Here is a 285876-nt window from a genome sequence, read left to right on the forward strand (position 1 = left end):
CGTGCCACTAACGCCACTCACTAGGCAGGCGCACCTTCGTGATGGGGGAAGTTGAGCACATGATAAAGTGGGTGCCTTTTAAAATCATACTGAGAGGAACGGGACCCATTTTGAATGACCCATCTTTGGTGCACAGTAAATAATCAATAGGCATGGGCTGGGTTTGTAAATAAAAGCTGTCCTCAGGGACTGCTGCGACGGTTATAGAGACGGAGCTGGTGTTGCCAGTGAGGTTTGGTCGTGGGGGCCCAGGGACTCTGTGGCTCGTCTGCTGACACCAGTGGAGTGCAAGCCCTGGACACAGCCTCAGTACCAGACTGCAGATCACAGAGGTTTAGACTGCTGCTGCTTAGTGGCTTCAGTCCGTCCGACTCTGGGCGACCCTATGGACTGCAGCCTGCCAGGCTCCTCTGTCCGTGAAACAAAGTCGGCCCAAAGTGACTAACATTCTTAAAATCTCGGCCGGCCAAGAGATGGCGGAGAGGACGCAACCACTGTTGCCTTTCTCAGCTCTGCACTCTCCACCCTGCCCCGCCCTCCAAATTTGCCCAGGCTCAGGACCCAGTCAGCTCCCTCTGCTCTGGGTGCGGCTGCAGGACCTTGGACCAGAGTCTCTCGTGCCCAGCACAGCCCTGCTCTCTAGGCGCTGCCTCTCAACCAGGAGAGCCTCATTGTCCCCTCAGGATTAAGGCAAGAGCATGCAACCTGCACATTAGGAAGAGAATTGATAAACACGTAGGTCAGGATTCACCAAATGGCTCCTTCCGAAATATGAGCCAACTTTCAACAACTGAAAGAAAAACCTGTGCTGTGGGTGCCACTGCTCCCTCAGCATCCCACTTGTTGGAATTACATCATATTTAATGTTTTTGGATGTTTTCACTCTGCAAGTTTTACATGAAACCAAAGGCCTCCTCTCTCTATCGCCTCATTTTTCCTCTCCCATCTTAGTATCTGGGCCCTTCTGATGCATGAATAGGTAGTCTTAAGGAGCCACATTAATAAAGCTCACTTTGGAGGTGGGGGGATAGAGTGTACCAGGGATCAAATCTGCATAAAGATAAACAAAATGCAAAACTGGCTAACTGAAGTGCTGGCGGCTACTACTTCCATATTCCCTGTATTGCTTTCATAGAGTAACTCTTGCTGTATGTGAAAACAAGGGGAGGTGTGCATTAAATATTTCTTTGGGAAGTTCGTGCCATAGAATTTGGAAATAGATGGGAACATTCTCTCTTTTCCCTTATTTGTTTCCTGTGGGTCCTGTTCCCCTTCAGAACTCCATTAAGAGACCACTATGTAAACCCCGGAGAAGCATGTCACCAGGTTTTCTCTCCCAGTGAGCTTGCTTTGCCTTCATGAGAGAGCAGAGGACGGGGCCTCCCAAGCCCTGGCCAGACCTGACTGTGAGCCCAGCCCCTGGCCTTAGGCTCCCAGCCTTGCTTTGCAGACTCCCACCCCCACCCCCACCCACATCCCCACCCCCACCCCCACCCCGACCAGGTCTGCAGCCCGCATCCTTCACTGCCCTCACACAGGGGCTCGGCAGCAAAGCGAATAATAAAACCTTCCTGATTTTTCTTCCTTCCTTTCTTAATTTTCTACTTTGAAAAAATATTCCCTTGATACAACTTACTCTGTTCAAAGAACAAATATTCAGTTTCTGTGCCTGGAGGTACCAAGTAAATGGGCAAGTACTTCAAATTAACACAAGTAAACTACTGGCTGAGAGCCATGGACCATGGGCCATCAGGGAGAAATTCTTCAAAACCAATCCCTGAAAACAGTATGAAAAGGGCAGAAAAAAATCCTTACACATTAGAAATTGCTCAAAATAATATTCACTCATACATCTGGTAGTTTCATAATGTTACATATATGCAGTATCTCCAATAAATATAGTAATAATGCCCAATTTTCAAAGACTCAACTTAAAATATATATATATATATATATATATATATATACATATTTCAACAAATTCCTAAGGGTTGCAAACCTTTCCTTCATCTCCAACATAATGCACAACCTTCTATGTTAGCAATGTTTTCAGGCTGCACTTCAAACAATTTGAGAAAATTAAAATTTACAGCTGAAACTCTACACTGTTGTGAGTGTGAGTATGTGTGTGCTCAGTTGTGTCTGACTCTTTGCAACCCCACAGAGCCTGCCAGGCTCCTCTGTCCACGGTATTTTCCAGGCAAGAATACTGAAGCAGGTTGCCATTTCCTACTCCAGGAGGTCTTCCTAAAATAGGGATGGACCCCACGTCTCTTGTGTCTCCTGCGTTGCTCTACCAAACACACAAAAACAACAGCAGGAGGATCCGGCACTTGGAATTTTAAATCATGCCCCTCCCCATCAGTCTCAGCTAAACTAAACGTACGTTTGTTGCTCATATGTTGCGTCCTGAGGTGAATTATTCCCTTATCGAAATGCCTAAATATTTGAAAATTCACTCCTTGCAGAAAGAGCTGATGCCTGGCTTAAATATTTTAAAAAATTTACTATACATGGACCCCCTTGCATGCTTACTCGCTCAGTCGTGTCTGACCCTTTGTGACCCCATGGACTGTAGCCCACCAGGGCCCTCTGTCCATGGGGACTCTCCAGGCAAGAATATTGGAGTGAGTTGCCACTCAAGGGGTGGACCCCCTTAAAACCCAGCTATTTGGTGCATTAATTTGAATAATTCCCAAGTCAGACTCAGTCCCAACATGAGTCCACAGAGAATTGCCCCCTAAAGGATATCAGTGTTAGAAAGAGTTTACTTTACTGAAGAGGTATCTATTCTGGCCCCAAAGTCCAGAAGTTCCAATCTTACTTTCCAAACATAGTGAAGGCTACAAAAACAAACCAATCTGAGAATGTCCAGGACAAGGTATCCAGTTCCCAAAGTGGGTTTTAGAATGGCTGTTACGCCAAACTGCTTTTTTCCAGTTTACTCACCTGCATTCTATCTTCAGTCACTCCCATGCGTCTTGCAAGCTCCTGTCTGAGGGGGAAGAATTACAAATATTCAGCACTTGACATTATGCATGAAATGAAATGTATGTTGTACATTTCTCACTATTTAAGATATTTACTCAGAGAGTAGCCAAGATAACAGCATAAGAAAACTCTGAGCTTACTTCCTCCCTTGGGCACACCAAAATTACAACTATATACAGAGAAGTTATTGATGAGAATGACCTGAAAGATGAGCAGACAAGATCTTCCACAACTACAGATATGAAGAAGGAGACACGGTAAGATGGACAGGAAGGGTGGAGAAGGGGTATAGTCAAGACTCACACCCACAGGTCGGCAACCCATACGTGCTGGGCTTAGTCGCTCAGCTGTGTCCCACTCTTTGGGACGCCATGGACTGGAGCCCACCCGGCTTCTCTGTCCATGGGGATTCTCCAGGCAAGAAAACTGGATTGGATTGCCAAGCCGTCCTCCAGGGGATCTTCCCAACCCAGGAGTCGAACCCAGGTCTCCTGTATTGCAGGTGGATTCTTAACCATCTGAGCCACCAGGCAACCAGTATACAGGAGGATAGAAGGAAATGGTAACCCACTCCAGTATTCTTGCCTGGAGAATCCCATGGACGGAGAAGCCTGGTAGGCTACAGTCCACTGGGTCGCAAAGAGTCGGACATGACTGAGCGATGTCACTTACTTACTTACTTAATTATAATTGAAGAGATTCACCACAAAAGCACGGAGTCTGAGCACACTAGATTTCCTAGCCTGGGGTCCTGAGCTGGGAAGATAAGCCCTCGGAACATTTGGCTTTGAAGGCCAGCAGGGCTTCCTTTCAGGAGATCCAGGAGCTGTGAGAAACTGAGACTCCAGTCTGAAAGGGTGAACCCCAAATGTCACATGCTCCGGGACCCAGGGCAGAAGCAGTGATTTGAAAGGAGCCTCGATCAGACCTACCTGTTGATCTGGAGAATCTCCTGAAGAGGCAAGAAACAACTACAGCTTACCCTGGGGACACAGATGCTGGCAGCAGCCATTTTAAGGTGTTTGTTGGACCGTGAGCACTCTGCTGCTGGCAAGGGCCAGTTTGAAATCCTCCCTCTAGATTATTAGTATTGTGACCCAGCCCTCCCCCCAGTCTATTGGCACTAATCCTGGCACACCCCAAACCAAGCCGCTAGCCAGGCAGGGTCACAGCCTCACTCAGCAACAAGTCATTTGCCATAGGAGCTTCTGAGTCCCCAGTCACCCAAGAACCACGCTTGCCCACCAGAGGTCCCAGGACCCAGCCCCAAACACCGGTGGGCCAGCAGCCTATGCACTAGGCAATGCCTGGTAACCACCAGACCAGGGGTCCACCCATGGTACTCAGCCCACCACAATGGAAGGGCTCATGCAGCCCATATAGAAAGCACTCCTGGAGCATATAGCTCTGATGACCAGAGGAAGTGACAGAGTGTATTTAATGTGACCAAAGGGGGAAAATCTACAGCAAAGAATACTCTACCTGGAAAAGCTATCATTCAGAGTTGAAGAAGAGATAAAGACTTTTAGAGACAAGTAAAAGTTAAGTGTTCAACAGCACAACACATGCTTTACAAGAAATGTTAAAAGAACTTGTCTAAACAAAAAATAAAAGGCTATTAACACAAATAAAAAAGAATAAAAAGTAAAGTTATACGCTTTTACACAGCAAAGGAAGCCATAAAGAAAACGAAAGTCCACAGGTTTACAAAATAGAACAAAGTATTCATGAATGATGCAATCGGCATGAGCTAAATTTTCAAAATATGCAAACAGCTCATACAACTCAACAACAACAACAAAAACAACCCAATCAAAAAAATGAGAAGACCTAAATAGACATTTCTCCAAAGAAGACATGTGTGCGTGTGTGGGCACATATGTGCTCTATCGTGTCCAACTCATTGTGAATGTATGGGACTGTAGCCCCAGGACAAGAATCCATGTGGTCACAAAGAGTTGGACACAAATGTGCGCACACACAGACGTGTCTTCTTTGGAGAAATCTCTGTTTTGGTCTTCTGCCCCTTTTTTGATTGGGTTGGGTTTTTGTTGCTGTTGTTATTAAGTTGTATGAGCTATTTCTGTAGTTTGGAAATTATGCCCAGACATTTTTTCATAGAAGTCATATAGATGGCCATCAAGCACATGAAAAGATTCTCAACACTGCTCTTCCCACATCTGGGCATATATCTAGAAAAGAGCAAAATTCTAATTAAAAAAGATACACATACACCGATGTTCATAGTGGCACTGTTTACAACAGCTAAAACATGGAAGCACTCTAAGTGTTCATCAACAGATGAATGGATAAAGATGTGGTATGTATATACAATGGAATATTACTCAGCCATAAAAAGAAGGAAATTCTGCCATTTGTGACCATGTGGGTGCACCTGGATAGTGTTAGACAAAGTGAATTAATTCCAACAACGACAAACATTATAAGATACCTCTTACGTTCAGAATCAAAAAACAGTAAAATGAACTCTTTTACAAAACAGAAACAGACTCACAGAGGTAGAAAACAAATTTATGGTTACTGAGGAGAGAGAATAAATTGGGAGTATGGGATTAACAGATGCACACAACCATACATAAAATAGATAAACAAGAAGGATTTACCGCATAGCACAGGGAAGGTTATTCAGTATCTTATAATAAACTGTAATGGAAAAGAATGTGGAAGAGAATACATATACAAACATATGTATATGTAAGCATAACCGAATACACTAGCTATATAAACCTCATGGTAACCACAAACCAAAAATCTATAATGGACACACATACAACAAAAGAGAAAGGAATCCAAACATTACACTAAAGAAAGCCATCAAATCACAAAGGAAGAGAGCAAAGAAGAAGAAAAGAACAAAAAGAAAAGAATTAACAAAATGGCAGAAAATATATACCTATCAATAATTACTTTAAATATACATGGAATAAATGCTTCAATTAAAACACACAGACTGGCTGACTGGACACAGAAACAAATCCCACATACACACTGCCTACAGGAGTCTCCCTTCACATCTAAATACTCAGACAAAAAGTGAGAGGATGGAAAAAGGTATCCCATGCAAATGTAAATCAAAAGAAAGCTGGGGTAGCAACACTTGTATCAGATAAACTAGTCTTTCAAACAGAGACCATAACAAGAGAGAGACATTACATAACGAACATAGAATCAACTCAAGAAGATGTAACAACTGTAAATATATAGGCACCCAACATAAGAGCACCTATGTTGAGTACAGTAGGTACTAACAAACATAAAGGAGAAACTGACAGTAAACATGGTATTCAGGACTGTGACACCCCACTTACATCACCGGACAGATCATCCAGACAGAAAATCAATAAGAAAACACTGACCTCAAATGACATATTACACTTAATGGACTGATAGAGCATCCCATCCAAAAGCAGCAGAATACATGTTGACGTTTTAGGAATGTCGACATTTTAGGAATCAGTGAACTAAGGTGGACTGGAATGGGTGAATTTAGCTTGGATGACCATTATATCTACTACTGTGGGCAGGAACCCCTTAAAAGAAAAGGAGTAGCCATCACAGTCAACAAAGGAGTCCGAAAGGAAGTACGTGGATTAAATCTCAAAAACAACAGAATGATCTCTGTTCATTCCCAAGGCAAACCATTCAATATCACAGTAATCCAAGTCCATGCCCTGACCAGTAATGCTGAAGAAGCTGAAGTTGAATGGTTCTATGAAGACCTACAAGACCTTCTAGAACTAACAGCCCAAAAAAGATGTCCTTTTCATTATAGGGGACTGGAATGCAAAAGTAGAAAGTCAAGAGATACCTGGAGTAACAGTCAAATTTGGCCTTGGAGTACAGAATGAAACGGGGCAAAGGCTAACAGAGTTCTGCCAAGAGAATGCACTGGTCATAGCAAACACCCTCTTCCAACAACACAAAAGAAGACTCTACACATGGACATCACCAGATGGGCAATACCAAAATCAGACTGATTATATTCTTTGCAGCCAAAGACAGAGGAGTTCTATACAGTCAGCAAAACCAACACTGGGAGCTGACTGTGGCACAGATCATAAACTCCTTATTGGCAAATACAGACTTAAATTGAAGAAAGTAGGGAAAAGCACTACCCCATTCAGATATGACCTAAATTAAATCCCTTACAATTATACAGTGGAAGTGACAAATAGATTCAAGGGATTAGATCTGATAGACAGAGTGCCTGAAGATCTATATGGACAGAGGTTCATGATATTGTACAGGAGGCAGGGATCAAGATCATCCCTAAGGCAAAAAAATGAAAAAGGCAAGATGGTTGTCTGAGGAGGCCTTAGAAACAGGCTATGAAAAGAAGAGAAGGGAAAGGCAAAGGAGAAAATGAAAGATATACCCATTTGGATGCAGAGTTCCAAAGAATAGCAAGGTGAGATAAGAAAGACTTCCTCAGCAATCAATGCAAAGAAATAGAGGAAAACAATAGAACTGGAAAGACTAGAGCTCTCTTCAAGAAAATTAGAGGGGGCGGTCCTAAGATGGCGGAGGAATAGGACGGGGAGACCACTTTCTCCCCCACAAATTCATCGAAAGAACATTTGAGAGCCGAGCAAATTCCACAGAATAACTTCTGAATGCTAGCAGAGGACATCAGGCACCCATAAAAGCAGCCCATTGTCTTCAAAGGGAGGTAGGACAAAATATAAAAGATAAAAAGAGAGACAAAAGAGGTAGGGATGGAGATCCGGCCAGGCAAGGGAGTCTTAAAAAAGAGAGAAGCTTCAAAACACCAGGAAATACTCTCTCCGGCGGGTCTGTGGCGAGCCTTGGAATCTCAGAGGGCAAAATAACCGGGAGGAAAAATAAATGAATAATCAAAACCCACAGATTATGTGCCCAACAGCAACTCCCAGCGGTGCAACAGCCCAGATGCTCACATCCCCCACTAGCAAGCAGGGGAGGGACAGGGAGGAGTGGGCACCAGATAACCACGATGGTGTGATCCCTCACCTGGAGCCGGACATCCTGGAATGTGAAGTCAAGTGGGACTTAGGAAGCATCGCTTCCTACAAAGCTAGTGTAAGTGATGGAATTCCAGTTGAGCTATTTCAAATCCTGAAAGATGATGCTGTGAAAGTGCTGCACTCAATATGCCAGCAAATTCGGAAAACTCAGCAGTGGCCACAGGACTGGAAAAGGTCCAATCCCAAAGAAAGGCAATGCCAAAGAATGCTCAAACTACCGCACAATTGCAGTCATCTCACACGCTAGTAAAGTAATGCTCAAAATTCTCCAGGCTAGGCTTCAACAGTGCATGAATGATGAACTTCCAACAAGAGATCAAAGAGCCAACATCCGTTGGATCATCAAAAAAGCAAGAGAGTTCCAGATAAACATCGATTTCTGCTTTAATGATTATGCTAAAGCCTCTGACTGTGTGGATCACAATAAACTGTGGAAAATTCTTCAAGAGATGGAAATGCCAGACCACCTGACCTGCTTCCTGAGAAATCCGTATGCAGGTCAGGAAGCAACAGTTAGAACTGGACACGGAGCAACAGACTGGTTTCAAATTGGGAAAGGAGTTTGTCAACGCTGTATATTGTCACCCTGCTTATTTAACTTATATGCAGAGTACATCATGAGAAACACCGGGCTGGATGAAGCACAAGCTGGAATCAAGATTGCGAGGAGAAATATCAATAACCTCAGATATGCAAATGATACCACCTTTATGGCAGAAAGTGAAGAAGAAATAAAGAGCCTCTTGAAGAAAGTGAAAGAGGAGAATGAAAAAGTTGGCTTAAAACTCAACATTCAGAAAATTAAGAACCTGGCATCTGGTCCCATCACTTCATGTCAAATAGATGAGGAAACAGTGCAAATGGTGGCAGACTTTATTTTTTGGGTCTCCAAAATCACTGCAGATGGTGATTGCAGCCATGAAATTAAAAGACGCTTGTTCCTTGGAAGAAAAGTTATGACCAACCTAGACAGCGTATTACAAAGCAGAGACATTACTTGGCCAACAAAGGTTCATCTAGTCAAAGCTCTGGTTTTTCCAGTAGGCATGTATGAATGTGAGAGTTGGATGATAAAAGCTGAGCGCAGAAGAATCAATGCTTTTGAACTGTGATGTTGGAGAAGACTCTTGAGAGTCCCTTGGCCTGCAAGGAGATCCAAGCAGCCCATCCTAAAGGAAATCAGTCCTGAATATTCATTGAAAGGACTGATGCTGAAGCTGAAACTCCAATACTTTGGCCACCTGATGGGAAGAACTGACTCATTGGAAAAGACCCTGATGCTCGGAAAGATTGAAGGCAGGAGGCGACGGGGATGAAAGAGGATGAAATGGTTGGATGGCGTCACCGACTCAATGGACGTAAGTTTGAGTAAATTCCGGGAGTTGGCGATGGACAGGGAGGCCTGGCGTACTGCAGTCCATGGGATTGCGAAGAGTCAAACACGACTGAGCAACTGAACTGAACTGAACAGAACACATTCTCATGTGCACACGGAACATTCTCCACAAAACAAGTCTCAGTACATTTAAGAAAACTGAAATGGTATCAAGCATCTTTTCCAACTACAATGCTGTGGGACTAGAAATCAACTACAAGGAAAAAAGCTTAAAAAAACACAAACACATGGAGGCTAAACAAAATGCTACCGAACAATGAATGAGTCATTGAAGGAAAAAAAAAAAAAAAAAAAAGCGGCAACAAACGAAAATGAAAACACAATAATCCAAAATCTATGAGATGCACTAAAAGCAGTTTTCAGAGGGAGGTTTGTAGTAATTCAAGCTTTCCTCAGGAAATAAGAAAAATCTCACATAAGCAACCTAACTGCACACCTAAAGGAACTAGAAAAAGGAGAACTAACAAAGCCCAAAGTTAGTACAAGGGGGAAATCACAAAAATCAGAGAAGAAATAAATGAAATATATTTTATAATATATAAAATAGCAATGCAAATCAGAGTTGATTCTTTGAAAAGGTAAATAAAATTAATAAATCTGTAGCCAAACTCATCAAGAAAAAGAGGGTCCAAATCGATAAAATCAGAAATGAAAAAGAAAGTTACAATCAACAGCACAGAAATACAAAGGATCATAAGAGACTACTATGAACAATTAATTAGACATCAGTAAAATGGATAACCTAGAAGAAATTAACAAATTCCTAGAAATGTCTAGTCTACCTAGACTGGAGCAAGAAGAAATAGAAAATTTGAACAGATCAATTACTAGTAATGAAACTGAATGGGAAAATTAAAAAGGATGTATTTATTTTACAGCAGCAGGAATACAGCCAATATCTTATAATAACTTTAAATGAAGAATAATCTATAAAAATTTTCAGTCCGTATGTTGCACATCTGAAACTAATAGAATATTTGAAATCAACTACACCTCAATAAAACAGACATCACTAATCACAAGAGAAATGCAAACCAAAACTACAATGAGATATCACCTCACACATGTCAGAATGGCTATCATCAAAAAGACTACAAATAACAAATGTTGGTAAGCTTGTGGAGAAAAGAGAACACTTGCACACTGTTGGTGGGAATGCAAATTGGTGCAGCCACTGTAGAAAACAGTATGGAGGTTTCTCAAAAAGTTAAAAACAGAACTACCGTATGACCCCGAAATTTCAATCCCGGGTATATATCTAAAAAAAAAGAAAAACTAACCCCAAAAGATACATGCACCCCAATGTTCATACCAGCATTATTCACGACAGCCAAGATATGGAAGGAACGTAAGTGTCCATCAACATAGGCATGGATAAAGAAGATATGGTATATACATACAACAGAATACTACTCAACATTAAAAAGAATGAAATTTTGCCATCTGCAACAACATGGATGGACTTGGAGGGTATTATGCTCAGTGAAATAAATAAGTAGGACAGAGAAAGGCAGATGGTGTATGATGCCACTTATATGTGGAATCTAAAACTGAAAACAAACTATTGAATATAACCAAAAAAGAAGCCTCACAGATATAGAGAATAACCTAGTGGTTACCAGTGAGGAGAGACAGGAGAGAGGGACAAGATAGGGGTAGTGGATTGATACGTACAAACTACTATGTATAAAATAAATAAGCTACAAGGATACCTTGTACAGCACAGGGAATACAGCCAGTATTTCATAAGAACTATAGTGGAGTACAACCTTTAAAAATTGCGAATCACTATGTTGTACACCTAAAACATATAATATCGTATATCAACTATTCCTCAATTTTTTAAAAAAGATAACTTTAAAGTCTCCACCAAAAATCTATTAGAACTAATAAATGAATTCAGTACAGTTTCAGGATTCAAGATTAATATACAGAACTGTGTTGCTTTTTTTCTATACACTTAATAATAAGCTATCAGAGAAAGCAAGAAAACAATCCCATTTAAAATAGCATTGAAAAGAGTAAAATTTGAAATAGCATTAAAAAGAATACCTAAGAATAATCTTAACCAAGGAGGTTTGGTTTCACCAAAGGAAGTGAAATAAACTTTCACCAAGTGAAAGACCTATACTCTGAAAACTATAAAACACTGCTGAAGGAATTTAAAAATTATACAAAGAAATGGAAAGATAATCTATGTTCTTGGATTGGAAGAATTGATATCACTAAAATATCCATACAACCCAAAGCAATCTACAGATTTAATGCAAGCCCTATCAAAATACATGACAGGGAAGGAAATTTAAAAAAAGAGGGGCTATGTGTATATGTATAGCTCATTCATTTTGCTTTACTGGAGAAACTAATACAACATTGTAAAGCAACTATACTCCAATAAGAAATAATTAAAAAAACAAAAAGAACCTACAAAAAAGTGAAATACATGACATTGTTTACCCAACAATAAATTCACCCAAAGAATAAATAATCCTGAGATTTATGTGAAACCACAAAGGACCCCCAAATGGCCAAAGTCATCTTGAGAAAAAAGAACAAAGCTAGAGGTTTCACACTCCCTGGCTTCAGACTATACCACAAAGCTATAGTCATCAATGCACTTCCCTGGCAGTCCAGTGGTTAAGACACCTGACACTGCCCTTTCACTACAGGGGGCTTGGGTTCGATCCCTGGTCAGAGATGATTCTGAATGCCATGGGGTGTAGCAAAAAAAAAAAAAAAAAAACTCAATATGGTACTGGCATTAAAAACAGGCACACAGATCACGAGAACAGACTAGAAAGCTCAGAAATAAACCCAAGTACTTATCGTCAATTAATCTATGACAAAGCAGGTAAGAATATACAACAGGGAAAACAGTCTCTTCAGTAAGTGGTGCTAGGAATACTGCACAGCTGCATGTAAAAGAAATTAGAACATTTTCTCACAGAACATTAAAAAATAAGCTCAAAATGGATTAATGACCTAAATGTAAGCCTACCAGGCTCCTCCCTCCATGGGATTCTCCAGGCAAGAGTACTGGAGTGGGTTGCCATTTCCTTCTCCAGGGGATCTTCCCGACCCAGGGATCGAACCCAGGTCTCCCGCATTTCAGGCAGACGCTTTAACCTCTGAGCCACCAGGGAAGCCCAAATGTAAGACTAGATACTATGAAACTCCTAGAGGAAAACAGGCAGAACACTCTTTGACATGAATCACAGCAATACTTTTTGGGATCTGTCTCCTAAGGCCAAAAAAAAAAAAAAAAAAGCAAAAACAAACAAATGAGATCTAATTAAACTTAAAAGCTTTTTGCACAGCAAGGGAAACCATACACAAAACAAAAGGACAACCTACTGGATGGGAGAAAATTTTTGTAAAGGATATTACTGACAAGGACTTAATATCCAATTTTTACAAAAACAGGTCGGGCTTCCCTCATAGCTCAGTTGGTAAAGAATCCACCTGCAATGCAGGCGACCCTGGTTCTATTCCTGGGTTGGGAAGATCTGCTGGAGAAGGGATAGGCTACCCACCCCAGTATTCTTGGGCTTCCCTTGTATGGCCCAGCTGGTAAAGAATCCACCTGCAATGCAGAAGACCTGGGTTCGAGCCCTGGATTGGGAAGATCCCCTGTAGAAGGCAAAGGCTACCCGCTCTAGTATTCTGGCCTGGAGAATTCCATGGACTGTATAGTCCATGGGGTCACAGAGTCGGACACGACTGAGTGACTTTCACTCCACTTCATACAACTCAGTATCAAAAAACAAAGAACCTGATGCAAAAATGGGCAGAAGACCTGAATAGACATTTTGCCAAAGAAGATACACAGATGGCCAACAGACATATGAAAAAAAAAAACAAAAAGCTCAACACTGTTAATCGTCAGAGAAACGCAAATCAAAACCATAATGAGATCACCTCATACCTGTCAAATGGCTATCATCAAAAGGATAACAAATGTTGGCAAGGATGTGGAGAAAAGGGAATCCTACACTGTGGGAATGTAAACTGGTGCAGCCACTATGGAAAACAGTATGGAGGTTTCTCCAAAAGACTAAAAGTAGAACTATCGTTCGATCCAGCAATTCCACTCTTGGGTAAATATCAAAGAAAACGAAAACAGTAATTCAAAATGATATTTGCACCTCAATGTTCACAGCAGCATTATTTACAACAGCCAAAATATGAAAGCAACCTAAGTGCCCAGTAACAGATACATGGATAAGAAGATGTGGTATGTATATATATATATATATATATATATATATATATATATATACAATGGAATACTTCTCAGTCATACAAATGAATGAAATTACGCTATTTGTAACAATGTGGATGGACCTAGAGAGTATTATGTTTAGTGAAATAAGTCAGACACAGAAAGACAAACACTGTATGATTTCACTTACATGTGGAATCTAATACATGAAACAAATGAACAAATGTAACTAAACAGAGACAAAATTATATATACAGAGAAAAAAAAAACAAAAAACAGGTGGTTGTCTGAAAGGAGGGGTGGGGGGAGGAGAGAAATAGGTGAAGGAGATTAAGAGGTAAAAACTTCCAGTTGAAAAATACATGAATAACTGGTATGAAATGTACAGTGTGGGGAATATAGTCAATAATTACAGAATATCTTTTATGGTGACAGACTCATGGTGATCATTTTTACATGTATAGAGATAATGAATCACTATGTTGTAGAACAGGAACTAACATACTGTTGTAGGTCAATTATACTTCAAAAGGAAACAAACTAAAAAAAGAGAGATTAGATTGGTGCTTACCAGAGGGAGTCAGGTGGGGGACCTGGGTGAAGGCAGTCAAAAGGTATAAATGAGATATAGGCAGTTCTAGACACCCAAATCAAGGGGCATCTTGAGTTTGACACTTGAGAAAGGGAGAAATTGGGCTGATTCTTAGAATTATCACACAGCAAAAGCCAACCGAACTTGGAGTAATCTGAACAAACTGAACAGAAAATACTGAGCCAAAGTTGATGCTATTCACCATCCCTTCTCAATAAATCATCTACCACCATGGAGGTTTCCATGATATGGTTTGCCTACAGCCTCTCCAATCAGTCCTTCTCTGTCTCTTGCAAATTTCTGTCACTCTTTCAATATGCCCTAGCTCAGTGAGTATACCACCTGCCATTCAGTTGGGCAAATCAGAAATTCAGATCTTTTTCTTAATCATTTCCTTTTACTCCTATGTCCAAACTACCATGAACTGCTATCAATTTACCTTCTAAATACCTCTTTAACCTGTTCACTTCTATCCATTACCACTACCTGGACCAACACACCATCACCTCTGGCCTTGCCTACTGAACAGCCTCCTAAGATCAAATCTCAGCCACATCCCAGCTGTGTGGATCTTGGGCAAGTCTCTTCACGTCTCTGGGCTTCAGTTTTTTAACAGGTGAAGCGGGGATAAAAAACAGTAGCTACCACATTCACATAGGGTTGTGAAGAGTCAATGACAATCTGTAGAAAACCCTTTAGGACCAGTGCTTAACACAGTAAGCGCAACGTAAATGATAGCTTTTAAAATTTTATCTGCATTCACAGACACTCAGCAATCCATTCATTCTCCACCCTGTAGCTTGCTTTAGGGACAATTCTACCTCAGGCACAAACTTTAAGGGTAACTAAAAATTCAGTAATTAAGATAAAGGATCTTTTAACGTAGTATTCCCTGGTGGCTCAGAGGGTAAAGCGTCTGCCTGCAATGCAGGAGACCTGGGGTCGATCCCTGGGTCAGGAAGATCCCCTGGAGAAGGAAATGGCAACCCACTCCAGTACTCTTGCCTGGAAAATCCCATGAACAGAGAAGCCTGGTAGACTACAGTCCATGGGATCGCAAAGAGTCGGACACGACTGAGCGACTTCACTTTCACTTTTCTTTCAATGTAGTATTTGGGCTTCCCTGGTGGCTCAGCTGGTGAAGCATCCTCTTGCAATGCGGGAGACCTGGGTTCAAAAGATCCCCTGGAGACGGGAACTGCTACCCACTCCAGTATTCTGGCCTAGAGAATTCCATGGACTATACAGTCCATGGGGTCCCAAAGAGTCTGACACGACTGAGCGACTTTCACTTTCACTTTCACGTTCAATGTAGTCTTTACGTTAATGCAAATATAATCCATGAATAACTGATGACGAATATTTCAAATCAAAGTAGAATCCAACCGCGCACGTACTCCACCATGCCTCAGGCGACTCATTTGTTAACTGTGGGCCGACAGTTTCCCCACGTGACTTATTCAAACTCCCCACCGTAATACTGCCTCGATCCCCACCGGGCAGAGGAGCCCCCGCCCCCGCCCCAGGCCCCGGGGTTTTCAACTCCGGAGCTGAGGACAGGGACCCGCTCGCCTCAGCCGGCGCCCCCAGAGCTGCCCGCTTACTGCATGGCCGCATCGAGATACGGAGTGCGGTGGAAAACTCCCTCCAGCTCCCGCAGCTGCTCCAGCGTGAAGGTGTGCCGGGAGAGTCGGTGGCGCCTGTCTGCCGCCTTCCGAACCTCGACGGCGGCTCCCGGGCGCTGCTCCTCCCCGCCCTTCTCTCCGTCTTCGCCGCCGCCCGCGCCCGCCTCAGCCTCTACCTCAGCCTTGGCCTCGCGGCTTTCCCCATCCGGGGGGCCCGCATCTCCCGCGCCCACATCGCCGCCTTCCTTTTCTTCTCCTTCTTCATATCCCGCCTCTTTCCCCTCCGCGGCTGCTCCCTGCTCAGGTTCGGACTGAGCCTTCGGCTCCTCTCCCCTCTCTCCAGGAAGCGAGACCTTCGCGGGCTCGGCCTCTGCAAGACAAGAAACCCAAAGCCAAAGATCAGGCCGTCGAGCGAGCCCGCTGAGGAAGAGGCAGGAACCCGCCGCGTCTGAGGAGGAATCCTCCCGCTCGCCCCTCCCTAGGGAAATTCGTTTCCAGGAACCCTGTGAACCGAGCGCCCAGCCTGCCACTGACCGTGAGCTTCTTCCCGATTCTCCTTGACCCCCAGCCTGAGGAAGCCCGCGACGGCCGCGTCGGTGTTGGCATCGGCATTGTGGCCACGCTGCGGCTGAGGCTTCATGTTCCGACCGCTGTCCAGGAGGCTGTGCCTTCAGCGGAGGCTGTCCTGGATCTCCCGAGACCCCGGCTCTGGACTCAGGGCTAGAAGCGGCGGCCCGCGATGTGGCACCGTTAGGCCTACTCTGGCGTCGGGTCAGGACTAGAGTCCGGATACACGCTCCCTGGGGGTTTATCATCGGTTGCTGGGGGTTGGGTCAGCTGAAGTGCGCATGCGGCAGGAGCTAGGCTGTCCTGGGGGCCGGGGCGGGGTGGGCAGGAGGTGCGGGGGCGGGGGAGACTCCAGGTGCGCACCACGGGGGGCGCTGGTAGGGAGCGTGAGTGAGAGCAGAACTCAGGCCCCCAAGTTGCAACTTAGCTGACCAAGGACTGCGCACTTGGTCTGGCGTCTTCCCAGACCAAGGGCCTGTGCCTGATTTGTGGACGGGAAGAGCAGGCCCTCACCCTAGCTCCGTAGACCTTGGAGAAACGTTTGGGGCCTATCTCCTGGCTCAGCCTGCCATATCCAGCAGCCAGAACTAAGGAGAAGCAATCAAACTAATACGTTCACCCCTTGGTGTCGCCAGGGACTGGTTCCGGGACACGCCGGTGATACCAAAATCTGCGCATGCTCAAGTCCCATAGCGGGCCCTCCGCATCTGCGGATGTGAAACCCACAGATGCGGAGGGCCGTCTGTTTGTTTACAGAAAAACAACAACAACAACAAAAAAAACAAAAAACAAAAAAACCCCCATGTATAAGTGGACCAGCTAGGCCTTTGCTTGCTCTGAGTTTTTGCAGTGAGGCTGAAGTCCGAGTCTGCCATACTCCAGTGGTCTCCAGGAGCAGGAGTACAGGGTTGGGTTTTCTGAGCAGGTGGGATGCTCAGATGCACTACGAAAACAAAACAAAACCCAGCCCACCCCCTTAAGAAAGGCCGTTAGCCTATTTTAGTAGCAAATCCACATCAAATTGCAAGTGTAGAAACCTGCACAGTGTTTAGAACACTCAAGAATGCTTATGGGGTACAGAGAGAGCCCCTTCCTTTTGTTTTTGCCTTTGTTGCAACTATGTATTGAGCTACATCTTTATAAACAGTTCCTATTCCTTCTGGCTGTAAATGCTCTATAGAGGTATACATGTCTCCTGTGGTGGACCCCTGTGGACATGGCTAAATTACCTGGTTTCTTGCAGCTGCCTCCCCCACCCCCTTATCTCGCCTCATTATGTTTTCTAGAAACCTTCCTGAGCCCTTGCTGAGGAATAAATAAATTTTACTTATTGTCAAATAAGAGAGAGCCAGGCCAGATTGCAGGCTCTATGATTTTTCCTTGAAGAAGTGTTTTACAGAGGCCCCAAGGCAACCCACTCCAGTACTCTTGCCTGGAAATTCCCATGGACGGATGAGCCTGGTAGGCTGCGGTCCATGGGGTCACTAAGAGTCAGGTACGAGTGAGCGACTTCACTATCACTTTTCACTTTCATGCATCGGAGAAGGAAATGGAAACCCACTCCAGTGTTCTTGCCTGGAGAATCCCAGGGAGGGAGGAGCCTAGTGGGCTGCCGTCTATGGGGTCGCACAGAGTCCGACACGACTGAAGCGACTTAACAGCATCAGCAAGACTTGTTAATATCCTAAATACTGAAAATAACTTCTAACAATGGGCCCTATACTTGAAAATGTACCTATCTTGTGTTATCTTACACAACCGTTTTTGCCCACCCCATTTGAGATCAGAATCCATATCATTTTTGTAGGCTCCTAAATGTATCATGGGACCGGGTCATCTCACCTACAGTGCCTAAGGCATAATGCCTTCTGCTTCATGTTTCTGGAGAGTGGGTAAGAAATTAACTAAAAAAGGGTTTGGTGACCAATTCTTTTTCAAAAAGATGGTAAGAGATGGCAATCTGATACCTCTTCCTGATTTTAACCAAGACGTTTCCTCCTCATGTTGGCCCGGATTGAGTTCATCAGGCCTCTGCCTCGCTTGGCTTGATAGCCTATGCACAATTTTGGCTTAATATTAGTTATCTCATGAGAGACCTATTAGAGTTTTCATCATGATTTGCATTAGACTGCCTGAGAATTCTATGACAGCTCAGGAAGTGTGTCCCTTCATAGCTCAGATTTCCACAGTGAATGTGTGTTTTCCCAACTGTAGTAACCCATGTGACCCTTGACAAACGTTGCCTTACTTTGGCATCAGGCATGGTAGTGTTTTTCTTTAAATTTTACTTAACTGCACACTTTTAAAACCTTAAATCCTGAATGGAGCCTCAAGTCATAACCACAAAACATGGTTTGATGTATTAGATTTATGGGAGTGAGGGGCCCTGGAGCCAGATTGTTGGCATCTAAATCCTGGCTGTGCTAACCATTTGCTAGCTGGCTAAACTGTTAGGTTTACTTATTCTCACTTAATCTTGGTCTCTACATCTGTAAAACGAGGATAGCAATAGGAACTACATCACCAGGGTATTGTGAGAATTAACTGAGATGATAAAGACAAAACGCTAGCAATGGCCATACTATGCTGTCCTACGTTTCTGACTTTAGTCAATTGTGTGGTTTATTTATTTATTCACAAAGGTCCATGAAAGAAGAGAGATGATGGTTATTCTCTGGAAGTTGGCAATGAGGACAGAGAGTTTTCTTGTCAACATGTCGCTGCCATGTTTTCGTCCCTATGTATGCTTCAGTCACTGAGGAAGGCTATCTTATATCTTATATCTGGGTATATCTTTCCTTTTCTCCTTTGCTTTTCGCTTCTCTTCTTTTCACAGCTATTTGTAAGGCCTCCTCAGACCTCAGCGATCAATGCAAAGAAAGAGAGGAAAACCATAGAATGGGAAAGACTAGAGATCTCTTCAAGAAAATTAGGATACCAAGGGAACATTTCATGCAAAGATGGGCTCAATAAAGGACAGAAATGGTATGGACCCAACAGAAGCAGAAGATTAGGAAGAGGTGGCAAGAATACACAGAAGAAATATACAAAAAAGATCTTCACGACACAGAAAATCACGATGGGGTGATCACTCACACTCAGCTAGAGCCAGACATCCTGGAATGTGAAGTCGAGTGGGCCTTAGGAAGCATCACTATGAACAGAGCTAGTGGAGGTGATGGAATTCCAGTTGAGCTATTTCAAATCCTGAGAGATGATGCTGTGAAAGTGCTGCACTCAATATGCCAGCAAATTCGGAAAACTCAGCAGTGGCCACAGGACTGGAAAAGGTCAGTTTTCATTCCAATCCCAAAGAAAGGCAATACCAAAGAATGCTCAAAGTACCACACAATTGCACTCATCTCACATGCTAGTAAAGTAATGCTCGAAATTCTCCAAGCCAGGCTTCAGCAATACGTGAACTTCCAGATGTTCAAGCTGGTTTTAGAAAAGGCGGAGGAACCAGGGATCAAATTGCCAACATCTGCTGGATCATCGAAAAAGCAAGAGACTTCCAGAAAAACATCTATTTCTGCTTTCTTGACTATGCCAAAGCCTTTGACTGTGTGGATCACAGTAAACTGTGGAAAATTCTGAAAGAGGTGGGAATACCAGACCACCTGACCTGCCTCTGGAGGAACCTGTATGCAGGTCAGGATGCAACAGTTAGAACTGGACATGGAACAACAGACAGGTTCCAAATAGGTAAAGGAGTACGTTAAGGCTGTATATTGTCACCCTGCTTATTTAACTTATATGCAGAGTACATCATGGGAAACACTGGGCTGGAAGAAGCACAAGCTGGAATCAAGATTGCCGAGAGAGATATCAACAACCTCAGATACGCAGATGACACCACCCTTATGGCAGAAAGTGAAGAAGAACTAAAGAGCCTCTTGATGAAAGTGAAAGAGGAGAGTGAAAAAGTTGGCTTAAAGCTCAACATTCAGAAAACTAAGATCATGGCATCCGGTCCCATCACTTCATGGCAAATAGATGGGGAAACAGTGGCTGACTTTATTTTTAGGGGCTCCAAAATCACTGCGGATGGTGATTGCAGCCATGAAATTAAAAGACGCTTGCTCCTTGGAAGGAAAGTTATCACCAACCTAGAAAGCATATTAAAAAGCAGAGACATTACTTTCCCAACAAAGGTCCGTCTAGTCAAGGCTATGGTTTTTCCAGTGGTCACGTATGGATGTGAGAGTTTGACTATAAAGAACGCTGAGGGCCGAAGAATTGATGCTTTTGAACTGTGGTGTTGGAGAAGACTCTTGCGAGTCCCTTGGACTGCAAGGAGATCCAAACAGTCCATCCTAAAGGAGATCAGTCCTAGGTGCTCATTGCAAGGACTGATGTTGAAGCTGAAACTCCAATACTTTGGCCACCTGATGCAAAGATCTGACTCACTGGAAAAAACCCTGATGCTGGGAAATATTGAGGGCAGGAGGAGAAGGGAGTGACAGAGGATGAGATAATTGGATGGCATCACCGACTCAATGGAAGTGAGTTTGAGCAAACTCCAGGAGATAGTGAAGGACTGGGAAGCCTGGCATGCTGCAGTCCAAGAGTCACAAATGGCTGGACACGACTTAGCAAGTGAACAGCAACAATAACCCTTAATAGAGAAGCTTTCACCCTTTCTGTGTTTGAAGTGGAAAATGGAGTATAAAGATTTCAGCCATTTAGGTCTAGTCACTTTCTCCTTCCCTGTTCCCCTTTCTGGTTTGTTTTCCCTTTGAGAACAAATAAGAAATTTAATGCAGTTGACCAAAGCAAGTTGGCCTGAGAAATGAGAGGAAGAATGGAATTTTGGAGAGGTTGGGGGAAAATGGCATCATAGTCAGAAAAAAATAGTATAGATAAGGAAAATCTCTTCTCAGTCATGAAGGAGGAGGGCTCAATGTAGCAACTCAGAGGCCCTAGTCTTTACCTTGACATGAGCATCAGGAAGTGTGCTATAGGACAGGGGTCCTGTAATTTTATATATAAATTCATAATACTTTTGTGCTCAAGGTTCTGGTCCATATTTAAATCCCTAACATGAATCAACGATGTAGCATCCCAAGCTAGCTGGAAATTTTCCAGAAAAACAGAAGCTTAAGCCTTTTAAAGATTTGGTAGTAATATGCCCTATATGTAGTTATCACCTCTATAATTTTTTCATTTCAAAAGGAAGTTGAGGAAATAGATTTTCTCTTCTTTTGAGTGATAGCTGTATTTGTAAAATTACAGTATACCAAGAGCAAGGAACCTGCTTGGGTTTTGGAGCTTTAATTCCAGCTCCATTTATTAACTGAATTTCTGCACCTACATTTTCTCATTTGTCAAAGGAGAATCTATTTTAAAGTAATCAGTGGGCATGATACTTCTGTTTGAACTAAAAAGAAATAATCAGAAGAGAAGAAGGATGGTATATAAGAGAGACAGACACCTTTCTGAGATCCTCAAATATTCCATATATATGGTCATTCACTCTGCTTGCTCTGGCGGCACTCATATGGAAAAAAAATATGGACTACTAGAGGTGAGGTTGAATGAATTGGAAATCCAGGAAGAGAACCCAGATGTTATTATACCATAGGCAGAGAGGTTCTTAAACATTCTTTGACCATAACCCACAGCAGCACTGCCTGAGGACTTGGTGTGGGAAGTGTACTGTACATAGTGCTCTGCAGAGTGGCACTCGGATTAGTTCTTTTAGGGGTTGTGGTCCTAACAAACTTTTTAAATGGTAGTGGAAGCAAACAGTAATCCAAATAATAAAAAAACTAAATACAAATAATAGATAACAGTAAATAGATGAAAGAATATGTAGTTAATTATTCTGGGAAGGAATAATAGCTCAAATTTATTGAGCACATACTATAGGCTAGGCACTGAGCTATACTGTTATCTTCCCAATCTCTTATATAGTTCGAAACAAGCCTTTTCAAGGATTCAAACTGACAGCAGTGGCTCTAAGCCAGCTCTTCTTTTTGTGTAGGTCCTTTAAAAGAAGCCCTTTGCTTTGTTATCTTATACGAGTCTAGGTACCAAGTACATGAGCAATAAATAAAGATTGGATTGGATCATCAGGGACCTTACCAAATACGAATCTCAACCAGAGATCCGTCAGATCATAGTAAAAGCAAAAGAGTTACAGAAAAACATCGACTTCTGTTTTATTGACTATGCTAAAGCCTTTGATTGTGTGGATCATAACAAACTGTGGAACATTCTTAAAGAGATGGGAATACCAGACCACCTTACCTGCCTTCTGAGAAATCTGTATGCAGGTCAAGAGGCAACAGTTAGAACCAGACATGGGACAATGAACTTGTTCCAAATTGGGAAAGAAGTACATCAATGGACATGAGTTTGAGTAAGCTCTGGGAGTTGGTGATGGACAGGGAGGCCTGGCATGCTGTGGTTCATGGGGTTGGAAAAAGTCGGACACAACTGAGTGACTGAACTGAACTGTACCTGCAAAGCATTAGTACTTTTCAAGAATTTTGTACTTCTGTCATCTTTCATAAATGACTGTGTGGCAGTAAAAAGAAAATAAAGATGAGTGAAATATTTGATGTCTTAATTACTGTCGAGAAATTTTTCTATACACCCCATTCCAATACTTAGCATTCTTAATTATATTTATCAGTCCTTCCCACTAGACCAGTACTGTCCCATAGAAATATAATGTAAGCCCCATATGCAATGTAGAATTCTCTAGTAGAGACACTTAAAATATAAAAAGAAACAGGTGAAGTTATGTTAGTATATTTTATTAAATTGTGTCCAAATTATTATTTTGACATGTCATCAGTATACAAAGTTAGTAATGAAGTATATGACATTTCTAACTAAATCTTCAAAATCTGTTATGTACTTTTATACTCATAGCACATCTCAATTCAGACTAGCCACATTTCAGTTGGTTAGTAGTGACACGTATATAGTGGCTACCATACTCACCAATGGACTTCTTAAATATCCTTGAAATTTACTGTGTAGGAACTTAGAAAACCCTTGTATCCCCAACCCCAGCTCAGAGCCTAGCACATAATTAAATGAATAAAATACATTCTTATGTTATTACTAATTGCCTTATCAAGTATAATAAGATCCATTTTAGGTATTATGGAAAGGAACAAAAATGAAGAGGAAAGGACAGGAATAAATATTTTATATATGTGTATGTGTCTCCTCTATATAAAATATTTATTCCTGTCCTTTCCTCTTCATTTTTGTTCCTTTCCATAATACCTAAAATGGATCTTATTATACTTGATAAGGCAATTAGTAATAACATAAGAATGTATTTTATTCATTTATTTAATTATGTGCTAGGCTCTGAGCTGGGATTGGGGATACAAGGGTTTTCTAAGCTCGGAGAAGGCAATGGCACTCCACTCCAGTACTCTTGCTTGGAAAATCACATGGACCGAGGAGCCTGTTAGGCTGAAGTCCATGGGGTCACTAAGAGTCAGACACGACTGAGCAACTTCACTTTCACTTTTCACTTTTATGCATTGGAGAAGGAAATGGCAACCCACTCCAGTGTTCTTGCCTGGAGAATCCCAGGGACAGGGGAGCCCGGTGGGCTGCTGTCTATGGGGTCGCACAGAGTCGGACATGACCGAAGTGACTTAGCATAGCATATGTGTCTCCTCTAAGGTCTTGGGAGGGCAGTGAGATGGCCACCGTTACCCTGTTTCTACCATTTTGGAATCTAAAATGGCAGATAGAAGAAATTCTTCTGAAATTTTCTCCTTTGGTTATGTACAATATGTTCTTGTAGTTTTTTTTTAACCTCTACTACATAATAGGAGAAGGAAATGGCAACCCACTCCAGTATTCTTGCCTGGAGAATCCCAGGGACAGAGGAGCCTGGTGGGCTGCCGTCTATAGGGTAGCACAGAGTCGGACATGACTGAAGCGACTTAGCATGCATGCATGCATGCATTGGAGAAGGAAATGACAACCCACTCCAGTATTCTTGCCTGGAGAATCCCAGGGACAGAGGAGCCTGGTGCTCTGTGGGGTCGAACAGAGTCAGACACAACTGACGTGACTTAGCAGCAGCAGCAGCAGCTACATAATAGGGGCATTTGAAGACAGCATCCCTTTCTGGTTCATCTTCTTATCCCCTACTATGTGAACAACAGAATACTCACTCCATGAAGATTTGTGCCATTCTTTAGAGTAGGTTTCCTCAGGTCTGCCTTTTCCCTTAGAGTTTATTGACTATAACTATGTGGAATCTGCCTGCTGCTGGCATAGTTCTCAAAGGTGGTTAGCTTCCTTAAGATAACATAGTGCCAAAAATGCAATTTTCATGAAAAGCATATGTAAATAAAAAGTGCCAGAGGAGGTTTTTGGGAAACTGTATGGAACAGAAAGGCAAAGTCACTAAAGCCACGTATTCATTTTTGTTGGGTCTGTACTATTCTTGGAAATAAGATGATTAGAAAATATTTTGTGTTCTCCTTTACGTTAATGTCTCTGAACTAAATGTATTTTTACATGAAGAGTGAGGACAAGTATAAATAGAATCCTTAAATACAGTGATTTACTCTCTTGTCTCCAAGTTAGTAAAAATTCCTTTCTTGGTTTGTGTGTTTACTTGCTTATTGCCTTTCACTCCCACCAAACTGTAGTGCCCATAAAAATGAGTGATCATATCTTTCTTATTAATCAGTGTGTACCCAAATGGCAATCCACTCCAGTACTCTTGCCTGGAAAATCCCATGACAGAGGAGCCTGGCGGGCTATAGGCTATAGGGTCACAAAGAGTCGGACACGACTGAGCAATTAAACAACAATAACCCAATGTAGTACTATGTTGGGCATGTAGAAGGTGCTCAATAAGTAATACTGAATTAATGAGAAAGAAAGAAAGTGCTGTCATGTCCGACCCTTGTGACCCTATGGACTGTAGTCTGCCAGGATCCTCTGTCCTTGGGATTGTCCAAGCAAGAATACTGGAGTGGGTTGCCATTTCCTTCTCCAGGGGACCTTCCTTGGGCTTCCCTGGTGACTCAGCTGGTAAAGAATCCACCTTCAGTGCGGGAGACCTGGGTTCGATCCCTGGGTTGGGAAGATCCCCTGGAGAAGGGAAAGGCTACCCACTCCTGTACTCTGGCCTGGAGAATTTCATGGACTGTATAGTCCATAGGGTTGCAAAGAAAAGTCAAGCAATACTGGATTAATGAAAGAATGGGATATTTATTACACTGCAATAATATTCATGATTTTTACAAATGGATGATCAAAATGTAAGTGAGAAGTAGGGAAAAACACACAGTGTCATGATTTTTGAAGGTGTTTTTTGTGTAAATAAACATGATTTACTGAATACTGTTCCTCAAATAACTCTGAAGAATCTGCTGAATTTCTGATTAACTTCTATTTGCTTTATATCCATCATCTATGGAACTAAATAAACCCTATCCAATTATTTTTCATTCACTACATATAATAACACATTGCTCAAAAAAAAGAGATGAAGATGGGACTTCATATTGTACTTTGGAAGCATAAGGCTTGGTTTTGTTTTGTTTGTTTGTTTGTTTGTTTTGCATGTAAGGTAGAACTTCACTGACCTAGTTAGATGAAGTTTAGCTAAAATTTAACCATGAGAAAAAAAGAAAGGAACTGTATTAAGCAAAGTTCTCTAGAGCAGTCAGCGATTGGAGACACAGGAGAGCTGAAGCTATAGTTCCACTATGAGTCCAAAGTTGTGAGAACTAGGACAGTTGATAGTTTAGTTCCAGTTTGATTCCAAAAGCCCAAGATCCAGCAGAGCTGATGCTGTGAGTTCCAGTCTGAAAGCTGACAGGCTCAAGACCCACGAAGAGCTGATGTTTCAGTTCTAGTCCTAAGGCATGAAAAGATCCATGTTCCAGATCAAGTGGTCAGGGAGGAAGAGTTCCCTCTTTTCAAGACAGAAGCGTGTTCATCCTTTTTGCATTAGGGAAAGCAATCAGCGTTGCTCAATCTACCCATTCAAACCTTCATCTCATTCAAAAAACACACTCATGAACACACCCAGTATGATGTTTCACCAATATCTGAACACCCTATGGCTAGGTCAAGTTGTTTAATAAAATAAGTCATCACAGCTACTCCCAGAAAGGAACTCTTGAGATATTATAGATGGAGATTTTTATTGTTGCTGCAGTGTTCTGTTTAGCTCAGTTATATCTTGGATCTTTGTTAAAACTACCTTGTAAATCTGGTAAAGTGATCTAGTGGTTCTATAGAGTCTAGCTAAGGTTATCCACAAAGAATAGTGCGATTATGTACTATGATAATTTGGGGAGGGTTTAGAAAGAGCTGTTGCATAATTGGTTAGAAAAGAGCCACTGCATGATTACATAATTTCTTAACATCTAGTAAATTATGGAACTTCCTTACCTGAACCTTCTCTTCAGTTCACTTCAGTCACTCAGTCGTGTCCAGCTCTTTGCGACCCCATGAACTACAGCACGCCAGGCCTCCCTGTCCATCACCAACTCCCGGAGTCCACCCAAATCCATGTCCATTGAGTCGGTGATGCCATCCAATTATCTCATCTTCTGTCGTCCCCTTCTTCTCCTGCCCTCAATATTTCCCAGCATCAGGGTTTTTTCCAGTGAGTCAGATCTTTGCATCAGGTGGCCAAAGTATTGGAGTTTCAGCTTCAACATCAGTCCTTGCAATGAGCACCTAGGACTGATCTCCTTTAGGATGGACTGTTTGGATCTCCTTGCAGTCCAAGGGACTCGCAAGAGTCTTCTCCAACACCACAGTTCAAAAGCATCAATTCTTCGGCCCTCAGCGTTCTTTATAGTCAAACTCTCACATCCATACGTGACCACTGGAAAAACCATAGCCTTGACTAGACGGACCTTTGTTGGGAAAGTAATGTCTCTGCTTTTTAATATGCTTTCTAGGTTGGTGATAACTTTCCTTCCAAGGAGCAAGCGTCTTTTAATTTCATGGCTGCAATCACCATCCGCAGTGATTTTGGAGCCCCTAAAAATAAAGTCAGCCACTGTTTCCCCATCTATTTGCCATGAAGTGATGGGACCGGATGCCATGATCTTAGTTTTCTGAATGTTGAGCTTTAAGCCAACTTTTTCACTCTCCTCTTTCACTTTCATCAAGAGGCTCTTTAGTTCTTCTTCACTTTCTGCCATAAGGGTGGTGTCATCTGCGTATCTGAGGTTGTTGATATCTCTCTCGGCAATCTTGATTCCAGCTTGTGCTTCTTCCAGCCCAGTGTTTCCCATGATGTACTCTGCATATAAGTTAAATAAGCAGGGTGACAATATACAGCCTTAACGTACTCCTTTACCTATTTGGAACCTGTCTGTTGTTCCATGTCCAGTTCTAACTGTTGCATCCTGACCTGCATACAGGTTCCTCCAGAGGCAGGTCAGGTGGTCTGGTATTCCCACCTCTTTCAGAATTTTCCACAGTTTACTGTGATCCACACAGTCAAAGGCTTTGGCATAGTCAAGAAAGCAGAAATAGATGTTTTTCTGGAAGTCTCTTGCTTTTTCGATGATCCAGCAGATGTTGGCAATTTGATCCCTGGTTCCTCCGCCTTTTCTAAAACCAGCTTGAACATCTGGAAGTTCACGTATTGCTGAAGCCTGGCTTGGAGAATTTCGAGCATTACTTTACTAGCATGTGAGATGAGTGCAATTGTGTGGTACTTTGAGCATTCTTTGGTATTGCCTTTCTTTGGGATTGGAATGAAAACTGACCTTTTCCAGTCCTGTGGCCACTGCTGAGTTTTCCGAATTTGCTGGCATATTGAGTGCAGCACTTTCACAGCATCATCTCTCAGGATTTGAAATAGCTCAACTGGAATTCCATCACCTCCACTAGCTCTGTTCATAGTGATGCTTCCTAAGGCCCACTCGACTTCACATTCCAGGATGTCTGGCTCTAGCTGAGTGTGAGTGATCACCCCATCGTGATTTTCTGTGTCGTGAAGATCTTTTTTGTATATTTCTTCTGTGTATTCTTGCCACCTCTTCCTAATCTTCTGCTTCTGTTGGGTCCATACCATTTCTGTCCTTTATTGAGCCCATCTTTGCATGAAATGTTCCCTTGGTATCCTAATTTTCTTGAAGAGATCTCTAGTCTTTCCCATTCTATGGTTTTCCTCTCTTTCTTTGCATTGATCGCTGAGGTCTGAGGAGGCCTTACAAATAGCTGTGAAAAGAAGAGAAGCGAAAAGCAAAGGAGAAAAGGAAAGATATACCCAGATATAAGATATAAGATAGCCTTCCTCAGTGACTGAAGCATACATAGGGACGAAAACATGGCAGCGACATGTTGACAAGAAAACTCTCTGTCCTCATTGCCAACTTCCAGAGAATAACCATCATCTCTCTTCTTTCATGGACCTTTGTGAATAAATAAATAAACCACACAATTGACTAAAGTCAGAAACGTAGGACAGCATAGTATGGCCATTGCTAGCGTTTTGTCTTTATCATCTCAGTTAATTCTCACAATACCCTGGTGATGTAGTTCCTATTGCTATCCTCGTTTTACAGATGTAGAGACCAAGATTAAGTGAGAATAAGTAAACCTAACAGTTTAGCCAGCTAGCAAATGGTTAGCACAGCCAGGATTTAGATGCCAACAATCTGGCTCCAGGGCCCCTCACTCCCATAAATCTAATACATCAAACCATGTTTTGTGGTTATGACTTGAGGCTCCATTCAGGATTTAAGGTTTTAAAAGTGTGCAGTTAAGTAAAATTTAAAGAAAAACACTACCATGCCTGATGCCAAAGTAAGGCAACGTTTGTCAAGGGTCACATGGGTTACTACAGTTGGGAAAACACACATTCACTGTGGAAATCTGAGCTATGAAGGGACACACTTCCTGAGCTGTCATAGAATTCTCAGGCAGTCTAATGCAAATCATGATGAAAACTCTAATAGGTCTCTCATGAGATAACTAATATTAAGCCAAAATTGTGCATAGGCTATCAAGCCAAGCGAGGCAGAGGCCTGATGAACTCAATCCGGGCCAACATGAGGAGGAAACGTCTTGGTTAAAATCAGGAAGAGGTATCAGATTGCCATCTCTTACCATCTTTTTGAAAAAGAATTGGTCACCAAACCCTTTTTTAGTTAATTTCTTACCCACTCTCCAGAAACATGAAGCAGAAGGCATTATGCCTTAGGCACTGTAGGTGAGATGACCCGGTCCCATGATACATTTAGGAGCCTACAAAAATGATATGGATTCTGATCTCAAATGGGGTGGGCAAAAACGGTTGTGTAAGATAACACAAGATAGGTACATTTTCAAGTATAGGGCCCATTGTTAGAAGTTATTTTCAGTATTTAGGATATTAACAAGTCTTGCTGATGCTGTTAAGTCGCTTCAGTCGTGTCGGACTCTGTGCGACCCCATAGACGGCAGCCCACTAGGCTCCTCCCTCCCTGGGATTCTCCAGGCAAGAACACTGGAGTGGGTTTCCATTTCCTTCTCCGATGCATGAAAGTGAAAAGTGATAGTGAAGTCGCTCACTCGTACCTGACTCTTAGTGACCCCATGGACCGCAGCCTACCAGGCTCATCCGTCCATGGGAATTTCCAGGCAAGAGTACTGGAGTGGGTTGCCTTGGGGCCTCTGTAAAACACTTCTTCAAGGAAAAATCATAGAGCCTGCAATCTGGCCTGGCTCTCTCTTATTTGACAATAAGTAAAATTTATTTATTCCTCAGCAAGGGCTCAGGAAGGTTTCTAGAAAACATAATGAGGCGAGATAAGGGGGTGGGGGAGGCAGCTGCAAGAAACCAGGTAATTTAGCCATGTCCACAGGGGTCCACCACAGGAGACATGTATACCTCTATAGAGCATTTACAGCCAGAAGGAATAGGAACTGTTTATAAAGATGTAGCTCAATACATAGTTGCAACAAAGGCAAAAACAAAAGGAAGGGGCTCTCTCTGTACCCCATAAGCATTCTTGAGTGTTCTAAACACTGTGCAGGTTTCTACACTTGCAATTTGATGTGGATTTGCTACTAAAATAGGCTAACGGCCTTTCTTAAGGGGGTGGGCTGGGTTTTGTTTTGTTTTCGTAGTGCATCTGAGCATCCCACCTGCTCAGAAAACCCAACCCTGTACTCCTGCTCCTGGAGACCACTGGAGTATGGCAGACTCGGACTTCAGCCTCACTGCAAAAACTCAGAGCAAGCAAAGGCCTAGCTGGTCCACTTATACATGGGGGTTTTTTTGTTTTTTGTTTTTTTTGTTGTTGTTGTTGTTTTTCTGTAAACAAACAGACGGCCCTCCGCATCTGTGGGTTTCACATCCGCAGATGCGGAGGGCCCGCTATGGGACTTGAGCATGCGCAGATTTTGGTATCACCGGCGTGTCCCGGAACCAGTCCCTGGCGACACCAAGGGGTGAACGTATTAGTTTGATTGCTTCTCCTTAGTTCTGGCTGCTGGATATGGCAGGCTGAGCCAGGAGATAGGCCCCAAACGTTTCTCCAAGGTCTACGGAGCTAGGGTGAGGGCCTGCTCTTCCCGTCCACAAATCAGGCACAGGCCCTTGGTCTGGGAAGACGCCAGACCAAGTGCGCAGTCCTTGGTCAGCTAAGTTGCAACTTGGGGGCCTGAGTTCTGCTCTCACTCACGCTCCCTACCAGCGCCCCCCGTGGTGCGCACCTGGAGTCTCCCCCGCCCCCGCACCTCCTGCCCACCCCGCCCCGGCCCCCAGGACAGCCTAGCTCCTGCCGCATGCGCACTTCAGCTGACCCAACCCCCAGCAACCGATGATAAACCCCCAGGGAGCGTGTATCCGGACTCTAGTCCTGACCCGACGCCAGAGTAGGCCTAACGGTGCCACATCGCGGGCCGCCGCTTCTAGCCCTGAGTCCAGAGCCGGGGTCTCGGGAGATCCAGGACAGCCTCCGCTGAAGGCACAGCCTCCTGGACAGCGGTCGGAACATGAAGCCTCAGCCGCAGCGTGGCCACAATGCCGATGCCAACACCGACGCGGCCGTCGCGGGCTTCCTCAGGCTGGGGGTCAAGGAGAATCGGGAAGAAGCTCACGGTCAGTGGCAGGCTGGGCGCTCGGTTCACAGGGTTCCTGGAAACGAATTTCCCTAGGGAGGGGCGAGCGGGAGGATTCCTCCTCAGACGCGGCGGGTTCCTGCCTCTTCCTCAGCGGGCTCGCTCGACGGCCTGATCTTTGGCTTTGGGTTTCTTGTCTTGCAGAGGCCGAGCCCGCGAAGGTCTCGCTTCCTGGAGAGAGGGGAGAGGAGCCGAAGGCTCAGTCCGAACCTGAGCAGGGAGCAGCCGCGGAGGGGAAAGAGGCGGGATATGAAGAAGGAGAAGAAAAGGAAGGCGGCGATGTGGGCGCGGGAGATGCGGGCCCCCCGGATGGGGAAAGCCGCGAGGCCAAGGCTGAGGTAGAGGCTGAGGCGGGCGCGGGCGGCGGCGAAGACGGAGAGAAGGGCGGGGAGGAGCAGCGCCCGGGAGCCGCCGTCGAGGTTCGGAAGGCGGCAGACAGGCGCCACCGACTCTCCCGGCACACCTTCACGCTGGAGCAGCTGCGGGAGCTGGAGGGAGTTTTCCACCGCACTCCGTATCTCGATGCGGCCATGCAGTAAGCGGGCAGCTCTGGGGGCGCCGGCTGAGGCGAGCGGGTCCCTGTCCTCAGCTCCGGAGTTGAAAACCCCGGGGCCTGGGGCGGGGGCGGGGGCTCCTCTGCCCGGTGGGGATCGAGGCAGTATTACGGTGGGGAGTTTGAATAAGTCACGTGGGGAAACTGTCGGCCCACAGTTAACAAATGAGTCGCCTGAGGCATGGTGGAGTACGTGCGCGGTTGGATTCTACTTTGATTTGAAATATTCGTCATCAGTTATTCATGGATTATATTTGCATTAACGTAAAGACTACATTGAACGTGAAAGTGAAAGTGAAAGTCGCTCAGTCGTGTCAGACTCTTTGGGACCCCATGGACTGTATAGTCCATGGAATTCTCTAGGCCAGAATACTGGAGTGGGTAGCAGTTCCCGTCTCCAGGGGATCTTTTGAACCCAGGTCTCCCGCATTGCAAGAGGATGCTTCACCAGCTGAGCCACCAGGGAAGCCCAAATACTACATTGAAAGAAAAGTGAAAGTGAAGTCGCTCAGTCGTGTCCGACTCTTTGCGATCCCATGGACTGTAGTCTACCAGGCTTCTCTGTTCATGGGATTTTCCAGGCAAGAGTACTGGAGTGGGTTGCCATTTCCTTCTCCAGGGGATCTTCCTGACCCAGGGATCGACCCCAGGTCTCCTGCATTGCAGGCAGACGCTTTACCCTCTGAGCCACCAGGGAATACTACGTTAAAAGATCCTTTATCTTAATTACTGAATTTTTAGTTACCCTTAAAGTTTGTGCCTGAGGTAGAATTGTCCCTAAAGCAAGCTACAGGGTGGAGAATGAATGGATTGCTGAGTGTCTGTGAATGCAGATAAAATTTTAAAAGCTATCATTTACGTTGCGCTTACTGTGTTAAGCACTGGTCCTAAAGGGTTTTCTACAGATTGTCATTGACTCTTCACAACCCTATGTGAATGTGGTAGCTACTGTTTTTTATCCCCGCTTCACCTGTTAAAAAACTGAAGCCCAGAGACGTGAAGAGACTTGCCCAAGATCCACACAGCTGGGATGTGGCTGAGATTTGATCTTAGGAGGCTGTTCAGTAGGCAAGGCCAGAGGTGATGGTGTGTTGGTCCAGGTAGTGGTAATGGATAGAAGTGAACAGGTTAAAGAGGTATTTAGAAGGTAAATTGATAGCAGTTCATGGTAGTTTGGACATAGGAGTAAAAGGAAATGATTAAGAAAAAGATCTGAATTTCTGATTTGCCCAACTGAATGGCAGGTGGTATACTCACTGAGCTAGGGCATATTGAAAGAGTGACAGAAATTTGCAAGAGACAGAGAAGGACTGATTGGAGAGGCTGTAGGCAAACCATATCATGGAAACCTCCATGGTGGTAGATGATTTATTGAGAAGGGATGGTGAATAGCATCAACTTTGGCTCAGTATTTTCTGTTCAGTTTGTTCAGATTACTCCAAGTTCGGTTGGCTTTTGCTGTGTGATAATTCTAAGAATCAGCCCAATTTCTCCCTTTCTCAAGTGTCAAACTCAAGATGCCCCTTGATTTGGGTGTCTAGAACTGCCTATATCTCATTTATACCTTTTGACTGCCTTCACCCAGGTCCCCCACCTGACTCCCTCTGGTAAGCACCAATCTAATCTCTCTTTTTTTAGTTTGTTTCCTTTTGAAGTATAATTGACCTACAACAGTATGTTAGTTCCTGTTCTACAACATAGTGATTCATTATCTCTATACATGTAAAAATGATCACCATGAGTCTGTCACCATAAAAGATATTCTGTAATTATTGACTATATTCCCCACACTGTACATTTCATACCAGTTATTCATTTATTTTTCAACTGGAAGTTTTTACCTCTTAATCTCCTTCACCTATTTCTCTCCTCCCCCCACCCCTCCTTTCAGACAACCACCTGTTTTTTGTTTTTTTTTCTCTGTATATATAATTTTGTCTCTGTTTAGTTACATTTGTTCATTTGTTTCATGTATTAGATTCCACATGTAAGTGAAATCATACAGTGTTTGTCTTTCTGTGTCTGACTTATTTCACTAAACATAATACTCTCTAGGTCCATCCACATTGTTACAAATAGCATAATTTCATTCATTTGTATGACTGAGAAGTATTCCATTGTATCATCTTCTTTATCCATGTATCTGTTACTGGGCACTTAGGTTGCTTTCATATTTTGGCTGTTGTAAATAATGCTGCTGTGAACATTGAGGTGCAAATATCATTTTGAATTACTGTTTTCGTTTTCTTTGATATTTACCCAAGAGTGGAATTGCTGGATCGAACGATAGTTCTACTTTTAGTCTTTTGGAGAAACCTCCATACTGTTTTCCATAGTGGCTGCACCAGTTTACATTCCCACAGTGTAGGATTCCCTTTTCTCCACATCCTTGCCAACATTTGTTATCCTTTTGATGATAGCCATTTGACAGGTATGAGGTGATCTCATTATGGTTTTGATTTGCGTTTCTCTGACGATTAACAGTGTTGAGCTTTTTGTTTTTTTTTTTTCATATGTCTGTTGGCCATCTGTGTATCTTCTTTGGCAAAATGTCTATTCAGGTCTTCTGCCCATTTTTGCATCAGGTTCTTTGTTTTTTGATACTGAGTTGTATGAAGTGGAGTGAAAGTCACTCAGTCGTGTCCGACTCTGTGACCCCATGGACTATACAGTCCATGGAATTCTCCAGGCCAGAATACTAGAGCGGGTAGCCTTTGCCTTCTACAGGGGATCTTCCCAATCCAGGGCTCGAACCCAGGTCTTCTGCATTGCAGGTGGATTCTTTACCAGCTGGGCCATACAAGGGAAGCCCAAGAATACTGGGGTGGGTAGCCTATCCCTTCTCCAGCAGATCTTCCCAACCCAGGAATAGAACCAGGGTCGCCTGCATTGCAGGTGGATTCTTTACCAACTGAGCTATGAGGGAAGCCCGACCTGTTTTTGTAAAAATTGGATATTAAGTCCTTGTCAGTAATATCCTTTACAAAAATTTTCTCCCATCCAGTAGGTTGTCCTTTTGTTTTGTGTATGGTTTCCCTTGCTGTGCAAAAAGCTTTTAAGTTTAATTAGATCTCATTTGTTTGTTTTTGCTTTTTTTTTTTTTTTTTGGCCTTAGGAGACAGATCCCAAAAAGTATTGCTGTGATTCATGTCAAAGAGTGTTCTGCCTGTTTTCCTCTAGGAGTTTCATAGTATCTAGTCTTACATTTGGGCTTCCCTGGTGGCTCAGAGGTTAAAGCGTCTGCCTGAAATGCGGGAGACCTGGGTTCGATCCCTGGGTCGGGAAGATCCCCTGGAGAAGGAAATGGCAACCCACTCCAGTACTCTTGCCTGGAGAATCCCATGGAGGGAGGAGCCTGGTAGGCTTACATTTAGGTCATTAATCCATTTTGAGCTTATTTTTTAATGTTCTGTGAGAAAATGTTCTAATTTCTTTTACATGCAGCTGTGCAGTATTCCTAGCACCACTTACTGAAGAGACTGTTTTCCCTGTTGTATATTCTTACCTGCTTTGTCATAGATTAATTGACGATAAGTACTTGGGTTTATTTCTGAGCTTTCTAGTCTGTTCTCGTGATCTGTGTGCCTGTTTTTAATGCCAGTACCATATTGAGTTTTTTTTTTTTTTTTTTTTTGCTACACCCCATGGCATTCAGAATCATCTCTGACCAGGGATCGAACCCAAGCCCCCTGTAGTGAAAGGGCAGTGTCAGGTGTCTTAACCACTGGACTGCCAGGGAAGTGCATTGATGACTATAGCTTTGTGGTATAGTCTGAAGCCAGGGAGTGTGAAACCTCTAGCTTTGTTCTTTTTTCTCAAGATGACTTTGGCCATTTGGGGGTCCTTTGTGGTTTCACATAAATCTCAGGATTATTTATTCTTTGGGTGAATTTATTGTTGGGTAAACAATGTCATGTATTTCACTTTTTTGTAGGTTCTTTTTGTTTTTTTAATTATTTCTTATTGGAGTATAGTTGCTTTACAATGTTGTATTAGTTTCTCCAGTAAAGCAAAATGAATGAGCTATACATATACACATAGCCCCTCTTTTTTTAAATTTCCTTCCCTGTCATGTATTTTGATAGGGCTTGCATTAAATCTGTAGATTGCTTTGGGTTGTATGGATATTTTAGTGATATCAATTCTTCCAATCCAAGAACATAGATTATCTTTCCATTTCTTTGTATAATTTTTAAATTCCTTCAGCAGTGTTTTATAGTTTTCAGAGTATAGGTCTTTCACTTGGTGAAAGTTTATTTCACTTCCTTTGGTGAAACCAAACCTCCTTGGTTAAGATTATTCTTAGGTATTCTTTTTAATGCTATTTCAAATTTTACTCTTTTCAATGCTATTTTAAATGGGATTGTTTTCTTGCTTTCTCTGATAGCTTATTATTAAGTGTATAGAAAAAAAGCAACACAGTTCTGTATATTAATCTTGAATCCTGAAACTGTACTGAATTCATTTATTAGTTCTAATAGATTTTTGGTGGAGACTTTAAAGTTATCTTTTTTAAAAAATTGAGGAATAGTTGATATACGATATTATATGTTTTAGGTGTACAACATAGTGATTCGCAATTTTTAAAGGTTGTACTCCACTATAGTTCTTATGAAATACTGGCTGTATTCCCTGTGCTGTACAAGGTATCCTTGTAGCTTATTTATTTTATACATAGTAGTTTGTACGTATCAATCCACTACCCCTATCTTGTCCCTCTCTCCTGTCTCTCCTCACTGGTAACCACTAGGTTATTCTCTATATCTGTGAGGCTTCTTTTTTGGTTATATTCAATAGTTTGTTTTCAGTTTTAGATTCCACATATAAGTGGCATCATACACCATCTGCCTTTCTCTGTCCTACTTATTTATTTCACTGAGCATAATACCCTCCAAGTCCATCCATGTTGTTGCAGATGGCAAAATTTCATTCTTTTTAATGTTGAGTAGTATTCTGTTGTATGTATATACCATATCTTCTTTATCCATGCCTATGTTGATGGACACTTACGTTCCTTCCATATCTTGGCTGTCGTGAATAATGCTGGTATGAACATTGGGGTGCATGTATCTTTTGGGGTTAGTTTTTCTTTTTTTTTAGATATATACCCGGGATTGAAATTTCGGGGTCATACGGTAGTTCTGTTTTTAACTTTTTGAGAAACCTCCATACTGTTTTCTACAGTGGCTGCACCAATTTGCATTCCCACCAACAGTGTGCAAGTGTTCTCTTTTCTCCACAAGCTTACCAACATTTGTTATTTGTAGTCTTTTTGATGATAGCCATTCTGACATGTGTGAGGTGATATCTCATTGTAGTTTTGGTTTGCATTTCTCTTGTGATTAGTGATGTCTGTTTTATTGAGGTGTAGTTGATTTCAAATATTCTATTAGTTTCAGATGTGCAACATACGGACTGAAAATTTTTATAGATTATTCTTCATTTAAAGTTATTATAAGATATTGGCTGTATTCCTGCTGCTGTAAAATAAATACATCCTTTTTAATTTTCCCATTCAGTTTCATTACTAGTAATTGATCTGTTCAAATTTTCTATTTCTTCTTGCTCCAGTCTAGGTAGACTAGACATTTCTAGGAATTTGTTAATTTCTTCTAGGTTATCCATTTTACTGATGTCTAATTAATTGTTCATAGTAGTCTCTTATGATCCTTTGTATTTCTGTGGTGTTGATTGTAACTTTCTTTTTCATTTCTGATTTTATCGATTTGGACCCTCTTTTTCTTGATGAGTTTGGCTACAGATTTATTAATTTTATTTACCTTTTCAAAGAATCAACTCTGATTTGCATTGCTATTTTATATATTATAAAATATATTTCATTTATTTCTTCTCTGATTTTTGTGATTTCCCCCTTGTACTAACTTTGGGCTTTGTTAGTTCTCCTTTTTCTAGTTCCTTTAGGTGTGCAGTTAGGTTGCTTATGTGAGATTTTTCTTATTTCCTGAGGAAAGCTTGAATTACTACAAACCTCCCTCTGAAAACTGCTTTTAGTGCATCTCATAGATTTTGGATTATTGTGTTTTCATTTTCGTTTGTTGCCGTTTTTTTTTTTTTTTTCCTTCAATGACTCATTCATTGTTCGGTAGCATTTTGTTTAGCCTCCATGTGTTTGTGTTTTTTTAAGCTTTTTTCCTTGTAGTTGATTTCTAGTCCCACAGCATTGTAGTTGGAAAAGATGCTTGATACCATTTCAGTTTTCTTAAATGTACTGAGACTTGTTTTGTGGAGAATGTTCCGTGTGCACATGAGAATGTGTTCTGTTCAGTTCAGTTCAGTTGCTCAGTCGTGTTTGACTCTTCGCAATCCCATGGACTGCAGTACGCCAGGCCTCCCTGTCCATCGCCAACTCCCGGAATTTACTCAAACTTACGTCCATTGAGTCGGTGACGCCATCCAACCATTTCATCCTCTTTCATCCCCGTCGCCTCCTGCCTTCAATCTTTCCGAGCATCAGGGTCTTTTCCAATGAGTCAGTTCTTCCCATCAGGTGGCCAAAGTATTGGAGTTTCAGCTTCAGCATCAGTCCTTTCAATGAATATTCAGGACTGATTTCCTTTAGGATGGGCTGCTTGGATCTCCTTGCAGGCCAAGGGACTCTCAAGAGTCTTCTCCAACATCACAGTTCAAAAGCATTGATTCTTCTGCGCTCAGCTTTTATCATCCAACTCTCACATTCATACATGCCTACTGGAAAAACCAGAGCTTTGACTAGATGAACCTTTGTTGGCCAAGTAATGTCTCTGCTTTGTAATACGCTGTCTAGGTTGGTCATAACTTTTCTTCCAAGGAACAAGCGTCTTTTAATTTCATGGCTGCAATCACCATCTGCAGTGATTTTGGAGACCCAAAAAATAAAGTCTGCCACCATTTGCACTGTTTCCTCATCTATTTGACATGAAGTGATGGGACCAGATGCCAGGTTCTTAATTTTCTGAATGTTGAGTTTTAAGCCAACTTTTTCATTCTCCTCTTTCACTTTCTTCAAGAGGCTCTTTATTTCTTCTTCACTTTCTGCCATAAAGGTGGTATCATTTGCATATCTGAGGTTATTGATATTTCTCCTCGCAATCTTGATTCCAGCTTGTGCTTCATCCAGCCCGGTGTTTCTCATGATGTACTCTGCATATAAGTTAAATAAGCAGGGTGACAATATACAGCGTTGACAAACTCCTTTCCCAATTTGAAACCAGTCTGTTGCTCCGTGTCCAGTTCTAACTGTTGCTTCCTGACCTGCATACGGATTTCTCAGGAAGCAGGTCAGGTGGTCTGGCATTTCCATCTCTTGAAGAATTTTCCACAGTTTATTGTGATCCACACAGTCAGAGGCTTTAGCATAATCATTAAAGCAGAAATCGATGTTTATCTGGAACTCTCTTGCTTTTTTGATGATCCAACGGATGTTGGCTCTTTGATCTCTTGTTGGAAGTTCATCATTCATGCACTGTTGAAGCCTAGCCTGGAGAATTTTGAGCATTACTTTACTAGCGTGTGAGATGACTGCAATTGTGCGGTAGTTTGAGCATTCTTTGGCATTGCCTTTCTTTGGGATTGGACCTTTTCCAGTCCTGTGGCCACTGCTGAGTTTTCCGAATTTGCTGGCATATTGAGTGCAGCACTTTCACAGCATCATCTTTCAGGATTTGAAATAGCTCAACTGGAATTCCATCACTTACACTAGCTTTGTAGGAAGCGATGCTTCCTAAGTCCCACTTGACTTCACATTCCAGGATGTCCGGCTCCAGGTGAGTGATCACACCATCGTGGTTATCTGGTGCCCACTCCTCCCTGTCCCTCCCCTGCTTGCTAGTGGGGGATGTGAGCATCTGGGCTGTTGCACCGCTGGGAGTTGCTGTTGGGCACATAATCTGTGGGTTTTGATTATTCATTTATTTTTCCTCCCGGTTATTTTGCCCTCTGAGATTCCAAGGCTCGCCACAGACCCGCCGGAGAGAGTATTTCCTGGTGTTTTGAAGCTTCTCTCTTTTTTAAGACTCCCTTGCCTGGCCGGATCTCCATCCCTACCTCTTTTGTCTCTCTTTTTATCTTTTATATTTTGTCCTACCTCCCTTTGAAGACAATGGGCTGCTTTTATGGGTGCCTGATGTCCTCTGCTAGCATTCAGAAGTTATTCTGTGGAATTTGCTCGGCTCTCAAATGTTCTTTCGATGAATTTGTGGGGGAGAAAGTGGTCTCCCCGTCCTATTCCTCCGCCATCTTAGGACCGCCCCCTCTAATTTTCTTGAAGAGAGCTCTAGTCTTTCCAGTTCTATTGTTTTCCTCTATTTCTTTGCATTGATTGCTGAGGAAGTCTTTCTTATCTCACCTTGCTATTCTTTGGAACTCTGCATCCAAATGGGTATATCTTTCATTTTCTCCTTTGCCTTTCCCTTCTCTTCTTTTCATAGCCTGTTTCTAAGGCCTCCTCAGACAACCATCTTGCCTTTTTCATTTTTTTGCCTTAGGGATGATCTTGATCCCTGCCTCCTGTACAATATCATGAACCTCTGTCCATATAGATCTTCAGGCACTCTGTCTATCAGATCTAATCCCTTGAATCTATTTGTCACTTCCACTGTATAATTGTAAGGGATTTAATTTAGGTCATATCTGAATGGGGTAGTGCTTTTCCCTACTTTCTTCAATTTAAGTCTGTATTTGCCAATAAGGAGTTTATGATCTGTGCCACAGTCAGCTCCCAGTGTTGGTTTTGCTGACTGTATAGAACTCCTCTGTCTTTGGCTGCAAAGAATATAATCAGTCTGATTTTGGTATTGCCCATCTGGTGATGTCCATGTGTAGAGTCTTCTTTTGTGTTGTTGGAAGAGGGTGTTTGCTATGACCAGTGCATTCTCTTGGCAGAACTCTGTTAGCCTTTGCCCCGTTTCATTCTGTACTCCAAGGCCAAATTTGACTGTTACTCCAGGTATCTCTTGACTTTCTACTTTTGCATTCCAGTCCCCTATAATGAAAAGGACATCTTTTTTGGGCTGTTAGTTCTAGAAGGTCTTGTAGGTCTTCATAGAACCATTCAACTTCAGCTTCTTCAGCATTACTGGTCAGGGCATGGACTTGGATTACTGTGATATTGAATGGTTTGCCTTGGGAATGAACAGAGATCATTCTGTTGTTTTTGAGATTTAATCCACGTACTTCCTTTCGGACTCCTTTGTTGACTGTGATGGCTACTCCTTTTCTTTTAAGGGGTTCCTGCCCACAGTAGTAGATATAATGGTCATCCAAGCTAAATTCACCCATTCCAGTCCACCTTAGTTCACTGATTCCTAAAATGTCGACATTCCTAAAACGTCAACATGTATTCTGCTGCTTTTGGATGGGATGCTCTATCAGTCCATTAAGTGTAATATGTCATTTGAGGTCAGTGTTTTCTTATTGATTTTCTGTCTGGATGATCTGTCCGGTGATGTAAGTGGGGTGTCACAGTCCTGAATACCATGTTTACTGTCAGTTTCTCCTTTATGTTTGTTAGTACCTACTGTACTCAACATAGGTGCTCTTATGTTGGGTGCCTATATATTTACAGTTGTTACATCTTCTTGAGTTGATTCTATGTTCGTTATGTAATGTCTCTCTCTTGTTATGGTCTCTGTTTGAAAGACTAGTTTATCTGATACAAGTGTTGCTACCCCAGCTTTCTTTTGATTTACATTTGCATGGGATACCTTTTTCCATCCTCTCACTTTTTGTCTGAGTATTTAGATGTGAAGGGAGACTCCTGTAGGCAGTGTGTATGTGGGATTTGTTTCTGTGTCCAGTCAGCCAGTCTGTGTGTTTTAATTGAAGCATTTATTCCATGTATATTTAAAGTAATTATTGATAGGTATATATTTTCTGCCATTTTGTTAATTCTTTTCTTTTTGTTCTTTTCTTCTTCTTTGCTCTCTTCCTTTGTGATTTGATGGCTTTCTTTAGTGTAATGTTTGGATTCCTTTCTCTTTTGTTGTATGTGTGTCCATTATAGATTTTTGGTTTGTGGTTACCATGAGGTTTATATAGCTAGTGTATTCGGTTATGCTTACATATACATATGTTTGTATATGTATTCTCTTCCACATTCTTTTCCATTACAGTTTATTATAAGATACTGAATAACCTTCCCTGTGCTATGCGGTAAATCCTTCTTGTTTATCTATTTTATGTATGGTTGTGTGCATCTGTTAATCCCATACTCCCAATTTATTCTCTCTCCTCAGTAACCATAAATTTGTTTTCTACCTCTGTGAGTCTGTTTCTGTTTTGTAAAAGAGTTCATTTTACTGTTTTTTGATTCTGAACGTAAGAGGTATCTTATAATGTTTGTCGTTGTTGGAATTAATTCACTTTGTCTAACACTATCCAGGTGCACCCACATGGTCACAAATGGCAGAATTTCCTTCTTTTTATGGCTGAGTAATATTCCATTGTATATACATACCACATCTTTATCCATTCATCTGTTGATGAACACTTAGAGTGCTTCCATGTTTTAGCTGTTGTAAACAGTGCCACTATGAACATCGGTGTATGTGTATCTTTTTTAATTAGAATTTTGCTCTTTTCTAGATATATGCCCAGATGTGGGAAGAGCAGTGTTGAGAATCTTTTCATGTGCTTGATGGCCATCTATATGACTTCTATGAAAAAATGTCTGGGCATAATTTCCAAACTACAGAAATAGCTCATACAACTTAATAACAACAGCAACAAAAACCCAACCCAATCAAAAAAGGGGCAGAAGACCAAAACAGAGATTTCTCCAAAGAAGACACGTCTGTGTGTGCGCACATTTGTGTCCAACTCTTTGTGACCACATGGATTCTTGTCCTGGGGCTACAGTCCCATACATTCACAATGAGTTGGACACGATAGAGCACATATGTGCCCACACACGCACACATGTCTTCTTTGGAGAAATGTCTATTTAGGTCTTCTCATTTTTTTGATTGGGTTGTTTTTGTTGTTGTTATTGAGTTGTATGAGCTGTTTGCATATTTTGAAAATTTAGCTCATGCCGATTGCATCATTCATGAATACTTTGTTCTATTTTGTAAACCTGTGGACTTTCGTTTTCTTTATGGCTTCCTTTGCTGTGTAAAAGCGTATAACTTTACTTTTTATTCTTTTTTATTTGTGTTAATAGCCTTTTATTTTTTGTTTAGACAAGTTCTTTTAACATTTCTTGTAAAGCATGTGTTGTGCTGTTGAACACTTAACTTTTACTTGTCTCTAAAAGTCTTTATCTCTTCTTCAACTCTGAATGATAGCTTTTCCAGGTAGAGTATTCTTTGCTGTAGATTTTCCCCCTTTGGTCACATTAAATACACTCTGTCACTTCCTCTGGTCATCAGAGCTATATGCTCCAGGAGTGCTTTCTATATGGGCTGCATGAGCCCTTCCATTGTGGTGGGCTGAGTACCATGGGTGGACCCCTGGTCTGGTGGTTACCAGGCATTGCCTAGTGCATAGGCTGCTGGCCCACCGGTGTTTGGGGCTGGGTCCTGGGACCTCTGGTGGGCAAGCGTGGTTCTTGGGTGACTGGGGACTCAGAAGCTCCTATGGCAAATGACTTGTTGCTGAGTGAGGCTGTGACCCTGCCTGGCTAGCGGCTTGGTTTGGGGTGTGCCAGGATTAGTGCCAATAGACTGGGGGGAGGGCTGGGTCACAATACTAATAATCTAGAGGGAGGATTTCAAACTGGCCCTTGCCAGCAGCAGAGTGCTCACGGTCCAACAAACACCTTAAAATGGCTGCTGCCAGCATCTGTGTCCCCAGGGTAAGCTGTAGTTGTTTCTTGCCTCTTCAGGAGATTCTCCAGATCAACAGGTAGGTCTGATCGAGGCTCCTTTCAAATCACTGCTTCTGCCCTGGGTCCCGGAGCATGTGACATTTGGGGTTCACCCTTTCAGACTGGAGTCTCAGTTTCTCACAGCTCCTGGATCTCCTGAAAGGAAGCCCTGCTGGCCTTCAAAGCCAAATGTTCCGAGGGCTTATCTTCCCAGCTCAGGACCCCAGGCTAGGAAATCTAGTGTGCTCAGACACCGTGCTTTTTGTGGTGAATCTCTTCAATTATAATTAAGTAAGTAAGTAAGTGACATCGCTCAGTCGTGTCCGACTCTTTGGGACCCTGTGGACTGTAGCCTACCAGGCTTCTCCGTCCATGGGATTCTCCAGGCAAGAATACTGGAGTGGGTTGCCATTGACTTCTATCCTCCTGTATACTGGTTGCCTGGTGGCTCAGATGGTTAAGAATCCACCTGCAATGCAGGAGACCTGGGTTTGACTCCTGGGTTGGGAAGATCCCCTGGAGGAGGGCTTGGCAATCCAATCCAGTTTTCTTGCCTGGAGAATCCCCATGGACAGAGGAGCCTGGTGGGATCCAGTCCATGGCGTCCCAAAGAGTGGGACACAGCTGAGCGACTAAGCCCAGGACATACGGGTTGCCGACCTGTGGGTGTGAGTCTTGACTATACCCCTTCTCCACCCTTCCTGTCCATCTTATTGTGTCTCCTTCTTCATATCTGTAGTTGTGGAAGATCTTGTCTGCTCATCTTTCAGGTCATTCTCATCAATAACTTCTCTGTATATAGTTGTAATTTTGGTGTGCCCAAGGGAGGAAGTAAGCTCAGAGTTTTCTTATGCTGTTATCTTGGCTACTCTCTGAGTAAATATCTTAAATAGTGAGAAATGTACAACATACATTTCATTTCATGCATAATGTCAAGTGCTGAATATTTGTAATTCTTCCCCCTCAGACAGGAGCTTGCAAGACGCATGGGAGTGACTGAAGATAGAATGCAGGTGAGTAAACTGGAAAAAAGCAGTTTGGCGTAACAGCCATTCTAAAACCCACTTTGGGAACTGGATACCTTGTCCTGGACATTCTCAGATTGGTTTGTTTTTGTAGCCTTCACTATGTTTGGAAAGTAAGATTGGAACTTCTGGACTTTGGGGCCAGAATAGATACCTCTTCAGTAAAGTAAACTCTTTCTAACACTGATATCCTTTAGGGGGCAATTCTCTGTGGACTCATGTTGGGACTGAGTCTGACTTGGGAATTATTCAAATTAATGCACCAAATAGCTGGGTTTTAAGGGGGTCCACCCCTTGAGTGGCAACTCACTCCAATATTCTTGCCTGGAGAGTCCCCATGGACAGAGGGCCCTGGTGGGCTACAGTCCATGGGGTCACAAAGGGTCAGACACGACTGAGCGAGTAAGCATGCAAGGGGGTCCATGTATAGTAAATTTTTTAAAATATTTAAGCCAGGCATCAGCTCTTTCTGCAAGGAGTGAATTTTCAAATATTTAGGCATTTCGATAAGGGAATAATTCACCTCAGGACGCAACATATGAGCAACAAACGTACGTTTAGTTTAGCTGAGACTGATGGGGAGGGGCATGATTTAAAATTCCAAGTGCCGGATCCTCCTGCTGTTGTTTTTGTGTGTTTGGTAGAGCAACGCAGGAGACACAAGAGACGTGGGGTCCATCCCTATTTTAGGAAGACCTCCTGGAGTAGGAAATGGCAACCTGCTTCAGTATTCTTGCCTGGAAAATACCGTGGACAGAGGAGCCTGGCAGGCTCTGTGGGGTTGCAAAGAGTCAGACACAACTGAGCACACACATACTCACACTCACAACAGTGTAGAGTTTCAGCTGTAAATTTTAATTTTCTCAAATTGTTTGAAGTGCAGCCTGAAAACATTGCTAACATAGAAGGTTGTGCATTATGTTGGAGATGAAGGAAAGGTTTGCAACCCTTAGGAATTTGTTGAAATATGTATATATATATATATATATATATATATATATATTTTAAGTTGAGTCTTTGAAAATTGGGCATTATTACTATATTTATTGGAGATACTGCATATATGTAACATTATGAAACTACCAGATGTATGAGTGAATATTATTTTGAGCAATTTCTAATGTGTAAGGATTTTTTTCTGCCCTTTTCATACTGTTTTCAGGGATTGGTTTTGAAGAATTTCTCCCTGATGGCCCATGGTCCATGGCTCTCAGCCAGTAGTTTACTTGTGTTAATTTGAAGTACTTGCCCATTTACTTGGTACCTCCAGGCACAGAAACTGAATATTTGTTCTTTGAACAGAGTAAGTTGTATCAAGGGAATATTTTTTCAAAGTAGAAAATTAAGAAAGGAAGGAAGAAAAATCAGGAAGGTTTTATTATTCGCTTTGCTGCCGAGCCCCTGTGTGAGGGCAGTGAAGGATGCGGGCTGCAGACCTGGTCGGGGTGGGGGTGGGGGTGGGGATGTGGGTGGGGGTGGGGGTGGGAGTCTGCAAAGCAAGGCTGGGAGCCTAAGGCCAGGGGCTGGGCTCACAGTCAGGTCTGGCCAGGGCTTGGGAGGCCCCGTCCTCTGCTCTCTCATGAAGGCAAAGCAAGCTCACTGGGAGAGAAAACCTGGTGACATGCTTCTCCGGGGTTTACATAGTGGTCTCTTAATGGAGTTCTGAAGGGGAACAGGACCCACAGGAAACAAATAAGGGAAAAGAGAGAATGTTCCCATCTATTTCCAAATTCTATGGCACGAACTTCCCAAAGAAATATTTAATGCACACCTCCCCTTGTTTTCACATACAGCAAGAGTTACTCTATGAAAGCAATACAGGGAATATGGAAGTAGTAGCCGCCAGCACTTCAGTTAGCCAGTTTTGCATTTTGTTTATCTTTATGCAGATTTGATCCCTGGTACACTCTATCCCCCCACCTCCAAAGTGAGCTTTATTAATGTGGCTCCTTAAGACTACCTATTCATGCATCAGAAGGGCCCAGATACTAAGATGGGAGAGGAAAAATGAGGCGATAGAGAGAGGAGGCCTTTGGTTTCATGTAAAACTTGCAGAGTGAAAACATCCAAAAACATTAAATATGATGTAATTCCAACAAGTGGGATGCTGAGGGAGCAGTGGCACCCACAGCACAGGTTTTTCTTTCAGTTGTTGAAAGTTGGCTCATATTTCGGAAGGAGCCATTTGGTGAATCCTGACCTACGTGTTTATCAATTCTCTTCCTAATGTGCAGGTTGCATGCTCTTGCCTTAATCCTGAGGGGACAATGAGGCTCTCCTGGTTGAGAGGCAGCGCCTAGAGAGCAGGGCTGTGCTGGGCACGAGAGACTCTGGTCCAAGGTCCTGCAGCCGCACCCAGAGCAGAGGGAGCTGACTGGGTCCTGAGCCTGGGCAAATTTGGAGGGCGGGGCAGGGTGGAGAGTGCAGAGCTGAGAAAGGCAACAGTGGTTGCGTCCTCTCCGCCATCTCTTGGCCGGCCGAGATTTTAAGAATGTTAGTCACTTTGGGCCGACTTTGTTTCACGGACAGAGGAGCCTGGCAGGCTGCAGTCCATAGGGTCGCCCAGAGTCGGACGGACTGAAGCCACTAAGCAGCAGCAGTCTAAACCTCTGTGATCTGCAGTCTGGTACTGAGGCTGTGTCCAGGGCTTGCACTCCACTGGTGTCAGCAGACGAGCCACAGAGTCCCTGGGCCCCCACGACCAAACCTCACTGGCAACACCAGCTCCGTCTCTATAACCGTCGCAGCAGTCCCTGAGGACAGCTTTTATTTACAAACCCAGCCCGTGCCTATTGATTATTTACTGTGCACCAAAGATGGGTCATTCAAAATGGGTCCCGTTCCTCTCAGTATGATTTTAAAAGGCACCCACTTTATCATGTGCTCAACTTCTCCCATCACGAAGGTGCACCTGCCTAGTGAGTGGGGTTAGTGGCACGAATAGTAATAGGTGGGAGGAGAGACAAGGCGAGAAGCCAGTCCAGAGCCAGGCACATCATCAGTGCTCACTTGCTGGGGGTGGGGGGTAGGGGGGCTGATGGGACGGCCTTTAAGTAAATGTCCTAAAAAATTTTAACCAGAAGGAAATAGCTTCTTCTCCTGGTGTAGCTTCCCATCTTCAAGTCACCAAGATTACCCTGCTCTGTTTTTTCCTGTCTGACATTAACTGGTCCATGTACTAACCCAGCCCCCTTTTTCTCTCTGACTGGAGGTGTGGTTTAATCATAGAAGGGCCAAGTGGAGGAAATATCAGAGAGCACTGAGGTTCAGAGATGCGCCGCCCCTGCTCCCGGCCCACCGTGTGGTCAGCAACAGGGGTGGACCCTGCAACACCGTCCTCGTTCAGGAGCCGGATTGGGTCTGGGTCCCTCTGGAGCCGATGCCCCTGGACGTGATGCCCTTGCCGCCCGTGCCCCCCTTGATGCCACCCGTGCCACCCTTGATGCCCATGCTGCCCTTACCCCCTCTGTTTCTGCCTCCTCTGCCCTGGATTCTACCAGCCTCCATTCACTCCGGCTGCCCTCACGGCCTTGCCTGGTCCCCTACCACCGGTGGCCTTTCTGTAGCCCCGTTTCCTCTTGAATGGTCTCCATGACAGCTTTGTCGAAAGTGCCTTTGAGCCAGATTGAAGTTCCGATACCTCAGCATCAAGCACACAGGGCCCGCCAAGTGCCTGCCATGTGTCTTACATACACATGCTGAGTCACTGACCCACTATTTTAGGGCCCGTTTTCTGTGTTTTCAATAAAGTAGTGAATTCTCTGCATATTTGTTCTGTGTGTCACATGGGGTTAGTGCATCTGATGGAAACTGCTGCTCCACAGTCACCATCAGTAAGCCACACACATCTCTGAAGTTTCCCACGTGCCCAGGAGGGGTGTACCGAGACCCATCCATTCGCTTCCACCCTCATCTCCAACACCCGTCCTTCCCCCACCCTGCACCACTGGGACCACCTAGATGTGCAAGACGGGTCGCTTGAGTCTCCAAGGAAGGAGAGTGTGTTCCCAGAGGCAAGGACCCCAAGGGCCACTTTTACAGGGGCTGCTCATAGGGCTTTATGGAGGAGAGGGAGCTGGGTGTTCATCTGGTTCTCTCCCAGTTCTGTTCACCACCTTCCCTTTTGCGGAGGATATGCGGGGTGGGGTGGGGGCGCAGATGGAAACCACTCCAGCAGCAGGGGGAGTTCCTGGCTCTGTAGAGGAAATGCAAGAGGAAACTCTGTCTAGGCCAGTGTGAGACATTTCCCCTCTCCCAGAGGTGGAAAACTTAGCCCTCCTTCCCCAGCTCAGAGTTGATCATGTGGCCTTCAGATATATTTTGTCACCTTCAACATCCTGGGGAGAACCTGGGTTCCAGCTAATTTAATACTGCAAAGAAGGCTCTTGGTTGAGTGCTGCCTCAAGCCAGGAGGGGTGGTCCCTGAGCACTGATGCAGGATAATCACATTATTTAAGAGAAGCAGGAAGACCTTGCCTTTCTTCTTCAAATGGAATTCCCAGGTAGAAACCACCCAGGAAAGGGTATGTGAGGAGAAGGAGCAGGCCATCAGCCAAGTTGGGGGTTGGGGTTGTAGCTGGGGGTTGGGGTGGGGGAGGGGATCATTTGCTGGCAGAGGAAGAGAGTCTTCTCCAGTTGCCTATCCCAGAGGAAGGAGGGACTAAAGAATGGGGAGGGGGAGTGTCCAGGCCCAGAACCTTATGGAACTGGCTCTCTCCAGCCCTTGGCCATGCCAATTTGCCCAAAGAAAACCGCATTAAACTCTGGATTTAAAAATAACAGCATTGGGACTTCTCTGGTGGTTCAGTGGCTGGGACTCTGCAGTCCCAATGCTGGAGGCCCGGGTTGGAACACTGGTCAAGGAGCTGGATGCCACACCCAGCAACTAAGAGTTCACATGCTGCAACTAAAGAGCCCCCACACTGCAATGAAATGGAAGATCTCTCCTGCCACAGCAAAGACCCAGCGCGGAAAAATAAATAAGTAGAATATTTTAAACAGATTATTTCTTCTCTTCAAACAAATAAGAACATTGTGATGGTATCATGGTTTTGTACATATATCCTGCTACTGCTACTGCTGCTAAGACTCTTCAGTCATGTCCGAAACTGTGTGACCCCATAGACGGCAGCCCACCAGGCTCCCCCGTCCCTGGGATTTTCCAGGCAAGAACACTGGAGTGGGTTGCCATTTCCTTCTCCAATGCACGAAAGTGAAAAGTGAAAGTGAAGTCACTCAGTCGTGTCCGACTTTTAGCAACCCCTTGGACTGCAGCCTACCAGGCTCCATGGGATTTTCCAGGCAAGAGTTGGAGTGGGGTGCCATTGTCTTCTCCAGTATATATGTCCAAACTTGTCAAAATATATACATTAAATATGTGCGTTTTTGTATGTTACGTAGCAAGTTGAAATAAATACATAAAACAACAAAGTTTTTGGTAGGTCAGTAAGTTTGGTAAGCTCTGGCACATTAGTCACATATAATAACTTAATCCTTCAAAGAGTGACCCACTTGTTCATTTGGTCATTGTGTCTTGACTTTTGGTAAAAGGATGGCTTTTGATGAATTGACTTGGAGCCAAATCCAAGACGTCCAAGGCCAAGCCAATGAGGCAGGGTGTTTGTTTATGGAAAGGTCCTATTTAGAACCCCCTCGTGGAGCCCCGTGCTCCAACATGAGAAGGAAAAGGCTGGGATTTTATCCTCACATATGAGTGAGAGAAATCATTCTTGATCCTCTCTCCTAAGGGCCTTTCCCAGGTGGTGCTAGGGGTAAAGAACTCTCCCAGAGACACAAGAGACTGGGGTTCCATCCCTGGCTCAGGAAGATGCCCTGGAGGAACGCATGGCAACCCACTCCAATATCCTTGCCTGGAGAATCCCATGGACAGAGGAACCTGCTGGGCTACAGTCCATGGCGTCACAGAGAGTTGGACACGACTGAATCGACTTAGCACAGCAGCACGCCCTGTCCTTTCCTAGTTCCTTTTCTCCCTTTACCTTCCTGATGAGAGGCTATTTGGCAGAATGGGTGTGAAAGGTCAAGAGCATGGTCAAGTTTGGGGTCTGGGTGATGAATGGGGAGAACCACTGCCGATGACTTTTGAGGAGCCCTCTCTTACTAACCCTCAATACCTTAGTGAAGGCATGATGCATACAGAGAGGAACATGGAACCATATATTACCATATGTAAAGTAGATAGTCATTGGGAATTTGCTGTATGACTCAGGGAACTCAAACAGGGGCATTGTAACCACCTAGAGGGGTGGGATGGGGAGGGAAGTGGGAAGGAGATTCAAGAGGGAGGGGACATATGTACACCTATGGCTGATTCATGTTGATGTTGGGCAGAAACCAACAGAATCCTGTAAAACAATTATCCTTCAATGAAAAATAAATAAATACCTGAGTGGCCATCCAACCTGCAAGCAGCTGCAGCAGAAGCCTCAGAAGGAGTTTATGACTCCCTGTTTCCTAGGGTTTTCAGATGGAAAGTTTGAGTGCTGCTATGGCAACAGCTGAGCTATTTCAAATCCTGAAGATGATGCTGTGAAAGTGCTGCACTGAATGCACCCGCAAATTAGGAAAACTCAGCAGTGGCCACAGGACTGGAACAGGTCAGTTTTCATTCCAATCTCAAAGAAAGGCAATGCAAAAGAGTGTTCCAACTACCACTCAGTTGCACTCATCTCACATGCTAGCAATGTTATTTCTCAAAATTCCCCAAGTTAGGCTTCAACCGTATGTGAACTGAGAACCTCCAGATGTTCACGCTGGATTTAGAAAAGGCAGAGGAACTAGAGATCAAATTGCCGACATCCGTGGGATCATAGAAAAAGCAAGCGGATTCCAGACAAACATCTACTTCTGCTTTATTGACTATGCCAAAGCCTTTGACTGTGTGGATCACATCAAACTGTGGGAAATTCTTCGAGAGATGGGAATATCAGACCACCTTACCTGCTTCCTGAGACATCTGTAGGCAGATTAAGAAGCAACAGTTAGAACCAGACATGGAACAATAAACTGGTTCCAAATTGGGAAACGAGTAGATTGTCACCCTGTTTATTTCACTTATATGCAGAGTACATCCTGCGAAATGCCAGGCTGGATGAATCACAAGCTGGAATCAAGATTGCCAGGAGAAATATCAATAACCTCAAATATGCAGATGACCACCCCTATGGCTGAAAGTGAAGAGGAACTAAAGACCACTTGATGAAAGTCAAAGAGGAGAGTGAAAAAGCTGGCTTAAAACTCAACAATCAAAAAAGGAAGAGCATGCCATCACTTCATGGCACATAGATGGGGAAACAATGGAAACAGTAACAAACTTATCTTTTGGGGCTCCAAAACCACTGCAGATAGTAACTTCAGCCATGAAATTAAAAGACGCTTCCTCCTTGGAAGAAAAGCGCTGACCAACCTAGACAGCATATTAAAAAGCAGAGACATTACTTTGCTGCCAAAGACCTATCTAGTCAAAGCTCTGGTTTTTCCAGTAGTCATATGTGGATGTGACAGTTGGCCTGTGAAGAAAGCTGAGTACTGAAGAATTGATGCTTTTGAACTGTGATGTTGGAGAAGACTCTTGAGAATCCCTTGGACAGCAAAGAGGTCAAACCAGTCAATCTTAAAGGAAATCAGTCCTCAATATTCATTGGAAGGACTGATGCTGAAGCTGAAGCTCCAATACTTTGGCCACCCGATGGGAAGAATTGACTCATTGGAAAGACCCTGATGCTGGGAAAGATTGAAGGCAGGAGGAGAAGGGGACATCACCGACTTGATGGACATGAATTTGAGCAAGCCCCAGGAGTTCTTGATGGACAGGGAAGCCCGGTTACGGCAGTCCGTGAATTGCAACGAGTCCGACTCCACTGAGCAATTAAACAGAACTGATGGCAACAGCAATATCAATCAATGGGAAGTAAAACTCCTCTGCTTCAGTTCATTCAAGGAGGGGAAATTGGAGACAGCTGAGGGAAGGAGGGTGTCGTCAGTTACAGAAACTTACCTGACCTCAGTAACAGGAAGTCTCTAGAGTTGCCTTGGTCAGTTTCATCCCAGCAAGAGGTTGGTTTGCAGGGTTGTGCCACAAGGAATTACAATGATAAACGTCGCAGCTGGTATGTACTGTGTTCTTATGTGCCAGTCACTGGGTTTAGGTCTCAGTATTTATCTAGACGTTTACTTCTCAAAGCACATATTAGTACTTTCACATTAAACTGCAAAAAGAGAGAGAGAGAGAGAAAGAGAGAGAGACAGCATTTGCTTTTCCCAAGACAAACCCTGAACCATCTGTGCTTTTAGTTGGTTATTCCTAAATTCTGAGATCAGGGCCTCTGGCTGTGCTTCATGGTTAATTTTTTTCTTTTCTTCTTCTTTTTTTTTTTTTTTTTTGCCACACCCTGTGGCACTCAGGATCTTAGCTCCCCAACCAGGAATTGAACCCATGCCCCCTGCAGTGGAAGTGTAGAGTCTTAACCATTGGACCACCAGGGAAGTACTTTGATGGTTTCTTTTAAAAATATCTTTTATCAAACACACACGAGAGACAATATACTATAATGGTTTTCAGCAGAGTCAGGAGTAAGTTACAAAACGTTTCTTTTTGTCAATTTCCTTGCCTCCAAAATGGGGGAAAACGACAATGCCTACTGAATATGATTTTTGTGAGGATAATATCAGGTAATTCATTGAAAGATTGAGAATAGTATATGGTACATGCTAATCTTTCTCTATAAGCTTTAGATATTATTTCTGTTATTAATATTAGTAGGAAGAGGAGAATGACAAGGTCTTAATTGGTAAAATGAAAAGATTATGACTTCTGTCCAAACCCAGTTTTATTTTACTAATATTACTAGTCTATGAAATCTCCAAGGTTTGGAGCCCCTGCCCTTAACCATGGTGCTTGTATATGGAGTGGTTGGTTTCTCCTGTTAAGACAATGCCTCCGTCCCAACAAAGAAAGGGAAGTGCTTGGCTAAGTGCCATCTCTGAGCTCACTGCCTGGAGGCCAGCATGCAAACCCGGGACCCACACAGAGACTATGCCGCTGAGCCGACCTGGAGAGGGAGAGGCATGTGGGTGGGGAGGAGGAAGTGTGAGAGACAGCTGGCTTCATAGGAAGAAGACCAACTCTGGACTCAGAATCAAATCAGAGCTCTGCAATGGACTGGCTCTGTGACTTTGAACAGATTGGTTCAGCTTTCTGAACCTCATCCGTACAATGGGATCTTAATTGTAGTTAGTTCATAGAGCTGAAAAGGAGATGAAGAGATTCACGTGGAGCACTCAGAAGAAAACCTGGCAAGCTGTAGGTGTTCAATAAACATTTGCTACCACGAAGATGATGAAGACACTAATACAGCAGACAGAACAAAGAAGTAGAGGGATAAAAAGAGCCCACTGCTTCCCAGAAGCGGGGAGAATTTTCTCAGTGCCACAAGGACCGATGTGTCTTGAGCTCTCCCTCACTAGGGTCAATGCCAGGCAGCCAAGAAAGAAGGAGGATTTGCATGGCCCCTCACTGATGAGCACACGCACTCCAGAGCTATGAATACTGCTGATGCTGGAGACTGGCCTCAGTTCTGCTCACTTGCCTGAATCCCACATAACCCATCAGATCAACTGCTATGAACCTCTGGTGCCACAGCAGGCCCCAAACCAGAATTTTCCCCTCTTCCTGGCCACAGAATTAAAAAAAAGTTACTGAAGAAGTGGCAAAAGTTGGGCCTTCCCTGGTAGCTCAGTTGGTAATAGAAATCCACCTGCAGTGCAGAAGACCCAAGACCAATTTCTAGATCAGGAAGATAACCTGGAGAAGGGATAGGCTGCCCATACCAATATTCATGGGCTTCCCTGGTTGCTCAGATGGTAAAGAATCCATCTGCAATGTGGGAGGCTGGGTTTGATCCCTGGTTGGGAAGATCCCCTGGGGGAGGGCATGGCAACCCACTCCAGTATTCTAGCCTGGAGGATCCCCATGGACATAGGAGCCTGGGGGGCTCGGAAAGGGCCGGACTGAGCAACTCAGCACAGCACAGACCAACGGAAAGAATAACATACAAATGGTATTCAGGTGCCCTCTTCTGGACAATCTGGGCAAGGGCTTTCCCAAAGACATCTCTGGGTCTACTCACTCAATCCCAGGGCCTCAAGGGAGATTCATGGGCTATCCCCGCTAAGGAACTCTAATCTGGGGTCAGGAAGCAGATTATGAGGAACCTGGCAGAGTCCCACTAGAGTCTGCATGGTGATGGCCCTGGATTTCACCTTTGTTGGTGAATCTGGAGGTGAACCAGGGAGCCCCAGTGTCTTAGTCAGCTCAGGACAGTTACTGGCCTCTTATTGGCCGTTGGTGGATACTGTGCACATGATTCACGACTGTGAAGTAATCTTTTAAAAAATAGTTACTTATTTATTTATTTATTTGGCTATGTCAGGTCTTAGTTGCGGCATGTGGGATAATTCATAAAGGCACACGGGCTCTGTAGTTGTGGCCACATGTGCTAAGTAGCTCCGAGCCATGCAGGATCTTAGTTACCTGACCAGAGATCAAACCTGCATCCCCTGCATTGGAAAGTGGATTCTTAACCACCGGACCACCAGAGAAGACCGTAAGTAATCTTAAGACCATAGATTTTCTTTGTCCTTACTGATTCTTGTTTTTCATTAAATGATACAGAGCATGTAAAATACACAGGACATGCTTAGTAGAGTTATGTAACATACTTAATTTTTTTAAGAGAATTGAAATTGAGTTCTTTTCCCCCAAAATCAAACAGACAATGCCCTTGTCAACAACGTTTATTAAGTATAGATAAATAGGCTCACCCATACATCATCTTTCATCTGCTAATTACTTGCTTAAAGCCTCTGCGACTCAGTTCCCTCAAATATAAAATGGGAATGTTGATAACACTTTACTTGTTGATTTTCTTTTTGATTAAATGAAGAGAACCGTGCAAAACAACCAGGACATTGCTGAGAAGATCTAAGCAACTCAAATTTTTTTTTTAATACAGACAATTGAAATTGGGATTTTCCTCCAACAATCTAGCCAGACAATACCCTTTCCCACACAGTTTACTAAATAGATAAACACGCTCAACAAAAAGCACGTATTTCCCTAACTAGTAACGACAGTAATGTCTCTGTGTCTCAATTTCCTCCTCTATAAAATGGGAATGCTGATAACACCTTCCTCGTGCATTTTCTTTCTACTTAAATTAAGGCGAGCATGTAAAACCCTGAGGACATGCTTAGTAGAGTAACATACTTCATTTGGGTTTTTTTGTTTAATAGAATAGAAATCAAGTTTTTCCCCCAAACATTCTAGATAGACAATGCCCTTTCCCACAAAGTTTACTAAATATAGATAAATACGGTTAGCAAAAGCATCTCTCTCACTTACTAGCAATTTCATTAATCCCTGAAGTATAAGCTTCATTAAGCTTCCTGAAGTATAAATTGGAATATTGACAACAATTTCCTCGTAGATTTTGTTTTCAATTAAATGAAGCAGACCATCGAAAACACCGACGACATTGCTTAGCAGTCTAAGTAACACACTTAACGTTGTTGTTGTTGTTGTTGTTTTCCATTCAGAAGAATGGGCTGAAATCGAGATTTCCCCCCAGTATTCTGGACCGACAATGCACTTTCCCACAAAGTTTCCTAAATATAGATCTGTACACTCACCAAAAAGCATCTTTTTCACTTTCTAGTTACTTCATTAATACCTCTGGGCCTCAGTTTCCTCATCTATAAAATGGCAACATTTATTACACCTTCTGTGTAGTTTTTCTTTGAATTAAATGCAGGCAAGCAGGTAAAAGAAGACAGACTTTGCTTGGTAGATCTAAGTATCATACCTAGTTTTTTTTTTTTTCTAATAGATGGAGTTGACATTGAGGTTTTTTCACCAACAATCTATGGACAGTGCCATTTCTGCAAATTTTACTGTGTCCATAAATACGCTCACCATAAAGCATCTCGTTCACTTAATAGCCACTTCCTTAATGCCTCTGTGCCTCAGTTTACTCATCTACAAAATGGGAGTGCTCTTTGTTTTTAATTAAATGAAACAGAGCATATGACACATCCAGGATGTTACTTAGTAGATCTAAGTGAAATACTTCATTTCTTTTTTTTAGAAGAGAGAGTTGAAATTGAGTTTTTTCCTCCAACAATCTAGATAGACAGTGCCTTTTCCCACAATGTTTATTGTGTCGGGAGCCAACACAGGAAATCCCACCCATGACAAGGTCACGCGGAGGAGACCTGACAGGCAAGGCGGATCAGGACTCGAGGGACTCCCTGGACCTGCTCGAGCATCGACCCCGAAACCAAAGTCTGTCTGTCTACCGTTTACTATATTATGCTTTTCACCAACTCTTCTGACATTAACAGGGTGCTAACTCCGACCACCTTTCTCTGAAGAAAATCAACTTAAGGATCTAGTTGATAAGTGTCCTGGTCTTAAAAGGAGTATTTTAACTTTAACCCCTCTGTTAGTATTTTAGTTTGCTTGGCAGGTTTATCCACACTCTTGTAAGTAACACACATGATTGTTCACAACACCCCAAGCATAACCTTCGAGCGCTAAAAAAGCTTTATTAAACAATACAGCAATGTTGAGGCAATGTTTGTTACTGAGTTTCCTGGTCTTTACCCAATGTGCGCCTGGGAGTGCATTAGCTAGTATAGTTGGTATGCAAGAAAAACAAGCAGTAGCCTTGGAATGAACAACATAAGACCCTTGAGTTAATATGTTCTTTCTTTGTTGTAACACACTGCACCTTTGCTCCATAAGAATGTAGCTCTGTTTCCTGAGGGGGACTGCAGACCGGAAAGATAAAGGGAAAGCAGGTTTTCTGGTTGACAAACCTTTATCAAGAAAGAGTCACAAAATGTTAATAGGCCTCTGGGCCAAAAGATAATGTACATAACACAAAGACCCTTGTAAATGAAAAGGTATGCAGAAAACATCCTGGTGCCAATGAAGGTCAAACTGCTCTAATGTTGAGCTGACTCTACATGACTTTGTATCTTTCATGTCTGGAAATGTGTGACTCAGGGCATAAAAGCTCCCTTTAAAAATAAAGCTGCAGACCTGGCTTCATCAGAGCTTGGCCTCCCCGTGTCATTCTTTCTCTCTTTCTTTCTCTCTCTTTCTCTCTCTTTCTCTCTCTATCTCTTTTTTTCAGGCTGATTCCCTGGAGCACAGAGGCTCTCTGAGTTCACTTTTCTGCCCAGGCTTCTAAGACCCAATCGAAAAGGTGCTCTGCGTCTTCACTCCAGAGCAAAGGTGCTCTGAATCTTTGCCCCATATTGGGCGCCAAAGAATATCAGCCTCTTTCTCTCTCCTTTTACTTTCATCTCTCTCGCCGACGCCGTTCATCCTGAGGGTATCCCTAGATCCTGATGGGGCTGGACCCCGGTATTACTGAGTGTAGATAAATACACTCTCAAAGACATCATCCGTTTTACTTCTTGTAACTGACTTACTGCCTCTGTGCCTCAGTTTCCTCATCTGTAAAATGGGAATATTGACAACTCCTTCCTCATAGATTTTCTTTTTAATTAAATGAAGCTTAACATGTAAAATAGCCTCCATTGCTTAGGAGATCTAACTAACACACAATATATTGGTTGTTTTTTTTTTTTTTTCTTTTAACAGTGTTAAAAACTTTATTTCTACCCCACAGCCTTGTAGATTTTCTTTTATCTTATGGATTCTTATTTTTCATTAAATGAAAAAACAGAGCATGTAAAATACATAGGACATGCTGAGTAGAGTTAAGTAACATACTCAATTTTTTTATGAGAATTGAAATTGAGTTTTTTTCCCAAATATCTAACGAAATGCCCTTATCAACAAAGTTTATTAAGTATAGATAAATAGGCTCACTGATACATCATCTTTCACCTACTCATTACTTTCTTAAAGCCTCTGCGCCTAAGTTTCCTCATATATAAAATGGGAATGTTGATAACACTTTACTCATCGATTTTCTTTTTGATTAAATGAACACGAGAGTGCAAAACAACCATCACATTGCTTAGAAGATCTAAGCAACTCACTTAATTTTTTTTTTAGTACAGAGAATTGAAATTGGGTTTTTTCCCCCAACAATCTAGCCAGACAATGTCCTTTCCCACACAGTTTATTAAATACATAAACACGCTCAACAAAAAGCATGTATTTCCCTAACTAGTAATGACAGTAATGTCTCTCTCAGTTTCCTCATCTATAAAATGGGAATGTTGATAACACCTTCCTCGTGCATTTTCTTTGTAAATAAAGCTTCAAATCTAAATAAATAAATTGAAATTAAAAAAATAAATGAAGCAGAGCATGTAAAACACTGAGGACATGCTTAGTAGAGATAAGTAACATACTTAATTTGGGTTTTTTTTTTTTAATAGAATTAAAATCAAGTTTTCCCCCTAAACATTCTAGATAGATGAGGCCTTACCCACAAAGTTTACTAAATATAGATAAATATGGTTAGCAAAAGTATCTCTCTCACTTACTAACAATTTCATTAATGCCTCAGCTTCCTGAAGTATAAATGGGAATACTGACAACAATTTCCTTGTAGATTTTGTTTTCAATTGAATGAAGCAGACTGTCTAAAACACCGAGGACATTGCTTAGCAGTCTAAGTAACATGCTTAATTTTGTTTTTTCTTTCAGAAGAATGAGTTGAAATCTAGATTTTTCCCCAATAATCTGGACTGACAATGCACTTTCCCACAAAGTTTCCTAAGTATAGATCTGTACACTCCCAAAAAGCATCTCTTTCACTTTCTAGTAACTTCATGAATACCCCTGGGCCTCAGTTTCCTCATCTATAAAACGGGAACGTTGATTCCACCTTCTGTGTAGTTTTTCTTTTGAATTAAATGCAGGCAAGCAGCTAAAAGAAGACAGACTTTGCTTGGTAGATCTAAGTATCATACCTAATTTTGTTTTTTTCCTAATAGATTGAGTTGACATTGAGCTTTTTTCACCAACAACCTACAGATAGTGCCATTTCTGCAAATTTTACTGTGTCCATAAGTACACTTACCATAAAGCATCTCTTTCACTTATCAGTCACTTCCTTAATGCCACTGTGCCTCAGTTTACTCATCTATAAAACTGGTCTGCTCTGTTTTTTTTTTTTTTTTTTAATTAAATGAAACAGACCACATGACACATCCAGGATGTTATTTAGTAGATCTAAGAAAAAGATTTCATTTCTTTTTTTAGAAGAGAGAGTGGAAATAGCAATTTTGTCTCCAACAATATAGATAGACAGTGCCCTTTTCCACAAACTTTATTGAGTGTAGATAAATACACTATCAAAGACATCATCCATTTCACTTCTTGTAACATCATTACTGCCTCTGTGCCTCAGTTTCCTCATCTGTAAAATGGGAGTATTGACAACACAACACCTTCCTCGTAGATTTTCTTTTGAATTAAATGAAGCTTAATGTCTAAAACACCCACCATTGCTTAGGAGATCTAACTAACATACATAATATTGGTTTTTTTTCTTTTAAGAGTGTTAAAATCTTTATTTTTACCCCACAGCCTTGTAGATTTTCGTTTACCTTACTGATTCTTGTTTTTCATTAAATGAAACAGAGCATGTAAAATACACAGGGCATGCTTAGTAGAGTTAAGTAACATACTCAATTTTTTAAAAGAGAATTGAAATTTAGTTTTTTCCCCCAAAAATCTAACAGACAATGCCCTTGTCAACAAAGTTTATTAAGTATAGATAAATAGGCTCACCGATACATCATCTTTCACCTACTAATTACTTTCTTAAAGCCTCTGCACCTCAGTTTCCTCATATATAAAATGGGAATGCTGATAACACTTTACTTGTAGATTTTCTTTTTGATTAAATGAAGAGAAGCATGCAAAACAACCAGGACATTGTTTAGAAGATCTAAGCAACTCACTTAATTTTTTTTTTAATACAGAGAATTGAAATTGGGTTTTTTCCCCAACATTCTAGCCAGACAATGCCCTTTCCCACACAGTTTACTAAATAGATAAACACGCTCAACAAAAAGCATGTATTTCCCTAACTAGTAACGACAGTATTATCTATGTGTCTCAGTTTCCTCATCTATAAAATGGGAATGTTAATAACAGCTTCCTCGTGCATTTTTTTGGTAAAGCAATTAGCCTCAAATCAAATAAATAAATTTAAATTAAAAAAATAAATGAAGCAGAGCGTGTAAAACACTGAGGACATGCTTAGTAGAGTTAAGTAACATACTTAATTGGTTTTTTTTAATAGAATTGAAATCAAGTTTTTCCCCTAAACATTCTAGATAGATGAGGCCTTACCCATAAAGTTTATTAACTATAGATAAATACGGTTAGCAAAAGCATCTCTCTTACTTACTAACAATTTCATTAATGCCTCAGCTTCCTGAAGTATAAATGGGAATATTGATAACAATTTCCTCATAGATTTTGTTTTCAATTAAATGAAGCGGACCTTCTAAACACCGAGGACATTGCTTAGCAGTCGAAGTAACACACTTAATTTTGTTTGTTTGTTTTTTGGGGGGGAAGAATGAGTTGAAATCTAGATTTTTCCCCAATGATCTGGACCGACAATGCACCTTCCCACAAAGTTTCCTAAGTATAGACTGTACACTCACCAAAAAGCATCTCTTTCACTTTCTAGTTACTTCATTAATACCTCTGGGCCTCAGTTTCCTCATCTATAAAATGGGAACGTTGATTACACCTTCTGTGTAGTTTTTCTTTTGAATTAAATGCAGGCAAACAGGTAAAACAAGACAGACTTTGCTTGATAGATCTAAGTATCACACATAATTTTGTTTTTTTCCTAATAGATGGAGTTGACATTGAGCTTTTTTCATCAACAATGTACAGGCAGTGCCATTTCTGCAAATTTTACTCTGTTCATAAATACGCTCACCATAAAGCATCTCTTTCACTTATTAGTCACTTCCTTAATCCCTCTGTGACTCAGTTTACTCATCTACACAATGGGAGTGCTCTTTTTCTTTTTAATTAAATGAAACAGAGCATATGACACATCCAGGATGTTACTTAGTAGATCTAAGTAAAATACTTCATTTCTTTTTTAGAAGAGAGAGTTGAAATTGAGTTTTTTTTCTCCAACAACCTAGATAGACAATGCCCTTTTCCACAAAGTTTATTGAGTGTAGATAAATACAGTCTCAAAGACATCATCCGTTTCACTTCTTGTAACTGCATTACTGCCTCTGTGCCTCAGTTTCCTCATCTGTAAAATGGGAATATTGACAACACGTTCCTCTTACATTTTCTTTTGAATTAAATGAAGCTTAACGTGTAAAATGCCCACCATTGTTAGGAGATCTAACTAACATATATAATATTATTTTTTTCTTTTTTTTTATTTTTTATTTTTAATTTTATTTTTAAACTTTACAGTATTGTATTGGTTCTGCCATATATCGAAATGAATCTGCCACAGGCATACACGTGTTCCCCATCTCTGAACCCTCCTCCCTCCTCCCTCCCCATACCATCCCTCTGGGTCGTCCCAGTGCACCAGCCCCAAGCATCCTGTATCATGCATCGAACCTGGACTGGCGACTCATTTCATATATGATATTATACATATTTCAATGCCATTCTCCCAAATCATCTCACCCTCACCCTCTCCCACAGAGTCCAAAAGACTGTTCTATACATCAGTGTCTCTTTTGCTGTCTCGTACACAGGGTTATCGTTACCATCTTTCTAAATTCCATATATATGCGTTAGTATACTGTATTGGTGTTTTTCTTTCTGGCTTACTTCACTCTGTATAATAGGTTCCAGTTTCATCCACCTCATTAGAACTGATTCAAATGTATTCTTTTTAATGGCTGAGTAATACTCCATTGTGTATATGTACCACAGCTTTCTTATCCATTCATCTGCTGATGGACATCTAGGTTGCTTCCATGTCCTGGCTATTATAAACAGTGCTGTGATGAACATTGGGGTACACGTGTCTCTTTCCCTTCTGGTTTCCTCAGTGTGTATGCCCAGCAGTGGGATTGCTGGATCATAAGGCAGTTCTATTTCCAGTTTTTTAAGGAATCTCCACACTGTTCTCCATAGTGGCTGTACTAGTTTGCATTCCCACCAACAGTGTAAGAGGGTTCCCTTTTCTCCACACCCTCTCCAGCATTTATTGCTTGTAGACTTTTGGATCGCAGCCATTCTGACTGGCGTGAAATGGTACCTCATAGTGGTTTTGATTTGCATTTCTCTGATAATGAGTGATGTTGAGCACCTTTTCATGTGTTTGTTAGCCATCTGTATGTCTTCTTTGGAGAAATGTCTATTTAGTTCTTTGGCCCATTTCTTGATTGGGTCATTTATTTTTCTGGAGTTGAGCTGTAGGAGTTGCTTGTATATTTTTGAGATTAGTTGTTTGTCAGTTGCTTCATTTGCTATTATTTTCTCCCATTCTGAAGGCCGTCTTTTCACCTTGCTTATAGTTTCCTTTGTTGTGCAGAAGCTTTTAAGTTTAAATAGGTCCCATTTGTTTATTTTTGCTTTTATTTCCAATATCCTGGGAGGTGGGTCATAGAGGATCCTGCTGTGATGTATGTCGGAGAGTGTTTTGCCTATGTTCTCCTCTAGGAGTTTTATAGTTTCTGGTCTTACGTTTAGATCTTTAATCTATTTTGAGTTTATTTTTGTGTATGGTGTTAGAAAGTGGTCTAGTTTCATTCTTTTACAAGTGGTTGACCAGTTTTCCCAGCACCACTTGTTAAAAAGATTGTCTTTAATCCATTGTATATTCTTGCCTCCTTTGTCAAAGATAAGGTGTCCATATGTGCGTGGATTTATCTCTGGGCTTTCTATTTTGTTCCATTGATCTATATTTCTGTCTTTGTGCCCATAGCATACTGTCTTGATGGCTGTGGCTTTGTAGTAGAGCCTGAAGTCAGGCAGGTTGATTCCTTCAGTTCCAGTCTTCTTTCTCAAGAAAGTTTTGGCTATTCGAAGTTTTTTGTATTTCCATACAAATTGTGAAATTATTTGTTCTAGCTCTGTGAAGAATACCATTTGTGGCTTGATAGGGATTGCATTGAATCTATAAATTGCTTTGGGTAGTGTACTCACTTTCACTATATGGATTCTTCCAATCCATCAACATGGTATATTTCTCCATCTATTAGTGTCCTCTTTGATTTCTTTCACCAGTGTTTTATCGTTTTCTATATATAGGTCTTTAGTTTCTTTAGGTAGATATATTCCTAAGTATTTTATTCTTTTCGTTGCAATGGTGAATGGAATTGTTTCCTTAATTTCTCTTTCTGTTTTCTCATTATTAGTGTATAGGAATGCAAGGGATTTCTGTGTGTTGATTTTATATCCTGCAACTTTACTATAGTCATTGATTAGTTCTAGTAATTTTCTGGTGGAGTCTTTAGGGTTTTCTATGTAGAGGATCATGTCGTCTGCAAACAGTGAGAGTTTTACTTCTTCTTTTCCAATTTGGATTCCTTTTATTTCTTTTTCTGCTCTGATTGCTGTGGCCACAACTTCCAAAACTATGTTGAATAGTAATGGTGAAAGTGGGCACCCTTGTCTTGTTCCTGACTTTAGAGGAAATGCTTTCAATTTTTCACCATTGAGGATAATGTTTGCTGTGGGTTTGTCATATATAGCTTTTATTATGTTGAGGTATGTTCCTTCTATTCCTGCTTTCTGGAGAGTTTTTATCATAAATGGATGTTGAATTTTGTCAAAGGCTTTCTCTCCATCTATTGAGATAATCATATGGTTTTTATTTTTCAATTTGTTAATGTGGTGTATTACATTGATTGATTTGCGAATATTGAAGAATCCTTGCATCCCTGGGATAAAGCCCACTTGGTCATGGTGTATGATCTTTTTAATGTGTTGTTGGATTCTGATTGCTAGAATTTTGTTAAGGATTTTTGCATCTATGTTCGTCAGTGATATTGGCCTGTAGTTTTCTTTTTTTGTGGCATCTTTGTCAGGTTTTGGTGTTAGGGTGATGGTGGCCTCATAGAATGAGTTTGGAAGTTTACCTTCCTCTGCAATTTTCTGGAAGAGTTTGAGCAGGATAGGTGTTAGCTCTTCTCTAAATTTTTGGTAGAATTCAGCTGTGAAGCCATCTGGACCTGGGCTTTTGTTTGCTGGAAGATTTTTGATTACAGTTTCAATTTCTGTGTTTGTGATGGGTCTGTTAAGATTTTCTATTTCTTCCTGGTTCAGTTTTGGAAAGTTGTACTTTTCTAAGAATTTGTCCATTTCTTCCCCGTTGTCCATTTTATTGGCATATAATGGCTGATAGTAGTCTCTTATGATCCTTTGTATTTCTGTGTTGTCTGTTGTGATCTCTCCATTTTCATTTCTAATTTTATTGATTTGATTTTTCTCCCTTTGTTTCTTGATGAGTCTGGCTAATGGTTTGTCAGTTTTATTTATCCTTTCAAAGAACCAGTTTTTGGCTTTGTTGATTTTTGCTATGGTCTCCTTTGTTTCTTTTCCATTTATTTCTGCCCTAATTTTTAATATTTCTTTCCTTCTACTAACCCTGGGGTTTTTCATTTCTTCCTTTTCTAGTTGCTTTAGGTGTAGAGTTAGGTTATTTATTTGACTTTTTTCTTCTTTCTTGAGGTATGCCTGTATTGCTATGAACTTTCCTCTTAGGACTGCTTTTACCGTGTCCCACAGGTTTTGGGTTGTTGTGTTTTCATTTTCATTCGTTTCTATGCAAATTTTGATTTCTTTTTTGATTTCTTCTGTGATTTGTTGGTTATTCAGCAGCGTGTTGTTCAGCCTCCATATGTTGGAATTTTTAATAGTTTTCCTCCTGTAATTGAGATCTAATCTTACTGCCTTGTGGTCAGAAAAGATGCTTGGAATGATTTCAATTTTTGTGAATTTGCCAAGGCTAGCTTTATGGCCCAGGATGTGCTCTATCCTGGAGAAGGTTCCGTGTGCACTTGAGAAAAAGGTGAAATTCATTGTTTTGGGGTGAAATGTCCTATAGATATCAATTAGGTCTAACTGGTCTGTTGTATCGTTTAAAGTTTGTGTTTCCTTGTTAATTTTCTGTTTAGTTGATCTATCCATAGGTGTGAGTGGGGTATTAAAGATTCCCACTATTATTGTGTTATTGTTAATTTCTCCTTTCATACTTGTTAGCATTTGTCTTACATATCGCGGTGCTCCCGTGTTGGGTGCATATATATTTATAATTGTTATATCTTCTTCTTGGATTGATCCTTTGATCATTATGTAGTGACCGTCTTTGTCTCTTTTCACAGCCTTTGTTTTAAAGCCTATTTTATCTGATATGAGTATTGCTCCTCCTGCTTTCTTTTGGTCCCTATTTGCATGGAAAATCTTTTTCCAGCCCTTCACTTTCAGTCTGTATGTGTCCCCTGTTTTGAGGTGGGTCTCTTGTAGACAACATATGTAGGGGTCTTGTTTTTGTATCCATTCAGCCAGTCTTTGTCTTTTGGTTGGGGCATTCAACCCATTTACGTTTAAGGTAATTATTGATAAGTATGGTCCCGTTGCCATTTACTTTATTGTTTTGGGTTCGAATTTATACACCATTTTTGTGTTTCCTGTCTAGACAATATCCTTTAGTATTTGTTGGAGAGCTGGTTTGGTGGTGCTGAATTCTCTCAGCTTTTGCTTGTCTGTAAAGCTTTTGATTTCTCCTTCATATTTGAATGAGATCCTTGCTGGGTACAATAATCTGGGCTGTAGGTTATTTTCTTTCATCACTTTAAGTATGTCTTGCCATTCCCTCCTGGCTTGGAGAGTTTCTATTGAAAGATCAGCTGTTATCCTTATGGGAATTCCCTTGTGTGTTATTTGTTGTTTTTCCCTTGCTGCTTTTAATATTTGTTCTTTGTGTTTGATCTTTGTTAATTTGATCAATATGTGTCTTGGGGTGTTTCGCCTTGGGTTTATCCTGTTTGGGACTCTCTGGGTTTCTTGGACTTGAGTGATTATTTCCTTCCCCATTTTAGGGAAGTTTTCAACTATTATCTCCTCAAGTATTTTCTCATGGTCTTTCTTTTTGTCTTCTTCTTCTGGAACCCCTATGATTCGAATGTTGGAGCGTTTAACACTGTCCCGGAGGTCTCTGAGATTGTCCTCATTTCTTTTAATTCGTTTTTCTTTTTTCCTCTCTGATTCATGTATTTCTACCATTCTATCTTCTAATTCACTAATCCTATCTTCTGCCTCTGTTATTCTACTATTTGTTGCCTCCAGAGTGTTTTTGATCTCATTTATTGCATTATTCATTATATATTGACTCTTTTTTATTTCTTCTAGGTCCTTGTTAAACCTTTCTTGCATCTTCTCAATCCTTGTCTCCAGGCTATTTATCTGTGATTCCATTTTGATTTCAAGATTTTGGATCAATTTCACTATCATTATTCAGAATTCTTTGTCAGGTAGATTCCCTATCTCTTCGTCTTTTGTTTGGTTTGGTGGGCATTTATCCTGTTCCTTTACCTGCTGGGTATTCCTCTGTCTCTTCATCTTGTTTAAATTGCTGAGTTTGGGGTGTCCTTTCTGTATTCTGGCAGTTTGTGGAGTTCTCTTTATTGTGACGTTTCCTCACTGTGTGTGGGTTTGTACAGGTGGCTTCTCAAGGTTTCTTGGTTAGGGAAGCTTGTGCTGGTGTTCTGGTGGGTGGAGCTGGATTTCTTCTCTCTCCTTTCGAAGACGATGGGCTGCTTTTCTGGGTGCCTGATGTCCTCTGCCGGCATTCAGAAGTTGTTTTGTGGAATTTTCTCAGCGTTTAAATGTTCTTTGGATGAATTTGTGGGGGAGAAAGTGTTCTCCCCGTCCTATCCCTCCGATATCTTAGCCTCCAGTTTCTTAAACACACAGATGAGCTCTTCGTCTTCCCTGAGCTCCAGTCCTCTTCATAGGTAGCCTGTAGTCTGGCTCCAGTAGCTGCTAAAAGTTCTCTTCTGGCAGGCCTACCCCACTGTCCACAATCAGCTCTTAGTTTTGTTGAAATTCTGGGTACTCTCAGAGTAGAGTCAGTCCCTGTCACAACCTCAGCCCCTTTGAACCCTCACCCACTGGGAAAGTGCCACCTCCCCCACCAGAGGCACATTTACCCACAAAACAAGAACTCTGATCTCATCTTTCAGTTATTCAGGGCTCTACCATGCCCGGAGAATATTTATATACATAGTGCAGGAAGGCAGAGTGGATCTTATCCCCATTTCACAGATGAGGAACATTACCTCAAAAAGATGATGCGCACTAGTGCGGTCACATCAGTTCATTTAATGCTGAACTAATTCTAAGCCAAGTAGTACATAGCCATTGCCCCAAGACTCCTAGGTCTATTGTCTTCTTTTCAATGTTGGGCATTATTTCCAATATTTTGCTGTTATGAATTATACTGCAGTGTACATTGTGATATATACATCTTTGTATGCCTCCCTGATGGTTTCCTTCATGACATTAATTTATAAACATTGTCAAATTACTCTCTGAAAAGGTTGTATCAGTTTTCACTCTGACTGGAATGCTCATTTTCCTGAATCCTAATCAGTAATGGTTATTTTAAGAAAATATTGCCATATGATCTCTCATTATTATTTTACTTTGCCTTTATTTCATCATCCGGGAGGTAGAACATCTCTTCGTAGATTTATAGGCCCTTATTCTTTTTCTTTGTAAGTTGTCTATTAAGATCATTTGCCTATTTTTTCCCTGTTAGTGTGTTCCTCATTTTCTTACTGATTTTACAAGAGCCCTTCATGTATTAAGGATATTAACTTATTGTTTTTAACACTTTATCATGTATTGTATTGCTGTGGACTTATTTTTTTAATTTGATGTGTTATCCTACATTGCCATTATTATTATTTCTTGATGCTCAAACTGTCCCAGTTTGGTCTGTAGTTATCCTGTCAAGCCAGCTCCTGTATTCTTTTTTCTTTTACTTTTTATTTTGAAATACTTGAAATAATTTCTGGGTTAAAACGGGAAAGTTATGAAATAGAATGAAGAATACCTATATCCCCTTTACTCAGAGTCCCCATATGTTAGCATTGTATCACATTTGCTTTATTATTTCTCTTCACCTATATGCATATTATTTTTTTTTTCTGAACCATTTGGGGGTCAATTGCAGACATGATGCACATTTACCCCTAAATTCTTCAGTGTGTATTTCCCAAAATACCTGGACATTTAACTTCAGGATAGTGATCAAATTCAGGAAATCAACACTGTTATGCTGTTATCTAATCTATAGACTTTATTTGACTTCCAGTTGTCCTGATAATGTCCTTTATAGCAAAAGGAAAAAGAAAAATGGCTTTCTAGCCTTAATCTGTGATGTAAATTGCAGACGTTTTCTCCTAGTTTGTCATTTGACTTTGTTTATTGTGATTTTTTTTTTCTTTGCAAACTTATTATTTTTAAATTTTTATGTGTTCATTTATTCATGTGTTTAAATGATCTTATGGTAACATTGACTTTTTAGGGGATGTACAGTCCTATGAGATTTTTCTTTTTAATACTTGAATAGATTTGTGTAATCACCCTCACAATTAGGATGAAGGACAATTCCATCATCCCCCAAACTCCCTCATGCTGTCCCTGTATAGTCTGTCCTCTAATTGCTGGAGAAGGCAATGGCACCCCACTCCAGTACTCTTGCCCAGAGAATCCCATGGATGGAGGAGCCTGGTAGGCTGCAGTCCATGGGGTCGCTGAGAGCCAGACACGACTGAGCCACTTCACTTTCACGTTTCACTTTCATGCATTGGAGAAGGAAATGGCAACCCACTCCAGTGTTCTTGCCTGGAGAATCCCAGGGATGGCGGAGCCTGGTGGGCTGCCGTCTATGGGGTCGCTCAGAGTCGGACACGACTGAAGCACCTCAGCAGCAGCAGCAGCAGCAGTGGTCAAATTTATCAGTCTTTTATTGCTTCTGGATTTGAGTCATAATTAGAAAGTATTTCTTCCCACCCATTCACGTTCTCTTCTAATACTTGTATGGTTTCAATTTTATGCATTGAAATCTCTGATCCATTTAGAGTTATTCTGATGTGTAGTGTGAGATATGGACCCAATTTCATATTTTTTCAAATGGCTATCTAGTTGTCCCAACAGCATTTATTTAAAACTCCATATTTTCCCCCAGCAAATTGGAGTGTCACCCTTATACATAAGTATTAACTTGGGAGGTGATTTTGATATCTTTATAATGTTGAGTCATCTTATGCAAGAAAAAGAGGTGTCTTTATATTTATCGAAAACTGTGTTTGTGTCTTTCAGCAGTTTTTAAGAGTTTTCTCTGCATAGACCTTGTAGATTCCTTGTTGTTAGATTTATTTCTAAGTAGTTTATCTTTTTGCTGTTGCTGTTACCAATGGGGCTCCTCTTTCCTTATATCTTATGATTATTGTTTGTAAGAGGGTGGTTTATTTTTGTCGTCTTTATATCCTGTTATCCTACAGATTTGTTATATTGTTTGTTTTTAACATTGTTTATCATTGCTTCTCTTGGGTTTTCTATATATATCGTCATATATAATCTTCATACAGAGATAGCTTTACTTTTTCATTTTTAAATTAGTTTTTAAAATTAGAGTATAGTTGATTTACAGTGTTGTACTAGTTTCTGCTGTGCAGCAAAGTGTGTCAGTTATACATACACATATATTTACTCTTTTTTTATATCTGTTTTCTCCTGTCTAATTGCATGGGCCAATACCTACAATATTAAATAGTGTTAAATAGCTGAATACCATAGTTGAATCGTTTCTAGTGTTTTCTTTTAAGTAAGATGCTAGATCTGGGGCTGAGGTATAACATTTCCATCAGTTACTATTGTATTTTTATGACTGTAGTTTTAAGTTTATGAAGCTTTAACTTTTCTGGAATTAATTTTTATATAATGAGTAAGGCAGAATTTTTTCTATTTTTTTTTCATTAAATTATGTCTTTATTAACTTCCACCTACCTTCCTAAGATTTACTATCCCCCGCTCCCCTGTGGCTTGTGGGATCTTAGTTCCCTGACCAGGGTTTGAACCTGAACCCTGGCAGTGAAACACCAAGTCCTGACCACTGTGACTGCCAGGGAATTCCCCTTTCCTTTTTAACAATAAAATTCTTTAATGTCACAGATTTTCCTGAGTGTGGTTTTAGCCACATCCTGTAAGTTTTGGTGGGCTCAGACGGTAAAGGTAAAGGTAGCTCAGACGGTAAAGCATCTGCCTGCAATGCAGGAGACCTGGTTCCGGAAGATCCCCTGGAGAAGGAGATGGCAACCCACTCCAGTGTTCTTGTCTGGAGAATTCCATGGACAGAGGAGCCTGGCGGACTATAGTGCTTGGGGTCGCAAAGAGTCGGACAAGACTGAGCGACTTAACACACACAGACACTAAGTTTTGGTATATATTCCCATTTTTGTTGTTTTCTAAATAGTCTACCATGATTTCTTTATTTTATTTCACTTTCTCTTTCATCCAGTAGTTAGCCTGGAGAACAGGTTTCAAGTTCTAGTTAGGGCATTTTTTGTTTTGAAATTATTGTTCCCAGCTGTTTCACATTATGATTGGAGAACATGGTCTGTGCTGTTTTTGGAGATGATTGAGGTTTACTTTGAGATCTAGTCTACAGTCAGTTTTAATATGTGTTTCATGGATTCTTGAGAAGAAACTCTTTGTACAGTCGAATATATCTGTATATCTACTAGTCTGATGTTAATATTTTTAACAATGTAATTGTTATATTATTAAGTATATGTTTATTTGTAGTTATATAATTTTATATTAATTCCTCGGACTTATTTTTCTCAATTTTATGTGTTGTGAACTCAAAGTGGTGTGTTAAAATCTCTAATAACTTTCACTCTTAGTTGCTCTTTGTATTTTTAATTAAAATTTTGGATGTGTTAATTTATGTATAAAATTTCATGACTTATGTATTAGGACCTTTTTCTGTGTAAAAGAGCCCTCTTAGTCACATTTAAATGCTTCTTTTGGTTGGCCTTGAATTCATCTTTGATCTTAATACTACCACCCATTTTTAAAATTAGGTGTTCGTGATATATCTTTTTCTAACTTTTAATTTTTAACCTTTCTTTGTCATCTTGTTCTCAGTGTGTCTCCTGTGCAGATTATATTATTTGAATTTTGTTTTGTCATCCAATCTGCAAGTTTTTACATTTTAAATCAGTAGTGTCTCACTCTTTTATAAATTAAATAGATACAGGGAGATTGTTAACATTAATCTGGTACCGGACAAGAAGACTGGGAAATCCAAAGGATTCTGTTTCCTCTGCTATGAAGACCAGAGGAGCACAATTCTGGCTGTTGACAGTTTTAATGGGATCAAGGTGAGTATGCTTACTGAGCAGAACTTTTCCATTGTGTAGGGTTTCAGTTTCATTTCCCAGCTGATGACTGCAGGCTCGAGGGCAGTACTGGTCAGCTGGGTTGCAGAGGTGTGGGGACATACTGACTGGGAAATGACCCCAGGAAATAATTCCGCTGGCTCATGACCCTGTGAACACGCGTTTCTTTTCCCCACCACTTAGCAAGCTATGTCCTCAGGAGCATAGGTACCATGACCCCCCACTCCCCTTCATCTTGCACCCAACCAGGCATCTGTTTTTCACCTTTTCTTCCTCACACTCCACTCTCATTTCTGCTGTATTGGAGGGCAAAGAGACTAGCAAACACTGCTGTTTTATGCTGTCCTGTATCAGAGAATTTGGGGTTCTATCATGGTTTTGTGGCTGAGGACCTAGCCATGTATGTCTCTCATATGTCTCCATTGACTTAGCAGTACTGGGCCCTGAAAATTCTCTAGTTAAAATCTCATGACAAAGTCTATGAAAGTAACTCATTCTGAAGTTTTCTGTCCTCTATTCTCTCTCCTCCACCCTTGTAAGTGCGACGGTGAGTGATGACATGAGAGTGAGACATAAAAAGGGGACGGGGCAAGTCAGGGTTATCTATGCTCCACATGCTCCCAAAGCACTGCCATTGAATGAGCATTGTCACGGGTTGGAGGGGTGACTCTTGACTTGGAGACTTTGTCACTGATTGCACCAGCAGTGATAGGAAGTCACCATAAAAGGTGACTTTATTCCGCCTTTTATGGTGGAATGGGATAGGTGAAAGTACTCAGGCTTAGGGGTAAGAGTAAAAACTTGCTCTTGAATGGAACAGTAAAAGCCAGACATTTCACATTTCTGATGGCATTGCGTATAGAATAAGTCTGTATCTGCCCGAATGTTTTTGTTTTAAGTGAAGGTTTAATTTTTTGTTGTTCACCTGGAGAGTTGGGATTCGCAGTGATAGTATCAGCATGAGCCAGTGGTTCCAGTATGGTGGGGGTGGAGCAAGCAGTGAGGGCTTAAGAGAAAAGAAAGTAGTCCTTTCTAGATTCCTTACCCCCTCCCAGCTATTGTTCTGCTTTGGCCTCATCCATTTGTGTTGAGAAAGCAGCTGTAGCATTGAGCTGAATTTTAGGAATTCCTTTTGGCTTCCAGGCTTCTTAACAGTGTGTTTCACCGTAAATTAATGTTACAGATGGAAGGTAATTCATGTTTGTGCATCTAAACTCTTGCAGTTTTCCATGCTGCTTATGCTTTGGGGCAGTACTTCCCAGGCTCTTTTCACTTCATGGCACACTTATAACATGGAGATATTTATATAGAACTCTGGGATAAACTGATGAGGCTCCCAGGATCTCCAGCTGCCCCAGGCTCTACCTGACTGCCCCCAGGGTTGAGCAAATGTGTAGGGATGTGTGCTGTGACACATCACGTGAGCAGGTCTGCTTTTGAGATTTTCTGAGAAACAGAATTAGCAAGAGGATAATGGGAATGGTTCAAACCATGGATTTCTGCAGCTGGGTTCAAATAGATAGAAGGCTGTGTTTGGTAGCAAATAGTTAGCTATCTGCTAAAGCAGTGCCTGTCTGTCCTAGATCAAAGGAAGAACTATCCGAGTGGATCATGTATCTAACTATCGACTTCCTGAGGACTCAGAAGAAATGGATGAGGTGACCAGAGAGCTGCAGGAGAGGGGCTGTGGGACTCATACTCCTCCGCCAAGTTCATCTGAGGGCTCTGAAGATGACAAACCCACCAAAAAACACAAAAAAGGTAAATGGTTAAGGCGTATGAGAAGATTCTGGGTAGGCTTAATGTTTGCTCTTCTTAGCCTTCACTGAGAGTTGGTAGTCAGTTCTCAAGTGTGAAGGGGGCGGGTGTGGGGAACCTTACTTTAACTGGGAAAGAAGAAGTATCAGCAGAAGACTAATGCTGTGGGCTAAATTCTGGCCACAAAAATGTGTACATTGAAGTCCTAACCCTCTGGTACCTAACGTGACTGTTTGGAGGTAGGGTCTTTAGAGAGAGACTTAAGAGCTGGAGTTGCCTTATACAGCAACCTGACATATTAAGGGTGACAGACATCCAGATTGGATTCTTGGAGGCACTTTTCTAGAAGTAGAGACCGTGAGTGTTTCATGCTGCTGCCAAGCATGCTTTTCTTTTGTATATCCTCCATCTTTTCCATCTTCTTTTTCTTACTGATTGTGCCCCTCTTTTCCTCCAGACAAAAAGGAAGAAAAGAAAAAAAAAGAAAGACAGAAGACTGGCCGGGAGGTACAGGCAGAGTAGCCAGCCTCCTCTTCATTGCCCAGAAGCAAGATGATAAAGGAAAAGGATGACCCTGGCTCTAAAAAGCACAGTGGCAAGCACTCAGAGAAGGCAGAGAAGGGTCAGAAGTCAGAGTCCAGGGAGGTGCGGAAGTCCCACCCCAGTTCCGCTGAGGTCAGGACGACCTGCCGTGGTAGAATGGAGGACCGAGAGAGGGAGCCAAGAAAGGAGAAGTCCAAGCACGAACACAAGTCATCAAGCAGAAGGGAAGAGAGAGAAGACCGGCACAGGGAGAGAGACAGGGGTCGAAGCTCAGACATACATTCCAGATGGCATGACAGGCGCTCTGAGGGGCGGCATGACAGGTGCTCTGAGGGGCGTAGTCACAGGAGTAGAAGTAGGCACCAAGATAAATCCCACCGGCATAAAAGGTCCCGGCACTCCCGGGACCCAGAGTCCTCTAATCCCAGGGAGCTCAGGCATCACTGATGCCGCAGCCTGTTCAGCTATTCAGCACGGTAGAATTAAAAATGAACTGTATTTTTCAAATGCAATGAAATTCAGTTATTCTTTTACTATATTTACATGTAAAGTCTCTGAGAATGAATTCTTTTGATCCCTTGAGTATACTAATCATCAAGAGAGCTGTAGTTTTTAACAGCTAAATGTCCTGGATTTTTGAGCAGAATCCACTGTCCCTGGGAATATACTTGGTACTTTTGGTACTTACCAGAGCATGTACCTAACTCTGGGTTTATCAATATGGCCATTGAATTCATGACCCCAATTTATGATGAAATGGCCAGGAAGGAGAAATACCAGACAGTTCTAGAATTCCAGTCTTGGTGCTACACGTTAAGAACCTTTCCAGTTGGCAGCTATAACCACTGAGCAGAGAAGTGTGGCTTAACTAGGTTCAGACAGGTTGCTATGCATGTGATAAGGATTCTTAACATCAGCCTGCCCCTTCCTTATTTTTGCCTACCTGCCCCCTGTTTTTTGAAATTGTAGACATCTTTTTTTCAATTTTGCTGTTTTTGTTTTGGTTGATATGTCTACATTTTTTTCCCTTATAACTTATTTATTTATTTGATTGAGAAGAAATTCACATGAAATTAGCCATTTAAAAAATTATTTATTTTTTAAAATTAATTTATTTTTTATTTTTTTTTACATTTCTTTCATTTTACTTATTTTTTTTAGTTAATTTTATTTTTTAACTTTACAATATTGTATTGGTTTTGCCATACATCAACATGAATCCGCCACAGGTATACACGTGTTCCCCATCTGGAACCCTCCTCCCTCCTCCCTCCCCGTACCCTCCCTCTGGGTCGTCCCAAACTGGAGTTTATTTTTTAATTTAAGGATAATTGCTTTACAGAATTCTGTTTTCTGTCAAACATCAGCATGAACCAGCCATAGGTGTACATATGTCCCCTCCCTCTTGAGCCTCCCATCTCCCTCTCCATCCCAACCCTCTAGGTTGGTACAGAGCCCCTGTTTGAGTTCCCTGAGACATAACAATAAATTCCCATTGGCTGTCTATTTTACATATGTTATGGAAAGTTTCCATGTTACTCTCCGTACATCTCACCCTCTCCTCCCCTCTCGCTGTGTCCATAAGTCTGTTTTCTATGTTTCTCCATGTCTGCCTTGCAAATTCATCAGTACCATCTTTCGTATATCTGTGTTAGTATACGATATTTATCTTGAGATTAACCATTTTAAAGGGAATATTCAGTGCAGTTTGGTACATTGACAGTGTTATAAAACCACCAACCGTATCTAGTTCCAAAATATTTTCATCACCCCAAAATGAAACCCTGTATACCCATTAAGCAGCTCCTCCCCATCCCCTCCTCCTCCTCATCCCTGGCAACTACCAGTCTGCTTTCAGTTCCTGTAGATTTACCTATTCTGGACATTTCATGTAAGTGGAATTGTACATGGGGCCTTTTGTGTTTGGGGCCTTTCACTTAGTATACTATTTTTGAGGTGCATCCGTATTGTATCAGTGAAAATGTTACTCAGTCGTGTCCACCTCTTTGTGATCCCATGGACTGTAGCCTTCCAGGCTCTTCTGTCCATGGAATTGTCCAGGCAAGAATATTGGAGTGGGTAGCCATTCCCTTCTCCAGACACCTCATTCGTTTTTATGGATAATGTCCCATTGTATAGATATTCCATGTTTTGTTTGCCACTCCTGAATGGATAGACATGTGGGTTGTTTCCACCTTTTGGCTAGCCAGGTATACCAACCTGCTTCTGTGCTTAGTCTGCTTTTTGAGTAGCTGCTCTTGGTGAGGTGGGAACACTTTGTCAGCTCCATTGCATATCTGTGTGGTCTGCTGGGTAGTTCTTTCTCATTTTGAGATTTCTTTTTATTTATTTATTTTACTCTACTTATTTATTTAATCAATCCTTTATGAATTTGATAGGAACAGTCCACAAAACCTTAATACCTCTGCTGAATTATTAAATGGAATTTCTGACACTGTAAAGCGGAGGACTAGAGCTTTAATAGTGAATGCGCTAAATCAACTGGCGTGTTTGTATGGGTCCTAGATGAGATGTGCACCTACATTGGTGGTTGGGATGTCCATGAAGGAGAGTGGGGAGGGAGCTGGCGGAGACTGGGAAAGCTGTCAGACTATGACATATGTCTAACTTCTGGAGAAGAAAGGGAGGGAAAGAAGGAAGTTACATAGGAAAAGTCTTAAGACTGCAGTGGAGTTCTAGGAGTTCTAAGACTATTTCAGCAAGACCAGTGGTGAGCCCTTGAGCAAGAGTCACCTGTCAGAGGAGTCCCGGGAGATGAGCCTTGGTAAACAGGCGTCCTTGCTGCTGGACCTCCGTCAGCCATCGTGACCACTCTGCTCGTGTCCATCATGCCAGTTGTGTAGTAACTAACGAAGGCCCCTGCACCTGGCTGAGTCGTTGTGTCCGCCTGGTGGTTCAGTGCCTCTTCCATAACAGATGTTTTCTGGTGGTGGTGAACATGCGATGCAGAAATCTGCACACTTTGCATGCTCCCATGTGTCAGTCCATGGCCTTTGCATCAGATCGCCTTGTCTCTGATCTTCCAGCCCTTTTCCTTCCAGGCTTCCAATTGGACGGTCAAGCCATTGGCCACTTCCTGGAGTCTTATGTATTCAATAAATGGTCTCACTTTGGGCCACTTTTTCCACACCAAGTCAAGTGCCCTGCTTTGTTGTTCCATCCACTGGAAAAATGTTCCTTCTCCCCCGTGAACGTATCTGCTGTTACATAGATACCACCCATCTTCGTTTTGTACTTAGATATTGAGTGCTGACCCATCTGTAAACCAGGCTCAAGCTGTTTCCTCCTTCAGCTGGTCATACAGGAATCCCCATATGGCCACAGGTGCAGAGTTACCATAGAGCCTACCACTGTCTGCATCGTTCAGGTGTTTAACAGCAGCGCTGATCTACTGCATCTCCATGGAATATGTATTTGATTTATATATCAATTAGGGGTTTTTCAGAGAAACAGGGTATAACATATATGAATGTGTATATAATATGTATGTATGTATATATATATCTATCTACATACACCATATATATCTTGCATCCAGTATTCAGATGTCTGGCTATTCTTGCCCCAGTGTACATACACCGCTAGTGCTGGGAGAAGCATTACATGGCATTGTCCTTCCTTCTAGGGGCCCAGCTACCTCTTCTAGATCTGAGGATGGGCTGATGTCTGGAAATTGAGCAAGTAATTTGGACTTTTTATTGGGGAGAACCTCCCTCGGCCCCCTGTTTCCCCACTTTTGCCTTTTTCAGCTTGTAGATCTTGAGTGATAACCCTTGGTGGCTCTCTGTATTGCTTCTAGGGACTCTATGGTCCATTTGCGCTATTTCCATGAGTCCATGTGGGTGAAGCCTGCTTGGTTGCCCTTCTGACCTTGAGGTTCGCTTTAGTATTTGTGTCTTCCTGGCTTCTGGTGGATAAGCACCACTCAGTTCAGTTCAGTTACTCAGTCATGTCCGACTCTTTGCAACCCCGTGGACTGAAGCACACCAGGCTTCCCTGTCTATCACCAACCGGAGCTTGCTCAAACTCATGTCCATCGAGTCAGTGATGCCATCCAACCATCTCATCCTCTGTTGCCCCCTTCTCCTCCCGCCGTCAATCCTTCCCAGCATCAAGGGGCTTTTCTGATGAGTCAGCTCTTTGCATCAGGTGGCCACAGTATTGGAGCCTCAGCTTCAGCATCAGTTCTTCCAATACTATTCAGAATTGATTTCCTTTAGGATTGACTGGTTTGATCTCCTTACAGTCCAGGGGACTCTCAAGAGTCTTCACCACCACAGTTCAAAAGTATCAATTCTTCGGCACTTCCTAGGTTTTTATTACTGTGGGGCCCCAGCTCTGTGATGATCTCTTACTGCCATCCCCGGCCTGCAGAGGAGGCCACCTCTGAACCTAATGAGCCTCTGTGAGTGGGATATCCTCTGGACCCTGCTATGGAATACTACCCTCTGGTGAGGTTTCTTAACCTCACGTAATCTCTCCAGGATACCTACTCCCCTTGGCCTCTTCATTCGTTCCTTGGTCCTTTGCCAGGACCGCTCAGGTGTTCCTGCTTTGCCTAGTGGTGGCCAGCACTTTCTCCAGTCCTCTGTGAGCCACCTCAGTGGAAGCTGCTCACCCCCTGCAGTTCTTGCCTGGGGGTTAAATTCTGTATGTATGTGTGTGCGTGTGCTCAGTCGCTACAGTCGTGTCTGAGTCTGCAGCCCTATAGACTGTAGCCCACCAGGCTCCTCTGACAGTGGACTTCTCCAGGCAAGAATACTGGAGTGGGTTGCTGTGCCCTCCTCCAGGGGATCTTCCCCACCCAGGGATTGAACCTGCATCTCCCATGTCTCCTGCATTGTAGCCGGATTCTTTTACCACTGAGCCACTTGGGAAGCCCTCTAAATCCTATATGCTGAGTTCTAAGTCTGAATTCCTGCTTTTCTGATTCTTGATACAGCACCCTTGAAAACCAAACCCAGTGTTCCCATGGCTCCTGTCAGTAGCTGCCAGTTAATTCTTGCAGCTTTTTGGTAGGCCCAGCACTTCCCTAGCCAGGTAATGCTGGAATTTAATCCTAGATAGCAGTTTGGTAACCAGGAAAGAGGCTGGACACAGCTCCTGGCTCGGGGCGGGGGGCACTGCGTGTCTGGTGAGGGGAGCAGCCTCTAGCATCTTCCAGCACAGGGTGTGCAAGCCCTTGTTTGGAAAGAATGGCCCCCTTGGCATATTGAGAGCTGGGTGGGGGTGTCTCCTAGCCACCGCCTTCAGGAGAGTCTAACCAGATGTTCCTACCCCAAGTTTCAGGGTCCCAAGGATTTTCCAACCATATGAAGTCATGTGGCCCTGACTGCAGCAAAGCCGACCTGCCATATGTTAGATGTTGAGTATTTAATCTCCCTGGAGTTCTGCAACTCTTATGGCTTCTTTGTTGCTCTGCTGCATCCACTCCTCCACTGCAGGAACTGAGGGGCTCTTGGGAAGCTCGCTGGAGGCCCTCTGGCTCTCACACATACTCTTTACTTAACGGTCATCCATTTCTCATTGCCCTGCTGCAGGGCATCAGTACCCTTAACAGTACCCAGCCATTTCCACTGTCTTTGTAGGCCTTCCTTATTCCTCCATTTTCAAAAGTCTGAATCACCACATCCGGCAGCCTGTTTTCTCAGTTTTCCCACATCATCTCCAGAGAAATCTGTAGCAGTTGGGTCCTCAAGGCCTGGGACTATCCGTGCCCCACATCCCCTCAGGACAGTGTCCATCCTGCCCACCAGGCAGTGACTGAAGCAGTCCCAGGCCCCACCTTACACAGCCTGTTCTCTTGGACCACTGCTGGCACCATCTGTGGTAATTCGGGTTCTCTGAGAAGCAGGGGCCAAGATGGGATTACACGCATAAGAGGTTTATCAGGGTAAGGGCCTATGAGGGAGAGTGGGGAGGGAGTCAGGGGAGAGCTGTGGGGCTAGATGCAGGTCTCTAACGCCGGTGGAGAGAGGGAGGGAAGGAAGGGTGGAGAGGAGAATTCTTAACCAGGTGGTGCGATTCTAAGGACATCTTGCGAAGCAAATGCGTCTTTCAGGACAGGCAGTCCACCATGGGCCCTGAGCATCTGCACATTCTTGCTGAGGTTCTTGAAAGCACAGTTTACCTGCTTCTTGATGCTGAACCATTTCTGTAGGGCAAAGTGACCCTAGTGTGACTACTGTTTAACCACTCGCTTCCCAGGGGAAGGAGCACTGCTTTGTTTGTTCTTTGCTCAGAAGGTCCTGGGCCCTTGACCCTGGGTTCCTCGGCAGTGATGCAACCCGCCACATAGGTAGCATGTCTCTGAGCCCATTGCATTGCCCTTGGGGGACTGGCAGAACTCCACTGATACCCATGCTGTTTGCTGATAAAGTATTACTATCTTGTTCTGCCCCATGAAGTCTGTCTACTTTGCATCTGTAATGTGGGCTCAGGTCGACCTGCCATCCTTTGTGAGGATGGGCTGCTTCCCTGACAGCATCCCTGCCCAGTCACCTGTGGGGGAATGCTGGGAGCCGGCATATCGCATACTGAGTGCATATTGCATATTGCATATTGAGTGCAGCACTTTCCACAGCATCATCTTTCAGGATCTGGAATAGCTCAACTGGAATTCTATCACTGCCGGGAGCCAGCGTGAGGAGCTCCGCCCATGACAAAGGTCATGAGGAAGGAGGCTCGGCATACGCAAAGGTGGGATCGAGCCTCAGGAGTCTCCCTGGAAATTCTCGAGCATATACCCCCAAAACCAGAGTCTGCCTACTTTCTGCTTTGTGCTTTCACCTACACCTCTGGCTTTACGGGGGGCTGTCCCCCACTACCTCTCTCTGAAAAAAGAGTCAGCTTACAGCTCCAGTTAATAATTCCTGGGTGTGACAGTGTTTCAACCTACAAACTCCTTTGGAAATCCTCTAGCCTGCCTGAATAGGTTTTTCCGGCCACATGTGATTGCTCAGAGCCTCCCAACTGTGAGAGGCAGGAGATGTTCTAAACTGTCTAAATACAGATTCCTTTGAGCAGTTAAAAGATTGATTAGAAATTGTATTGGTGAAGGGATTTTCACTTGTTGGGCCAATGTTTGCTGCTCAGTCTCCATATCCCTTACCTGCTGTGTCCCTGGCAGTGTATTGATTAATATAATTGGTGTAAATGGTAGCTTTAATGTTTGTAACCTGGGACCCTTGAGTTAATTCTTTTTCTTGTTATAGCCCACCACACCTTTGCTCTGTAGGAATGCAACTTTATCTAATGCTTTTGGAGGGTGGCTCCTGACCAATCACCTTTAGAGAAAAATAAGTTTTCTGAAGAAAGGGTCTTAAAATGTTAACAGGCCTCCGGGCCAGAAGATGATGCAAATCACCTAAGCTTTTGCATATGATAAGTTTGCAGGAAGAAAGCCTGGCTTGCTGCATGACTCTACCCCTTCCCCCATTATCCTCTATGCATAACTTAAGGTATAAAAACTACTTTGGAAAATAAAGTGCGGGCCTTGTTCACCGAAACTTGGTCTCCCCATGTCGTTCTTTCTCTCACCTTCTGGCTGAATTATTCAGCCTCTTTTCTCCACTGAATTTTCCTACTGAGCTATCCTTATTTCAGCCTCTTTTCTCCACTGAATTTCCTCACTGAGCTATCCTCATTCTATTACTCTTTATATCCTTAATTAACGTTTAGTTAAGCAGTTGTTTCCTGATCCTCGCCGACGCCGTCCCCGCTTCGAATTCCCTGGATCCACCGGGGCTGGACCCCGGCAGGGGAAGTCCTGTGTCTTGAAGGAATAACCAATCTTAGCATCTCTGCTACACTCTGCCATTGGCTGAGAGCAGCCCATGAGAAATGTGGCCTTGGTGAAAATGCAGTGATGATGGAAAGTGCAGCAGCACTGCATTTCAGAGCTCAGTAGCTGTGGCAGTCAGTCACTTATGCTCCCTGGAGTCAGAGATCTGAGAGGGACAAATACACCCTGCACTATGCCCAGCTGAGAACAACCAGCTAGCTATTGGTTTTACTTGATCTTTGGCAACAGCGAATGTTTACTGGTTCCTTTCATGGGTTCACTTCACAGAAGAGTTGCAATTCATTGGTGGACAAACTCGCAGTGACCTCAACGCTGAACAGCCAGTGAATAAAGTGCTCATTAAGAACAATTTTTACTTCTTGGCATATCATTATTTCTTTCATGTGGCCTAATTAACACCCTAGTCTGTCTCTTTCCTTCCTCTAACCTACTGGAATGTGTACCTCCTAAGTATCTATCTTGGCAGTTAATGGACTCAGTGAACCCTAAATTGGAAGTGATCCTTATCTAGTACAGATGTTCTGTAAACATGCTTCGAAGCTTTTTGAAAGGAATAGCCTGGTCATTGTCTAAATGGTAGTCTAGTGAAGTATAAAGTGCTGTGCACTATGCTGTTGAGACCAAACAATAAAGTCAAACATTTGCTGATATCTTTCATCTGAAAAGGTAAGCTTAGAAGACGTGTTTGGGTGTGACTATTTGTACTGAAAGGATTTAACCTAGTATCTTTCCTTTACTAAATAGGTGGCCCGTGATTTCTGCAAGTGTTACTGGGAACTCCACCATAAAATGAATGATAAGAGCACATCATTTTTTCCAGTTGGAAATAATAATTATATCTGTGATAAGCATTTGTTATTCTTTAAGTATGGGCTTCCCTGGTGGCTCAGTGGTACAGAGTCCGCCTGCAATGTACGAGGGGCCAGTTTGATCCCTGTATCAGGAAGATCCCCTGGATGAGGGCATGGAAACCCACTCCTGTATTCTTGCCTAGAGAATTCCATGGACAGAGGAGCCTAGCAGGCTACAGTCCATTGGGTTGTAAAGAGTTGGACACAAATGAAGCAACTTAGCATGCATGCAAACTAAGTATGACCAGTAGCGTGTCATCAAAGACACATTGGTCCCTAGATGAATCATTAAGAATACTGAAATTATGTGCTGGGTCCTAAAAAGGGGCAAAACCATATGACACAAGTTACTCTAAAATATATGCTTGTCACCTAGCTATATAGCTATTGTATATTTAATGCCAATATACTTTCCATACTGAACATCAGTCAAAAATTTGGTTACCTTTTGTCAGCTTAGAATTTAGAAGAGCACCTTGGGGTTGACTGAAGATGACCTACTATCTTTACAGAAGTTGTTCGAAAAAATCTGAACTAATGCTTGGTTTTTCTACGCCTCATAAGAAACTGAGGCATTTGATATTATCCACCTTAGGCTAGGTTTAGAATTGGCGTAAGAATTGATGTTGGAGATGGTTGTGATGATGTTTCCTCAAGAGAAAGGCATTTGTTAGCAAGCAGCTAACAGCAGCCAAAAAAAAAAAAAAAGTCCTTCATGATTGTTTAGATCTCTTAAGTTCCTTGAATTTTTATTAGTATATCATATGGTTGCCAAATCATAAAGTGTACTGTGTAATTGTTATCTGTGTGACATCTTGTTTTCTCCTCTAGCCTTCCCTGGTGGTTGTAGGAAACCCTGGGGTCTCCTTGGGTCTGTGGCCACATTCTGGCCCTTCCGGTTCATGTCCTGCTTGCTTGGCAGGCCCGGTTGGGCCCCTTGGAACACATCCACAGCACGAGGGGAACGGAGGGGCACTGACGCCTCCCCTCCCAGCGCCCCTGTGTGGGGAGGCCCGAACAGGGCCTTATTCTGTGCTCACATCTTATTTGTGTGCTGGTTTTACTTATTTCATATCTGCATTCCTTTGTGTATATATTTTCACTAGCATTCTTTCCTGATAATACAGCACACCAGTGTCCCACTAGGATTGTTTTAATTTTTCTTCATAATTAATAGTAATGCTATGTACGTTTTTATATAGGCTTTAACATTTTTTTTCGCTTTATATTATTCCCTTGGACCAAATTTACCTAAATGTAGTTACCAGGTCCAAAAGTACAGCTGGAACCATAACTCATCTTATTGTTAGACTGCTTTTCAGAAAGATCAAATTTGTAGGATTGTCACCACTGTAGAGTTCAAATGTAATTCCCTACATCTGGGCAACACTGGATTTTTATCATTTTATTCCTGTTTTCTTCTCTAAAAGGTATATTGTGATACATTTGGGTTATGCTAATTTGCATTTTAGTTATTCTAATTTGCATTTTATTTCACTGCATTGTTACTTTTATTTTTTTTTATTTTTAAACTTTACAAATTGTATTAGTTTTGCCAAATATCAAAATGAATCCGCCACAAGTAAATATCTAAATGGTTCTATCTCTAAGGACTGTAGTTACCAGCTCATACACTCTTAATGTATTTTGGCCAGCAGACTTTGAAGAGCTATGGTAAGCAGCTTTCCTCCCATTCTGGTGCTCACCTTTTGACATTTAATTCATTAGACAAAAGAGCATTGGAAAAAATGACTGACTTTATTTGAGACTACGAATGCAGTGATATTAGGACATAGTAGCTGTCAGATAGCGTGCACGCATTCTCTCCTTCCATTCTCACCTCCCTCTTCCTCTCTGTTTTCTGCCTTGTTTGAGGGAGGAGACTAGACTTCTTGCTCAAGTCATATGAAAATACACTTGTTATCCAAAGCCTAACTCTGAGAAGGATACTGCTCCCATTGGTAATAGAGATTGCTTTGGGAGAGGTGAACCAGGCCGACAGCTGGGAGAGGAGAGGGAAACTTTTCACTGTAGCTTTTATAACTTTTGATTTCCTAACTGGATTGCTATTACTTTAAAAGAGTTTTATTTTTTGGTATTACTTTTTAATAAAAACAAAGGCTTATGTAAGATCAGTGCTTGTCATTATTGTAGATCTTTAAAAGCTAACTTTAAACTTATGCTGCCGCGTGCGATGAACTTCAGTGTGTAAGGGCAGAAATGAGATGAAGGCAGTGCAATTTAGGTATATGTGGTATTTGGGCAGAACTGCCTGCCATTCTATTTACTAAGCTTCACTTAACATTTCTGGACTATAGATACAGCATAAAGGAAATTTACTTTCATAGAAATATTTCCCTTGGGCATTAGTATAAGGCTGAGACCTTCCACTGACCTAAATTCCTGGATAAAGCTGGGGTATGAGAATGACTAGTGAGTGATCATCTTCATGTGTTTCTGTCCCATGGAAGCCGTTTCTAGCCAAGCACTGCTTGAGGCCAGCTGGCAGATGCAGGTTCCAATGTTCTATTTGTGATTCCCTGACTTTGGTGTTCTCCATGGGGCTTATCCTTTCTCCATCAATTGAGTTTTGACAAGTGCAGCGGCACAAATATGGCTGGAAACCACGAGCTCCTCTCTGGCCACACTGGTGGTTCATGTCTCTTAAAGGGACCAAGAGGATGCCTGGAGGCTTCAAAGCCCCCCTGAGGAGTTAGATGTCTACACGTCTTTGTTTGAGGATAGACTTTGGAAATGACCTTTCAGGGACTCCTTCAACCTAATTGGAACTGGCTGCTGTCCCTGAGGCCTTGTACCGATTAGACTAGTGCTGTCTGATAAGGGAACCACTAGCTACATGTGGCTATTTAAACTGAAATAAAACGGAAAGACCGGGTTCCTCAGTCACGCTAGTGACAATAGCCACGTGGGGCTGGTGCCTCCTGTACCAAACTGAGCAGATACAGACCCTTTCCATTATCGTGGAATGTCCTGTGGGCCAGAGCTAAATTGTTCAGGCGTGGCAGCAGTGTATGCAGGGGTGTGACCTGAGGGGATGGCCTTCCTGGTGCCGTCAAGGCCTCCCTAATCCTAACGGTCCTTTGAGGGTTCTCTGAATTCCAGTTCCTCCAGCAAATGTATCCTAACGACTCCAGCCCACAGCGATGACTCCCTTCTTTGAACACCCAGGGTGCCTGAAAGATGTGATGACACGTTGCTTTACTGGTATGACACGTTTGCTTTGGAGTTAGTTCTCATCTTCCCAGCAAGGCTGCAGGGCCCTCAAGAGCAGAGCTTCAACCCCACACTGCCTGCTAGATGGATCTATATGTGACACAGAGCTGCTCTTTTCATCCCAAAATGCTTGTCAGAAGCATTTATCAAAACCCTTCTTTTCTCCAACTGCCTCTTTATGCTTTCTTTGCTCTTATTTTCAATATAAGAATCAGTGTGTAGGACACAATGTCAGCTTTAACAACCGTTTATTTTTTGAGGAAGGTCAATATGCTTACTGTTATTGGGTATTACAGTCTCAGTTTCTGTTCTGGTGAGGAGGTGAGGGTGAGGAAGGTTTCGGAACACTGGTGTTAGATCTTGAAAACACTTTGGAGAAAGTTGATGATGTCGTCCTCATCATTTCAGACCCCTGTCTAGAGGAAGTATGGTTCAAAGTCTGTGAACAACCAAAAGAGAAATGTGATCAGTTACCAGGCTTTCCAATTGCTGTCAGGGCCCGGGGAGCGATCATTTAGGATTCAGAAATAAGTAGTTATCTCGTAGCTTTTGTTTTTAAAAGTGCTTTCACAAAGAGTAGTTTGCTCCTTCTGACAGCCTTGGGAAGAAAGCAGGAGAAACCCAGTGAAGTCAGATGCCTTGTCTAAGGTCACATGGGTAGCCTGATGAGCTAATTCCACACAAGAAGGTAACTTTCAACTCTCAACAGTACTGGTGTCCATTTCAAAATGTCCAGGCAAAAGCAGCTGTGCACTACAAGAGGCTAGCATTTCTCACTCGGTTTGGGAACATTTTCAGTTGTCTGACCCAAGTGATCTGTTTGTTGTGTGAGCCATACAGGACTTGAGTGGCCAATAAAAGGCTCCATTTGGACTCATTGTTCTATACCACTTGTCTTGTGCAAAGGGCTCTTAGAGCATCTAATAGTTTATGTTAACAAAATGATTGTTGTATCTGTAAGGACAGAAATGCGCATTTACCTTTGTTGCTGATGAATTGTGACAAGATGTCATAAAAAGACACAGGGCAATAAAGAACATACCTTCTTATTTCTAGTAAAAGACAGGGTTCTCCTAGACCTCTTGCAAATCCTCAGTTTTTCTCTTTAGCAATATAACCTTAGGAACCCCAAGGATCTATGATTAAAACTAAGGTAGCAGATAGCAAATTTAACTGCAAATAAAGTGGGGGGTGGGAATAGTTTAGCTCTTCAGATCAATCATGCAGTACTGGACTGTGCTGATAAATTAAACTAAATAAGAACAACCAAGAAATTCAGAAGGAAAAAGCCAAAATGTGCAAAGGCAAAGGTAAAGGCTTGAATGGAGAGATCTCTTCTGAAAGAGTAAGACAAAGAGTTACCGAATTCAAGCATATACTGCAAGGCCACATTCTGAAAATCTTGAGGGGAAAAATAAAGCTTTGTTTTTGCAATTTGCGGGTCTTGTTAAAAATGTAGATGCCTGGCCACCATTTCCAGGTCTCCTTCAAGACACCCTGCTGCTGCTTTGATCTGCTTTGTGGGCAGCACCATGGACTTCACTTGGTTGGTACTGGTCACTCTGAAGAGAGAAATGTACCTGGGTGTTTATGGCCATGACACATGCCAAGGGCTAGGGAATGACACATCGTACCATGAACTGATTTTGATTCCCCCAAAATCCTATTCGTGAAAAATAAGCTGTAATGAGCCTGTGTTGGTCCAGAAGTCCCCTCTTTTTTGGGGGGGGGGGGTTTCCTAAGCAGGTATCATTGTAATTTCAAATTCAATGTAAACTCTCCTCTGGGGGGAGCTTTTCTACTTTGAGCACCTTAGCACAGGGTGAGCCATTTCTGCATTCCTTCCTCCAAAAGCCCTTATCCGAGCAAAAATAGGTTATCTGAACTGCTTCTCAGTGAATTCCTCTAATGTGTAGAATGTAGGGGTTGGGAGGAGGTGTCCCCATCAAACTGAAGTCGCAGAAGAATGCGATTTTACTCTTTGACTGGACATGCTACTTGGAAACCTAGATGGGATCTTTTCGACTTATCACTGAACTCTGCAGGAAGTTCCTGGTCACTGCTTAGTTCTGAGATGTGACCCCTGTTTGGCAGGAAAAAGAATATGGGATAGAGCCTCAAGACCTGTGATGTTTGAGCCCTGGCTCAGCCACCTGCTGGCTGTGCCACCTCAGGCAGGTCATTTGCCTCCATTTTCTCCTCTCTCAGAGAGAGCTTCAAGACTTTCAAGGAAGCATGGTGTGATAAGCTTTAGTGACTGTTACCTTGTCGATATAATGGAAATGATGCTTCACGGGGTGGATGTGAGAAAAGCACTTAGCAGAATGCCTGGTACATGGCCGGTCCCTAACAAATGTTACTCCCATGACCAGGAACTGCCTGCACGTTTAAGTCAGAGAACTGCATAATAACCTGCAAATTGCAATCTACATACATACTAAGGGAGAAGGAAATGGCCACCCACTCCAGTATCCTTGCCTGGAGAATCCCATGGACATAGGAGCCTGGAGGGCTACAATCCACAGAGTCGCAAAGAGTCAGACACGACTGAGTGACTCACATACACACACACACACACACACACACACACATACATACTAAGTCATATTATCTCATCCTCGTACTGGTGGTGGGTGGGTGTGCTGCAAGGCAAGACCCATTCAATGTGATGGGCAAGGAGGGTAAATGATCAAAACTCCTCTATGTTCAAAATGACATAATTGAGAGCTTCATTCTAAAATGATACATTTGTTGTACCTGAAGTGCCATCGTTTGAGGAATATGGGCTGGTCCGGTCTCTTCTGCGTTGATAGAGGGTGAGAAACTGCCAAGACAAAGGTGAAATACCAGCTTAAGCCTCTGCCCTTTGATGGACAGCGAACACTAGAAACCCTGAAGGGAGCACAACCATGGTGGCATCATACACAGTAATCTCAGGGCCCCTCAGTCTCAAAGAATTATCTTCTGGGACTTTGGTTATTCCTAGGCATGACTTCTCATAATTCTTGCTAATTAGGACACCCAGGATTGGCGCCAGACTCAGACAAGGGCTGCCCCTGGCGGATAATTTCAAGGGCTCACCTGTCCCAGGTCACAGAACAATGTCAGCCATGCTGCCCCTCCCCTCCTGGAGCTTGGAACAAATAAAACCTTTTCGATCCTTCTCTGAGCAAAGCTTATGATAGTGGAGGTCTTAAGGGAAGGAGGAGGCAAGGGGAGGTCCATTTTACTACCCCAATCTTCTTTGAAATAATTCTTAACCATTGTGAGGTCTGGAGCAAGAAAGTGGCAGTGTGAGGTTGCAGCAGCCTGGAGGGGGCAGGGCGGAGATGGTGGCTCAGGCGCTGGCTCTGCTCTGTGGACCTTCCTCACCCCCTGGAATGCAGAAGCAGCAGGGTCCCAGAAGGGCCTGCAACAGGCTGGGGGAGGTGGCTGGGCTAGGTGTGCCATGGTGAGGGCGGTTAAAAAGGATGGGGCAAATCAATGAAGGCAAGATGAGAGAAGCATGAGAGATGAGAGAAGCTCTCCACACCAACACCTGTCGTTGGTATGGAGAGCAGAGTATTATGGTGAAATTTTGGATTTGAGGCAGTTTATGGATTAAGATACTGAGGATAGGATATAGAAAGGGATAAACTGGGACAGAACAATCTAAGGGACTGGGTCTCAACGTTGGCTGCACAACACAACCATCTGGAGAAATATTACAAATAGGCATGCTTGGACCCCGCCCCAAACGAACAGGAATCCCTGAGGCTGGGGCAAGCATTGTTCTCTTTTCTAAGTTGCCTGGGTGACTCTAGCATGAAGTCAGGTTGAGAATGCCTTATCCAAAGGAAGGAGGGGAAGGGGCAGATGCTACTAAATGGCCAGACACAAGTCCGCTAACTCAGTGGTTCTCAACACTGCCTGTTCATCAGCATCACCCAGGGCCCAGGCTGCAACCCAGACCAACTGAATCCGAATCTCTGGGGATGGAACGCTGGGCATCAGTTGTTACAGTTGATTCCAGGCTGCAGCCAGGGTTGAGAACCTCTGCTCTGTGTAACAGTTCCCACACAGGGCTGTCCATCAGCGTCATGGGGGCAGGAGTTGAGGCACTCCTGACTTAGTTGAAATTTGACTCTGATGGTGCTAAGGCAGTTATTCTGACAAGACAAGCCCTTGCTGTCATGAAGCTTATACTCAAGTGAATCCTGTGCCAGAGGATGAGGGCAGGAATATTTGACAGCTTTGTTTACTTCTGAATCTCTAGCCCTCGGCACATAGTAGGCACTTGATAAATGGTGAATAAATGACTAAATGGTGACCTAAGAGGTGTGAAGAAAATAACGCAGGATAAGGGGGATGACTTGTGTTTATGTGTGTGTACACGCGTGCTGGGGGATGGTTAAAGTGAACCAAGAGTAAAGCAAAAGTAATACAAAACAGAGAGGAGGATCTAGGAGGATCTGTAGTTTCAGTCTCCTCAGAGACTTCCTAAGAGGGCTTTAGGTGGAGGGAATTTCTTGGGATCACACTAAGGAGTGGGCCAGGTTTTTGGAAAGCTGCCTAGGAAGGGCACCCTGCAAAGCAGATGGAGCCAGCGTTCATTTCCCTCAGCCAGCGCCCCTTCCTCTTCGAAGCATCTGTTCCCTCGCTGCCCACACCGGGCCCTCCAGTTCCAGGGCCTCACTCCTTGCGTGCCATTGTTCTCAGGTGCTAAGGGGCTTACTCTGTGCACTTACTCGGGGACAATACCTTCAACCAGGGGTTGGCCCCAACTGGGAGTGCTTCCTGAGGCCCCTCAAGGCACGCCACACCCTTACTTTAAGGCACTCCCTCATTTCTGTCAGGGTTCCACTGGCTCACCATGAGGGGAACCAGTGAAAAATATTTACCTTAAGATTGCTCAAATTCTCCAGACATGGACATTCAAGACTTTCTGTGATCAAAACACAATATTGGAAAACAGTTATTTCTGAGACATATACACATTTTAGCACAAAAATAACCTCAGTAATTTCATCAGAGAATCGCAGAAACTAGGCAAGCAGAAGAAACCAAAAGAGGTGAGATCCTCAAATTCTGGGCACAGGTCGTGGGGAAGATGCCTCTAACATGCCAAACTCATCCCATCTAGGGTCCCTTGCACTTACTGAACTCTGTGTGTGGGACCCTCTGCTTCCAGATCTTCTTGTGGTCACTTCCTTCCCGTTATTAAGATCTGATGTTTCTAGACTTCTTGGACCAAACTAATCTAGCCAGTCAGTCTGTATCACTTGGGCTCTTCTTTATGTGTTTTTCATATTCATTCATGAATGTCACAAATATGTACTGAGTATCTACTCTGTGCTTCTTTTGTAGACATGTGGGGATACAGTGAACAGAGAAAAATCCCTGCCCTCATGGAACTAACATTCTAGGGAAGGGGGAGAGTCAATAAACAATTTTTTTAAAAAGCTTTCAGATGGTACAAATGCTAGGGATAAAATTAAAGCAGGGAGTGCTGGGGTGGCATTGGGGTTTCAGTTTTAAAGAAAAGTGTTCAGGGAATTTTTGACTTCAAATATAATACTTCAGCAAAGATCTGAAGAAGATAAATGTTCATGTGGCTGGAGTGGAGTGATTAAGAGGGATCATAAAGAGAGGTGGTCAGACAGGTTACCAGGAGGGGTGAGTGGAATCCAGACCATATGTGGCCTTGTAAGCCATTGTAAAGACCCTGGCCTTTATCTGGGTGAAATGGGAAGTACTTATTCCTATCTAGAATTATTGTGTTTATGTGCTGTACTCAGTCGCTCAGTCCTGGCCAACTCTTCACCACCCCAGATGAAGCCCTACTGTGTTTATATCCCCTTCCCAATTAGAAGGAGGTGAAGACTTTGTCTCTCATTCGCAGCTGTATCTCCACAACTTAGAACAGCGTCCAGCCCGAAGAAAGTGCTCAGTGACTCTGTTGAATGTGAATGAATGCATGAACTGGACAGGTGCAATATTAAATATTACCACAGGACACCTATATCTAAGTGTGACTCACTGCAGTGAAGTTGAAGAAAACAATGACATTGAGTTCAGATTTAGGAGACTTGGGATCCATATTCTGACTGACAGTATGACCTTGGACAAGTCACTTCCCTACCCTGAACCTCAGTCTCTTCAGCTGTAAAATAAGGTTATACTAGCTACTTTCTGGCTCTGACAGCCTATGATTCCATAATACAGGAAACACGCCAGTGACGTATCATCCTCTGACGATGACCTATTTATGGGATTCTGGCAACTTACCTCCATTCTATGATTCATCTTTTAATGAATGTTATTCCCACTCTCAAATGGAGAGGATATATTTCTTGAGTAGCTTCTTGAGTGGGTGCAGGCTTGAAACAACCAAGGCCAACTCCAGCTCTGTAGCTGGAGTTTTCAGGCCATCTTTACAGTAAACATGATACCCCTACCTCAGTGCTGTCCCACTGTTAGAGCCACATTGATCCTTTGAGCTTTAAAAGAATGGAGGACCAAACCCAACTCATAAATAAGGAGTCAGTTTTAACAGAGACAGAATTAAAGTGGGGTGCACCCTAGCCAAGATTTAATGCAAGCAAATAAATGTAGGTTTCATTTTTAGCTTTAAAAGCTTTTAAATATATTTTACTAGGGCTGACCTAGTTACATAAAGCAAGCATTCCTACTTAAAGAGATGATTAAATCCTAGCAGCATGGGCTGTAGTCTACATATAGATGTGATAAACCTTTATTTCCTGGATATTTCCCACAGGATCATGGTGACTGTAAACTTATAGTCACACTACACACTTTTCACCACAATTATTAATGGAATCTTACTAGCGTTTCAGAAAAAGCAAACTAGTTCATCACACTAGCTGGTTAACTGACTCAGTATTCCTCCAATTTAGATCAGCCTACTGGAAAACTCAGTATTCATCAACACGGTGAACAAACTCTCTGTTTAAATACAATCTAATTTAAAGTAAGAAAAGTAATCAATCCAACCTTCTGCAACCTTGGCACTTGGATCGGTGGAACTCTCATCATCAGAACTAAAGAAAAGATATAAGACATTTCATTTTCTTTGTATTTTATATGAAGGAATGAATAATTATTAATGAATAATAATGACTGTTAAAGAACCATCTGTTCAAGTCTTTATTTATACAGATGCAAACCTGGCATGGTATGTCTGTGAGTTCTCAAGATAAAAATGACAGCTACATTGACTTTGGTTTTATATATTCCCACTCGTGTTGTGCAATGATACCAACAGTTGAGATTTGCCTGCCATACTAATTATGTATGTTAAGACAAGCGTGAGTGGAGATAAAGCCAGTGGTGGGCCAGGAGTGGATGTCCTAAAATGGCATCGGGTCAAAAAGAAACCTTAATTTCATGGTGCCAGGTGGAAAAGGATATAGTTGGGACAGGGTGGATTTTCTTCCTTATGCCCTATTTCTCCCATGATACAAAGTGCTACTGTTCCGAGCTTATGGTTACCAGCGGGGAGGGTGGGGTGAAGGGGTGGTTAGGGAGTTTGGGATGGACATGTACACACTGCTGTATTTAAAACGGATAACCAACAAGGAAGCACTGTGTAGCACAGGGAACTCTGCTCAATGTTATGTGGCAGCCTGGATGGGAAGGGAGTTTGGGGGAGAATGGATACATGTATGTGTATGGCTGAATCCCTTTGCTGTCTACCTGAAACTATTACAACATTGTTCATCGGTGATACCCCAATATACAATAAAAAGTTTTAAAAAACAAAAACAGAGTGCTACTGTTCCCAGTTTGTGAATATTCTTATGAACACAGGGGCACTTTTAGACATGTTTTGGCTACTCTAGAAAAACTATTAAGACTTCAGTGTACTTTGTTCCTCCCTGTCCCTATAGATACCACATGGTCCAGCCTTTCTCTTATAGTCTTTTCCAACCTGGATGGCCTTATCTAAATCTTATCCATCATTTAAAGCCCAATTCCAACTCTAACACTTGTGAGAATTCTTCCCTGAGTGCTCTAATTTACATTGCCCCCTGTCTCCTTGGGGTTCTTCTGACAGTGCCACCCTGCTGAGCATTTAGGTACACACATGAACTAAGTGGGACTCCTTTAGGTGAGCCGTTAGGGTGGGGACTGCTGGCTCAGAGCCTGTCTCCCAGATTCAAGAACCTAACACATTAAAGACTCAAAGTAACTATACTATAGACCACTATACTAGAAAGCAGATCCCAGGAGAAGAAAGTAGAGACCAGATAAATAGGAATAGGAGAAAAGATGTGGAGGGAAGGCCCAGGAAGTAAACACAGAGGGGAGTTAGGGGAAGGAGTGAGGGGAGATTGACGGGCTAAACTGGCTTCCTCACAGGTTTACTTGAGGGGCCCATTCTTCCCATCAACGTAATCTTCATTTCAGATTTCTATTTCCTTAGCCAACTAGTATTACTTTGACTGTACCTAGAAAAGGAGGCCAGATCTGCATCATGTAAAGATACACTCATCATTCTATGGATGAAGTGATGTGTTGGTTCGGTGCTAGGTCTCATTTCTGTTTCCTGGAAAAATACAAGTAAGACACAAAAGAGTGTTTATAATAAATAAAATATACCACAACATTTCCTTAGTTATCTATATAGCCAGCATTTCTGACCAGGCACACTTTGTTTGCTCATGAGATTTCACATGGCTTTCCAGTAAATAAACAGATCCCAATACATAGAGTTTGTGCAAGGCTATTGACCTGATGAGCTCCTGAAGTGGCCAGAGTCATATTCCTGTGTTTTGTTTTCTCTGGTTCATTGCTGCTTCTGAGTTAATTGGAAAGAAGTGAAAGTCGCTCAGTCATGTATGACTCTTTGCAACTCCATAGACTGTAGTCCATGGAATTCTCCAGGCCAGAATACTGGAGTGGGTAGCCTTTCCCTTCTCCAGAGGATCTTCCCAACCCAAGGACTGAACCCAGGTTTCCTGCAAATGGATAATCCATGGGATTGTTTTACTAGGAAATTCTAAATCATGTGTAATCCCCACACATATGACTAAGGTACGATTTTTGGGGTAGGACTAACCCAAGAGGTCAGTGAGGCCCAGATCACCACTAGAAGGGTACAGAACCAGGGATAAGAGCTAGAGTTTATGGGCTGTTTACAGGGGGAATATTCAACACATTCAACTAACAAGCTGGATAAGTAATTTTTAAGAAGATAGTTGGTTAAATAACTTTCCCCAATGTCACATAGCTACTAAGTGACAAAGCCAGAATTCAAACCCAGATAGGCTGAATTTGCATGAATGTTTTTACTCCCCTTCAAGTCCATCTTCTGGTCCTGCCCACTGGAAAGGAGCTGGTACACACAAAACTTCCAATGAGTATTTACAGGGCAGTAAAGTGTACCCAAAACCCACACAACCTAGCATTTTAAATAATTAGCTTGTATTTCTCCTAACCAGTTCCTATTTTCTGTTTTTCTTGTCCTTCTAAATAGCCTAGGACTCTTTCCATGATCTGTTTTTCTTCAATCGAGGCTCCTGGCTGCCGGCAGCCAGCGTGAGGAACTCCGCCCGTGGCAGAGGTCACGAGGAAGGAGGCTCGGCATACACAAAGGCAGGATCGAGCCTCAGGGGTCCCCCTGGAAATTCTCGAGCATCTACCCCCATAACCAGAGTCTGCCCACTTTACTGCTTCGTGCTCTCACCTACACCTCTGACTTTACGGGGGGCTGTCCCCCACCACCACCTCTCTCTGAAAAAGAGTTAACTTACAGCTCCAGTCAATAAAGTTCCTGGGCGTGGCAAGAGTGTTTCAACCTACAAACTCCTTTGGAAGTCCTCTAGCCTGCCTGAACAGATTCTTCCGGCCACATGTGATTGTTCATAGCCTCCCAACTGTGAGAGGCAGGAGATGTTCTAAACTGTCTAAATACAGATTCCTTTGAGCAGTTAAAAGATTGATTAGAAATTGTATTGGTGAAGGGTTTTTCACTTGTTGGGCCAAGGTTTGCTGCTAAGTTTCCATATCCCTTACCTACTCTGTCCCTGGGAGTGTATTGCTGAATATACTTGGTGTATAGGAATGTAAGTAATAGCTTTAATGTTTGTAACCTTGGACCCTTGAGTTAATTCTTTTCTTGTTATAGCCCACCACACCTTTGCCCTATAGGAATGCAACTTTATCTAATGCTTTTGGAGGGTGGCGCCTGACTTTAGAATAATCACCTTTAGAGAAAAATAAGTTTCTGAAGAAAGGATCTTAAAATGTTAACAGGCCTCCTGGCCAGAAGATGATGTAAATCACCTAAACTTTTGCATATGATAAGTTTGCAGGAAGAAAGCCTGGCTTACTGCATGCCTCTACCCCTTCCCCCACTATCCTCTATGCACAACTTGAGGTATAAAAACTACTTTGGAAAATAAAGTGCGGGCCTTGTTCACCAAAGCTTGGTCTCCCCATGTCGTTCTTTCTCTCACCTTCTGGCTGAATTCCCATCTGTAGCGTGGAGGCTCGTCAAGCCTACTAATTTTGCCTGGGCTTCTAAGATCTGACCGGGGAGGCCTCAGTGTCTCCTCTCCTTCTGGAGAACGGGAGGACGCCTGCGGCCTACGTAGGTGATGCAAATTCCTTGTCCTGGAATTTTATTAGCTTTCCACGTAAACCAAGTTATTCAGCCTCTTTTCTTCACTGAATTTTCTCACTGAGCTATCCTTATTTAACCACTCTTTGTATCTTTGATTCTATTGTATCCTGATCACCGAAGCCGTCTCCCCTTCGAATTCTCTGGATCCACCAGGGCTGGACCCCGGCACCTGGCTTCATCTGTTAATCATTTCCCTTTTGTTGTAAATATCATCAGAACTGGGAGAGACTACTTGGGATCCAGTTGATGCCCTTATCTTCCTACCCAATGTGTATCACTTGGACTAAGTTTGTGAAACTCTCTACCCTTTCTATAGAAACCTGGTCACTGATAGTTACATTTCTCACTTACGCTTAGTTGTGTCTTCTTCTCCCAAGACGAGTTTGTGACAGTCACACATTCTGAGGTAGTTACATCAATGTTAGAATCAGTTCTTATTAGTGTCTGTTCAGATTCCGTCTGTTTTGCTGGTGACACTTCAGTCATTATAGTCACACTGGATTTGGGCTGACATTTTCCTACTGACAAAAATTTTTTCAGACTGCGATTGCTCATTGGTGGCTTAGGGTGAGCCACTGTGCTGGTAGTGAGCTTCATGTCTTCTTTTACTTGATCTTCAAGTGGGCTTTCTGGAAATTCTTCTTCTTCTTTTACAACCTCTTGTAAAACAACTTCATCTTCATCAGAAGCTAAGCTTTCTTCTTTATTTTCTAAATTTTCTTGACGAATATCATGAGTTAGCAACCAAATGATAAGATCTTTTTTGCTTTGAACATCTTTTAAAAGCTCCACTTCGGTGATGTCGGGCTTTATTAAACTCTGAAATGAATTTCTACTAGAAGTCTGGAATTAAAGAGACAATGAATGTTAAAAAACAATCAATTCAGTCATTTTTGCTGTGGCTCTACTGTATTGAATGGTAAGGCAACTTTCACATGGTTTCTATTTCAATTTAGTAAAATTACTTATCTTTAAGTGCCTTTCACTTACATATTAGTCATATGTTTAAAAGAAAAAATACATGAAAATCACAAGCAATATTTCCTCTTTTCGATAATTCTTTTTTGCATTCAAGATTAACAGTCCAGTTCAAAGAAGAGACCCTAAGGTTCCTCCTTTTGCTTCAAAGTTTACATTTTACTCATCAAGAAATGCAAAATGCATACATTAAGTACACTGTTTTCATCATTTGCTTTGAAAGTCTTATAACAGATTTAGACACGATAACTTGTTTTTCTCAACTTCTTACTAGGGAACTAATACACCACTCTAAATAAAGAAATTTTCATGGAAAAGACAAAGTGTTGGCTGACCGGGATTTTTAAAACTGATGAATAATGGCAACATTGTGAAGGACTCTGAATGTTCACTCCTCACCCCTCCAACACCCTAATCCTTGGAACATATTTTCCAAAGGAAGCTTCAAAGAGTAAATTTTCATTCTCCTCACTTCCCTAGTCAAATGTTACTTTCCATTTTGCAATGTTAAAGCCAGATTAAGGAAGAGACCATTACAGTTAAACAAATAACTTTTCCCATTTCTGTAGCCTTTTGATGATGCCACAGAACTTTTAAGTTAATTTGAGTTACCAATCTTAGATCCCTCTGTAACACTGCAAACCAGATTTTCAGATAAATGCTGCCTTAAAGGAATATCCTTTGTGCAAAACAAAATCTGGGTTAACAACTGGTTTGAGGGGCTCATAGTGAAGCACTCTTTGATTTTCACCCTCTTCCGTTTCTTTGAAAGACATGGGTGCTCTGGTGCTGCCTGTGCAGAGTCACTGGATTTCTGAGATGAAATTTGTAAGACAGTGCCTTCTGGGAGAGAGTAGTCTCCTTTCACAGCTTGATCAAAATGGCTGAAGGCTTGGGCTTCACTTGTAGAAGATGATGGTTTAAACTCTGATTCGAGCCCTTCCATTGGCTCTATGGTTTTAGTTGAATCTCCTGTAGAGTATCTGACATATGAAGGTACATCTAAGGAAGTCTTGTCCTTTATTTTCATATCTTCCTCTGAATAAGACAACAAGCTGGAGACTTGTGGAGGATCATCCCAGCAGCTAATTCCCTTTGACTTTGAAGTGGACATTTCTGGTCCAGTTGTAAATCAGGAGCAATTAACAGTGCAGGCATTTTTAGCTCCTTGGAGCAGATTTTCCTTTGGATGGCTTTTGATCATCAACTCATAGAAATAAGTGCACTGGTTTATCAGTGTGCTGATGATCTGACTTGCTACAATGTTTTCTTCAAATATGCTAGTTGAAGATGGTTCCTTGTGGCATTTTTCTTTGTCAAACTAGTTCTTAATTATACTAAGCATGTCAGTAACAGTATTAACAGCATAAGTAAGCAATTCTGAATGGAAAAAATAAAGCTGTTGAAGGCATTGTTTATGTTTTCCTGGGAAATCATACTACTTGGTTTAGATTCATCAGGAAACGTAGTCAGTGTTTGTAACTTGGGAAATATTGTTTTCATTGGTGGTTTCTGTTGCACAGCAAAAACTTTTTCAGTAGGTGTTCTCACAACTTCAGAAAAAGCATATGTAGAGACATGTTTAAACTGTAGGTCTGCAAATGACTCTAAGGTGTTCAGAACCCCTTCCAAGATCTCTTGAGTGATTTGGTGGCCAGCGATCCCCAGTGTTTTGTCTTTCAACTTTGTGTTGTAAGTTGGTACATCGTTGAGATTGTTTGTTCATGAGGAACCACATTTTCTTCTAGCAGCAGTTTCTTTCTTGCTCTGTAGTGTTTCTTTACTATCCGTTGTGAACATCTGAGTCAAGAAGCACAGCTCTGATTTTTCAAACAGTTTTTTAATGATTTCCTGGCCAAATATATTAATTTGTGCTTGAGAATCCTCAACTCTAGAAGCAGCTCTTTTAAAATGATGGTGACTGCTTTCACATGGCTCAAGAAGTGACAAACTTAAAAGTGAAACAGATTGTTTTAATTCTTTTGCTTTTGTTGAAATTTCATCCAAAACAGCCTCGCTATCATCGGTAGCTTATGCTTTTCGTTATCCAGGTTGCTTGATTCTGTTTGCCATTTGTCAAACATTTGTTTAAAAATATCTTCTTTGGGAAAGAGTTTGTCTAGTTGTGAAGAAACATTCTCCAAGGAGAAATGGGCTTCTGGATTTGCAGCAGAGGTTGTACTAAAATATCCCCCGTGGAAGTCTGAGATCATCTGAATGTGAGCCCTTTATTGGATTGGCCAAATTATTCTTCAGAGCACGTAGTCCTTGCAAAACTGCACTCACTATTCCACTTGCTCTCTCAGTCTGATCAGACAGTAAAGTGTTTACATTTGCCACTGCTCTATTTTGCCTCACCTCTTCAAATTCATTCACAGTTGTTTGCAGAATATTACGTAGTATATCCCGGGCATACATTTTTAGCTCTGCAGTGGGGAGTTTTGCTCTCGGTGAGGGACTTTTGGCCTCCCCTATTGACAGTAGGTGTGGGAGCCCAACGGAAGTCTTGGGCCAGCTACCTTTTAGGGTCTTCTCTCTAGGACCTAACTTGGTTTTGCTTTGGGCTTTAGCTCCACTAGGTCTGAGCTGTGTTTTTGTTCCAAATTTAGACAAAGAGGTAACTTTTGATTTTGTTTTAAAATTTGTCTTAACACTTGCCCTAGGGCTGCCCTTGGGACTAGCTTTAGAATTGCATGGCCTCAGAATTTCATCAGCTTGACCTTTAGGGGGTGAATTTTCTTCTAGATTCAGCAAAGCAAAATCTGTGATCTTTCTGAGAACCTTTTGAACCAAGTGTTTGCCCAGTCACAATGGAGAAAATTGCAATAAGGTGTTTTTCAATGAACTGACACTTCCAATGCCTGTGTAAGGATAAACTTGTGGTATCACAGGTTTAGGGGGAACACTGCCTTTTTCTGCTTGTTTCAGTTCTCTAAAGCATGATGAATTCATCAGTAATCCATCACTGCCAGAGGCTTCCATTTCTCCTCTGGTCTCACTGTTTTCATATAACGAGGTCAGAATTACTGAGATCATTTTTGTGTAAACACTTTCAATTATGTCTTTGCAACACTGCTTATATGTGACTGTAAGGCTTTTTTACATGCTGATGTTTTAATCTTAGAATCAGATGTAAAGTGGGGGAGTTCACTGAATGGAGAACAATATTCTGTGTTTTCCAATACCCTTTGATATGCCTTCTTTAAAATTTCCTTAACTACACTTAACAAAGAATTTGTTTTTTCCTGTCCAGATTCTCCATTTCTAAATATTTCTTCCAATGTCCTTCTCTGGTTTTCCACTTCTGGTGTTTTTTGGTTTTCACCTGAGTATTTTGAAAAGAGAGACAGTTTGGTGTTGTCTTCCATTTTTCTTTGACCTGGCACTATTTCATTTTGTACAGCTAGTTGGGTAAAAAGATCAGGGTCCTGCTTTGAGTAAAAGCCACTTGCCTTCAAAGATATTTTATTACATAAACTCTTGAAGATGTTGTTGACAGTTTCACTTGCAATGATGTTTTCTTGAAATGAAGTATTGTTTTGATATGTATACATCTTTTGGATTTCTAGGTCTATGTCATTTTTTATAAGCGTCAAAATGGTGTTGGCGATTAGGTCAGCATATTCCTTCAGACTAGCTTGTGATATATGAATTGCAGGTCTATGGTTTTCTCTGTAATTAGCTAGTGTGTAATTTGTGACTTCTTGATTGAGAATGGTTCCAGCTGTTGACATTTTCGGGACAGTCACATCTAATGGCGTTTGGTTTGATTCAAGAAACACACTGTCATTTTGTTTACAATTTGTAAACTCTGAGCCAACATCCGGTTTTTCTCTAGTCTCAAGAATAAGTAGCAAATCTATTCTTTCTGTGGCGAAAGATTTTAATCTATTCAAAATAGTTTTAGTAATAAAGTAACAGTAAGCATTTTCCTTACATGGATCAGGAGTAGATTTCTTGGCATCTTGTTTCTTAAGTACAGTTGTCTGATTATCATCAGGAAGAGCTGATTTCAGCTGAATATCTCCTCCCTTTCTTGCAAAAGGAAATCTCTCCCTTTTCCTTTCATTCACTGAATCTATAACAGGAGGTTGCTTACGCTTTGCCCTTTCATTCACTGAGTCTGTAACAAGAGGTTGTTGACGCTCTGCCCTTCCATTCACTGAGCCTTTAACAGGAGATTGTTGATGCTCTGCTTTGGAAAATGCATCAGAAAATGCTGCAGACAATCTTGGAGAAATGGAATCATTTGCACTGATGTGAACCATGATAGCAGAAGTGAGATTTTGAAGAACAATATCCACCATATCATTGGAAATCATAGCAACGCACTCCTTAGGAACTAAAAGTGTAAGAATAGCCTTATTTGTATACCTAGGGTCCCTTTCAGAGTTTGTTTCTAAATGTCTCCCACTTACATTACATTTAAGAGTGGATACAGCAAGTGGGAGATTATTCTCATCTATTGTTTCCGCACAGATATCAATTAAGATACCTTCAATGGTATCTAGTATTTGAAATTGAAGTTTTTTACGATAATCACTTTTATTGAATAGCTTTTCAATAATATCTTCTGGTGCAACTGGATCAGTCTCTCTGTCAATTACATTTTTTTCATATTTGCCTTTAGTAGACACAATATCTAACACTGTGCTAACAACCTGACTTGGAATACTTTCAAAAGCCACAACACTCTGAGTTAAGAATGGACTTCTTATGTCTTGATCTAATTTATGTTTGATTCCTTGTAAAATTTGCCTAGCCACTTCTGTTGCATACATATTTAATTTAGAGGCACTCAGTTGACATATTGAGGTGGTCTTTCCTGATTTACTGTGATCCATTGAGCAACAAGAAAATCGGTCTTCAGAATATGAATCTTTGGTGGATAACCATGGTTGTTGTAAAGCAATCTCATCCTGCTGTGAAGGTAAAGCCACAGGAACTGGGAAACCACTGTGAGGACAAAAGAGCGCCTTTACTTTGGAAGTAGCAGATGCTTCTAAATTTGTTAATATTGACTGTATAGTATCTTCAACTACATTTATTTTGGTCAGTTTACCAATATTGAAAGTGGACTGAAATGTGCATGGATTTCTGTCCAGTATGGTAGAATAAACAGGGGACTTTCCTCCATGGGTAGGTTTAGGAAAAGAGATTATCTGCTGGAAAGGTGATAGTATTATACCTATTTTCACTTTCATTCCTATCTGTCATGGCAGCAGAATAAAGCTTTTGAAATATGGCTCTAACGACATCATCTGCAACAATGGTTACATCTGCTTCAGATACTAAAGGGCCCACTGTTTTATCCAGGGACTGAACAGATGTTTGAGCAAATGGTTCATCATCAGCATGAGGAATGTCACATAAATGGGACTGGGGAAGAGTAAACACCTTTAACTGACCAATTAAATCATTCTGAAAAATTTCATTCAAAATATTTCTTACAATGGGCACAACTGGGGACTTTTTTGGCTCTTTGAGTTCTACTTCAAAAGTTTTTAGTGGTTTTTTCTAGTTCCTGTTGCTTAAGAGAATCTGATTTAGTTTCATCTTCTGCTGGTCTTTCCTCCCCAGCACTTTCTTTCTCTGTATCTGCAGGATCTTCTAGATATGAATCTGGGTTAGCTCCTCCGGGAAGAAAATTTCCATAGATTGGCCTATATCTGTAATTTTCAATGCCTCTCTCTTCCGGTTCAGGTTCATTAAACATATCTGGAGAAACTGCATCTAAAATGAAATTGACTAAACTCTTAAGTATTTGTTTCTCTTGTAGTGGCTTACTTATACATGTTTCCAAATCTGGCAAGTTCATGTTTAATTCAGTTTGAAGCGCTTTCAAAATAGTACTTGACACTTTCTTTGCATGCCTGTATAAAGTCGACTGCAATCGTTTTTCATGTGTGTTACCACAAAGGTTGGTATTTTCACTTTCACGGTATGTCTTGTTCTTTTTATATCCACAGTTTATAGCACCAAGATTTTCTAAATTTCTATTGGCAAACCCTTCCAACTTAGCAAAAACCATTTCAAAGATGTCTGAGGCCAAGGTTTTCAGTTTATTCAGATGCTTTTCTTTTGTGGTTCCTATTTTGGGGGCACTAGTTTTCCCCTTGTTAGTTACCTCTGGGCTACCTGGCCAGGTCACATTGGATGCTATGCTTGAGATTATGTCATAGCATCTGCTCATTTCCTCAAGAAGCAAAGCAAGTGACAGGCTGTCAGTGTCAATACATAGCTTTAACTTCTGAATTTTTGAAAATGCCATTTGCCTCAACACCACATAGTTTTGAAACAATACCTTCTAGAATTGTACGAGAAATGAGCTTAATACTGGACTGCAGTGCACTGGTTGTTCTCAAATTCTTATTGATCCCCTCTGTATTTTGCTCATCAGATAAGGGAGAATGTGGGTGGTCTCCAGTGAGCTTGCATAACATATCATACAAGGCATCTCCAACTCTATCTAACACTTGAAATCTAGTACATTGGTGAACTTCCTCCTGCATGTGAGGGCAACGAGAAGGCAAAAGTTTTTGTTGATCAATGCCATCAGTCCCATGTGAGATTTTAGACCTTAGCTTATCTGAAGGGAGTAAAATATTACTTTTGTGTTTCCACTTAACACCTCACAAATGCAAGTAGCTAATGAACTTGTCATAATGTCAATATTTAGCTTTGTGACAACAGAGTCTAATTCATTTTCAGCGTCAGCAAAAAATCCTGTATCTCTAAAGTTCTTGGGAGGGCTATTCTTCCTAACATTTAGATTTTTCTTATTGTGTCGTAGTTCTTTCTGGATAGCATCCAAAACAATTTTTACCACTTCAGTTGTGAAAGTACTAAGGTGAGATCGAAATGAAGATTTCTTGTCAGGAGCAGGCTTTGAATGGGCAGCACGGCTTTCTGGTTTGAAGCAGGTTTGTAATTTTGGACAAATAAATGAGTTCAAATTCTTAAAAATTGCGCTAAAGATTTTATCATTAAGGTTATCTACAGATTCTGATGTTGAGCCACTTGTTCCAGATTCTACCCAGGAAAGTTTTGTAGGGTCCACGCTAAGTGCAGATAAAAATTTCATCTTCCTTTTACTGTCAAACCATATTTGTAATAACTCTTTGTTTGGTACATCAGCATTATCTAGAGGAGTTTGATGTACTGATGAAGAATGTTCGATAATATGACGAGAAGTTACGTGAAGTATTTTTAATATAGCATCTATAATATCTTGAGATACCGTATGGATTTCTGACACAGAGAACATCTGGTCCATCCATTCTTGATGTGATGGATCTTGTGGTTTTCTTGAGGTAAGAAGTGAAGCCTCTCTACCATCTTCATAATCTGAGTGATCAGACGGCCCAGAAGATAGATCTTTGAGCATCTTTGCTAAAATACTCCTAATTATATCTTCTGAGGCTTTTTGTATTTGATATGTCTCATCTTGACTGAAAAGCAAAATGTCTTTATTCCAACTTGGCTTGTCCTTTAAAGGGTCCTTATTAAAAGTTGGAAGGTCAGTATTTAATCCCTGATCATGAAATGCTACTTTGCGTCCATAAGCAGGCTTTGTAGGTACGTTCGTATTTCTTGTGCGTTTAAAATCATTGTTTTCCCCAGTTAACCAGTAGTCAGGAACCTGTTCTTGTAATTTTGCTTTTTCGTCTTTGATAGGTGAAATCAATACATTTTCCACAATTCTGTCTATTTCTTCATTTTTGTCTTCAGAATAAAGGGCCACACCAGGAACATTAACAGGTGGAAACAGGCTCCCACACCTAGGAGCACTAGCTACTCCAGTCCTGGTGAGTCTGTTCCTTTCTTCAGTGCCGGAGGGACTGCTCAGTCTGGAGTGTCTGCTCTTTCGGACATCTGTTTTCACTGGTTTCTGATGCAGCTGAGCCAAGAGAGCATCAAGTAGCTGTAGGATGATCACTGTTTCTTCAGTTGCAACTAGCCTTTCATTATGAAGTCCAACTTGTATATAACCTAGTATAGTGCTGACTGCTTCCTTTATATAACCAACCAGAGAGGGCTTGGAACAAATAGTTGACACTAAATTTTGTATTTCTTCTTTGCAATCAAACTGGCAGCATCAGTCTTAGCACCGGATTTCCCTTTGCTGGCTCTTTGAAGGAACGTATACGCTGGATCTTCTCTGTGTTGCTGATAAGCTGGGTCAGTAGTGATTTTAAGATGAGCCAATTCACTTTGCTTAGCAGATGCAAGGACCGTCAGCTTTTCTAAAATCACACGAACCATGTCCTCTGCAACATCATTCATGTTCTCCAAAGCATAAGGCAGTGAAACTTCTGAAGTTTTTTCTTGTGGAGAAATAAAATGTTCTCCACTGACTTAATCTGATTTAAAGTGAACTGATATACTTCCTGGTGAAAATTCCTCAGTACATGTTTTCTTAACTGCAGACTGTAACTTCTCAAGCACATTTTCCATAATTTCAGCAGCTGCTGAGGAAATATCAACATTGGAGAGCAAGTCTCCTTTGTCAGTGTCAGTTTGGGCAGGCAAAGGTTCGGTCGTAACAGAGGAAAGGGTGGGGATGGTCTGGGTTAGTTCAGACACCATTTCCTGAAAAATGTTTTTAAAATCAACTCAGCTTCCTCTTTTAGATGATGTTTAAAGTTAACAAAAACATTATTTAACTCCTGCATCTCACTGATAGCTTTTGCTTTTTCATCTGAAGACAGTGGGCATTCTAGGCTATCTGTTTCATCTTTACATTTCCTAGTGCCTGTTTCAATCCGTACAACAAGGTGACTATCGGATTTACAGGTTTTAAGGTTGGCGGATTCAGATGTCTCATTATATTCAGGTTTGGGGGCTTTAGATTTGTTTTCCAAGTGTTCTTTCCTGTGATGTGTTGTTTCTACATCTGTTCTTTCTTTACAGGCAAGAGATGATTTTGATGGTGCCACTGGCTGCTCTATTGACCTGTCAGCCGCCTCTGTACAGGGCTCTGCCTGAACCATCTTACTTGTTTCATATAGAAATGTCTCATAGCATGTGCTGCAGCAACTCTCACTATCAGAAGAGAGGGTGGAGTTATCAGGCATTGGGCATGTAATATTTTGCCATCTTTCTTCATATTTTGTGATGGCTGGGTATAATACACTGGTCACTGCAGCCACGACCCAGGTCATGACATTTTGAATTACACTGTTCAGTTCTTCAGAAGTTACCTGGAAAGGAAGTGAGTGGGGATAGAAGGGAAATCATGGATAAATTACTCGTTTTAGGGACAGCAACTAACTTTTAATTCCTTGTATCAAACAATGCATAGTTAGAATCCAGCCATGGTGTATAAAGAGAACATAGGAAATCTATTTAGAACACCAGATTAATTTCAAGTTGGTTTATTCTCTATGGCTGTGATCTATTTTTTGAATAAGATTTCCTTTGATTCAAAATCTCTTGGACGCTATACTTGTGCTCCTAAATGTATACTTATGTCATCCCCTGGATTGTCTAATTGTTGGATGTTTATTGTGCAGTGTAGCGCCCTTAAAGCTGTCTGTCCATTTTATCTTTATTTCAAAAATCTGAACATATGCCTAGCATATACCTGAGCTCACTGTTGGTGAAATTTAAATGTTAATAAAGTAGTACACCCATTGAAAAATAAAGCAGAAAAAAAAACAAAACAAAAAAATCCCTTGGAACTATATAATAGTTTATTACTGAGGGTAAATGGCTTCTTGGTTAGAACAACATAGCAAGCTCGTAGAAAACAAATTCTCTAGCAAGAGGTAAGACTATATTATGATCCAAGCGATACTTAAAAAAACCAGATTGCCGCTAACAAACTATTTCATGAAACAAATTTGCAGTTCAAACATGTATGTGCCTTTGTGGACAGAGTCTCCTTTTACTTAGGCATCTGTTTAGCTAGGAGATGAGGGTGAAAAGTAAAGCCTCACTGTGGAGAGGTCAGCCTGTGGGCTCCCTGGCTGGTCTGTTGCTGTCTTTCTCAGTCAATTGACTGTGTTATATGCAAATCACTACAGCTACTTGTTTAAGTTTAATCAATGGGCAACAATTAGCACTGATGATTTAAGGGAAATGAACAGGCTTAGGTCCAATAAAAGATTATCACTGCAAACTGTCTTAGATTGGGAGGCAGAGGTCAGCTCAAGAAACAAATACATTAATCTCAGAAGGAAAAAAGGCTGAGCCCGAACTTGGCTCAAACAGCCAGAAGGTGGAGCACTTGAGGGAAGTCGGGGCCTCTTTCCGTAAGTGCTGAAGTTAGAAACCCAGGGCCTGGACTTGAACAGCCATTTCCTCATGTTTAATTGTGTTTATTGTTACAGCTTAGACAGGGGACCAGGGGCAGATGACAAGTGCACCTGCCAGACTCTATAACTGTTTGTGTACGTTTACTTATTGCAGATATATTTGGGGGTCATAAAAATCCTTTTGCCTATAATACAATAGCATTCTTTTTAAAGTTGTTACTGTCCTCAAGACAGCCAGACCAAGCATGCGTACCTTCCACGGGAACTGTTTCTCAACGCTATGGCTACAAGCCAGTGGCAGCAAAGGCTGGATGCCTGGCATTTTAGCTGTGCATTGTTTGATATCCTGGCATTTGGGCACCGAATTCCCTATCATGTGGTTGTTAATTCACAATTATCTCTGAAGTTAGCCTCAGATTGTTCAAGGTTAGGCCAACATTCAGAGAAAAGTTAACACCTTGCTGAATGTAGCATATTCTCTCCTGGCCAGTTAGAGAAGGTTTGAAGGACACCTCCAGGAAAAGTCATGTTATTAGAATCCTTCCCAAATCTCTTAATGTATGTTTTATTGTGATAAAATGCACATAACATAAAATTGACCATTTTAAATTCTACAGTTGAGCAGCATTAAGCACACTCACAGTGTTATGCAAACATTACTACTATCTAGTTCTTGTAATGCACTTTTTGTCACCTACCGTGCAGACCAGAAAATGGCTACTGAGTTTGAAGAACATAGTAATAATTTGAAATGACAGCATACGGTTGAAAAACACTTGTTTTACATAAACATGACCTAAATCAGACACTTCTAAGAACCACATTTAAACATTAATAAAAAAGTTACTCACCTTCTTGGTCTAAATTGATTGAAATCTGTTTCAATACATATGAGATAAGCATTTCAATACGTATTATTTTATTATTACCAGAGATAATGTACAGTAAGTAGATCTACATTATTACTCTTAGGGTAGCTGAGAAGAAGCATGTCCAACTTTGACATATAAAATTGGGACATTTGTCAAGTTTTTAATGAAGTGAAATGTGATAAGTAGGAATCTGATTTTTAGCTCATTTTTACTATACTAGTAAACCAAGAAATACCTTCCTGGTGCCAGTATGTCTCAGCCTCTGTGTTGGTTGGACGGTCTATGAAACTCTCACGTACGTGTGAAAAAGTATGTGAATGTGCTACTCCCCTGAACCCCTTTCTAGTTCATGTTTCCTCCGTCTAGCCCCAAAGTTGGGGCTTATCAGACTTACCTTATGCTCTTTGCCTGGTCCAAGTTGCAGCTCTCTTGAGACCCCCTTCTTTTGATGCAGTAGCCATCCTAAGATTCTTCTTACTCCCAGGAGAATTACAAGATAGATCTAGGCATCTTGGTTCACTTACCTGAGGGGCAGGGTGCTCAGCCCTTCAGCCAGATCTGCAAGGGTCTGCAAAGGCATTTCCTGTAATGCCTTCCCATTATGGAGTGAGTGTGTGGTATTGGATGTTTTCTTTGTGATGATTAAACCTCCCAAAGCTCCCCCAATCTACCCTCCTGAGGACCCGGGGCAAAATGGCGATAACAGTAACTTTGTACCCCCCATAACAATAAGTCTTTGAACAATAATTTTCGGACCTTGGCAAAATTCAAGATTAACAGAGAGTGAAAGTCAAGGAAGAGAAAAAGGCAAAGAGGAAAACTGACTAAAATCAATAGATGATTTTGCTGGTAGTCTGATTCACAGATTTTTCTCTAATAACATATCAGAAAATATCCTTAATTGCTCTATAGTGAATTTCATCATACATACTTTCTCTTGACAGCGATTTGGATGGTAGTCTTGTCTGAAAAAGTAAAAAGAGATTGATTTTATTACTTATGGTTAATCATTTATGTAAGTTTCCTCCAAATTCCTAATCATTGAATCAGATTACCTGTTTTGTGCTTGGGAGTTTTGTTTTCTCCCCAGCAAGTCACAAAGAAGAATAAGCTTTATTTTTTTTTACCTAATCCCCCCATTTATCCTCTTATTTAGATATTGGCCCCTGGGCATAGGACATGCTCTATTACCCAGAAGAATTATTATGCAGAATAATTGCGGCATAAACAGTAGAATAATAGGTGCTGTATAAACTAACACTTGATGTTGCCACTCTTGACCCACCTTAGCCACGCCTGTTCTGTAGTGAGTTGAGAAGAGCATGGGGTTGGAAAGACAGGGGATGGGCTAGTTCTTTCCACTTGCCCTGCTTGATCAGAGCTTTCTGATAATTCACTTTCTATTCACCCCCTCAAAATTCCTAACCTCCTCTCCTCACCCCACAGTAGAAGATCTATGTATGATTACTGACAATGACATTAAAACAGTGGGTTTCAGATGACATGCAAAGCCAAATTAGATGGAGCCCCTTTCTAGGTATCACAATATTCTCTTCTATGCTCTAATCAGGATTATCTATTCTGATCTACTACATGGAACCAAAATTATATTTTATTAAATTGTAGCAAGAGAACAACAAAATCATGTAGATTATAGGATAACACAAAGTTAAAAGAAAAAAACAAAGCCTAAGTCTGATTTACTTTCATATTTTACTGCCTCCATGGACCCCTTGCCATAACCTCTTGACCCTCTTAAAGGAAACATGGTGCTCTATTTTCATTTTTACTTGGCCTGCCCTTATGTTATCAAATTTACTTTTTTCTACCAAGGCCTAACAATCCAATATTGAGACATACAGTCAGACTGTGAAATGACAACTTTAACACTAGTAGGAAAAGGTCTCAGCTAGGGTTAGGCAGCAATAGCCCATCCTAGGATTAATACCTTTTTGCAATATGGAACCTAGAACATGAATGCTCACCATCAGTGACATAGTTCCTATCCTTGGCTTCATTAATTTTTCTGACACCCAGTTTCTCAGGCCATCTCCAGCACAATTTCCTCTTTGTAGATCCTCTGCAATCTAATGCACTCAGATTCTTTTTTTCCTGCTCTCCCTAACCTCATACCATAGGCAGCAAGTGGAGTCCTATGTATGTTTCTGTCTCCAGACTTTCTGTCCCAAAGGCATACTTTAAGATAAAAGGAAACAGCAAAGACCTAAGAACAAAACTAACCATATAGATTTAAAAAACCTTATATAAGACCACTAGAAACTAGTTGTAATATTGGATACAAACCTGCAGTTTGCCGCGAATGATCAGTTTCTCATTGGAGTCAATTGAGCAGAAACACGCAAATAAACTCATTGGTATGTGGGAAAGTTCCACCACATTCTAGGAGTGCCATGATATTACATCCACTTTTCTCTAGTCTGCAGTGGTTTTTCCCTGATAGGTTGATACTACTAAAGTGTCAAAGGTTTAGGTTCGTTTGTACTGCCAACTCTACTTCTTAAAGAGGGCAGTGATATTAATGACAATTAGTTTAGAAGCCCCAAAGGCCCAGTTTTTCACAGTTTAATTTTCCATGTTATAAAACTATAAACATAACCTTTCTGTTCCTAACCTTTTCCTCCACACAACCTGACTTTAGTCCAGAAAATAACTGGCAAACCACCCCTTGAAGATTAATGTAACAAGACTAAATTTTAGTCTGTCTGCCTAATCCTTCTGAATATCTAAGTTTTAATCTAATTGTAATTGGTGAGCCTCTATTGGTACCTCAGGCCCCTAGCTTGGGATTATACCTGATACCTCCTGATCATACATACGTGTGGTCCATTCTATCACCAAATCTGTTTAATTATTACTACTGTTTACTCCCCATCACTATCTTATCACATTGGCATCCTCTTGTCCTGATTTTTTTGGTTCCTAATTCTATTTTATTAAGCTCACATGACTGCCTCTTGAGAAACCTGTATGCAGGTCAGGAAGCAACCGTTAGAACTGGACATGGAACAGCAGACTGGTTCCAAATAGGAAAAGGAATACATCAAGGCTGTATATTGTCACCCTGCTTATTTAACTTATATGCAGAGTACATCATGCAAAATGCTGGGCTGGATGAAGCACACGCTGGAATCAAGATTGCCGGGAGAAATATCAATAACCTCAGATATGCAGATGATACCACCCTTAGGGCAGAAAGTGAAGAAGAACTAAAGAGCCTCTTGATGAAAGTGAAAGAGGAGAGTGAAAAAATTGGGTTAAAGCTCAACATTCAGAAAACGAAGATCATGGCATCCAGTCCCATCACTTCATGGCAAATAGATGGGGAAAACAGTGGAAACAATGGCAGACTTTATTTTGGGGGGCTCCAAAATGACTGCAGATGGTGGCTGCAGCCATGAAATTAAAAGACACTTGCTCCTTGGAGGGAAAGTAATGACCAACCTAGACAGCATATTAAAAAGCAGAGATATTACTTTGCCAACAAAGGTCCGTCTAGTCAAGGCTATGGTTTTTCCAGTAGTCATGTATGGATGTGAGAGTTGGACTCTAAAGAAAGCTGAGTGCCGAAGAATTGATGCTTTTGAACTGTGGTGTTGGAGAAGACTCTTGAGAGTCCCTTGGACCGCAAGGAGATCCAACCAGTCCATCCTAAAGGAGATCAGTCCTGGGTGTTCATTGGAAGGACTGATGTTGAAGCTGAAACTCCAATACTTTGGCCACCTGATGCGAGGAGCTCACTCATTTGAAAAGACCCTGATGCTGGGAGAGATTGGGGGCAGGAGGAGAAGGGGATGACAGAGGATGAGATGGTTAGATGGCATCACCGACTCGATGGACATGGGTTGGGTGGACTTCGGGAGTTGGTGGTGGACAGGGAGGCCTGGCGTGCTGCGATTCATGGCGTCGCAAAGAGTCAGACACGACTGAGCGACTGAACTGAACTGAACTGAAGTTTACTGTGTATGTCTTTATGTTAGCATTAGAAAAAAGAGAGAACTAAGGAGGTGGAGGAAGAGAAGAGAGATGAGGTATGTGATGGAATAGACATAATGCACCCACACTTGAGTCTCAGGGAGCAAGGAGCTGCAACAGATCAAGAGGACTAAGCCAGAGGCCTTGAACCTGTGTTCTTTCCTGTAAGGTAAAGAGGTGTGGCGTGGGTGGCAATGGGCAGAGCCATACCAGATGGTATTCTAGCTGTGTTTTCTTGTGTTCTGGCTTGGAATTGTCCTGCTGCTGCTGCTGCTGCTAAGTTGCTTCAGTCGTGTCCGACTCTGTGCGACCCTATAGACGGCAGGCCACCAGGCTCCCCCATCCCTGGGATTCTCCAGGCAAGAATACTGGAGTGGGTTGCCATTTCCTTCTCCAATGCATGAAAGTGAAAAGTGAAAGTGAAGTCGCTCAGTCGTGTCCGACTCTTCGAGACCCCATGGACTGCAGCCTACCAGGCCCCTCTGTCCATGGGATTTTCCAAGCAAGAGTACTGGAGTGGGGTGCCATTGCCTTCTCCATTGTGTTCTGGCTTGGAATTGTCCTAGGCTTAGCTAAAGGTATCTTAACTTGTGTATTTGTGAGGAATGAGATAGCAGCTCTGGGTCATGTGCATAGTTCTTCATCTTAGCTGATTTTTATAATAAAGGGCTATCCAGAACATTTGCTGTTGAAAAGACTCAAGTGATTCTGTAGTTCTGTAGTCTAGGATGATAGTGGGCACAGGAAGAAGAGGCAGGCAGGAATTTACACTCTATAATGCACACATTCTCTCACCTTTATTTCTTGAAACTACCTTGATACTGAACTAGTCAGTTTCTTTCCTTCAGCATCCTTGTACCCCACGAGCCCTCTGTAAATGAAACTGACTGCAATGACTCCTACCTCAAAATCCTTTTCTAAGAAGCCTGGTCTGAACATCAACACCATTTACCATCATACACTACTTCCCTTTACCTAACCAATTCATCAAAGTTTGGGATTTATAAAAATTATCCTGAACCTAATTTGGTTTGTTGAGGGTTTATAAAAGATGATAGGTATGTACGTTCCATCACGAGGTATTTTATATGCATGGATTATTATTCAAGTTTGAGGGGAACAGGACATCAGCAGAATGGATGGCCATCAATGTTTGAGAGCTGAAAGGCCCCAGGCCAAAAGAAAACTTCTCCACTGGCCTTTCTTTTAGATCATGAGAGATTGATTTACTTTGGATGAAAATGCAAATATCCTTAGGGAGTAACAGATTACATCATTAATACTATATGGTAAACTAATTTATCATCATTTGAAAACCAATAACCTCAAATGGTACAAGTAAAGCAGTTTTGAGGGGGGACAGGGGAAAAGAACAGATCTAGATCCTAGAAGGAGTAATGCTACGTGAAAGGGGAGTCAAAGTATTGCCTATGAGGAGAGCCCAGGACTAAAGTGAGATCAGAGGAGGAACTGGAAGAGCATGAATGATTAACTTTGCCTACTTTACAATTTTAGCTTAGTCCTGAGAGGTTGAAAAAGGTGAGACTTTTACTACAGACAAGTAAAACTACAAGAGTAGAGGATTCAAGCAGCACTCTAGTGTAATTATTTAAATATTAATTTAAAATAACACATTCCTTTATTAGCTTTCTTAGATACTTACCTAATGGGTGAGTCGGGAATGAAGGCGACTCCAGGACCTGCAGATGAATTTTTAGAGAGAAGAAGAAAATTACTATTTGTTGGTATCCTTCACAGGCTACTTATAAAATTGTAATTAAGGCTGTGGTTTTTCCAGTGGTCATGTATGGATGTGAGAGTTGGACTGTGAAGAAAGCTGAGTGTAGAAGAATTGATGCTTTTGAACTGTGGTGTTGAAGAAGACTCTTGAGAGTCCCTTGGACTGCAAGGAGATCCAACCAGACCATTCTGAAGGAGATCAGCCCTGGGATTTCTTTGGAAGGAATGATGCTAAAGCTGAAACTCCAGTACTTTGGCCACCTCATGTGAAGAGTTGACTCATTGGAAAAGACTCTGATGCTGGGAGGGATTGGGGGCAGGAGGAGCAGGGGACGACAGAGGATGAGATGGCTAGATGGCATCACTGACCCGATGGACGTGAGTCTGAGTGAACTCCGGGAGTTGGTGGTGGACAGGGAGGCCTGGCGTGCTGCGATTCATGGGGTCACAAAGAGTTGAACACGACTGAGAGACTGAACTGAACTGAACTGAATAGGTCTTTTTAAAAAAAAAAACTTTTATTTATTTATTTGGCTGTGCTGGGTCTTAGTTGCAGCCTCAGGATCTTCCATCTTCGTTGTGACATATGGGACTTTTTTACATCTTTTTTGGTTTTGTTTTTTTTTTTTTTTTTACTTTTTTACTATGTTACAGCATGTGGGATCTCGTTCCCTGATCAGGGATTGAACCTGGACCTCCTGCATTAGGAGCTCAGAGTCTTACCCACTGGACCTCCATGGAAGTCCCTTAAGAGGTCTTTCATTCCCTGCTGTCAACACTCTTTTTAAATCCTCCAGGGACTACCAGACAGGCATCAAATACCTTAAGATTTGGGTGACTGCCTACCTCATCAGCCTCATCTATGGTCACCATTCTACATATATTCTCTGCTCCAGAAGTACTGAACAACACACAGTTCCTCTGCCTTCACTATTTCCCTTGTAACTCATGTCCCTTTTAAAAACTTCCCATCCTTTAGGACTCATTCGGCTTGTGTCACCTCCTTCAGAGAGCCTTCCTTTATATCTGCCCAGATAGACAGGCGTTCTCTGTCAAGCTCCTGAAGCGCCCTATACATCCCTCTGTTATAGGACTTACTATGCTGTATTGTACTAGTTTACAGTGCCTGCCATATAGTAAGCACTCAAGAACATTTACTTGTTCAATTAATTCTTTAACATATGTGTTGGCTCAATGTTCATTCATTAGTCTTCCTGTCATTAATCTCTTCCCACTTAAATACTAACATGCTTTGTATGCCATCTAGCAAAGTTCCATAAGTGGATTTTAGTAACTATTTCTGGATAACGATACTAAAGCAAGTCTTCATGTAGAATATGTCCACAGGAATACTGGGATGGTGTATGTCAGTTATGCACGTGTGTGCGTGCTAAGTCGCTTCAGTCATGTCCAACTCTGTGCAACCCTAGGGACTGTAGCCCACCAGGCTCCTCTGTCCATGGGATTCTCCAGGCAAGAATACTGGATTGGTTTGCCATGCCCTTCTCCAGGGGATCTTCCCAATTCAAGGATTGAACCTGTGTTCCCTGCATTGCAGGCTGATTCTTTACCTCTGAGCCACTGAGGAAGGCTGTCAGTTATGCACATACATGACTAAACAGTCTTAGACAATAAAAAGTAATGTTACCAATTAAAAGTCAGTTCAAAGTCAGGGTGAATAGCTATTGTTCTCCCAATAAATATAACGTGCATTTTGAATAATCAATGAATTCCAATGATCTGCATCAAAGTTAACTTCAATTCTGTGTACTTTCTTAAGTTTCTTTGTGTGTGAGTGTATGTTTGAGTGTGTACAGTTTTGAAAGGCAGGAGCTGGAATTAATAGTGCACATACATGAAAAAATAAGTGTGAAGATAATACTGTTGTCGTGTTGTTAAAATACGTCTACAAATTCTCTGATAATACTCTCTCCAAGTGGTGGAGGCTAATTCTTTTCCCCCTCGAGTGTGGGTTGTACTTAGAGACTTGCTTCCAATGAAGAGTGGAAGTGATGAGCGGAAGTCAGAGTGTGCTGAGACTAGGCTATAAAATATGGTGTGGCTTCTGCCCCTCTCTCTTGGACCACCCACTCTGGGAGAAGCCAGATGCCATATCATGAGGATACTCAGAGATGTATGCACATGCCCACATGGTGAGGAACTGAGACCTCCCGCCAACAGCCATGTGAGTAAGCCACCTTGGAAGTGACTTCTTCAGTCCCCATCAAGACTTTAGATGACTGAAGCAGCCCTGGGTGACATCTTGACTGTAACCTCATGAGAGCCCCTGAATCAGAGCCATCCAGCTAAGTCGTTTCTGTATTCCTAACCACAGAAACTGTGAGATGATGTTTTTTTATGCTGCCAGGTTTTAGGGTGATCTGTTATTCAGCAAATAGTAGACCAAAAAATCAGTAAAGACATATAACAGTTGAATAATATAATCAATAAATAGAATTTAAAATTCATTTAGAGCCTTACAGCCTTTAAATAGAGAATATATATTTTTTGTATATCTATGGAACACTTTCAAAATATCAATCACATATTTGGCCACAAATAAAATGTCAACAACTTCAATGTGTCGAATATTTACAGGCTACATTCTCTGAATCTAACTTTAAAAATGTGACTGAAAATATGAATTTCTTGATAATTAAGAGACATACTTAAGGATAACTCTTAGATCAAAGATGGAATAAAGAGGAGAAAGTATAACCTACCTTAAAAAGAACATTTATATCAAACCTATGGGAACGGCTTTCATTATTTCCCATAGGTTTTGACATAAGGCGTTCCTTTCATTTCTTCTCCCATGCATCTATAACTGCCCCCTTGACTGCTCCACTTAGATGTCCCACTTGGATGCCCTCAGGCACCTCAAACTCAATATATTCAAAGCTGAACTAAATATCTGTCTTCCAAACTTGTTCATCTTTCTGTATTGCCTATCTATTGAATGGCACCACAATCCATTAAGTTGCCTGTACTAGAAATATGGGCGTTGTCTTCAATTCATTCTTCTCCCTTACTCAATCAGTAGCCAGATCTCATCCATTTGCCTTTCTTAGTCTGAGTCAAATCTGTGCCCAGCTCTTCATCTTTACTGCCACTGACTTTGTTCAGGACTCATTTCTAGCTGTGACTATTATAATAGCCTCTTAATTGTAATAAGGGGCAGTGTGGTATTGTGGTTAGGATTGGTTGAGTAAGATAGACCTGGCTTTTAAAACCTTGGCTTTGCCACATGTTACGTGAAATCTTGGGCATGCTAATTTACAACTCTGAGACTTAGTTTATTCATGTGTAAAATGGTAGGTAAAATAGTTTTGTTGTTCAGAGGGTTAAATGAAAGAATACGGTTTAGCATAGAACCTGGCACATAGTGAGTGTTCAATATGCTATTATTTTTATTGTCTCATTGTCTCAAGTCTCCTCACCTCTAATTCTGCTTTCCTTTTTTAGAAAAGGCAAATTCTTTCTTTCTTTTTTGGGTCATTTTTTGAAGTATAATTAATTTACAATGTTGTGTTAGTCTCAGGTGTACAACAAAATAATTCAGTTATATATATATATAATATATTTAATGCGTATAATATATATAGACATCCCTTTTCAGATTCTTTTCCATTATAGGTTATTACAAGATATTGAATATACTTCCCCCTGCTATGCAGTAGGTCCTTGTTGTATATCTACTTCATATATAGTAGTGTGTACCTGTTAATCCCAAACTCCTAATTTACTCATCCCCCCAACCCGCTTTCCCCTTTGGTAACCAGAAGTTCATTTTCTATCTCTGTGGGTAGAAAAGGCAAATTCTGACCATATTAGGTTCCTGTCAATATTCTTTGATAGTTGTACTTCGATAATAGGATAAAAGGTAGATCTCCTGGCACAGCTTACCAGAATCTTAACGATCAACTGATACCTACCAGTCAAGCTTCATCTTCTGTAATTCTCTGACTTGAACTTTTAGCTAAAACAATTCTGAAAAAAAATCTGCATTTCCACAAACCCACTAGGCTCTAATGTATATATCTTGGTAAATGTATCCTTTCTCCTGGAAGTTCTCTTTCCATTTGTCTGCTTAGAAAATTCTCTCTTTTTTTCCTTATAAATTTATTTATTTTAATTGGAGGCTAATTACTTTACAATATTGTATTGGTTTTGCCATACATCAACATCTCGTCCTTCATGTCTGAGCTCATGTGGCATCTTCTGTAGAAGCTTCCTTGTCTCCCCTATGCTTCCAGTGGACTTTGTATTTGCCTCCTTTATTGCACTTATTATATTGTGTTGTGATTACTGGCATGACTGTTTTATACTACACTGTAAAATCCAGGGTAGGAACCATGGCTTCTCTACTTTGTTCAATAATTAGTATAGTGCATGGTGTGTAGCAAAAGCTTAGTAAATGTTAGTTGAATGTATTAATGCATTGCAGGATTTCCTTAATAGCTGTTGGTAATGTTTACCTGGCTCATAGTTTAAGCTTGATTTCTTGGCCTTTTCCCCATTCAAATCAGCACGTGTCACCTATACATGCCACAAGAAAAATGAAAACAAAAAAAATCCTTAAAGGAGTTTTCAAAGAATCTGAACATCACCTATGTCTCACAGAAATTTAATATAGTGATTTTAGAAGTCTATTTATCATAAATATACATGTTTTATTTGGTTTCCATTACTTACATAATTCAAAGGCTTACAGAGTTCCTAGTATGCTAAAATTAATTAACTGAAGAGTGAACTGACCAGCATGGAAGGTAATCAGTTGAATAGCTTAAAAGAATATGTGTGGGTTTTAAAGAAAGTTAAGCACAGGGGGAATGCTGTGAGGGAGCTGGAAAGCAGAGAGCAGCTTTTCTGCATATGTGGGATGTGGCTCTGTCAGTTGGCCAAGAGCTCTACCTGCTTAGGTAATCATACAGGAAGAGAAATCCAACAGAGTAGACTTTGTTTTTTCCTAGGCCTGAGAACTGAACACAAGCCACCAGAAGTCCATTTCTTGACACTGATGGGATGGGTGAAATAAGCTGGAAAATAGTATTGGATTTTGTTGCGATAAAAGTGGTCATACTATTTCTCAAACCGAATTAGGTATTTGTGACAATTTGATTTACTCGTATTGTCCAATGTATTTTAAAGCCTTAAAAAACAGATGGTCTAAATTTGTGTATTGCTTATTTTTTGGGTAACATATGTATCGATAGTATTATGTTTGCCATCTATCAGTTCAGTTCAGTTCAGTCGCTCAGTCGTGTCCGACTCTTTGCGACCCCATGAATCGCAGCACGCCAGGCCTCCTTGTCCATCACCAACTCCCGGAGTTCACCCAGACTCACGTCCATCGAGTCAGTGATGCCGTCCAGCCATCTCATCCTCTGTCGTCCCCTTCTCCACCTGCCCCCAATCCCTCCCAGCATCAGAGTCTTTTCCAATGAGTCAACTCTTCGCATCAGGTGGCCAAAGTACTGGAGTTTCAGCTTTAGCATCATTCCTTCTAAAGAAATCCCAGGGCTGATCTCCTTCAGCATGGACTGGTTGGATCTCCTTGCAGTCCAAGGGACTCTCAAGAGTCTTCTCCAACACCACAGTTCAAAACCATCAATTCTTCGGCGCTCAGCCTTCTTCACAGTCCAACTCTCACATCCATACATGACCACAGGAAAAACCATAGCCTTGACTAGATGAACCTTTGTTGGCAAAGTAATGTCTCTGCTTTTGAATATGCTATCTAGGTTGGTCTTAACTTTCCTTCCAAGGAGTAAGCGTCTTTTAACTTCATGGCTGCAGTCACCATCTGCAGTGATTTTGGAGCCCCCAAAAATAAAGTCTGACACTGTTTCCACTGTTTCCCCATCTATTTCCCATGAAGTGATGGGACCGGATGCCATGATCTTCGTTTTCTGAATGTTGAGCTTTAAGTCAACTTTTTCACTCTCCACTTTCACTTTCATCAAGAGGCTTTTGAGTTCCTCTTCACTTTCTGCCATAAGGGTGGTGTCATCTGCATATCTGAGGTTATTGATATTTCTCCTGGCAATCTTGATTCCAGCTTGTGCTTCTTCCAGTCCAGCATTTCTCATGATGTCACTCAGAAAATACTTTTTTTCTGACTCTATAGTGAGGCATGGAGAAGGAAATGCCAACCCACTCCAGTATTCTTGCCTCGAGACTCCTGCATACAGAGGAGCCTGGTGGGCTGCTGTCCATAGGGTCGCATAGAGTCGGACACGACTGAAGCGACTTAGCATACATGCATAGTGAGGCAAGTGAAAAAAGTTATTAACTCCTGATGTGCAACTCGTATATTGTCTTAAGGTAGTTAAGATTCTTTCTTCAGATACTGAGAATACAGATTATGCATTTACCATAGGATATAGGAAAATGTGTTAACTTTTTAGAACAGGTGAGTCATTTAATACAGTGCTAACAGAGCCAAGGATGTGGGTTTGAGTCTGAAAGTGAATGACCAATTGGTGACCCACAGAGATGACAGATGCTGTGACCAGAGGCTGTACCCTAAATGTTTGTTGTCAATTTTTCCCACCATCGACTGAGTGATCACTGACCACAAAGGGGAGAGGGTGAGGCTGTATGTCTGTTTCTGTACAACCCATCAGCATGAGAAGAGAAATGATTCACGAAAGTCCAATATGTTGCTTCCTGTGTGAATGGGCTTGAAGCTTATCTTTTAAGAAGCCTACATACCTAAGAGCTAAGTGAGAACACTCACATTGTTTCTGGTAATTTCTATTAAGAATTGAGACAAGTATTCAAATTTTGGGTCTATTTAACACATTTAAAATCTCAGGCTCACCTGAGATTTTTCTTTTGTTAGCTTACTAGTTGTTACTGATATGTCCCTACACTTAGAGTATGGCAACGTTAACACAACAGATAGCCATAAGCATTGGAAGTCTGAAGTAACAGGATTCTTACTGTGGATTCGCATTTCCATTTTTTTTTAAATAAAATCTTACTATAAGATGGTTAATTTCAGGGAATAAGACTGTTCTGAATTGTCATTTAATGAATGAAATTGTGTTATGTCAGTCTTGATCCTCATTCTATACTTCATTGTTTCTGTGTGTATCTGGGACAAAAGAAAAGTTACTTGCCTGTTGTTTTGAAGTATCCTGTAGACAGTATCTACAGATACTTGGTGTTTTCGCAGAAACACCTAGACTCTGAAGTGTAGTAATTTCTAGGGGAAAAAAAGAGGTAACTTTAAATATGAAAAAAATCATATAGTTCTCCTTGCTGGGCTGCCATAAAGTCTAAAATTACCATAATCAAGAATGTATTTATCTATGGACATTAAGGCAGTATCTCTGAGTATAAGAACCCTTTTTGTGAAATCCCCTGCTTACCAGCTTCCAGGGGCCCACTGCTGCCATTAGGGACAAGCCTCAACTCCCTGGCTCTAAGTTACTTGGCCAGCTAAACTTCTCACCACTCCCCTGCCCTAGAACAAACTGTTCTGCACTTCATTCAGTAAGCAAAGGGAAACCACAGAGGACTTTTGGGTAGAGGAATTATATGTTCAAAGCTGTATTTCAGGAAGGTTACGTTCACAGCAAAATGTAGGACAGATCAACAAGAAAAAGAAATTGGAGACTAATTATTACAGTGCTTAATGGCACAGGAAGCATGCATGGAAAGGAAGGGAGTTATGAGAGGATTTAAGGAGGCAGACTGGACTGGAGCAAACAGCAAAGAGTCAAAAATGACTCAGGTTTTGTGCCTGAATAAAGTTAGGAGGAACAGAGCGCTGGTTTGGGGATGAATCTGGTTTTGCACATGTTGGATCTGAGGTACTCATGGGCCGCCCAGGTGAAGATGTCCCAGCGCTGCTAGTAAGTGTGGAGGTTACGCGTGGGAATCTTTTATGGAGACAAACAGAGACTTAGCTAATCTCTAGTCCAGCCCTGGGAGATGGGAAACAGGATGGATTTTTATGTCTGGGGAGAAAAGATGGTAAAAGAGACCTTCCTGGGGAGAATTCTCTTCACTGGGACTCTCTAATGGCTGCATTGTCAGGAACTTACAGAGGCAGTCACAGCAGAGACTCTAACTTCCTCACACCTTGTCGATTCCAGAAGGCCTATTCTCCCAGCAATCACTTAAAAATGTGATGCTTCTATTTACAACCATGAATAATTCTTCTATCTTCCTTTATCAAATTAATCATGGATTGTATAATCAGAGAAAAAAGCATAACTTGGAAGACTATATGACAAAATGAATTATTTAACCAAAAGATATCAGAGCAATTATAAATACTGTTCATTTTCTTACCTCCATCATTTGAAGGATATGACATCCTAATGGTTTCTCTATCTTTCTGTATGGTTTAACATTCAAGAAAAAAATTAATTAGTAATTATTCTTCTAAAAGACCCTTCTGCTGATTCTAAAGCAATCAGAATAATACAGTATCTCGTCTCCCCTTCCCCTCATCTCTACCTCTCTACTAGGTGCTGGTCTCAATGCTAATACATATTATTAACCTCTCACTGGATATCTTTTACAGGTACCTCACTTTAACTAGTTTAAAATGAAGCTTATATTGTACCCAGGTACACGATCTTTTCCTGTCTTTTCAAACTTGCTACTTGTCTGTCTTCCACATTTTGGTTATAGGTATAATAATCCTATAACCAATAATAATAATCCAGCGCTCCATTCCAGAAAGCATAGACTTGTTCTGTTTATTTCAGATAAGGCTAGTTTAATCCAGTCTAATGTTTATTGAGTACACTGCCTGGAACTAAGATACATAATTCCTGACCTCAAGAAGCTTATCACCCAGTAGAAAAGACAGACAAATATGATGGAGGATAATGAGTTCTGAGATAGAAGTAGGCCTCAGCACTATGAGAGCATACAGGACCTGCACACAAAAGTTAAATCATCACCATCGTTGTCATCTCCTTTTCTCTGGGTCCACACATCTGTTGAGTCACCAAATCCTGACATACTCTGACTCTGAAATATCTTAAATCTGTGGCCTCTGGTCACCCTCATTGTCACAGCCTTAGTTCAGGCCTTTATCATTTTTATCTGGACTATCCCAGTAGACTCAAAACGATCTTGCCTCTAATCTCCTCTATGTAGCTATCTCACACTGCAACTAGAGTATCTTTTAAAACCCAAATCATTTTTATCTCACGTCCTACTAAAAAACCAGCAATGGTTTTCTACTACTGAGAAAATAAATTCATACTTCAGCAAGAGATACAAAGTTCTGGCTTCAACCTACCATTTCAGTCTCTTCTGTTCCACTGCTCTGGTTTTGCTGGCTTGAGTTTTCATGCTTTCACTTAATACTGTAAGCCTGTCTGCAATACTGCCTCACTACATCCTCACATCTATTCATCTGAAAACTTCCCACTCATGTTTCAAGACCTAATTCAATGAAAGTGAAGTCGCTCAGTCGTGTCCGACTCTTTGCAATCCCATGGACTGTAGTCTACCAGGCTCCTCTGTCCATGGGATTTTCCAGGCAAGAGTACTGGAGTGGGGTGCCATTGCCTTCTCCAGGGGATCTTCCTGACCCGGGGATTGAACCCAGGTCTCCTGCATTGCAGGCAGACATCTGCTTTACCCTCTGAGCCACCAGGGAATACTACAATTCAATGAAGCCCTCCTTTTATAAAGCTTTTTTAGATTTCTCTAGGCAGGGCTATTTCTCCACACTTTCTGTGCTTCATATTTTATACAAAGCAAAAGTCTCCTCGCATTTGACTGTAAGGACTTTTGTTTGTGTGTCTGATCCCTGGACAGTGCATCGCCAAGAGCAGGGATGTCTTTTCTATCTTTGTATCCTATGTCACCTACTTCCCCCCTTTCCCCTTCCTCTACCTTTCCCTACTTTCTACTAGGACCTGACCCACAGCAGGTTGTCAATAAACATTAGCTAGCGTCATCATCATCATCAAATATTTGTCAGTTTCTGCTCAACTACCTGGTACATTTAGCATGAAGCTGACTCAGAACCTTCTCTACCAGGAAGACGGTTCAGATCTGTGTAGAACTCCATTATTTCTAACCAATCAGTACCATGCCCAGTGAATGGGGATATTCCCTAGAAAGAAAAATTAACCAGATAAATGAGTGGCCAATACAAAGCACCTGAGACATAAAGCTTTCTACCTTTTGTTCTGCTGTGTTACTCTGTACATCATGTGGAGAATGCAACAAGGTTGATCTTCTTCCGGGAGTCTTTACAGAACTATACAAATGCTGGGATGGTCCTATAGGCAAATGAAAGAGAAATCATTTAATTTTTAAATTTGATTGAACTGTAACTGAAGTACAATAAACTGAACATATTTAAAATGTACCATTTGGCTTTGGCATATATATATATGTATATATATAAACCCTTGAAACCATCACCACAATCAAGGTAAACATTTACATCATCCCCAAAAGTTTCCTTGTGCCCCCTTATAGTTCATCCCTCTCTCCTCTCCTATCTCCCAGGCAATCACTGATCTGCTTTACTATAAATTAGTTTGCATTCTCTACAGTTTGCTATAAATGGAATCAAACAGGGGTTGTACCACCCTTTTTTTTGTTGGGGGAGGCTGGTGATCTGGCTTCCTTCGTTCAGCATATTTTGATATTCATCAATATTGTTGCCTGTAATAATACTTTATTCCTTTTTATTTCTGAGTAGTATCCCATGGTATGGATACACTAGTTTACCCATTTGCCTGCTGAAGGGCATTTAGGTTGTTTCCACTCTGACTATAATGCTGCTATGGACATTGATGTTGTCTTTATCTGAACATATATTTTCATATCTTGTGGGCACCTACCTAGGAGTGAAATGACTGAATCACATGGCAGATGTAGTTTAACTTGAGCTGCCAAAATTTTTTCCACAGTGGTTGTACCATTTTACATTCCCACCTGCAATGTCAGACAGTTCTAGCTGCTTCAAGTCCTTGCAAATACTTGGTATGGTCAGTTACTTCAATTCTACTAGACATTCTACTGGGTGTGTAGTGGTATCTCATTGTGGTTTGATTTCTATTTCCCTAAGGAATAAAGATATTAAACAGTGTTTTGTGTGCTTATTTGCCATCTGTGTATCTTCAGTAAAATGTTTGCTCATGCCTTTTGCCCAAGTTTATTACGTTGTCACATTACATGTACTACGTTTTTCTATATTTTACACTTTTTTTTACAGTGATCATGCCTTCTAGATGTAGGTCTGGAGACCACCTTTTGTTGTACTCACTTTTGGGGCTTGAGAAATGAGAAACAGCCATTATGCAACAGGGCTATTTTTTAAATTTTATATTACTTTTTCATTTCTGACTAAGTATAAGATCGCTACCCTCGTCTTTCATAGGCTTTCACTTACCTGGGGGTGGAGCTAGGGAAGGAAGGGGAGGTTAGAATTTTTAACAGGACAAATGCCACGATGAACACCCAGGTAATAATATTCAATATCTGTCATCCCCCAAAATGATGACACAACCAAGACATTATGCCTTGCAAGCCATGCAGTTGTCTCAAGAATTTCCTTAAATTTTATCTTCCTTTTTGTGTAGAAACATCCTAGAATACTTAGTTGAGAAAATTCTTCATAGTGTCCTGGAGATACCCTTAGCTTACCAAATAAGGGTTATCTGGGCTCAGGAAGAAAAAGGATATGACTTTAGGAAAGTTAGAGGGAAAATGTCCACTCCTTTAGCAGCTCAGAGATGGTGGGAAAATGGGAAGGTGGTGAGAGTGACTGGGGACCAAAGACATCAGACAGGGCTTCACATTTTGCTTACGCTGGGCCTTGGTGCTTCAGATAACTGAGGCTAACAGAGAGAAAAGAAGAACTATTGCTCAGCTCTCTGTTTAAGACTCTAGAAAGAGATTTCCTTGGCTACCCCTACTTTGACTCTTCCTCCTCACTGGGGTCATGGACCCCAAACTTTGTAATACAGTGTGGTCAGGCAGAGCAAGGCTCTCGCCAAGGTTTTGCTTTCTTTTTCTTTCAGTTTTAAAACAGTTCAGCTTTACTGACATATATAATCAGTTCAGTTCAGTCGCTCAGTCATGTCCGACTCTTTGCGACCCCATGAATCGCAGCACGCCAGGCCTCCCTGTCCATCACCAACTCCCGGAGTTCACTCAGACTCACGTCCATTGAGTCAGTGATGCCATCCAGCCATCTCATCCTCTGTCGTACCCTTCTCCTCCTGCCCCCAATCCCTCCCACCATAAGAGTCTTTTCCAAAGAGTCAACTCTTCACATGAGGTGGCCAAAGTACTGGAGTTTCAGCTTCAGCATCATTCCCTCCAAAGAAATCCCACAGCTGATCTCCTTCAGCATGGACTGGTTGGATCTCCTTGCAGTCCAAGGGACTCTCAAGAGTCTTCTCCAACACCACAGTTCAAAAGCATCAATTCTTCGGTGCTCAGCCTTCTTCACAGTCCAACTCTCACATCCATACATGACCACTGGAAAAACCATAGCCTTGACTAGACGGACCTTTGTTGGCAAAGTATTATCTCTGGCTTTTGAATATGCTATCTAGGTTGGTCATAACTTTTCTTCCAAGGAGTAAGCGTCTTTTAATTTCATGGCTGCAGTCACCATCTGCAGTGATTTTGGAGCCCAGAAAAATAAAGTCTGACACTGTTTCCCCATCTATTTCCCATGAAGTGATGGGACCAGATGCCATGATCTTCGTTTTCTGAATGTTGAACTTTAAGCCAACTTTTTCACTCTCCTCTTTCACTTTCATCAAGAGGCTTTTTAGTTCCTCTTCACTTTCTGCCATAAGGGTGGTGTCATCTGCATATCTGAGGTTGTTGGTATTTCTCCCAGCAATCTTGATTCCAGTTTGTGCTTCTTCCAGCCCAGCATTTCTCATGATGTACTCTGCATATAAGTTAAATAAGCAGGGTGACAATATACAGCCTTGACGAACCAGTCTGTTGTTCCATGTCCAGTTCTAACTGTTGCTTCCTGACCTGCATATAGGTTTCTCAAGAGGCAGCTCAGGTGGTCTGGTATTCCCATCTCTTTCAGAATTTTCCACAGTTTATTGTGATCCACACAGTCAAAGGCTTTGGCATAGTCAATAAAGCAGAAATAGATGTTTTTCTGGAACTCTCTTCCTTTTTTGATGGTCCAGCGGATGTTGTCAGTTTGATCTCTGGTTCCTCTGCCTTTTCTAAATCCAGCTTGAACACCTGGAAGTTCACAGTTCACGTATTGCTGAAGCCTGGCTTGGAGAATTTTGAGCATTACTTTACTAGCCTGTGAGATGAGTGCAGTTGTCCGGTAGTTTGAGCATTCTTTGGCATTGCCTTTCTTTAGGACTTATATAATAGACACATAAAATTGTAAGATAGCTAAAGTGTACATTGTGGTGATTTGATAAATATGTGTACTGTGAAAGGATTTCTCCCCCCTTCCATTTAGTTAATTAACATCCATCACCTCACATATTTATCATGTTGTTCTTAGCAGATTTCAATTATACAATACTTTTTTTTCAACTATAGTCACCATGTTATACATCAGATCCTCAGACCTTATTCATCTTACAGCTGAAAATGTGTACCGTTTGATCAACCTCTCCCTATTTCCCCTTGAGGTTTTGCTTTCTTAAGCCACTCTTGATTCCCATGTGGTATACACATGGCCCAGGAAGGGCTGAGGGTCTAGCTGGGAAGCTCGTCAAGGGGAGTCACTGGGCTGGGGGTAAGAGGGCCCCTCCCAGAGTGTCATGGAGCAGGCAGTCAGGACTCAGGTGGAGTGGGAAACGCAGAGGGTTCTACTAAGCCCAGCGAGACCAGACCATGAGTCATTGCAGTGATGGCCAATTCAACTGTGAATGATGACAGGCCAAGCACTATCTCAGTGGAGATAAGGGCATGTCTCTGAAGACCAGAGGAGGCAGAGGACAGTCATCCAAGCAGCCTTACTTTATTCTGCCTCCATGGGGCTATGGAAGCCAGTGTTCTCCAAAAGTCAATGTGCGTGTCATGCACTGGGGTCTTATGAAAATGCAGGTTCTGATTCAGTAGTGGGGCAGTGCCTGAGACTGCGCTTTTATAGTAAGTGCCTCAGTGGCCCATACTGCTGACACTTAGAGGAGTAAGAACATAAGCCACACCTCTTGCCCCAGACAACACCTTTGGGAAAGAAGCACAAATGACTATTTTAGTATTTCTAATTATTTCAATTACTTTTTTGTCCTTGGTGTGACTTCTGGCGACCGGCAGTGACACTCATTTTCTTGATCCTTGGATAAGAAGCTTAAAATTAAAAAAAAAAAATTAATAGTGGTGATGACAAAGTTATTCAAGATAGATTCTATTTATCCTTTTATGCCCACTAGGGGGAGAATCATATCCTAATCTGTATATGGGGAGAAACTGGAGAGGGGACGTAGTAGGTCTCAGTGGGAGGCAAATTTGTACCCCAGAGGACAATGGAATTGGGACATGTCTGGAGACATTTTTGGTTGTTACAAACCAGGGAGAGGGATTTCTCCTGGCATCTAGGGGATAGGGGCCACGTAGGATGCTACACATACTACAATGCACGGATGGTCCCCATAATAAGCAATTATCCAGTGCAACATGCCAAGTGGCAAGGTTAAGAAACCTTAGGATAGATGTGATGGGGAGGGAGGACAATCACTTTTATAATATTATCTTGTATAGTTAAAGCTCTCCTGGGCAGGGGGTAGAACTGTCTTCTGGCAAAAGGGAAAAAACTCCATCCCTCTGTCCTGCTCAAGAAGAGCATGGCTTTTTCTTTGTGTGGGGATGCAGACCAGCATAATACCTGTGCTAGAGACCCTGGAGGCCATGTGCTGGAGACCCCACAGTGGCCATGACAATTCTTGGTTGTGCCTCAAAAATCTGGCTGAGGCAACCATACATATATACACCTGATTTGTGAAAAAGCTGACTGCCGTTCCTGTTTCTAATCATTTAGAAACAGACAAAAGGATTCTAAACTATATGTGTGCTAACTGGGTTTTCATTAGAGTTATGTGTATTCCTTGGTGTTGACGTGGTAGAACATGATGTCTTTGTTACAGTGATAAGTCAATTTCATATGTGAAATAGACATCTTCATTCTCCTGTCACCTCTGTAATCCTGTGAACATCAAGTTCTTTTACGTTTTCTTTTTCAAAAAGCATTTGAGGTGGGCACTGTTTAAGATGCCTACCTGAAACTTTCCTCCTACTGGAAGGGGAAGTTAACAGTTGAAGATGGAGGGAGAAAGCTGGCTGCTAAAGTGATGTACTGTCACAGAGGCAGAAGGTTACACCCTCATCTCACTGAACTGAACTGTGAGCTTTAGTTACTCACTCTTCCTTCACAAACTTTTCATTCCTTCCTCCCTCTCACATTGTGTTTACTGACTGGTCCTTTTTAAAAGTTCTCTTGAACCCATGCTCTTGCTCATTTCTTAAAAAGTGAAGTCTTTTCTGCTTCCCTTTAAAACTTCTTTTTATCTGGTTCTTTTCCCTTCTTTCTCTTTTGTCCCCCCTCACACATCTTGTCTCCTGTCCTCTCTTTTCTTCCTTTTTATTATTTAGCGATCCACTTTTTTAAAGTTTTTCATTCCTTCTCTTTCCAACTCTCTACCTTTCGTGTATTGACTTTTCACTGGTTTCTCCTTTTCCACATCAGTTCTATGTGTGTATGTATGTATGCAGGGATGTATGTATGTATGTTTCTACCTATCATCCATCTACCTATCTGCGGTACCTACCTATCCCTCTACCTACCTAGCCATCTATCCATCTATCTTGTCTTCTTTTTTAAAAAACTGACTTCTACTTTTTAAACCCATCTCCCTCTATCACACACAATTGTACTTGGCTTTATTGGTTCTCCCCCTCATTCTCACATTGTCTTTTTCTGCTTTTTCTCACTTTCCCCTACTGACTCATCACTTATAAACCTCTTTTCTTTCTTCATTATTTCTTACTTCTGTTCCAGCATCCTTTCTTCCTATCTTTCTTCCTTCCTTCTTTATCTTTGCCCTTCCCACCCTCCTGTCTTCCTTCCTCCCATCCTCCTTTTACTCTCTTTCTGCTGGCTCCCCTTTTATTTTTTCCTATCTGCTCTAACTCTCTCATTCTCTTTTTCATGCATTCCTTCTTACTGGCTTCCACTTTTAAAATTATATACCTACCTACCTACTTACCTATCATCTGTACAACTGCCTACCTACCTATTCAGCTCTCAACCATTTATCTTTGTCTTTATTTTTGTCTTTGCTTTCCTGACTCCTACTTTTACAATCTGTCCCCCGCCACACAACTGTTTTAGGTTTTTTGTAGGAAAATGGTTCCTATATTTTCACTCTTACATTCTCTTCCCTTCTTTAGCTGTCTTCCCTACTGACTCATCCTTTATTTTTAAATCTTTATTTATTTTTGGTTGCGCTGGGTCTTTGTTTCTGCTTGCAGGCTTTCTCTAGCTGCAGCAAACAGGGCCTACTCTCTAGTTGCGGTGGGCAGGCTTCTCATTGCAGAGCCAGACTCTAGGGCATGAGAGCTTCAATAATTGCAGCTCACAGGCTCTAGAGTGTGGGCTCAGTAGTTGTGGCACATGAGCTTGGTTGCTCCACGGCATGTGGGATCTTCCCGGACCAGGGATCGAACCTGTGTCCCCTGTACTGGCAGGTGGATTCTTATCCACTGAGCCACCACGCAAGTTCCACCCTTTGTAAACTTATTGCCTGCCTGCCTTCCTCCTTCCCTCCCTATCTCCCCTACTTCCTGTCTTCCTGACCTCCTCCTTCCTTTCCTTCCTTCTCCTTTACTTCCTTCCCCCTCTCTTCCTCTTATATGCATTTTTTGGGGTTTCCTCTTTTAAACCTGTTTCTCTTCATATTGACTTTTAAGAACTAGATCTTCCACATAAAAATCCTGTCTACTTACCCATCTGTCCATCAACCTACCAAACTACCTAGCTGTTCTCCATTCATCTTTATTTGTTTTTAACTGAGTTCCTCTTTTTTAGAGCTTTCTCTCCTCACTCCCTACAGCCTCCCTTTCTTCTTCCCTCCCTCCTGCCTCCTCTCACTTTCTCCTCTTTGTCCGTCTTCTCCTCACTCCATTCCTTCCGTGGCCTCTGTCTCTCTTCTTTCCCCGCCTGCATGCATGTCTTCCCCCTCCCCTCCCTCGCTTCCTCCCTTCCGCCATCCCTTCCTCCCCTCTTACTGTGCACTGCCCCTTCGCCCTTCCCTCATGTCTTTCTTCCTTGCCCCTGCCTCCTCCTTTCCTTTCTCCATCCATCCATCCACCCACGCTCGCTCTCTCATCCTCTTTCATTTGCTTCTCTCTCCTTCTGTCCATTCCTGTCTCCTTCCTCTTCCCCCCCCTTTCTCTCTCATTTCCTTCTTTCTTCCCTTCCTCCTTCCTTCCATTCCTATTTTGCTTTGTTTATATTACTCCTTTTGCAAAACATTTTCTTTGTTTCCTTCTCCCTTTCTTTATACATTTTGCTATTATCTTTACTACTGCTTTCTCCTTTAAAAATCTGTTCTTTCTACCTATCTACCTACCTAGCTGGCTGGCTCTATATCCAGCTGTCAATCACTCTTAAATTGACTCCTACTTTTAAAACTTTTTGGCCCGTGAGACATTCTTCCTTTCTTTCTGTCTCTGACTCTCGTTTTTTCTTTCCTTTCTGTCTCCCATTCTCGTATTTTTCTCTATTTTACATTTTCTTATAATTTTATTCCATTTGAAACCTCTCCTCTTTTTGCTTTCATATGTCTTCCTTTCTTCCTTCGTTCTTTCCTTCTGTTATTCAATTTCTGTTCATCATTTTTTTGTTCCCTTTCTGTATTTCTTTCTTCTCTGTTAGCCTCCCTGCCTTCCTGTTTCCCTTTCCTACTTTACCCTACCCTATCCTGTCCTGTCCATCTTCCCTTTTTCTTTTATTCTCTGTGTACTGGCCCCTTTGAAAAATATTTTTTACCTTCTTTCCCTTTCTCTTTTTCTATCTTTTATGTACTGACTTTCATTTATTTATTTTTTAATATAAATTTATTTAGTTTAATTGGAGGCTAATTACTTAACAGTATTGTATTGGTTTTGCCATACATCAACATGAATCTGCCACGGGTGTACACGTGTTCCCCATCCTGAACCCCCCTCCCACCTCCCTCCCAGTACCATCCCTCTGGGTCATCCCAGTGCACCAGCCCCAAGCATCCTGTATCATGCATCAAACCTGGACTGGCAATTCATCTCACATATGATATTATACATGTTTCAATGCCATTCTCCCAAATCATCCCACCCTCGCCCTCTCCCACAGAGTCCAAAAGACTGTTCTATACATCTGTGTCTCTTTTGTTGTCTCGCATACAGGGTTATTGTTACCATCTTTCTGAATTCCATATATATGCATTAGTATACTATATTGGTGTTTTTCTTTCTGGCCTACTTTACTCTGTATAATAGGCTCCAGTTTCATCCACCTCATTAGAATTGATTCAAATGTATTCTTTTTAATGGCTGAGTAATACTCCATTGTGTATATGTATGTATTGACTTCTTACTGACTTTTAGAAACTCGGTTCTCTTTTTAAAAATAAGACCTACCTATCCATCCAACCATCAATCATCTATCACTCACCTATCTATGGTTCTATCTATTTATATTTTATATACTTTCCTACTTATCAACCTACTCTCCTGTCAATTCATCCATGAATCTTATATCACTGAAATATTTTAACTGGCTTCTTTTTAGATTTCTTTCCCCACTGTCCACAACTGTGCTTAATTTTCTTATTAATGCATCCTTTTCAAGCCCTTCACACTCTGTTTCATTTCTTTTATATTTTACACTTTCTACAGGCTCATCATTTTAAACTTCTCTTTCCTCCCACTTCCTCCTTTCGGTCTTGCCTCTTCTTTTTGTCCTTCTTTAAAAGCTTCTTTCTGTCCCTTCTAGCTCTGCGTCATTCATTGTCCTTTTCTCTTGGTCTTTCCTCCTCTATTTTTATCTCTCCCTTCTGTCATCCCTTTTCTCTCCTCTTTCCTTCTTCCATTCCTTCCCTACTTCCCTCTTTCCACTCTTCTTCCATTCTTTTCGCATTGTCTCCTATTTTTAGGAGATTTTAATCTTATTTTTAAAGATTTTTCTTTTCATCACTATTTCTTTTTAGTGTGAAATTAATTTTATTATCATTATTAAAATATTTGTGTATTTGGTTAGGCCCCCTGCGTTGGCAGTGCAGTGTCTTAGCCATTGGACCACCAAGGAATCCCTCTTCTTCCTTCTTAAGCTTTTATACTGGCTTCTTTTTAAACTTCTCTTTCTCCCCACCCCCCGCCCCCCATTCCTCTCGCCTTTCTTTACACTGTCTTAACTGGATTGTCCTTTTAAAGTTCTACCTACCTAGAGGGATGGAACCCAGGCGCCCTGCATTGGGAGCTCAGAGTCTTAGCCACTGGACCACTAGGGAAGCCCCTCCTCTCTCTTTCCTTCCTGTCCCTCCTCCCTTTCCTCGTGTCTTATTCCTTCCTCCTACCTCCTTTCATCATCCACCCTACCACCCTTCTCCCCTCTTGTCTTCCTTCATTTGTAGTCCCTCCTTCTTCTTTCCTTCCCCCCCCCCCACTCCCTTCTTCTATTACTACTCCTAAAACTTTTTTCTTTCCTTCCCTCTCTCTTTCTTTATACAGTCTTCTCCTTACAACTGCCTTCTCCTGTAAAAACTTTTTTCTACCTAAATTTCCTACCTATCTAGCTGGCTATCCACATAGGTATCAATCATTTAGCTTTATGTTACGTTTATTGTCTTCTACTTTTAACTATTTGCACATCACACGGTTGTACTTGGTTTTCCTACTTATCCTCCATCACACTCTCACATTCCTTCTCCTTCTGTATGCCATTCTCTTCCTTGACTCATCCTTTATAAAATTCGATTCTTCCTTTCTTCTTTTACTGTCTTCTTTGAAAAAAACTTTTTCTTCTCTCATTTTCTGTATTCTTTGTCCTGTCTTACTACTACTGGTTTCTCCTTTATGAATATCTATTATCAACCTGTCATCTGATTGTCATCAACCAATGTCTCATTATTTTATCATTTTAAACTGATTTCTTTCAGATCTCTCTCTCTCCATGCCTTCAATTATACTTAATTTTATCAACATCTCTTTTTAATCTCCTCAGAGTCTCTCACTCACATTTTGTTTTTTATTTCATATTTTTTCCTAGCCTCATCCCTTTTAAAAAATTTTTATGTATTGGAGTAGGGTTGATTTACAATGTGTTAGTGTTAAGCGTACAGCAAAGTGAATCAGTTATATATACATATATCCACTCTTTTTTTGTGTGTGATATTTGAACAAAGCCTATATTTAATAACTGTATCACATGTTAATTTTCTGGGGTTTTTTTCTTTAACAACATAGTATTTCTTTACATTCTCAGAATTGAACTAGAAGTTTCAAGCCTCATTCAAACTTTTAAAAAGTCACTAAGGTTATAAACTTTCTAGACTTTAAGCAGGAATAACAGACGCAAAATACATGGAACTATATCAGACTTCTGAGTGAATGTATAAATTAGAAATCTAGCATTCTATTCATACTGAGTCAAACAAGTGGAATGCCATAAATGTGATAAATTTTTTAGCTGGGCAAAAATTCATAAGCTTTCTAAAATATATATATATATATATATATATTATCCATACTATTTCTCTATCTATCTATATATATATGTATACAAAAGTTTTTCTACTACACTTGATAAAGCCTTGAGAAAGAACGTCAAAAAATAAAAAAGAGAAATTGGAAAACATAAACCTAATGACATGGGAGCACTAAACATGAAATAGAAAAAGTGAAACAAATTAGATAAAAGTAAAAAATCATCATATACTCCAGTTGCTTTTAAATATAGCTGCTCATCAGAAACACATCTGGAGCTCTGGAGAAAAAAAGCAATACCTGGGCATTTGTATTTTTCAAAAAATTCCAAGGTAATTCTGATATGCATCTGGATTTTAAAAAGTGATTACAGGTTTTTCTATTAAATAGTAGTTTTAGTGATGTAGAACTTTATTATTTTCCATTGACCAATCATGATACAATGGTATTAAGTGAATAAGTTAGGTAACCAAGAAGCACAAGCTAGAATCAAGATTGCCGGGAGAATATCAATAACCTCTGATACGCTGATGACACCACCCTTATGGCAGAAAGTGAAGAGGAACTAAAAAGCCTCTTGATGAAAGTGAAAGAGGAGAGTGAAAAAGTTGGCTTAAAGCTCAACATTCAGAAAATGAAGATCATGGAATCTTGTCCCATCACTTCATGGGAAATAGATGGGGAAAACAGTGGAAACAGTGTCAGACTTTATTTTGGGGGGCTCCAAAATCACTGCAGATGGTTATTGTAGCCACGAAATTAAAAGATGCTTACTCCTTGGAAGGAAAGTTATGACCAACCTAGATAGCATATTCAAAAGCAGAGATATTACTTTGCCAACAGAAGTCCGTCTAGTCAAGGCTATGGTTTTTCCAGTGGTCATGTATGGATGTGAGAGTTGGACTGTGGAGAAAGCTGAGCGCCAAAGCATTGATGCTTTTGAACTGTGGTGTTGGAGAAGACTCTTGAGAGTCCCTTGGACTGCAAGGAGATCCAACCAGTCCATCCTAAAGGAGATCAGTCCTGGGTGTTCACTGGAAGGACTGATGCTGAGGCTGAAACTCCAATACTTTGGCCACCTCATGTGAAGAGTTGGCTCATTGGAAAATACCCTGATTCTGGGAGGGATTGGGGGCAGGAGGAGAAGGGGACGACAGAGGATGAGATGGCTGGATGGCATCACCGATTCGATGCACACGAGTTTGGTTGAACTCTGGGAGTTGGTGATGGACAGGGAGGCCTGGCGTGCTGTGATTCATGGGGTTGCAAAGAGTTGGACATGACTCAGCGACTGAACTGAACTGAACTCAACCACAATAATAAAAGATGTTCATCAGTTTTCACAATCAACAGTCAGACAAAAAATAAAAGATAATTACGATTGCAAGCCATAATGGAAACATGATTATCCTAACAATATAAGACAATTACATACAATTTGGGGGGGTTAAGTAGAGTGATACGGTCAGTGGAAGTGTATATATGCACATGTTCTCATCCACCCGGCCAGTCTATGTCTTTTGTTTGGTGTACTTAATCCATTTACATTTAAGGTAATTATCAGTATACATGATACTATTGCCATTTCCTCAATTGTTTGGGGTTTATTTCGTGTAGGTCTTTTCCTTCTTGTGTGTTTTCCTGCCTAGAGAAGTTCCTTTAGCATTTGTTGTAAAGCTGGTTTTGTGGTGCTGAATTCTCATAACTTCGCTTGTCTGGATAGCTTTTGATTTCTCCATCAAATCTGAAGGAGAGTCTTGCTGGGTAGAGTTTTGGTTGTAGGTTCTTCCCTTTCATCACTTTAGTATCATGCTGTTCCCTTCTAGCTTGTAGAGTTTCTGTTGAGAAATCAGCTGATAACGTTATGGGAGCTCCCTTGTATGTTATTTGTCGTTTTTCCCTTGTTGCTTTTAATATTTCATCTGTCTTTAATTTTTGTCAGTTTCATTATTATATGTCTTGGTGTGTTCCTCCTTGGGTTTATCCTGCCTGGGACTCTGTGTGCTTCCTGGACTTGGTTGACTATTTCCTTTCCCACGTTTGAGGAGCTTTCAGCTATTATCTCTTCAAATATTTTCTCAGGTCCTTTCAGTCTGTCTTCTGGGACCCCTATAATGTGAATGTTGGTGTGTTTAATGTTGTTCCAGAGGTCTCTTAGGCTGTCTTCGTTTTTGTTTTTGGTTTTTTTCATTCTTTTTTCTATATTCTGTTTTGCGGCAGTGATTTCCACCATTCTGTCTTCCAGGTTACTTATCCATTCTGCCTCAATTATTCTGTTACTGATTGCTTCTAGTGTATTGTTCATCTGGTTTTTTGTTCTTTAGTTCTTCTATGTCTTCAGTAAACATTTCTTGCATCTTCTCCACTCTTTTTCTGAGATCCTGGATCATCTTCACTATCATTAGTCTGAATCCTTTATGTGGGAGGTTGCCTATCTCCACTTCAGGTTTTCTCTTGTCCCTTCATCTGGGACATAACTCTCTGCATTTTCATTTTGATTAACTTTCTGTGATGTGGTTTTCATTCTGGCAGCTGCAGGATTGTTCCCTTCTTGCTGCTTCTGTCTTCTGGTGGATGAGGCTAGGGGAGTTGTGTAAGTTTCCTGATGGGAGGGACTGGCAGTGGGGAAAACTGGGTCTTGCTCTGGTGGGCAGGGCCATGTTCAGTAAAGTTTTAATCCAATTATCTGCTGATGGATGGAGTTGCACTCCCTCCCTTCCTAGGGCTTCCCAGGTGGCCCTAGTGGTAAAGAACCTGCCTGCCAACGCAGGAGACATAAGAGATAGAGGTTCAGTCCCTGGGTCAGGAAGAGCCCCTAGAGGAGAGCATGGCAACCCACTTCAGTATTCTTGCCTAGAGAATCCCATGGACAGAGGAGTCTGGTGGGCTACAATCCATAGGGTCTCAAAGAGTTGGACACGACTGAAGTGACTTAGCATGCAAGACCCAGGCCTGGGGTCTACAGGCTCTATGGTAGGGTTAATGGCGACTTATAAAGAAGACTTACGCCAAGGGGCACCTTCCAGGACTGCTGCTGCTAGTACAGCAGTGAATCACTGCGACCCATGCCTCCACAGGAGACTCTCAATACTAGCAGGTAGGTCTGGTTCAGTCTCCTGGGGGATCACTGTTCCTTTCTCTTGGGTCTTGGCGTGTGCAAGATTTTGTTCATGTCCTCCTAGAGTGCAGTCTCTGTTTCCCCCAGTCCTGTGGAAGTACTGTAATCAAATCCCACTGGCCTTCAAGGTTAGATTCCCTGGGGAGTCTCAGTCCCTTTGCGGGATCCCCAGGCTAGGAAGCCTGATGTGGGGCTCAGAACCTTCTCAACAGTGGGAGAACTTCTTTGGTATTATTGTTCTCCAGTTTGTGGGCTGCCCACTTGGCGGGTATGGGATTTGATTTTATCGTGATTGCGCCCCTACCGTGTCATTGCAGTTTCTTCTTGTCTTTGGAAGTAGGGTATCTTTTTTTGATAGGTTCCAGCATCCTCCTGTCAATGTCTGTTCAACAGCTAGTTGTGATTTTGGTGCTCTTGCAGGAGGAGATGAGCACATGTCCTCTACTCTGCCATCTTGAACTGGAAGCTCCCTCATCCTTTCAAAAGTCTTAATTTTCTTTTCTCCCTCTTTCCCTCCACTCTCTTTACTTCCATTATATTTTATTCTGTCGTTCTTGTTCTATGCATTCTTTATTGGTTCCTCCTTTTAGAACTTATTTTTTTTCTCTCTCTCAAATTTTTTGTAATGATATTTCTTATTTTCTTTTTTAAACAACTTCTTTCTCTCTCTTCCCCTTTCTTTTCTTCTCTCTCTTCAAAAAAACGTACGTATTTATTTTGGCTGTGCTGGGTCGTCACTGCTGTGTGGGCCTTTCTCTAGTTGTGGCAGGTGAAGGCTACTCTCGAGTTGTGGTGTGCAGGCTTCTCACTGTGGTGGCTTCTCTTATTGTGGAGCATGAGCTCTTGGGCACGCGGGCTTCAGCAGCTGCAGCTCGTGGGCTCTAGATCACAGGCTCAGTATTTGTGGCAAATAGGCTTAGTTGCTCCACAGCATGTGGGATCCTCCCAGATCAGGGGTTGAACCCATGTATCACTCTCATCTCACACTCACATTTTTTCGCTTTTGATTTTACTCTTTTTCCTAGGGACTCCATAACCTCTGTTTCTTTCCTGCCTCGGTCTTCTTTTTATCTGTCCCCTTCCCTTCTTTGATTCTTTCTTTCCTCCCCACTCTCTTGCCCCCTTCATATTTCCTTTCTTCTCTCATTTCTTTCTTATTCAATAATGTTCTTTTCCCATCCTCTCCCTCGGTGCTTCACCCTCTACCTTTCTTAATTCCTTCTTTCCTCTTTCCTCCTTCTTTCCTTTCCTCCTCTGTCTCTAACTTTTCCCCTTCCATTCTCCTTTTATTCTCTTTTAGTGTCCTCTTTTTAAATCATTCTTTCCATCCATTTCTAAGTTTTTCTTTCTTTTTTATTGGCTTCTGCCTATGAATGTCCTTTCTATATGTGTGCATGTTTGGATGAATCTATCTCTGTCTTTTCTTTCTATCAATCATATATTTGTCTTCCTTTGTACATACCTACATGCCTAGCTGTCCATCTAGCTATCAGTCATCTATGTATGTTTACTGTCTCTTTACTGACTTGTACTTTTAAAATCTCTCCCATACCACACACAATTGTACTTGATATTCTTACTCACACAGTCTCTTTTTGAAGACTTTGCATATATTATGACAGTCATTAGTGACACAAGTTGTAAAATATTTTTCCATACTTTTGAGCTTTGCATGTGATGATTCTTCATCAGTCACTGCAGATAAATTATGTGCGTTTTGTTTTTGTGTGTGTTTTTTTTTTAACATGCATTCAACTAGATATGATTCAGAATAGATTAAGATTCCCTTTGTTTAATTACAGATAGCTAAAAAATTGCCTGACAGCCCACCAAACAGGATTTGCTTTAAGACCAACCCACAGAGTCAACTGGAGACTGAGTGTGCTGGGACCTGCTGGGTCAGCCGTAGTAGCGTTTAGCTAATTGTCTAGAGCATTAACCCCTGGAGAAGCGAATGGCAACCCACTCCAGTATTCTTACTTGGAGAATCCCATGGACAGAGGAGCCTGGTCGGCTACAGTCCATGGGGCTGCAAAGAGTCGGACACGACTGAGTGACTAAGCATACATACTAGCGCACAAAGAAGAAAGTCCTGGTTGGAGACACGAGGCCTGCAGCACCGGCTGTGGAACCTCCATGATGTGACTACACAGCTGCATCTGCAAATGTCTGTGGGTGACCAGGGAGGGGGCGCATAGCTGTAGGCAGGCATTCTTGGGGCTGCATACACTGGCACACTGGTGGGGTGGGTGGGGGGTGACAGGAGCTGGGGAGTGGGCAGTTAGCAGGGTACCTGTTTGGAAGGTAGGATGTGCTCCAGGATATATGTTGAGGGAAAAGGCTGGAGCTGCTGCTGTATAGCCCATGGGGAAACCAGCTAGATAACCATTCCTTTGGAATTTGCATGGGGAACCCCAGAAGAACCCAGGCTATAAACAGGATTGGTGACTTCAGGCCCCTGGGCTGGCGGTTGCGCTTGGCAAGGGCCTGCCACGGAGGCCTGCTCCCATGAGAGGCTGAGTCACAAGGTCTGTGCCCTGCCTTGCCTGGGCTCCGCGCGCACTCTCTCTTTCTTTTTCTTGCAGTCTCATCTCTAAACCTTTGCTTTTATCCCTCCTCTCCCTCCCTCCCCACTTATACTTTTAAATCCTTATTTATTTATGCTTTATTGCATATAGTTGTTAACAATGTTAACAATGTTGTGTTCGTTTTAGGTGTAAAGTGATTCAGGTTCTATGAATCACACTTTTCAGATTCTTTTCTTATATGTTATCACAATGTTGAGTATAGTTCTCTGTGCTATACAGTAGGTCCTTGTTGGTTATCTATTTTAATTTCTTATACTTTTTAAGTGACTCCCCTTAAAATTTTTTCTTCTGTCTTCTGCACTTCTTTTATACTGCCATTCTTATTGGCTTCTATTTTTAAAATCTGTTTCTTACCTAGCTATCCAATCTTCCTATCTATTTTAATGTATTGTTAGATCTCTCTGTCCATGACTGTATTTTCTCACTAGTTTCTCCTTTTCAGCATTCTCTTGCTGCCTCTCATGATCACACTCTTTATGTTAGCCTTTTTCCCAGAGATTCTTCCCTTATAAACTTTCTTTCCTGCCCCTTTCTTCCTTTTATTCACCCCTCCCTCCTTCCATTCCTACCTCTCTCCCTTTCTTCTCTTTTCATATCCATACACCTACATACATACATACATACCTACTTACCTAGCTATCTATCCAGCTATTAATGATCTATGTTCATTGCACTCTTTCTGTATTGACTTCTACCTTTTAGAACTCTCTCCCACCCTGCACAGTTGTACTTAATTTTCTTCCTGTATCTTCCTCTCTCATTCTCTCTGCTTATTCATGTAATTGTCTTCTGAAACATCCTCTCTAAACTGATTTTCTTCCTCCCTCCCTGCTTCCCTTCCCTGCCTTCCTTATTTCCTTCCCTCCCTCTCTCCCTTCTTCCATTTTTTAAAATAATGTTTTGACTTTTTTATTTGGCTGCACTGGATCTTACTTGTGGCATGTGGGATCTAGTTCCTTGACCAGGGATCAAAGCCAGGAGTGCAGAGTCTTAGCCACTGGACCACCAGCAAAGTCCCTCTTCTTCCTTCTTAAGTTTTTACTGGCTCCTTTTTAAACTTCTCTTTCTCCCCGCCCGCCCCCTTCTCTCCTTCCTTTGTACTGTCTTTACTGGATTGTCCTTTTAAAGTTCCACCTACCTAAACCTGTGCACTTATCTTCCTTGCTATGTACCTATCAATCATCTTCATTTTACTGTATTTTTATTGACTTAAAAAACCTGGCATTCTCCCCTTTCCCAACTGTACCTGAGTCTCTTCCTTTTAAACCTCTTCTTTCCTACTTCCTAATTCCTTTCTTTCCACTATTCCTGGCTGTGTCTCTCTAGCTCTCCCTTTCACTGTGTCTCTGTTCTGTCTGCTGGCTGCCTGCATCCCTCCTTTCCTTTGTCTCCCTCCCTGACCATATATCCCTCCCTTACCCCTTCTTCTCGCCTTCCTCCCTCCCTCTCTCCTTCCTTCTGCTTTTCCTGTTGAGTTTTCTGACTTGCTTTTTTAGTTTTAAAAATGTCTATTAATAATCTCTGTATATACATTTTTTTTAAATTTTCTTTTGTGACTGACTTCTTTTTAAATTCCCCTGCCCCACCTAGTGTGCTAATTTTCTCACTGGGTCCTCTTTTTCAATCTCCTCTCCCCATTTCAATCATTCTTTTGTTCTCTTTGTCTCCTTTATTCTTCTAACTTACTCCTAGCATCTTAACTTCTTTATTTTCTTTTGTCCCCTCCTTTCTTTTTTTTTTTATTTCCCATGTCTCTTTCTCATTCCCTTTCTTTCCCACTCTGTATTTGTTTCCTTTGCCTCCATGTATGGATGCTTTCTTTTCTTTTCTTTTTGCTTGATTTTACTGTTTTTTTACAGGGACCTGGTTTTACACTTTTTTGTTTTCTTCTCATCTTTCTCTTTTCAACACTATCTTTCTCTATTATCTTTTTTACTTGGCTTCTTTTAAAATTATACTCTATTTTCTATCTGTTTATATCTTTTACTGTCTTCTTCAATAACTTCTCTTTAAATCTCCCATCCCCACAGTCCTACGTGAGCTTCTTACTGACTCCATCTTTTCAAGCTTCTCTCACTTTCAAACTCTTTCTCCTTTTACTTTCTCCTACCAATTCATTCTATTTCAAGTTGCCTGCCTGCTCTCCTTCCCTCCATCCCATCTTCCCACTTTCTTTTACTGTTTTTCTTCCTGCCTGCTGTGTTTCATTTTTTGCTCAATTTTTCTTATGCTTTTTTTATACCTCTTTTTTTTTTTTTTTTTACTGGTACTTCCTATTTATAGTCTGTTCTGTCCATCTGACTGCCTGCTACCAAACTATAAATCACCTATTTTTTAATCTATATATTAGGGTCTTTAAAAAATTGTTCCTTCTCATCTTTGAATCTCTTTCACTTGTACAGACCATTGTACTTGATTTTTTTCTTACTGGCTACTCCTTTTCAAACACTTTCATGCTCATCTTTCATCTCTTACCTTTTCCTTTTTGAGTGACTTGTCCTTTTCTTATTTTCCTCTCATTCATCCTCTTTTCCTTCCATTTTCCATCCTTTCCTCCCCCTCCCTTTCCTTCCTTCCTTTCCTCCTCTCTCCCTCCATTCCTTCTTTCCTTTCTGTGTATCTATTGCTCCCTTTTTTCACTGTCTTTCTTCTCTTTTCCTGTCTTCCTTCCCTCCCTCCCCCTTCTCTATACATCTTGATGGCTTTCTCTCCCTCTCTCTGGCTTTTCTGTCTTCTTTGCCTGCTGCCTGCAAGCCCTTTCCCCCCTCCTTCCCTCTCCTTCCTCTTTGCTTTCCCCCACTGCTTCTCTCCTCCTCTTTCTTCCTATATTCCCCTCACTTTCCCTCCACCCTCTTTTCCTTTGGTCTTCATTACTTTTCTCCTTCTTATCTTTCTCCCTCTAACAGCCTGTTCCCTCTGTCATAGCAGCCTCTCTACTCCTTCCCTTCCTTCCTCTTCTCTCAGTTCTCCAGTGTTTAAACACTCTTCTTTACTTCTTCTTGCTTTTCTTTTCTGTATTGTCTTTTTTTATTGGCTTCTTTTTACAGTCCTACCTATACCTATGTGTTTATCTAGGTATCAAATCATCTATCTTCATTTCACTGTATTTTTTATTGGTTTTTACACTTTAGCTGTACTTCAGCAACACACCACATAGAATTTTACTTGATTTTCTTACTGGCTTCATTTAAAAAACTGTTCTTTCTTCTCTTTTCCCCCCAAACGTTCCTTCTATTCTTTTTGCACTGTGGCTCAGATCATGAACTCCTTACTGCCAAATTCAGACTTAAATTGAAGATACTGGAGAAAACCACTAGACCATTCAGGTATAACCTAAATCAAATCACTTACGATTATACGGTGGCAGTGAGAAATAGATTTAAGGGACTAGATCTGATAGATAGAGTGCCTGATGAACTATGGCCGGAGGTTCATGACATTGTACAGGAGGCAGTGATCAAGACCATCCCCAAGAAAAAGAATGCCAAAAAGCAAAATGGCTGTCTGAGGAGGCCTTACAAGTAGCTATGAAAAGAAGAGAAGCCAAAAGAAAAGGAGGAAAGCAAACACATACCCATTTGAATGCAGAGTTCCAAAGAATAGCAAGAAGAGATAAGCAAGCCTTCTTTAGTGATCAGTGCTAAGAAATGGAGGAAAACAATAGAATGGGGAAGACTAGAGATCTCTTCAAGAAAATCAGAGATACCAAGGGAACATTTCATGCAAAGATGGGCTCAATAAAGGACAGAAATGGTATGGACCTAACAGAAGCAGAAGATATTAAGAAGAGGTGGCAAGACACAGAACTGTACAAAAAAGATCTTCATGACCCAGATAACAATGATAGTGTGATTGCTCACCTAGAGCCAGACATCCTGGAGTGCAAAGTCAAGTGGGCCTTAGGATGCATTACTACGAACAAAGCTAGTGGAGGTGATGGAATTCCAGCTGAGCTATTTCAAGTCCTAAAAGATGATGCTGTGAAAGTGCTGCACTCAATATGCCAGCAAATTTGGAAAACTCAGCAGTGGCCACAGGACTGGAAAAGGTCAGTTTTCATTCCAATCCCAAAGAAAGGCAATGCCAAAGAATGCCCAAACTGCTGCACAATTGCACTCATCTCACACACTAGCAAAGTCATGCTTAAAATTCTCCAAGCCAGGCTTCTACAGTACAGGAACCGTGAACTTCCAGATGTTCAAGCTGGTTTTAGAAAAGGCAGAGGAACCAGAGATCAAATTGCCAACATCTGCTGGATCATCAAAAAAGCGAGAGAGTTCCAGAAAAACATCTATTTCTGCTTTATTGTCTATGCCAAAGCCTTTGACTGTGTGGATCACAATAAACTGTGGAAAATTCTGAAAGAGATGGGAATACCAGACCACCTGACCTGCCTCTTGAGAAATCTGTATGCAGGTCAGGACGCAACAGTTAGAACTGGACATGGAACAACAGACTGGTTCCAAATAGGAAAAGGAGTTCGTCAAGGCTGTATACTGTCATCCTGCTTACTTAACTTATATGCAGAGTACATCAGGAGAAACGCTGGGCTGGATGAAGCACAAGCTGGAATCAAGATTGCTGGGAGAAATATCAGTAACCTCAGATATGCAGATGACACCACCCTTAGGGCAGAAAGTGAAGAAGAACTAAAGAGCCTCTTGATGAAAGTGAAAGAGGAGTGTGAACAGTTGGCTTAAAGCTCAACATTCAGAAAACTAAGATCACGGCAATCTGGTCCCATCACTTCATGGGAAATAGATGGGGAAACAGTGGGAACAGTGTCAGACTTTATTTTTCTGGGCTCCAAAATCACTGTAGATGGTGATGGCAGCCATGAAATTAAAAGACTCTTACTCCTTGGAAGGAAAGTTATGACCAACCCAGACAGCATATTAAAAAGCAGAGACATGACTTTGCCAACAAAGGTCCGTCTAGTCAAGGCTATGGTTTTTCCAGTGGTCATGTATGGATGTGAGAGTTGGATTATAAAGAAAGCTGAGAACCCAAGAGTTGATGCTTTTGAACTGTGGTGTTGGAGAAGACTCTTGAGAGTCCCTTGGACTGCAAGGAGATCCAACCTGTCCATCCTAAAGGAAATCAGTCCTGGGTGTTCATTGGAGGGACTGATGTTGAAGCTGAAACTCCAATACTTTGGCCACCTGATGCGAAGAGCTGACTCATTTCAAAAGATCCTGATGCTGGGAAAGATTGAAGGCAGGAGCAGAAGGGGACAACAGAGGATGAGATGGTTGGATGGCATCACTGACTCAATGGAGATGAGTTTGAATAGACTCAGGGAGTTGGTGATGGACAGGGAGGCCTGGTGTGCTGCAGTCCGTGGGGTCACAAAGAGCTGGACACAACTGAGCGACGGAACTGAACTGAACTAAAGCCACCAGGGAAGCCCCCTCGGAAGTCTCCTTTTTAAACAGCCCTCTTCCCCAAATTGTACTTGAATTTTTTACTTACTCTTTCTTTTCAAGCCTCTTATACAATCACATTCCCTCTTTTTATTTTACTTTTTCCTACTGTCCCATCCTTTAAACACTTACCTTCTTTTTCTTTGTTTTCTGATTTAATTCTCTTTGTCTTTTACTTGCTGCCTTTGATCCTTTTGCTTTACATTTTTTGTCTTCCCTTCTCCTTCCTTCACCCTCCCCCGGCACTTTCCCCATCCCTCTCGCTCCTTTTAAACTCACTTTTGAGGGCTCCTCTTCTGAAATGTTTCTTTCTTTCTCTCATCTGCTGTCTTGTTTTGTACTTTCATTTATTTCTGGGTTACTCTTTTAAAAAGTGTTTCTTTATTTGCCGTAGCAGGTCTTAGTTGTAGCCTGTGGTGTCTTTGGGCTTTGTTGGGCGTGTGAGATCTTTAGCTGTGGTGTGCAAACCCTTAGTTGGGGCATGTGCCTCTACTTCCCTGACCAGGGACTGAACTGGGCCCCCTGTATTTGAAGCACAGAGTCCTAACCACTGGACCACCAGGAAAGCCCTCTGGCTTATTCTTTTAAAAGTTGGTTCTACCTATCTATTATCTATCATGTTTATTTTACAGGTTTTTTTTTTTAATTCCTCTGACTCCTTTTGAAGTCTCTCTCTCACACAGTCACATTCTCTTTTCATTTTATTTTTTCCTATAACTTATTCATTAAAATTTTTTTCTTTCCTTCCTTCCTTTTCTCCTTTATTCCCATTTTTAATAGCTCCTTTTCATGCCTTTTCTTTTGCTTTCTCTTTTCTTTGCCTGCCTGCATGCCTGCCTTCTTCCCTTTCTTTCTTCTTATTTTATTCTCTTTTTACAGGCTTCTCTTTTCAAACTGTCTGCTTTCCTTCTCCCTTTCTCTCTTCCTTCCTTCTATTTTTTTTTTTTTTGTCCTGCCTTTTTTACTGGCTCCTATTTTATAAACTCATCCTATTTACCTCTTTTCTATATTTCTTTTCTCTCTCTTTCTCTGTCCCTTCTCTCTTTCTTCCATGGTTTCTCTCTCTATGTTCCTGTATTGCTTTTCTTACTGGCTACTGGCTCTTCCTTTTTGAAGTATGTTCATATTTTCTGCCTTCCATCTATCCATCTTCCCTCCCTTCTACCTTCCCCTCCCCCCTTATTTAATGCTAGTCTTCTGTAACTTTTGAAATCCTTCTCTTTCCTTATTGTACTATACTTTTTCTCTCCCTTTTGCTCTGTGTCTCTGTTTCTCCTCTTTTCATTTCCTTCTTTGCCTTTTTTATTTTTTCATTTTTTGTTTTATTTTCTTTTACTGACTTTTTAACTTCCTCCTTTTTAATGTTAATATTTTCCTTTTCTCCTATTCTCCCTCTCCTACTGGATCCTTTTATTCCATTCAGTCTATCTTCAATGTACTGCTTTTTCATATTGGCATCTCCTTTTTAAGTCTCTCTCTTTTTCTTCTACTAACTTCTCATGTTTTCCCCTATTACTCCCTGCCCAAATTATATTAGATTTTCCTACTGGCTTCTTTTCAAATTTTTTTCTCACTCTCACATTCTTTTTTTTTTTTTTTTTTTTACTTTTTTCTGTTCACATATCCTTTTTAAACTTTATTCTCTCTCTTCCTCCTACTGCTTTGTTTCTCTAGTTTTGTCTGTGTGTCTTTTTCTTGCTCCCTTTCTTTCACTCTTTGTCTTCTTTGTTTGCTTTTCTTCCTCATACTCCTTGTCTTTTTTTCTTGTTTCTTTGCCTTTGTCTCCTTCCACTCCCTCATGGTGTGTGTGTGTGTGTGTGCACACGCGCGCATGTGCATGTATATTTTCTTACTAGCTTCTTCTGCTTAATATTCTTCTTTTTCATTCATTCACTTTCCTCCTCTTTATATCTCCATTTCATTCTTTCTTTTTGTATCATATTTTCTCCTTCTCAACCTTTTTGTTCTTTCTATTTCTATTTCTTGTTTAGGATATTTTAAATGTCTCTTCCTTTTTTCTACTTAATTTTTTTTCTCTTTCTCTTTCTAGCTTACTGTTTTGTATAATCCTTTCTTAGTGGACCTCAGTTAAAATTTTCTTCTATTTTTCATTCATTGTCTCCCTCTTTGTTTCAGTCTGTTTTGGGGGTAATGTTTTGTCTTACTGGCTCATTTTCTCTATCTATATATAACTGTCTCTTTCCCTTTTTGTTGTTGTTCTGTCTCCTCTACTGGCTCCTTTTTAAACTCCTAGTAAAGGCAGTCTTGTCTGCTGAGCCACTTTACAGAAGTGTGTAATTTGTTAAAATGTCTGTAACATAACAATATTGTGTGAATGTGTGTGGCTGTCTGTACATTCTCTACAACTTGACCTGTAAGTGGGAAGTGCCTGTAAGTGTGAGCTTCTAGAATTTCTCTTTGCAAGGGCTTTGTCACCTCACTATATTAGCACATAGACGGGTTTTTTACAAAGCCACTGATAATAAATATTTATGCATATTCTACTTACCTTTGTCTTTTATTGTTTCTCTCTCATCTTCTGTTTCATCTTGACTTCTGTTTTCAAATACATTTTCTTCTGATCCTTCTCTCTGAAGGTAATTCCTTTGCATTTTTGGTAAATAATAAGGGATTTTTTTCTCGAGTTGTGCTTTTTTCTAAATATTAAAAAAATATATATTCAGTGTTTAAAATTTAATATCAACTTGCCACTGGAAATGTATAACAGATACTTCAAATATGATGGTACATTTGAAGGAAGCCCTCTTTCTTGAGATTTCTAAAATCAGAGTACAGAGCTAGGAAGGTAATAAAGGTAAGTTTCCTTTTGCTGTCCAGCTTGAAGAATGTATTTTAATAACAAGGTCCAACTGAACTCATTGCCTACTTTCTGGAGACTGGTCCCATTGTAGACCAGCACTTAAAGTTCAGGTTCAGACCAGACTGGCTCTTTCCATCAATAGCTATCCTTGTGAATTTAAGTCACTTCTGAAAATCCACACTTTAAAATATCAAAATTAGCAAAACCCTTTCCTCAAAACAGCCCAAGTTATTGTTCAAAGGTCACTCTACCTTACGGTGCGCATCTTCGTTGACTTTTTTACATTGTTCTTCATATCTTGCTTCTCTGTTTACTTCTTCTCCAATCTTTGACAGCAGTAACATTTCTTGTGTTTTCCGTTCCTAAAGAGCACAATGTCATGGTAGTCAGCAGGGCTTCTCTTTTATAATCTTTTTCTTTCTTTCTTTCTTTTTTTTTTTTTTTTTGATCAATAAGCAAATTAGGTCAAATTAAGACCCTTATAGGAACTTGGACAACCATAATGAAAATCTTACACTGGTTTTAGAATGGGCTTATGCTTCAAAGGTAGATCTCAAAAGATGCTGGAAAGGTGATTTTCTCTTATAGATTTGAGGAATTATTATATGTAATATGTTGCCCTTAAATGTATTCTGACAGAGAGCCAGAACAAATAGCCTTGTCTGAGCATTGAGGAGTGAGAATACAGACATGATTATTTTTCACTAGTTAAATTCTAAAACTTTAAGAGCAGATGAAGTGTGTCTATACTATGATGGTATGTAATTTGTGGTATCAGTCTCACTATGTTAAGTAAAAGCTTGTCTGTTATAACGGTGATACAAGATTAATAGCAGTTTATTATTTTAAAATAATTATGATTTTTTAAAGCAGTGGTTTATTTCTTAGACCTGAAATAACTTCAGGTAATATGGTGGGACTGCTAAAAATGTTTATAAATAAAATAATCACACATAATTTCCCCATCAATATTTATAATTTGGTGTTTCTCACTTCTTCAGTTTGTCTCCAGAGACTAAGTTTTCTTCTAACGTGGTCCCGATGTCGTCTTTCTTCTTCCTTTATCCGGAGTACGTTCTGCTTTTCTGCCGTGTGTTCAAGCTTGTTTAATTCCAAGCTAATCATATCTAAATATCTAAGTAAAAGTGAAAATTTAAGGGAAGATAAACTGGGTGTTTCCCTTATGATGGTATTATCTACTCTGATATTCCCAAACCACCTTCTGGGTTGTTTTTTATTTCTTAAACTACAGGAATGTAGAGTTCTTTAAGCTAACGTGATCCACCAACTCACCATGATGTACTCATCAGACTGTTACTGTGGTCAGGACAATGGCAAAATGTAGAACAGACTGATTTAAAGCATTTTATACAGAGATTAGTCCTAGTTCAGGAGCTCTGTAACATGAGTTTCCAAAGACGGCTGAAGTCAACTTAAGGACTGACTTCAAAAAACAAGTATATTTGAATTTTCTTTAAAAAATAAGTGGCTATTGGCCTCTCTGTCATTGTCAAGTCCTTGAACAATCTCTCATGTGTAGACAGGCCTGAAGACTGCCAGTCTGCCACTTTGGTGAATCAGTATATATTCTGGCTTGACATGAATCCATGGAATATAAGAGGTAGGTGATGGGGAACTGGCCCTCACCCCTGATAAAGGAAAAAGAGAAGGAACTATAACTCATCCATTTGCCTCCTGGGGCATGGGCTCAGCCGCTGAATAATAAGATTGAATGTGTGTGAGTAATAGCTAAATGAACATACATGGTTGGTTGGGGGGGTAACACCTGTTTATATTAACATCAGATGAAGTTATAGCAACTCTCTCTGTTTTATCCAGCAGTAATTTCCTTAAACTTAAGTTTGAAATGTGCTAATGACACCTTTCCCTCTACTACTATGAACTTGGGTTTCCCAAGCTCAGGGAGCTGTACTTCGGAATTGTTCTTCAAATATCAGTTTGTCTTACCTCTTGGGTTCCTCATGACTCCATTTTCTCAGGTAGAAACTCTTTCCTAGCTATGGTATCAAAGTTTCCAATCCCTGCTATCTCTTAATCTCCTTTCTTTTCAGTCCACATTGAAGACTATAGGAAGTTAAATTGTGTCTAATACTTTTTAAATTATTCTGCTTTCAATTATTTCTAGTACTTTTACAGTTTTCTGGAGTCCACAATACGTCCACAAAAAATATGCATTAACTTTGGTCATACCTTTGCTTTATCAACAGCTCTTGGTCTGGAGTTGTTCGTTTATTTTCTTGTAACAGCCAACCTTGGAACTGTGTGCTGCCATGACGGTCACAGGCTCTCTTGGTTTCATACAATTTATTTACTTGTTTTTCAATCATTTCCTGGGAGGGAAAAAAAAGAAGTACAGTGTTTATATTGGCCAGAAATAACCTTGTCCTTTGATATGACTTCTCATGTTTTGGGCTTGGTAAACATCCTGTAGTTTACAAATGGTTAATTAACCTGCATTTAAGTCTTTCTTCCACAACCTACATAAAAACTTTCTTACGGGCCTCAAATAAAACAAATTCAAGTACTTAACTTACTTGTTCTCTTACATAGTTTCTTTCGGAGTCTAATTTCAAACGGGTGAGATACTGCCTGTACTTATTCAATTCCTTCAAGGTGCATACAACCTATAAAAACAAATATATAAATATTTGTTGTAACAATATGTTACAAAAAAGTTGTAACAATCATGAAACTTTCCAGAGAAAAGAGTCATAAGAACATTCATTTTAGTAACAATTTTGGGATCAAGGCTAGTGATAGCACATTTTGGTAACAGTTTAGAAGGCAATATCTCTCTACGGTGGCTGTATCACCAGGAAATGTCTACCTAAATAATATTACTTCAATAATATGGTTCACACAAAATAAATGTTATTAAAATATCAGTATAATAATGATGTTTAACTTTCAGAAGAATTTATTCTATCAAGCTGTATTCTGTTAGGTTTCCATTTTGTCTCTAGTCTTCTCAAAGGGTATTGAAAATATCCCTTGATGGGTATACAGTGCTATTAATACTTTTAGAGCCAAAGGAAAGGCACTAATAATACAGCTGAGAGAAAATGCATAAATAAATGTGTATGCATATGTCTTTACATATTCAAATCATTTGGCATTTATCTTTTGCTTTTATCAAAGAAAAATGATCAAGTGGGAACAATTTTATTTAGAAACAGCCATCTGATTTCTCTTTACTCAAATATTGAGTAATTCACTTAGTTTTCTGTCAGGTATTCTTTATTGCTCAATTAAAAGTTGACACAGGTTCCCAGTGAAGTACAGAAGCAAGCTTATATCAAGACCATGGGTTTATGCTGGTTAACTGGAAGCAAACTTCAACCCACCTTATTATTGCTGGTGATATAGCCACCTTTCTTTAATCTCCTCAAGATATCTTTTCGCCTATAGTATGATTTTAAATGTGGATCGTGCAGGCTGTTATAGCCAGTTTGTAAAAGCCGACAATAAGGATCAAACAGGTTAAAGTCAGAAGTAGGCGGATAAAGCTGCAAACACACAGATTGAAAAGTGTTACATATGTAAAATGAATGAAATCACACTTTTAAACCTCAATTTGTTAAGGTGATTAGGCTGTTCATTGAAAATAAAACATGCAAGAAGAATCTGAAGTGAGAGAATACTGACAATGGGCTGATCTGAAAAAAAGACAGTAGAATACTGTAATTTTCTTCCACTTGCATTTAAATCAATATGAAAGACCTTTAAATTCCGTTTCCATGGTACTCTGCTAAAGTGATTGTAGTTCACAAAGCAGCAAGGTCAGGTGAAGAAGCATGGCCTAAGAAATTGGGAGACTGTGGTTCTAGTCTAAACTCTGCTACCATCTACCTGTCATAGCTTCACCTTACAAGGTGGTCAAGGGTGCTGCTGCTGCTGCTAAGTCGCTTCAGTCGTGTCCAATTCTGTGCGACCCCATAGACGGCAGCCCACCAGGCTCCCCCGTCCCTGGGATTCTCCAGGCAAGAACACTGGAGTGGGTTGCCATTTCCTTCTCCAATGCAGGGAAGTGAAAAGTGAAAGTGAAGTCGCTCAGTCGTGTCCGACTCTTAGTGAACCCATGGACTGCAGCCTTCTAGGCTCCTCCGTCCATGGGATTTTCCAAGCAAGAGTACTGGAGTGGGGTGCCATTGCCTTCTCCAGGTCAAGGGTAGAGTTAAAAAAAAAAACAACAACAACAACAACAACTAAATGTGCAAAATATAGTGTTACTTCCTTGAGGAGATATTGCTAAAAGATAAAGAAGGATCCCACTAAGTTAGTGGTTAGGGTAGTTGAATATAGTACCTGGTCATAATTAAATACATGTGTTTGGGGGGAATCAATATAATAAATTGTAGAGCGAATCAGTATAAGTATGGGGAAAAAATCAGGAAATAAGTAGCTAACAAGTGAATAAAAGAGTAACACAATGTAAATATGGGAAATAGAAGATAGTGGAGCAAGAAACCAATGAAGAGGGCTACATTTACAAACTGAAAAGGAGTGTTATCACTTTTTAGTCAAATAGGCTTTGAGTGTGTTTTAGGAATGTTAATTTGTGGGAAGGGGTAGAATGTATTGGTTTTGAACAGAGAAATTATATTGCTTTCCAGCAATAAAACTTAAAAAAATCATATATATTTGACAAGTATCAGAAATACCAGGGAGCCCCCTATGCATCCTTGATGACACCCTAGAGAGGAGAATGGTAAGGAAATAAGTAAAATCAGGAAATAAGTAGAGATAACGTGATGAAAGCACACACTCAGAGAGTTCCGAACCTCCTTCAGGCTTAGCCTACAGCTAAGGACAGGGTGGGGAGTGTTAGGCAGAGGACTTAAACAGTGCGTGCAGCACTCTGAACCAGAAAAACAGTACTTTGGTGCTGAGTGAGAGAATGCAGATCAAGGGCAATGTAAATTCTAAGGAAAGATGAAACCGTTGGGGTTTGGGACACTGGGGAAAGGCTTCATATAGTAGCTCTTGAAAGATGGCTCAAATTGAAGATCAGGAAGCAGAGGAGAGCATGCCAGGTGTCAGGACCCAGATGGACAAAGGCACAGAAGTAGAAATTATCATACCATGTGTGGACAGGGAGAAAAGACCCGGACCTTTCGGAGCTGAGGTCTGGGTCGGAGATAAGGCTGAATTGGGTGGCGGAGGCCTATCACGAAGCCTTCTATCATTAAGTTCAGACACTGAATACTTCAACTCATTTTAACTTCACTTGGTGTGTGAAACTGAAGTTGACTCAAAGCAAAATAATAGCAGTGTTTCGAGTTTAATAGCAAGCAGAAAACAGTCAAGAAAATCACTTAAGCACCATTAAAAGTTAGTTTACCTTTTCACCTAAATTTGTAGTATAGAAAACATTATTACTTCCTGGAATGACTGGAAGCTTCACCCCAAGAGGAAGATCTAATAGATCAGTGGCTCCGACCTCTGTGATGGGGTCTTTTTGTGAGGCCTGTCAGATATAAGTAGAAACCTTATTTTTGTTTCTAGTACTATTATTTTAGTTTAGACCAATCTACTTAAACTAATACCTCCAAATAAACCAAAGACACACACTCAGGGTTGAAAGAAACCGCCCTGTTGATAACCTGAAGGCCTCCCTGTTTACCCCTGTTACCAACCCAATCTCTGAGCTCCATTCAAAGCTAATCTCGACCAGAGGGAGCTCTAGTCACTGCAGAGGGTCTGGGAGCTGGAAACCCAGCTTCAAGGGCCCACACCCCTCTGCTGAGTCCTCCCCCATAGTCTTTCGTCTGCCCGCCCTCCTTCCCTGCCAAGACCCAGCCCTGGAGCCAGAAAGAGGAGGAAGATCACCGACTGGCCCCCACTCACGGAGCCACACTGCTTCCTGTTGGCAGTTAGGCTGCGGGCGGCTGCCTTAGAGGCGGCGGCCTGAGCAGCCTTGTAGCAGTTATTGAGGTACCGGTCCATGGCCACCCATCAGCCCGCAGGGGGTCAGGAGCTGGGGTGCCACAAGCCGTCTTGGTTTCTTCTCTTCACGCACACCTTTCCCTCTCTACACCCGTAGCTAGCCTGGGCAACCCAGACAGTGGTCACGAGGGTAACGGCTCCTCCAGGCCACGCCCCTCACAATGCTGGGTTCCAGGCTGCCGCGCTGACGTCCTAAAAGGGCGCCTCCCCAAAGCGTGTCGCCCTCAAGTGAGGGGATGGGCCATTGTGACCACACGAGCTGCCACCCGGGGCCTCCAGCGCATGCGCAGAGCCCAAGCCTCAAGGGCCAAGCGAGATGGGGAAGTGCTCCAAAAGACTTGGTGTAGGAGGACCACAGTTGACATTACCTTTCAACCTGAAACCAATAGCCCTAATTTAAATTAAGCCAGAAGTGTATCAGTTTTTCTCAGTGTATTGTTCTTGTTTATTCGTTAAATCGTGTCCGACTCTTTTGAGCCCACCAGGCTCCTCTGTCCGTGGGATTTCCCAGGCAGGAATACTGGCGTGGGTTGCCATTTCCTTCTCCAGGGGATCTTCCCGACTCAGGGATCGAACTCACATCTCCTGCATTGGCAGGCGGATTCTTTACCACTGAGCCACTAGGAAAGCCCTTGTCTCTGGAAGCCTGTAATTCTAATTCTTCCTGACCCCCAAAGAACTGATTCTGTTCAACACGTGCCTCTGAGTAATTGTGTAGTTTGCAGTAAGACCAGAGGGCTGGCTTAGAAACCCAGCTTCAAGGACCCACACCCCTCTGCTGAGTCCTCCCCCATAGTCTTTCGTCTGCCCGCCCTCCTTCCCTGCCAAGACCCAGCCCTGGAGCCAGAAAGAGGAGGAAGATCACCGACTGGCCCCCACTCACGGAGCCACACTGCTTCCTGTTGGCAGTTAAGCTGCGGGCGGCTGCCTTAGAGGCGGCGGCCTGAGCAGCCTTGTAGCAGTTATTGAGATACCGGTCCATGGTCACCCATCAGCCCGCAGGGGGTGAGGGGCTGGGGTGCCACAAGCCGTCTTGGTTTCTTCTCTTCACGCACACCTTTCCCTCTCTACGCCCGTAGCTAGCCTGGGCAACCCAGACAGTGGTCACGAGGGTAACGGCTCCTCCAGGCCACGCCCCTCACAATGCTGGGTTCCAGGCTGCCGCGCTGACGTCCTAAAAGGGCGCCTCCCCAAAGCGTGTCGCCCTCAAGTGAGGGGATGGGCCATTGTGACCACACGAGCTGCCACCCGGGGCCTCCAGCGCATGCGCAGAGCCCAAGCCTCAAGGGCCAAGCGAGATGGGGAAGTGCTCCAAAAGACTTGGTGTAGGAGGACCACAGTTGACATTACCTTTCAACCTGAAACCAATAGCCCTAATTTAAATTAAGCCAGAAGTGTATCAGTTTCTGTCAGTGTATTGTTCTTGTTTATTCGTTAAACCGTGTCCGACTCTTTTGAGCCCACCAGGCTCCTCTGTCCGTGGGATTTCCCAGGCAGGAATACTGGCGTGGGTTGCCATTTCCTTCTCCAGGGGATCTTCCCGACTCAGGGATCGAACTCACATCTCCTGCATTGGCAGGCGGATTCTTTACCACTGAGCCACTAGGAAAGCCCTTGTCTCTGGATAGCTGCCTGTAATTCTTCTAATTCTTCCCGACCCCCAAAGAGCTATGATTCTGTTCAACACATGCCTCTGAGTAATTGTCTAGTTTGCACTAAGACCAGACGACTGGCTTTATACATCTGCCCACTTTATAGATCCCGTGACCGACCACTTCCGCTAGGCATATCCTTCCCCTAGTCTCATTTAGAACATACTGGTTTTTCCAGGACTCAGTGCTGTCTTTCCTGTCTTGGGCTCTTCATCTCTCTATGCTCCTTGTCCTTCCTTTCTCGCTCTTCTATTTCTATCTTATAGTTTCTACCTTATCAGCGCTTCCCAGGTGGCGCTAGTGGTAAAGAACCCACCTGCCAATACAGGATATATACCGCAGGTGGTGCTCGTGGTAAAGAACCCGCCTACCAATATAGGAGACAGGAGGTGTGGGTTCGATCCTGGGTGGGGAAGATGCCCTGGAGGAGGAAATGGCAACCCATTCCAGTATTCTTGCCTGGAAAATCCCATGGACAGAGGAGCCTGGCAGGCTACAGTCCATGGGGTTGCAAAGAGTCAGACAGGACTGAAGCGACTTAGCACGTAGGCACCTTACATTAGATTAGCCAACATTTATTGAGTGCCTGCTCTGCCAGACACTGTGCTGGATGCTGAGGATACAACAGTGAGTAGAGCATAGTTCCTGCTGTCCAGGAACTCACTAGATGGTAAATATCTTAATAGCTGAGACTGCACTTGGTTTGTCGGGAAATCTGTACTTTTGTCTCCATGTTCTTTCATGAATCTTTTTATTGTGCTAAAAATGCATAACATAAAATTTACCATCTTAACCATTTTTAAGTGTACAGTTCAATAATGTTACATATATTCAAATTGTTATGTAACAGATCTCCAGAATTTTTTCATTTTCCAAAACTGAGTCTGTACCCATTAAACAATTCTCCTTTCTTCCCTTGTCCCAGTTCCTGGTGAAGTACCATTTTGCTTTCTGTTTCTAGGAATTGGACTACTACAGATACCTTATATAAGTGATATAAGTGAAATCAAGGAATATTTGTCTTTTGTGATTGGCTTATTTCACTTAGCATAATAACTTCAAAGTTCATACGTGTAGAAGCATGTGGTATGATTTCTTCCCTTTTAAAGGGTGAATAATAGTCTGTTAAGTGTATCTGTCTCTATCACATTTTCTTTATCCATTCAACCATTAGTGGACATTTAGCTTGCTTCCACTTCTTCAGTTCATTTCAGTCGCTCAGTTGTGTCTGACTCTTTGTGACCCCATGGACACCAGGCTTCCCTGTCCATCACCAACTCCCAGAGCTCAAACTCATGTCCATCGAGTCAGTGGTGACATCCAACCATCTCAACTTCTGTCATCCCCTTCTCCCCCTGCCCCCAATCCCTCCCAGCATCAGGGTCTTTTCAAATGAGTCAGCTCTTCTCATCAGGTGTTTCAGCTTCAGCATTAGTCTTTCCAATGAATATTCAGGACTGATCTCATCTTGGATGGACTGGTTTGATCTCCTTGCAATTCAAGGGACTCTCAAGAGTCTTCTCCAACACCACAGTTCAAAAGCATCAATTCTCAAGTGCACAGCTTTCTTTATAGTTCAACTCTCATATTCATACATGACTACTGGAAAAACCATAGCTTTGACTAGATGGACCTTTGTTGGCAAAGTATTGTCTCTTCTTTTTAATATGCTGTCTAGGTTGGTCATAGCTTTTCTTCCAAGAGTAAGAGTCTTTTAATTTTATGGCTGCAGTCACCATCTGCAGTGATTTTGGAGCCCAAGAAAATAAAGTCTGACACTGTTTCCACTGTTTCTCCATCTATTTTCCATGAAGTGATGGGACCAGATGCCATGATCTTAGTTTTTTGAATGTTGTGTTTCAAGCCAGCTTTTTCACTTTCTTTCTTCACTTTCATCAAGAGGCTCTTCAGTTCCTGTTCAATTTCTGCCATAAGGGTGGTGCATCTGCATATCTGAGGTTATTGATATTTCATCTGGCAATCTTGATTCCAGCCTGTGTTTCATCCAGCCCGGCATTTCACATAATGTACTCTGCATATAAGTTAAATAAGCAGGGTGACAATATACAGCCTTGACGTACTCCTTTCCTGATTTGGAACCAGTCTGTTGTTCCATGTCCAGTTCTAACTGTTGCTTCCTGACCTGCATACAGATTTCTCAGGAGGCAGGTAAGGTGGTCTGGCATTCCTTTCAGAATTTTCCACCATTTGTTGTGATCCACACAGTCAAAGGCTTTGACATAGTCAATAAAGCAGAAGTAGATATATTTTCTGGAACTCTCTTGCTTTTTCTATGATCCACTGGATGTTGGTAATTTGAGCTCTGGTTCCTCTGCCTTTTCTAATCCAGCTTGAACATCTGGAAGTTCTCAGTTCACATACTGTTTTGTTTTTTAATGTGTCTTTTTAAAAAATAATAATTTATTTTTTTTTAAATTGGAGGCTAATTACTTTACAATATTGTAGTGGTTTTTGCCATACATTGACATGAATCAGCCATGGGTGTACACGTGTTCCTCATTCTGAACCCCCACCCACCTTCCTCCCTATCCCATCCCTCAGGGTCATCCCAGTACACTGGCCCTGAGCACCCTGTCTCATGCATAGAACCCGGACTGGCAATCTATTTCACATATGGTAATATACATATTTCAATGTTATTCTCTCAAATCATCCCACCCTCGCCTTCTCCCACAAAGTGCAAAAGTCTGTTTTTTACATCTGTGTCCCTTTTGCTGTCTCACACATAGGGTCATTGTTACCATCTTTCTAAATTCCATATACATGCATTAATATACTATATTGGTGTTTTTCTTTCTGACTTACTTCACTCTGTATAACAGGCTCCAGTTTCATCCACCTCATTAGAACTGATTCAAATACACTCTTTTTAATAGCTGAGTAATATTCCATTGTATATATGTACCACAGCTTTCTTATCTATTCGTCTGCTGATGGCTATTTAGGTTGCTTCCATGTCCTAGCTATCATAAACAGTGCTGCGATGAACATTGGGGTACATGTCAGTTCATGTAATGTTGAAGCCTGGCTTGGAGAATTTTGAGCATTACTTTACTAGTGTGTGAGATGAGTGCAATTGTGTGGTACTTGAACATTCTTTGGCATTGCCTTTCTTTGGGATTGGAGTGAAAACTGACCTTTTCCAGTCCTGTGGCCACTGCTGAGTTTTCCAGATTGGTGGCATATTGGGTGCAGCACTTTCACAGCATCATCTTTTAGGACTTGAAATAGCTCAGCTGGAATTCCATCACCTCCACTAGCTTTGTTTGTAGTGATGCTTCGTAAGGCCCACTTGACTTTGGACTCCAGGATGTCTGGCTCTAGGTGAGTGATCACACCATTGTGGTTATCTGGGTCATGAAGATCATTTTTGTACAGTTCTTCTGTGTATTCTTGCCACCTCTTCTTAATATCTTCTGCTTCTGTTAGGTCCATACTGTTTCTGTCCTTTATTGTGTCCATCTTTGCATGAAATGTTCCCTTGGTATCTCTAATTTTCTTGAAGAGATCTCTAGTCTTTCCCAGACTATTGTTTTCCTCTATTTCTTTGCATTGATCACTTAGAAAGGCTTTCTTTTCTCTCCTTGCTATTCGTTGGAACTCTGCCTTCAGATGGGTATAACTTTCCTTTTCTGCTTTGCCTTTTGCTTCCCTTCTTTTCTCAGCTATTTGCAAGGCCTCCTCAGACAACCTATTGTGACTAGTACTCCTATGAATATGGATGTGCAAATGTCTCTTTGAGATCCTATTTCAAAAATTTTTGGATATATACCTAGAAGTGGGATTGCTGGATCATATGGTGATTGTATTTTAAATTTCTTGAGGATCTTTACTGTTTTCCATGGGGGTTATTCTATTTTACCATCCCCCCCAACAGTACATAAGAGTTTCAATTTCTCCACATTGTTGCCAACACTTGTTATTTCCTTCCTTCCTTCCTTTTTCTCTTCTTTTTCCCCTCTTTCCCTCCCTCCTTCTCTCTCTCTCTCTCTTTCTTCTAATACTAGCTCTCCTAATGGATGTGGGGTGCTATCTTATTGTACTTTTGATTTGCATTTCTCTGATGATTAGTGATGTTAAGCATCTTTTCAAGTGCCTTTCGGCCACTTCTTGGCTCCATGGTTTGGTCTACTTCTTTGTTATTTCTTGATCATTTGGTAACAATATCTGCCACTTATTGAGAATTCATTAATTTTAGATTCTTTGCTAAACCTTGCCTCGTTTAATCCTCACAACAACCTTTGTCTAGATTTACTCTGTCTCTGTAGATGAAGACATTTTTTTCTCAATGACTGTGGTTAATATGTGGTGGAGCTGAGATTTGAATCCAAGTTAAATGAGCCCAAAAGCTATACTCTTAATCGACATATTGTATGTGTTCTTGTTTTATTTTCACATATATGACTACAACTCCTGCATTTAAAACTCTAGCCTGGTTATATACATTACTGCCAGCCAAACATGTCTATATGGATGTCTGACAAACAACTGAAACTGACATACTCAAAACTCAACTCAGCCTCCCCTCACTAAAAAGAACTAAAAAAGGCCTTATCATTCTTCCTATAGTTCCTGCCTCAGTGACTGGTACCAGTTCTACTGAGCCAGACCCCAGACAATGCCCCTAGATGCCTCCCTTCCTCCACGACCTTGACATTCAATCCATCCTTAAGCCCTAGTGTATTTACCTCCTAAGGAAGAAAGAATGAAAACAAAGCATAAAACATTTTTGTGCCTCGGTTCCTGTCTACCTCTACAAGATCCTATTGCAATACTCCCTCTCAAACCTGACCTTACAGAAATATAGAACAGCACACAACCAGCCGGTTTGTGACTCTGTGCCTCTGCCTTGCATGAATATGCCCTGTCTTTGCCTGTCTAATTCTGGGGCCTCAACTGGAATGACCTGTATAATTGGGCTCTCACTCCATGAGTTTTTTAATCCTCTAGGAGCTAAGGCTATGCTGCTTCACATGGTGGTCTTAGGTTCCCCAGCAGTAAGAAAGGGCAAACCCCAAAGTACAACTAGTTTCAAGATTTCAAGATTTTGCTTTCATCATCTCGGCCAAAGCATGTCACACAGTCAAGCCCGTGGTCAATATAGCAGAGGATTAACCATTGTTGGTGATTAATATGACAGTATAGCACTGTCCTCTCTTTGGTACCTGTGATTTGTGTTCCTCCTACGTGCAAAATATATTTACTTTTCCTAAGACCTCAGATATTTCATCTAATTATAGCCTCAGCTCAATGTCCAGAATTTTGTCATCTACAGTCACACCCAGAGGTAGCTTCTCACAAAACACTTTGCATTCGTTATCTACTGCCACATAACAAGTTACCCCTATACTTCAGATCAGATCAGATCAGTCTCTCAGTCGTGTCCGACTCTTTGCGACCCCATGAATCGCAGCACGCCAGGTCTCCCTGTCCATCACCAACTCCCGGAGTTCACTGAGACTCGTCCATCGAGTCAGTGATGCCATCCAGCCATCTCATCCTCTGTTGTCCCCTTCTCCTCCTGCCCCTAATCCCTCCCAGCATCAGAGTCTTTTCCAATGAGTCAACTCTTCGCATGAGGTGGCCAAAGTACTGGAGTTTCAGCCTCAGCATCAGTCCTTCCAAAGAAATCCCAGGGCTGATCTCCTTCAGAATGGACTGGTTGGATCTCCTTGCAGTCCAAGGGACTCTCAAGAGTCTTCTCCAACACCACAGTTCAAAAGCATCAATTCTTGGGCGCTCAGCCTTCTTCACAGTCCAACTCTCACACCCATACATGACCACTGGAAAAACCATAGCCTTGACTAGACGAACCTTTGTTGGCAAAGTAATGTCTCTGCTTTTGAATATGCTATCTAGGTTGGTCATAACTTTCCTTCCAAGGAATGAGCGTCTTTTAATTTCATGGCTGCAGTCACCATCCGTAGTGATTTTGGAGCCCAGAAAAATAAAGTCTGACACTGTTTCCACTGTTTCCCCATCTATTTCCCATGAAGTGGTGGGACCGGATGTCATGATCTTCGTTTTCTGAATGTTGAGCTTTAAGCCAACTTTTTCACTCTCCTCTTTCACTTTCATCAAGAGGCTTTTGAGTTCCTCTTCACTTTCTGCCATAAGGGTGGTGTCATCTGCATATCTGAGGTTATTGATATTTCTCCCGGCAATCTTGATTCCAGCTTGTGATTCTTCCAGTCCAGCATTTCTCATGATGTACTCTGCATATAAGTTAAATAAACAGGGTGACAATATACAGCCTTGACGAACTCCTTTTCCTATTTGGAACCAGTCTGTTGTTGCATGTCCAGTTCTAACTGTTGCTTCCTGACCTGCATACAAATTTCTAAAGAGGCAGATCAGGTGGTCTGGTATTCCCATCTCTTTCAGAATTTTCCACAGTTTATTGTGATCCACACAGTCCAAGGCTTTGGCTTAGTCAATAAAGCAGAAATAGATGTTTTTCTGGAACTCTCTTGCTTTTTCCATGATCCAACGGATGTTGGCAATTTGATCTCCGGTTCCTCTGCCTTTTCTAAAACCAGCTTGAACATCAGGAAGTTCACGGTTCACATATTGCTGAAGCCTGGCTTGGAGAATTTTGAGCATTACTTTACTAGCGTGTGAGATGAGTGCAATTGTGTGGTAGTTTGAGCATTCTTTGGCATTGCCTTTCTTTGGGATTGGAATGAAAACTGACCTGTTCCAGTCCTGTGGCCACTGCTGAGTTTTCCAAATTTGCTGGCATATTGAGTGCAGCACTTTCACAGCATCATCTTTCAGGATTTGGAATAGCTCAACTGGAATTCTATCACCTCCACTAGCTTTGTTCGTAGTGATGCTTTCTAAGGCCCACTTGACTTCACATTCCAGGATGTCTGGCTGTAGGTCAGTGATCACACCATCGTGATTATCTGGGTCGTGAAGATCTTTTTTGTACAGTTCTTCTGTGTATTCTTGCCATCTCTTCTTAATATCTTCTGCTTCGGTTAGGTCCATACCGTTTCCGTCCTTTATCGAGCTCATCTTTGCATGAAATGTTCCTTTGGTATCTCTGATTTTCTTGAAGAGATCCCTAGTCTTTCCCATACTGTTATTTTCCTCTATTTCTTTGCATTGATCGCTGAAGAAGGCTTTCTTATCTCTTCTTGCTATTCTTTGGAATTCTGCATTCAGATGTTTATATCTTTCCTTTTCTCCTTTGCTTTTTGCTTCTCTTCTTTTCACAGCTATTTGTAAGGCCTCCCCAGACAGCCATTTTGCTTTTTTGCATTTCTTTTTCTTGGGGATGGTCTTGATCCCTGTCTCCTGTACAATGTCACGAACCTCATTCCATAGTTCATCAGGCACTCTATCTATCAGATCCAGGCCCTTAAATCTATTTCTCACTTCCACTGTATAAGCATAAGGGATTTGATTTAGGTCATACCTGAATGGTCTAGTGGTTTTCCCTACTTTCTTCAATTTAAGTCTGAATTCGGCAATAAGGAGTTCATGGTCTGAGCCACAGTCAGCTCCTGCTCTTGTTTTTGCTGACTGTATAGAGCTTCTGCATCTTTGGCTGCAGAGAATATAATCAGTCTGGTTTCGGTGTTGGCCATCTGGTGACGTCCATGTGTAGAGTCTTCTCTTGTGTTGTTGGAAGAGGGTGTTTTACCCCTATACTTAGTGGCTTAAAACAATGCAAAATAATTTATTACCTTCTTGGCTTCTCTTTCAGACAGGGCATCAGAGGGTATAGTTTGTCTCTGTTCCATGATGTCTGAGGCTTCAGTTGGAAGACCCTTTCAGTGAAGGCTAGCGTCATCTTAAGGCTCTGTTTACTCACATGTGTGGCTTGTAGCTGTTGGCTAGGAGCCTGTCTGTGGTTGTCAGCTAGAACAGCCACACTAATCTCTTCATATTGACTAGGCTTCCTCACAACACAGCACTGCGTTTCCAGGGCAAGGGGAGAGAGAGAGCGAGAGCAAGAGCAAGAGCATGTGAGAGAGGGTGCCAGGCAAAAGCTGTTACCTTTCGTGACCCAGCTTCGGAAGTCATACGGCATCACTTTCACCACATTTTATTTGGCTGAGGCAGTTACAAAAGTCCACCCAAGCTCAAAGGCAAGGAACATGGATGCCACCATCTTGAAGAGAGCTGTCAATGTCACATTGTGAGAACAGCATATAGGATAATCTATATATTAACGTGCCCATATTTGGAAAAATGCAATCTGCCACACAAGTTATCTAGTACTGCCCTCCAACCACAATGGTGACATGGGGACAAGATAACTACAGTAAACACTCCCACTTGAAAAGAGAGGTACAAAGGAGTCATTGACCCATAGCAACCATAGAACCACCTGGATATGTGCTGCCAGGTCCCCCTTTTCTTGGAGCAGAGAAATCCTTGACTCAATCCTCATTCTATTCCCTGGGAGTGGCTTCCTAGTTTACTGTTATTCATAGTTCTTATTTCCATCTTCTGGGCTCTTGACATGGCCCCATGGGTCATGCTTTTATTTAAAAAAAAGGTCTATGTTTGCAGCTTAGTGGCTTTCTCAGCCTGCTCCCTCCCTACGCACAGAAAGTCGGGGGCCCAGTTGGGATTTGCAAATGGAGCAATCTCAAGCCTTCTTAGATCTATTTGAAGGGGTTTTGCTAGTTCAGTTCTCTTAAAAATGTGGGTTCGGTATTTGAGTCAGATCTAGTGAGGTGGTGAACCTAGAGCCTGTTATACAGAGTGAAGTAAGTCAGAAGGGGGAAAACAAATATTGTATATTAACACATACGTATGGAATCTAGGAAATGGTACTGATGAACCTATTTGCAGGGCAGGAATAGAGATGCAGACACAGAGAACAGACTTGTGGGCACAGCGGGGGAAGAAGAGGGTGGGATGAATTGAGACAGTAACATGGAAACATACACATTGAAAGTGAAAGTGAAGTTGCTCAGTCATGTCCGATTCTTTGGGACTGCATGGACCCCGTGGTCCAACTCTTTGGGACCCCTGCCAGGCTCCTCCGTCCATGGATTTCTCCAGGCCAGAGTACTGGAGTGGGTAGTGGTTCCCTTCTCCAGGGGATCTTCCCAACTCAGGGACTGAACCCAGGTCTCCTGCTTTGCAGCCAGATTCATTACCAGGGAAACCAGGTATCTGAGCTACCAGGGAAACCCTAACGAATACATTACCATGTGAGCACACGCACACACATACTTTTTTAAATTATTATGTTGTAATATATTTGTACAGAACTTATAGTGACTTTTAAAATTTATTTTTAATTGGATAATTGCTTTGCAATGTTGTATTAGTTTCTGCCGTACAACTACGTGAATCAGCCATGAGTATACATATGTTCCCTCCCTCTTCCCGTCCCCCCATCCCACCCCTGTAGGTTGTCACAGAGCACCGGGCTGAGCTCCCTGTGTTATATAGCAACTTCAGCTGGGGGCGCAGTAAGAGGGAGGGAACATATAGAACATTTATAGATTCAAAGGAATAAAGTATGGGGTTCATATGAATCTGAGTCCGTAGAATGCAATTATACCCACAACATTTTTTGAGATGGGCTTCTTTCTACTTTGGATGGCATGTTAAGGGCTGGGGACAATGCCTTTTTTCTTTTTAAGTTGAAGTGTAGTTGATTTGCAGTGTTTCGTTAGTTTCTGGTGTACAGCGTAGTGATTCAATATGTTTACAGATTATACTCCATTAAAATTATTATAAAATATTGGCTATATCCCCTGTGCTGTACAATATGTTCTTGTAGATTATTGTATGCATAATACTTTATACCTCTGTATTGCCCCTCTTCTCTTCCCTCTCCCCACTGGTAACCACTAGTTTGTTATCTATATTTGTAAGTCTGTTTCTGTTTTGTTATATTAGTCATTTGTTTTATTTTTTAGATTCTACGTATAAGTGATAACATATGTATTTGTCTTTCTGTATCTGACTTAAGATTCAGTAAGAATTACACCCTCTGGGTCCATCCATGCTGCTGCAAATGGAAAAATCTCATTCTATTTTTATGACTAATATTCCATTGCATCTTCTTTATCTGTTCATCTGTTGAATGGGCACTTGGATTGCTTCCACATAAGTGCTGCTATGAGCACTGAAGTGCATGTATCTTACTGAACTAGTATTTTTTATGTATTTATTTTTGGCTCTGCTGGGTTGCTGCTGAAGCTTTTCTCTAGTTGTAGGGGAGGTGGGGGTTACTCTCTAGTCGTGATGTGCAGGCTTCTCATTGTGGTGGCTTTTCTTGTGGAGCATAGGCTCAAGGGTGCGTGGGCTACAGTAGTTGTGTTACGAGGGCTCAGGAGTTGTGGCTCCCGGGCTCTAGAGCACGGGCTCAATAGCTGTGGTGCAGGGGCTTAGTTGCCCCGCAGCATGTGGGATCTTCCTGGATCAGGGATTGAACCCTTGTCTCCCGATTGGCAATCAGATTCTTTATCACTGAGCCACCAGGGAAGTCCTGAAACAGTGTTTTTTACTTCATTGGCTATGTATCCATGAGTGGAATTGCTGGATCACATGGTATTTCTATATTCAGGTTTTTTAAGAACCTCCATACTGTTTTCCATAGTAACTACACCAATTTACATTCCTACCAACAATGTACTAGGGTTCCCTTTGCTCCACATCCTTGTTAACATTGGTCATCTGTAGTCTTTTTTGATGATAACTATTCTGACAGGTGTGAGGTGATATCTCATTCTGCTTTTGACTTGCATTTCTCTGATGATTAACTGTGTTGAGCATCTTTTCATTTGCCTGTTGGCCATCTGAATGTCTTCTTTGGAAAAAGTCTATGCAGTTCTGCCCATTTTTAAATTGGATTTTTTTTATGTTGATTTGATGTTGATTTTGATTTTGATGTTGATGTATGAGCTGTTTATATATTTTGGATAGTAACCCCTTAACAGTCATATCGTTTGTAAGTATGTTCTCACATTTAGTATATTATCTTTCCATTTTGCTGATGGTTTCCTTTACTGCATAAAGCTTTTAAGTTTAATTAGGTCCCAATTGTTTATTTTTGCTTTTGTTTCTTTTCTCTTAGGAGACAGATCCAAAAAACCTACAGGTATGATTTATGTCAGTGTTCTGCCTATATACAATGCCTTTTTTTCTATTTGAAAAGGTTTCTTAAGTACCAACTTATATCTTTCTGGGGTCTTCACAAAGGATCTTACGTTACACTCTTAATCTTTGCTGGCTCGGAAAACTAGAAATGCAAAAGTTTTATTTTCTGACCCAGAAAATCCCGGCTCTTCTATATTTCCTCTAAAATTCCATTTGCAAATGCTGCTCGGCTCACCTCTCTCTTTGTGTACATTATCACATGCGGCTAGATGTTAAATGGCACTATCAGCATTCTGCTTGACTGGACGTTCTCCTTAGGTAGATACACAAGTTCATTAGGTACATATTTTCCATCTTCTGTTTACTGCAGATGACAGTTTTGCCAATTGTTTTTTTACCTATATGACATGAGATGTCATTTTCCAACCTTCTATTATAGTTTCCTCACTACTCTTAGAGATTCTACTTTGTTCACCCATTTCCCAACCTTTACTAACATTTTCCTAGCTGTTTTTCTAGCCTCTCCCCACAACTCGGTCCCAAAGTTAATACACCTGTTTTAGCTTTTTCCTTTCTTCTTCTTCTTCTTTTCTTTTTTGCAAAAGCACATTATTTTTAAGTACCAATTTCAGTGGTCTAAGATGGCTCTACTCGTGTATCTGGGGCCTTGGCTCTGAAGGTTGAAATAGCTGGACTGTCTTGGCCCTTCTCTGCACATGCCCTCTATTCTCTCTCAGGATTCAGTCAGGGGAGTGGCAGGGCCACTATATGTATTATGAAATAACATTGGACCTTACACAACTTTCAAAGAGTTGGGGAGAAAGAAGATCTGAGAAACTGTCACGAAGCATCTATGCTGAAGTGCTGGCTAGAGTGGACAAATAGGAGATTACAGGGCCATCTGAGAAGCGAAGCGTGTTTAGTCAGTGAAGTGAAACAGTGAAGGGGGAATTAGTGGAGACAGGAAAGCTGGGGCCTCATTATTACTCTTTTTGTGGCTTCACAGCTAAAAATATGTTGGGGGTCCTGGTTAACAAACAAAAGCCTGGTGGAACCTAAAAATAAATCAAGATGGAATCCTAAAATCATGTGCAGGTAACCCAAAGAAAGGCAAAAAAAAAAAAAAAGAGAAAGAAATGAAGTAACAAGAAACAGAGCCTTAAAATACATGAAGCAGAAACTGATAACACAGGAGAAAAGCAATAGATAGATTATTCCCTGGTGGCTCAGTGGTAAAGAATATGCTTTCCAATGCAAGAGATGCAGGTTCAATCCCTGGGTCAGGAAGATCCCCTGGAGAAGGAAATGGCAACTCACTCCAGTATTTTTGCCTGGGCAATCCCATGGACAGAGGATCCTGGCAGGTTACAGTCCATGGAGTCGCAAAATAGTCAGACACGACTGAGTGACTAAACAACAACAACAACGTGGAAATAGCTCAACACTCCTGTCTCAGTAACTGATGATCAAATAGACAGAAAACCAGTAAAGGACCTCGGAGACCTGAACTGAACTGTCAACAAGCACATCCCAAGTGACATTTATACCACACTTCACCCAAGAACCCCAAACACACATTCTTTTCAAGTGCCAAGACAGACAGGACATATTCTGGGCCATAAAACAAGTCTTAAGTTCAAAAGCATTTAAATGATGAAAGTATAGTCTTTGATAATGTTTTTGGTTAAATTGTATTCTCCCAAGACATATATTGTAGTCATACCTTAGAATGTGACAGAATTTGGAAATAGGATCATTGCAGATGTAATTAGTTAAGATGAGGTCATCCTGGAGTCCGGTGCCCTTAATCAAATATGACTGGTGTCCCTCTAAGGAGACACATGAAGGTAGAATGCCATGTGACAACAGAGGCTGAGACTGAAGTGCTGCAGCTGCAAACCAAGGAATGGCAAGGATTAGTAGCAATCACCAGGAGCTAGGAGGAAGAAAGGAAGCATTTTCCCCTACAAGTTTACAAGGAGCATGGCCCTGCTGGCACCTTGATTTCAGGCTTCAAGCCTCCAGAACTGTGATATGATAAATTTCTGTTGTTTTAAACCACCCAGTTTTGGGTACATTGTTATGGCAGCCCTGGGGACCTAATACAGACCAATTACATACTTTCTTGAAATAAAAAATAGAAAAATCTCAGCAAAGAAATAGAAGCTTAAAAAAGGACTAAGTGGAAATTATAGTACTGACTGAAAAATATGATAACAGGAAATTTAAAAAACCCCACTCATTGGATGGGCTCAATAGCAGAGTAAAAAAGACAAAGGATAAACTCAGTGAGTTTAAAGAGAGATTAATAGAATTCGCCCAATCTGAACCATAGAGAGAAAAGAAATTAGAAGACTTAGAACTTCAGAAAGGAAAGAAGAACATCAAAATGGGTAAAAATAGGGATAAGAATAATGGACTATCTTATTTTTGTGTGTGTTTCTTAAATCATATTTTATGGTTAAAGCAAAAATTGTAACACCATCTGATGTGGTGTTTGTATATGTAAAGGAAATATTTAAGACAATTATATTTTAAAAATGGGCAGTGTAAAGGGATATAAACGGAAGTAAGTTTCCTATGTGTCACTCAAAGTAGACTTTGGTAAGTTACCTATGTATATTGCAGTTCCTAGAGCAATCATTAAAAACATTATTCAAAATGCCTTTAAAAACATGATACATGAATCAAGATGGATTCCTGAAATTTTTCAAGTAACCCACAAGAAGGCAATAAAAGAGTAACGAGAAACAGAGGAAACAAACAGAAAACAAATAAAAAATAGCAGACTTAAAACCTAACCTAGCAATGATTACCTTAAATGTAAATAATCTAAACACAGTCATTAGTGGAAAAAACAGTCTCCTCAATAGGTGGTGTTAAGAAAACCAGACAGCTGTAAAAAATGAAACCAGACCACTGTCTACATCATTACACAAAAATAAACCCAAAATGAATTAAAGATTTAAATGTAACACCTGAAACCATAAAATTCTTAGAGAAAAACACAGGCAGTATAGTATGCCCTTTGACACTGGTCTTAGCAATATTTCTTTGGAAATGTCTCGTCAGGCAAGGGAAATAAAAAGCAAAAATAAACAAATGGATTACATTTTAAAAATCTTTTTCATAGTGAAGCAAACCATCAGCAAAATGAATAGGCAACCTCTTGAATGGGGGAAGATATTTGCAAGTGAAATACCTGATAAGAGGTTAATATCCAAAATATGTAAAGAATCACACAACTAAATATTTTAAAAATCCAGTCATATTAAAAAAATGGGCAGAGGACCTGAATACACATTTTCCTGAGAAAGACAGAGAGCCAAAAGACACACGAAAAGATGCTCAACATCGGTAATCGTCAAGGAAATGCAAATCAAAACCACAATGAGTTATCATTTCACACCCGTCAGAGTGACTGTCACCACGATAACAAGATCAAGTGTTCAAGAGGGTGTGCAGAAAAGGAGACCTTCATGCACTGTTGGAGGAAATGTAAAATTGGTACAGCCACTATGAAAAACAATTAGGAGGTTTCCTCAGAACATTAAAACTGGAACTACCATGTGTGTGTGCTAAGTTTCAGTCATGTCCGACTCTTTGCGACCCCATGGACTGGAGCCCACCAGGCTCCTCTGTCCATGGAGATTCTCCAGGGAAGAATTCTGGAGTGGTTGCCATGCCCTCCCCCAGGCGATCTTCCCAACCCAGGGCTCGAATCCAGGTCTCCCGCATTGCAGGTGAATTCTTTACTGTCTGAGCTACCAGGGAAGCCCATAATGGAATATTACTCAACCATAAAAAAAGAATGAAATCTTGCCATCTGTGACAATATGCATGGACCTAGAAGGTGTTATGCAAATTGAAATGTTAGAGAAAGCTAAATACTGTGTGATATATATATACTGTGAAACCTATAAAATGAAACAAATGAACAAATGAAACAAAACAGAAACAGACTCATAGATAGCAGAGAACAAACCAGTGGTCTCCTGAGGGGAGGGGAGTAGGAGGTTGGGTGAAATAGGTTAATGGGATTAAGAGGCACAAACTTCCAATCGTGAAATAATCACAGGGATGTAATATACAGCACAATAATATTGCAATAACTTTGTATGCTGAGAGATGGTTACTAGAATTATTGTGGTAATCAATTTTTACTGTATATAATGTTGAATCACTATGTGGTACACCTGAAACTAATATATCAACTATACTTTAGTAAAAAAAGAAAACTAAAAAAAAAAACCCAAACCTATTAAAAGACAGAGATTAGCAGAGTGGATTAAAAATATTCTCCAACTATGTATGTCTATAAGAGATGCACTCACTTCATACATAATGACATACATAAGTTGAATGTAATATAATGGAACAAAGTATTCAAAGCAAATATTAATTTTAAAAGAAAGCAAGACCAACCATATTTATATCAGATGTAGTAGACTTTACTTGGTAGACACAAAGAGGCACATTACATAATGCTAAAAGGATCAATCCACCAGGAAACCAAATGATTCTAAAATATACATGCACCAAAACACAGAGCCTCTAAACACATGAAACAAAAATGATATAGAGAATGTAAAATATGACAAATCCACGGTTATAATGTGGGACTTACTAAATGCCCATCAACAGGAGATTCAGTAAATAAAAATTACGCTACACTCATGCTTATGCAGTAACTTAAGTGAAAGACTTGGAGCTATGTATTAACAACGTGTACTTTAAAAACATAATATTGAGCAAAACCCAGTAAGCTGCAGAATGATATAATTTATTTGAAGTTTGAATCATGTTTATGGGTAACCATTTATGTAGTAGTAGCAGTATAAAATCCTGCATGAAAGAGAAAAACATTTAGGATAGTAGTACCCCTGTGGGGAAAGGGAGGTGAATGAGACCATGAAAGAATATGAAAGAGACTTTGACTTCATATTTCATATTTTATTTCTTAAAACCAAGTCTGACTCTTCTTTTACCCCTTCCTTTCCTTCGCTTCCCATCTCTTCTATAAAAATTTAGTCCTAAAGTCAATAGATGGGACAGAGCAAGATAGCTGTCCAAGCAGAGGAGTGGTGCTGGGTCGGGCTGCTCAGTTGTGGTAAGGGGGAAAACCATAGATGAAGGCAGCCTGGGGTGGAGTCAGAGCCTGAGAAGGATGTTTTTCTAGGGGGTTGATATGGAGAAGGAAACGGCAACCCACTCCAGTATTCTTGCCTAGAAAATCCCATAGATGGAGGAGCCTGGCGGGCTACAGTCCACGGGGTCAAAAAGAGTTGGACATGACTGAGCGACTTCACTTTCTTTCTTTGATTCGGTGTAAAGAATCAGAATCCAGGAGGAGAGAGGAAGGCATTACATTGATGAGCAGTTTATGAGCAGCTCAGTGTGGAGTGTCAGAGCCCAAGCCGGTCAATGAGGGTATTGTCACGGAAGGGTGGTCTAGCATGGGGATTCAGAGCGTGAGTAGGATGGAGGATTAGCAATGTGTGGGACAGCTAGGAGTATCAGAGTCTGTATTAGTTTTCTTGGGCTGCTGTAACAAAGCATCACAAACTGGACGGTTGAAAACGACAGAAATTTGCTGTCTCAGAGTCTTGGGGGCTACAAGCCTAAAAGCTTGGTGTTCGTGGGGCCATGGTCTCACAGTTCAGTTCAGTTCAGTCGCTCAGTTGTGTCCGACTCTTTGCGACCCCATGAATCACAGCACGCCAGGCCTCCCTGTCCATCACCAACTCCCAGAGTCACTCAAACTCACGTCCGTTGAGTTGGTGATGCCATCCAGCCATCTCATCCTCTGTCGTCCCCTTCTCCTCCTGCCCCCAATCCCTCCCAGCACCAGAGTCTTTTCCAATGAGTCAAATCTTCACATGAGGTGGCCAAAGTACTGGAGTTTCAGCTTTAGCATCATTCCTTCCAAAGAAATCCCAGGGCTGATCTCCTTCTGAATGGACTGGTTGGATCTCCTTGCAGTCCAAGGGACTCTCAAGAGTCCTCTCCAACACCACAGTTCAAAAGCATCAATTCTTTGGTGCTCAGCTTTCTTCACAGTCCAACTCATATCCATACATGACCACAGGAAAAACCATAGCCTTGACTAGATGGACCTTTTTGGGCAAAGTAATGTCTCTGCTTTTGAATATGCTATCTAGGTTGGTCATAACTTTCCTTCCAAGGAGTAAGCGTCTTTTAATTTCATGGCTGCAGTCACCATCTGCAGTGATTTTGGAGCCCAGAAAAATAAAGTCTGACACTGTTTCCACTGTTTCCCCATCTATTTCCCATGAAGTGATGCCAAAACTAAGACCAGATGCCATGATCTTCGTTTTCTGAATGTTGAGCTTTAAGCCAACTTTTTCACTCTCCTCTTTCACTTTCATCAAGAGGCTTTTGAGTTCCTCTTCACTTTCTGCCATAAGGGTGGTGTCATCTGCATATCTGAGGTTATTGATATTTCTCCCGGCAATCTTGATTCCAGCTTGTGATTCTTCCAGCCCAGCATTTCTCATGATGTACTCTGCATATAAGTTAAATAAGCAGGATGACAGTATACAGCTTTGACGTACTCCTTTTCCTATTTGGAGCCAATCTGTTGTTCCATGTCCAGTTCTAACTGTTGCTTTCTGACCTGCATATAGGTTTCTCAAGAGGCAGGTCAGGTGGTCTGGTATTCCCATCTCTTTCAGAATTTTCCTCAGTTTATTGTGATCCCCACAGTCAAAGGCTTTGGCATAGTCAATAAAGCAGAAATAGTTGTTTTTCTGGAACTCTCTCGCTTTTTTGATGATCCAGAGGATGTTGACAATTTGATCTCTGGTTCCTCTGCCTTTTCTAAAACCAGCTTGAACATCTGGAAGTTCACAGTTCACGTATTGCTGAAGCCTGGCTTTGAGAATTTTGAGCATTACTTTACTAGTGTGTGAGGCGAGTGCAATTGTGCGGTAGTTTGAGCATTCTTTGGCATTGCCTTTATTAGGAATGGGAATGAAAACTGACCTTTTCCAGTCCTGTGGCCACTGCTGAGTTTTCCAAATTTGCTGGCATATTGAGCGCAGCACTTTCACAGCATCATCTTTGAGGATTTGAAATAGCTCAACTGGAATTCCATCACCTCCTCTAGCTTTGTTCATAGTGGGCTTTCTAAGGCCCACTTGACTTCACATTCCAGGATGTCTGGCTCTAGGTCAGTGATCACACCATCGTGATTATCTGGGTCATGAAGATCTTTTTTGTACAGTTCTTCTGTGTATTCTTGCCATCTCTTCTTAATATCTTCTGCTTCTGTTAAGTCCATACCATTTCTGTCCTTTACCGAGCCCATCTTCGCATGAAATGTCCCCTTGGTGTCTCTAATTTTCTTGAAGAGATCTCTAGTCTTTCCCATTCTGTTGTTATTTTAACTAATTATATCTGGAATGACTCTATTTCCACATAAGGTCACATCCTGAGACACTGGGGGTGAAGACTTCAATATATCCTTTCCTGGGGACATAATCCAACCGATAACAATCTGCCCTTTGCCTCCCCCCCCAAAACTCATGTCTTCTCCACGTGAAAAATACATTCATCACATTCTAATCGCCCCCCAAGTCTTAATGCATTTTAGGATCAACTCAAGTCCAAAATCACATCTAAATATCATCTAAATGAGGTATGGGTCGATCCTGGGGTAAAGTTTCTCTCCAGCTGTGAATCTGTGAAACCTAGAAAACAGTTACCTGCTTTCAAGATATAACAGTGGGACAGGCATAGGACAAACATTTCCATTCCAAAACAGGGAAACTGGAAGGAAAAAAAGCTGTCGCTGCTTTAAAACAGTTTGTAACACAACAGGGCAAATCCCATTAGGAATAACGGGTTTAGAAGAATTCTCTGTGGCTCTATCCACTGGCCCACCTCAGCTCTAGGTGGCAGCCCACCATCTGGAAAGAAGAGGTGGCCAGGCCCCCTGGCTCTCGGTGGTGTCCCCAAGCCCTGCGTGGAGGTTCTGCCCCTCAGACCCGAGCAGCTATGCTGCCCTCTGCTGCTGAGGACTTAGCCCCGCCCTCTGTAACCGGGAGGAAGCCCTGCCCTCAGGAAAGGAGGAAGTCTGAACCTTGAGCCCTGTGCAGAGACTCCAACCGCTGGACCCAGGAGAGAGCCCCACTCTCTGGAACCCAGAACATGGACAGTCCCCGGTGGCCACCTGCCTCCATCATGGGCAGGAGGCCTGCCCTCTGCAACCGAAGGAGCAGCTCTGCCTTCACAGAAACAGGAGGCAGCCTGGCCCTCTGCACCCTGGGTGGTAACTTTGTCCTCTGATCTTTGTGCAGTGACCCCACTGTCTGATCTCTGGGCAGTGACACATCCTCTGATCTTTAGACAGAGATCCCACAATATCAGTCACTGGACAGTGACCCCACCCTCTGATCATTAGGCAGTGACCTCGCCCTCTGTTCTCTTTGGAGTGACCACACTCTCAGGCCTGGACTGCGGCCTCACCCTTTGATCTCTGGGCAGTGACCCTACCCTCTGATCTTTGGGCAGTGACTACCCTCTCAGGCCTGGGCAGTGACCCCAACTCTGATTATTGGGCGGTGGCACCACACTTCAGGTCTGGGGAGTGATACTACCCTGTTATCTCTGGACAGTGACCTCACCTTCTGGTATCTGGGCAGTGGCCTTGCCCTCTGTTCTCTTTGGAGTGACCACACTCTCAGGCCTGGACTGCGGCCTCACCCTTTGATCTCTGGGCAATGACCCCACCCTCTGATCTGTGTATAGTGACCCTGCCCTCTCAGGCCTGGACAGTGACCATACCCTCTGATCTCTGGGCACTGACCCCACCCTCTGATCTCTGGACAGTGACCACATCCTTTCAGGCCTGGACCAGCCCCACTATAGAGTTCAGGAGTGACCCGAACTCTCAGGCTTGGACCGTGAACCCACTCTCTGATCTGTGTGCAGTAACCCCACCTTCTCAGGCCTGCCCAGTGACCTCACCCTCTCTCTCTCTGGTTAGTTACACCTCCCCTTTGGCCTGGAGACTGACCACACCCTCCGATCTTTGGGAATTGACCTTTCCCTCTCATATCAAGGTGCTGACCTTCCCCACCCTCTGATCTCAGGGCAATGACCTCATCCTCTGATCTCTGTGCACTGACTTCACTCTGATCTCTGGGCAGAGATCCCACCCTCTGATCTCTGGGTATTGACATTACCACCTGATCTCCGGGTAGTGACTCCACCATCTCAGGCCTGGACAATGACTCCACCTACTCAGGCCAGGGCAGTGACGCCATCTCTGATCTCTCATTAGTGACCGCACCCTCTCAGAACAGGAGAATGACCATACCCTTTGATCACTGGACATCCCACCTTCTGATCTCTGGGCAGTGACCCTACACCTTGATCTCTGGTCAGTGATCCCACCCTCTAATCTCTGGACAGTGACGACCCTCTGATCTCTAGACAGTGACCCTACCCTCTCAGGCCTGCACTGTGTCCTCACCCTCTGATGTTTTAGCAGTGATTCCCATAATCTCAGGACTAGACAGTCACCCCACCCTTTGATCTCTGGGCAGAGACTGATTTCTGGGCAGTGACCCCTCCCTCTAGACCTGCAGAGTGACCCCACTCTCTGATCTCTGGACAGTGACCCCACCCTCTCAGGCCTGTGCAGTGACCACACCCTCTGACTTCTGGGTAGTAATCCCACCCTCTGGACTCTGGGCAGTGACCTTATACTCTGATCTCTGGTCAATGACCCTACTCTGTTATCTCTGGGCAGTGACCCTACCTGCTGATCTCTGGGCACTGATCCTACCCTCTGATCTGTGAACAGTGACATCACCTTCTGATCTCTGGACAGTGACTGTACCCTCTGATCTCTGGGCAGATCCCACCTCTGATCTCTCGGCAGTGAACCCATGCTCTGATTTCTGAGTACTGACATCACCCTCTGATCTCTGGGCAGTGACCTCACTCTCTGATCTCTGGACAGTGACCCTCCCTCTGATCTCTAGGGTAAGATCACACCCTCTGATCTCAGGGCAGTAACCCAACCCTCTCAGGTCTGTGCAATGACCTCAGATTCTGACTTTGGTTAGCAACCCTCGCACTGCCTGCCTGGAGAGTGACCACACCCTCTAATATCAAGGCACTGACCCCACGCTCTGATCTCTGGGCAATGACCTCACCCTCTGATCTCTGGGCAGAGATCCCACCCTCTGATCTCTGGATATTGACATCACCGACTGATCTCCAGGTAGTGACTCCACCATCTCAGGCCTGGACAATGACCCCACCTATTCAGGCCAGGGCAGTGACCCCATCTCTGATCTCTCATTAGTGACTGCACCCTCTCAGGGCTAGAGAGTGAACATATCCTCTGATCACTGGACAGTGACCCCACCTTCTGATCTCTGGGCAGTGACCCTACCCTCTGATCTCTGGTCAGTAATCCCACCCTCTAATCTCTGGACAGTGACGACTCTCTGGTCTCTGGGCAGAGATCCCACCCCCTGATCTCTAGACAGTGACCCCACCCTCTCAGGCCTGGACAGTGTCCTCACCCTCTGATGTTTCAGCAGTGATCCCATACTCTCAGGACTAGACCGTGACCCCACCCTCTGATCTTTGGGCAGACAGCTCATCCTCTGATCTCTGCAGTGACCTCACCTTCTCATCTATCTCTGATGTCTCGGCAGTAACTCCACCCTCTCATGCCTGGGCAGTGACCTCACGCTCTGTTCTCTGCGGAGTGACCTCACACTGTCAGGCCTGATCTGTGACCTCACCATCTGATCTCTGGGCAGACACCTCACACTCTCATCTCTGGACAGTGACCCCACACTCTGATCTCTGAACAGTAACCCAAGCCTCTGATCTCTGGGCACAGATCCTACCCTCTGATATATGGACAGTGACCCCACCCTCTCAGGCCTGGCCAGGGACCCGACCCTCTCAGGCCACGACAGTGACCCCATGTCTGATCTCTGGGGAGTAACCCCACCCTCTCAGGCCTATACAAGTGACAACACCCTCTGATTTCTGGGCAGGAATCCCACACTCTGGTGTCTGGGCAGTGACACTACACTCTGAACTGTGGGCAGTGACCCCACTGTCTGATCTCTGGGCAGTGACCTTAGCCTCTGATCTCTGGGCTCTGACCCTAACCTCTGATCTGTGGACAGTGACATCACCAGCTGATCTCTGGACAGTGACTCTACCCTCTGATCTCCGGGCAGATCCCACCTCTGATCTCTCGGCAGTGAAACCATGCTCTGATTTCTGGATACTGACATCACCCTCTGATCTCTGGGCAGTGACCCCACCCTATGATATCTGCGAAGTGACCCCACCCTCTGGTTTCGGGGCAGTGACACCCCCCTCTGATCTCTCGGCACTGACCCCACCCTCTCACCTCTGGCCAGTGACCCCTCACCCTCTCAGACATGGACAGTGGCCTTACCCTCCAATGTTTTAACAGAGATCCCACACTCTCGGGACAAGACAGTGACCCAACCCTCTGATACCTAGATAGTGACATCACCCTCTGATCTCTGTGCAGTGACCTCGCCCTCTCAGACATGGACAGTGACCCCAGCCTCGGATCTCTGGGCAGTGACCCCACCTCTCAGACCTGGACAGTGACCCCACCATCCCAGGCCTGGAGAGTGACCCCAGTAGTGACCTCACACTTTGTCTCTGATTAGTGACCTCTCCTCTCTGGCTCGTAGAGTAACCACACCCTTTGATGTTTGGGAAGTGACATCACCCTCTCATATCAAGTCACTGTCCTTACCCTGTGGTTTCTGGGCAGTGACCCCAACATCTGATCTCTGGGCAGTGACCTCAGCCTCTGATCTGAGCATTGACCCCACCCTCTGATCTAAGGATACTGACCCAACCCTCTGATCCCTGGGTAGTGACATCACCCTCTGATCTCTGGGCAGTTACCTCACCCTCTCAAGGCTGAACATGACTTCACCCTGTGATATCTGGGCACTGATCTCAGTTTCTCAGTCATGGAATTGACCCCACCCTCTCAGGCCTCTGCAGTGACCACACCCTCTGATTTCGGGGCAGGTATTCCACCCTCTGGTCTCTGGGCAGTGACATCACACTCTGATCTCTGTGCAGTGACCCCACCCTCTCAGGCCTGGACAGTGACCCCACCTTCACAGGCCTGGTCATTGACCACAGCAGTGACCTCACCCTTGGTCTCTGGTTAGTGACCCCTCCTCTCTGGCTTGGAGAGTGACCTCACCCTCTCAGATCAAGGCACTGATCTTACAATGTGGTCTCTGAGCATGGACCCACCCTCTGATCTCTGAGCAATGACCCCACCCTCTGATCTAAGGATAGTGACCCCAGCATCTGATCTCTGGATAGTGACCTCACCCTCTGATCTCTTGATATTGACCTAAACCTCTGATCTCTGGGCAGTTACCTCACCCTCTCAAGGCTGGACAAGACTTCACCCTGTGATCTCTGGGCACTGACCTCAGTCTCTCAGTCCTGGAAGTGACCCCACCCCCTCAGGCCTGTGTAGTGACCTCACCATCTGATCTGTTTGCATAGATGCCACCCTATTTTCTCTGGCAGTGACCCTACCATCTGAACTCTGGGCAGTGACCCCACTTTCTGGTCTCTGGGCAGTGACCCCACCCTCTGATCTATGGATAGTGAACCTGCCCTCTGAGACCTGGACACTCACCCCAGCTTCTGATCTCTGGGCAGAGATCCCATCCTCTGATATCTGGACAGTGACCCTCCCTCTGATCTCTGGGGAAAGATCCAACCCTCTGATCTCTGGGCAGTAACCCCACCCTCTCAAGTCTGTGCAGTGACCTCACCCTCTGACTTTGGTTAGCAACCCCTGCACTGCATGTCTGGAGAGTGACCACACCTTCTAATATCAAGGCACTGACCTTACCCTCTGGTCTTTTTGCAGTGACCCCACCCTCTGATCTCTGGGCACTGACCCCCACTCTGATCTCTGGGCAGAGATCCCACCCTCTGATCTCTGGATATTGACATCACCGTCTGATCTCCAAGTAGTGACTCCACAATCTCAGGCCTGGACAATGAACCCACCTACTCAGGCCAGGGCAGTGACCACATCTCTGATCTCTCATTAGTGACCACACCCTCTCAGGACTGGAGAGTGACCATACCCTCTGATCACTGGACCGTGACCCCACCTTCTGATCTCTGGGCAGTGATCCCACCCTCTAATCTCTGGATAGTGAGGACTCTCCGATCTCTGGGCAGAGTCCCACCCCCTGATCTCTAGACAGCGACCCCACCCTCTCAAGCCTGGACACTGTCCTCACCCTCTGATGTTTTAGCAGTGATTCCCATACTCTCAGGACTAGACAGTGACCCCACCCTTTGATCTCTGGGCAGACAGCTCATCCTCTGATCTCTGTGCAGTGACCTCACCTTCTCTTCTATCTCTGATGTCTCGGCAGTAGCCCCACCCTCTCATGCTCAGCAGTGATCTCACGCTCTGTTCTCTGTGGAGTGACCTCATGCTCTCAGGCCCGATCTGTGACCTCACCATCTGAGCTCTGGGCAGTGACTTCACCCTCTCAGGCTTGGACAGTGTCGTCACCCTCTGATGTTTTAGCAGTGACCTATGCTCTCAGGACTAGACCATGACCCCACCCTCTGATCTTTGGGCAGACACCTCACACTCTCATCTCTGGACAGTGACCCCACACTCTGATCAGTGAACAATGACCCCAGCCTCTGATCTCTGGGCACAGATCCCACTCTCTGATCTATGGACAGTGATCCCACCCTCTCAGGCCTGACAGTGACCCCACACTCTCAGGCCAGGACAGTGATCCTATCTCTGATCTCTAGGGAGTAACCCCACCCTCTCAGGCCTGTACAGTGGCCACACCCTCTGATTTTGGGGCAGGAATCCCACCTTCTGGTCTCTGGGGAGTGACACTACCCTCTGATCTCTGGGCAGATCCCACCTCTCATCTCTGGGCAGTGAACCCATGCTCTGATCTCTGGGCACTGACCCCACCCTCTCATCTCTGGACAGTGACCTCATACTCAGAACTCTGAGTAGTGAATTCAGCCTCTGATCTCTGTGCAGTGACCCCGTCCTCTCAGATCTAGACAGTGGTCTTAACCTCCAATGTTTTAACAGTGAACCGGAGACCAGACAAGACAGTGACCCAACCCTCTGATCTCTTGAAAGTGACCCCAGCCTCTGATCTCTGGGCATTGACCCCGCCCTCTCAGGTCTGGACAGTGACCTCACCATCCCAGGCCTGGACAGTGACCCCAGCAGTGACCTCATCCTTTGTCTCTGGTTAGTGACCCCTCCCATATGGCTTGGAGAGTGACCATACCCTCTGATCTTTGGGAAGTGACCTCACCCTCTCATATCAAGGCACTGATCTTACCCTGTGGTCTCTGGGTAGTAACCCCACCCTTTGATCTCGGCTCAATGACCTCAGCCTCTGATCTCTGAGCATTGACCCCACCCTCTGATCTAAGGATACTGACCCAGGCCTCTGATCCCTGGGTAGTGACATCACCCTCTGATCTCTGTGCAGTGACCCCATCCTCTCAGACATGGACAGAGACCCCAGCTGCTGATCTCTAGGCAGTGACCTCACCCTGTCAAAGTTGGACATGACTTCACCCTGTGATCTCTGGGAACTGACCTCAGTCACTCAGTCTTGGAAGTGACCCCACTGCCTCAGACCTGTGCAGTTGACCTCACCTGATCTGTGTGCAGAGATCCCACCCTCTGATCTCTGGACAGTGACCCTGCCCTCTCTGACCTGGACACTCACCCCACCTTCTGATCTGTGGGCAGAGATCCCACCCAATGATCTCTGCACATTGACCCCACCCTCTCAGACATGGACAGTGACCTCATTCTGTGATCTCTGGACAGTGACCCTCCCTCTGATCTCTGGGAAAAGAACCCACCCTCTGATCTCTGGGCAGTAACCCCACCCTCTGAGGTCTGTGCAGTGTCCTCACCGTCTGACTTCGGTTAGCAAACCGCCCCCCCCACCCCAATGCATGCTTGGAGAGTGACCACACCCTCTAATATCAAGGCACTGTCCTTACCTTCTGATCTCTTCGCAGTGACCCCACACTCTGATCTCTGTGCACTGACCCCTCTCTGATCTCTGGGCAGAGATCCCACCCTCTGATCTCTGGATATTGATATCACCAACTGATCTCCAGGTAGTGACTCCACCATCTCATGCCTGGACAGCGACCCCACCTACTCAGGCCAGGGCAGTGACCCCATCTCTGATCACTCAGTAGTGACTGCACCCTCTCAGGACTAGAGAGTGAACATACCTTCTGATCACTGGACAGTGACCCTACCCTCTGATCTCTAGTCAGTGATCCCACTCTCTAATCTTGGGCCAGTGACGACCCTCTGATCTCTAGACACTGACCCCACCTTCTCAGGCCTGGACAGTGTCCTCACCCTCTGATGTTTTAGCAGTGATCCCATACTCTCAGGACTAGACAGTGACCCCATCCTTTGATCTCTGGGCAGACAGCTCATCCTCTGATCTCTGTGCAGTGACCTCACCTTCTCATCTATCTCTGATGTCTGGGCAGTAACCCCACCCTTTCATGCCTGGCCAGTGACCTCACGCTCTGTTCTCTGTGGAGTGACCTCACACTGTCAGGCCTGATCTGTGACCTCACCATCTGATCTCTGGGCAGCGACCTCACCCTCTGATGTTTCACAGTCACCCATACTCTCAGGACTAGACTGTGACCCCACCCTCTGATCTTTGGGCAGACACCTCACCCTCTGATCTCTGGACAGTGACCCCACACTCTCAGGCCAGGACAGTGACCCCATCTCTGACCTCTGGGGAGTAACCCCACACATTCAGGCCTGTGCAGTGACCACACCCTCTGATTTCTGGGAAGGAATCCCACCCTCTGCTCTCTGGGCAGTGACATTACCCTCTGAACTCTGGGCAGTGACCCCGCTTTCTGATCTCTGGGCAGTGACCCTAGCCTCTGATCTCTGGGCTCTGATGCTAGCCTCTGATCTGTGGAAAGTGACATCACCATCTGATCTCTGGAAAGTGACTCTACCCTCTGATCTCTGGGAAGATCCCATCTCTGATCTCCAGGCAGTGAACCCATGCTCTGATCTCTGGGTACTGACATCACCCTCTGATCTCTGGGCAGTGACCTCGCCCTATATTTCTGGGCAGTGAACCCCCTCCAGTCTCTGGGCAGTGACCCCAGCCTCTGATCTCTGGGCACTGACCCCCACCCTCTCATCTCTGGACAGTGACGTCATCTCAGAACTCTGAGTAGTGACCCCACCCTCTGATCTCTGTGCAGTGACCCCACCTTCTCAGACCTGGACAGTGGCCTTACCCTCCGATACTTTAAAAGTGATTCGGAGACAAGACAGTGACCCAACCCTCTGATCTTTGGATAGTGACTCCAGCCTCTGATCTCTGGGCAGTGACACCACCCTCTCAGGCCTGGACAGTGACCCCAGCAATGACCTCACTCTCTGTCTCTGGTTAGTGACCCCTCCCCTCTGGCTTGGAGAGTGACCACACCCTCTCGTCTTTGGGAATTGACCTCACCTTCTGATCTGTGTGCAGAGATCCCACCCTCTGATCTCTGCACAGTGAACCTGCCCTCTCAGACCTGGACTCTGACCCCACCTTCTGAGCTCTGGGCAGAGATCCCACCCTCTGATATCTGGACAATGATCCTACCCTCTCAGAGCTGGACAGTGACCTCATACTCTGATCTCTGGGCACTGACCCTCCCTCTGATCTCTGGGGAAAGATCCCACCCTCTGAACTCTGGACAGTATCCCCACCTTCTCAGGTCTGTGCAGTGACCTCACCCTCTGACTTTTGTTAGGAACCTCCACACTGCATGCCTGGAGAGTGACCACACCCTCTAATATCAAGGGACTGACCTTACCCTCTGATCTCTGGGCAATGACCTCACCTTCTGATCTCTGTGCACTGACCCCTACTCTGATCTCTGGGCAGAGATCCCACCCTCTGATCTCTGGATATTGACATCACCATCTGATCTCTGGGTAGTGACTCCACCATCTCATGCCTGGACAGCGACCCCACCTACTCAGGCCAGGGCAGTGACCCCATCTCTGATCACTCATTAGTGACCGCGCCCTCTCAGGACTAGAGAGTGACCCTACCCTCTGATCTCTAGTCAGTGATCCCACCCTCTAATCTCGGGCCAGTGACGACCCTCTGATCTCTGAGCAGAAATCCCACCCTCTGATCTCTAGACAGTGACCCCACCCTCTCAGGCCTGGACAGTGTCTTCACCCTCTGATGTTTTAGCAGTGACCCATACTCTCAGGAGTAGACTGTGATCCCACCCTCTGATCTTTGGGCAGACACCTCACCCTCTGATCTCTAGACAGTGACCCTGCACTCTGAACTCTGAACAGTGACCCCAGCCTCTTATCTCTGGGCACAGATCCTACCCTCTGATTTATGGACAGTGATCCCACCCTCTCAGGCCTGGACAGTGACCCCACCATCCCAGGCCTGGACAGTGACCCCAGCAGTGAACTCACTCTCTGTCTCTGTTTAGTGACCCCCTCCCCTCTGGCTTGGAGAGTGACCATACACTGTGATCTTTGGGAAGTAACCTCACCCTCTCATATCAAGGCACTGACCTTACCCTGTGGTCTGGGGCAGTCACCCCACCCTCTGATCTCTGGGCAATGACCTCAGTCTCTGATCTCTGGGCAATTACCTCACCCTGTCATGGCTGGACGTGACTTGACCCTCTGGTCTCTTTTCAGTGACCTCAGTCACTCAGGTCTGGCAATGACCCCACCCTCTGATCTCTTGATAGTGACATCACCCTCCGATCTCTGAACAGTGACATCACCCGATGATTTCTGGGCAGAGACTGATCTCTGGGCAGATATCCCGCCCTCTGATCTCTGGATAATGACACACCATCTGATCTCAAGGCAGTGACCTCACCAACTCAGGCCTGGACAATAAGCCACCTACTTGGGCCAGGGAGGTGACCCAGTCTCTGACCTCTGGACAATGACCCTACTCTGTTATCTCTGGGCAGTGACCAACCCTCTGATCTGTGAACAGTGACATCACCTTCTGATCTCTGGACAGTGACTCTACCCTCTGATCTCTGGGCAGATCCCACCTCTGATCTCTGAGCAGTGACCCCACCCTCTGAACTCTGGGAAATGACCTCACCCTCTGATCTCTAAGCATTGACCCCACCCTCTGATCTAAGGATAGTGACATCACCTTCTGATCTCTGAACAGTGACTTCACCCGATGATTTCTGGGCAGAGACAGATCTCTGGGCAGATATCCCGCCCTCTGATCTCTGGATAATGACACACCATCTCATCTCAAGGCAGTGACCTCACCAACTCAGGCCTGGACAATAAGCCACCTACTCGGGCCAGGGAGGTGACCCAGTCTCTGATCTCTGGGCAGTAACCCTACCCTCTCAGACCTGGGCAGTGACCTCACCCTCTCAGGCCAGGACAGTGACCCCACCTCTTATCTCTGGTTAGTGACTGCACCCTCTCAGGACTGGAGAGTGACCACACCCTCTGATCTCTGGGTGCTGACCTCAGTCTCTCAGTCCTGGAAGTGACCTCACCCCCTCAGACCTGTGCAGTGACCTCACCTTCTGATCTGTATGCAGAGATCCCACCGTCTGATCTCTGGACAGTGACCCTGCCCTCTCAGACCTGGACAGTGACCCCACCTTCTCGTCTCTGGGCAGAGATCCCACCCTCTCACGGCTGGACGTGACTTCACCCTCACTCTATCAGATCTGGCCATGATCCCACCCCTCAGGCCTGTGCAGTAACCTCACCCTCTGATCTCTGGGGAAAGATCCCACCCTCTGATCTCTGGACAGTGACCGCATCCTCTCAGGCCTGGACTCTGCCCCCACACTCTGGTCTTTTGGAAGTCACCCTGAACTCTCAGGCTTGAACTGTGACCCCACCCTCTGATATCTGGGCAGGTATCTCATCCTCTGATCTCCAGATAGTGACAGCATTCTGTGATCTGGGCTCTGACCTTACCCTTTCAGGCCTGGAGAGTGACCTCACCCTCTGATATCTGGGCACTGACCTCAGCCTCTGATCTCTGGGCAGTGACCCCACCCTCTCAGGCTTGGGCAGTGACCCCACCCTCTGATCTCTGGGCAGAGATCATACCCTCTGTTCTCTGGATGGTTACCCTGCCCTCTAGGCCTGGACAGTGCCCCACCCTCTGATCTTTGAGCAGTCACACCACCCTCTCAAGCCTGGGATTTATCCACATGCTCTAGGCCTGGGCTATGACTCTACCCTCTGATCTTTGGGCAGAGACTGATTTCTGGGCAGTGACCCCTCCCTCTCAGACCTGGACAGTGACCCCAGCCTCTGATCTCTGGGCAGTTACCTCAATCTCCGATCTCTGGGCACAGATCCCACCCTCTGATCTCCGCACAGTGACCCCACCTTCTCAGGCCAGGGCAGTGACCCCATCTGTGATCTCTTGGCAGTAACCCCACTCTCTCTGGCCTGTGCCGTGACCTCACCCTCTGACTTTGGTTAGCACCCCCCCACCCCATGCCTGGAGAGGACCACACCCTCTGGTCTTTGGGAAGTGACCTCACCCTCTGATACCTAGGCACTGACCTTACCCTCTGATCTCTGGGCAGAGAGCCCATCCTCTGATCTCTGGATATTGACATCACAGTCTGATCTCTGGGCAGTGACTCCACCATCTCAGGCCTAGATAATGACCCCACCTACTCGGGCCAGGGCAGTGACCCCATCTCTGATCTTTCATTAGTGAGCACACTCTCAGGACTGGACAGTGACCCTACCCTCTGATCTCTGGGCAATGACCTCACCCTCTGATCTCTGGGCAGTTACCTCACTCTCTAAAGGCTGGACATGACTTCACCCTGTGATCTCTGGGCACTGACCTCAGTCTCTCTGTCCTGGAAGTGACCTCCCCCCTCAGGCCTGTGCAGTGACCTCACCCTCTGATCTCTGGGGAAAGATCCCACCCTCTGATCTCTGGACAGTGACCGCATCCTCTCAGGCCTGGACTATGCTCCCACACTCTGGTCTTTTGGAAGTCACCCTGAAATCTCAGGCTTGAACTGTGACCCCACCCTCTGATATCTGGGCAGGTATCTCATCCTCTGATCTCCAGATAGTGACAGCATTCTGTGATCTGGGCTCTGACCTCACCCTCTCAGGCCTGGAGAGTGACCTCACCCTTTGATATCTGGGCACTGACCTCAGCCTCTGATCTCTGGGCAGTGACCCCACCCTCTCAGGCTTGGGCAGTGACCCCACCCTCTGATCTCTGGGTAGAGATCCCACGCTCTCAGGCCTGGGAAGTGACCCTGTTCTGAATCCCTGATGCCTGCCCCAGTCTCATGGACTCTGGTGGCGGCCCCATCCACTAGCCCTGACTAGCAGCCCCATACCCTCCTTCACTAACTTTGAGCCCACCTGCTCACACCTGGTCAGTGGCACTGCCCACTAAAACCACATCTTTGGCTCTGGTGTCTGCACCCATGGCTCTTCCAGTTATTCTTCCTTCATGTGTTCCTCTCTATTCCTTCGAGGCCAGATTGAGCTGTAAAATTCTCAAAAACTCTGTCAGCCTCCCTGCAATTCACAGAACTCCATGCCATTGGTAAAGGGGTTTATCCACAGAGCTCAACTGGACAACTACATCTCTATTCCTAGCTTCTGCTGGTGTGGTTGATTGGATCCTAAAGTCATACTCATAACCTCTTATTAAAGATTGTCCAGCCACACCTTTGTTGTTCTCTTCAGAGTGACCTTTCTCATTTTTTGCAATGTGGTTAGGCTGAGAATGTTTCAAATCTTCAAATTCTGATTCCTTTCTGCTTAACAGTGTGTTCCTTAATTTATCTCTATCCTCTCTCTTCGTCTTATAAGCATTAAGGAGAAACTATACTACAACCTTTTACACCTTGCAAGGAAATTTCCTTAGCTAAATGGGGTCGCTAAGAGTTGGACACGACTGAGCGACTTCACTTTCACTTTTCACTTTCATGCATTAGAGAAGGAAATGGCAACCCACTCCAGTATTCTTGCCTGGAGAATCCCAGGGATGGGGGAGCCTGGTGGGCTGCCGTCTATGGAGTCATACAGAGTCGGACACGACTAAAGCGACTTAGCAGCAGCAGCAGCAGCAGCAGTACCAGTCACTTTAGTCATGTTTAACTCTTGGTGACCCTGTGGACTGTAGCCCACCAGGCTCCTTTGTCCATGGGATTCTCCAGGAAAGAATACTGGAGTGGGTTGCCATCCCCTTCTGCAGGGGATCTTCCTGATCCACGGATTGAACTTGGGTATCTTATAAATACAGGCAGATTGTTTACCGTCTGAGCCACCAGGCAAGAACCTCTCGAAAAGCACCTTTAATATTAATATTTCAAGCAAAATTCTCTTTGAGGCAATTTAGGCTTCTTCTATCACGAACCTCAAAATTCTTCTAGCATCTACCCATTTGTGTTTGTAGTCAGTCGCTAAGTCATGTCCAACTCTTTGTGACCCCATGAATTGCAGTCCACCAGGCTCCTCTGTCCGTAGAGTTTTCCAGGCAATAATACTGGATAAGTATGTGCCATTTGGGGATAAAGGAATGGCAAATTACTTAAGTATTCTTGCCTTGAGAACCCCACGAACAGTATGAAAAGGCAAAAAGATAAGACACTGAATGATGAACTCCCCAGTCGGTAGGTGCCCAATATGTTACAGGAGATCAGTGGAGAAAGAACTCCAGAAAGAATGAAGATATGGAGCCAAAGCAAAAACAACAGCCAGCTGTGGATGTGACTGGTGATGGAAGTAAAGTCCAATGCTGTAAAGAGCAATACTGCATAGGAACCTGGAATGTTAGGTCCATGAATCAAGGAAAATTGGAAGTGATCAAACAGGAGATGGCAAGAGTGTACATTGACATTTTAAGAATCAGCAAACTAAAATGGACTGGAATGGGTGAATTTAACTCAGATAACTTTTATATCTACTACGGTGGGCAAGAATCCCTTAGAAGAAATGGAGTAGCCATCATGGTCAACAAAAGAGTCTGAAATGCAGTACTTGGATGCAATCACAAAAATGACAGAATGATCTCTGTTCGTTTCCAAGGCAAACCATTCAATATCACAGTAATCCAAGTCTATGCCCCAACCAGTAATACAGAAGAAGTTGAAGTTGAATGATTCTATGAAGATCTATAAGAACTTCCAGAACTAACACCCAAAAAAGATGTCCATTACATTATAGGGGACTGGAATGCAAAAGTGGGAAGTCAAGAAATACCTGGAGTAACAGGCAAATTTGGCCTTGGAGTACAGAATGAAGCAGGGCAAAGGCTAATAGAGTTTTGTCAAGAGAACACACTGGTCATAGCAAACACCCTCTTCCAACAACACAAGAGAAGACTCTACACATGGACATCACCACATGGTCAATACCAAAATCAGATTGATTATATTCTTTGCAGCCAAAGATGGAGAAGCTCTATACAGTCAGCAAAAACAAGACTGGGAGCTGACTGTGGCTCAGATCATGAATTCCTTGTTGCCAAATTCAGACTTCAATTGAAGAAAGTAGGGAAAACCACTAGACCATTCAGGTATGACCTAAATCAAATCCCTTATGATTATACAGTGGAAGTGACAAATAGATTCAAGGGATTAGGTCTGATAGAGTGCCTGAAGAACTATGGATGGAGGTTCATGACATTGTACAGGAGGCAGTGATCAGGACCATTACCAAAAAAAAAAAAAAAAGAAATGCAAAAAGGAAAAATGGCTGTCTGAGGAGGCCTTACAAGTAGCTGTGAAAAGCCAAGAAGTGAAAGACAAAGGAGAAAAGGAAAGATACACCCATTTGAATGCAGAGTTCTAAAGAATAGCAAGGAGAGATAAGAAAGCCTTCCTCAGTGATCAATGCAAAGAAATAGAGGAAAACAATAGAATGGGAAAGACTAGAGATCTCTTCAAGAAAATTAGAAATACCAAGGGGACATGTCATGAAAAGATGGGCACAATAAAGGACACATATGGTATGGACCTAATAGAAGCAGAAGATATTAAGAAGACATGGCAAGAATATACAGAAGAAGTATACAAAAAAATCTTATGACCCAGATAACCACGATGGTGTGATCACCTAGAGCCAGACATCCTGGAATGTGAAGTCAAGTGGGCCTTAGGAAGCATCACTATGAACAAAGCTAGTGGAAGTGATGGAATTCCAGTTGAGCTATTTCAAATCCTGAAAGATGATGCTGTGAAAGTGCTGCACTCAATATGCCAGCAAATTTGGAAAACTCAGCAGTGGCCACAGGACTGGAAAAGGTCAGTTTTCATTCCAATCTCAAAGAAAGGCAATGCCAAAGAATGCTCAAACTACCGCACAATTGAAACTCATCTCACACACTAGCAAAGTAATGTTCAAAATTCTCCAAGCCAGGCTTCAACAGTACATGAATCATGAACTTCCAGATGTTCAAGCTGGATTTTAAAAAAGGCAGAGGAACCAGAGATCAAAGTGTCAACATCCACTGGATCATTGAAAAAGCAAGAGAGTTCCAGAAAAACATCTACTTCTGCTTTATTGACTATACAACGGCCAAAGCCGTTGACTATATGGATCAGAATGAACTGTGGAAAATTGTGAAAGAGATGGGAATACCAGACCACCTGACCTGCCTCCTGAGAAATCTGTATTCAGGTCAAGAAGCAACAGTTAGAACTGAGCATGAAACAACAGACTGGTTCCGAATTGGGAAATGAATACATCAAGGGTGTATATTGTCACCCTACTTTTTAAACTTAAATACAGAGTACATCATGAGAAACACTGGGCTGGATGAAGCACAAGCTAGAATCAAGATTGCCAGGAGAAATATCAATAACCTCAGATATGCAGATGACACCACCCTTAGGGCAAAAAGTGAAGAGGAACTGAAGAGCCTCTTGTTGAAAGTGAAAGAAGAGAGTGAAAAAGTTGGCTTAAAAGTCAACATTCAGAAAATTAAGATCACAGCATCTGGTCCCACCCCTTCATGGCAAATAGATGGAGAAACAATGGAAACAGTGACAGACTTTATTTTTTTGGGCTCCAAAATCACTGCAGATGGTGACTGCAGCCATGAAATTAAAAGACACTTACTTCTTGGAAGAACAGTTATGATAACCTACAGAGCATATTAAAAAGCAGAGACATTACTTTGCCAGCAAAGGTCCATCTAGTCAAAGCTTTGGTCTTTCCAGTAGTCATGTACAGATGTGAGAGTTGGACTATAAAGAAGGCTGAGCACTGAAGAACTGATACTTTTGAACCGTGCTGTTGGAGAAGACACTTGAGAGTCCCTTGAACAGCAAGGAGATCTAACCAGTCGATGCTAAAGGAAATCAGTCCTGAATATTCATTGGAAAGACTGATGTTGAAGCTGAAACTCCAATATTTTGGCCACCTGATGCAGAGAACTAACTCATTTGAAAAGACTCTGATGCTGAGAATGATTGAAGGTGGGAGAAGAAGGGGTCGATTAAGGATGGGATGGTTGGATGGCATCACTGACTCTGGACATGAGTTTGAGGAAGCTCTGGGAGTTGGTGATGGACAGGGAAGCCTGGTGTGCTGCAGTCCATGGGGTCACAAAGAGTCGGACATGACTGAGTGACTCAACTGAACTGAACTGAACTTCCATGGGATCTTCCCTACCCATGAATTGAGCCCACGTCTCCTGCATTGGCAGGTGGATTCTTTGCCACTGAGCTACCTGGGAAGCCCTCATCTACCCACTGAAAGTGGAAGTGAAGTCATGTCCGACTCTTCGTGACCCCATGGACTGCAGCCTACCAGGCTCTTCCGCCCATGGGATGTTCCAGGCAAGAGTACTGGAGTGCCTTGCCATTTCTTTCTCCAGGGGATCTTCTCAACCCATGGATCAAACCCAGGTCTGCCACATTGTAGGGAGATGCTTTACTGTCTGAGCCACCAGGGAAGTCCTCAAATCTACCCACTACTCAGTTCCAATTTTTAAGACATTTAAAATTTAGGGTGAAATTTTAAGGTATTTGTTATAGCCATACAGTATCCCACTTGCCAATACCAAAATTGGTGATAGTGTTCTAGAACTGCCTTAACAGAGTACTGAAAGGCGGGTGGCTTAAAGCAACAGAAATGTATTGTCTCAGTCCTGGAGGCTGGAAGTCTGAAATTAAGGTGTCAGTAGGGCCATGCCCCCTCTGAGTCTGCAGAGGGCTCCTTCTCTGCCTTTTCTTGGCTTCTGGGGGTTTTCCAGCAGTCTTTGGTATCCCTTGGCTTTCAAGTGAGTGACTCTAATCTCTGCCTTCATCATCACCTGACATTCTCCCTTTACATGTGTCTCTTCACACAAACTATTGCAGTATAGCTGATTTGCAATGTTATGTTAGTTTGAGGTGTACAACACAGTGATTCAACCTTATTGGATGTCTTCTTTTTTTAAAAAAAAAAAAAACAATTTATTTATTTTAATTGGAGGCTAATAAATTTACAATACTGTAGTGGTTTTCGCCAAACATCGACATGAACCAGCCACAGGCGCACATGTGTTCCCCATCCAGAACCCCCCTCCCACCTCCTTCCCCATCCCGTCCCTCAGGGTCATCCCAGTGCACCAGCCCCGAGCACCCTGTCTTACGCATCAAACCTGGACTGGCGATCCACTTCACATATGATAATATACACGTTTCAACACTACCTTCTCAAATCATCCCACCCTCGCCTTCTCCCACAGAGCCGAAAAAACTGTTCTTTACATCTGTGTCTCTTTTGGTGTCTCACATATAGGGTCATCATCACCATCTTTCTAAATTCCATATATATGCATTAGTATACTGTATTGGTGTTTTTCTTTCTGACTTACTTCACTGTATAATAGGCTCCAGTTTCATCCTTCTCATTAGAACTGATTCAAATGCATTATTTTTAATGGCTGAGTAATATTCCATTGTGTATATGTAGCACAGCTTTCTTATCCATTCATCTGCCGATGGACATCTAGGTTGCTTCCATGTCCTGGCTATTGTAAACAGTGCTATGATGAACATTGGGATACACATGTCTCTTTCAATTCTGGTTTCCTTGGTGTGTATGTCCAGCAGTGGGATTGCTGGGTCATATGGCAGTTCTATTTCCAGTTTTTTAAGGAATCTCCACACTGTTCTCCATAGTGGCTGTACTAGTTTGCATTCCCACCAACAGTGTAAGAGGGTTCCTTTTTCTCCACACCCTCTCCAGCATTTATTGTTTGTAGACTTTTTGATAGCAGCCATTCTGATTGGCGTGAGATAGTACCTCATTGTGATTTTGATTTGCATTTCTCTGATAATGAGTGATGTTGAGCATCTTTTCATGTGTTTGTTAGCCATCTGTATGTCTTGTTTGGAGAAAGACATACTCTGTTTAGTTCTTTGGCCCATTTTTTGACTGGCTCGTTAATTTTTCTGGAATTGAGCTGCACGAGTTGCTTGTATATTTTTGAGATTAATTCTTTGTCAGTTGTCTCTTTTCCTATTATTTTCTCCCATTCTGAAGGCCGTCTTTTCACCTTGCTTAAAGCTTCCTTCATTGTGCAAAAGCTTTTAATTTTAATTAGGTCCCATTTGTTTATTTTTGCTTTTATTTCCATTACTCTGGGAGCTGGGTCATAGAGGATACTCCTGTGATTTATGTCAGAGAGTGTTTTGCCTATGTTTTCCTCTAGGAGTTTTGTAGTTTCTGGTCTTACGTTTAGATCTTTAATCTATTTTGAGTTTATTTTTGTGTATGGTGTTAGAAATTGTTCTAGTTTCATTCTTTTACACGTGGTTGACCCCTTTTCCCAGCACCACTGGTTAAAGAGATTGTCTTTTCTCCATTGTATTGGGCGTCTTCTTCTAAGGGCATCTGTTATGTTGGATTAGAAACCCACTAACCCAGGTGGCACTAGTGGTAAAGAACCTGCCATCCAATGCAGGAGACATGAGAGACATGGGTTCAATCCCTGGATTGGGAAGATCCCCTGGAGAAGGAAATGGCAACCCACTGCAGTATTCTTGCCTGGAGAATCCCATGGACAGAGGAGCCTGGCAGGCTATAGTTCATGGGGTCACAAAGAGTTGGACACAACAAAGTGACTAACACTTTCACTACTCCAATATGGCTTCATCTTAGCTAATCACACCTGCAGTGCTCTGAGGAACTACGGGCTAGGACTTAATTGTATCTGTTTTTGGAGGGGGGACACAACTTAAGCCATAACAGAGCCTAAACAAGGTGAGGAAGGTCTCCTTGTGTATGGGTGGCCTGCCACAGAGAGTCAGAGCTGGAGCAAGGTGAGGAAGGTGTCCACACATGTAGGTGGCATGGTGTGGGTGTTGGATCTTGAGCAGTGTGAGTGGGGCATCTATGACATGAAAAGTCTGTGAGAGGTGTGTTGGCTTTCTGAGCCTGAACAGGGTAAGCAAGGCTGTGCTCTAGGTGGGGGTGTTTGGGGAGGAGTCTAATAGGGATTGTCAGAACATGATGGAGTCATCATGCAGGAAAGTCATCCGTGCAGGAGGGATGAACTAGCTTGGAGTGCTGGAGCCCAAGCAAGGTGAGGAAGGCGACTATGTGTGTGACAGCCTGACATGGGTTGTCAGTCATCATGGGACATTATTGAGTCTACTGGCAGAGCTTGAGGTCTGAAAATTTTATGGTTGTATTCTGCTTGGGCTTCCCTGGTGGCTCAAATGGTAAAGAATGTGCCTGCGATGCGGGAGACCTGGATTCAGTCCCTGGGTCAGGACGATCCCCTGGAGGAGGGCATGGCAACCCACTCCAGTATTCTTGGACTTCCCTGGTGGCTCAGACAATAAAGAATCTGCCTGCAATGTGAGAGACCTGGGTTCGATCGCTGGGTCAGGAAGATCCCCTGGAGGAGGGCATGGCAACCCTCTCCAGTATTCTTGCCTGGAGAATCCTCTTGGACAGAGGTGACTGGCGGGCTACAGTCCATGGGGTCACAAAGAGTCAGATATGACTGAGTGAGTCAGCACAGCACAGCACGTTCTGCTTATGTAGGGAAATGTCTTTGTTTATATTAAATAGTAAAGAATTGGGGGCATCAAATCAGCAACTAAAAAAATAAAATCTCCTTGGGAATTCCCTGTTAGTCCAGTGGTTAGGACTCAGTGGTCTCAATGTCAGGGCCCCAGGTTCAATCCCTGGTCCCGGAACTAAGATTCCACAAGCCATGAGGCCAGGAAAAAAAGCTCTTCTAACTATACTTGTAACTTTTCTGTAAGTTTTAAAATAGAAAATAATTAAAAACTCTGAAATACATATGGCAGCATGTTATCATTCTAGAGATCTCGGTGGTGTATACTATATATGTTATGGTATATTATTGTGATATCTCTAGTTTTCTAGCTGATTATAATACTTCAAAGTAAAAATATTCAAAAACGAAAGGTGATACATGCTTAGTATAGAAAACAATAAACGAAATCATTCATGAGCTCATTGCCCAAAGACAGTGTTAACACTGTGTATATTTCATTTATGTTGAAAAAAGACAATCATAAAAGTAACCTGAACTTGGTGGTATAAGCGTTTGAAGGTCAGGTGATTTTTTTTAAGGTTAAAATCAGAGAGTTCCATTTTTTTCTCACTTTTAGAGGAAAATTGGAAATTCCTCAAGTTAATGTGGGAATGTGTGTTAGTCTCTCAGTCTCGTCCGACTCTTTGTGACCCCATGGACTGCAGCCCTCCAGGCTCTTCTGTCCATGGGATTCTCCAGGCAAGAATACTGGAGTGGGTTGCCATTTCCTTCTCCATAATATGGAAGCCTTAGGAATCAATGAACTAAAATGGACTGGAATGGGTGAATTTAACTCAGATGACCATTATATCTACTACTATGGGCAGGAATCCCTTAGAAGAAATGGAGTAGCCATCATGGTCAACAAAAGAGTCTGAAATGCAGTACTTGGATGCAATCTCAAAAATGACAGAATGATCTGTGTTCGTTTCCAAGGCAAACCATTCAATATTACAGTAATCCAAGTCTATGCTCCAACCAGTAATGCTGAAGAAGCTGAAGTTGAATGGTTCTATGAAGACCTACAAGACCTTTTAGAACTAACACCCAAAAAAGATGTCTTTTTCATTATAGGGGACTGAAATGCAAAAGTAGGAAGTCAAGAAACACCTGGAGTAACGGGCAAATTTGGCCTTGGAATACGGAATGAAGCAGGGCAAAGGCTAATAGAGTTTTGTCAAGAGAACACACTGGTCATAGCAAACACCCTCTTCCAACAACACAAGAGAAGACTCTACACATGGATATCACCACATGGTCAACACCGAAATCAGACTGATTATATTCTTTGCAGCCAAAGATGGAGAAGCTCTATACAGTCAGCAAAAACAAGACTGGGAACAGACTGTGGCTCAGATGATGAACTCCTTATTGCCAAATTTAGACTTAAATTGAAGAAAGTAGGAAAAACCACTAGACCATTCAGGTATGACCTAAATCAAATCCCTTATGAGTATACAGTGGAAATGAGAAATAGATTCAAAGGACTAGATCTGATAGACAGAAGGCCTGATGAACTATGGAATGAGGTTTGTGACATTGTACAGGAGACAGGGATCAAGAGCATCCCCATGGGAAAGAAATGCAAAAAAGCAAAACGGCTGTCTGGGGAGGCCTTACAAATAGCTGTGAAAAAAAAGAGAAGTGAAAAGCAAAGGAGAAAAGGAAAGATATAAGCATCTGAATGCAGAGTTCCAAAGAATAGCAAGAAGAGATAAGAAAGCCTTCCTCAGCAATCAATGCAAACAAATAGAGGAAAACAACAGAATGCGAAAGACTAGAGAGCTCTTCAAGAAAATTAGAGATACCAAGGGAACATTTCATGCAGAGATGGTCACAACAAAGGACAGAAATGGTATGGACCTAACAGAAGCAGAAGATATTAAGAAGAGGTGGCAAGAATACACAGAAGAACTGTACTAAAAAGATCTTCGTGACCCAGATAATCACGATGGTGTGATCACTCACCTAGAGCCAGACATCCTGGAATGTGAAGTCAAGTGGGCCTTAGAAAGCATCCCTATGAACAAAGCTAGTGGAGGTGATGGAATCCAGTTGAGCTATTTCAAATCCTCAAAGATGATGCTGTGAAAGTGCTGCACTCAATATGCCAGCAAATTTGGAAAACTCAGCAGTGGCCACAGGACTGGAAAAGGTCAGTTTTCATTCCAATCCCAAAGAAAGGCAATGCCAAAGAATGCTCAAACTACCGCACAATTGCACTCATCTCACACACTAGTAAAGTAGTGCTCAAAATTCTCCAAGCCAGGCTTCAGCAATACGTGAACTATGAACTTCCAGATGTTCAAGCTGGTTTTAGAAAAGGCAGAGAAACCAGAGATCAAATTGCCAACATCCTCTGGATCATCAAAAAAGCGAGAGAGTTCCAGAAAAACATCTATTTCTGCTTTATTGACTATGCCAAAGCCTTTGACTGTGTGGATCACAATAAACTGTGGAAAATTCTGAAAGAGATGGGAATACCAGACCACCAGACCTGCCTCTTGAGAAACCTATATGCATGTCAGGAAGCAACAGTTAGAACTGGACATGGAACAACAGACTGGTTCCAAATAGGAAAAGGAGTACATCAAGGCTGTATATTGTCACCTTGCTTATTTAACTTTATGCAGAGTACATCATGAGAAATGCTGGGCTGGAAGGAGCACAAGCTGGAATCAAGATTGCCGGGAGAAATGTCAATAACCTCAGATATGCAGATGACACCACCCTTATGGCAGAAAGTGAAGAGGAACTAAAAAGCCTCTTGATGAAAGTGAAAGAGGAGACTGAAAAAGTTGGCTTAAAGCTCAACATTCAGAAGACGAAGATCATGACATCCGGTCCCACCACTTCATGGGAAATAGATGGGGAAACAGTGGAAACAGTGTCAGACTTTATTTTGGGGGGCTCCAAAATCACTGCAGATGGTGACTGCAGCCATGAAATTAAAAGTCACTTACTCCTTGGAAGGAAAGTTATGACCAACCTAGATAGCATATTCAAAAGCAGAGACATTACTTTGCCCACAAAGGTCTGTCTAGTCAAGGCTATGGTTTTTCCGGTGATCATGTATGGATGTGAGAGTGGGACTGTGAAGAAGGCTGAGTGCCGAAGAATTGATGCTTTTGAACTGTGGTGTTGGAGAAGACTCTTGAGAGTCCCTTGGACTGCAAGGAGATCCAACCACTCCATTCTAAAGGAGATCAGTCCTCGGTGTTCTCTGGAAGGAATGATGCTAAAGCTGAAACTCCAGTACTTTGGCCACCTCATGTGAAGAGTTGACTCATTGGAAAAGACTCTGATATTGGGAGGGATTGGGGGCAGGAGGAGAAGGGGACGACAGAGGATGAGATGCCTGGATGGCATCACCGACTCAGTGGACGTGAGTCTGAGTGAACTCCGGGAGTTGGTGATGAACAAGGAGGCCTGGCGTGCTGCAATTCATGGGGTCACGAAGAGCCGGACAGGACTGAGCGACTGAACTGAACTGAGCTGAACTAGGTGCCTATTCACTTGCAAGTCATTGCTAGAGTCACTAGAGGGCGCACTCCTACCAATGACCACACAAAGTTCTGAAAACAATACTGTCACATTTTCTGAAATCTTAAAAAAAAAAAAAACAAATATATTTTCATCCATTTTTAAACACCAGCATGATATCCTGGTATCCTTTCCATTATCTTATGTCTGCTTACTTTACTTTTAGAATTAGAAGATGTCTCCGTCATGACTGTCAAGATAATGGCTTTTCTATTTAAGACTAATTCTGCCTCTTTGCCCTAGGTAGTAGTGTGAACCCTCTGAGGGTCTGTTGTTTCTCACTACAGTTTTCTCACACTTCCACCGAGGTGAGATTGTCACAGCTACCTTGTCAGTGGTCCTGCCATGCTCTCTTTGGAGTTTTGAGACCAGCTTTTGTTTTTATAGACTAAAAATTTTGTGAGTTTGATGGCTTTGAGAGAAAAGCAAAGGATTTTTTTTTCCTTGTTTGATGGCCAAATAAATCCTGATATTGGAGTGTTTGGGGAGCAGGAACTGGGTTTATTTGAGGAGGCGTTTGGAGGTGGCAGTACTTGCTAGGGGAACTTTTCTCTTGAAGCAAGCCCATTGCCAAACTCAAGACTGTGTCAGTTCACTGTTGCTATGAGGCATACAACACTGAGACGCAGAGAGTGTCAGTGTGAGAGAGACCTCAACAAACAGCGTCATTTCCTGACTGTATTTGGTGAAATCCTAGGGCTGTAGAAATGTTTGATGTGAAGTTTGTTAAGAAGTTTTAAAGCCCAAATTTGTACTAAAGCAAAGTTTGTCCACTCAAATACCAGGCTACCTTCTTCTGGGTTATACCTCAAAATAATTACTCTTGGAATCTCAGTACTTAAACTTCTTTTACATTTTATTGATTAATAATAATAATATCTGATATTTACTAAATGCTTGCTATGCAGCAAGCACTTTGCATGCATCATATGATTTAGTAATGTGGTTGATATGGTTATTTTCACACTTTGCAGATGAGAAAACAGAGGCCTGGGCAGGGGATGAATACTGATTTTAAAAAATCAGATTGGTCATTTTTGTTTCTTTAAGTTATTCGATCACTTAGGTCTGCCGGACTCTAATTAAAGTCTTATTCACTTAACCATAAATTATATTGCCTTCCCATATAGGTAGTATGTGACACTATGCTTCCCTCCCCCTCTTTTTTTTTTTATATAAACAGTTTGTATGCATCTGTTTGTATAAAGTGGTGTAAACAAGTAAACCAAAAGGCACATATGAGCCACCCTCAGCGTAACTTGCACTGGGTGTGAGCTCTCAGTGCAACAGAGAACACTAAGTGAAGAGACCTGATGGAGGCCGATATGGAAGTTTGAGTGGCAGCAAAGTAGCGCCCATGTGGCTTAAGTGCGTGTATGAGAGGGAGAGTAATGGAAGGGACCAGATTAATAGAAGGGGGCCAGATTTTAAAGGGACTTGCAGACCTTTTACTTACAGGCTTTTACCCTGAATTAAAAGTGCAGCCATTGCAGAGTTCTGAAAATGTGAGAGACATGATCTGACTCCCAGGTTTAGCAGGACTGTTATAGCTGCCGGGTTGAAACTAGACAGCTGCTAGCTTTATGCTGAGTGTGGCCCATATGTGCCTCTGTTTAAATATAAATTTATTTATTTTAATTGGAGGCTAATTGCTTTACAATATTGTATTGGTTTTGCCATACATAGACAAGAATCTGCCACGGCTGTCCTTGTGTTCCCCATCCTGAACCCTGCTCCCACCTTCCTCCCTATCCCATCCCTCAGGGTCATTCCAGTGCACCAGCCCTGAGCACCTTGTCTCATGCATGGAACCTGGACTGGCGATCCATTTCACATATGATAATATACATGTTTCAATGCCATTCTCCCAAATCATCCTAGCCTCACCCTCTCCCAGAGTCCAAAAGACTGTTCTATACATCTGTGTCTCTTTTGCTGTCTTGCATATAGGGTCATCTTACCATCTTTCTAAATTCCATATATATGCGTTAGTATACTGTATTTGCGTTTTTTTTTTTTTTCTGGCTTACTTCACTCTGTATAATAGGCTCCAGTTTCATCCACCTCATTAGAACTGATTCAAATGTACTCTTTTTAATGGCTGAGTAATATTCCATTGTGTATATGTACCACAGCTTTCTTATCCATTCTTCTGCTGATGAACATCTAGGTTGCTTCCATGTCCTATCTATTATAAACAGTGCTGCGATGAACGTTGGGGTACATGTGTCTCTTTCAATTCTGGTTTCCTTGGTGTGTATGCCCAGCACTGGGATTGCTGGATCATAAGGCAGTTCTATTTCCAGTTTTTTAAGGAATCTCCACACTGTTCTCCATAGTGGTTGTACTAGTTTGCATTCCCACCAGCAGTGTAAGAGGGTTCCCTTTTCTCCACACCCTCTCCAGCATTTATTGCTTGTAGACTTTTTGATAGCAGCCATTCTCACTGGCATGAAATGGTATCTCATTGTGGTTTTGATTTGCATTTCTCTGATAATGAGTGATGTTGAGCATCTTTTCATGTGTTTGTTAGCCATCTGCATGTCTTCTTTGGAGAAATGTCTGTTTAGTTCTTTGGCCCATTTTTTGATTGGGTCGTTTATTTTTCTGGAATTGAGCTGCAGGAGTTGCTTGTATATCTTTGAGATTAATTCTTTGTCCATTGCTTCATTGGCTACTATTTTCTCCCATTCTGAAGGCTGTCTTTTCACCTTGCTTAGACTTTCCTTTGTTGTGCAAAAGCTTTTAATTTTAATTAGGTCCTGTTTGTTTATTTTTGCTTTTATTTCCATTACTCTAGGAGGTGGGTCATAGAGGATCCTGCTGTGACTTATGTCAGAGAGTGTTTTGCCTATGTTTTCCTCTAGGAGTTTTGTAGTTTCTGGTCTTACATTTAGATCTTTAATTTATTTTGAGTTTATTTTTGTGTATGGTGTTAGACAGTGTTTTAGTTTCATTCTTTTACACGTGGTTGACCAGTTTTCCCAGCACCACTGGTTAAAGAGATTGTCTTTTCTCCATTGTATATTCTTACTTCCTTTGTCAAAGATGAGGTGTCCATAGGTGTGTGGATTTATCTCTGGGCTTTCTATTTTGTTCCATTGATCTATATTTCTGTCTTTGTGCCAGTACCATACTGTCTTGATAACTGTGGCTTTGTAGTAGAGCCTGAAGTCAGGTAGATTCATTCCTCCAGTTCCATTCTTCTTTCTCAAGATCGCATTGGCTATTCAGGTTTTTTGTATTTCCATACAAATTGTGAAATTATTTGTTCTAGTTCTGTGAAAAATACTGTTGGTAGCTTGATAGGGATTGCATTGAATCTATAGATTGCTTTGGGTAGTATACTCACTTTCACTATATTGATTCTTTGAATCCATGAACATGGTATATTTCTCCATCTATTTGTGTCCTCTTTGATTTCTTTCACCAGTGTTTTATAGTTTTCTATATATAGGCCTTTTGTTTCTTTAGGTAGATATATTCCTAAGTATTTTATTCTTTTCGTTGCTATGGTGAATGGAATTCTTTCCTTAATTTCTCTTTCTGTTTTCTCATTTTTAGTGTATAGGAATGCAAGGGATTTCTACATGTCAATTTTATATCCTGCAACTTTACTATATTCATTGATTAGCTTTAGTTAGGCTTCAACAGTATGTGAACTGAGAACCTCCAGGTATTCAAGCTGGATTTAGAAAAGGCAGAGGAACTAGAGATCAAATTGCCGACATCTGTGGGATCATAGAAAAAGCAAGAGGATTCCAGACAAACATCTACTTCTGCTTTATTGGCTATGCCAAAGCCTTTGACTGTGTGGATCACATCAAACTGGGGGAAATTCTTCAAGGGATGGGAATATCAGACCACCTTACCTGCTTCCTGAGACATCTGTGGGCAGATCAAGAAGCAACAGTTAGAACCAGACATGGAACAATGAACTGGTTCCAAATTGGGAAACGAGTAGATGGTCACCGTGTTTACTTCACTTATATGCAGAGTACATCATGCGAAATGCCAGGCTGCATGAATCACAAGCTGGAAACAAGATTGCCAGGAAAAATATCAATAACCTCAGAAATGCAGATGACACCACCACTATGGCTGAAAGTGAAGAGGAGCTAAAGACCACTTGATGAAAATGAAAGAGGAGAGTGAAAAAGCGGGCTTAAAACTCAACAATCAAAAAAGGAAGAGCATGCCATCACTTCATGGCAAATAGATGGGGAAACAATGAAAACAGTAACAAACTTATCTTTTGGGGCTCCAAAATCACTGCAGATGGTGACTTCAGCCATGAAATTAAAAGACGCTTTCTCCGTGGAAGAAAAGCTATGACCAACCTAGACAGCATATTAAAAAGCAGAGACATTACTTTGCTGCCAAAGACCTATCTAGTCAAAGCTCTGGTTTTTCCAGTAGTCATATGTGGATGTGAGAGTTGGCCTGTAAAGAAAGCTGAGTACTGAAGAATTGATGCTTTTGAACTGTGGTGTTGAAGAAGACTCTTGAGAATCCCTTGGACAGCAAAGAGGTCAAACCAGTCAATCTTAAAGGAAATCAGTCCTGAATATTCATTGGAAGGACTGATGCTGAAGCTGAAGCTCCAATACTTTGGCCACCCGATGGGAAGAATTGACTCATTGGAAAGACCCTGATGCTGGGAAAGATTGAAGGCAGGAGGAGAAGGGGACATCACCGACTTGATGGACATGAATTTGAGCAAGCCCCAGGAGTTCTTGATGGACAGGGAAGCCCGGTTACGGCAGTCCATGAATTGCAACGAGTCCGACTCGACTGAGCAATTAAACAGAACTGATGGCAACAGCAATATCAATCAATGGGAAGTAAAACTCCTCTGCTTCAGTTCATTCAAGGAGGGGAAACTGGAGACAGCTGAGGACTGGAAGAAACACAAACTGGAATCAAGATTGCCGGAAGAAATATCAATAACCTCAGATATGCAGATGACACCACCCTTATGGCAGAAAGCGAAGAGGAACTCAAAAGCCTCTTGATGAAAGTGAAAGAGGAGACTGAAAAAGTTGACTTAAAGTTCAACATTCAGAAAACGAAGATCATGGCATCTGGTCCCACCACTTCATGGGAAATAGATGGAGAAACAGTGGAAACAGTGTCAGACTTTATTTTTCTGGGCTCCAAAATCACTGCAGATGGTGACTGCAGCCATGAAATTAAAAGACGCTTAGTCCTTGGAAGGAAAGTTATGACCAACCTAGATAGCATATTCAAAAGCAGAGACATTACTTTGCCAACAAAGGTTCGACTAGTCAAGGCTATGGTTTTTCCTGTGGTCATGTATGGATGTGAGAGTTGGACTGTGAAGAAGGCTGAGCACCGAAGAATTGATGGTTTTGAACTGTGGTGTTGGAGAAGACTCTTGAGAGTCCCTTGGACTGCAAGGAGATCCAACCAGTCCATTCTGAAGGAGATCAGCCGTGGGATTTCTTTGGAAAGAATGATGCTAAAGCTGAAACTCCAGTACTTTGGCCACCTCATGCGAAGAGTTGACTCATTGGAAAAGACTCTGATGCTGGGAGAGATTGGGGGCAGGAGGAGAAGGGGACGACAGAGGATGAGATGGCTGGATGGCATCACTGACTCAATGGACGTGAGTCTGAGTGAACTCCGGGAGTTGGTGATGGACAGGGAGGCCTGGCGTGCTGCGATTCATGGGGTCGCAAAGAGTCGGACAAGACTGAGCAACTGATCTGATCTGATCTGATCTGAGGGAAGGAGGGTGTCGTCAATTACAGAAACTTACCTGACCTCAGTAACAGGAAGAGTCTAGACTTGCCTTGCTCAGTTTCCTCCCAGCAAGAGGCTAGTTTGCAGGGTTGTGGCATAAGGAATTACAATGATAAATGTCGCAGCTGGTAGGTACTGTATACTTATGTGCCAGTCACTGGGTTAAAGTCTCAGTATTTATCTAGACGTTTACTTCTCAAAGCACATATTAGTACTTTCACATTAAACTGCAAAAAGAGAGAGAGAGAGAGACAGCATTTGCTTTTCCCAAGACAAACCCTGAACCATCTGTGCTTTTAGTTGGTTATTCCTAAATTCTGAGATCAGGGCCTCTGGCTGTGCTTGATGGTTAATTTTTTTTCTTTTATTATTATTATTTTTTTTTGCCACACCCTGTGGCACTCAGGATCTTAGCTCCCCAACCAGGAATTGAACCCATGCCCCCTGCAGTGGAAGTGCAGAGTCTTAACCATTGGACCCCCAGGGAAGTACTTTAATGGTTTCTTTTAAAAATATCTTTTATCAAACACACATGAGAGACAATATACTATAATGGTTTTCAGCAGAGTCAGGAGTAAGTTACAAAACGTTTCTTTTTGTCAATTTCCTTGCCTCCAAAATGGGGAAAACGACAATGCCTACTGAATATGATTTTTGTGAGGATAATATCAGGTAATTCATTGAAAGATTGAGAATAGTATATGGTACATGGTAATCTTTCTCTATAAGCTTTAGATATTATTTCTCTATTAATATTAGTAGGAAGAGGAGAATGACAAGGTCTTAATTGGTAAAATGAAAAGATTATGACTTCTGTCCAAACCCAGTTTTATTTTACTAATATTACTAGTCTATGAGATCTCCAAGGTTTGGAGCCCCTGCCCTTAACCATGGTGCTTGTATATGGAGTGGTTGGTTTCTCCTGTTAAGACAATGCCTCCGTCCCAACAAAGAAAGGGAAGTGCTTGGCTAAGTGCCATCTCTGAGCTCACTGCCTGGAGGACAGCACGCAAACCCAGGACCCACACAGAGACTATGCCGCTGAGCCGACCTGGAGAGGGAGAGGCATGTGGGTGGGGAGGAGGAAGTGTGAGAGGCAGCTGGCTTCATAGGAAGAAGACAAACTGTGGACTCAGAATCAAATCAGAGCTCTGCAATGGACTGGCTCTGTGACTTTGAACAGATTGGTTCAGCTTTCTGAACCTCATCCGTACAATGGGATCTTAATTGTAGTTAGTTCATAGAGCTGAAAAGGAGATGAAGAGATTCACGTGGAGCACTCAGAAGAAAACCTGGCAAGCTGTAGGTGTTCAATAAACATTTGCTACCACGAAGATGATGAAGACACTAATACAGCAGACAGAACAAAGAAGTAGAGGGATAAAAAGAGCCCACTGCTTCCCAGAAGCGGGGAGAATTTTCTCAGTGCCACAAGGACCGATGTGTCTTGAGCTCTCCCTCACTAGGGTCAATGCCAGGCAGCCAAGAAAGAAGGAGGATTTGCATGGCCCCTCACTGATGAGCACACGCACTCCAGAGCTATGAATACTGCTGATGCTGGAGACGGGCCTCAGTTCTGCTCACTTGTCTGAATCCCACAGAGCCCATCAGATCCACTGCTATGAACCTCTGGTGCCACAGCAGGCCCCAAACCAGAATTTTCCCCTCTTCCTGGCCACAGAAGGGAAAAAAAATAGTTACTGAAGAAGTGGCAAAAGTTGGGGCTTCCCTGGTAGCTCAGTTGGTAAAAAAAAAATCCACCTGCAGTGCAGGAGACCCAAGACCGATTTCTAGGTCAGGAAGATAACCTGGAGAAGGGATAGGCCGCCCATACCAACATTCACGGGCCTCCCTGGTGGCTCAGATGGTAAAGAATCCGTCTGCAATATGGGAGACTGGGTTCGATCCCTGGTTGGGAAGATCCCCTGGAGGAGGGCATGGCAACCCACTCCAGTATTCTAGCCTGGAGAATCCCCATGGACAGAGGAGCCTGGGGGGCTCGGAAAGGGCCGGACTGAACAACTCAGCACAGCACAGACCAACGGAAAGAATAACACACAAATGGTATTCAGGTGCCCTCTTCTGGACCATCTGGGCAAGGGCTTTCCCAAAGACATCTCTGGGTCTACTCACTCAATCCCAGGGCCTCAAGGGAGATTCATGGGCTATCCCTGCTAAGGAACTCTAATCTGGGGTCAGGAAGCAGATTATGAGGAACCTGGCAGAGTCCCACTAGAGTCTGCATGGTGATGGCCCTGGATTTCACCTTTGCTGGTGAATCTGCAGATGAACCAGGGAGCCCCAGTGTCTTAGTCAGCTCAGGACAGTTACTGGCCTCTTATTGGCCCTTGGTGGATACAGTGCACATGATTCATGGCTGTGAAGTAATCTTTTAAAAAATATTCATTTATTTATTTGGCTATGTCAGGTCTTAGTTGTGGCATGTGGGATAATTCATTAAGGCACATGGGCTCTGTAGTTGTGGCCACATGTGCTAAGTAGCTCCGAGCCATGTAGGATTTTAGTTCCCTGACCAAAGATCAAACCTGCATCCCCTGCATTGGAAAGTGGATTCCTAACCACCGGACCACCAGAGAAGCCCCTAAGTAATCTTAAGACCATAGATTTTCTTTGTCCTTACTGATTCTTGTTTTTCATTAAATGAAACAGAGCATGTAAAATACGCAGGACATGCTTAGTAGAGTTATGTAACATACTTAATTTTTTTAAGATAATTGAAATTGAGTTCTTTTCCCCCAAAATCTAACAGACAATGCCCTTGTCAACAAAGTTTATTAAGTATAGATAAATAGGCTCACCGATACATCATCTTTCACCTACTAATTACTTGCTTAAAGCCTCTGTGCCTCAGTTTCCTCATATATAAAATGGGAATGTTGATAACACTTTACTCGTAGATTTTCTTTTTGATTAAATGAAGAGAAGCATGCAAAACAACCAGGACATTGCTTAGAAGATCTAAACAACTCAAATTTTTTTTTTAATACAGACAGTTGAAATTGTGTTTTTCTTCCAACAACACTTTCCTACACAGTTTACTAAATAGATGAACACGCTCAACAAAAAGCATGTATTTCTCTAACTAGTAACGACAGTAATGTCTCTGTGTCTCAATTTCCTCATCTATAAAATGTGAATGTTGATAACACCTTCCTCGTGCATTTTCTTTCTACTGAAATTAAGGCGAGCTTGTAAAACCCTGAGGACACGCTTAGGAGAGTAACATACTTAATTTGGTTTGTTTTTTTTTTTTAATAGAATAGAAATCAAGTTTTTCCCCCAAACATTCTATATCGACGATGCTGTTTCCCACAAGTTTACTAAAGATAGATAAATACGGTTAGAAAAAGCATCTCTCTCACTTACTAACAATTTCATTAATGCCTCAGCTTCCTGAAGTATAAATGGAATATTGAAAATTTTCTCGTAGATTTTGTTTTCAATTAAATGAAGCAGACGATCTAAAACACCGAGGACATTGCTTAGCAGTCTAAGTAACATACTTAACTTTGTTTTGTTTTTGTTTTTTCTTTCAGAAGAATGGATTGAAATCGAGATTTTTCTCCAATATTCTGGACCGACAATGCACTTTCCCACAAAGTTTCCTAAGTATAGATCTCTACACTCAGCAAAAAGCATCTCTTTCACTTTCTAGTTACTTCATTAATACCTCTGGGCCTCAGTTTCCTCATCTATAAAATGGGAACGTTGATTACACCTTCTGTGTAGTTTTTCTTTTGAATTAAATGCAGGCAAGCAGTAAAACAAGACAGACTTTGCTTGGTAGATCCAAGTATCATACCTAATTTTGTTTTTTTTTTTCTAATAGATGGAGTTGACATTGAGCTTTTTTCACCAACAATCTACAGAAAGTGCCATTTCTGCAAATTTTACTGTGTGCATAAATACGCTCACCATAAAGCATCTCTTTCCCTTATTACTAACTTCCTTAATGCCTCTGTGCCTCAGTTTACTCATCTATAAAATGGGATTGCTCTTTGTCTTTATTTTTTTTTTAATTTTATTTTATTTTTAAACTTTACATAATTGTATTAGTTTTGCCAAATATCAAAATGAATCCACCACAGGTATACATGTGTTCCCCATCCTGAACCCTCCTCCCTCCACCCTCCCCATACCATCCCTCTGGGTCGTCCCAGTGCACTAGCCCCAAGCATCCAGTATCGTGCATCGAACCTGGACTGGCAACTCGTTTCTTGCATGATATTTTACATGTTACAATGTCATTCTCCCAAATCTTCCCACCCTCTCCCTCTCCCACAGAGTCCATAAGACTGTTCTATACATCAGTGTCTCTTTTGCTGTCTCGTACACAGGGTTATTGTTACCATCTTTCTAAATTCCATATATATGCGTTAGAATACTGTATTTATGTTTTTCCTTCTGGCTTACTTCACTCTGTATAATAGGCTCCAGTTTCATCCACCTCATTAGAATTGATTCAAATGTATTCTTTTTAATGGCTGAGTAATACTCCATTGTGCATATGTACCACAGCTTTCTTATCCATTCATCTGCTGATGGACATCTAGGTTGCTTCCATGTCTTGGCTATTATAAACAGTGCTGCGATGAACATTGGGGTACACGTGTCTCTTTCCCTTCTGGTTTCCTCAGTGTGTATGCCCAGCAGTGGGGTTGCTGGATTATAAGGCAGTTCTATTTCCAGTTTTTTAAGGAATCTCCACACTGTTCTCCATAGTGGCTGTACTAGTTTGCATTCCCACCAACAGTGTAAGAGGGTTCCCTTTTCTCCACACCCTCTCCAGCATTTATTATTTGTAGACTTTTGGATCGCAGCCATTCTGACTGGTGTGAAATGGTACCTCATAGTGGTTTTGATTTGCATTTCTCTGATAATGAGTGATGTTGAGCATCTTTTCATGTGTTTGTTAGCCATCTGTATGTCTTCTTTGGAGAAATGTCTATTTAGTTCTTTGGCCCATTTTTTGATTGGGTCGTTTATTTTTCTGGAGTTGAGCTGTAGGAGTTGCTTGTATATTTTTGAGATTAGTTGTTTGTCGGTTGCTTCATTTGCTATTATTTTCTCCCATTCTGAAGGCTGTCTTTTCACCTTGCTAATAGTTTCCTTTGATGTGCAGAAGCTTTTAAGGTTAATTAGGTCCCATTTGTTTATTTTTGCTTTTATTTCCAATATTCTGGGAGGTGGGTCATAGAGGATCCTGCTGTGATGTATGTCGGAGAGTGTTTTGCCTATGTTCTCCTCTAGGAGTTTTATAGTTTCTGGTCTTATGTTTAGATCTTTAATCCATTTTGAGTTTATTTTTGTGTATGGTGTTAGAAAGTGGTCCAGTTTCATTCTTTTACAAGTGGTTGACCAGATTTCCCAGCACCACTTGTTAAAGAGATTGTCTTTAATCCATTGTATATTCTTGCCTCCTTTGTCGAAGATAAGGTGTCCATATGTGCGTGGATTTATCTCTGGGCTTTCTATTTTATTCCATTGATCAATATTTCTGTCTTTGTGCCAGTACCATACTGTCTTGATAACTGTGGCTTTGTAGTAGAGCCTGAAGTCAGGTAGGTTGATTCCTCCAGTTCCATTCTTCTTTCTCAAGATCGCTTTGGCTATTCGAGGTTTTTTGTATTTCCATACAAATTGTGAAATTATTTGTTCTAGCTCTGTGAAGAATACTGTTGGTAGCTTGATAGGGATTGCATTGAATATATAAATTGCTTTGGGTAGTATACTCATTTTCACTATATTGATTCTTCCAATCCATGAACATGGTATATTTCTCCATCTATTAGTGTCCTCTTTGATTTCTTTCACCAGTGTTTTATAGTTTTCTATATATAGGTCTTTAGTTTCTTTAGGTAGATATATTCCTAAGTATTTTATTCTTTCCGTTGCAATGGTGAATGGAATTGTTTCCTTAATTTCTCTTTCTGTTTTCTCATTATTAGTGTATAGGAATGCAAGGGATTTCTGTGTGTTGATTTTATATCCTGCAACTTTACTGTAGTCATTGATTATTTCTAGTAATTTTCTGGTGGACTCTTTAGGGTTTTCTATGTAGAGGATCATGTCATCTGCAAATAGTGAGAGTTTTACTTCTTCTTTTCCAATTTGGATTCCTTTTATTTCTTTTTCTGCTCTGATTGCTGTGGCCACAACTTCCAAAACTATGTTGAATAGTAATGGTGAAAGTGGGCACCCTTGTCTTGTTCCTGACTTTAGAGGAAATGCTTTCAATTTTTCACCATTGAGGATAATGTTTGCAGTGGGTTTGTCATATATAGCTTTTATTATGTTGAGGTATGTTCCTTCTATTCCTGCTTTCTGGAGAGTTTTTATCAGAAATGGATGTTGAATTTTGTCAAAGGCTTTCTCTGCATCTATTGAGATAATCATATGGTTTTTATTTTTCAATTTGTTAATGTGGTGTATTACATTGATTGATTTGCGGATATTGAAGAATCCTTGCATCCCTGGGATAAAGCCCACTTGATCATGGTGTATGATCTTTTTAATGTGTTGTTGGATTCTGATTGCTAGAATTTTGTTAAGGATTTTTGCATCTATGTTCATCAGTGATATTGGCCTGTAGTTTTCTTTTTTTGTGGGATCTTTGTCAGGTTTTGGTATTAGGGTGATGGTGGCCTCATAGAATGAGTTTGGAAGTTTACCTTCCTCTGCAATTTTCTGGAAGAGTTTGAGCAGGATAGGTGTTAGCTCTTCTCTAAATTTTTGGTAGAATTCAGCTGTGAAGTCGTCTGGACCGGGGCTTTTGTTTGCTGGAAGATTTTTGATTACAGTTTCAATTTCCATGCTTGTGATGGGTCTGTTAAGATTTTCTATTTCTTCCTGGTCGAGTTTTGGAAAGTTGTACTTTTCTAAGAATTTGTCCATTTCTTCCACGTTGTCCATTTTATTGGCATATAATTGTTGATAGTAGTCTCTTATGATCCTTTGTATTTCTGTGTTGTCTGTTGTGATCTCTCCATTTTCGTTTCTAATTTTGTTGATTTGATTTTTCTCCCTTTGTTTCTTGATGAGTCTGGCTAATGGTCTGTCAATTTTATTTATCCTTTCAAAGAACCAGCTTTTGGTTTTGTTGATTTTTGCTATGGTCTCTTTTGTTTCTTTTGCATTTATTTCTGCTCTAATTTTTAAGATTTCTTTCCTTCTACTAACCCTGGGGTTCTTCATTTCTTCCTTTTCTAGTTGCTTTAGGTGTAGAGTTAGGTTATTTATTTGACTTTTTTCTTGTTTCTTGAGGTGTGCCTGTATTGCTATGAACTTTCCCCTTAGGACTGCTTTTACCGTGTCCCACAGGTTTTGGGTTGTTGTGTTTTCATTTTCATTCGTTTCTATGCAAATTTTGATTTCTTTTTTGATTTCTTCTGTGATTTGTTGGTTATTCAGCAGCGTGTTGTTCAGCCTCCATATGTTGGAATTTTTAATAGTTTTTCTCCTGTAATTGAGATCTAATCTTACTGCATTGTGGTCAGAAAAAATGCTCGGAATGATTTCTATCTTTTTGAATTTACCAAGGCTAGCTTTATGGCCCAGGATGTGATCTATCCTGGAGAAGGTTCCATGTGCGCTTGAGAAAAAGGTGAAATTCATTGTTTTGGGATGAAATGACCTATAGATATCAATTAGGTCTAACTGGTCTATTGTATCGTTTAAAGTTTGTGTTTCCTTGTTAATTTTCTGTTTAGTTGATCTATCCATAGGTGTAAGTGGGGTATTAAAGTCTCCCACTATTATTGTGTTATTGTTAATTTCTCCTTTCATACTTGTTAGCATTTGTCTTACGTACTGTGGTGCTCCCGTGTTGGGTGCATATATATTTATAATTGTTATATTTTCTTCTTGGATTGATCCTTTGATCATTATGTAGTGACCTTCTTTGTCTCTTTTCACAGCCTTTGTTTTAAAGTCTATTTTATCTGATATGAGTATTGCTACTCCTGCTTTCTTTTGGTCCCTATTTGCATGGAAAATCTTTTTCCAGCCCTTCACTTTCAGTCTGTATGTGTCCCCTGTTTTGAGGTGGGTCTCTTGTAGACAACATATGTAGGGGTCTTGTTTTTGTATCCATTCAGCCAGTCTTTGTCTTTTGGTTGGGGCATTCAACCCATTTACGTTTAAGGTAATTACTGATAAGTATGTTCCCGTTGCCATTTACTTTATTGTTTTGGGTTCGAGTTTATACACCGTTTTTGTGTTTCCTGTCTAGAGAATATCCTTTAGTATTTGTTGGAGAGCTGGTTTGGTGGTGCAGAATTCTCTCAGCTTTTGCTTGTCTGAAAAGCTTTTGATTTCTCCTTCATACTTGAATGAGATCCTTGCTGGGTACAATAATCTGGGCTGTAGGTTATTTTCTTTCATCATTTTAAGTATGTCTTGCCATTCCCTCCTGGCTTGAAGAGTTTCTATTGAAAGATCAGCTGTTATCCTTATGGGAATTCCCTTGTGTGTTATTTGTTGTTTTTCCCTTGCTGCTTTTAATATTTGTTCTTTGTGTTTGATCTTTGTTAATTTGATTAATATGTGTCTTGGGGTGTTTCTCCTTGGGTTTATCCTGTTTGGGACTCTCTGGGTTTCTTGGACTTGGGTGATTATTTCCTTCCCCATTTTAGGGAAGTTTTCCACTATTATCTCCTCAAGTATTTTCTCATGGTCTTTCTTTTTGTCTTCTTCTTCTGGAACCCCTATGATTCGAATGTTGTAGCGTTTAATATTGTCCTGGAGGTCTCTGAGATTGTCCTCATTTCTTTTAATTCGTTTTTCTTTTATCCTCTCTGATTCATTTATTTCTACCATTCTATCTTCTAATTCACTAATCCTGTCTTCTGCCTCTGTTATTCTACTATTTGTTGCCTCCAGAGTGTTTTTAATTTCACTTATTGCATTATTCATTATATATTGACTCTTTTTTATTTCTTCTAGGTCCTTGTTAAACCTTTCTTGCATCTTCTCAATCCTTGTCTCCAGGCTATTTATCTGTGATTCCATTTTAGTTTCAAGATTTTGGATCAATTTCACTATCATTATTCGGAATTCTTTATCAGGTAGATTCCCTATCTCTTCCTCTTTTGTTTGGTTTGGTGGGCATTTATCCTGTTCCTTTATCTGCTGAGTATTCCTCTGTCTCTTCATCTTGTTTAAATTGCTGAGTTTGGGGTGTCCTTTCTGTATTCTGGCAGTTTGTGGAGTTCTCTTTATTGTGGTGTTTCCTCGCTATGTGTGGGTTTGTACAGGTGGCTTGTCAAGGTTTCCTGGTTAGGGAAGCTTGTGTCGGTGTTCTGGTGGGTGGAGCTGTATTTCTTCTCTCTGGAGTGCAATGAAATGTCCAGTAATGAGTTATGAGATGTCTATAGTTTTGGGGTGACTTTGGGCAGCCTGTATCTTGAAGCTCAGGGCTGTGTTCCTTTGTTGCTGGAGAATTTGCTTGGTATGTCTTGCCCTGGAACTTATTGGCCCTTGTGTGGTGCTTGGTTTCAGTGTCGGTATGGAGGCATTTGATGAGCTCCTGTGAATGAATGTTCCTGGAGTCAGGAGTTCCCTGGAGTCAGGGTTTGGACTTAAGCCTCCTGCTTCCGATTATCGGTCTTATTTTTACAGTAGTTTCAAAACTTCTCCTTCTATACAGCACCATTGATAAAACATCTACATTAAAGATGATAAGTTTCTCTACAGTGAGGGTCACTCAGAGAGGTTCACAGGGTTACATGGAGAAGAGAAGAGGGAGGAGGGAGTTAGAGGTGACCCAAATGAGATGAGGTGAATCAATAGTGGAGAGAGTGGGCTAGCCAGTAGTCACTTCCTTATGTGCACTCCACAACTGGACCACTCAGAGATGTTCACGGGGTTATACAGAGAAGAGAAGAAGGAGAAAGGTAACAGAGGTGGCCAGAGGGATAAAAGAGGGGAATGAAAAGGAGGGAGACAGATCCAGCCAGTAATCAGTTCCCTAAGTGTTCTCCACCGTCTGGAACACACAGAAATTCACAGAGTTGGGTAGAGTAGAGAGGGGTTAGGGAGGAGACACAGGCGACCTGGTGGAGAAAAAGGAGGGTCCAAAGGGAGAGAGAGCAGTCAAGCCAGTAATCTCACTCCCTAGTGAAAAATGGGTCCTGAAGATTGGGTCCTTAAAGGTACAAAATTGGTAACAAATACATAAAAGCAAAAATTAAAAATCTAGAGTAGAGTTTGGAATTTCAAAAATACGATGTTAAAGAAAAGAAGAAGGAAAAGAAAGAGAGAAAGAACGAACAAACAAAAGCAAACAAGGTCGCGAAAATTATAAAGAAAGTACAGGTACAAAATTGATAACTAATACCAGAAAGCGAAAATTAAAAATCTAGAGTAGAGTTTGGAATTTCAAAAATACGATGTTAAAGAAAAGAAGAAGGAAAAGAAAGAGAGAAAAAACAAACAAACAAAAACAAACAAGGTCGTGAAAATTGTAAAGAAAGTACAGGTACAAAATTGATAACTAATACCAGAAAGCAAAAATTAAAAATCTAGAGTAGAGTTTGGAATTTCAAAAATACAATGTTAAAAAAAAAAAAAAAGAAGAAGAAGAAGAAAAATAAAGAGAGAAAACAAACAAACAAATACGAACAATGTCACAAAAATTATAAAGAAAATACAGGTACAAAATTGATATCAAATACCAAAAAGCATAAATTAAAAATCTAGAGTAAAGTTTGGAATTTCAGATATACAATGTTATATAAAAGAAGAAGAGAAGGAAACAGAGAAGAAGAAAAAAAAAAAAAGTCACAGAAATTATATAAAAAAAAAACTATAGGTACAAAATTGATAACATATACCAAAAAGCGAAAATTAAAAATCTAGAGTAGAGTTTGGAATTTCAAAAATACAATGTTAAAGAAAAGAAGAAAAAAACAAAAACAAACAAACAAAAAAAACAAGGTCAAAAAATTATAAAATATATATATATGAAGTTTGCTGAAGAAGAAAAAAATAGGGTCTTTTTTTTTTTTTTTTGCAAAGTAATAGTTTATAAAAGTGAAAATTAAAGGAACAATAGAGGACTTAAAATTTTTTTTTTTTTAATTAAAAAAAAAAAGAAAGAATGATCGTAAAAATAATAAAAATATATCTAGGACTTTTTTGTTTTTGTTTTTTTTTGTGGGTGTTGTGGGTTCAGTTCATTTTTGGCTAGTTTCTTGGTCAGATTTATATTTCTCAAGATCTATAGGCCCCTTCCTATGTAGTCCGTAGTATCCACAGGGTTTTGATCTATTGCCTATAGCTTCCAAGGCGTTTCCCTCTGTTATATCTTCTTCTGTTTGCTAGTCTCTTCAGTATCTGGTTTCCGCCCTGACTCAAAGGGCACGGTGGAGGACACTTTTTTTTTTTTTTTTTTTTTTAGGCTTACTTGTTCAGTCGCGCTGTGGGGAGGGAGGGAGGGATGCTGCAAACAAATAACACTGGCGTGGGCTCGCAGTGCCTCAGCCACCCTGGGTCTGCCCCTGCTCACGGCGCGTGTAGCCTCCCTGTCCACACTGCTCGGACTCTAGGTTGTTCCGCCGGAAACAATCCGAGGCTGGCCCTGGGCTGCATGCACCTCCCAGGTCCAAGCCGCTCAGGTTCAGGCACTCGGGTAGTCCTCAGAGGCGCAGACTCAGTTGGGCCTGCGTTTTGTGCTCTTCCCAGGTCCGAGCGCCAATTTGCTCTTCCCAGGCGAGCGCCAATGCTGCGACTTATCGCCTCCCCGCCACTCGGTTATCTGGATGTAAATCCGGCACACCCTTCTCAGGCAGATGTTGACCGTCCAGACCCCCAAGAAGTTTTAGTTAGCAAAGAAGCCTGCTTACAATTTTATAGATAATGTCTCTCTGGGGCTGCGATTGCCCCCTTCCGGCTCTGGCTGCCTGTCACCGGAGGGGGAAGGTCTGCAGCCGGCTATCTCTGTTCAGTCCTTTGTTCCGTGCGCGGGCCTGGCGGTCTTAGGTTAGGGCTGGCTTTTCGCGTGGTAGGTATCCCACAGTCTGGTTTGCTAGCCCAAATTATTTCGCTCAGATAGCGCTCAGGGTATTCAGGCCAGATTCTTACTCTCAGCGATGCAGCCCACGCCGCGCCTCCCTGCCCAGCCCTGGTTTGCTAATGGCGGATGCAGGCGTCTGCGCTGCTTCTCTGCTGGGGGAGTTACCGTAGGGCTCGCAATCTGCGAGTTTTAAATTGTTTATTTATTTTTTTCTCCCTGTTATGTTGCCCTCTGTGCTTCCAAAGCTCGGCACAGATTCGGCAGTGAGAAGGTTTCCTGATGTTTGGAAACTTCTCTCTTTTTAAGATTCCCTTCCCGGGACGGAACTCCGTCCCTCCCTCTTTTGTCTCTTTTTTTTTGTTTTTAATATTTTTTCCTACCTCCTTTCGAAGAGTTGGGTTGCTTTTCTGGGTGCCTGATGTCCTCTGCCGGCATTCAGAAGTTGTTTTGTGGAATTTACTCCACGTTTAAATGCTCTTTTGATGAATTTGTGGGAGAGAAAGTGTTCTCCCCGTCCTACTCCTCCGCCATCTTGGCTCCTCCCCCTCTTTGTCTTTAAATAAATGAAACAGAGCATATGACACATCCAGGATGTTACTTAGTAGATCTAAGTAAAATATTTCATTTCTGTTTTTTAGAAGAGAGAGTTGAAATTGAGGGTTTTTTCTCCAACAATCTAGATAGACAATGCCCTTTTCCACAAAGTCTATTGAATGTAGATAAATACACTCTCAAAAACATCATCCGTTTCACTTCTTGTAACTGCTTTACTGCCTCTGTGCCTCAGTTTTCTCGTCTGTGAAATGGCAATATTGACAACCCCTTCCTCGTAGTTTTTCTTTTGAATTAAATGAAGCTTAACATGTAAAATAGCCTCCACTGCTTAGATCTAACTGACATACATAATTTTTTTTTTCTTTTAAGAGTGTTAAAATCTTTATTTTTACCCCACAGCCTTGTAGATTTTCTTTTACCTTACTGATTCTTGTTTTTCATTAAATGAAACAGAGCATGTAAAATATGCGGGACATGCTTAGCAGAGTTAAGTAACATACTTAATTTTTTACGTGAATTGAAATTGAATTTTTTTCCCAAAAATCTACAGACAATGCCCTTATCAACAAAGTTTATTAAGTATAGATAAATAGGGTCACCAATACATCATCTTTCACCTACTAATTACTTGCTTAAAGCCTCTGCGCCTCAGTTTCCTCATATATAAAATGGGAATGTTGATAACACTTTACTCGTAGATTTTCTTTTTGAGCAAATGAAGAGGAGCATGCAAAACAACCAGGACATTGCTTAGAAGATCTAAGCAACTCACTTAATTTTTTTTTTAATACAGAGGATTGAAATTGAGTTTTTCCCCCAACATTCTAGCCAGACATTGCCCCTTCCCACACAGTTTACTAAATAGATTAACACGCTCAACAAAAAGCATGTATTTCCCTAACTAGTAATGACAGTAATGTCTCTGTGTCTCAGTTTCCTCATCTATAAAATGGGAATGTTGATAACACCTTTCTCGTGCATTTTCTTTGTAATTAGCTTCAAATCAAAATAAATAAATTTAAATTAAAAAATAAATGAAGCAGAGAATGTAAAACACTGAGGACATGTTTAGTACAATTAAATAACATATTTAATTTGGGTTTTTTTTTTAATAGAATTAAAATCAAGTTTTCCCCTAAACATTCTAGGTAGATGAGGCCTTACCCTTTTTTAATAGAATTAAAATCAAGTTTCTCCCCTAAACATTCTAGATAGATGAGGCCTTACCCACAAAGTTTACTAGATATAGATAAGTACTGTTAGCAAAAGCTTCTCTCTCACTTACTAACAATTTCATTAATGCCTCAGCTTCCTGAAGTATAAATGGGAATATTGACAACAATTTCTTTGTAGATTTTGTTTTCATTTAAATGAAGCAGACCGTCTAAACACTGAGGACATTGCTTAGCATTGGAAGTAACATACTTAATTTTGTTTTTGTTTAGAAGAATGAGTGGAAATTGAGTTTTTTCCCAAATAATCTGGACTGACAATTCACTTTCCCACAAAGTTTCCTAAGTACAGATCTGTGCACTCACCAAAAATCATCTCCTTCACTTTCTAGTAACTTCATTAATACCTCTGGGCCTCAGTTTCGTCATCTATAAAATGGGAACGTTGATTACACCTTCTGTGTAGTTTTTCTTTTGAATTAAATGCAAGCAAGCAGGTAAAAGAAGACAGACTTTGCTTGGTAGATCTAAGTATCATACCTAATTTTTTTTTTTTTCCTGATAGATGGAGTTGACATTGAGCTTTTTTCACCAACAATCTATGGACAGTGCCATTTCTGCAAATTTAGTCTGCATAAATACGATTACCATGAAGCATCTCGTTCACTTATTAGTCACTTCCTTAATGCTTCTGTGCCTCTGTTTACTCATGTATAAAATGGGAGAGCTCTTTTTCTTTTTAATTAAATGAAACAGAGCATATGACACATCCAGGATGTTACTTAGTAGATCTAAGTAAAATACTTCATTTCTTTTTTTTAGAAGAGAGAGTTGAAATTGAGTTTTTTTCCCCAAAACTCTAACAGACAATGCCCTTATCAACAAAGTTTATTAAGTACAGATAAATCGGCTCACTGATACATCTTTTACCTACTAATTACTTTCTTAAAGCCTCTGCGCCTCAGTTTCCTCATATATAAAATGGGAATGTTGATAATACTTTACTCCTCGATTTTCTTTTTGATTAAATGAAGAGAAGCGTGCAAAACAACCAGGACATTGATTAGAAGATCTAAGCAATCCACTTAAATTTTTTTTTAATACAGAGAATTGAAATGGGTTTTTTCCCCAACAGTCTAACCAGACAATGCCCTTTCCGACTGAGTTTACTAAAGAGATATACACGCTCAACAAAAAGCATGTATTTCCCTAACCTGTAACGACAGTAATGTCTCTGTGTCTCAGTTTCCTCATCTATAAAATGGGAATGTTGATAACACCTTCCTCGTGCATTTAATTTGTAATTACATGAAGCAGAGCATATAAAACTCTGAGCACATGCTTAGTAGAGTTAAGTAACTTACTTAATTTGGGTTTTTTTCAATGGAATTGAAATCAATTTGCCCCCCAAATATTCTAGATAGACGATGCCCTTTCCCACAAAGTTTACTAAATATAGATAAATATGGTTAGCAAAAGTATCTGTCTCACTTATTAGCAATTTCATTAATGCCTCAGCTTCCTGAAGTATAAATGGGAATATTGACAACAATTTACTGAGTGTAGATAGATATGCTCTCCAAAAAAGGGATCTCTTTCACTCACTAGTAACTTCATTGATGCCTCTGGACCTCAGTTTCCTCATCTATAAAATGGGAATGTTGATACCATATTCCTCGTAGATTTTCTCTTTAATTAAGTCAAGAAGAGCGTGTAAAAAACCCAGGACATTGCTTAGTAGATCTAAGTAACATACTTAATTTTGTGTTTTTTTTTTTAAGACAGAGAATTGAAATCTAGATTGATTTCCTCACAGTCTAGATAGCCAAAACCCATTCTCATGAATTTTGCAAAGTGTCAATAAATACCTCACCAAAACGCATCTCTTCCACTCACTAATAACTTCATTCATGCCTCCAGCCTGTTTCCCCATCTGTGAAAAGGGAATGCTGCTAACACCTTCCTTGTAGATTTTATTTTTAATTAAATGAAGCACAGCATGTAAAACCCTGAGGACATGCTTAGTAGAGTTAAGTAACAGACTTAATTTTTTTAAGAGAATTGAAATTGAGGTTTTTTTCCCCCAAAATCTAAGAGACAATGCCCTTATCAACAAAGTTTTTTAAGTATAAATAGGCTCACAAATATATCACCTTTCACCTACTAATTACTTGCTTAAAGCCTCTGCACCTCAGTTTCCTCATATATAAAATGGGAATGTTGATAACACTTTACTCATCGATTTTCTTTTTGATTAAATGAAGAGGAACATGCAAAACAACCAGGACATTGCTTAGAAGATCTAAGCAACCCACTTAATTTTTTTTTAATACAGAGTATTGAAATGGGTTTTTCCCCCAACATTCTAGCCAGACAATGCCCTTTCCCACACAGTTTAATAAATAGACAAACGCGCCCAACAAAAAGCATGTATTTCCCTAACTAGTAACGACAGTAATGTCTCTGTGTCTCAGTTTCCTCATCTATAAAATGGGAATGTTGATAACACCTTCCTCATGCATTTGATTTGTAATTACACGAAGCAGAGCACGTAAAACACTGAAGACATGCTTAGTAAAGTAACATACTTAATTTGGGTTTTTTTTTTTAATAGAATTCAAATCAAGTTTTTCCCCCGAACATTCTAGATAGATGGGGCCTTACCCACAAAGTTTAGTAAATATAGATAGATACCATCAGCAAAAGCATTTCTCTCACTTACTAGCAATTTCATTAATGCCTCAGCTTCCTGAAGTATAAATGGGAATATTGACAACAATTTCCTGGTAGTATTTGTTTTCAATTAAATGAAGCAGACCTTCTAAACACCGAGGACATTGCTTAGCAGTCAAAGTAACACACTTAATTTTGGTTTTGTTTTTTTTTTTAGAAGAATGAGTTGCAGTCGAGATTTTTCCCCAATAATCTGGACCAACAATGCACTTTACAACAAAGTTTCCTAAGTATAGATCTCTACACTCCCCAAAAAGCATCTCTTTCACTTTCTAGTTACTTCATTAATACCTCTGGGCCTCAGTTTCCTCGTCTATAAAATGGGAACGTTGATTACACCTTCTGTGTAGTTTTTCTTTTGAATTAAACGCAGGCAAGCAGGTAAAACACGACAGACTTTGCTTGGTAGATCCAAGTATCATACCTAATTTTGTTTTTTTTCCTAATAGACGGAGTTGACATTGAGCTGTTTTCCGAGCATTGCTTAGGAGATGTAACTAACATACATAATATTGTTTTTTTTTTTTTCTTTTAAGAGTGTTAAAAACTTTATTTTTAACCCACAGCCTTGTAGATTTTCTTATCTTACGGATTCTTATTTTTCATTAAATGAAACAGAGCATGAAAAATACGCAGGACATGCTTAGTAGAGTTAAGTAACATACTTAGTTTTTTTAAGAGAATTGAAATTGAATTTTTTCCCCAAATATCTAACAGACAATGCCCTTATCAACAAAGTTTATTACATATAGATAAAAAGGCTCAGCGATACATCATCTTTCACCTACTACTTTCTTAGAGCCGATTTTCTTTTTGATTAAATGAAGAAGAGCGTGCAAGACAAGCAGGACATTGTTTAGAAGATCTAAGCAACTCACTTCATGTTTTTTTTTTAATACAGAGAATTGAAATTGGGTTTTTTCCCCAACAATCTAGCCAGACAATGCCCTTTCCCACACAGTTTAATAAATAGACAAACGCGCCCAACAAAAAGCATGTATTTCCCTAACTAGTAATGACAGTAATGTCTGTCTGTCTCAGTTTCCTCATCTATAAAATGGGAATGTTGATAACACCTTCCTTGTGCATTTTCTTTGTAAAGTAATTAGTCTCAAATCAAAATAAATACATTTAAATTAAAAAATAAATGAAGTAGAGCATGTAAAACACTGAGGATATGCTTAGTAGAGATAAGTAACATACTTAATTTGGGTTTTTTTTTTTAATAGAATTAAAATCAAGATTTTCCCCTAAACATTCTAGATAGATGAGGCCTTACCCACAAAGTTTACTAAATACAGATAAATATGGTTAGCAAAAACATCTACTAACAATTTCATTAATGCCTCAGCTTCCTGAAGTATAAATGGGAATATTGACAACAATTTCCTTGTAGATTTTGTTTTCAATTAAATGAAGCAGACCGTCTAAAACACCGAGGACATTGCTTAGCAGTCGAAGTAACATGCTTAATTTTGTTTTCTTTTTTAGAAGAATGAGTTGCAGTCGAGAATTTTCCCCAATAATCTGGACTGACAATGTATTTTCCCACAAAGTTTCCTAAGTATAGATCTGTACACTCACCAAAAATCATCTCTTTCACTTTCTAGTTACTTCATTAATACCTCTGGGCCTCAGTTTCCTCGTCTATAAAATGGGAACTTTGATTACACCTTCTGTGTAGTTTTTCTTTTGAATTAAATGCAGACAAGCAGGTAAAAGAAGACAGACGTTGCTAGGTAGATCTAAGTATCATACCTAATTTTGTTTTTTTCCTAATAGATGGAGTTGACATTGAGCTTTTTTCACCAACAATCTACAGACAGGGCCATTTCTCCAAATTTTACTGTGTCCATAAATACGCTCACCAGAAAGCATCTCTTTCACTTAATAGTCACTTCCTTAATGTCTCTGTGCCTCAGTTTACTCAGCTATAAAATGGGAGTGCTGTTTTTTTTTTTTTTTTTAATTAAATGAAACAGAGCATATGACACATCCAGGATGTTACTTAGTAGATCTAAGGGAAAAAACTTCATTTCTTTTTTTTTTTAGAAGAGAGAGTTGAAGTTGAGTGTTTTTCTCCAACAATCTAGATAGACAATGCCCCTTTCCACAAAGTTTATTGAGTGTAGATAAATACACTCTCAAAGACATTATCCGTTTCACTTCTTGTAACTTCATTACTGCTCCTGTGCCTCAGTTTCCTCATCTGTAAAATGGAAATACTGAGAACACGTTCCTCGTCGATTTTCTTTTGAATTAGATGAAGCTTAACGTGAAAAACACCTACCATTGCTTAGGAGATCTAACTAACATATATAATATTGTTTTTTTTCTTTTAAGAGTGTTAAAATCTTTATTTTTACCCCACAGCCTGGTACACTTTCTTTTACCTTACTGATTCTAATTTTTCATTAAATGAAACAGAGGTTATAAAATACACAGGACATGCTTAGTAGAGTTAAGCAACATACTTAATTTTTTTAAGAGAATTGAAATTGAGTTTTTTTCCCAAATAGCTAACAGAAAATGCCCTTATCAACAAAGTTTATTAAGTATAGACAAATAGGCTCACCAATACATCATCTTTAACCTACTAATTACTTTCTTAAAGCCTCTGCACCTCAGTTTCCTCATATATAAAATGGGAATGTTGATAACACTTTACTCGTCGATTTTCTTTTTGATTAAATGAAGAAGAGTGTGCAAAACAACCAGGACATTGCTTAGAAGATCTAAGCAACTCACTTATTTTTTTTTTAATACTGAGAATTGAAATCGGGTGTTTTCCCTAGAAGTCCAGGCTCGTGCCTGAACTCGTCATCATGAATGGAGCTCGGCCACATTTTGAGGCACACCGTTCTGTCACTGAGACTTTCCCCACCGCATCTTTCACCTGTATATGCCTGAGAAGTGCAGGGCCCAGCGAATGTGACTCAGGGATGTCATCTCATGAAAAGGGACCAGCTTGACATTCCTTACCAATTCTTTGTTTTTTGTGGTTTTTTTTTTTTTTTTTTTTTTTGACAACAGTTTTATTTATTTACTTTTGGCGGGGCTTGGTCTTCATCACTTCCCATGGACTTTCTCTAGGTGCAGCAGGGAGGGGCTGCTCTCTCGTTGTGGTGTGGAGGCTTCTCATATGGTGGCTTCTAACTGTGGCACACGGGCTCTTGGGCATGCAGGCTGCAGTAGTTGCAGCCCTCAGGCTCGGTCGTTGCAGCACATGGGACTTGTTACTCTGCGGCACGTGGGATCTTCCCAGACGAGGGATCGAACCCATGTACCCTGCAATGGCAGGCCAATTCTTAACCACTGGGCCACCAGGGAAGCCCTCAGCAATTCTTATCCATAGAGTACTAATCCCATTTCACATATAAAAACAAGTATACAAGAGAATTCACATGTTTCCTGGAAATACCCCCCAAAAGCCCTATAAAAACACAGTGTTTTCACTTTTTCAGTTCATCTGTCAGGCATTCACTGAAGTGCTCTTGCTGAGGTGCTATGAAAAATTTGAATCTGGCAGAAAAACACCTTAGAAAAACTGTCATAGGAAACTGGTCTTACAAGACAGGGGCCACAAAATGAATGCTGTAGACAGGGGCCCTTGCCAGGCCAAACCAAGCTCACACAAAGGAGGGCACAGGTGGAGGAGGCAAGGGTGGCATGGGGGGCCTGGGTGTTTGGGGCTGCAGTGGCAGCAGAGGCACCCAACTCCACTGCGCCCGAAAACAATGTGGCCCTTTGGGGTCCATACAGGATTATGACGAGAGGGTGACCCAAGGCCACAGGGGACATATGTCTGAGAATTACAGCCCTCTGATATCGCCAACACTTGGCCCTCCCACTCGTAAGCCTTGGGCAGTTAAGGTCTTGAGAGAAAAACACAACATGCAAATCTGTATGCCACTGACGAAATGGAAGAAACTATTTCATTGCCAAAATACTGTAGGAAGGTTAAGGCTGCATCCCTCCCTCCAGCCCACCCTTAGGGATGGTAGACTGTATGTGCCAAGCTCTGGTCTAGGCTTACTGCTTTGCTCCTGTCCTCTCACTTTTAGTATTCTTGGATTATTTTCCACGTCCTACATGTAAGCCCGCTCGCAAACAGTACCGTGTCCCTGCTGTCAGTGCTTTGCCTGGTAACAGGATAAAGAAATGTTAGTGCTCTACCAGCAGTCCAGCTGCTCTGCCCCTCCTCACTAGGGACAGTGTCACCCTGGTCTTTGGGGGGGCTGGGCATGATAAACACTCAACCCCTTTCAAAGTCATAACGAGGGAAACAGCACCAATTTAAAGGCCGTCTTCAGTCTGAACTAAATAGTTACTAGGAAGGAACATGCTGGCTTTCTAGACAGAACGATGACTGAGGGGGTCTTTTATCCGTCTAACCTCTTGAGAGTTAGAAAGGTGGTCTGGCAAGGGGGCTCAGGGGGCTTGTGACTTGTCTTACTGGGACATGAGAGTTGCTGAAGCTCTGGATACTGCCTTAATATTTTAGTCTTGAATGCTAAGGCAAGTTCACCTAACTAGGTTCAAGTCCATTCTAACTCAGTTTCTGCCCAGCCAGTAATTGGAGGGAAAGAGGCAGACCACCGTCATTTCTGCATACGCCAACCTGTCCCCACCCTCCAGCTTTTGTGGGCTCAGGACACTGTCAGCTGATTTGGTTCTACCCTCAGGTTCAGAATTCTAGATGGTGGTGATGTTGCCTGAGTGGTCAAACACCATGGTCCTACCAGCCCTTCGCCTCACCTAGGAGAGTCCAACACCATCAAGAGATCTAAGGCAGGAGAGTGGAACTAGGCATTTTAGAACAAGGTCAGCCACAGTGTGGCACCCCCGTGTTCACTGCAGCATCACGTGCAACAGCCAGATAAGCAAACAACCTCACTGTCTATCCACGGATGCATGGACAAAGAACACGTGTATACAGGCATGGCTCGGAGATACCGTGGGTTTGGCTCCAGACCACAGTAATGAGGCAAATAGCACTACAATGTCATCCACACAAATTTCTTGTTTTCCCAATACATATAAATGTCATTTTTACACTGTATTTGCAGTCTATTCAGTGTGCAATACCATTAAGTCTTAGAAAACAGCATAAATACCCTACTTGAAAAATACTGCTAAAAAATGTTAACCATCTTCTGAGCCTTCAGCAAGTTCGAATACTTTTGCAACAGTAACAGATCACTGATCACAGATCAGCATTACAAATATAACAATGATGAAAAAGCTTGAAATATTGCGAAAAGGACCGAAATGTGACAGAGGCAAGAAGTGAGCAAATGCTTTTGGATGAATGGCACCACTGGACTTGGAGATGCAAGGTGGCCACAAAGCTCAATGTGTAAACACGATATCTGCAAAGTGCATTAAAGTCAAGCACAAGAAATGAGGCATACCTGTATATACAATGGAACATTATTCACCCACAAAAAGGAAACTTTGAATTGGCTACATGGATGAACCTTGAGAGCACTATGCTAAGTGAAATAAATCATAAAGATAGATATTGTATGATATCATTTTTACATGCTGCTGCTGCTGCTAGGTCACTTCAGTCGTGTCTGACTCTGTGCGACCCCACAGACGGCAGCCCACCAGGCTCCTCTGTCCAGGGGATTCTCTAGGCAAGAATACTGGAGTCGGTTGCCATTTTCTTCTCCTTTTACATGGAGGACTCTCAAAACAAGCAACAATCTGCCAAAAAAAAATTTTTTTTAATGCTCACACAACAGAACAGATTGGTGGTCCCCAGAGGTTCAAAAAATGGTGAAGGGATTCAAAGGTACAAACACGTCATAGGGGGATGTGCAATATACAGGGTGGTAATTATAGTTAATAATATTTGTATTGTCCATTTGAAAGTTGTTGACCAAGTAGCTGTTAAAAGTTCTCATTATAAGAAAAACTGTGGTGTGGTAATGATGTTAACTAGATTTATTGTGGTCATTTCACCGTGTATAAGATAACTGAATCACTGTGTTATACACCTGAAACTAATATAATGTATGCCAGTTCAGTTCATTACAGTCACTCAGGCGTGTCTGACTTTTGTGACCCATGGACTGCAGCACGCCAGGCTTCCCTGTCTATCACCAACTCCTGAAGCTTGCTCAAACTCATATCTATCGAGTCAGTGATGCCATCCAACCATCTCATCCTCTGTTGTCTAGTTCTCCTCCTGCCTTCCATCTTTCCCATCATCAGGGTCTTTTCCAATGAGTCAGTTCTTCGAATCAGATGGCCAAAGTATTGGACCTGGAGCTTGAGCATCAGTCCTTCCAATGAATATTCAGGACTGATTTCCTTAGGATGGACTGGTTTGATCTCCTTGCACTCCAAGGGACTCTCAAGAGTCTTCTCGAACACCACAGTTCAAAAGCATCAGTTTTTCAGCACTCAGCTTTCTTTATGGCCCAACTCTCACATCCACACATGACTACTGGAAAAACCATAGCTGAGACTAGACTGATCTTTGTTGGCAAAGTAATGTCCCTGCTTTTTAATATGCTGTCTAGGTTGGTCATAGTTTATCTTCCAAGGAGCAAGTGTCCTTTCATTTCATGGCTGCAGTCACCATCTGCAGTGATTTTGGAGCCTAAGAAAATAATGTATGTCAATTGTACCTCAATAAAAAAAAAAATTTTTAATTGTGGAGGTGGGGTCACACAAAGTCTTTTCCCAGGATGTCTGGCAACTATTAACAAAACCATGTCAATGAAACCACACCTTCCACTCAGCATCTTAGTTAATGGTATTTACATGGCATTTAATCATTTTGGAAGTTCCCAGACTACAAATTGTGACACTGGAAGTCTCCTCCCCTTGCCTGACTCCTCATTTTTGCTCTGTAATTTTAGGATTTAGGACCCTTCCTCTACATGAGTACATCAAGAAGACGAGTGTAATAGAGCTCATTGTTAAAGTGAAAGTGTTAGTCACTCAGTCATGTCCAAATCTTTGCAATGCCGTGGACTGTAGCCCACCAGGGTCTTCTGTCCATGGAATTTTTTAGGCAAGAATATTGAGTGGGATGCCATTTCATCCTCCAGGGGATCTTCCTAACCCAGGGATAGAACCCAGGACTCCTGCATTGCAGGCAGAGTCTTTATCATCTGAGCCAATAAGAAAGCGCAATAGGGCTCATTTTGGGAGGATTCAAATGGACCAGTGGTACCAACCAAAATGTACCTCCCTAAACAACCAGAGCCCACACTGGGGTATGTGGGCCAGCATTAGGTCTCTATTCCCAATAATGATTACAGAAAGCAAGTCTGTTATATTTGCAAAAGAGAAAAGGAAAAACATATTAAGAGTTTCTTCTTGGGAGTTCCCTTGGGATCTAGCGGTGGGGATTCTGAGCTTTCACTTCCATGACCAAAGTTCAATCCCTGGTCAGGGAACTGATCCTGAAAGGTACGAGTTGTGGACAAAAAAAAAAAAAAATAGCACTAACAAAAATGAGTTTCTTCTCATCACTAGAAATAATCATCTGTAACTGTATGGTGATGGACCTTAACTACACTTGTGGTAATCATTTTGTAATGTATGCGAACAACAAATATTATGTTACACACCTGAAACTAGTGTATGTCAAATATACCTGAATGAAAAAAAAGCAAGAGAAAAGGATATTCTTGGGTATTCATGCTGTAGTCTGGACACAGATGAGAACATTTTCTCTTTACCCTTGTTTCTTCTTGCTCTTTCGCCCTTGAGAACTCCTCTAAGAGATCACTATGTAAAGCCAGGAGAAGCAAGTCACCAAAACGTCAGGTTTTCTTTCCCTGTGAGTTTTCTTTGCCTGTGTGACAGGGCAGAGGCCTGGGCCTCCCAAGCCCTGGCCAGACTGGCTGTGAGCCCAGCCCCTGGCCTTAGGCTCCCAGCCCAGGTTTCCAGACCCATCACTCCAACCCCTGTCAGGTCTGCAGCCCAGGTCCGTCACAACCCTCACACAGGGCTCTGCAGCAAAGCTAATAATAAAACTTTCCTGATTTTTCCTCCTACCAGTGCTTCTTTGATACAACTTGAGGTTTTCTATGGTCTCAAGTATTCACCTCTTGATCCCATGACCTAGAAATAACTCATCACTACTTGAGGAAATGAAAAAGTACTTCAGATTAACACAGGTCCAAATCTACCCTGAACTGACAGCTACCCCACCATCACCAAATTCCACAAAACCCACTTGTTCCTAATTGTACCACAAAAAGTGGTTTAAAAAAGTCCTGAGATTAGAAATTCCTCAAGAGAATATTCATTTATGCATTTGATAGTTTCATAACATTGAATCTGTGTGATATCTTCAAGGCATAAGTAGACTATATACTAGAATTATATTTTTTACCCTTTTTGGGTCACTGGAAATTTGTCTGTAATTGTTCATTTTCGGTTTTGTTTTCATTGACAAATTTAGCGTGCCACTCCCTACCTTGCATTACCAAACTCTGAAAAACAACAGCAGGAGAACGTGGACTTTAAGCTTTCTACCCCATCCATCTCGGTGCAACTAAACAGATGCTAGTTACTCCTATAGTGTGTTCTCTGAACCAATTACTCCCTTGTGCCAGCACTGAAATATTCACAAAATCACTCATTTTACCTCAGACATTATGCTTGGTTTTGAATATTTCAAGTAGTTCAATTGAACTCTCTTATAACCCAGCTCCTCAGTGCATTAAGTACTTTCAGGTCACATTGAGTCCCAATATGAACTACTCATAAGATGGAAGTATTGCGTTTAGGAGGGCTGACTTCCTCCCTAAAGGATATTTGTGTTCGGAGGACCTGAACTTTATAGGAAGAGACTGTATCCATATATATTCAGATAGATAGATGGCAGATAGGTAGGTACCACAGGTGTAGGAAAAGTGGCTCTATTTTTTTCCTTTGGGAACTATGTTCTCACTGGTAATGGGCTATTTCCGTGAGCTTGAATTTACTGATCCCATTTGTTACCCCTTAGAGCCCCTAAGGGCTTCCCTGGTGGCTCAGCTGGTAAAGAATCTGCCTGCAATGCAGGAGCCCTGGATTCGATCCCTGGGTTGGGAAGATCCCCGAGAGAAGGGAACGGCTACCCAGTCCAGTGTTCTGGCCTGGAGAATTCTGTGGACTATATAGTCCATGGGGTGTCAAAGAGTCAGACAGGACTGAGCAACTGTCACTTTCAGAGTCTGCAGATGGTGATTGCAGCCATGAAATTAAAAGACGCTCGTTGCTTGGAAGGAAAGTTATGCCCAACCTAAACAGCATATTCAAAAGCAGAGACATTACTTTGCCAACAAAGGTCCGTCTAGTCAAGCCTATGGTTTTTCCAGTGGTCATGTATGGATGTTAGAGTTGGACTTTAAAGAAAGCTGACCGCAGAATAATTGATGATTTTGAAATTTGGTGTTGGAGAAGACTCTTGAGAGTCCCTTGGACTGCAAGGAGATCCAACCAGTCCATTCTAAAGGAGATCAGTCCTGGGTGTTCATTGGAAGGACTGATGATGAAGATGAAACACCAATACTTTGGCCACCTGATGCGAAGAGCTGACCCATTAGAAAAAACCCTGATTCTGGGAAAGACTGAGGGCAGGAGGAGGAGGGGACGACAGAGGATGAGATGGTTGGATGGCATCACCGACTCAATGGACATGGGTTTGGGTGGACTCCAGGAGTTGGCAATGGACAGGGAGGCCTGGCGTGCTGCTGTTCTTGGGGTCGCAAAGAGTTGGACACAACTGAGCGACTGAACTGAACTGAGAGTTCAAATCTTATTTTCCAATCATGGAAATGGCCATAAGCACAAATCAACGTGAGAATGTCCAGGACAAAAGTGTCCAAGCCCAGAAGCAGGTTTTAGGATGGCTCATCTGCCAAATTTTTTTCAGGTTTACTCATGTGCAATCTGAATGCAGTCTCATCCATGTGTCTTGCAAGCTCCTTCCTTAGAGAATGAAATCAAAATGTTCAGAATTTGGAGATGTGGATGAAATTAAATATATGGATGTTATTTCATGCTTGGGTTTAAAGTTTCCATCCCCTTCACGCCCCCTACCCCAGTACACGTTTCTGTAATACTCAGCTCCAGACTTGCTTTAGGAGGTGGTTTTCCCTCCTGTGCAAAACGTCATTGTGGCATCAAATAAAATTAGTATTCAAGACAAAAATATTTTAATGCAGTATTTAATAAATATCAAAATTAGTGCAAAAATAGCACATGATGAAAATATTACTAAATTTGAAACATAGGTAATTGTGACCCTGCAGTTGCTCCACTGTACTTCCTGTGCAGTTCCAACAAAACATTATTAACAACCAGGTCAGTGGCCAAACTTTCCCTACTTGATGGATTTAAATACCACAGGATGCCACTAGGTACCGCCTCCACCACAGAGTCCTGAGGGAGGTGTCCCTGTTGGCCTTGGGCCATCCAGGTAGCTTTTGGCTCTGAAGATGGACTGCAGAAGAGAACCAGAGGCACCCAGGGGCAACCGAGCCCCCTGGAGAACTAGGCAGCTCCAGGGTTAGCTGTATACTCAGGAACCAGGCGAGGTATCTGGTGCGGTGGAAAAGGCTCTCCGTCCATTGGCTCAAAGGGTGAATGTGATGTGGTGGAGGCCCCTCTGCAGGTTCCCTCGTTTCCCCACCTGCACCCCCGCCTCAATTCCGGGCCCCAGGTGGTCAGCTTCAGCTGCTGCTGCTACTGCTTCCTCCTGGGCTCCTGGGTACCTCGTGGACCTCCCCCAGTGCCAGTTCAGACCGCACTTAGCCCTCTTCTCCTCCCACTACCATCGCTCATACCAACGGAGGCTTCATATCTGGAAAAGGCGCAAGGCCGAGAGAGAGGCTATAGGGAGACCAAGGGCTGTGACTGTGTGGCAGCTGAGTCCGGTCCACTGGCCTCTCCCAGGGAAAGGGCGTTTTCTGGGCTTCGCCAAAGCACCTGACCTGGCCCGGCCTCTGACCAAGCAATTCTTCCCGGTCTCCCAGGCTGCAATAGCATCATCCAGGCTGTGCCCCCACCTCACCTGCCCCCAGCGGAGGCTCCAGTCTTGAGTGCTGTGAATGAATCAGCCTCTATTCCCGGATCTGTGCAGATGTCCTAGGCCGGGATAGTCCTGGGGCTAAGTGCTAGGTCAGTTTTCTGGGCGCCTGGTCCAAGTTGTAGCTTCCGTTGCTGGTCCAATGTGTACCTGCTCCTGCTTAGGCGCCCTCCCTCCCTCGACCCCCCTCCCTCCCTGGTCCCCCACTCCCTCCGGCCCTGCCCCTTGACTGAGGTAGGTGGGACCCTCTGCGAGCCCTTGAAGCCAGGGTATGGCCATAAAGTGGAGGTGTGCTAACTTGGGGTGCGGAGGGGCAGGGAAATGAGACCTCACTGGCCCCTGGAGCCAGAGCCCTGGAGAAACATTAGGAGAACATCTCTCCAGGGATTTGGGCCCCTAGCCCATAGTTCCCCTGGAGCAAGAGATGCAAAGATGGGGCTGGAGAAGGCCACAGCCCAGTGGTCCCCTTTGTCCTATGTGCTCTGAGCACGTCTCCTCCCCACCCCCCCCCCCCCCACCGCTCCAACTCTGTAACTAATGGATGGGGCTCTGGTTCTGTTTCACTCACCCGCAAAGTCCAGGAATGGGGCTAGTGATTCAGATGAAATGATTAGCTAGGGGGCTGCTTGCTCTGGCTCCTGGGGCCTCTATTTCAGGGCACACAGTGTGCTCAGAAGCTGGCTGCAAGAAACCCAACCCGCCCCTTATGAAGCAACAAGTACTACCGATTTGTGCTAACCCACGTCAGAGTGCACGCATAGACCCTGGCCAGTGCTTGGTGCTCTCAGAAAGCTTACAGTGCAAGGGGCCCTTCCTTCGGGGCCCTTCCTTCAACTTGGCAGGTAACTGTGGAGCTCTGCATACAGGGCTGGACTCAGCTCCCCACCGCTGGCTGCAGGCACCCTACAACACTTGCGCCCGTGTTCTAGATCAGGAAGTGTTTGTTTCCATCTTCCCCATTGCTGCTCTTCTCTCCTGCACCTCAGTTCCCTTCTTCCCCTCCACCCTCACCCCTCCCCAACCCACCCTTCCACTCCCCTCCCTCTCTGTCCCTCCTCTAACTTCCAGAATTCTGTTTCTGCAGTGAGAAGTGCAAATGAAAGCCAGGCCAGGCTGAGGGTTTTATGCTTGTTCAAGAGGTATTTACAGGTGTCCTGGGGCATGGGAATATCCCAAATATGAAGAATAGCTTCTAACCATGAGTCTCATGCTTGACGTTGTACTTGATTTATCCTGTTTCTACCTGCTCCCTCATCACAATCATCATCCCCCTTTTAAAAGAAATCAAACCAGAGTGTTACTGCTCAGTGTCACCCACCGACAAGCTCTGTGCTGCCCTGATTCACTCACTGCACTTTCACCTGTGGCCCCTCTTCTACCACTGGGTTGGAACAGAGAAGGAGGAGCAGGTAGACAGAGCTGGGGCTGCTGTATTAGGCAACCTGCCTTTGAGAGGAACAGGGATTTGATCAGACAGCCTCTTAGGCACCTTTATCCTGGAGGACATTAATCATTTTTATCATTAATTAATTGTGTTGGTAAATTCTTTAAACCTCTCTTTCTCTCTTTTTTCCCATGTCCCATGGCATATGGGATCTTAGTTTTCCCCACCAGGGATTGAACTGGTCTTCCCTACAGTGGAATCACAGAGTCTTAACCATTGGACTGCCAAGGAAGTCCCTCAAGTATGTCATTCTTAATGACACTTTAGTGCAGGTGTGGAGGAGAGGAGGTGACATTTGTGCGCCCATCACTAATGTGCCTTTTGGAAGCTTGTATTTGGGACGAATAGTTCTTTACATCCTGGGCAATAACACTTTGGCATTTAAGATTTCCAATAAAACTTTACAGAGGACCACACCACACCGCTTCATGTTTACCACTTCAGTCACTTTCTCTTTATTCATTTATTCATGAGGTTCTGTGAGAAGGGAGATATCTATCCTCTGACGATTCCCAATGAGGACAGAATGGTTTCCTGTGAAAATGACATCTGTCCTGCACGTTTTTGTACCTGTGAGCATCACTAAGCCTATGTTGGCTGTGGTATAGAGGCCCTGTGCTGGGCGGTGTGGGAATGTCACAATACCCGACCCATCCATTGTGCTGTGGGTTCTCAGTGTCTCCAGAGGCAGATCAGCCCACACCAGAGAAAGAAGCCACAGATTATGGAGGCGGATTGCAGAGCCCCACCACTTCCTCGCTCTGTGACACTGGGCAAGTTGGCTGACCTCTCTCTGTGCCTCAACTGTCCCATCTATAGAATGGATCTCATGATGGTATGTGCCTTACACTGTTCTTAGGTTTAAATAAAGGAATAAAGTTAAGTCCCATGGTGAGCACTCAACCAGCATCAACTGGTGCTGGAGTAAAGGGAACAAGAGTGTGGTCAGTCTGTATCCTCGTCCACACTGACATTGAAGATGTCGGGTGAGGAGTTATTGGGAAGAACAGAAAAATTTATATGTTGAAAACACGTAGAGCAGTGCCTGGCACAATAGATAAGGGCTTGATCCATGTGAGTTATTGGTAGTACTTGTATTGCTATTGCTATTATTTATATTGTTACTTTGGTGTTATTGATGAAAACTATTTCTAATTCAGAGACTATGCCCTAAGTCATTAGCTGGGCGTGAGAACTGAACATGGAAAGAGGAGCTGGTTAGGGATCCAACAGAGTTCAGAGCTCAAGCAGAAAAGGCTTGAGCCAAGGGCCTAGGTTAGGAGCACGCAGGAGATGGAGGAATTTCCAGGGATCCATAGACAGGGCATGTTGGAAGGGAATCTGCAGTATCACAGGACATAGTGTTGAAAGGGAGGAAATCAAGATTTGGAAAAAACTGTGCAAAACTGTTTTTGTTCTATATGTAAGGGGGAACTAGGCTTCCGAGGGGGCTCTGTGGAAAAGAATCGGCTTGCCAGGCTGTAGAATCTGGGAAGCACAACTACTGAGCCCACGAGCTGCAACTACTGAAGCGCAAGCACCCTGGAGTCCGTGCTCCACAGCAAGAGAAGCCGCTGCAATAAGAAGCCCGTGCAGTACAGCTAGAGAGCAGCCCCCACTCACCACAACTAGAGAAAGCTCACACGAAGCAACCAAGACCCAGCACAGTCAAAAATAAATCAATAGATACTTCTTAAAAAGAAAGCAAGGGTGGGACTTCTCTGGCGGTTCAATGGCTAAGACTCTGTACTCTCACTACAGGGGACCTGGGTTCAATGCCTGGTCAGGGAACTAAGATCCCACATGCCACACCAAAGACCCAGTGCAGCCAAAGAGAGTAATAAAGAAAAATATTAAAAAAAGGAATAATCTACAATTAACACTAAAAAGAGAAAGCAAGGGTAATAGAGCCTTAGTAAATTGTCATGTACATATCTTTTCAGTTTTTTGAGAAACGAAAAATTCTGTTGTCAGCCACAGTAATCAAACCACCATGGTACTGGAACAAACACAGACATATAGATCAAAGGAACAGAACAGAGACCCCCAAAATAAACCCGCACTCCTACTGTCAATTAATCCATGACAAAAGAGGCAAAACTATGCATTGGATAAGACAGTCTCTTCAGCAAGCGGCACTGGGAAGACTGGATGCTACACATGTAAGAGTGAAATTAGCACATTTCTTCACACCATACACAAAAATAAACTCAAAATGGTTAAAAACTTAAATGTAAAACAAGACACCGTTCAACTCCTAGAAAAAGCATAGGTGAAACTTTCTGTGACATAAATCATAGCGACATTTTCTTACATCAATCACCCAAGGCAAAAGAAATATCAATCAAAGCAGAAGGAAACAAATGGGCCCTAATGAAACTGAAAAGCTTATTATGCACAGCAAAAGAAATCATCAAAAAAACTAACAGAAAACCTACTGAATAGGAGAAAATATTTTCAAAGGGTGCAACTGAGAAGGGGTTAATATCCAAAATATAGGGAATTCCTGGCAGTACGGTGGTTAGCACCCCTCACTCACTGCTGAGGGCACGAGTTCAATCCCTAATTTGGAGTTAAGATCCCACAAGCCATGCAGCATGGCCCCCAAAACACTGTAAAACAATTAAAGATGAAATTGAAAAAGTAAACCTAAGAAATCTAAACCACACAAACAGTTCATAATGACTCAATGCAGAAAAGATAAACAACCTAATCAAAAAATGGGCAGAAGACCTAAATAGACATGCTCTAAAGCAGACATAGAGGGCCAAGAGGCACATGACAAGATGACGAACGTGGCTAAGCAACAGAGAAATGCAAATCAAAACCACAATGAGGTAACACCTCACACAGGTCAGGATGGCTATCATCAAAAATTTACTAATAAATGGTAGACAGGGTGTGGAGAAAAAGAAACCCTCCTATACTGTTGGTGGGAGTGTAAATTGGTACAGGCACAATGGAAAATGGTATGCAGGTTCTTCAAAAACTATAAATAGAATTACCATTTGATCCAGAAATTCCATTCCTGGATCCAGAAAAAAAATGAAAACTCTAATTTGAAAACACACAGGCACCATAATGTTCATAGCAGCGCTATTTACAACAGCCAAGGCATGGGAACAACCCAAGTCACCATCAGGAGATGACTGGCTTAAAACAATCTGAAATACACACACACACACACACACACACACACACACAATTGGCTTCCTTGGTGGCACAGTGGTACAGAATCCACCTGCCAAGCAGGAGACTCAGGTTTGATCCCTGGATCAGGAAGATCACCTGGAGAAGGAATTGGCCATCTACTCCAGTATACTTGCCCAGAGAAATCCATGGACAGAGGAGCCAGGCGGGCTACAGTCCATGGGATTGCAAGGAGTGAGACACGACTGAGCAACTAAACAATACAACAAAACCCAGTTGTAGGGTTTGATGAGAGAAGCAGAGTGAAAGGCCATGAGGGATATATTATAGAGACTAGATCTCATGCACTGGTGGGAGCCGAGATGAAGTCTATGAAAGGCTATTGCCTTCACATTTGATGGTGGCCTGAAGTCACTGGAGATATTCAAGGCTAACAGCTGGGCAGACAGGTGTATATGAACTGGGGAGAGCAAAGACCAAGTGGAAGCTGCAAGGACTCCCTTGAACCAACAAGGACAAGCTAAAACCCATGGAGGCATAAAATCCTGTGATCCATACATCTGCCTCTTACCATCTCCATTCTGGAGAAGGAGCCGGCATCCTTTGACACAGAGCTGCACGTGCACACGGCCCAGGGTCTGGAGCTGTTGTAGGAGATCACCCTGTGGGTGAGTCGCTGCAGGCCCCCTGCTGGCCCACGGCAACAAGGCTGCCAGGGCGTCAGTGCCAATGCATACAAGTGGCAATCGCACCTGCCCTTACACCCAACTTCAGAACATAATGGCCGTGGCTTCACTCCCACCTGCCAAATCTTGCCCCAGCTTTTCCAGCCAACCTCCACTCAGGACAGGGAAGGCAATCCCAGGAAAAGAAGCTCTAGCCTAGCTTAATTGACAAAGCCATGACAACAAGCGGAGACAGACACCATAGTAGAGTAGACCTGGTCATTACTGGAGGGAAGGATGACACAGCGTGGCAAATGACACACGGGGGGCATTCGGGTCTCAGTTACAGACAAGGATGTCCCAGCATTTGGTGCTCAGATTCCACAAACTTTGTGTCCACAAAGGATTCATGTAACCACCACATTTATGCCACCCATCCTGTTGAGTGTCTCTATCCACAGTGCTCAGTGGAGAAGAGGAGGAAGCTACCGTAAGTAAGCATGGAGCTACTGGCAGCATTTTGGAAAACTGGTCACCATGACTTTTGGTCACTGACCAATGACTTCTGAGCTAGGCCATCAACCTCTGGATATTCCACCAGCTTCTCAAAGAGGGTGAGTATTCTTAGGGAGATATCCCCCCCTAAAAAGGAAAGACGAATTTGGAAAGATACATGCACCACAGCATTCATTGCAGTACTATTTACAGTAACCAAGATATGGAATCTACCCAGGTGTCCATCAACAGAGGAATAGATAAAGAGGATGTGGTGTATATGTATAGACACACAGTGGAATACTACTCAGCCATAAAATGAAGGAAATTTTGTCATTTGCAACAACATGGATGGACTTGGAGAGTATTACGCTTAGTGAAATAAGTCAGAGAAAGACAAACACTGTATGATATCACTTGTATGTGGAACCTAAAAAGTAAAGCAAGCTTGTGACTATGACCCAAAGAAAGAAACTAAACTCACCAATATAGAGAACAAACTAGTGACTATCAGTGGGGGAGAAAAAGTCGGGAAGGACAAGATCCTAGTAACGGATGCCTAGGTACAAACTACTGTATATGAAATAAATAAGCTTCAAGGACATATTGTGCAGCACATGGAATATAGCAATATGTCATAAGAACTATAAACGGACTATAACTTTTAAAAACTGTGAATCACTATGTTGTATCCCTGAACTTCATAATATTGCACATCAACTATAACTCAATTAAAAATATGTAAATACAAAGAAACAAAATCAACCAATAAAACAGAGTGACTGATTCCTTAATTTTTTTAAGTGTTTTTTTAATTTAATTTTATTTTTAAGCTTTACAAATTGTATTAGTTTTGCCAAATATCAAAACGAATCCGCCACAGGTATACATGTGTTCCCCATCCTGAACCCTCCTGCCTCCTCCCTCCCCACACCATCCCTCTGAGTTGTCCCAGTGCACTAGCCCCAAGCATCCGAGACAAATAAGGGTGACACTGTACAGGCTTTGGTCGGAATAGTGACTAGTTTCCAAAGCTTCAGGTGGGAATATGAACCTGAAATCTGTCCCAGTGTGACTCTTGGATAGCTTCCCAGATTAAAAATACAAGATTGAGAGACAACAACCTCTGTTTCTGTGCTCTTTCCCACATCTATTGAGAATAAGAAATAGTGGGCCCACGGATACAAGAGAAACTCACAGGAGAACAGCTTGAAGATACGGGGAAGTTGCAAAGACGATAGCACAGATATTCTGCTGATTTTATGGCATAAGATGGGCTTGAAGCATTTTCCAAAGGAGGAAGAATCAGAAGTGGCTTTATTCATCACAAATTAGTTGGTTTTTACATAAGAACATCCAACGAATAGCTCTGCTTTCCTGGTTTGACTGGCAGAAAGCTATACAAGCAGAGCACGGTAAATAGCTCCACAGCCCACGCTTCATTTATACTTATTATTTATCCTCTGGATAAACAAAGTTAGAAATAGAAAATATTAATTCAGCTTCTAAAGTTGTGCACCTAAGAATTTCCTCAGGAAATTCTGATTACTCTCTTTTAAAGAGTAATAGAAACTATGGGTGTTATTTTGAAGAACCAGTTTTCTTCAGGGGTCATGGTGGTAATGACAACAGTAACAACAATAATGACTAATACTGATTTAGGACTTGCTATGTGCTAGGCACTAACCAATTATTTTTCATGTATTATCTCATTTAGTCCTCCCCCATACCTGTAAACAATCAGTAGCCTGATTGCTTCCACTTAAAGATGAGGAAATTGGAGCCTAGAAAGGTTGTGATTTGTGTAGACACACAGTAAGCTCCAGGGCCAGATTCCAAACCCAGCTGCCCTACCTTCCTACAAAACTTCACACTGGGGACTTTCCTGGTGGTCCAGTGGCTAAGATTCCAAGTTCCCAGTGCAGGGGGCCTGGGTCAATCCCCGATGAGGGAACTAGATCCCACAGGTCACACCTAAGAGTTCACATGCAGCAACTAAGACCCAGCGCAGCGAAATAAACTAATTAAAATAGTTTTTAAATTGAGATTTATAAAAATTCATACTGATCAACAGGGTAGACATTACTTTGGCAAAAGATGTATAAACAGAATGTTGAGTGTAGCATCTTTTAAAAGATTTAACATTTGAAGAAAGCTTGTTTATCATAAGCAACTGATTAAATTAATGAAGGTCCCTCCATCCAACAGGTTTACGCATCTGGTAGGAACTGTATTGCAAAAAGCATGGATAATATGATCCAATTTTAGTTGAAACAGCATTTTACCAGTATTTACATATATGAAAATATCTGGAAAATTACACAGAAGACAACAACGATCATTTTGAAGTGATAGGATCCAAGGTAAATGAACATATGAATTTCCAACTTTTCCTACAACAATTACCTAATAAAGAATAGAATAAAATCTTTAAACATCACACTACTCCTTTTCCCTGAGAGATCCTGCTTCCAGCTTGAGCTCCAGACTGGAAACCGACTGCACTCAGGTGCTCTGTCATTATCCTCTCTGGGCTTCCTATTCCGCATATGTAATAACAAGAAGGCGGTTTAATTTCAAAAATTCCTTCCAGCTCTAACGTTCTTTGACTTGGTCCATATCATTCCTAGGGAAGTTCTTTACCAAAAAAGGAAACACAAAAAGGGCTGTGGGGATTTAATGTCCATAAAACGTCTTGTCACACCTTCCCTGTTGTCAACTAACAATGTTGTGATAATTTCAGGAGAACAGCCAAAGGGCCTCAGCCATACATACACATGTCCATTCTCCCCCAAATCGCCCTCCCATCCACGCTGCCACATAACATTCACCAGTCTCCACTCTTTTTTAAGATTCTTTCCTCAGTACAGAGTACTGAGTTCCCTCTGCTACACAGTAGGTCCTTCTTTGTCATCGATTATGTATATATTAGAGTGTGTAAGACAACCCCAGTCTCCCGAGAAAGACGATTTTTAACCTACACATTAACAGACAAACAAAACACACTGGACGCCGAAACAACACACCCGGCAACTGGAGCCAAAAAAGAAACAAAACCAATACAGTATTGTAATTAGCCTCCAATTAAAATAAATAAATTTAAATTAAAAAAAAAAAAGAAAAGCAAACTGGCTAAACACAGTCCCCGGTCCCGTTCTCAGTCCATAGATTCTTGGTTTCTTTCTTAAGATCACCTGTTACTTATTACATCAGAAAATGATAATAATAATAATAATAACTAACCTTTATTTCTCGGCTATCCATAAGGCCATTTAGGGCTGCCCTGGTAGCTCCGCGGTAAAGAATCTGCTTGCCAATGCTGGAGACAGAAGAGACATGGGTTCAATCCCTGGGCCACAAAGATCCCCTCGGGTAGGAAATAGCAACCCACTCCAGTATTCTTGCTGGAAAATTCCGTGGTTAGAGAAGCCTGGCGGGGTACAGTCCATGGACTCGCAAAGAATCGGACACGACTTAGCCACTGAGCACACAGGCATAGGCAAACTCATGCGGGGCAAAGGAGGAAGAGTCTGTTTCTTAGAAAGGCGGCGGCGGCGGTGGCGGCGGTGGCGGCCTTGACTTAAAACCTGCCAGGGAGGTACCCGGCCTGGAGACGGCCTGGCGCGCGCGTGTTCCCCAGGCGCAGGGAGACTCTCCCGCGCCCTCTGCTGGGGACTTGGCTCCATGCTGCCTCTCCGCACTTGGCGCCTTCTCTACGAGCTTCTCGCCCTTCGTGCGTTGATGTGAGACCGCTAGGTGACATGGGGGGAACTGGAGGTTGGTAGGGGCTGCAGTGGGGACGTGTGGAGTCTGAGAAGTGAGGTACATACTGAGGGCGGTGTGGGAGTCTGTGGGGCGGAGAGCGATGTGCAGCCTGCGGGATGCAGGGTCACCAAGATCTACTTTCCGCTATGCGAGTGTGGTCCTGGCATCACCGGTGGCGTCTCCCGCGCCCCGCAGCCCTTTGCTCTGCTTAGGAAAATGGTAGAAGGCGGGGGTGAGGGCCAGTTTCCCTGGAGCCTTTTAAGCCTGCCTCCTTCCCATAAACTGTAAAACGTGCCCTTACAGGGAAAGCGCTGTGTTTTCTATTAGCCTTCCCGCAGGGCCGTTTATCAGCAATCTGTATTATGAAAACGGAGGACGTTTTTCAACAATTGTAAATCCTGAAACTATGTCTTGCAGGTCCTTGGCCAGGGGCCAGTTCCCCGAGAGTCACTGCTCAGGAATCTTCCAAACTGACTTGCTCCACACCCCACTTCTCCCCCACCCCTACTTTCCATCCCCTTAGCAAATACTTTCCAAGATGCCTATTCACCTAACAACTGTAATTCTGAGATCTCACCCACTTTTGTCCACTTGCTAGTTGTGTGGCATCAGGTACGTCACTACTCAGAGATAACAGCATCAACCTCTACAGAATGGGTGAGTAAACCTCCTTTATTCACTCATTCCACCTGTGTCAACTGAGCATCTATTCCATTTGGGCCCTGGGCTAGGTGCTGGGAAGACCTCAGGGAGAAAGACAGATACTTTCCTTCCTGTCATGGAATTTGCCTCCCAACCAGGGACCCAGACAGTAAACCAATAAATACACAAATGGTGATGTGTCAGTGTAAGGAATGTGGTACAAGGAGAGAGAATACATGGATTCTGACTTGGGTTGTAAGGTCAAGGAAGGCCACTCAGGAAGGGACACAAAAGCGTAACCTGAAGGATACCTAAGCCGGATGAAAGTTGCTGGGCCAAAATGCTGAATCTAAGAAAGGTGCAGGAGTGGCTAGATATCAGGAGTGAGGAAAGAGGCTCCAAAGGAGTTTGCAGAAGTAACCAGGGGACCCTTGGTGTTGTACCTTCTATGGATTTGGACAAATGTACTAAGGACGTCTATCCATCATTATACTGTCAAACAGAGTATTTTCACTGCCTCGCAAACCCTCTGTGTTCTTCCTACTCCTCCCTCCTCCCTCTGCCTGGCAACCACTGAACTTTTTTCTGTTTTTGGTCTGTCTCCATACTTCTGCCTTTCCCACAATGGCATATAAATGGACTCATTCAGCATGTACCCTTTTGAAACGGGCTTCTTTCACTTAGTAATAATGCATTTAACGGTCTTCCATATCTTTTAGTGGACTTTTTTCAGATATTTTAATGTATCCAAGTGTGGGGAAATGAAAGTCACTCAATCGTGTCCAAGTCTTTGCTACCACATGGACTATACAGTCCATGAAATTATCCAGGATAGAATACTGGAGTGGGTGGCCTTTTCCTTCTCCAGGGGACCTTTCCAACCCAGGGATCAAACCCAGGTCTCCCGCACTGCAGGTGGATTCTTTCCCAGCTGCGCCACAAGGGAAGCCCTGATGTATCCAAAGAGCTAAAGAAAACAATGTCTAAAATCTAAAGGAAAGATTCCACTCCAATAAGAGCTTGCAAGTCATCATTCCCACCCTTAGAAGAAAAAATATGAACAGATTAAAAATCAATGACCATTCTTGGCCACATCACAGAATTGAGGTCATGGGACAAACTGTAATCCCTGAACTGGAGAAAGAGCCGATTCTCGAGATTACAGATTATAGTGAACACAGATCAGCACACCTGAGGCAGAAAATGCTGAAATCTAAAACCTGGAACTTCAAAGGTAGCTTCAATGAATTGCTGGTGACTGAGTGTGGACTAACTTGAGAATTAAAAATTCCTAGGGACCTAATCAAAGCAACCCCCACCCCCACAATCATGGTGTTTACTCCTAGGATCCTCAACACGTTTTCTTGGTAAAGATCAGAGAAATATTGCCTCCTGTTTGACCAAGAAAGAGGGGAGAAGTAACCATCTGGAAACAAGCCAAGAGCATTCTTCGTAACAATGGCCTACCCAGCAAGGGAGAAGACTTCACCAGAGCCTTCTTGGACTTGGGGTAAGGGAAATTACCAAACTTCAAACCCCCTAGACATTCACCTTCACAGAAGAGAAGAAAAAAGCTGAGGACTACTTGTGAAGGTCATAGTCCAGGGGGTCAGGGACACTAAACAACTGAGCCCAAACGATGAGATTATAGAACGTGTCTCCTCAACCCAGACCTGACCAAACATCAACAAGGTCTCCTTATAATGCAGTGGGTCACAGATGAAAGAACGGAAGGCTCAGACTCTATTTAAGAAGCGGTCTATTAAAAAAAAAAAAAAAAAAAGAAGCGGTCTATGGGAAACGAAAGACGCCAGCAGGCAAAAACAAAACACTTGTGGAAATTGAATCCTCTGATACTACAGATACAGAAAACGTAAACACAGCATATCTCTTGGCCAGATAAAAATAAGATGTCGAGGAGGAGCCAAGATGGCGGAGGAGTAGGACGGGGAGAACACTTTCTCCCCCACAAATTCATCAAAAGAGCATTTAAACGTCGAGTAAATTCCACAAAACAACTTCTGAATGCCGGCAGAGGACATCAGGCACCCAGAAAAGCAACCCAACTCTTCGAAAGGAGGTAGGAAAAAATATAAAAGACAAAAAAAGAGACAAAAGAGGGAGGGATGGAGTTCCGTCCCGGGAAGGGAGTCTTAAAAAGAGAGAAGTTTCCAAACACCAGGAAACCTTCTCACTGCCGAATCTGTGCCGAGCTTTGGAAGCACAGAGGGCAACATAACAGGGAGAAAAAATAAATAAACAACTAAAACTCGCAGATTGCGAGCCCTACGGTAACTCCCCCAGCGGAGAAGCAGCTCAGATGCCTGCATCCGCCATTAGCAAGCGGGGGCTGGGCAGGGAGGCGCGGCGCGGGCTGCATCGCTCAGAGTAAGAATCTGGCCTGAATACCCTGAGCACTATCTGAGCGAAATAATTTGGGCTAGCAAACCAGACTGCGGGATATCTACCTCGCGAAAAGCCAGCCCTAACCTAAGACACCGCCAGGCCTGCGCACAGAACAAAGGACTGAACAGAGATAGCCGGCTGCAGACCTTCCCCCTCCGGTGACAGGCAGCCAGAGCCGGAAGGGGGCAATCGCAGCCCCAGAGAGACATTATCTATAAAACTGTAAGCAGGCTTCTTTGCTAACTAAAACTTCTTGGGGGTCTGGACGGTCAACATCTGCCTGAGAAGGTGCGCCGGTTTTACACCCAGATAACCGAGTGGCGGGGAGGCGATAAGTCGCAGCATGGCGCTCGCCAAACACCTCATCACCTGAGCTGCTCGGACCTGGGAAGAGCACAAAATGCAGGCCCAACTGAGTCTGCGCCTCTGAGGACTACCCGAGTGCCTGAACCTGAGCGGCTTGGACCTGGGAGGTGCAGGCAGCCCAGGGCCGGCCTCGGATTGTTCCCGGCGGAACAACGTAGAGTCCGAGCAGTGTGGGCAGGGAGGCTACATGCGCCGTGAGCGGGGGCAGACCCAGTGTGGCTGAGGCACTGGGAGCGCACGCCAGTGTTATTTGTTTGCAGCATCCCTCCCTCCCTCCCCACAGTGCGACTGAACAAGAGAGCCTAAAAAAAAAAAAAAAAAAAAAAAAGTGTCCTCCACCATCCCCTTTGTGTCAGGGCGGAAACCAGACACTGAAGAAACCAGCAAACAGAAGAAGCTGTAACAGAGGGAAACGCCTTGGAAGCTACAGGCAATAGATTAAAACCCCGTGGTTATTACGGACTACATAGGAAGGGGCCTATAGATCTTGAGAAATATAAGTCGGACCAAGGAACTAGCCAAAAATGAACTGAACCCACAATACTCACAACAAAACCAGAAAAAGTCCTAGATATGTTTTTACTATTTTTATGATCATTTTTTCTTTTTTTTTTAATTAAAAAAAAATTTTAAGTCCTCTATTGTTCCTTCAATTTTCACTTTTATAACCTATTACTTTGCAAAAAAAAAAAAACCTATTTCTTTCTTCTTCAGCAAACTTCATATATATATATTTTATAATTTTTTGACCTTGTTTTGTTTTTTTTTTTGTTTTTTGGTTTGTTTTCTTCTTTTCTTTAACATTGTATTTTTGAAATTCCAAACTCTACTCCAGATTTTTAATTTTAGCTTTTTGGTATATGTTATCAATTTTGTACCTATAGTTTTTTTTATAATTTCTGTGACTTTTTTTTTCCTCTGTTTCTTTCTCTTCTTCTTTTATATAACATTGTATACCTGAAATTCCAAAGTCTACTCTAGATTTTTAATTTATGCTTTTTGGTATTTGATATCAATTTTGTACCTGTATTTCCTTTATAATTTATGCGACATTGTTTGTTTTTGTTTGTTTGTTTGTTTTCTCTCTTTATTTTTCTTCTTCCTTTTTTTAACATTGTATTTTTGAAATTCCAAACTCTACTCTAGATTTTTAATTTGTGCTTTTTGGTATTAGTTATCAATTTTGTACCTATATTTTCTTTATAATTTTCGCGACCTTGTTTGTTTTTCTTTGTTCGTTTTTTTTCTCTTTCTTTTCCTTCTTCTTTTCTTTAACATTGTATTTTTGAAATTCCAAACTCTACTCTAGGTTTTTAATTTTTGCTTTTATGTATTTGTTACCAATTTTGTACCTTTAAGAACCCAATCTTCAGGACCCATTTTTCACTAGGGAGCGAGATTACTGGCTTGACTGCTCTCTCTCCCTTTGGACTCTCCTTTTTCTCCCCCAGGTCGCCTGTGTCTCCTCCCTAACCCCTCTCTACTCTACCCAACTCTGTGAAATTCTGTGTGTTCCAGACGGTGGAGATCACTTAGGGAACTGATTACTGGCTGGATCTGTCTCCGCCCTTTTCATTCCCCCCTTTTATCCTTCTGGCCACCTCTGTCTCCTTCCTCCTTCTTCTCTTCTCTGTATAACTCTGTGAACATCTCTGAGTGGTCCAGTTGTGGAGTGCACATGAGGAAGTGACTGCTGGCTAGCCCACTCTCTCCACTATTGATTCCACCTCATCTCATTTGGGTCACCTCTAACTCCCTCCTCCCTCTTCTCTTCTCCATGTAATGCTGTGAACCTCTCTGAGTGACCCTCAAAATAGAGAAACTTTTCATCTTTAACGTAGATGTTTTATCAATGGTGCTGTATAGAAGGAGAAGTTTTGAAGCTACTGTAAAAATAAGACCGATAACTGGAAGCAGGAGGCTTAAGTCCAAACCCTGATTCCAGGGAACTCCTGACTCTGGAACATTAATTGACAGGAGCTCATCAAATGCCTCCATACTGACACTGAAACCAAGCACCACACAAGGGCCAACAAGTTCCAGGGCAAGACACACCAAGCAAATTCCCCAGCAACAAAGGAGCACAGCCCTGAGCTTCAAGATACAGGCTGCCCAAAGTCACCCCAAAACCATAGACATCTCATAACTCATTACTGGACACTTCATTACACTCCAGAGAGAAGAAATACAGCTCCATCCACCAGAACACCGACACAAGCTTCTCTAACCAGGAAACCTTGACAAGCCACCTGTACAAACCCACACACAGCGAGGAAACGCCACAATAAAGAGAACTCCACAAACTGCCAGAATACAGAAAGGACACCCCAAACTCAGCAATTTAAACAAGATGAAGAGACAGAGGAATACCCAGCAGATAAAGGAACAGGATAAATGCCCACCAAACCAAACAAAAGAGGAAGAGATAGGGAATCTACCTGATAAAGAATTCCGAATAATGATAGTGAAATTGATCCAAAATCTTGAAATTAAAATGGAATCACAGATAAATAGCCTGGAGACAAGGATTGAGAAGATGCAAGAAAGGTTTAACAAGGACCTAGAAGAAATAAAAAAGAGTCAATATATAATGAATAATGCAATAATGAAATTAAAAACACTCTGGAGGCAACAAATAGTAGAATAACAGAGGCAGAAGATAGGATTAGTGAATTAGAAGATAGAATGGTAGAAATAAATGAATCAGAGAGGATAAAAGAAAAAAAATTAAAAGAAATGAGGACAATCTCAGAGACCTCCAGGACAATATTAAACACTACAACATTTGAATCATAGGGGTCCCAGAAGAAGAAGACAAAAAGAAAGACCATGAGAAAATACTTGAGGAGATAATAGTTGAAAACTTCCCTAAAATGGGGAAGGAAATAATCACCCAAGTCCAAGAAACCCAGAGAGTCCCAAACAGGATAAACCCAAGGAGAAACACCCCAAGACACATATTAATCAAATTAACAAAGATCAAACACAAAGAACAAATATTAAAAGCAGCAAGGGAAAAACAACAAATAACACACAAGGGAATTCCCATAAGGAGAACAGCTGATCTTTCAATAGAAATTCTTCAAGCCAGGAGGAAATGGCAAGACATACTTAAAATGATGAAAGAAAATAACCTACAGCCCAGATTATTGTACCCAGCAAGGATCTCATTCAAGTATGAAGGAGAAATCAAAAGCTTTTCAGACAAGCAAAAGCTGAGAGAATTCTGCACCTCCAAACCAGCTCTCCAACAAATACTAAAGGATATTCTCTAGACAGGAAACACAAAAACGGGGTATAAATTTGAACCCAAAACAATAAAGTAAATGGCAACGGGATCATACTTATCAGTAATTACCTTAAACGTAAATGGATTGAATGCCCCAACCAAAAGACAAAGACTGGCTGAATGGATACAAAAACAAGACCCCTACATATGTTGTCTATAAGAGACCCACCTCAAAACAGGGGACACATACAGACTGAAAGTGAAGGGCTGGAAAAAGATTTTCCATGCAAATAGGGACCAAAAGAAAGCAGGAGGAGCAATACTCATATCAGATAAAATAGACTTTAAAACAAAGGCTGTGAAAAGAGACAAAGACGGTCACTACATAATGATCAAAGGATCAATCCAAGAAGAAGATATAACAATTATAAATATATATGCACCCAACATGGGAGCACCACAGTATGTAAGACAAATGCTAACAAGTATGAAAGGAGAAATTAACAATAACACAATAATAGTGGGAGACTTTAATACCCCACTCACACCTATGGATAGATCAACTAAACAGAAAATTAACAAGGAAACACAAACTTTAAATGATACAATAGACCAGTTAGACCTAATTGATATCTATAGGACATTTCATCCCAAAACAATGAATTTCACCTTTTTCTCAAGTGCACATGGAACCTTCTCCAGGATAGATCACATCCTGGGCCATAAAGCTAGCCTTGGTAAATTCAAAAAAATTGAAATCATTCCAAGCATCTTTTCTGACCACAATGCAGTAAGATTAGATCTCAATTACAGGAGAAAAACTATTAAAAATTCCAACATCTGGAGGCTGAACAACACGCTGCTGAATAACCAACAAATCACAGAAGAAATCAAAAAAGAAATCAAAATTTGCATAGAAACGAATGAAAATGAAAACACAACAACCCAAAACCTGTGGGACACGGTAAAAGCAGTCCTAAGGGGAAAGTTCATAGCAATACAGGCACACCTCAAGAAACAAGAAAAAAGTCAAATAAATAACCTAACTCTACACCTAAAGCAACTAGAAAAGGAAGAAATGAAGAACCCCAGGGTTAGTAGAAGGAAAGAAATCTTAAAAATTAGAGCAGAAATAAATGCAAAAGAAACAAAAGAGACCATAGCAAAAATCAACAAAACCACAAGCTGGTTCTTTGAAAGGATAAATAAAATTGACAAACCATTAGCCAGACTCATCAAGAAACAAAGGGAGAAAAATCAAATCAACAAAATTAGAAACGAAAATGGAGAGATCACAACAGACAACACAGAAATACAAAGGATCATAAGAGACTACTATCAACAATTATATGCCAATAAAATGGACAATTGGAAGAAATGGACAAATTCTTAGAAAAGTACAACTTTCCAAAACTGAACCAGGAAGAAATAGAAAATCTTAACAGACCCATCACAAGCACGGAAATTGAAACTGTAATCAAAAATCTTCCAGCAAACAAAAGCCCAGGTCCAGACGGCTTCACAGCTGAATTCTACCAAAAATTTAGAGAAGAGCTAACACCTATCCTGCTCAAACTCTTCCAGAAAATTGCAGAGGAAGGTAAACTTCCAAACTCATTCTGTGAGGCCAACATCACCCTAATACCAAAGCCTGACAAAGATCCCACAAAAAAAGAAAACTACAGGCCAATATCACTGATGAACATAGATGCAAATACCCTTAACAAAATTCCAGCAATCAGAATCCAACAACACATTAAAAAGATCATACAACATGACCAAGTGGGCTTTATCCCAGGGATGCAAGGATTCTTCAATATCCGCAAATCAATCAATGTAATACACCACATTAACAAATTGAAAAATAAAAGCCATATGATTATCTCAATAGATGCAGAGAAGGCCTTTGACAAAATTCAACATCCATTTATGATAAGAACTCTCTAGAAAGCAGGAATAGAAGGAACATACCTCAACATAATAAAAGCTATATATGACAAACCCACAGCAAACATTATCCTCAATGGTGAAAAATTGAAAGCATTTCCTCTAAAAACAGGAACAAGACAAGGGTTCCCAATTTCACCATTACTATTTAACATAGTTTTGGAGGTTTTGGCCACAGCAATCAGAGCAGAAAAAGAAATAAAAGGAATCGAAATTGGAAAAGAAGAAGTAAAACTCTCACTGTTTGCAGATGACATGATCCTCTACATAGAAAACCCTAAAGACTCCACCAGAAAATTACTAGAACTAATCAATGACTATAGTAAAGTTGCAGGATATAAAATCAACACACAGAAATCCCTTGCATTCCTATACACTAATACTGAGAAAACAGAAAGAGAAATTAAGGAAACAATTCCATTCACCATTGCAATGGAAAGAATAAAACACTTAGGAATATATCTACCTAAAGAAACTAAAGACCTATACATAGAAAACTATAAAACACTGGTGAAAGAAATCAAAGAGGACACTAATAGATGGAGAAATATACCATGTTCATGGATTGGAAGAATCAATATAGTGAAAATGAGTATACTACCCAAAGCAATTTATAGATTCAATGCAATCCCTATCAAGCTACCAACAGTATTCTTCACAGAGCTAGAACAAATAATTTCACAATTTGTATGGAAATACAAAAAACCTCGAATAGCCAAAGCGATCTTGAGAAAGAAGAATGGAACTGGAGGAAATCAACCTACCTGACTCCAGGGTCTACTACAAAGCCACAGTTATCAAGACAGTATGGTACTGGCACAAAGACAGAAATATAGATCACTGGAACAAAATAGAAAGCCCAGAGATAAATCCACGCACATATGGACACCTTATCTTTGACAAAGGAGACAAGAATATACAATGGATTAAAGACAATCTCTGTAACAAGTGGTGCTGGGAAATCTGGTCAACCACTTGTAAAAGAATGAAACTAGAACACTTTCTAACACCATACACAAAAATAAACTCAAAATGGATTAAAGATCTCAATGTAAGACCAGAAACTATAAAACTCCTAGAGGAGAACATAGGCAAAACACTCTCTGACATACATCACAGCAGGATCCTCTATGACCCACCTTCCAGAATATTGGAAATAAAAGCAAAAATAAACAAATGGGACCTAATTAACCTTAAAAGCTTCTGCACATCAAAGGAAACTATTAGCAAGGTGAAAAGACAGCCTTCAGAATGGGAGAAAATAATAGCAAATGAAGCAACTGACAAACAACTAATCTCAAAAATATACAAGCAACTCCTACAGCTCAACTCCAGAAAAATAAATGACCCAATCAAAAAATGGGCCAAAGAACTAAATAGACATTTCTCCAAAGAAGACATACAGATGGCTAACAAACACATGAAAAGATGCTCAACATTACTCATTATCAGAGAAATGCAAATCAAAACCACTATGAGGTACCATTTCACACCAGTCAGAATGGCTGCGATCCAAAAGTCTACAAGCAATAAATGCTGGAGAGGGTGTGGAGAAAAGGGAACCCTCTTACACTGTTGGTGGGAATGCAAACTAGTACAGCCACTATGGAGAACAGTGTGGAGATTCCTTAAAAAACTGGAAATAGAACTGCCTTATGATCCAGCAGTCCCACTGCTGGGCATACACACTGAGGAAGCCAGAAGGGAAAGAGACACGTGTACCCCAATGTTCATCGCAGCACTGTTTATAATAGCCAGGACATGGAAGCAACCTAGATGTCCATCAGCAGATGAATGGATAAGAAAGCTGTGGTACATATACACAATGGAGTATTACTCAGCCATTAAAAAGAATACATTTGAATCATTTCTAATGAGGTGGATGAAACTGGAGCCTATTATACAGAGTGAAGTAAGCCAGAAAGAAAAACACCAATACAGTATACTAACGCATATATATGGAATTTAGAAAGATGGTAACAATAACCCTGTGTACGAGACAGCAAAAGAGATACTGATGTATAGAACAGTCTTATGGACTCTGTGGGAGAGGGAGAGGGTAGGAAGATTTGGGAGAATGGCATTGAAACATGTAAAGTATCATGTATGAAACGAGTTGCCAGTCCAGGTTCGATGCACAATACTGGATGCTTGGGGCTAGTGCACTGGTATGACCCAGAGGGATGGTATGGGGAGGGAGGGGGGAGGAGGGTTCAGGATGGGGAACACATGTATACCTGTGGCGGATTCATTTTGATATTTGGCAAAGCTAATACAATTATGTAAAGTTTAAAAATAAAATAAAATTAAAAAAAAAATAAATAAGATGTCATACAAAGGCCTGTGTACTTCCAAATACCTGATCATTATTGGCTTTCAACAACAACTAAAAAATATATAGCCTGATAAAAGGAAAGAAGAAATAGTCTGAAGAGACAAAGCAAGTGTCACAAGCAGATTCAGGTATAGTAGAGATATGAAATTATCAGACTGAGAATTTAAAATAGATCGATATGCTAGGGCTCCAGTGGAAAAGGTGGACAACTTGCAAGAACAGATGGATAATGTAAACAGAGAGATAGAAACCCTTAGAAAGAATATAAAGGAAATAGTAGAATAAAAAACTGCAAAGAAATAAAGAATATATTTAATGGACCTATCAGATGATTGGAAAGGGCTGGGATTAGAACCAAAGAGTTTGTAGATTTATCAGTAGAAACCCCCCCCCAAACTGAAATGTAGAGAAAAAATTAATAAAACATAGAATAGAATATCTTCCAATCACTGTGGGACAATTACAAAAGGTATAACATGTATAATGGGAATACACAAAGCAAAGAAAGAGAAAAGAAACAAAATTAATGAGAGGTTGTCACATCTAGGAAGTTCAGAAAACACCAAGCAATATAAATGTCAAAAGGAAAAAAAAACACACACACCTAGGCATATCATACTCAAATTCCAGAAAACCAAACACAAAGAAAATCTTGAAAAAAGTAGAGAATAAAAACACCCTACCTAACATGTATATTATCATATGTGAAACGGATCGCCAGTCCAGGCTTGATGCATGATACAGGGTGCTCGGACTGGTGCCCTGGTATGACCCAGAGGGATGGGATGGGGAGGGAGGTGGGAGGGGGGTTCAGGATGGGGAACACATATACACCCGTGGCAAATTCATGTCAATATATGGCAAAACCAATACAATATTGTAAAGTAATCAGCCTCCAAAAAAATCAATTAATTAAAAAAAAAAACAAAAAAAACACCTTACCTAGAGAGGAACACAGGTGGTCCCTGCAGGGAGTCTTGCTCTATATGCCAGTCTGAGTCTTGCCAGAAGCCTGACCGAATGGCAAGGCCATTAGCCACATCCACGGTTCAGTGAAGATACAGCAAGCCTTCTTGTTGAAGTGACCTGGACAGACATCCACACTGCATGAGGCTCTGCCCATTGCAATGAGCATCCCTCGCCACACTCAGTAAGGGAAAGGGCGGTCTCAGATTCAATGGCAGCTGTGCCCCATTCCTGCTTGTTTGTAGTTGACTGGGAGGAGCCATCAGGTGTGCTGATCAGGCCCACTTATGGTCCAGGACAGGGGTCCCCAATCCCCGGGATCTAATGCCTGATGATCTAAGTGGAGCTGATGTCATGATAATAAAAACGAAGTGCACAATAAATGTAACCTGCTTGAATCGTCCTGAAACCACCATGACCCCACCCCATCCATGGAAAATTCTCTTCCACGAAACTGGTTCTGGTGCTAAAAAAAGATTGGGATTGGTGATCCAGGAGGTCTTTGTACCTGGACCCTCACAGGGCCAGTGGAAGCAGTGGCTCTTTGGGCAATGTGCCAGGGAGCCAAAGAGACACCCCTGAGAACCTTTCAGGGAGTTGTGAGACCCCATCTGCTCTGCATTTTGCTCATTCCTGTAGGTACCATTTCTATGTAAGATTCCTGAACCACCTCCATCAGGTGAGTTGAGACATCTGCTTGGATCCATGCCACGACTGGAATTTATGATCTTAAGATTACTAAGGGGCTTCTCTGGTGGTCCAGTGGTTAAGAATCCACTTTCCAGTGCAGGGGATGCAGCTTTGATCTCTGGTCAGGGAACTAAGATCCTACATGGCTCGGAGCTACTTAGCTACATGCACCCACAACTACAGAGCCCGTGTGCCTTTATGAATTATCCCACATGCCGCAACTAAGACCTGACATAGCCAAATAAATAAGTAAATATTTTTTAAAAGATTACTTCACAGCCATGAATCATGTGCACAGTATCCACCAAGGGCCAATAAGAGGCCAGTAACTGTCCTGAGCTGACTAAGACACTGGGGCTCCCTGGTTCATCTCCAGATTCACCAGCAAAGGTGAAATCCAGGGCCAACACCATGCAGACTCTAGTGGGACTCTGTCAGGTACCTCATAATCTGCTTCCTGACCCCAGATTAGAGTTCCTTAGCGGGGATAGCCCATGAATCTCCCTTGAGGCCCCGGGATTGAGTGAGTAGACCCAGAGATGTCTTTGGGAAAGTCCTTGCCCAGATGGTCCAGAAGAGGGCACCTGAATAACATTTGTATGTTATTCTTTCCGTTGGTCTGTGCTGTGCTGAGTTGCTCAGTCCGGCCCTTTCCGAGCCCCCCAGGCACCTCTGTCCATGGGGATTCTCCAGGCTAGAATACTGGAGTGGGTTGCCATGCTCTCCTCCAGCAGATCTTCCCAACCAGGGATCAAACCCAGCCTCCCACATTGAAGACGGATTCTTTACCATCTGAGCCACCAGGGAAGCCCATGAATATTGGTATGGGTGGCCTATCCCTTCTCCAGGTTATCTTCCTGATCTAGAAATCGGTCTTGGGTCTCCTGCACTGCAGGTGGATTTCTTTTACCAACTGAGCTACCAGGGAAGACCCAACCTTTGCCACTTCTTCAGGAACTTTTGTCTTTTCATTCTGTGGCCAGGAAGAGGGGAAAATTCTGGTTTGGGGCCTGCTGTGGCACCAGAGGTTCATAGCAGTTGATCTGATGGGTTATGTGGGATTCAGGCAAGTGAGCAGAACTGAGGCCCGTCTCCAGCATCAGCAGTATTCATAGCTCTGGAGTGCGTGTGCTCATCAGTGAGGGGCCATGCAAATCCTCCTTCTTTCTTGGATGCCTGGCATTGACCCTAGTGAGGGAGAGCTCAAGACACATCGGTCCTTGTGGCACTGAGAAAATTCTCCCCGCTTCTGGGAAGCAGTGGGCTCTTTTTATCCCTCTACTTCTTTGTTCTGTCTGCTGTATTAGTGTCTTCATCATCTTCGTGGTAGCAAATGTTTATTGAACACCTACAGCTTGCCAGGTTTTCTTCTGAGTGCTCCACGTGAATCTCTTCATCTTATTTTCAGCTCTATGAACTAACTACTATTAAGATCCCGTTGTACGGATGAGGTTCAGAAAGCTGAAACAGTCTGTTCAAAGTCACAGAGCCAGTCCATTGCAGAGCTCTGATTTGATTCTGAGTCCACAGTTTGTCTTCTTCCTATGAAGCTAGCTGCCTCTCACACTTCCTCCTCCCCACCCACATGCCTCTCCCTCTCCAGGTCGGCTCAGCGGCATAGTCTCTGTGTGGGTCCTGGGTTTGCGTGCTGGCCTCCAGGCAGTGAGCTCAGAGATGGCACTTAGCCAAGCACTTCCCTTTCTTTGTTGGGACGGAGACATTGTCTTAACAGGAGAAACCAGCCACTCCATATACAAGCACCATGGTTAAGGGCAGAGGCTCCAAACCTTGGAGATTTCATAGACTAGTAATATTAGTAAAATAAAACTGGGTTTGGACAGAAGTCATAATCTTTTCATTTTACCAATTAAGACCTTGTCATTCTCCTCTTCCTACTAATATTAATAGAGAAATAATATCTAAAGCTTATAGAGAAAGATTAGCATGTACCATATACTATTCTCAATCTTTCAATGAATTACCTGATATTATCCTCACAAAAATCATATCCAGTAGGCATTGTCATTTTCCCCATTTTGGAGGCAAGGAAATTGACAAAAAGAAACGTTTTGTAACTTACTCCTGACTCTGCTGAAAACCATTATAGTTTATTGTCTCTCATCTGTGTTTGATAAAAGATATTTTTAAAAGAAACCATCAAAGGACTTCCCTGGTGGTCCAATGGTTAAGACTCTGCACTTCCACTGCAGGGGGCCTGGATTCGAATCCTGGTTGGAGAGCAAAGATCCTGAGTGCCACACGGTGTGGCCAAAAAAAGATAAGAAAAGAAAAAAAAAATAAACCATCAAGCACAGCCAGAGTCCCTGATCTCAGAATTTAGGAATAACCAACTAAAAGCACAGATGGTTCAGGGTTTGTCTTGGGCAAAGCAAATGCTGTCTCTCTCTCTCTCTCTCTCTTTTTGCAGTTTAATGTGAAAGTACTAATATGTGCTTTGAGAAGTAAACGTCTAGATAAATACTGAGACTTTAACCCAGTGACTGGCACATAAGAATACAGTACATACCAGCTGCGACGTTTATCATTGTAATTCCTTGTGGCACAACCCTGCAAACTAACCTCTTGCTGGGAGGAAACTGACCAAGGCAACTCTAGACTCTTCCTGTTACTGAGGTCAGGTAAGTTTCTGTAACTGACGACACCCTCCTTCCCTCAGCTGTCTCCAATTTCCCCTCCTTGAATGAACTGAAGCAGAGGAGTTTTACTTCCCATTGATTGATATTGCTGTTGCCATCAGTTCTGTTTAATTGCTCAGTCGAGTCGGACTCGTTGCAATTCATGGACTGCCGTAACCGGGCTTCCCTGTCCATCAAGAACTCCTGGGGCTTGCTCAAATTCATGTCCATCAAGTCGGTGATGTCCCCTTCTCCTCCTGCCTTCAATCTTTCCCAGCATCAGGGTCTTTCCAATGAGTCAATTCTTCCCATCGGGTGGCCAAAGTATTGGAGCCTCAGCTTCAGCATCAGTCCTTCCAATGAATATTGAGGACTGATTTCCTTTAAGATTGACTGGTTTGACTTCTTTGCTGTCCAAGGGATTCTCAAGAGTCTTCTTCAACACCACAGTTCAAAAGCATCAATTCTTCAGTACTCAGCTTTCTTTACAGGCCAACTCTCACATCCACATATGACTACTGGAAAAACCAGAGCTTTGACTAGATAGGTTAGGCAGCAAAGTAATGTCTCTGCTTTTTAATATGCTGTCTAGGTTGGTCAGAGCTTTTCTTCCAAGGAGGAAGCGTCTTTTAATTTCATGGCTGAAGTCACCATCTGCAGTGATTTTGGAGCCCCAAAAGATAAGTTTGTTACTGTTTCCATTGTTTCCCCATCTATTTACCATGAAGTGATGGCATGCTCTTCCTTTTTTGATTGTTGAGTTTTAAGCCCGCTTTTTCACTCTCCTCTTTCACTTTCATCAAGAATCTCTTTAGTTCCTCTTCACTTTCAGCCATAGGGGTGGTATCATCTGCATATCTGAGGTTATTGAAATTTCTCCTGGCAGTCTTGATTCCAGCTTGTGATTCATCCAGCCTGGCATTTCGCATGATGTACTCTGCATATAAGTGAAATAAACAGGGTGACAATCTACTCGTTTCCCAATTTGGAACCAGTTCATTTTTCCATGTCTGGTTCTAACTGTTGCTTCTTGATCTGCCTACAGATGTCTCAGGAAGCAGGTAAGGTGGTCTGATATTCCCATCTCTCGAAGAATTTCCCCCAGTTTGATGTGATCCACACAGTCAAAGGCTTTGGCATAGCCAATAAAACAGAAGTAGATGCTTGTTTGGAATCTGCTTGATTTTTCTATGATCCCACGGATGTCAGCAATTTGATCTCTAGTTCCTCTGCCTTTTCTAAATCCAGCATGAACATCTGGAGGTTCTCAGTTCACATACTGTTGAAGCCTAACTTGGGGAATTTTGAGAAATACATTGCTAGCATGTGAGATGAGTGCAACTGAGTGGTAGCTGGAACATTCTTTTGCGTTGCCTTTCTTTGAGATTGGAATGAAAACTGACCTGTTCCAGTCCTGTGGCCACTGCTGAGTTTTCCTAATTTGCTGGTGCATTGAGTGCAGCACTTTCACAGCATCATCTTCAGGATTTGAAATAGCTCAGCTGTTGCCATAGCAGCACTCAAACTTTCCATCTGAAAACCCTAGGAAACAGGGAGTCATAAACTTCTTCTGAGGCTTCTGCTGCAGCTGCTTGCAGGTTGGATGGCCACTCAGGTATTTATTTATTTATTTTTCATTGAAGGATAATTGCTTAACAGGATTCTGTTGGTTTCTGCCCAACATCAACATGAATAAGCCATAGGTGTACATATGTCCCCTCCCTCTTGAATCTCCTTCCCACTTCCCTCCCCATCCCACCCCTCTAGGTGGTTACAATGCCCCTGTTTGAGTTCCCTGAGTCATACAGCAAATTCCCAATGGCTATCTATTTTACATATGGTAATATATGGTTCCATGTTCCTCTCTGTATGCATCATGCCTTCACTAAAGTATTGAGGGTTAGTAAGAGAGGGCTCCTCAAAAGTCATCTGCAGTGGTTCTCCCCATTCATCACCCAGACCCCAAATTGACCATGCTCTTGACCTCTCACACCCATTCTGCCAAACAGACTCTCATCAGGAAGGTAAAGGGAGAAAAGGAACTAGGAAAGGACAGGGTGTGCTGCTGTGCTAAGTCGATTCAGTCGTGTCCAACTCTCTGTGACGCCATGGACTGTAGCCCAGTAGGTTCCTCTGTCCATGGGATTCTCCAGGCAAGAATATTGGAGTGGGTTGCCATGCCTTCCTCCAGGGCATCTTCCTTAGCCAGGGATGGAACCCCAGTCTCTTATGTCTCTGGAAGAGTTCTTTACCCCTAGCGCCACCTGGGAAAGGCCCTTAGGAGAGAGGATCAAGAATGATTTCTCTCACTCATATGTGAGAATAAAATCCCAGCCTTTTCTTTCTCATGTTGGAGCACAGGGCTCCACGAGGGGGTTCTAAATAGGACCTTTCCATAAATAAACACCCTGCCTCATTGGCTTGGCCTTGGAAGTCTTGGATTTGGCTCCAAGTCAATTCATCAAAAGCCATCCTTTTACCAAAAGTCAAGACACAATGACCAAATGAACAAGTGGGTCATTCTTTGAAGGATTAAGTTACTATATGTGACTAATGTGCCACAGCTTACCAAACTTACTGACTTACCAAAAACTTTATTGTTGTTTTATATATTTATTTCAACTTGCTATATAACATACAAAAATGCACATATTTAATGTATATATTTTTACAAGTTTGGATATATGTACTGGAGAAGACAATGGCACCCCACTCCAGTACTCTTTCCTGGAAAACCCCATGGAGCCTGGTAGGCTGCAGTCCATGGGGTCTCTAAGAGTCGGACACGACTGAGCGACTTCACTTTCACTTTTCACTTTCGTGCATTGGAGAAGGAAATGGCAACCCACTCCAGTGTTCTTGCCTAGAGGATCTCAGAGACGGGGGAGCCTGGTGGGCTGCTGTCTATGGGGTCACACAGCTTTGGACATGACTGAAGAGTCTTAGCAGCAGTAGCAGTAGGAGGATATATGTACAAAACAATGATACCATCACAATGCTCTTATTTGTTTGAAGAGAAGAAATAATCTGTTTAAAATATTCTACTTATTTATTTTTCCGCGCTGGGTCTTTGCTGTGGCAGGAGAGATCTTCCATTTCATTGCAGCGTGTAGGCTATTTAGTTGCAGCATGTGAACTCTTAGTTGCTGGGTGTGGCATCCAGCTCCTTGACCAGTGTTCCCACCCGGGCCCCCAGCATTGGGACAGCAGAGTCCCAGCCACTGAACCACCAGAGAAGTCCCAATGCTGTTATTTTTAAATCCAGAGTTTAATGGGATTCCTCTGGGCAAATTGGCATGGCCAAGGGCTGGAGAGAGCCAGTTCCATCGGGTTCTGGGCCTGGACACTCCCCCTCCCCATTCTTTAGTCCCTCCTTCCTCTGGGATAGGCAACTGGAGAAGACTCTCTTCCTCTGCCAGCAAATGATCCCCTCCTCCACCCCAACCCCCAGCTACAAGGGGAACTTGGCTGATGGCCTGCTCCTTCTCCTCACATACCCTTTCCTGGGTGGTTTCTACCTGGGAATTCCATTTGAAGAAGAAAGGCAAGGTCTTCCTGATTCTCTTAAATAATATGATTATCCTACATCAGTGCTCAGGGACCACTCCTGCTGGCTTGAGGCAGCACTCAACAAAGAGCCTTCTTTGCAGTATTAAATTAGCTGGAACCCAGGTTCTCCCCAGGATGTTGAAGGTGACAAAATATATCTGAAGGCCACATGATCAACTCTGAGCTGGGGAAGGAGGGCTAAGTTTTCCACCTCTGGGAGAGGGGAAAAGTCTCACACTGGCCTAGACAGAGTTTCCTCTTGCATTTCCTCTACAGAGCCAGGAACTCCCCCTGCTGCTGGAGTGGTTTCCATCTGCGCCCCCACCCCACCCCGCATATCCTCTGCAAAAGGGAAGGTGGTGAACAGAACTGGGAGAGAACCAGATGAACACCCAGCTCCCTCTCCTCCATAAAGCCCTATGAGCAGCCCCTGTAAAAGTGGCCCTTGGGGTCCTTGCCTCTGGGAACACACTCTCCTTCCTTGGAGACTCAAGCGACCCGTCTTGCACATCTAGGTGCTCCCAGTGGTGCAGGGTGGGGGAAGGACGGGTGTTGGAGATGAGGGTGGAAGCGAATGGATGGGTCTCGGTACACCCCTCCTGGGCACGTGGGAAACTTCAGAGATGTGTGTGGCTTACTGATGGTGACTGTGGAGCAGCAGTTTCCATCAGATGCACTAACCCCATGTGACACACAGAACAAATATGCAGAGAATTCACTACTTTATTGAAAACACAGAAAACGGGCCCTAAAATAGTGGGTCAGTGACTTGGCACGTGTATGTAAGACACTTGGCAGGCACTTGGCAGGCCCTGTGTGCTTGATGCTGAGGTATCGGAACTTCAATCTGGCTCAAAGGCACTTTCGACAAAGCTGTCATGGAGACCATTCAAGAGGAAACGGGGCTACAGAAAGGCCACCGGTGGTAGGGGACCAGGCAAGGCCGTGAGGGCAGCCGGAGTGAATGGAGGGTGGTAGAATCCAGGGCAGAGGAGGCAGAAACAGCGGGGGTAAGGGCAGCATGGGCATCAAGGGTGGCACGGGTGGCATCAAGGGGGGCACGGGCGGCAAGGGCATCACGTCCAGGGGCATCGGCTCCAGAGGGACCCAGACCCAATCCGGCTCCTGAACGAGGACGGTGTTGCAGGGTCCACCCCTGTTGCTGACCACACGGTGGGCCGGGAGCAGGGGCGGCGCATCTCTGAACCTCAGTGCTCTCTGATATTTCCTCCACTTGGCCCTTCTATGATTAAACCACACCTCCAGTCAGAGAGAAAAAGGGGGCTGGGTTAGTACATGGACCAGTTAATGTCAGACAGGAAAAAACGGAGCAGGGAAATCTTGGTGACTTGAAGATGGGAAACTACACCAGGAGAAGAAGCTATTTCCTTCTGGTTAAAATTTTTTAGGACATTTACTTAAAGGCCCTCCCATCAGCCCCCCCACCCCCAGCAAGTGAGCACTGATGATGTGCCTGACTCTGGACTGGCTTCTCGCCTTGTCTCTCCTCCCACCTATTACTATTCCTGCCACTAACGCCACTCACTAGGCAGGCGCACCTTCGTGGTGGGGGAAGTTGAGCACATGATAAAGTGGGTGCCTTTTAAAATCATACTGAGAGGAACGGGACCCATTTTGAATGACCCATCTTTGGTGCACAGTAAATAATCAATAGGCATGGGCTGGGTTTGTAAATAAAAGCTGTCCTCAGGGACTGCTGTGACGGTTATAGAGACGGAGCTGGTGTTGCCAGTGAGGTTTGGTCGTGGGGGCCCAGGGACTCTGTGGCTCGTCTGCTGACACCAGTGGAGTGGAAGCCCTGGACACAGCCTCAGTACCAGACTGCAGATCAGAGAGGTTTAGACTGCTGCTGCTTAGTGCCTTCAGTCCGTCCGACTCTGGGCGACCCTATGGACTGCAGCCTGCCAGGCTCTTCTGTCCGTGAAACAAACTCGGCCCAAATTGACTAACATTCTTAAAATCTCGGCCGGCCAAGAGATGGCGGAGAGGACGCAACCACTGTTGCCTTTCTCAGCTCTGCACTCTCCACCCTGCCCCGCCCTCCAAATTTGCCCAGGCTCAGGACCCAGTCAGCTCCCTCTGCTCTGGGTGCGGCTGCAGGACCTTGGACCAGAGTCTCTCGTGCCCAGCACAGCCCTGCTCTCTAGGCGCTGCCTCTCAACCAGGAGAGCCTCATTGTCCCCTCAGGATTAAGGCAAGAGCATGCAACCTGCACATTAGGAAGAGAATTGATAAACACGTTGGTCAGGATTCACAAAATGGCTCCTACCGAAAAATGAGCCAACTTTCAACAACTGAAAGAAAAACCTGTGCTGTGGGTGCCACTGCTCCCTCAGCATCCCACTTGTTGGAATTACATCATATTTAATGTTTTTGGATGTTTTCACTCTGCAAGTTTTACATGAAACCAAAGGCCTCCTCTCTCTATCGCCTCATTTTTCCTCTCCCATCTTAGTATCTGGGCCCTTCTGATGCATGAATAGGTAGTCTTAAGGAGCCACATTAATAAAGCTCACTTTGGAGGCGGGGGGATAGAGTGTACCAGGGATCAAATCTGCATAAAGATAAGCAAAATGCAAAACTGGCTAACTGAAGTGCTGGTGGCTACTACTTCCATATTCCCAGTACTGCTTTCATAGAGTAACTCTTGCTGTATGTGAAAACAAGGGGAGGTGTGCATTAAATATTTCTTTGGGAAATTCGTGCCATAGAATTTGGAAATAGATGGGAACATTCTCTCTTTTCCCTTATTTGTTTCCTGTGGGTCCTGTTCCCCTTCAGAACTCCACTAAGAGACGACTATGTAAACCCTGGAGAAGCATGTCACCAGGTTTTCTCTCCCAGTGAGCTTGCTTTGCCTTCATGAGAGACCACAGGCCCGGGCGTCTCAAGCCCTGGCCAGACCTGACTGTGAGCCCAATCCCTGGCCTTAGGCTCCCAGCCTTGCTTAGCAGACCCCCCACCCCCATCCCCACCCCCACCCACACCCCCATCCAACCAGGTCTGCAGCCCGCGTCCATCACTGCCCTCACACAGGGGCTCGGCAGCAAAGCACATAATAAAACCCTCCAGATTTTTCTTCTTTCTTTTCTTAATTTTCTACTTTAAAAAAATATTCCCTTGATACAACTTACTCTGTTCAAAGAACAAATATTCACTTTCTGTGCCTGGAGGTACCAAGTAGTCATTACCATCTAAGTAAATGGGCAAGTACTTCAAATTAACACAAGTAAGCTACTGGCTGAGAGCCATGAACCATGGACCATGAGGGAGACATTCTTCAAAACCAATCCCTGAAAATAATATGAAATGGGCAGAAAAAAATCCTTACACATTAGAAATTGCTCAAAATAATATTCACTCATACATCGGGTAGTTTCATAATGTTGCATATATGCAGTATCTCCAATAAATATATTAATAGTGCCCAATTTTCTCAAACTCAACTTTAAAAAATATGTATATATATATTTAGACAAATTCCTAAGGGTTGCAAACCTTTCCTTCATCTCCATCATAATGTACAACCTACTATGTTAGCAATGTTTTCAGGCTGCACTTCAAACAATTTGAGAAAATTAAAATTTACAGCTGAAACTCTACACTGTTGTGAGTGTGAGTATGTGTGTGCTCAGTTGTGTCTGACTCTTTGCAACCCCACAGAGCCTGCCAGGCTCCTCTGTCCACGGTATTTTCCAGGCAAGAATACTGAAGCAGGTTGCCATTTCCTACTCCAGGAGGTCTTCCTAAAATAGGGATGGACCCCACGTCTCTTGTGTCTCCTGCGTTGCTCTACCAAACACACAAAAACAACAGCAGGAGGATCGGGCACTTGGAATTTTAAATCATGCCCCTCCCCATCAGTCTCAGCTAAACTAAACGTACATTTGTTGCTCATATGTTGCGTCCTGAGGTGAATTATTCCCTTGCCCAAATGGCTGAATACTTGAAAATTCACTCCTTGCCGAAAGAGCTGATGCCTGGCTTAAATATTTTAAATAATTTACTATACTTGGACCCCTTGCATGCTTAGTCGCTCAGTCGTGTCTGACGCTTTGTGACCCCATGGACTGTAGCACACCAGGCTCCTCTGTCCATGGGGATTCTCCAGGCAAGAATATTGGAGTGAGTTGCCACTCAAGGGGTGGACCCCCTTAAAACCCAGCTATTTGGTGCATTAATTTGAATAATTCCCAAGTCAGACTCAGTCCCAACATGAGTCCACAGAGAATTGCCCCCTAAAGGATATCAGTGTTAGAAAGAGTTTACTTTACTGAAGAGGTATCTATTCTGGCCCCAAAGTCCAGAAGTTCCAATCTTACTTTCCAAACATAGTGAAGGCTACAAAAACAAACCAATCTGAGAATGTCCAGGACAAGGTATCCAGTTCCCGAAGTGGGTTTTAGAATGGCTGTTATGCCAAACTGCTTTTTTCCAGTTTACTCACCTGCATTCTATCTTCAGTCACTCCCATGCATCTTGCAAGCTCCTGTCTGAGGGGGAAGAATTACAAATACTCAGCATTTGACATTATGCATGAAATGAAATATATGTTATACATTTCTCACTATTTAAAATATTTACTCAGAGAGTAGCCAAGATAACAGCATAAGAAAACTCTGAGCTTACTTCCTCCCTTGGGCACACCAAAATTACAACTATATACAGAGAAGCTATTGATAAGAATGACCTGAAAGATGAGCAGACAAGATCTTCCACAACTACAGATATGAAGAAGGAGACACGGTAAGATGGACAGGAAGGGTGGAGAAGGGGTATAGTCAAGACTCACACCCACAGGTCGGCAACCCATACGTGCTGGGCTTAGTCGCTCAGCTGTGTCCCACTCTTTGGGACGCCATGGACTGGAGCCCACCCGGCTTTCTCTGTCCATGGGGATTCTCCAGGCAAGAAAACTGGATTGGATTGCCAAGCCGTCCTCCAGGGGATCTTCCCAACCCAGGAGTCGAACCCAGGTCTCCTGTATTGCAGGTGGATTCTTAACCATCTGAGCCACCAGGCAACCAATATACAGGAGGATAGAAGGAAATGGTAACCCACTCCAGTATTCTTGCCTGGAGAATCCCATGGACGGAGAAGCCTGGTAGGCTACAGTCCATGGGGTCGCAAAGAGTCGGACATGACTGAGTGACTTCACTTACTTACTTAATTATAATTGAAGAGATTCACCACAAGAAGCAAGGAGTCTGAGCACACTAGATTTCCTAGCCTGGGGTCCTGAGCTGGGAAGATAAGCCCTCGGAACATTTGGCTTTGAAGGCCAGCAGGGCTTCCTTTCAGGAGACCCAGGAGCTGTGAGAAACTGAGACTCCACTCTGAAAGGGTGAACCCAAAATCTCACATGCTCCGGGACCCAGGGCAGAAGCAGTGATTTGAAAGGAGCCTCGATCAGACCTACCTGTTGATCTGGAGAATCTCCTGAAGAGGCAAGAAACAACTACAGCTTACCCTGGGGACACATATGCTGGCAGCAACCATTTTAAGGTGCTTGTTGGACCGTGAGCACTCTGCTGCTGGCAAGGGCCAGTTTGAAATCCTCCCTCTAGATTATTAGTACTGTGACCCAGCCCTCCCCCCAGTCTATTGGCACTAATCCTGGCACACCCCAAACCAAGCCGCTAGCCAGGCAGGGTCACAGCCTCACTCAGCAACAAGTCATTTGCCATAGGAGCTTCTGAGTCCCCAGTCACCCAAGAACCACGCTTGCCCACCAGAGGTCCCAGGACCCAGCCCCAAACACCGGTGGGCCAGCAGCCTATGCACTAGGCAATGCCTGGTAACCACCAGACCAGGGGTCCACCCATGGTACTCAGCCCACCACAATGGAAGGGCTCATGCAGCCCATATAGAAAGCACTCCTGGAGCATATAGCTCTGATGACCAGAGGAAGTGACAGAGTGTATTTAATGTGACCAAAGGGGGAAAATCTACAGCAAAGAATACTCTACCTGGAAAAGCTATCATTCAGAGTTGAAGAAGAGATAAAGACTTTTAGAGACAAGTAAAAGCTAAGTGTTCAACACCACAACATATGCTTTACAAGAAATGTTAAAGGAACTTCTCTAAGCAAAAAAGAAAAGGCTATTACCACAAATAAGAAAAGAATAAAAAGTAAAGTTATAAGCTTTTACACAGCAAAGGAAGCCATAAAGAAAACGAAAGTCCATAGGTTTACAAAATAGAACAAAGTATTCATGAATGATGCAATCGGCATGAGCTAAAATTTCAAAATATGCAAACAGCTCATACAACTCAATAACAACAACAAAAAACAACCCAATCAAAAAAATGAGAAGACCTAAATAGACATTTCTCCAAAGAAGACGTGTGTGCGTGTGTGGGCACATATGTGCTCTATCGTGTCCAACTCATTGTGAATGTATGGGACTGTAGCCTGTCAGGCTTCTCTGTGTGTGGAATTTCCAGGACAAGAATCCATGTGGTCACAAAGAGTTGGACACAAATGTGCACACACACACACACGTCTTCTTTGGAGAAATCTCTGTTTTGGTCTTCTGCCCCTTTTTTGATTGGGTTGGGTTTTTGTTGCTGTTATTATTAAGTTGTACGAGCTATTTCTGTAGTTCGGAAATTATGCCTAGACATTTTTTCAAAGAAGTCATATAGAGGGCCATCAAGCACATGAAAAGATTCTCAACACTGCTCATCCCACATCTGGGCATATATCTAGAAAAGAGCAAAATTCTAATTAAAAAAGATACACATACACCAATGTTCATAGTGGCACTGTTTACAACAGCTAAAACATGGAAGCACTCTAAGTGTTCATCAACAGATGAATGGATAAAGATGTGGTATGTATATACAATGGAATATTACTCAGCCATAAAAAGAAGGAAATTCTGCCATTTGTGACCATGTGGGTGCACCTGGATAGTGTTAGACAAAGTGAATTAATTCCAACAACGACAAACATTATAAGATACCTCTTACATTCAGAATCAAAAAACAGTAAAATGAACTCTTTTACAAAACAGAAACAGATTCACAGAGGTAGAAAACAAATTTATGGTTACTGAGGAGAGGGAATAAATTGGGAGTATGGGATTAACAGATGCACACTACCATACATAAAATAGATAAAAAAGAAGGATTTCCTGCATAGCACAGGGAAGGTTATTCAGTATCTTATAATAAACTCTAATGGAAAAGAATTTGAAAGAGAATACATATACAAACATACGTGTATGTAAGCATAACCGAATACACTAGCTATATAAACCTCATGGTAACCACAAACCAAAAATCTATAATGGACTCACATACAACAAAAGAGAAAGGAATCCAAACATTACACTAAAGAAAGCCATCAAATCACAAAGGAAGAGAGCAAAGAAGAAGAAAAGAACAAAAAGAAAAGAATTAACAAAATGGCAGGAAATATATACCTACCAATAATTACTTTAAATATACATGGAATAAATACTTCAATTAAAAGACACAGACTGGCTGACTGGACACAGAAACAAATCCCACATACACGCTGCCTACAGGAGTCTCCCTTCAGATCTAAATACTCAGACAAAAAGTGAGAGGATGATTGAAAAAGGTATCCCATGCAAATGTAAATCAAAAGAAAGCTGGGGTAGCAACACTTGTATCAGATAAACTAGTCTTTCAAACAGAGACCATAACAAGAGAGAGACATTACATAACGAACATAGAATCAACTCAAGAAGATGTAACAACTGTAAATATATAGGCACCCAACATAAGAGCACCTAAAATATATACAGTACATACTAACAAACATAAAGGAGAAACTGACAGTAAACATGGTATTCAGGACTGTGACACCCCACTTACATCAACGGACAGATCATCCAGACAGAAAATCAATAAGGAAACACTGACCTCAAATGACACATTAGACTTAATGGACCGATAGAGCATCCCATCCAAAAGCAGCAAATACATGTTGACATTTTAGGAATGTCGACATTTTAGGAATCAGTGAACTAAGGTGGACTGGAATGGGTGAATTTAGCTTAGATGACCATTATATCTACTACTGTGGGCAGGAATCCCTTAAAAGAAAAGGAGTAGCCATCACAGTCAACAAAGGAGTCCGAAATGAAGTACGTGGATTAAATCTCAAAAACGACAGAATGATCTCTGTTCATTCCCAAGGCAAACCATTCAATATCACAGTAATCCAAGTCTATGCCCTGACCAGTAATACTGAAGAAGCTGAAGTTGAACGGTTCTATGAAGACCTACAAGACCTTCTAGAACTAACAGCCCAAAAAAGATGTCCTTTTCATTATAGGGGACTGGAATGCAAAAGTAGAAAGTCAAGAGATACCTGGAGTAACAGACAAATTTGGCCTTGGAGTACAGAATGAAACAGGGCAAAGGCTAACAGAGTTCTGCCAAGAGAATGCACTGGTCATAGCAAACACCCTCTTCCAACAACACAAAAGAAGACTCTACACATGGACATCACCAGATGGGCAATACCAAAATCAGACTGATTATATTCTTTGCAGCCAAAGACAGAGGAGTCCTATACAGTCAGCAAAACCAACACTGGGAGCTGACTGTGGCACAGATCATAAACTCCTTATTGGCAAATACAGACTTAAATTGAAGAAAGTAGGGAAAAGCACTACCCCATTCAGATATGACCTAAATTAAATCCCTTACAATTATACAGTGGAAGTGACAAATAGATTCAAGGGATTAGATCTGATAGACAGAGTGCCTGAAGATCTATGGACAGAGGTTCATGATATTGTACCGGAGGCAGGGATCATGATCATCCCCAAGGGAAAAAAATGAAAAAGGCAAAATGGTTGTCTGAGGAGGCCTTAGAAACAGCTATGAAAAGAAGAGAAGGGAAAGGCAAAGGAGAAAATGAAAGATATACCCATTCGAATGCAGAGTTCCAAAGAATAGCAAGGTGAGATAAGAAAGACTTCCTCAGCAATCAATGCAAAGAAATAAAGGAAAACAATAGAATGGGAAAGACTAGAGCTCTCTTCAAGAAAATTAGAGGGGGCGGTCCTAAGATGGCGGAGGAATAGGACGGGGAGACCACTTTCTCTCCCACAAATTCATCGAAAGAACATTTGAGAGCCGAGCAAATTCCACAGAACAACTTCTGAATGCTGGCAGAGGACATCAGGCACCCAGAAAAGCAGCCCATTGTCTTCAAAAGGAGGTAGGACAAAATATAAAAGATAAAAAGAGAGACAAAAGAGGTAGGGATGGAGATCCGGCTGGGGAAGGGAGTTTTAAAAAAGAGAGAAGCTTCAAAACACCAGGAAATACTCTCTCCGGCGGGTCTGTGGTGAGCCTTGGAATCTCAGAGGGCAAAATAACTGGGAGGAAAAATAAATCAATAATTAAAACCCACAGATTACGTGCCCAAAAGCAACTCCCAGTGGTGCAACAGCCCAGACACTCACATCCCCCACTAGCAAGCAGGGGAGGGACAGGGAGGAGTGGGCAGCATTGCTTAGGATAAGGACCGGGCATGAATGCCCTGAGGGCAATCTGAGGGAACTAGCTTGAGATAGTAACCCAGACTCTGGGATAGCTATCCCGCGCAAAGTCCTAACCACCACCAGGCACGCTCACAGAACAAAGGACTGAGCAGAGCTAGCTGGCTATGGACTGTCCCATCCCCCTGCTGGAGACAGGCAGGCAAGGGCAGCCAGAGCCGGAAGGGGGCGATCACGGCCACAGAGAGGCATCCTTTACCAACCTGCAAAGAGACTTTGTTGCTAACCAAGACTTCTTGGGGTTCTGGACGGTTGACATCTGCTGGGAGGGTCACAGCCAGAGATCAGCTTCCCGGAAGAGAGGAGACGCTCTCGTTGTACACCCAGAATACCCAGTGGCTGGTGCGGGGGAGGGGATAAGTCGCAGCCTTCAACTGGGGGCGACTACGTGCACCAAGGACCTGGTCACCTCAGCTGCTCAGACCTGCAACAGGGGCAAAATGCAGGCCCAACCAAGTCTGCGCCTTTGCAGAGTACCTAAGAACCTGAACCTGAACAGCTTAGACCTGGGAAGTGCATGCAAACCAGGGCACACATCAGACCGTTCCCAGCAGAGCAACCTAGAGTTGAGCAGTGTAGACTGGGAAAGCACACATGCTGTTAGTGGAGCAAACCCAGTGTAGCTAAATCACTGTGAACACATGCCAGTGATATTTGTTCCCTCCCTAAACAACGACTGAACAAGCGAGCCTAAAAAAAAGTGACCATCACCGTGCCCCTTGTGTCAGGGCGGAAATTAGACACTGAAGAGACCAGCAAACAGAAGAAGCTAACGTAAACAGAGGGAACCGCTTTGGAAGGGACAGGTGCAATAGATTGAAACCCTGTAGTTACCACCGACAACATAGGAACGGGCCTACAGACAGTGAGAAGTACAAGCCGGACGAAGGAACGATCTGAAAATGAACTGACCCCACCCTGTCCACTAGAGCTCCAGGATAGTCTTAGATATATTTTTACTATTATCATTTTTTAAATTAAAAAAATTTTTTTGTTTTATTTTATTTTTTTGTTATTTTTAAGTCCCCATTACTCCTTTAATTTTCATTTTTATAATCTACTATTACTTTGCAAAAAACAGAAAGACCCTATTTTTAAAGCAAACTTCATATATATATATATAATATATATTTTATAATTTCTGTGACTTTTTCTTTTGTTTTTTCTTTTTTGTTTTTTTGGTTCCATTTTTGTTTTTTTAATATTGTATTTTTGAGGATCTAACCTCTACTCAAGATGTTTAATCTTTGCTTGTTGGTATTTGTTATCAACTTTGTACCTTTAAGAACCCAATCTTCAGTACCCATTTTTACTTGGGAGCGAGATCACTGGCCTGATTGCTCTCTCCTTCTTTTGACTCTCCTTTTTCTTCACGAGGTCGCCTCTATCTCCCCCCTCCCCTTTTTCTTCTCTACCCAACAAGGTTAATCTCTTTGTGTGTTCCCGGCTGTGGAGAACACTTCAGTTCAGTTCAGTCGCTGAATTGTGTCCGACTCTTTGCAACCCCATGAATCACAGCACACCAGGCCTGCGTGTCCATCTCCAACTCCCGGAGTTCACTCAGACTCACATCCATCGAGTCGGTGATGCCCTCCATCCATCTCATCCTCTGTCGTCCCCTTCTCCTCCTGCCCCCAATCCCTCCCAGCATCAGGGTCTTTTCCAATGAGTCAACTCTTCGCATGAGGTGGCCAAAGTACTGGAGTTTCAGCTTTAGCACCATTCCTTCCAAAGAAATCCCAGGGCTGATCTCCTTCAGAATGGACTGGTTGGATCTCCTTGCAGTCCAAGGGACTCTCAAGAGTCTTCCCCAACACCACAGTTCAAAAGCATCAATTCTTCAGCGCTCAGCTTTCTTCACAGTCCAACTCTCACATCCATACATGACCACTGGAAAAACCATAGCCTTGACTAGACGGACCTTTGTAGGGAACTGATTACTGGCTGGATCTGTCTCTCTCTTTTTGATTCCCCCTTTTATCCTCCTGGCCACCTCAGTCTCCTTCCTCCCTCGTCTCTTCTCTATGTAACTCCTTCAACATCTCTGAGGGATCCAAACTGTGGAGAGCATATAGGGAAGTGATTACTGGCTAGCTTGCTCTTGCCTCTTTTGATTCCCCCTCTATCCTCCCGGTCACCTCTATCTCCCTCCTCCCTCTTCTCTTCTCCTCTTAACTCTGTGTACCACTCCAGTTGTCCCTCACTGTGGAGAAACTTTTCATCATTAACCTAGATGTTTTATCATCGGTGCTGTATAGATGGAGAAGTCTTGAGGCTACTGTAAGAATAAGACTAAAAACCAGAGGCAGGAGGCTTAAGTCCAAATCCTGAGAACACCAGAGAACTCCTGAATCCAGGGAACATTAATCGATAGGAGCTCATCAAACGCCTCCATACCTACACTGATACCAAGCACCACCCAAGGGCCAACAAGTTCCAGAGCAAAACATACCATGCAAGTTCTCCAGAAACACAGGAACATAACTCTGAGCCTCAATATACAGGCTGCCCAAAGTCACACCAAACCCACTGACATCTCAAAACTCACTACTGGACACTTCATTGCACTCCAGAGAGAAGAAATCCAGCTCCACCCACCAGAACACCGACACAAGCTTCCCTAACCAGGGAACCTTGCCAAGCCACCCGTCCAGCCCCACCCACATGAAGAACCTCCACAATAAAGAGGAACCACCAAATGTGAGAATACAGAAAGGCCATCCAAAACACAGCAATATAAACAAGATGAAAAGGCAGAGAACTACCCAGCAGGTAAAGGAACAGGACAAATGCCCACCAAACCAAACAAAAGAGGAAGAGATAGGGAAACTACCTGATAAAGAATTCTGAATAATGATAGTGAAAATGATCCAAAATCTTGAAAACAAATTGGAGTTACAGATAAATAGCCTGGAGAGAAGGATCAAGAAGATGCAAGAAAGGTTTAACAAGGACCTAAAAGAGTCAATATATAATCAATAATACAATAAATGAGATCAAAAACATTCTGGAGGGAACAAACAGTAGAATAACAGAGGCAGAAGACAGGATAAGTAGGGTAGAAGATAGATAGTGAATAGTGATCGTGAAATCGCTCAGTCGTGTCGGACTCTTTGTGACCCCACGGACAGTAGCCAACCGGGCTCCTCCGTCCATGGGATTTTCCAGGCAAGAATTCTGGAGCGGGTTGCCATTTCTGGTAGATATAAATGAAACAGAGGAAAAAAGTAAAAGGAATTAAAAGAAATGTGGACAACCTCAGAGACCTCTGGGACAATGTGAAATGCCCCAATATTCGAGTCATAGGAGTCCCAGAAGCAGAAGACAAAAAGAAAGACCATGAGAAAATACTCGAGGAGATAATACTTGAAAACTTCCCTAAAATGGGGAAGGATAATCATCCTAGTCCAAGAAACCCAGAGAGTCCCAAACAGGATAAACCCAAGGCGAAACACCCCAAGACACATATTAACCAAATTAACAAAGGTCAAACACAAAGAAGACATATTAAAAGCAGCAAGGGAAAAACAACAAATAACACAAGGGGATTCCCATAACAACAACAGCTGATCGTTCAATAGAAATACTTCAGGCCAGGAGGGAATGGCAGGACATACTTACAGTGATGAAAGAAAACAACCTACAACCCAGATTACTGTACCCAGCAAGGATCTCATTCAAATATGAAGGAGAAATCCAAAGCTTTCAGTTCAGTTCAGTTCAGTTCAGTCACTCAGTCGTGGCCCACTCTTTGCGACCCCATGAATTGCAGCATGCCAGGCCTCCCTGTCCATCACTAACTCCCGGAGTTCACTCAAACTCACGCCCATCAAGTCGGTGATGCCATCCAGCCATCTCATCCTCTGTGGTCCCCTTCTCCTCCTGCCCCCAATCCCTCCCAGCATCAGAGTCTTTTCCAATGACTCAACTCTTCACATGAGGTGGCCCAAGTACTGGAGTTTCAGCTTTAGCATCATTCCTTCCAAAGAACACCCAGGACTGATCTCTTTTAGAATGGACTGGTTGGATCTCCTTGGAGTCCAAGGGATTCTCAAGAGTCTTCTCCAACACCTCAGTTCAAAAGCATCAATGCTGGAGAGGGTGTGGAGAAAAGGGAATCCTCTTTCACTGTTGGTGAGAATGCAAACTACTACAACCACTATGGGGAACAGTGTGGAGATTCCTTAAAAATTTGGAAACAGAACTGCCATATAACCCAACAATCCCACTGCTGGGCATACACACTGAGGAAACCAGATTTGAAAGAGACACGTGTTCCTCAATGTTCATCGCAGCAGTGTTTATAATAGCCAGGACATGGAAGCAACGTAGATGTCCATCAGCAGATGAACGGATGAGAAAGCTGTGGTACATATACACAATGGAATATTACTCAGCCATTAAAAAGAATACATGTGAATCCGTTTTAATGAGGTGGATGAAACTGGAGCCTATTATACAGAGTGAAGTAAGCCAGAAAGAAAACCACCAATACAGTATACTAATGCATATATACAGAATTTAGAAGGAAGGAAATGATAACCCTGTATGCGAGACAGCAAAAGAGATACAAATGTATAGAACAATCTCTTGGACTCTATGGGAGAGGGCGAGGGTGGAATGATATGGGAGAATGGCATTGAAACATGTAAAATATCATACGTGAAATGAATCTCCAGCCCAGGTTTGATGCATGATACAGGGTGCTCGGGGCTGGTGCACTGGGATGACCCAGGGGGATGGCATGGGGAGGGAGGTGGGAGGGGGGTTCAGGATGGGGAACTCATGTACACTCATGGTGGATTCAAGTCAGTGTATGGCAAAACCAATACAATATTGTAAAGTAAAATAAATAAATTAATTTAGAAAAAGAACTTGTCATGGGGATATAATATACAGCATGGAAACTGTAGTTAATGTTATTGTATTACTTTGTATGGTGGCACAGGACAACTGAACTTATTGTTGTAGTCACTGCACAATGTATACAAATGATGAATCATGAGTTGTACACCTAAAACCAGTGTAATATTCTATGTCAACTATACATCAATAACACTACAAACAAAAATAACAAAATTAAAATAAAAGAAAATTAGAGATACCAAGGGAACATTTCATGCAAAGATGGGCACAATAAAGGACAGAAATGGTAGGGACCTAACAGAAGCAGAAGATATTAAGAAGAAGTGGCAAGAATACACAGAAGAACTATTCAAAAACGTTCTTCATGACCCAGACAACCACGATGGTGTGATCACTCACCTGGAACCAGACATCCTGGAATGCGAAGTCAAGTGGGACTTAGGAAGCATCACTTCCTACAAAGCTAGTGTAAGTGATGGAATTCCAGTTGAGCCATTTTAAATCCTGAAAGATGATGCTGTGAAAGTGCTGCACTCAATATGCCAGCAAATTTGGAAAACTCAGCAGTGGCCACAGGACTGGGAAAGGTCAGTTTTCATTCCAATCCCAAAGAAAGGCAATGCCAAAAAATGCTCAAACTACCGCACAATTGCAGTCATCTCACAAGCTAGTAAAGTAATGCTCAAAATTCTCCAAGCTAGGCTTCAACAGTGCATGAATGATGAACTTCCAACAAGAGATCAAAGAGCCAACATCCGTTGGATCATCAAAAAAGCAAGAGAGTTCCAGATAAACATCTATTTCTGCTTTAATGACTATGCTAAAGCCTTTGACTGTGTGGATCACAATAAACTGTGGAAAATTCTTCAAGAGATGGAAATACCAGACCACCTGACCTGCTTCCTGAGAAATTTGTATGCAGGTCAGGAAGCAACAGTTAGAACTGGACACGGAGCAACAGACTGGTTTCAAATCGGGAAAGGAGATTGTCAATGCTGTATATTGTCACCCTGCTTATTTAACTTATATGCAGAGTACATCATGAAAAACACTGGGCTGGATGAAGCACAAGCTGGAATCAAGATTGCCAGGAGAAATATCAATAACCTCAGATATGCAAATGACACCACCTTTATGGCAGAAAGTGACGAAGAAATAAAGAGCCTCTTGAAGAAAGTGAAAGAGGAGAGTGAAAAAGTTGGCTTAAAACTCAACATTCAGAAAATTAAGATCATGGCATCTGGTCCCATCACTTCATGGCAAATAGATGGGGAAACAGTGGAAACGGTGGCAGACTTTATTTTTTGGGGGCTCCAAAATCACTGCAGATGGTGATTGCAGCTATGAAATTAAAAGATGCTTGTTCCTTGGAAGAAAAGTTATGACCAACCTAGACAGCATATTACAAAGCAGAGACATTACTTTGCCAACAAAGGTTCGTCTAGTCAAAGCTCTGGTTTTTCCAGTAGTCATGTATGAATGTGAGAGTTGGAGGATAAAAGCTGAGTGCAGAAGAATCAATGCTTTTGAACTGTGATGTTGGAGAAGACTCTTGAGAGTCCCTTGGACTGCAAGGAGATTGAAGCAGCCCATCCTAAAAGAAATCAGTCCTGAATATTCATTGAAAGGACTGATGCTGAAGCTGAAACTCCAATACTTTGGCCACCTGGTGGGAAGAACTGACTCATTGGAAAAGACCCCAATGCTCGGAAAGATTGAAGGCAGGAGGCGACGGGGATGAAAGAGGATGAAATGGTTGGATGGCGTCACCGACTCAATGGACGTAAGTTTGAGTAAATTCCGGGAGTTGGCGATGGACAGGGAGGCCTGGCGTACTGCAGTCCATGGGATTGTGCAGAGTCAAACACGACTGAGCAACTGAACTGAACTGAACACATTCTCATGTGCACACGGAACATTCTCCACAAAACAAGTCTCAATATATTTAAGAAAACTGAAATGGTATCAAACATCTTTTTCAACTACAATGCTGTGAGACTAGAAATCAACTACAAGGAAAAAAGCTTCAAAAAAACAAACACATGGAGGCTAAACAAAATGCTACCAAACAATGAATGAGTCATTGAAGAAATCAAAGAGAAAAAAAAAAAAAAAAACGAAAATGAAAACACAATAATCCAAAATTTATGGGATGCACTAAAAGCAGTTTTCAGAGGGAGATTTGTAGTAATTCAAGCTTTCCTCAGGAAATAAGAAAAATCTCACATAAGCAACCTAACTGCACACCTAAAGGAACTAGAAAAAGGAGAACTAACAAAACCTAAAGCTAGTACAAGGGGGAAATCACAAAAATCAGAGAAGAAATAAATGAAATATATTTTATAATATATAAAATAGCAATGCAAATCAGAGTTGATTCTTTGAAAAGGTAAATAAAATTAATAAATCTTTAGCCAGACTCATCAAGAAAAAGAGGGTCCAAATCGATAAAATCAGAAATGAAAAAGAAAGTTACAATCAACACCACAGAAATACAAAGGATCATAAGAGACTACTATGAACAATTAATTAGACATCAATAAAATGGATAACCTAGAAGAAATTAACAAATTCCTAGAAATGTATAGTCTAGCTAGACTGGAGCAAGAAGAAATAGAAAATTTGAACAGATCAACTACTAGTGATGAAATTGAATTGGAATATTAAAAAGGATGTATTTATTTTACAGCAGCAGGAATACAGCCAATATCATATAATAACTTTAAATGAAGAATAATCTATAAAAATTTTCAGTCCGTATGTTGCACATCTGAAACTAATAGAATATTTGAAATCAACTACACCTCAATAAAACAGACATCACTAATCACGAGAGAAATGCAAACCAAAACTACAATGAGATATCACCTCACACATGTCAGAATGGCTATCATCAAAAAGACTACAAATAACAAATGTTGGTAAGCTTGTGGAGAAAAGAGAACACTTGCACACTGTTGGTGGGAATGTTAATTGGTGCAGCCACTGTAGAAAACAGTATGGAGGTTTCTCAAAAACTTAAAAACTGAACTACCGTGTGACCCCGAAATTTCAATCCCAGGTATATATCTTAAAAAAAAGAAAAACTAACCCCAAAAGATACATGCACCCCAATGTTCATACCAGCATTATTCACGACAGCCAAGATATGGAAGGAACGTTAAGTGTCCATCAACATAGGCATGGATAAAGAAGATATGGTATATACATACAACAGAATACTACTCAACATTAAAAAGAATGAAATTTTGCCATCTGCAACAACATGGATGGACTTGGAGGGTATTATGCTCAGTGAAATAAATAAGTAGGACAGAGAAAGGCAGATGGTGTATGATGCCACTTATATGTGGAATCTAAAACTGAAAACAAACTGTTGAATATAACCAAAAAAGAAGCCTCACAGATACAGAGAATAACCTAGTGGTTACCAGTGAGGAGAGACAGGAGAGAGGGACAAGATAGGGGTAGTGGATTGATAAGTACAAACTACTATGTATAAAATAAATAAGCTACAAGGATACCTTGTACAGCACAGGGAATACAGCCAGTATTTCATAAGAACTATAGTGGAGTACAACCTTTAAAAATTGCGAATCACTATGTTGTACACCTAAAACATATAATATCATATATCAACTATTCCTCAATTTTTTAAAAAAGATAACTTTAAAGTCTCCACCAAAAATCTATTAGAACTAATAAATGAATTCAGTACAGTTTCAGGATTCAAGATTAATATATAGAAATGTGTTGCTTTTTTTCTATACACTTAATAATAAGCTATCAGAGAAAGCAAGAAAACAATCCCATTTAAAATAGCATTGAAAAGAGTAAAATTTGAAATAGCATTAAAAAGAATACCTAAGAATAATCTTAACCAAGGAGGTTTGGTTTCACCAAAGGAAGTGAAATAAACTTTCACCAAGTGAAAGACCTATACTCTGAAAACTATAAAACACTGCTGAAGGAATTTAAAAATTATACAAAGAAATGGAAAGATAATCTATGTTCTTGGATTGGAAGAATTAATATCGCTAAAATATCCATACAACCCAAAGCAATCTACAGATTTAATGCAAGCCCTATCAAAATACATGACAGGGAAGGAAATTTAAAAAAAGAGGGGCTATGTGTATATGTATAGCTCATTCATTTTGCTTTACTGGAGAAACTAATACAACATTGTAAAGCAACTATACTCCAATAAGAAATAATTAAAAAAACAAAAAGAACCTACAAAAAAGTGAAATACATGACATTGTTTACCCAACAATAAATTCACCCAAAGAATAAATAATCCTGAAATTTATGTGAAACCACAAAGGACCCCCAAATGGCCAAAGTCATCTTGAGAAAAAAGAACAAAGCTAGAGGTTTCACACTCCCTGGCTTCAGACTATACCACAAAGCTATAGTCATCAATGCACTTCCCTGGCAGTCCAGTGGTTAAGACACCTGACACTGCCCTTTCACTACAGGGGGCTTGGGTTCGATCCCTGGTCAGAGATGATTCTGAATGCCATGGGGTGTAGCAAAAAAAAACAAAAACAAAAACTCAATATGGTACTGGCATTAAAAACAGGCACACAGATCACGAGAACAGACTAGAAAGCTCAGAAATAAACCCAAGTACTTATCGTCAATTAATCTATGACAAAGCAGGTAAGAATATACAACAGGGAAAACAGTCTCTTTAATAAGTGGTGCTAGGAATACTGCACAGCTGCATGTAAAAGATTTTAGAACATTTTCTCACAGAACATTAAAAAATAAGCTCAAAATGGATTAATGACCTAAATGTAAGCCTACCAGGCTCCTCCCTCCATGGGATTCTCCAGGCTGGAGTACTGGAGTGGGTTGCCATTTCCTTCTCCAGTTGATCTTCCCGACCCAGGGATCGAACCCAGGTCTCCTGCATTTCAGGCAGACGCTTTAACCTCTGAGCCACCAGGGAAGCCCAAATGTAAAGACTAGATACTATGAAACTCCTAGAGGAAAACAGGCAGAACACTCTTTGACATGAATCACAGCAATACTTTTTGGGATCTGTCTCCTAAGGCCAAAAAAAAAAAAGAAAAGCAAAAACAAACAAATGAGATCTAATTAAACTTAAAAGCTTTTTGCACAGCAAGGGAAACCATATACAAAACAAAAGGACAACCTACTGGATGGGAGAAAATTTTTGTAAAGGATATTACTGACAAGGACTTAATATCCAATTTTTACAAAAACAGGTCGGGCTTCCCTCATAGCTCAGTTGGTAAAGAATCCGCCTGCAATGCAGGCGACCCTGGTTCTATTCCTGGGTTGGGAAGATCTGCTGGAGAAGGGATAGGCTACCCACCCCAGTATTCTTGGGCTTCCCTTGTGTGGCTCAGCTGGTAAAGAATCCACCTGCAATGCAGAAGACCTGGGTTCGAGCCCTGGATTGGGAAGATCCCCTGTAGAAGGCAAAGGCTACCCGCTCTAGTATTCTGGCCTGGAGAATTCCATGGACTGTATAGTCCATGGGGTCACAGAGTCGGACACGACTGAGTGACTTTCACTCCACTTCATACAACTCAGTATCAAAAAACAAAGAACCTGATGCAAAAGTGGGCAGAAGACCTGAATAGACATTTTGCCAAAGAAGATACACAGATGGCCAACAGACATATGAAAAAAAAAAACAAAAAGCTCAACACTGTTAATCGTCAGAGAAACGCAAATCAAAACCATAATGAGATCACCTCATACCTGTCAAATGGCTATCATCAAAAGGATAACAAATGTTGGCAAGGATGTGGAGAAAAGGGAATCCTACACTGTGGGAATGTAAACTGGTGCAGCCACTATGGAAAACAGTATGGAGGTTTCTCCAAAAGACTAAAAGTAGAACTATCATTCGATCCAGCAATTCCACTCTTGGGTAAATATCAAAGAAAACGAAAACAGTAATTCAAAATGATATTTGCACCTCAATGTTCACAGCAGCATTATTTACAACAGCCAAAATATGAAAGCAACCTAAGTGCCCAGTAACAGATACATGGATAAAGAAGATGTGGTATGTATATATATATATATATATATATATATATATATATATACAATGGAATACTTCTCAGTCATACAAATGAATGAAATTACGCTATTTGTAACAATGTGGATGGACCTAGAGAGTATTATGTTTAGTGAAATAAGTCAGACACAGAAAGACAAACACTGTATGATTTCACTTACATGTGGAATCTAATACATGAAACAAATGAACAAATGTAACTAAACAGAGACAAAATTATATATACAGAGAAAAAAAAAACAAAAAACAGGTGGTTGTCTGAAAGGAGGGGTGGGGGGAGGAGAGAAATAGGTGAAGGAGATTAAGAGGTAAAAACTTCCAGTTGAAAAATACATGAATAACTGGTATGAAATGTACAGTGTGGGGAATATAGTCAATAATTACAGAATATCTTTTATGGTGACAGACTCATGGTGATCATTTTTACATGTATAGAGATAATGAATCACTATGTTGTAGAACAGGAACTAACATACTGTTGTAGGTCAATTATACTTCAAAAGGAAACAAACTAAAAAAAGAGAGATTAGATTGGTGCTTACCAGAGGGAGTCAGGTGGGGGACCTGGGTGAAGGCAGTCAAAAGGTATAAATGAGATATAGGCAGTTCTAGACACCCAAATCAAGGGGCATCTTGAGTTTGACACTTGAGAAAGGGAGAAATTGGGCTGATTCTTAGAATTATCACACAGCAAAAGCCAACCGAACTTGGAGTAATCTGAACAAACTGAACAGAAAATACTGAGCCAAAGTTGATGCTATTCACCATCCCTTCTCAATAAATCATCTACCACCATGGAGGTTTCCATGATATGGTTTGCCTACAGCCTCTCCAATCAGTCCTTCTCTGTCTCTTGCAAATTTCTGTCACTCTTTCAATATGCCCTAGCTCAGTGAGTATACCACCTGCCATTCAGTTGGGCAAATCAGAAATTCAGATCTTTTTCTTAATCATTTCCTTTTACTCCTATGTCCAAACTACCATGAACTGCTATCAATTTACCTTCTAAATACCTCTTTAACCTGTTCACTTCTATCCATTACCACTACCTGGACCAACACACCATCACCTCTGGCCTTGCCTACTGAACAGCCTCCTAAGATCAAATCTCAGCCACATCCCAGCTGTGTGGATCTTGGGCAAGTCTCTTCACGTCTCTGGGCTTCAGTTTTTTAACAGGTGAAGCGGGGATAAAAAACAGTAGCTACCACATTCACATAGGGTTGTGAAGAGTCAATGACAATCTGTAGAAAACCCTTTAGGACCAGTGCTTAACACAGTAAGCGCAACGTAAATGATAGCTTTTAAAATTTTATCTGCATTCACAGACACTCAGCAATCCATTCATTCTCCACCCTGTAGCTTGCTTTAGGGACAATTCTACCTCAGGCACAAACTTTAAGGGTAACTAAAAATTCAGTAATTAAGATAAAGGATCTTTTAACGTAGTATTCCCTGGTGGCTCAGAGGGTAAAGCGTCTGCCTGCAATGCAGGAGACCTGGGGTCGATCCCTGGGTCAGGAAGATCCCCTGGAGAAGGAAATGGCAACCCACTCCAGTACTCTTGCCTGGAAAATCCCATGAACAGAGAAGCCTGGTAGACTACAGTCCATGGGATCGCAAAGAGTCGGACACGACTGAGCGACTTCACTTTCACTTTTCTTTCAATGTAGTATTTGGGCTTCCCTGGTGGCTCAGCTGGTGAAGCATCCTCTTGCAATGCGGGAGACCTGGGTTCAAAAGATCCCCTGGAGACGGGAACTGCTACCCACTCCAGTATTCTGGCCTAGAGAATTCCATGGACTATACAGTCCATGGGGTCCCAAAGAGTCTGACACGACTGAGCGACTTTCACTTTCACTTTCACGTTCAATGTAGTCTTTACGTTAATGCAAATATAATCCATGAATAACTGATGACGAATATTTCAAATCAAAGTAGAATCCAACCGCGCACGTACTCCACCATGCCTCAGGCGACTCATTTGTTAACTGTGGGCCGACAGTTTCCCCACGTGACTTATTCAAACTCCCCACCGTAATACTGCCTCGATCCCCACCGGGCAGAGGAGCCCCCGCCCCCGCCCCAGGCCCCGGGGTTTTCAACTCCGGAGCTGAGGACAGGGACCCGCTCGCCTCAGCCGGCGCCCCCAGAGCTGCCCGCTTACTGCATGGCCGCATCGAGATACGGAGTGCGGTGGAAAACTCCCTCCAGCTCCCGCAGCTGCTCCAGCGTGAAGGTGTGCCGGGAGAGTCGGTGGCGCCTGTCTGCCGCCTTCCGAACCTCGACGGCGGCTCCCGGGCGCTGCTCCTCCCCGCCCTTCTCTCCGTCTTCGCCGCCGCCCGCGCCCGCCTCAGCCTCTACCTCAGCCTTGGCCTCGCGGCTTTCCCCATCCGGGGGGCCCGCATCTCCCGCGCCCACATCGCCGCCTTCCTTTTCTTCTCCTTCTTCATATCCCGCCTCTTTCCCCTCCGCGGCTGCTCCCTGCTCAGGTTCGGACTGAGCCTTCGGCTCCTCTCCCCTCTCTCCAGGAAGCGAGACCTTCGCGGGCTCGGCCTCTGCAAGACAAGAAACCCAAAGCCAAAGATCAGGCCGTCGAGCGAGCCCGCTGAGGAAGAGGCAGGAACCCGCCGCGTCTGAGGAGGAATCCTCCCGCTCGCCCCTCCCTAGGGAAATTCGTTTCCAGGAACCCTGTGAACCGAGCGCCCAGCCTGCCACTGACCGTGAGCTTCTTCCCGATTCTCCTTGACCCCCAGCCTGAGGAAGCCCGCGACGGCCGCGTCGGTGTTGGCATCGGCATTGTGGCCACGCTGCGGCTGAGGCTTCATGTTCCGACCGCTGTCCAGGAGGCTGTGCCTTCAGCGGAGGCTGTCCTGGATCTCCCGAGACCCCGGCTCTGGACTCAGGGCTAGAAGCGGCGGCCCGCGATGTGGCACCGTTAGGCCTACTCTGGCGTCGGGTCAGGACTAGAGTCCGGATACACGCTCCCTGGGGGTTTATCATCGGTTGCTGGGGGTTGGGTCAGCTGAAGTGCGCATGCGGCAGGAGCTAGGCTGTCCTGGGGGCCGGGGCGGGGTGGGCAGGAGGTGCGGGGGCGGGGGCGACTCCAGGTGCGCACCACGGGGGGCGCTGGTAGGGAGCGTGAGTGAGAGCAGAACTCAGGCCCCCAAGTTGCAACTTAGCTGACCAAGGACTGCGCACTTGGTCCGGCGTCTTCCCAGACCAAGGGCCTGTGCCTGATTTGTGGACGGGAAGAGCAGGCCCTCACCCTAGCTCTGTAGACCTTGGAGAAACTTTTGGGGACTATCTCCTGGCTCAGCCTGCCATATCCAGCAGCCAGTACTAAGGAGAAGCAATCAAACTAATACGTTCACCCCTTGGTGTCGCCAGGGACTGGTTCCGGGACACACCAGCGATACCAAAATCTGCGCATGCTCAAGTCCCATAGCGGGCCCTCCGCATCTGCGGATGTGAAACCCACAGATGCGGAGGGCCGTCTGTTTGTTTACAGAAAAAAAAAAAAACCCGTGTATAAGTGGACCAGCTAGATGCGGAGGGCCGTCTGTTTGTTTACAGAAAAAAAAAAAAACCCGTGTATAAGTGGACCAGCTAGGCCTTCGCTTGCTCTGAGTTTTTGCAGTGAGGCTGAAGTCCGAGTCTGCCATACTCCAGCGGTCTCCAGGAGCAGGAGTACAGGGTTGGGTTTTCTGAGCAGGTGGGATGCTCAGATGCACTAC

General features: G+C 42.4%; 4 protein-coding genes, 1 long non-coding RNA gene and 1 pseudogene across 11 annotated transcripts in view; 3 read left to right on the forward strand and 3 right to left on the reverse strand.

Moving 5' to 3' along the window:
- The window catches only part of LOC139180915 (rhox homeobox family member 2-like), a 65864-nt gene extending 48894 nt beyond the window's left edge, over positions 1–16970 (reverse strand). The window contains exons 1-3 of one of the 2 annotated variants that reach the window (XM_070783521.1): positions 16385–16715; positions 15830–16220; positions 2950–2995 (exon numbers count right to left, since the gene is read on the reverse strand). In XM_070783521.1, the coding sequence (XP_070639622.1) occupies positions 2950–2995; positions 15830–16220; positions 16385–16490 (543 nt within the window). In that variant the 5' untranslated portion in view covers positions 16491–16715. Of the gene's footprint in view, positions 1–2949; positions 2996–15829; positions 16221–16384 lie in introns of both variants that reach the window. The other variant, XM_070783522.1, reaches the window with a different exon arrangement.
- Positions 16971–31152: 14182 nt separating this feature from the next.
- LOC139180946 (rhox homeobox family member 2-like) lies at positions 31153–48976 on the forward strand. Its single transcript, XM_070783580.1, has 4 exons — positions 31153–31475; positions 31640–32030; positions 44819–44864; positions 48088–48976. The coding sequence occupies exons 1-4, from the start codon at positions 31370–31372 to the stop codon at positions 48469–48471; spliced, it is 927 nt and encodes a 308-aa protein (XP_070639681.1). The 5' UTR covers positions 31153–31369; the 3' UTR covers positions 48472–48976.
- A 23108-nt stretch (positions 48977–72084) lies between these two features.
- Positions 72085–74074, forward strand: LOC139181093 (uncharacterized). Its single transcript, XR_011565210.1, has 2 exons — positions 72085–72290; positions 73892–74074. It is a non-coding gene; the product is annotated as an uncharacterized lncRNA (long non-coding RNA).
- On the forward strand, positions 74074–77665 carry LOC139181222 (RNA-binding motif protein, X-linked 2-like; annotated as a pseudogene).
- A 9085-nt stretch (positions 77666–86750) lies between these two features.
- LOC139181411 (fibrous sheath-interacting protein 2-like) lies at positions 86751–242484 on the reverse strand. 6 transcript variants are annotated; one of them, XM_070784792.1, is made up of 21 exons: positions 242353–242484; positions 154980–155105; positions 152983–153144; positions 152173–152262; positions 151829–151968; positions 150611–150752; positions 149869–149979; positions 149306–149453; positions 129209–129277; positions 125153–125253; positions 123296–123341; positions 122116–122201; positions 119467–119527; positions 114912–114948; positions 110187–110220; positions 97498–97989; positions 94970–95067; positions 93513–93559; positions 91400–91443; positions 89277–89343; positions 86751–86958 (listed from the first exon to the last, which is right to left on the reverse strand). In XM_070784792.1, exons 1-21 carry the CDS (start codon positions 242371–242373, stop codon positions 86936–86938), a joined length of 2145 nt encoding a protein of 714 aa, XP_070640893.1. In that variant the 5' UTR covers positions 242374–242484; the 3' UTR covers positions 86751–86935. The 6 variants fall into 6 exon arrangements, 5 of the variants coding, with proteins under 5 accessions (XP_070640893.1, XP_070640891.1, XP_070640889.1 ...); XM_070784790.1 differs by lacking the exon at positions 242353–242484 and adding an exon at positions 156468–157168; XM_070784788.1 differs by lacking the exon at positions 242353–242484 and adding an exon at positions 155486–156436.
- A 19234-nt stretch (positions 242485–261718) lies between these two features.
- LOC139180990 (rhox homeobox family member 2-like) lies at positions 261719–285191 on the reverse strand. Its single transcript, XM_070783636.1, has 4 exons — positions 284862–285191; positions 284307–284697; positions 266109–266154; positions 261719–262900 (listed from the first exon to the last, which is right to left on the reverse strand). Exons 1-4 carry the CDS (start codon positions 284965–284967, stop codon positions 262517–262519), a joined length of 927 nt encoding a protein of 308 aa, XP_070639737.1. The 5' UTR covers positions 284968–285191; the 3' UTR covers positions 261719–262516.
- Positions 285192–285876: the final 685 nt, after the last annotated feature.

This window comes from Bos indicus, chromosome X (genome assembly GCF_029378745.1).
Source record: "Bos indicus isolate NIAB-ARS_2022 breed Sahiwal x Tharparkar chromosome X, NIAB-ARS_B.indTharparkar_mat_pri_1.0, whole genome shotgun sequence".
In the NCBI taxonomy this organism is placed as follows: Eukaryota; Metazoa; Chordata; class Mammalia; order Artiodactyla; family Bovidae; genus Bos; species Bos indicus.

Coding starts and splice junctions, on each gene's coding strand:
- LOC139180946 (XM_070783580.1), top strand. CDS start 31,370: ATGAAGCCTCAGCCGCAGCGTGGCCACAATGCCGATGCCAACACCGAC. Junction 31,476..31,639: donor GAATCGGGAAGAAGCTCACG/GTCAGTGGCAGG, acceptor CTTGTCTTGCAG/AGGCCGAGCCCGCGAAGGTC. Junction 32,031..44,818: donor TATCTCGATGCGGCCATGCA/GTAAGCGGGCAG, acceptor CTTCCCCCTCAG/ACAGGAGCTTGCAAGACGCA.
- LOC139181411 (XM_070784790.1), bottom strand. CDS start 156,566: ATGGACCGGTATCTCAATAACTGCTACAAGGCTGCTCAGGCCGCCGCC. Junction 97,990..110,186: donor CAAATCGCTGTCAAGAGAAA/GTATGTATGATG, acceptor CTTTAATTCCAG/ACTTCTAGTAGAAATTCATT. Junction 95,068..97,497: donor AGAAGAAGACACAACTAAGC/GTAAGTGAGAAA, acceptor GTATTTTTCCAG/GAAACAGAAATGAGACCTAG.
- LOC139180990 (XM_070783636.1), bottom strand. CDS start 284,967: ATGAAGCCTCAGCCGCAGCGTGGCCACAATGCCGATGCCAACACCGAC. Junction 266,155..284,306: donor TATCTCGATGCGGCCATGCA/GTAAGCGGGCAG, acceptor CTTCCCCCTCAG/ACAGGAGCTTGCAAGATGCA. Junction 262,901..266,108: donor TGACTGAAGATAGAATGCAG/GTGAGTAAACTG, acceptor CTCTGACTGGAG/GTGTGGTTTAATCATAGAAG.